A 243,793-nucleotide genomic window follows, 5' to 3' on the forward strand; every position below is an offset into this window, starting at 1 on the left:
ATTACAGCAAGGTGCAACTGAAACTAAAGGAAAACTGGAAAGGTGAGTAAGACCGATCTATATAAAACACTATTTACACTGTTTCCCTGAGTTCTACAATGGGATATAACAGTCTGTTAAGAAAACAAAACGGTGAACTTACCAAACAACACCAAATGCTCCATAGCCAATGGGTCTGTCAGGCTCTATATCCAGCTGCTGTTGTAAGTGGTGGGCATGTTGTTGCTGATGATGGTGGTGCTGATGGTGGTGAGCTTTGACAGCAGCAGTGGCCTGCACCTGGACGGGAGCCGCAGCTGCAGCCGGCCCAGGAGCTTGTCCAGGGGCAGGAGAGGGAAAGTAGGGTTGCTGCTGGTCAGGGTTGAGCATTACAGCTGCAGCAGCAACTGTGGATGCATGTTGTTGGACTGTGTGCACGGCCGCAGCAGAGCCTGGGTGCTGCAAATGATGCTGGCCTGTGTGGTGGTGATGGTGCATGTGCGGGGGTGGAAGGTGCTGGAGCTGGTGGTGGTGATGCGGGTGATGGGCAGCCACTGATGAGGAGCCACCATTGTAAGCAGCCATCATTTTTGGAACATTTGAAGCAGTTGTGCCGCAAAGAGCCATTCAAGATGCTGAAATGCTTAGGTTTAGAATCCGTTCCTAAGAGTGGCTACCACAGCAGTTAATGAAACTTATTGAAAACATATAGCAAACAGATTTGGAGTTTAAATGATCCAACACTTCAAAAGCAAATGGAGGGAAACCTTTCTGATGTTACTCTTACTCATAATGTCAACAGGGATACTTCCTCATAAGGTTGTTCTGGACATTAAACTACAGTTTCTGGGGCTAATGACATAATGCATCATAAGCAGCAAAATCTAAAATGTGTGCAGGCCTACAAGTGCCACTATGAACAATGATAATTCAAAAAGATTTAATAGAAAACAACCCGCACCTCCCACAATAAATAAAAAGTCCTAAATGTCACTCATGACAGAGGTTTCCCCGCCCTTCCCTCCATATTAAATTCAGCTTTCCAGCTTCCCTGGTTTGATATAGCAGTTTGATCTAGATCATGTCACATGGGAAGCAGAGCATTCATCTTTTAATAGTTTCAAAGTTTGTCACAGCCTCTGGTCCAGCGCCGTACTCTGCCCACCACCACCGGGGATCCGCGACTTTTGAAAATCGCATCTACTATCTCAAACTGAATCTTCTTTCAAACGTGTGTGCGGGCCAGACAGCGACTCTGTAAACAGGGGTTATCTCCGAGGCGTAATTAACGCTCCTGATCCGGTGCAGAGGAGGCGTTTCCCAGCCCAGGCCACAATACAATAGCGTACGTAAGCAGGCAGGCAGGCCCCGGCCTTAGCCGTTCACTCCACTCACATCTCATTATTCCCTTCCATCGAGCCGCGGGCCTGGAAACAAACCCCGACCATTCGGACCAACTGACAAAGCATCGATCTTGATTTAAACCATGACAAGAGAAACCATCGCAGCTAGCATGCAACTTAATTCCTCCATCCACAGCCTTGTGTTCAGAACACTTCACTCTGTCCTCGTGCGGCTCATAAGCAGGCATCCAGGTAGATTAAATATCAATGCGAGGAAAAGTTAAGACGTTTCAATGCGGTCTAGATTCTACTGCTGCCAGGAGCTTAGAGCTAGGTAAAAAGTGTCCACATGAAACAGCCGTCCCCCTGGTTCCGGCGGTGGTGCGTCCTGCTGCTGTCAACAGAGGAAGAGGAAGAGGAAGCGATCTGGTTGAACCTCTACACTTTGGGCTCCGCTGACATGATACAAGTATTGTTCACAAGGCAACTGGGATAAGAAATTGATCCAACATGGTGACCGAAACCCCAGCTAGTCGGTGGTGAGATTATGCAGGACGGCCGACCAATCGCATATCCCACCGCGATGACGTATTGTATTATTCTTGATTGTCACCGCACACAGCCAGTGACATGACAGCGTCGATGACGCTACTTGGGCATGCGAAGGGTATCCACAGAGAAGCACTGAAAAATAAACTGGACAGTTCAAGTCCACAACGCAAGACTATGGAAGCCTATGACAGTGTATGTTATAATAATGAGAAAACTTTTCAGAATTATGAAATGCAGTGATAGTCAGCAATAATTATTATGAGATGAAAAGTAATAATAATATAAAAAAATATTAAATTAAAATTATGAAATTAAAATTCACAATTTTGAGATACAAAGTCATAATTGTGAGTTTCCATTCCTGAATGAAGGTAAGCATTGCATCATTTAACTATAACTCAGTGTTTACATAGTTTTTCATTTTTATTTATGTATTTATTTTTACCTATTACACGTTTTGTATTTTGAATTTGCAAACAAAATGAGTAGACAATTCTACAGTCCATTTGCTGTATGCCTGCTAACAATGAGTGAGACACCTTGCACCTGCACTTCGGATGTTAATCCACTGAATGTTTTGCAACAAGTGCTCACTCATGTTCAGTTTTGTTTAACTTTCAGTATGTCTATCCAAAAGAATGCAGCAGGGAGAATAATGTAATTACAGGTAAACAAACTGTTGAATATTGTTTGTGTTACAATTGAAAAGGTGAATAAGTGAGGTTAATAAGGCCTAACTGTAGGTCAATTATTCTCATCTCATCTTCTACTACCTGCTGGAGCCTATCCCAGCTGTCATCGGGCGAGGGGCAGGGTACACACTGGACAGGTTGCCAGTCTATCGCAGGGCTAACACGGAGACAAACAGCCATTCACACTCACACTCACATCCAGGGTCAATTTCAGAATCATCATTTAACTAATGATCATGTCTTTGGAGGTGCGAGGAAATCGTAATACCTGGAGAAAACCCACACAGACACAGGGAGAACTCCACCCAGAAAGGCCTGAGCCAGACTTGAACCCAGACCTTCTCGCTGGTAGCCATCAGTGCTAACCACTGGTCCACTGTGCTGCTCAGGTCAGTACTTATTATTGTTAATAAAAATGATAAATAACCTTTTTGGGTTGAAATGGTTCTTTTAATGTTGTAATTGTTCTTCAGATTGATGAAGAATATATTGCATGTCTGATTTTTAGAGAACAGCTTTGAAAATTATTTATCAAGGCACTAGCAGACCTTAATCATTTCAAGATGAACATCAAAGCGATAATTTAACAAAAATAAGTAACAGCAGAATGTTCAGGATTTGAGGTGTCCATATAAACACCCAACCTATTAAAAATACTCTACAGTTTGCGAGGATATTCCATTTTTTTAGTCTGGATTCAGACATATGTTTAACTGTCACAGGATCGATGAACTATGTGACTTCTTAAGGTTATGGAATGTATCTAAGGAAACCATACAGCAGGAGGAAAATGGTAACGTAGTTGTCATGTTAAAGAAATTAACATTACTGCAACACTGATATTCATCATACAGTAACATTATAAAGCACAGCAAAGTGATATGTTTTGTCGCCACTCATCCAAGAGATGAAACGTCTTCTCAAAACTCTGCAAGTCCAGTTGACCTAGATGACTGAGAACCTTGACAGACAGATATGTTTTGTTGCCTTTTACTTTTTTATATATTTAGTACTGCTGGATGTTGGATGATTTGAATTAAAGGATTAGAACATTTCAACTACTTCTTTTTTCATCTTTTGTGGATTGATTCCAGCGTCATACTGCTCATGATATGACTGAAAGATTATCAGCCATCTCTTCCATCTTATTGCGACTCACTAGCAGTGAGTTAGTAGAGAAGCTCTCTAATCTTGTTATACACTGTATAATATCAATAAAGGGCATTCTATTCTATGTCATTCTGTTCTATCAACAAAAGGGTAACCATTCATCTGAGATGAACACTCTAGGAGTGATACAAAATCAAAATTATGAGATAGCAAGTCATAATTATGTGTGTGGGAAATGTAGTTAGTATGCATTCTCTTGTAGTCACACAGCATTCCTGTATTAAGGTAAACATTGCAGTTGTTCAACTACAGTATAACCCAGTGTTTACAGTTTCCTTTTTTTTTTTTTTTTTTACACATTACAGGTTACAGGTTTTTCAGGTGTGTTCCTGAATCACATAGAATGGTCATGAGATTGGTTACTTAACCCTCTTAGCATGAATGACCAGTAGAAAACATCGTAAGTATCTAAGCACAGACAGTATTTTATAGAATTAGACACACAGATGCGGGGTGGAGGGCCATGAAGACTTTTTGAGTTGTGTACTGGTGGTATCCAGTGGTAATTACAAGGTGGAGCAAACTTGTTTAGTTTTTCCAGGGAGGCAAAACATGCTCAAACTGAACACGTACCATGTTATATGATATATGAAGCCATAACTGAAATGGGATGCATGTGATGTAGCATACTGGGAGTCATCTATCAACTGTAGGTTGCATGAAATGTTTACATGCCAACTCTCTAAGATCATATCCAAATCATGAAACCAATCCAGCAAATACTGGTAACAGAGAAACCAAAGCTTTCCAAATCACTCAATCATTATTACAATATGCTGTTGAAATGGTTTTGTGTTTCGAACCATTCCACACAATTATATATGGCGACATCTGCTGGCCAACCTTTAACATAGCATTTGCATGGAACAACAATCACAATCTTTCGGGGAAACCCCCAACTTTCATCACTGTGACCAGCCAGCAATGAATCTTCATCATCATTATTTGTTTTGATATTGCTGTTAGAAGAGGAAATATTAGCAATTAATTATTTCAGACCACACGAGTGGCCGACTAACAAAAAAGATCACTCCAAAAGACAAAAACATGATCAATCCAATAATCGAAGAAATGTTCTAGGACTTGGAGGTGTCCTAATAATAACACAAATCATGAGTGGACTTAATGTTACTGAAAAAAAAAGAGAATAAAAGGAAATTTAACACTGGAGACACAAAGAATAGGAAAAACAAAGCAAGCCAGGAAAGAAGAGAAGGCACTGCCAGGACAGTGGCAAATGTTTATAGAGGGTATGGTAAGCGGTAGTGACGTTTGATACCACCGATTTCCTTTCCAATCCAATACTGAGTAAGATTCAGGCTGGTATCGGCGATACCAATTCGATACTGATACTTTGTGTAAATACACCCTAAGGTGTCTGGTAAAGGTAAAAACTTGGTGTATTTCAAATTATAGCTTCATAAAGAATACCAGACATCAGAGTAATGCATTTATTTATTTTAAACTCTGAAGTATATTGAGATAGTGGCCTCATTTACTATAGCTGAACTAACAACAACGGAAAAACCAAACAGAGGACACAGTCATACAAATTTGGTGAACATGGTGATTCAAACACTAAAAAAAGAAGTAAGTAAAATAATAACACCATTAAAATAAATGATTCTTTAACTGTTAAGAACTACTTTAAAATGAAAACTTGCATCTTAATTCTGACACTGTAGTCTCCTCTTGTGTCCTCTTCTGTCCTTCTCATCATAAATGCCTTGTATTCAGGTGTTTCACAAGGTTTGTTGTGCTCCCACAACTCAATACTTAAGTTACTTTCTACTGTGTTCCTACATTACCTCAAATGACTAGCATCAAAGTATCAAAAATATCGATATTTTGATATGAAAATTGATTTTAACTAAATAAAAAATAAAAAATGGGGAAGAGCTGTAGGCCTGCCAACAGATTTGAAAGGAGATTGGAGGATTGGAGATATATTTTTACAGATATCTCAGACTCCCGCAGAAAAGGGAAGTAAATGGATCGCTGCATTACAAAGAAACAACTGGAAACCAGGCACAGAAACCTGGTGTTGTGGTTCTCATTTTGTGTCAGGTCATAAGTTAAAGTCATACCCTAAGTTACTTCTTAAGTTACGTTCTGGGGGGCTGTCAGATAAGTTTGTCGATGTTGTTTTGGTGTAGTTACGACCGACAGTAATTATTTCAGTTCCAACAATAAATAACAATAAAACAATAAACGGAACATTTGTGATGACTCCTTGTCCTTTTAACGTGTCATTGGACACTACAGTAACATTACTTCTCAGTAAAGCTCTTAGCAATAGTATCTTTTATTAAGCTACATTTTTCATAACTGAAATGAAATAAAACTAACTTAAACTAACTGAAAATGAGGCTAATCCACTTCTCCAAATTCAATGCATACCTCTATTGATCCCTTCATGGTCTACGTCACTGTGACATTAAGATGTTAACTGGAGGCAAAATAGAGGAAAGCTCGAGGCAAACACTGTCACTTTCAACCATGAAAATGTCACCTTGCTGTATTTTTGGCTGCCAAAATCGAAAAATCAAAAACACTAGCTTGAAGTTTTATCACATACCAGCAGCTGCCAGTTGTAGACAACTTTGGTTTGGCTTTGGCAATTAAAAGAAAGGATTGGAGTGAGATAATCAACAAGGCGCACACTTCATATCAGGTCAGATTAATATGTAATGCACTTTAGTTTTGTGGAATTATGTTTTATTCTTATTTAGGAGATTCTTGTTACATGTTACTGCTAATGCTAACCACTAGGTAAATGCAACTTTAGTTGTGTTTTTTAGGGGTGTCCAAGCAGAACTTTACCCTCCACAGTAGTTCCGCTTATTTCTTGTCATATCTTTGCTGGAAAGGCTACATTTGATTAAGGCAGACTAGATCCTCTGTGTTCATATGGACAAAAGTCATCATTCAAATTCTTCTATTGAAAATCTTGCACATATCCATTCTGGCCATTGCATGGTGGGCATTCCTGTAAAATCGTCCATCACCCACTGGATGGGTGATTGACAAATTACGTTAAGTTAATCATCATTTGGGGGATTCTTGTTACATGTTAATGCTAATGCTAACTGCTAGCTTACGCAGCGTTAGTTCCGTTTTTCAGGGGTGTCCAAGCAGAAGTTGCACTTACTTTGTTACCCTCCACAGTGTTTCCACTTACTTCTTGTAATATCTTTGTTAGAGAGGCTTCGTTAGTCATCCATCCAGTGAGTGAGAATGTAGGGGTTAGTGAATGTAGTCCCATCAGTCAGAGGCAATTTTTTAATCGATAACACTTCTGTATTGGGGAGTGGGTGAATTAGTATATTCTCTAAAATATGCATTTTCCTCGTCCATTCTTGCCAAAACAGTCCATTGAAATATGCTAACCGTCATTTACAGGCTATAGTGAGATGAGTTGCATCCAGTTAAGCCCTGTTCCTCAAAAAACGTCACATTTTTTACAAACCTTGAAGGGGCCTATAGCCAAGAGATGAGAGAACCAAGATCACTGGGGAAGGGGAACTGGTATATATTGGTGGAAAGTGAATCCACTTTTATGCCTCTTTATTGATAATTAAAATGCAATGAACCAAGATACATTACTGTCACACTTCAGGATGGTTTGTATCTGTGAGGATAAGACATCTATAATGCAACTTTATGCCAGCAGGAAGCAGCAATGTTGAAGAAGCTGGCATGCCCTCCAAGCAGCACAGAATCTGAAGTCACCACAGAAATTATGACACAAATTAAATAACAGTTCTTCTCAGTTTGTTTAGAAAATATTTATTTCATATAATTTACACTGTACATGTGAGATACATTGGGATCTCCTCCTTCACATCACATTTTGTGGAACATTAGCTCACTTTTCAAACATCTAGGCGACACTATGATTCCCATCCTATCAATAAATCCAAATACAACACACATTTACTACTCTTCCTAGCACCTAGCTTCATTTGCTAAATTTATCGATATTTATTACTGGACAAATTGAACATCATACATTCATTTTTATTAGTTTTTATTTCTTTATGTATTGCTTTGGATGATGATTTGATAGGCAGTGATTTTTGTAAATAAAGCAATGAATCTACACATCAATCAGCAGTCAAAATCATTCTGTCAGTCACTAATGAACCATACGTCATGCATGTCAGTCTAATTTTAAATGGCTCACTTTAAAAATCTACACTTTAAGACTTTGCTCCAAAATACTTTCAGTAAATCACCTTATGGATTCAGAAGTTGTCATATTAGCATGCTGGCATTACTGTGCAGACCACTATCCAAGCTGTAGATTCAGTGTTCTCTTGCTTTGGAGTGGGGCAAATCCCAGCTGATGTTGGTGAAGAACCAGGTGGCCAGTCACTCAGATACACTTAAGGTAGTCACCAATTAATTGAGGGGGGCACTCAGGTGAATCCCTCACATAACATGCATGCTCCATATAAATGGGCCTCATCTGGCTGGGTTCAAACACAGAATATTCCCACTGATGACTGCACTTCCATGCCACCTTGTGGAGAATCCTACTGTAATAAAATACACTGCTTCTGGTTTTTAAGAAAAGGAATAATGGATCCCTGCTCCAACACAGTGATATCTAATCATCCTTATCCCTGTCTATAGCCACCAGAACAGACACTTTCCTAGCCCCACTACCCTATAATCCTCAGTCAGATACTTGTGACAGCATACATTTGAACAATGGTACATTGGTATTTGGACCAGATATAATGTTTAATTTTAATGTAATTCCTATTCTTCAATAGTATGTTTTAGTTTTAATCAGTTTTAGTAGAATGCATATCAAACTGTGTTTTTAGTGGCAAGACACTATGCCCAGAGATGAGCATGCAAAGTGTTTAAATTCAATTAAATCTCTATGTGACATGTTCTGTGTAAACTCTTATGTGTTCATAGCAGTTTCATCGTAATAGCTGTAAAAGTCTTGAATGTTCAAAAACAAATTCAGATTCATCGCATTACACCAAAGACATTCAGAAAAAATATCTCTGCATTGTTACAATCCACAATTATTCTTCTGAAATTTTAATCTGTTCCCTTGAGCATCCTTACTCCATCCTGTCACTGCCATCACCGTTGATCTGAACCACACAGTCCTTATTCAAAGGCTCTTTAGAGTGGGCTGTGTCAAAGTGCTGGGTGCTCACCATGTATCTTCCCTGAGCATCCAGCCCCAAAGCGGGGACAAAACAGCGGTCAAATTGAATTTCTTGACGTAGGTAAGAGGTCCTCTTCTGGCAGGAGTCTCCAGTGCCTTCCTGGAAGGCTGACAGGAAGACTACCAACTCAAAGTGGTTGGATGCGCTCTCACACAAGGCAGGGTAGAGCGGACTCTGGCGGTCCAGGGGGTGGTAAAAGGTGAGCGGAAAAATGAAGAAGGGGCATGGGTGCTGCCCCAAATGGTCCAAGTGGAAGTCCAGAGAGGTCTGATGCAGAGCCTGACCTTCATTCTCCTCATACAGAACAGCACTCACCTTCACATCTACCAGGGGTCGATGCAGCAGATTGGTGGCTCGTAGCATGAGGCACGTTTGACCTTGATGCTGGCCCACCACTGCATGGGGACTGAACTGGATTGCTCCTGCTCGCTTCTGGGGACGTGCAATCTTGGCGACAAATGCACCTGAAGGTAAAAACAATAAGACTTCAGGGTAATATTATGATGAGATGACATCAAAACAGAGAAGATCTTAAGAAGCCCACAATTAATAGGCACAAGTTCAAACTAAATAACATTAAAATATTTCCATAATTCATATTTCTGCTAATAATAGTCTGGTATTCGTTAAGTAACACTTAGTACTGTTGATGACTTTTTAAATGTTTCAACTGATAACTTGAACTTGAAGAAACCTTCAGAAAGTTGGACAAATGTTTGCTTCTGTATGGCCACATGCATTCTAAATTCCCTCTTAGTGTATGCATATTCTACAGATCACAAGTCCCCCATTCTCAATAACAACAGAGTGGCACCATGTCTCAACTCAAGCACGAAACTGTGTAAATAAGCCATCTATTTATGAATTCTCTGCACACAACTTCCCATTCAGACATGTTTTTCACATTATGCCAGTACTGGCAAATTTGTAATGCTATAATATGAAATGCTATTTAAAAGTACAATAATATCTACAAAAATTTTGAATTTTACAATGATAGCATCAGCACTGCATTTACTTCATGATAAGACTCAACTGGCTACATACCTTAGATCTTCTTATGACCTATTGTATGTCACAGAAGTTAAAAAGTATTTCCTCAAAGCCCTCTTTCATATGATTAGTTTTAAACAACTTTTCAATTTAAAATAATGGACTATACAGACTGTTACAGTTTTATTTAACTGTATGAATGAATGCCTTCATAAACCGTAAAACTGATCATGTGGCTTTAGTAAAAGCCTATATAACACAGGATTTTGACATTCTGTAATTAAAACCCTACCTAAAAACGTGTTCTTGACCTACAGTTAATCAACTTTTTACTTTATGGTTAGAATTTTTTTTTTTTTTTTTAATTGACAGAACCAGCACTGGTTAGAGTTATCAATGTTTTATTTGCTTCCTTCAGACCACTGACAAGATTTTGCAACTGAGACTGGAACATGTCGTTGGGATTAAACGTCTTTCACTTGGCTGCTCTGAATTATCTTTAACATATATATACTCACTGGCCACTTTATTAGGTACACCTTGCTAATAAAAAACTGGACCTTGGACCCTTTTACCTTCAGAACTGCCTTAATTCTTCGTGGCATACTTTCAACAAGGCGGAAACATTGCTCAGATTTTGGTCCATATTGACATGATAGCATCACATAGTTGCTGCAGATTTGTCGGCTACACATCTATGATGTGAATCTCCTGTTCCACCACACCCCAAATGTGCTCTGTTGGATCTGGTGACTGTGGAGGGCATTGGAATTCAGTGAACTCTTAGTCATGTTCAAGAAACCATTTTGAAATGATATGAGCTTTGTGACATGGTGCGTTATCTGCTGTAAGTAGCCGTCAGAAGATGGGTACACTGTGGTCATAAAGGGATGGACATGGTCTGCAACAATACTCAGGTAGGCTGTGGCATTTAAACCATGCTCAATTTGCTGCCTTTCTATCATCTCCAACCAGACCCAGTAGATCAGCAGTTTCTGAAATACTCAGACCAGCCCGTGTGGCACCAACAACCATACCACGTTCAAAGTCACTTACATCCCCTTTCTTCCCCATTCTGCTGCTTGGTTTGAACTTCATTGATTTGTTTTGATCACCTCTATATGCCTAAATACATTGAATTGCAGCCATGTGATTGGCTGATTAGCTATTTGTGTTACCTAATAAAGTGGCAAGTGAGTGTATATTTCACTTTTTTGAATTCATTCTCACAGGTTCACTAATGGCCGCATTCCAAAGGATGTGTGTAATAAAATTCTAACAAAAATTAAATAATTCAATAATCAGAAACGCAGATTCAAGCCATCCGCCGGTACAACTCTTCATCTTCATGTGACAGATAACACTGTAGTTTTTGCACATTTGCACATGTATGTATTGTGCAAATGTGTCATTGTGAATTTATTTCATTTCTTTGTAATTTCAATCTTCTTCTTCTTTTTTAATATTCACTTGTTTTATAGTTCTTGTAAATACAGTGTGTATACATATTTTTTCTTCTTGTTTTTCTATTCTATTTTATTATTATTTATTCATCTCATCTCATTTTCTACTACTGCTTAATCCTCCTTGCTGGAGCCAGCTTATCACAGGGCTAATACAGAGACAAACAACCATTTGCACTCACACTCACACCTAGGGTCAATTTAGAGTCACTCAGCCTAACAAGCATGTTTTTGGAGGTGGGAGGAAACTGGAATACCCAGAAAGGCTGGACTCGAACCCAGACCTTCCAGCTGAAAGGCATCAGTGCTAACCACGAGCCGCTGTGGCGCCTATTATTATTTATTATTTCTTTTATTATTATTATTTTTATATAGCCTATTACGCATGGTGTCGAGTGCCTGTGCATTACTGCTGCAACTGTGAAATTTTCCAGTTTGGGATTAATAAAGTATCTATTTATCTAAACCCGCTAACATCACCTAGTTGCTTTGGATGGTATTACCAGCCAGTAGAACAGTAATCTCATGAGGAAGCTTCAAATTTTGTTGAATTAGGACAATTGTTAAATCTGTGCCAAAGGGTATGGAAGTGTACGGAGGCAATGCAGCAGTGCAGCATCACCGTTTCTCCTCCTATATTTCCAGCCACTAACCCGAGCAAGTCATCTGGTCCTATAGATGATGAACCAATTGTCAAATTTCGCACCCCATTTCCTGCAACATCATCTGTATTCTAGTAGAAGTAATTTAGCAATTATTAGCTCCCACTCCAATGTAAGTCGCCAGTTGGTATAATTACAGAATGATGCAGACACCCAAGTACTTGTGTGAATGGTCACCTTCACATAGGCTTCACCATATAATATTTGTGGATTTGACGCAGATTTATACACATGGAAAAGTCTCTATGACTGCCTTTTTCCACATGTAAATAGGAGTAACCTGTCACAAAGGAAAAACAACAACAACAAAAAAAAAACTGTTTCATGCATTGATTTATTGTTTTCGTATTTCTCCCTTTATCTTCTCTTCATAGCGTCAGAGCAAAATCCACAAAAAGAATGTCTTATTAACGACAAGACCCATAATGACCAAGCTCCATCTCATATTAAAGACCTCTTAGAACACAGTCTTATTTGTGGTCCTTAGACCTTTATTTTAGAAGTAAGTACCCTACAGATATCAGGCTACTTTGGTAAATTGCTATAGGTTAAATCTATGTCCAGAATAAAACTCATCTTGCTCAACATGGTAATCAGTTTCAGTTTTGGCTGCAGTTTTCTTCTAGTGTGAAAGTTACACCTAGCACTGACAGTGTGAGTTACATTGATATTGATTTTATTAACAGTTGTACCTGTGATGAATGCTTCCAGCATCAGCCCCAGCAGCATCTGGACAGCCAGCAGAGCTATGGCACTGGGACAGTCTCCACTTGGGAACATGGTGCCATAACCAATGGTCAGTTGTGTCTCCAGTGAGAATGAAAAGGCAGCAGTGAAGCTCGTTATGTGTTTCACACAGACCACATGCCCTTGTGGGGGGGCATCATGATCCTGCACAGCCAGGTCTCCATTGAGATGTGCCAGCAAGTACCACAGACAGGCAAACAACAGCCAGTGGGCCAAAAAGGAAGCACAGAAGGCCAGGAGGACCCATCTCCAACGCAGACCAACTAACAGTCCCCATACGTCCTGCAGGGCCAGCAGCCAGGCTCTGCCCAGGGCTCTGCTCCATGAGCCTGATAGGTACAGAGGAGGACGCAGTGCACAGTGTCCATCTTTGGTCACCAAGCGTTGGTGAGTTTGAGAGGACAAAAGAGGAGAGGAGGAAGCCTTGCCACCCAGAATACCACTATTGGATTTGGTTGTCATGGCCGTAGGCAGATTTCAACCAGGGTAAGTATAGGTAAGGGTGATCCTGAAAAGAAATTATGAACACAAAGGAATGTCACTGGTACCAATGATTAGCTTGACGGAAAGAGCTAGAGTAACATAAGACTGAAAAAAGCTGAAAACAGATTGCCTAACATAACATTTTATATGCATAAGATAAAATGTGAAACCAAAGCCAAAGCCTTATATTTTGTACCTTGTTAGCTAGTTAGCTTAGAGTAATAGTGTGACATTCACTCATCCATGCAAAATAGGGCCCAAAGGCATATTAGCTAACCTTTATCTGATTAACTTGCCAACTCTTGGAGCAATGTTATTGTGAGAATGTGTTCATTATTCCACACAATTTTGTATAATAAAAAAGAGAGAGATTGAGAAATATAGGTTATTATCTTAGCTTGATTGCTAGTAGGACAACAATTTTGGTTCATACAAAAGATGTAGACTACTTATTACTCCTCATAACAGTCTGCAAAATCCTTTCCTTTTGCTAAAGACTTTAAACCCACTCAGAGCAAACAAAATAAAAGTGACTGAAAGTGGTGGATGCAACTAAGTACATTTACTGATTTAAGTCTGAGCAAAACAATTGTCACTCATATTTCAAAACATCTGAGACTATTACAATAAATCACAAGCTTTAAGCAGGACATTTGCAGTGGTACTTGTACCAGATGTATATGCAAGCAGTCCTGACAGGCAGACAGCTAGACTCCTGTCCTCTCCAGAGTTTCTATTTCTATGTCAATATTGTTGCCAGGAGATTAGAGCAGGTCCCAGCTGGGAATCTGTCTGAGGAACACAGAGACATGCAGAGTAGGAATGTGTCTTTCATCTGTGGGGAGCTTTAAACTTACTGCCCTGCATGGCTCTCCGCTCATTTTGTTCATTTACCAACTTTACTTTTGAATTTCTTAAGCTCTTAAAATGAAATTTCTCTGATTTTCTGTCAATTTTGTACACACTAGCAACAACACAATGAAATGGAAATGTACACAAATGTCTAGAGATATGGATCTTCAAACAATCTTTAGTGAGCGTGCAAAAGTTTGTCACCTTGGCTCATGTAATAGTGAGGTAAGATGGAGTGAGCAGGGTGAATGTGTGGTTGATTATGCAAGGCTAGTGGAAACAGCAGCCCGGTAATATTCAGTAAGGTAATCACATAAGTGCAACATCCTGGTTGTCGCTTCACTTTACAGGATCTCAATTTGTTATCAGTCACTGAATAAGCCATTTACTACACCAGCCAGTAGAACAGAAATATACATGAATAGCTGAAAACATCTGTATCAATGTTGTATGTGTGTATATAGACCTAGAGTCATGGAGATGTGGTTAGCCTAGATAAGCAGAGGGGGGAAACAACTAGCCTGAAGCACATAATCTGTCCAAACTTCAGAAATACACCAACCACCTCTTTGAAAGTTAAACACACTGATTCCAATGAGCATAAGATCATTTTAATTAAGCCATTAAAGAAAGCCATATAAAAATGTCAACAGTCACAAACAGTTTTGGACAATGCACAATTTAATATTTTAAATGAAGTTACATTATGTTTATACTGTACTGAATGGACATGCTGAATACCTTTTCTTCCTGTATTATGTTCTCAGTTTGTTTTACAGTTAAGGAATTATGGCAGTGTGGACATAGAAATCACAGGATATCAAATATCAGATACCATTTAGCTTGAAACCAATGTGGTATACATACTAGATGAAGAAACAGCCTCTGCAGAGTTTATGTAAATGCAGTGTAGGAATTTGTTTTTTAAAACATTCATCAGTGAGTTTAGTATAACTTTTTATTACACACAGAGAAAATTATGTTAGTACTATTTGACAACATTTAATATTACTTTATATAGTAATAGTTTATTTAACTAACTGTGATGATTATTGTAGCTATCAGCTCCTACAATGACAGTTTCATGAGACAGTATATAAACAGTCTTTTACCATCTCTAAATTATATGTCTATGCTAGCTTGAAAGTGAAGGGAACAAATTTAGGAAATTCCAGCTCAGAGGGGTGCAGAGGGGTTTATGTAATATTCAGTCTGCAGTTGCTCCTTTCTTTTATTTCAGCCTGATCACACAGCAAACGTGTCTGAAATACAAAACCTAAAGTGTAATCATCTACACGTACTACTTATTTTCTTGTATTAAAAGAAACACGTTTGCTCATTTGGCTTGCCATAATTGTTTGTGGATTACACATTGTCAGTGTAACACATTTACAGGTCATATAATTTATATCTTTGACGAGTCTGACGTTTTTGTTTTACTTAATCAAGATAACTTTGTTTTTATTATAACTTAGGCTCCTTCCCTAGGACCGGTCAGACAACAGCTGATTGCTCACTTGTATCAGTACCTGAAGTCTCCTCGGCATAGCATCACATGCTGGAGTTTGTACTCACCTAAAGCTGCAGTCAGAGCTAAACAGATGCCGCCTGACCTTTCTGCCAAAGAGCTGGTCTAAGGTGTGTCAACTGGAGAAAGAGGCCAACGCAAAGAGAAGGTTTAAAATCCCAGAGAAGTCCTATGCACAAAATTATAAAGTATCAAACACGAGAGATGTTCTTTCTGCTCTTTGCTGCTCCGATCTGCAATTTCCAGCTCCGGGGTAAAGATAATTCAATTGGTCACATTACTCTGCATGAAGCCTATTAGTGTTCCCGGAAGACAGAAGACAGAGGGAGGAGGGAAAAGAACAACACCTTGTCACAGCTCATTCAGAGTGTTGCTTGTTGCTGGTTGGTGTCCTGCAGCTGTGGCAGTTAGGAAATGGGTTTGCTGTTCAGGCTGTGCATCTGTGTGTGAAAAGTATGCAGACATGTTTTGATTTTTTAATTCAGTTAATATTTACATTGTTATACTGTTATACAGTTAGGTCCATATATGTTGGGACACTGACATACTGTATCTTTTATTGTTTTAGCAGCTTTAAGTCTTAGTTTGAAGGTATTCTTTTAAGAAGGTATTCTTTATTCTTAAGGAAACCTTTGGCCCTTCCATTTGTGTAGATGAACATGTACCACCTACCTAGACCAGACTAGGCACCCCCACCCCATGGTAATGACCTTGGTGGCAGCAGCCATCCCCATTATGTTTCAGCCTGACACAGACACAGACGCAAAACACTTTAGCAACAGCTCACAAACACACAAAACAGCACAAGGTGTTGACCTGGCCACCAAATTCACTAGATCCTAGACGGATCAAGTATTAGTGAGATGATTCACAGAGGTCCCTCTCCTCAACCCATAGGACCCAAAGCCCCCCACTAACAACATTCTGTTTCCAGACACCTCAGGAAGGCCCATGCCAATTCTCTGATGAGTCACAACTGTTTGGAGGCACAAGGAAGACCTAGGCACCCATTGTACACAACTGTCAAACCCTGCAACCACATGTTGACTACTTATATTTACAAGCAAAAGGAGTGACATTATTTAGCTCTAGCTGGATGATTTCAGCTTCATGGGTTTAGTAAGTACAGCTTGAAATCAAGAGCTTTTTCTGCATAAGAAAAAGTTTGTTATGTATATACATTATGATGAGTTGATAACTTAATTTAACATCTTGATCTAAGTGAAAATAAATAACATAGTCCCAACTCCCAAAAGCACATGAATTTTCAACAGACTTAACACTCTAAGAAATTATTCATGGGGTTAGTAAGTAAAGCTCAAAATCAAGAGTTTTTCTGTATAACAAAAAGGTTTGTTATGTTTATAAATTATGAGTTGATAATTTAATTAGTTGGTCTAAATTAAAATAAATAATATAGTCTTAACTCAATAATACATGAATTTTCAACAGATATTTCTGCCTTAACTCAATTTAGAGGTGAACTCAGTTAGCACAACTTAACATTTATTCTGACTGACTTACTGACGTTATTGCAGTAAAAAAAAAAAAAAATAAGGTAACAATTTGCATGAACATTTTTGAATAGAATGAAAGGAAAACAAATTAGACTAACTACAAGGAGTAATTTGGTGCTTTTTTTCTCCAATATAAAACCGATGCATTATTATTATTTTAACATAATTAAAATGAAGTTTGTTTAACTTAAATAAGCTTGTAGAGGACAAGGCAAATGGTGCTGCTTGCTTACTAAAGTAATGGAGTTGGATTAACTAAACATCACTAACAAAGTGGCATGTACTCGATACCAGCTAAATTGAAATAACTTATATAATATTATATTATAATATACATTAACAATATACATTTTTTATGTTGAGCCATATCACTTGTTAGAGTGCACACAGACAAAGTAAGATCATTGGTACCTCACTCTACTCCATTCCAGACATCTACCAAACTACTTTGCAAAGCACTCAGCATTGTGAGTGACCCAACCCACTACTCACACATTTTTCTTAGTCTCCTGCCACCAGACTTATGAAGACTTCATCCACTTTCAGGTCAATGAACTCTCTCTCTCCCTCTGTACACTGTACCTGTTGACAAAATCACAGAAATAGCACCACGTTGTAAAATGTAAGAAGTTAAACTTATTTGAAAATAATCAGGAAGTCGACTGCCTAAAAATGTCTAAATATGCCATTAAATTAAATTAAAGATGTTAAAGCTGAAATGAAGTTTAGACTAAACATATCACTTGAACATAGTCAACTCAAATTCAGTAATTAAACTGACGATAAATACAGATTTATTTAACTTCTGAGTTATGTTAATACTACTCGTAAACAAAAATTATCCTATAAGTCTAAGCATTTGCATAACTTATAAAATGGAGGAAACATCACAACAGTGAACAATGTTCTCAGTCAGTAGTAGGACCTACTGACTGATTATTTCTGTATGTGTAATGTACAACTATAACAGACATGTGAGGCAAAACTAAAACCTAATCAGAACTGGTGTGTATGTCAGGAGACTCCAGACTACTTTCAGGAATTCAGGAATTTGTGGGACACGTCTAGGTCATCATGGACCCAACAACAATAGGGACATTCATTCAATTCTGTAACCGCTTGTCCTCTGGAGGGTCACCGGGGCTGGAGCCTATCCCAGCTGGTATCACAGGGACGGTGGGAGGAAGCCAGAGTACCAGGAGAGAATCCACTCAGACACAGGGAGAACATGCAAATGCCACACAAAAAGGTTCCATTGAAAGCAGACTGAGGACCCAAGGAGCCAAGACACCAGAGAAGACTGAGGACACAAGGAATCAGTTTACAACTCTGAAACTGCACTTCTTTCAGCCGCAGCTTCAGATAATACATGGTAAATATTAACTGAGCTTAATGCCGTCTCCATCCACTCGATCAGACAGATCACCATATTGAGGCCTATGGAACAAGTTGTTGGGCAAAACAAAACAGGAAACCAAGCGACACTACCACCAGGCCCCGGTGGCAGACAGCACCATCAGGACCCAGTAGCCATCACCACCACCAGGCCCCAGCAGGAGCTATCACCACCAGGCCCAGGTAGCAGCCACCACCACCATCACCAGGCCCTGGCAGCCACCACCACTATGCCCAGCAGCGGCCACAGAATGCCTCCAAAAAAGCCATCATGATTCAGTGGAAGAGATTAAACAATCCCTACATTTCATGTCAGATGAAATTTCTAAAGTGGCAAAACAGCAAACACAGCTACTTGGACTAATGAAAGAAGTGCATGAAGTAAAGATGCTGACTGGAGAAAAAGATGAGAAAATAAGCTTCCTAGAAAGACAAGTGGATGATCTGGAACACTATACGAGAATGGATGACGTGATTGTGAGCGGGCTCAACCCCAGACACAGCTCATATGCCAGAGTTACAGCTGGAACCAGTGGCTACAGCCTCAAGGAAGATACACGGGGAGAAATATACTCCTGGGAGCAACAGATAGTCAAGTTCTTTGCATCCAAAGACATTGATATTGATAGCAAAGCTATTTCAGCTTGCCATTCAAAGATAAGGCCAAAACAGCCATTGTCATCCGGTTCGCAAACAGGAAAGCAAAAAACAACTTGTTGTAGCAGGCCAAAAAACTGAGAGGAATTGATGTATACCTTAACCAACAAAAACTCTGACATTGCCAGGTAAGCCAGGGCTCTCAAGAAACAGATGAAAATCCAAGCAACCTGGACTAGGAATTGTAAAGTGTGGATTAAAACAAATGGAACGCCAGAGGAAGCAAGAGTCAACATGATAAGAGAGCTTGCAAATCTGGACAGGTTTAGTAAGTGTTGACATCTCAGCACTACTTAAGGGACTGAGGATGTCCATAATTCAAAGATACATATGACTACAACAGCAGAGCCTGACAGTGACTATACTTTTCCACTCAGTGACGCAAGTTATGATGAATCGACGGAAATAACATCAACAGATTGTGTGAGTAGAGACGTATAACAAACCTTTTGGTTATACAGAAAAACTCTTGATTTTGAGCTATACTTACTAACCCCATGAATAATTTCTTAGAGTGTTAAGTCTGTTGGAAATTCATGTGCTTTTGGGAGTTGGGACTATGTTATTTATTTTCACTTAGATCAAGATGTTAAATTAAGTTATCAACTCATCATAATGTATATACATAACAAACTTTTTCTTATGCAGAAAAAGCTCTTGATTTCAAGCTGTACTTACTAAATCCATGAAGCTGAAATCATCCAGCTAGAGCTAAATAATGTCACTCCTTTTGCTTGTAAATATAGGTAGTCAACATGTGGTTGCAGGGTTTGACAGTTGTGTACAATGGGTGCCTAGGTCTTCCTTGTGCCTCCAAACAGTTGTGACTCATCAGAGAATTGGCATGGGCCTTCCTGAGGTGTCTGGAAACAGAATGTTGTTAGTGGGGGGCTTTGGGTCCTATGGGTTGAGGAGAGGGACCTCTGTGAATCATCTCACTAATACTTGATCCGTCTAGGATCTAGTGAATTTGTTCTGCAATATTTCCATACCTGAGAAAGAGAGCAGCTCTGATGCAGAAGGTTGGATGAGAATTCTCTGCACAAACTGAGGGGGCAGTGGAAAGCTGAAAAAAAAAAACATCAATCGGCGAGTCCGATTGGTCCTCAGGTGCAGCGTATTGATTGGCCCGTTCAAATCCACCGCCTCCAAACTACCGCCAGAGTTCCACTGCGCATGTACGAGCAGACCAGGTGCAGGGCGCCCCTTGATGGGCCATTAATTAAAACTGGCTGCTGCTGCCAGGGGCATGTGTGGGGCACAACAGTATGCGCTTCTCGACTCTGTCAGGTCTACTTACTATTTAACTTAAATGTGACTTTTATTAAACCAAATAAATTATATTACAGTAGGCTACAAACATCTTTATAACGTGTTTCAGTAGCTGAGTGCAAATTACTCTTATTTTATTTGTTACTTAATGAAAAAATTCCAATATTGGCAACAAGACCATTTACAGCATATATTTTTGCCATAACCATGTGTACATTTTACAGTTAAGGCCTTTATATTTTAAGAATTGCAAATATCAACTACTATCAACTACTACAGAAATTTGCAGCGTATTTCTGTTATCACAATGAGAGTATTTAAATTTACAAGAATCTTTACAAGAATTAAACCCAAAAATTACAGTATTGACTATTCAAATCCTTGCAGCATATTTCTGCAATTTCCACAACGGTATGCATACTGCTAGAAAAATTCTCCATCTGAGGACCAATCGGACTCGCCGATTGAGGTTTTTTTTTTTCAGCTTTCCACTGCCCGCTCAGTTTGTGCAGAGACTTCTCATCCAACCTTCTGCATCAGAGCTGCTCTCTTTCTCAGGTATGGAAATATTGCAGAACATTTCAGAAAGCTAATAGTTTAAATTGCACTCGGTTAGTTGAAAGGAAATTTAAGGAAACAAAAAAAAAGAAGAAAAAACGTTGTGGAAAGTTTGCCTTTCCAGCACTAGCTGATGCCTTCATCTGTTTCGTGTCGCTATTGCTGTATGCTAACCGTCGAGGTAGTCTATTTAAGATGTATTCATGTAACGTATGTGCAGAAACGGTCAAATCTGTTAAAGCTTTTGTTTTCCATTGCAAACTGCATCGCAACGAACCGAGGTGTATGTTCAAGTGTGTTGCAGCTAGTTGCAAGCACGTGTGTACTGGTTATGCAGCATTAAAAGCGCACTTCTGTCGTCATCATAATAGCTTGCCAACAGTTACTCTGGACATATCTGTAACGACATTAAAATTCCCAGTTTCACTGTGTGAACGGCAGTGTGAGGGGATAAAAGCTTTTTTCACTTGAAGGAGCATATAATAAAGGGGCACGAAGTAACCTGCCCTGTGTGTTCAGTGTAAAATCTTCCTTTACCTCTCACATATCCAGAAAACACAAAAATAGTTTGGAAAATGTGATTTGTGAAACAAGTAATGAAGATACTCAGAGTGCTGCAAGTGCTACCACACAAAATTTGCCAGATGCAGAAGACACAGTCACAGATGGACCAAACTTCAGTGACTTGTATCTTAGAAATGTATGCTTGTTTTACATAAAACTACAGGGACAGCATATTCTTCCAGCATCTACCATTCAAAACATTGTAGAAGAAATACAGAATATACATGAATTGGGACAGACATACACTTGAAATAGATTGCTTCTTAAAGAAATGTAATTTGCAGATGAAGACACAGTAAAGCAGTCTGACTTATTCTCAGCCTGCCACACAGGGTCCATGAGAACTGCTTATTCAAGAACCCAGTGTTTAAAAGACATGTTCAAATATGGGGAACCCAAAAAAGTGTTGTTGGGCAAAGATGAGGACAGAACAGACAATTTTGCATACTATGTTCCTGAGCTAAATACTTTAAAGGGTATGCTAGAATCCAGTTATTGGCAGGGCCAAATGATGGCTAATGATGTTTCAAAAACTGATGTTCTCTGTGACTGTAAAAATGGTAAGGTTTTTATGTCCAACACATTTTTTCAGGAAAACCCAAGTTGTCTCAAGCTGGTTCTATATCAAGACGCGTTCGAGGTTGTGAACCCATTGGGATCTGCAAAAAAAAAAGCATAAGGTCTTGGCTGTGTACTTTTCTCTACTCAATATGCCACCCCATGTCCGATCAAATACTGATCATATGCAGCTGGTCTTATTGTGTAGAGAGGATTTCAAGGAATTTGGCCATTCCAAAGTTTTTAGAGAACTGATCCAGCAATCATTGGACTGGAGCGGACTGCAGAAACATAGATCTGCCACTGAACAGCTAGAGACAGAGGATGTGACAGAAGTACAGGGGATTAAGTTCAGGTCAGTGTTTAACGATTTACAGAACTTTAATGTTTGTTCACCAGGCATGCCCCCTTGTCTGGGCCATGACATCTTCGAGGGTGTCCTCTCATATGATGTTGCCCTTTATCTCAAATACATGATTCTCAAAAAGAAATGGTTCACATACACAATTTTGAACAGGCACATCAGACAATTCAAATACAAAGCAACAGATGCTTGTTTCAAACCTTATGCTGTCACTCTGAAAGCACTGAAACTCAGTGGACAAGCGATACAAAACTGGAATTTCTTGAGACTGTTGCCTCTGTTAATTGGTGACAAGGTGCAGGACTCACAAGATAATATATGGCAGATAACATTGCAGCTTAAGGATATTGTTGACGTGATTTGTGCTCAACAAATTTGAAAGCCTCAGGTTGCATATTTGGATGTTCTCATCCAGGAATCTTTGGATACCAGGAAGGCACTGTTTCCAGATAACAAACAGACCTAAACATCATTATTTACGGCACTATCCAGGACTGATCCTGAAATTTGGTCCACTCATCAGACTCTGGACTATGCGGTTCGAGAGCAAACATAGTTACTTCAAAAGATGTGCCAGACATCTGAAGAACTTCAAAAAGCTGTGTTTGACTCTTTCAGAGAGGCATCAAATGTTTCAGGCCTTTCTTTCTACTGAAATAGTGAGTCCCTCAACCTTGCAAATAAAAGATAGCTCACCATTTTACTTAGAACTTTACAGTGAGGAAGTTAAAGGTGCAGTCCTTCATTTTGGGTTCACTGAAAAAAATACAGTGTATCTGTTGATGTGCAGTATAATGGAATAACTTACAAGAAGGGCCAATTTGTAGTCATTAGGAATGATGAGTCACTGGAGTTTGGTGAATTCATCCTCGCTTTTGTGAAGGATGATTCTGCACTTGGTTTTCTGATGAGAGTGTATCACGGAGAATTTCTGCCATACTACCACATGTACTTGCTAAAAGATGAAACAAGAAGATTGGAATGCAGACACATTAGTAAACTGATTGACATGTGGCCATTATCCTCTTACATAAAAGATGGTTACCAGTTTGTCCCATTAAAGCACAGTGTTTTGTCAGTCTAAATGCTTGATATTAATGGGTCAGAGACCAACCTGTTTGAGTTTTTCTGTATTTCAACAGATATGATGGATGCACAAAAGGACATCCGTGATGCCATAGGAGCAGCGCTTCCAGGTGTTTCACCTGAAGTTGTGGCTGCTGTAGAGGATGCTTTGGAGAAACTCAGCACTACAACCACAGATGATTTACAGTATATCACTGAAGGAGACTTATTGCCTGTACTGAAGCCCATACAGGTCAGAAGACTGGTTGCTACGTGGGCCCAAAATAGTAAGTATTTTGAAATGAACTCTTGTGTAACTTTTGGATAACAATATGTGCTTTACCTTAAACTACAAATCAAACTGAAAATGAAAGGTGTGATGCAACAAAGTCAATTTTCAATCATATTTGTTTTCATTTACACCTGGTAGTTCCTGGGCAGGGGGCAGACAACAGTCTGTTAGAAAAGGAAACACTACATTAACAGTTGCCTAACATTACACAGGTAAATTTGATATCAATCTGCAGCCTCTCTTTCACCACCATCATCTACTGCTACCTCATCACCTTCACCAAGCTGTACCCCATTTTTGCCAACCTGGATAGACAGTTTTCAGATACCTTTGCAGAAGCTCCCGGAAGAGTTAATGCAGACTTTGGAAAGACAGAAAAGGCCAAGTCCACGACTACGAAGAGAAATGGACAGGATCATTGTTTCTGAAATGAAGATTTGCAAGAATCCCACCAAACGCAACACTACTGAAATGGCAGAAAGCATGGTGAGCAGATATCAAAAGTCACTCAAGGATGTAATTGATGGTGATGTTATTGGACTTGGATATGGTAAAGTTCTGGCAGCTGCAGTTGCCAGTTTTTACTGTTTAAAAATAGACAAAACCTGTATTTATACAGTAATTTAGGGACACGTTTACATGGTGAATATGTATTTTATAATTTAATCTACTGTTAATTTTACAGTAAAATATTTTCATATTTCATGGCACAAACAGGATTTTATATATCATTTTAATATAAATGTTAGGACAAAACCGCTACACACATACACAAGGAGGCAGGTAAGAAAGTGTGTCACTGCCTGTAATTCGCTATGATTGGTCGGTCAGGTTGACGATGTAATGTGTCTGGTGCGTCGGTGCATCAGCATAGAACTGCAATTTATAGAATGTGCCCTCGACAATCCCACGATCTCTGTAGTTTGACAGATCGTCTTCACGTTGTAATCGTTCACGATTTAATATCGTCATATCACCCACCCCTACTTTAACCTATTTGGTGAATTTGATCATTTTGAAGACTGGGATGCAGCAGAAGAGAAAGAGCGAAGAGAATATGAAAAGAAGAAGGAGATGCGACACAAGGTTAGGGTTAGGGAGGAACTGGACAATTTAGAGGATGATCCTACATATTAAATGATTAGAGTGAATGGTGGATATTTCTTGCAATAAAAACAATTTAGGAAATCTGTGGACTGGAAATTTCACACGATCCTCTAGACACACACGATAATAAGTGCACTGGTCTTCTGAAATGATGCTTTGTATCACGTTAAGCAAACATCTCTCTTCCCCTCCACTGATTAGTAACTGATGCAACGCCTGCGGACGGGAGATGTTAAATAGTCCGCTCAGCCGCTTCTTGTGAAAAACGTATGATTTAAACGCTAAAAAAAACAACATTAACGTATTATTGATCAATTAATTATGACATAATATTTATTACATAATATAGATTACAAGAGAGGCATGTGGTGCTGGTAGGAACTGGTGCTGTGTAGGGTTCTGTGCTTTCCAAGTCACCCCACTCAGGTTTGACAGGGTCCAGGGCGATGCTGTGTAGTTCTCTGGAGAGATGTGAGAGTCCAGGGGAGTAAGGGTGTCCCAGTAGAGGAGAGAAGTCTGCGATAGGGCACATAGTGATAGAGTGAAAGAACAGTCCTGCCCTTATTAGACGGGACTCATCAATTCTTGCTGATGTGATCCAGCATGGGCATATTATATTTTGATATATATACTGTGTGTGTGTGTGTGTGTGTGTTTTAAGTTAAAAAACATTAGACAAACAAAGTTCAATCCAATCCTCGCTTGTTTGTGCTCCGCCTGTACCCCATTGATTGGTATACCCTATAACCTCACTGTATGAGCGCATTAGGATTTCCACTTTGAGGTTGGTTGGGCTCCATTGATGCTGGCTTTTTAGAGTTGTGGTCAGTGACTGTATGATTGTGGTGCACGCACTTAACTCCGGGTGAAACTACTCCGAGTTAACTCAAATACGCTGTTCTGGAACCGGAAACTCTGAGTTTTCTAACTCAGAGTAGATCAACTTAGACTTTATTGAACCTGCTTTGTGAAACGGACCCTTTATTTTATTTTTGATTTTTTTTTTGTATACTATATTGATTCCCGAGGGTAAATTATGTCCTGCTGTTTGACCCATCCATTTGTTCACACACAGTAATGTGTACAGTTGGAGCAGTGGGCTGCAGCCCCTCTGGTGGGTGTGCCAGGGAGCATATTAGGGGTTAGATGCTCGCTCAGGGAACCACAGCCATGGACAGGGCGGGAGGTGAACCTGTGACCCTTCGAACTCCAAGCTGTGCCTCTCAACACTGCGCCACAGCCCAATTTTTTATTTATTTATTTTTTATTTTTTTGGGTTCACTGTCTATCTGTTACTTGTTGACTTTGAAAGTGTGGAGAACTGACATATTCAAACTGTCAAGAATTTAGTTAGATTTTCCAAACAATAAATATCTCATCTCATCTTCCATACCGCTTAATCCTCACTAGGGTCGCTGGAGAAACAAACAGCCATTCGCACTTACATTCACACCTAGGGTCAATTTAGAGTCACCAATTGGCCTAACCTAACCTAACCGGCATGTCTTTGGAGGTGGGAGGAACCGAGTACCTGAAGAAAACCCACGCAGACACAGGGAGAACATGCAAACTCCACCCAGAACGGCCTGAGCTGGACTCTAACCCAGACCTTCAAGCTGGGAGGCATGAGCGCTAACCACTGAGCCACTGTGCCGCCCTAAACAATAAACAAAATAAATATAATTTGTATTTGTTTATTTCTGTCTAATGCAGCCACACCTTTTGAAACATAAAAGAAAAAATTCAAATATTTCATGATAAAATTTGAGTGTTTAAAATTTAAAGGTTGTCTGAAAACTTTTTTCTACCACATATGTAACTATGAGAGATGTAGATTTATCTCGTTTCAGCATTTCTCTATTCTGTTTCTACCTGACTGACCTTAGGCAGATGGGTCCCTCCAGGATATGCAATACTGACACTATATACAAGTAGAACTAAAGTGAATTTAATTGAATTAAAACGGAATATTGCAAGTAAGATAACCCGGGTGTCATTCAGTACCCTCGTTTGTTTAAAACAATCTGTGATTTTTCACTCTCTGATCTTCACAACAGATATTTGTGGAAGTGCGTACACTTCCATGGTGCAGACAAAGGTTTCTGACCTGAAGATCAGACTGTGAAAATTACAGATTTTTTAAAATGCAAGAGGGCACTGAACAATATCTGTGTCTCATTACACTCTCCTTACACTGGAAAAGAATGTCAACAGACACCAATTGGGCTTTGAGATTAACTTGTAATCCTACAAGTGCATTAACTTTTGCAAATCACAGGTAATATTGGCCAATTTTCCTGAATGAACAGTATTTTATGAAGAGATGTGGTACATTTTGAGGGAAGCAAGCACCTTTAAACCACACTGTATATTTCGGTCAATGCTACAAAACTGCATTTTGGCAGCATTAATATGTTTTTTTTGACATACACAAAAAAGAACAAAACAAAGATTTGGATTGAAACATTTCGGGTATAGATTATCTCTAAAATGTTTTTTTTTGTAAAAAAAACATTAATTCATTAATTAATTAATTCGTTTCGTCATTCACACAAGTTTGAGTGTGATGTTTACAATTGAGTCAAAACACACAGCATATCATAAAATCTGAAGTCTGACGTAATTACGTCAGAGGGGTAGGGTCCCTTGAGGATACTAGTAGGCTCTAAGAAATGCTACACACGTATTGTACAGTAGTCGGCGGTATGCAAGTTAAAGTTGTTTGCGAGCCACCAGGAGAAGAAGAAAAAGAAGGAAAACGGTGTTCAACAAGCTACTGCGCTGACTGCCACGTCGACCCCGAGCCGAGCCCCATGAGGACCAGAAGGTTTGTAACTACCATGCTGCACTCCGACCGTAGGCTACTGTTTACTGCCACAAGTCTGACCGCGAGTCCGACAAGAACACCGAAGGAGCGGGTCGGAAGCAACCGGCCTAACTCCGGGTGTCTGAAAAGTCCGTGCTATTACTTATTGTGTCGTCAGCATATTCTGTCAACGTCGTAGTTTACTTTCCGTCAAGTTAGGGCAAGCTATCTAGCAACACCTAGACACTCCCAATGAAGGGTCATAATGTTCTCCAACTTCCTAGACAAGATAATGCAGTGAAACTCAGAGAAAGTGTGCAGACACGTGCTTGTATAAACGTATAGCGCCTCTTTTTAATTCGTTGGAGGAGTAACTTCTATAGGCTACCTAGCCTAGTGCTGAAAAGTCACTAAGTTATTTGTGTTGGTGTTGACACACTGGCCAGCTATTTTTCAACATCCAAGCCACTCAGTTGTCAACTCAAAATACTGACCGCAACAGATCAGTGCAGTCAACATGTTTAAGCAGTACAAGATGACTGTTAAGAAGTAAAAATGTAACAGGCCTGTAGTAGTAGTTGTGTAACAGTAGTGTAGTAGTATAACAGACCCATACTAGTAGTGTAACGGTCCTTTAGTAGTGTAACAGTCCTGTAGAAGTAGTACTGTAACAGTAGTAGTGTTGTAGTAGTGTAACACCCCTGTATTAGTGGTGGTGCTACAGTCCTATAGTAGTAGTAGTAGTAGTAGTAGTGTAACAGTCGTGTTGTAGTAGTAAACAGTAGTTACCAAACTGGGAGAAATCTCTGAGATTCTGATACTAGCTCCCCTAGAGTGCAATTTAAAAGCAGCCAGCTTTAGTCGCCTCATTTTCAAGTGCCATATTGTCTTGATTACATATTAGAAAAGGCACAGTACTTATTTACACTTGTGAAGATTCTCACTCATTCAGGTCACAACATATCTAAAACATAGGTTACTGTATCTTGTTTTTGGTATTCTACCCATTCACATGGTAGAAAAACATTGTGGATGTTATTTTAACTGATTCATTTGATTCCTGGTTAATCTGTTTCCAGTTACATAGTATTCTGTTCAAATTACTAAACTGAAACTTACTGACTGACCTCAAGAACCACATTGAGCCATTTTCATATTGTTAGCACACTGTAGCCAGGTTAACATGGAGACTTTTTTCTCATTTCGATTGAAATCATTTTCAGGTCAAGTGTTTACGTGTGAGGTGATCTATTCCGATCTGATGTTTACATGTACCACTACTTTTAATCAGACTGACCGTTTTATAGGTGTGTGATATGTGCAAATCAATGAAAACATCATGTGACAGATCAAAGATGGCTAATCAGCATTAGCTTCTATTGTTTTTGCAGGTTTATTATTAAAGCAACGGCTGGATTAGGAAAGTATGTGGGGTGTTAGCCTTATAGTAGCCGATCTTCAAGTTTTTTCAGCAGTTCCGAATTTGTTCCACGCTTCAGTTCTATCTCGGTTTCAATTAATCCGTGATGGAAGTTTTTAATCAGACTTTCGATTGGTTTCAATTTGGGCTTCTAAACTGATCGGAAACTTAACTAATCGGAATATGTGACCGCTCCTTTTTCTGTTAGACCCTGGAATATCTGAAATAAGCCTAATCTGCAGGTTAAAAATGCCAGAAAATGTCATTGTCTTTTTTGGTGAACGATAGTGGTAAGCGCAATGCTCACTAAAAAAACACATGGCATTTAATGCGTTTGCGCCTTTGTGCCTTCCTACAGAGATTACCTTAGGAGTCACTTAATAGAACATTTGAAAAGTGCCATATACAACCAGTTTAAGCATTTAACTTTAACTTGAAGGTTTGGTTAGCAGATTAATCTTCCGTCCTTTAATGTTTGTATCATATAATGGAGAGAAGTTTTAATGTCCAATGAGAACAAAACACAGGCACTTGATAATTGCATTAATACGCACTTGTAAAACTGTAAACTTATCCCCTCTGTGCTGTGCATTTTTTTTTAATGTTATTTACTGGTGTAAGTTAGTGGCACAGGTTGCTAATAGCATGCAGGTCTCTTGTCAGATGACAGTGTAACATAATCTATTAAATAGGTTAATACTCTGCAGCGACACACTGCCTTGCCTCAGCAAAAACTTGATAACCCAATCTCAAGTATTTACACTTACTGCCCTTCGGAATTTCCCATTTCTCTTAAATGCGTCAGTGTTTGCCTTACTTGAGTCTTTCCTTTCCCTCCTACTGAAGGCAAGAGGAATAAGAGAAACACTTTCTGGGAGGAATGAGTCTTTTCCTCTGAACCATCATCTGAGGGGATGCCAGTTTCTGAGGTCGAAGATGCAGATGTATCACAGCTCTGTAGGTACTTTATATGGTTTAGAATTTTGTATATGTATTTGCAGATGCACTAATCCTAAAAATCCAGATCATACAAACAGTTTCAATGTTTAATAACTCAACAAAAGTATTTTAAACTTACAGTTATCATAGTCTTTGAGTTCATATATTTTTCTGTCCACTATAAAACTATAAAACTTCAGTAATATTGTCATAAGCTGCAGCGTCCAATAACAATGAATGTCTAAGACAGATTACAGGTGTCACAGTGGGAAAATATAATGAGAGGTCTGAGCTCATGGCTTTTCTTTGTCTTCAGTTCTCCAAATATAATAAGGAACGCCATCTTCCTCGTGATACTGAATGGGAATGGCTGACACTGGCATATCTATTTTGTTTTTTTGGATTACAGGACTTGAAGCTCTGTGGTGTGAAATACTTCATTTTTTCCTGGGTGTCATTTTTGGGAATGAAACCTAATTTGACACTTGAAATAGTGTCATTCATCAGGCTGTTTAAAACAAACGTGGGCAGTTAAGACAACCTGGTAAGTCTGACTCGGAACTCTGACACAGACAAACATCTATTTCCAGGATGTTGATGCTCAGCTGTCTACAACATGATTCATTATGGTCTGCCCTTGTCTCTGTCAGGTTCTTGTGCGTACAGCAAAGACACAGTGACTGGTGACTGAGACATCATGAGGCAGCTCAAAGGCAAACCCAAGAAGGAAACCTCTAAGGACAAGAAAGAGCGTAAGCAAGCCATGCAGGAAGCCCGACAGCAAGTGGCCACTGTAGTGCTCCCTACCCTGGCTGTAGTAGTACTGCTTATCATCGTCTTTGTCTACGTGGCCACCAGGCCTGGTGCTATTGAGTAGATGTTAAAGTTGTACTATAGAGCTGATAATTACTGGGGCTTGATAAAATGACTTCGGCTATATCCAAAGGATTTCCCCATCATGTGACAGCTGTCTCTTACGGACCAGACTGGTCTAAGATTTATGCTATTCAAAATCTTCTCCAAAGTGCATCTGTTTGTTTTAAGCTGGATTCATTTGGCAAAAAGAAGAAAACAACCATGCGCCTCCTAGATGAATGAAAACAGTATCCATCTAATCCCAGTCATTTTAGATCAGCACATGGTTCATGCTCATGTCTTACAAAATGGTGCAATAATGTGCATATCAAAGGAGTCAAACAAAGCTTTCGATGTTTTACCAGAAGTGTCATATATGTCAATATGTTACCAGGTGAATAGTCGAGAAATAATTGACTAAATGCTGTTTTAAGTGTTTGAAGTGAACTTAACATCAATCTGGTTACACACCACTCTTTAGACGGCACTCACACTGCAGTATCTGAAGGATTGATATGTGTGAAGAGTACACAGGAGGATTCAGTTTATGCCTTGTGTGAACTGCTGAATCTTAATGAATGTCATTGTTGAATGTGTTATCTGAGGTGTAGTAGGTTCAAACACAGCTGGACTTCTGCATTGTTAATGTGAATGTCATCTTGTTCATTTTCGTTAAGTTATTGACAATCATACCTTTGAATCACTCGTGACATCTGTGTAGATACAACAAGGTGCCTTAGCAGTTTTTCAACTGTATTTTTTCAGTTAAATAAATGATTTTTTAAAAATAAATCTAATGACAGGTTAGTATTTTAGAATTCTTCCATAATACACATTCATATGTATTTTGTGTGTAATTCAGTCAACCACAAACATATTTAAGTGCGTATGTCTAAAAAACGTTCAGTTTTGTTCTAACAGCCTAAATGAAACTCTGTGTTGTGAAATACCATCCTGGTGAAAATTATGTCCATGTTGCTACAGCGTGTTTAATCACAATCAACATAGGGTTTTCTTGGCATGGATGTGGGATATAACTGCCATGAGAATTGTTTACATATAAATTTATATGTATATTAAGTCTGTCTGGGTGTATAAAAGTTAGTTTTGGGAATATTCGGTAAATTGCTGCTGAGATTATCTGGAAGCCCACCGGTACCTCAGTATTATTATCAATGCATAGATCACTGTAACAGACAAGTGTCAAACATGAGCTTGTCTGTCTCCCACACCAGTGAAGGATGAGTTGAGGATTCTTCAAGTCAAATAAGTCAAAGGTCAATAAATTGTGAAGGCCATCAACATTTCTAATTTTATATTACACACACACACACACACACACACACACACACACACACACACACACACACTGAAGTGCTGTGTGTGTGTATGTGTGTGTATATAAGACGTACTGAATTGAAAGATTATTTGAATCTTCCGCATCGGGAGTGATTGAGCTGGCTTTGTTTTTGGAAACAAACGCTGAACTACACAAGCTCCAAATTTCATCAGATTTCAACACTTAAAAAATAAGGATGAAATGATGACAGGGAAAATTAATGATATTACCTCATCTATAATTCAATAATGGGAAAAGACATTCTGTTATCCTGCCATCCATTAGTTCCATACAGTACATTTAATGCATTATCGACTTTCATGTTCCATTTCTGTATTATTCGTGCTCTTATTATTATTATTTGTATATGCTGTACATAATCAGGGTGGCACAGTGGCATGTTGGTGAGAACTGATGCCTGACAGCAAGAAAGTTCTGGGAAATCCACTGGCCTTCTCTCCGGATACTACAGCTTCCTCCCACTGTCCAAAGACATTTTCGTTAGGTTAACTGGTCATTCTAAATTGGCCCTAGGTGTTAAATTTTTATAAAACTGTGAAAACTTACATATCATAACACTGATAGCTTGATTGTATCGATTTTGCCTAAGACCAAGATGTTATGCAGAACAGTTAGACAATTTCCACATGAACTCTTCAAAATTATATTATGGAGAAAATGGAAAACTTATAATGCCTTTTAGTAAGACAGATAAAAACACAGGTAATGCAGTAATGCCTAAGGAATTAACATTTTGTTAAGTAAATAGATGGAAAAGGTCCAAGCCCCACCTACAGCCATCAACAGGGAGTGGTAGAGGTGGTTCAGACCTATAAGTAACTGGGTCTATAACTGGATCACAAACTGGATGGGTCAGCTAATATGGACTCGGTATACAAAAAAGTCAGAGCTGCCTCTATTTCCTCAGGAGGCTAAGGTAGTTCAATATCTGCTGGAAGCTGCTGGACATGTTCTACCAGTTCCCAGTGTCCTCTTGTACGCTGTAGTGTGAGGCAGCACTAAGAAGAAGAGCTCGTCATGGCTAGACAAACGGATACAGAAAGCGGACTCTGTGGTAGAGGCAGAGCTGGAGTCCCTGATATCAGTGGCAGAGGCAAGGACCTTGCACAAACTCAGGTCCATCATGAATAATGTCCACGACACCATAGTCAGCCAGAGAAGCTCGTTCAGTGACAGGCTGCTGTTGACGGGTTGAGGAGATTGTTAGTCCCTCAGGACATTAGTCTACAACGCCTCCCTGTGAGTAAACAACTGGACTGTATATATGTTTATGCAGCATTAGGTGTTCATGTTATTACATAACTTAATATCTTTATATCTGTTTTTATTTGATGAAGCTATTGGACACAGAATTTACAACGGGCTAAATAAAATATCTCATCTCATCTCCTGAAGGCTACAATCCCCCTGATCTTCCAGTACAGTAGGTGGCGATAGGCAGATAAACACGTTGGTTTGCGACCTGCCATCAGACTGAGATGAAATTACTACTACTAGTAATATTGATGACTTTGTTAAGTTACTTCTACAGCTTGAAAACATGTTTTGTAGTACAAATAAACTTTAAATTAAAGACACAAAACATTTTATGGTAATCATTTTAATTGTAAGTCTCAAAATTGTGTGCATTTTCCGTAAATCTTTATAATTATAAATAATTGTGAACGAAAAAAACAAAAAATTCCTTCTTAATATCGAAAACAGTTTGATGGATGCATGTCAGGAGAGATGTGACCGACCGCACTTGACGCATGCGCTCTAAACTGCCTGTAAAGTTCCTATTTTCTACGTTGAGAACGGAAAATCTTACTTCAAAATAAAGCAAAAAGAATGTTACATAAAAAAGTGGCGCAGGTGGTTGCTGCAGATCTTATCACAGACTTTGTGAATCTCTTAGTCATATTTATGGTTCAGCCAAAGACTATTTCATGGACAAATTGGATTACAGTGCTTCGGATACAGTCAATCTTGTAGTTATTATGGGCAATACAGACAAACATAAGTGGACCAACATTCGGTGGCTTTATTTGTGATTTTCCATTTTATTTTACATCACTGAATTCAGCTGAAAGATGGATGAAAAAGCCAGAAAAATATTGTCATCTGTGTCACTTTTGTAATGTCTTGTTGTTTTTTTTATTTATTTTTTTTATTGTGTTATGCCTCCGCCATTCTGAGCACCAAAATATATGTAAAATATACATATATATATGTCCCTTGCTGTAGGACTATATCTATCTTGTATAAAATAAAATGATAATATTTCAGCCACAGACTAATTATGACCAAGTACTGCACTGCTGAACATTATGGGGTTCATTTTCTCCTGTGGCCATATTCTTTCTGTTTAATTCTCAGTGTCACAGTTTATTATTTATATATATATATATATATATATATATATATATATATATATATATATATATATATATATATATATATATATATTATACCCTATGTGGGCACCTTATTTATTTATTTATTTATTTTGACACAACATAAGGGTTTAAACGCATGCATAGTGTAACGTAAGGCATTAAAACATTAAGTGGCACTGAAAATGAAATCGGAAGGATGTCATAGATATAATATTACAGAATATAACTTGTGCATTTTGACAGCGATTATTACTTTGAACAGTGTACCTGGAAGTCGTCCTTTTCACTCCTGCTAGCTTGATCCTGTTCTCCAAAACCTCCCATCAATTTCTCCGAAGAAGACTTCCGGTGGTGTGTCATGGCGGTGGCATGGTGAGTCCCACAGAAAGGGAAAAATACTCGCCCCTTTCGTCCTTCCCCACCTATTCTGGACAGATTTTCATGCATTAATAAGCCTCCAGCTCCGGTGTTACGTCTTGGATTTACCACCATAACGCTGCGGTGTCCCTCCGCCTGGCCATGGCGGCTCACAAACCAGTGGAATGGGTCCAGGCCGTGATTACTAGATTTGATGAGCAGGTAAGATGGGCTGATTCAATGGTCGGGTGTAGCAGGCTTTACAACTCTCGAGGCTCTGACGCTCCTAGCTAATGTTCCGTGTACACGGACGAGCTCTTTTTGAAAACGAAATCAGAGTTTCCATCCGTCAAGCATATTTTTTGACGGAAATGTTTTCAGTATTTCTTGTTCCAGTTGCAAATCATTGAAGATAAAGTCTTTTCGAGCTAGCGCCGCTAGCGATCACATAGCAGATTTATCTCCCGTCCGTCCGTGCTTTGTTGGGATATTGTCGCCCAACGGAAACATGACAGAACGACACAGTAGAATATATTTAGGGCTCGCGAGCTCAAACATACTAGTTTGTGTACCTATTGAAGTGTCTTCGTTGTCGTGTTTAACGCCAGCCGGGTAGCTAACGTTAGCAGGCCTGGCTATGTAATGTAAACAAATAAGATGTGACCGGGTCATCACACTGCATCCCATTGAAGACACATTAGCAGTAAAAATGAATGCTCGACTGCCGTGTCTGATAGTTACATTTAACAACTACTGCCAGGTTGTCATATACGGCCGCTAAAACAACAGTAGTTAAGATTGATCTTACCGAGTGAGAATGAGCTCTCAGCGTCTTTTTATAATAGACATAACAATTAAGAACAAAGACGACGAACAAGGAAAAAGTTAAGGATCCATTCTGGTGTTTTGTTTCTTTATGATAGGTTTGGGTAATGTTATAGTGTGAGGTTTTTATATTAAGTAGTGTTTTACTTGCCCGTTAACCAGCCCCGTTGGAGAAATAAAAATAAATAAATAAATATTCATCATACATGTGATATTAAATCATTTAAAAATAGTGCCAGCTCCTGAAAGGAGATTTGAAATCTAGTTTAAACTACAAGTTTTTAGCAACCTTATGCCAATTCTACCATAACATTACAATAACAGACACAATTCTGCTGACCCTAACTAATGTCATTGTAAATTAATTTTATTTCAACATGCAATTCTGCTTTCTTCAAGTCGTCTGAGCAGGTGAAACCTGCCTTCTTCTGGTCCTAGTGAATCCAAGGCAACTTTTAGGACCAACTGTGTAGCAGTCTTCTGTTGGGCTGTTTTTCCTTCAGTTTATTTTTATTATTTTTTTTGGATTGCCTGTTATACTTGGCAGGTGGGCTTTTTACATATGCACTATATTGCAAAAAGTTTTTTGTTTATCCTCGTATGAAGTTAAGTGACATCGCATTCTTAATCCATAGGGTTCAACTTGATGTTGGCTCCTTTGCAGCTATTACAGCTTCAACTGTTCTGGGAAGACTTTCCACAAGGTTTAGGAGTGTGTTTATGTTTATGTTGAGTCAGTCCTCCATGTCTTTGTGGACCATGCTTCGACCGCTGGTACACAGTTATGTTGGAACAGGAAGGGGCCATCCCCAAAGTTTACCCACAAAGTTGGGAGCATGGAATTGTCCAAAATCTCTTGGTATGCTGAAGCATTCAGAATTCCTTTCCTTTCTTTGGAACCAAGGGGCCAAATCAGCTCCTGAAAAAGCTCCTGGCAACTGCCAAACCCAGATTGGTCCATCAGATTGCCAGATGGAGAAGCGTGATTTGTTACTCCAGAGAATGCGTCTCCACTGCCCTAGAGTCCTGTGGTGATGTGCTTTACACCACTACATCCGATACTTTGCATTGCACTTGCTGATGTATGACTTGGATGCAGATGCTTGGCCATGGGAACCCATTCCTTGAAGCTCGCTATGCACTCTTCTTGACCTAATCTGAAGCCCACATGAAGTTTGGAGGTCTGTAGCGATTGACTCTACAGAACTGACTTTGTGCAATATACACCTCAGCATCCACTGACCCCACTCTGTCATTTTACACGGCCTTCCGCTTTGTGGTTGTGTTGCTGTCGTTCATAATCGCTTCTACTTTTTTATAATACAACAAGAGTTGACTGTAGAATATTTAGTAGTGAGAAAATTTCACAACTTGGACTTGGATTTGGACTTGTTGCACAGGTGGCATCCTATCACTGGAAGTGATTAGAACACCTGAATTCAATTATTTGAATGAGTGAAGGAATACTTTTGGCAATGTAGTGTATGTATATGCATCTGTGCACAACACCTCTTTTCTGCAAGTACTTTGTCTTTTAGTGCACATACGATTTTAAAGTACTTAATGCAATGCTTTATTACATTTTAGTGTTATTCATTTTGTTAAGCTGCTGTAAGTCTTTAGGTTTGGTGTTTGTTTCCACAGATCATGGCTTGTAGCTGGAATATAGCGACATACTTAAGACAGTTAGACTACTCCATGGTTATTGTTGCACCAAACCTCAAAACAAAAACATTCCAGCCATTTCATTGAAGTTTATCTTTAAATAAACCTGCTGTTTGTTATTGATTTAAAAGAAATGATAGAAATAATAACTGTAATTGGCCATGGTGTTTTTTATTTTTCAGTGAATGACCTTGATAAAGGCCACAAACTAAAACCATTTTTGTTCTAATACATGTATATACAGTGTTTATCAACAAACGTATATTTGTGTATGACAAATAAATACTCAAAACAGCAGTCCCACAAATCCTGAAAGTATGCAAAGGGAACAGTACACACACTTTGCTAAACATCTTGTGGAGAAGCCAGAATACTATTGAGAAAATGTTTTGTGGACAGATGAATTCCAAGTAAAATTATTTGGTTTAAAATCAAGTTTTGGAGAAAAAAATGCATTCCATTATCAGAACTTCATCCCAGTCTATGAAACATGGGGATGGTAATGTTTGGACATCTATCCTGACCTTAAGTCTATAGAAATGTTTTGCAAGGACCTGAAGTAAGCATTTCATGTTTGGAAACCCTTCAGCATCTACAAACTAAAGCGATTCTGCACTGAAGAATGGAAAATAAGAATATTACAAGGAGAGCCCCTATCTCCAACCACTGAAACTGCTGTAAAACATTTGCAGTGAACCTTCCAAACTTCCCTGTTACATAGGAATGAATGGAGTGAACCCTCCTGTCACTCATCTGCTCTCTTTGTCTCAGTGGGGTGGGGGCATGGAGGCAGGGCTGCTGGCAGCAAGTGAGCCTCTTGAGTAGTAGAGAGCAAGGTAACGTGAGTAGTAATTTGTAGGAATGATTTCAGAGCGGAATGCCACAGCCCTGGTATGAGAACATTTTGGATTTAAACCGAATGAGCTAGATGAGCCCATTAACAGGAGCCAGTGTGTCGTATTGGTTTGAAAGTAGAGCCAATTGAACCAACTTGCACGCACATCTGAAACACAACTGGTCAAGTTTTTCCAGCTCGGAAACAAAATTCAGCTGACAGTCTATATTATTTTTTATTATTATTGTAATTTGTTTTTGTTTGTTTAGTTTTGTTTTTTGTTTAGTTTTTTTGTTTGTTTGTTTTGTTTGTTTCATTTGTTTTATTTATTTAGGATATTTAAAAGTTATTGATATTCCAATTACAGTGTTAAATACTCTTGAGAAAAAAAAGTTTATCACTTTATTGCTTTTGAAAGGGTGTACCTGCACTAGCAAGCTGGCCATTTGTACCATGCTGTTTTGTATTATCTTAGCCTCTGACTGTCAATGTTGCCATTACAAGATGCACATCAATGGGTCTATCGAGCATATTTCTTCAATAATACAACATCCTCTGACACCTCCAGAACGTTTAATCAAAATGTACAACACTAAACAATTAACACTAACACAAAATTAAGGGAGGGATGTTAGGAACCGCTAACATGGACGCCTTATGGACAACCCACTCTACCTACTGAGCCATAGCCAATCAGTGAGCGCTGTGGGCGGGACATTGTTACAAAGCCAAGAGAGTGGTGACTTCAGGCAAGGAGACGGCTGCATCAGAGCTAAAGGAGCGCGTTTTAAGATGCATTAATTCATTTTATCGGTTAACGGTGAAAAAAATGGTCGATGCCGCTGATCGCAACAATGCCGAATGTCATCCAGTGTTATCCGCTGATAATCCGCTGATAGGCCGATAATTGGTCGATCCCTACCAGAAAACCTACAATGCACAAGCAATACCATTGAGGTTATACAGCAAAATATTTCATTAAAGCAAGCACATTTGTGCACTTCCACAATGACAAGATGATTAAAAAATATAAAGTTTTTATACACTTAGAAAATTATATCATTTTGTGATTAACATCCGATTGAACCAGAACCAGAGTGATTTTTGGTTTAGTTGAGGTAAACTGTAACATGAACGCTATGATATCACAATTCAGAAATTTCCAAGTGGGAGTATAGAATTTCTGAGTTCTCATGAAGGCACCATCCAAGCCAGCTTTTTTCATCAAAGCCACTGTTATCAGAAAAATGGAGAGTAAATTTAAGAAGCCAGGGAAATGTGTCTTAACACTAAACAAAGGACTAAAACATAGTAAAAATAATAATAAATAATTAATTAAAACTGATTAATAAATAAATAACTAATATTAAAATATAGGATGTAAATTTTCAATTTAGAGTTAGAATATGATCTGTAGTTGTTTTTGTATAAACTGAAAATGAATTAAATGGTTAAATTGCTAATCGAATAATTCCTCAAATGAATTAAATTAATAATTTAATAATTAAATAAAATATTAGCCCACTAAAGAACTGGCCTTTGTATCATCTTTTAAAGCACAAACCACTGTTGTGCAATCATGTGCTTTATTTGTGTAATGCTTATAGCTTGTAATCAATCAATCAGTCAAGTTAAATCTAAGGGTTGTCCTACACTTTACATACAGTATAAAAACCTCATTAAGGGTTTGAGCTGTCACTTGAGAAAGCATCATGCCAAATCAAAAGAATTCAGTTTAGACTTGAGAAAAATTATTGTAGAAAAGCAGGAGAAGGATATACAAAGTTATGTGTTTCCAAGTGTCACTTTATTGACTGGCCTGCACAAAGTCCTGACTTGAGTCCCCTTGAAAATCTGTGGGGTGCATTGAAGACCAGGGTCCATGCCAGAAGACCATCAAATCTAGAGGAGTTTGAAAGATTTGCCAAAGAAGAACAGACTGAGATTTCTCAAGAGATGTGCCAGAGACTTGTTACCGAGACTTCTTTGCTATTGCTTTTGTTATCCAGCAAAAAGAATACACAATTGACTATTAGCATCACGGGGGCTAAAAATTTTGACCCTGGTAGTTTTTTTTTTTTTTTTTTTTGTGTGATATAATTTTGCTTCTGTGTGCAAAGTAACATAATGTAAGGGTCCAAAATAAAACTAGGATGTTTGGAAAAGCTGTGTTAAAAATTCACTGTAATTTGCGAAGCACTGAACTGTCTGTTGACTGCATTACCTTATTTTCTTTTGTTTTACTTCAGCTTCCCATTAAAGTTGGACACCAGAACACACACACCAAGCTCAGCACAGAGCACAACAAGGAATGCCTGATCAACATCTCCAAGTATAAATTTTCACTGGTCATCAGTGGCCTCACCACCATCCTTAAAAATGTCAACAACATGGTGAGTTTGCTTCTTTCTTTTCTGTCAGTAAAGAGGGCAGTCCTAGTCTTCCAAGACATTAATCAATGTTTTTTCCAAAAATTAACATAGTAAAAAGGTGTAAAAGAAAAAAAAATGCAATTTTAATGTCCCAGTGGACCTGACTTACCACTACATAAATTGTGTTTGATTGTTAAATTGGATTGTTACATTTTTGAAGTTTGTGATAGCTGAATTGAAAGGGCTCCCTCAATGAAGTGTATGGAAAGAGAAAAGTACAATAGAAATCAGTAACTTTCTGTGTTCATATTGAGCATTAAAGTACAAATGGCTAAAACATTCGGGAAAGTGTGCTGATATGAAGAAAAGACCATGGAAATGACCAAGATCTTGCTTGGAAATGTTCAATCCTTGGTTAAGAAGCGGAGCCCTCTTCATCAGACACTTAATGGATTGCAGTGTCCTTTCTTTCAAGGAAGCATGCTTCTTGTCAGAGGTATCAAACAATCCCATCCTACCCAATGAATCCTTCTTGGTCTTAATATCAAATAGAATGGAGTAATCTGGTAGAATGAAAGGCATGGAGTTTGTTTCATGACCAACAACAATAGTGCAACACTAGAAATGTCATCTGGTCATGCTCCTTAGTTACCAATTCTTGAGGATGATTTGCCATCCTTTCTACCTCCGACCATCACAGGGCTATCAGCACACACTTGGCCACTCATTCACATGCAGCATTCACTGTGGCTGGGGACACTAATTAAGCTGTTCTCAAGCGTGTTCTAACAAACAGTTTTGCTATCCAACTAGGGGAGGTAGCACACTGAATCATTGTTGCACCACATTTGAAAACTGCTTCAAAGCCATTCCTAAATGGCTCTCAAACAGCCTGTGGAAATTAGATTTCACTCCTATATCCCTCATTCTGGAATATAAATTACAGACAGTGCTGTCTACCAAAGTGGACAGTTGCTGGACTGCCCCAAGAGAGGCTGCTTTCCAGTCTGCTCTGAGTAGTTTGGACTGGAACATGTCACGGTAGAGCTCGAACGATAAATTCAGTCAAAGAAGTAATGGAAGTCTAGTTGACTATATCATCCTTACAGCTGTAAGGGTCTTCCTTAATCAGAAACCATGGGCTGATGGCATAATCTATAAAGCTCTGGATGATCGCAGGACTACCATGACAGGCTTATCTCTTGTGATATGGTATGATACAAAACATCTTCAAACTGTAATAATCTGTACAGTGGTTTAAACATCGCTCCAGGAAAATGGAAGTGCAACTGCAGATCAGATTTTAAGTGCTGCAAAATTCTTTCTATGGAGCTAAAATTTAGTCTGTGCTCTCTAGAAATATATCTGCCTGGTATAGAAACTGCAGCTTTCAGGACAGGAGTACGCTCCTTAGAGTCATCAAGTTCACTCATCACCTTCTAGAAAGCAGCTTTGCTGCATCAGGACAAGAACTGAAATTGAAACTCGTTATTCAATACTACCAACTTGATTCGCCAACCAACTATCCAAATTGCAATACACCGAATACACTCAGACAAAGGCTGCATCAGCACAACAACAAACACTGAATGCTGTATTTAAAAGAAGAGAAAAGTTTCTTGGAGACGGCATTGAGGAGAAAAATATTACAGAGAGGGTTAAGGAGTTTATGGCGTTGGATGACCAGCCCATTTCTGGAGTAGAGAATGCAGGTTTTTACCATCTGTTGGAGCTTTTGAAGGTAAGAGGAGCCACCATTTCGTCGCTAAGTTAGCTTTGGCATTCCTATTTATTGGACACTACAAGTGAGAGAAAAAAAGCCTATGACTATGACCCTTGGACTGTGAATCTCCAGGGGAGACCTTTTTGTTTATTTAAGACCAGATCAGGACTTGGATAAGCCGATGCTCAGTATTAAAAGATCAGTATCAGATCCGAGGGGGAGCCAGAAAACTTGATCAAGACATCCCTAATTGAAAGTGTAGTTTGGTTTGAAATTAACTACAGTCATTGTCTTCACAGCGGATATTTGGAGAAGCTTCTGAAAGGAACCTCTACCTCTCCCAGCTCATAATTCTGGACACACTGGAGAAGTGCCTAGCTGGGGTGAGTCTTCCCCTCTGACTATTTTTTGTTAACACTGACAAATAGAGATATATTTTAGACACACACAAACTCACAAACCTCAAACTATTTTTATGAAATAAAACTGTAACAAATGCAGTTGCAAACAAGTTGTAAAGAAACTGCATTTCATATGGTTGCACTTAATAAAACTTAATAAAAATAAAACAAAAAGGAATTGGGTGGAACCAATGTGACGTGCAGTGGTCCAGCCCCAGAGTGGCTAACATTATGGACTAACTAGCAGCAGAAGTGGAAAGTGAGAGATAGAAAAACAAAGTGCGACACAGAAAGTGATCAAGTGAGACACACACACCGACACAGAAAAAAAAGATAAGAAATGGTAAGGAAGCAATGTATGGACAGATTTGTATCTGGCAAATCAGATGGCTAGTCTGTTACAGCTGTAACCTGCAATACAACCATCACAACAATGAATGTAAAAGCAAGAAAATAGAAGAAGCAATATGTGTCCTTGGGCTTTATAAGCACTAAGGTAGCGAAGAAGAGTGATCCCGGTGTACACTAAGAGACACCCTGGCCAAATCCATCTACTTTATTGGTATTTAGTTGTCGCATTGTTCCAAACTTCAACTTACTCAATATGCAATGTTCCTCAGTCATCAAAGGGGCCTCTACTGCTGTATAGGGTCACCATTCATGCTCACACACAAATATAGTCAATTTAGAATCACCAATTAAGCCAACATTTCTATGAAATATGAGAAGGCTCTTATGTAGTCCTGCATGGTAAATGGCTTCATGTTTTTATAGCACTTTTCAAAGCGCTTTACAGTCACAACAGTCAGTGGCGTTAACAAGTCATTGCAGCCTTATTCCAAAATTTGATCCATTCTATGTAGATGTATTTAGTGGCCGTGGATGGCATGACTTGACAGTGTAGTTGAAACAAATATTACAATATGCCCCAGTATGGCAAATGTATAGCATTACAGTAATAAAGCTAATGTTGAGAAAAGGAATACTGTGCTCCACTGTTAAACAGTTGTAACTCAGTGTCTTAGTTGTTACTTACAAGTTTGTTCACAAACAAAACAGAAAGTGCCACAATATAAAACAAGAGTACTGTAGTCGTATTTACAATCTCATTCAACTGAAAATCTATAAAGGAGAATACTGAGTTTATACCAGACCTATATGTCTGTGACTCTCTGTGGTTCCAAAGCAACAGTTAGCCAGCAGATGCTCGATTGAATTTTTCAGTTGACCTGTCATAAATGACACTACTTGATGAGATGTTCTAAAGTGGAAGAAAAAGAAGGTGGATGCATAGACATCAGGACCTCTCTGTATTAATGGCTATTGTTTAGGGCTGTAACAGCATCCATGTAAATATGTTGATTTGCATGGAATGCATTGATTCTTTCCAGTGTGGTGGGTGCTGGTACCAGGAATACCCAAACCCAAACTTTGGGAGCAGTCATGGTTAACTCTGATCTGACATTTTTCCATTAGTTTTAAAGTTAACCACAGAGTAAAAAGAGCTCAGACTGTTACAATCCCAGCTCTGCCTATCTTGTGTTTCTAGGGGGCATCAGTAGCTACCCACCCAGGCTAAGGGCACTGCCACTAGAGGGCAGTGCTACATTATGAATGAATCCATGTTTAAGTGAATAAGCTGAAGAATAGATAAGCCTACTAGTTCACAAGCACACTGTTTTCCTGGTCAGAATTAAGTTATATAATCCTCTCTTTTGATCGGAAGAGATGGTTTTCAGTTCAAGAGAAAGTCGTACTGCACGGCAGTAGACAAGGTTGTACTGATGTCTGGTTTAAAGTAGAGGTCTTACGGTTCTCTCTGAGGTGTAGTTTCTGTTTCATGTTTTGTCTCTCTCTTAAAAGAATATCATTTTAAATGGATTTTTAAAACAATGTTTTAAACCTAGCACCACAAATGATTCTCTCTCTGTATAGCTTTGTATATAGACTCCATGTACATCTCGCTTCCCTCAGTTCTTGAAAAATAATTATTTAAAAACTCTTTGACACATCCCAAAAAACAGTGCTGTAATTGTGCTGTAATCTGAAAGACCTGTTGATTACCTTAAGTTCTCATTATGTTTTACTCTTAGATTTACATACCCTGACAGAATTTCTAAGCGTATACCAGTGACAAGGCACAAAGTTTTATTTATTCATGGTTTGATCTTGATCAAAAAGAAGACTGTGAAGAGATTTATTGATGACTGTCCTTCTCCCTGTTGTTCCTCCTCAGCAACCTAAGGACTGCTTGCGTCTGGATGAGACCATGCTGGTTAAACAGCTGCTGCCAGAGATCTGCCATTTCATCCACACGTATCGTGAGGGACACCAGCACGCTGCTGAGCTCCGGGCATCGGCCTCAGCTGTCCTCTTCTCTCTGAGTTGCAACAACTTCAGTGCTGTTTTCAGCCGCATCTCCACCAGGTACTTTATATAGTAGTATCTGCTTGACCATTCAGATCTACCTTAAATTAGTATGTCGTTGCTGAAAAATGCATCAAAGCTGAACCAGTGGTGTACACTGTATGTCTCTCCATTAGAATTCATGTTCTCGATACTTCAAGCAATGCATGAACGGATAGTAGATGCACTACTGCGTTAGCCTTTTTATGTCAAAACATCAATTTGTGGGAAAGTTTGAAACATTTTTTTCTATTTTTTGAGCCATTGCATTTATGACAGGATTTAAGTTAGGTCGGTAAGTTCACATAAACTTAAGTAAGAGTAAGGGAGGGTGTATTTTTGAAATGATTTTCTCTAATTTACTTATTTAATGTTCCTCGAACGTTAATCCAGGAATTGTCCTGGTCATCCATCTTGAAAGCCATTATAAGGCCTTAGTTCTCCTCTAAAGGGTGCCATGCATGAATGAATCTCTGGGAAGTCATGAGCAAGGAAACACAAGACTGTGGTGTAGTAGCAGTCCAACACATCTGTTTTTTGAAAACTTGCACTGCATCACATGTGGTTGGACAAAAGCCACATTCAACTGAAATAAAAAATCACCTTTAATTCAAAATGTATGGGAACTATAGTTGTTATTAATAAGAATGCATAACACAACTTTTGTCATCCATTTTAAGTTATTGTAACTGTTTTCTAATGGATCATGATACAGTATATATATTATGCACAAATTATATTTTAATGAATGAGCTGATGCTCATAGAAGATTGTTATGGTTGCTAATGAGGAAAATGATGTATATAAAATGCAAAATGTGAATGCAGAATGTTTTTATGATGCCAGAAATCAAACACAAATCATATCATAACAATCTTTTGCACCTTAAGTGTAAAAATTATAATCTATGCAGGAGCACTGAGTAACCAAAGTTACCACAAGAGTTAAAATAACGCTGAACTAATACTTAATTAAAGAACACTCTAATTTTATTTTAGTTCTCAGTCTGTTTTGAGTACTATCAGCTCCAGAATTTTTGCCTTCACTTCAGCAGAAATGTTTCAGATTAGTCAAATTGTGGACACATGACCTTCTTGACATTGATTCCCTCACATTTTGGGGCAAAAAACAATGGTCAATCGGCCATAAGGCTAGACGAGAAGTTTCGAGCGAATCGGTGAAGGATTGTCGGAAATACGAACTGACTTGCTGGTTGATGGCTCCGCCGGACGTTTTGATTGGCTGTAGCAGGCAAACGGATTGGACAATGAAAATGCCACTAAGTAACTTTTGTGCGGCTCAGTCTAAAGATAGTCTGTGCCGATTTTCATGAGAATCGGACAAAATTTGCGACCCACACCTTTTTTTGACAAAATCCAATATGGCGGACAAATTCTTGCAATTGCGTGAAAAGTTTTGCCAGATCCTGAAAGGGGACATTCCACAGTATCAGCAAACATGAAAATTTACTCTGAATTCCTAACACATCAAGAGAAAAGAGCAAAAACGGAATTTGTTAATGACAGCGCTCCCTAATGACTGAATGATCAAATTTTTATCGCGCATTTCGGAGGGAGTCCCGAAGAGTCTAACCAAGTTTGGTCTTCGGAAGTCAAAGTGTTGCAGAGATAAGAGCAAACTTCCTTTTTAGCGGCGCAGCCACCAACAACGATTGGCTTACACAAAAAGTTGGCATGAACTATGAATGGGGCACCCCACAATACCTGTGGATGTCACAAAGTAATTTCAAATATAAACCCACCAAGAGTTATGAGCAAAAACCATGTTTTTCTAATTACAGCGCCCCCTAGTGGCCAAACGACACCAAATTCATCATGTCCACTTGGGACAGGGCCAGGACCCATACTGCCAAATGTGATGTCAATATGTCTCACCGTTGCCGAGATATGAGCTCACATCGAAAATGGCGCCTTCGCCGCCATATTTGATTGGCTGTGGCGGGCGTACAAATGTGACACCAAGAACGGCAATAAGTAACTTTTGTGCAGCTTGGTCTAAAGATAGTCTGTGCTGATTTTCATGAGAATCGGACAAAATTTGGGACCAGATCATTACATGTCTTGATGTCTCTGATTGCATCCAAGGCAGCTGAATTTACATTTGTGTCTCTCTTCAGGCTACAGGAGCTGACTGTGTGCCCAGAGGACAATGTGGATGTCCATGACATAGAACTGATGCAGTACATCAATGTGGACTGCTCCAAGCTGAAGAGGCTGCTACAAGGTTCAATTCTAATGCTCTTAAAGTTTTATGTCAAAAGCTGTAACATGTTACGTATAACAGAAGAAACTGACAGGGCTGGATAGAAATGGGGTTGTTCATAGTTCTCCATATAAAGAAATCCTGATCTATAAATGATGAAATGTAGATAAACTTGAACTAATGTTTGTCATTTATATGTTAATTGTGATGTGTTTTCAGAAATGTCGTTTGCTGTTTTTCAGAAACTGTACTAAAGTTCCGAGCTCTAAAGAAGCCTGCCCAACTAGCAGTCATCAGCAGTTTAGAGAAGGTACTTGTTCTCACAGTCTTTGTTGTTTGTTCTGTTTTGCCTGCGCTTTCCCAAACTAATACTTGATATTTTAAGAGCTATTGTTTGAGTTTTCTGTAGTCATGTACTCTTGCAATATTTTTTTTGCCCAATAACGATGAATAACTGATATATTAATCTGCTTTTACATTACAGGCATTTTGGAACTGGGTAGAGAATTATCCAGATGAGTTCACAATGCTGTACCAGCGTCCACAGGCAGATATGGCGGGTATGAATCAATTAAAATATTCAGTGTCTAATTTGATTTGTTTGTTTGACAAAGAATCAGCTGATCTTTAAATATCACTTTCTTTTCACTTTTGATTTAATCACATTCATGTTTCCAAATAGTTTTAGATTTCTCCACACTACAGTTGTACAAAGTTAGCTAGGTAGCTTGATTTAACCCAAATTTATCCAGATGTCAAGTCAAGTGTCAAGTGTTAAAAAGCGCTTGAATGTTTTGGAACGGCCAAGTCAAAGCCCTGACCTTAATCCAGTAGAAATGGTGTGGAAGCACGCAGTTCATGTGAGGGGTCAAGGGGGTCACGCCAGATACTGAAAACAATGGTTCAGTTACTTTTGCACCTCACAGATTATGTAGAAATTATTAATTGAATAATAATTAAATAAAATACAAAAGCATATAATTTTGCGTGATTGGATTAATTTAGTCTACCGCCAGGACTTTTTTGCAATTCATATGCGATAAAGTCCACATTGTTCTAACTGATACAGCATTACTCAATTACTTACTCCACTTATAGATGATTTCACTGTCAAAGAAAGTAACTGGGGGGTACAAACGAGCATTTTTGTGCTTACTGTAAATTTTGACAAATGATTCAAAACTCAGTCGAACACATTACATTTTCCAGCAGCATATAGCTAAAGCAACCGAAGACCTTCTGGGGGTTGAAGCAGTGAAATGTTGTCTTCTGACTGAGTCAGTCATCTGATTTCTCTCTGACTTTCATATGCTGCAGACTAATAAGCGGTTTAGACGCAGGCCATATGCAGACCCTTGCCTGGACCCTAACACCGTAATTGACATGCACCTTCCCAGAAATGTAAATATGCGTCACAGAGTGCCAGAGGTGTGATTGCCAATTGGCACTATTTGTGTGACTTGACTTAGGCCAGGTTTTGGTGAAAGTTTCAGTCCCCATTGATGAAAGTGAAGCACGAAGTGAAAAAAGAAGTTAACCCGACTGGCAAAAAACAGTCACAGTCAACAGACACAGGGCTGAGTGTGAGGAGTCACAGATAACTCTATCGCTGTCTTTATATGCTGATATAAACTAGTTTCATTAACAAATTAAAAATTAATTTTGAATAAAACATAGTCTACTGATGCAGAGAAGGAACTGTTCAAATTCTTTGTAACGGCAGCAAAATCCAATATCACGTGTATATTTCTTTTTTTGAAGTTATTCTGGTATTTAACATAACTATGCTAATGATGTTTTGGAATTTCCACTCGATAGGTTATTGAAATAGGTTATCGTCCTGTGTTTATCAAATTTGTGTATCCTTGTGTGTTGTTGTTTATACAGAAGCAGCCGAGAAGTTGTTTGACCATGTAGACAGCTTTGCAGAAAGTGCCAAGAGGAAGGCAGCTGTATGGCCACTGCAGATAATACTCCTCATCCTCTGTCCAGAGATTACACACACAATCTCTAAAGACACAGTAGAAGACAGCAAGGCCAACAAGGTGGGAGGACAAAACACGCACACTTTATACTATGTAAAAGAGGACACATTTATCATATAATTATTTAACAAAAGCGCCACACATATCTGTGTTCTGTACTAACACATTTAAACCCTGTGTGTGTTCTGTGACTGCATTCATAAATAAAAATTTCCAAGACAGTCATTAGTTACTCCTACACATCTTATGAACCTGTATCTTGTGTGTTTAATTAATGAATTCAACTTCAGCTTGTCCCAAATTACATGGATTGTTGGTGTGTCTTATTAATGTGCACAAGACATAAGTGCATGCATACACCTGTCTGTTGAGACCAAATAAGCACTGAAGCTTTGTGAGTACCTTTATTGTTTGAGGCATAACATCACAACCCTAAAACCAACACAACAATTTGAACTCTAACTTGTTGTCACCCTGTTGTTGTTTCCAGAAACTGTTTTTGGACAGTTTGCGTAAAGCTTTATCGGGACAAGGTGGCAGCAAGCAGCTGATGGAGAGTGCTGCCATCGCCTGTGTGAAGCTTTGTAAAGCTTCAACCTACATCAATTGGGAAGATCACTCCACCATTTTCCTATTGGTCCAGTCCATCGTAATGGATCTTAAGGTCTGAGCGGTTATTTTCGGTGTCTTAGCATCAAGAGTAGTAGAACCCTATTTCATTTACAGTATTTAGATATTGACATCGATGGCCATATGGACCTAAAAATGGTTAATGTTCAAAAATGGGCAATATTGGTGTCAAAAGATTCTATGAAGTCTCCTTAGCAAGTATTGAGTACATGCTTTTCTTGTGATTTTGGAGATTGTTTGCTAAAAGTATGATACTGTAACACAAATTTTCTTAAGCCCATGCAATATGTAGTGCAGAACCAGCTCTTCATATTCTATGCAAATTGACTAAATAGTGGCTCAGGGATGAATTGAAATGTCAATTAAAAAATGTCAATTTGATTCATTTCATTATTCGGGATTTACCAATAGAAATAATATTGTCAAATATAATAGGTTAATAATAGGTTTATAATAGGTTGCGGGTGGCATAGTGGGTCTATGGTTAGCACTGATGCCTCCCAGCAAAGAAGTCCAGGTTTGAGTCTGGCTTGGGCCTTTCTGTGTAGAGTTTGCATGTTCCCCCTGAGTGAGTATGAGTGTGAATGGTTGTTTGATCTCTGTGTCAGCCCTGTGATAGACTGACGACCTGTCCAGGGTGTACTCCACCTCTTCTCCGATGACCCTAGTAAGCAGCAGCAGCAGCAGCAGTAGTAGTAGAAGATCAAATGAACATAATAGGTCTTTAAAGGGCTCTTACAAAGAAATAACTTACAACAACCGTAAAGGCTACCAGAAGAAATACAAATACACTTTATGAAAACAGCGCTGAAACAAGGGTAACTGAACTTGTTGGGTTTCTTGAAGATTTCTTTGCCACTTATCCAAGTAGCTCCTTTAGTTCTAAATGAGTAGTGGGGAGATTTAATTGGCAACATCTGTGGCTGGTGCCCGTCTGAAATTCACATGATTTTGGTAACTACTCTTTGAGATGTCTTTGAGAAACAACAAATCCAGTTGCCTTTTTTTCAACTCTTTTATTTATTTGATAGACCTAGATGACAGAGAACCTTCACAGACATTTTCAGATGTAATCAGATATTTTGTGGTTCTATATAGAGATTAGATTCATCTTTTTTAATCTACTCATTCATGTCATACCATTTGTTTTTGTCAGATAAAATTGCAGTTATGCAAAAAAAAAAAGACTGTCAATAATGCTTGCATACATATTGATTGACTTTATTTACCTTATTATAATGTGTATCCTTAAAATGCCCTACAATTGGTCTTAATGACCAATGACCAATGACCAATGGCCACAATGTGTGGATCTCCAAGGATGTGATTATTGGGGGTCCAAGCAGCGAAGCATTTGCGCACGTAACTTTTGAACCATACGCCCGAAATTTACAAACAAGGTATCCTTGTGATCCTTGGATGATGCTGAGTTCAGCGGAACCTATGATGTCATGATACGTCATGATAGATTTTCTGCCATCTTGGATTTTGTCAAAAACCTTTAAAAAGATTCACTGGTCCCAAATTTTATCCGATTCGCATGAAAATCAGCACAGACTATCTATAGACCAAGCCGCACAAAAGTTACTTATTTCCGTTCTCCATTTCGCATGTGTATGCCCACCACAGCCAATCAAAAGTGACGGCGAAGGCACCGATTTCGATGTGAGCTCATATCTCAGCAACGGTGAGACATATTGACATCACATTTGGTATTATGGGTCCTGACACGGTCCCAAGTGGACAAGATGAATTTGGTGTCGTTTAGCCTCTGGGGGGTGCTGTAATTAGAAAAACATGGTTTTTGCTCATATCTCTTGATGGGTTTATATTTGAAATGACTTTGTGACATCCACATCTACTGTGGGGTGCCCCATTGATAGTTCATGCCAACTTTTCGTGTTAGCCAATCGTTGTTGGCGGCGGTGGCGCCAAAGAGGAAGTTTGCTCTTATCTCGGTGACACTGAGTTCCGAAGACCAAACTTGGTCAGACTCTTCGGGGCTCCCTCCAAAATGCGCAATAAAAATTTGGTATCATTCGGCCTCTTGGAGGCGCTGTAGTTAACAAATTGCTTTTTTGACGTGTTAGGATATCAGAGTGAATTTTCATGTTTGCTTAAACTGCGGAATATCCCCTTTCAGGATCTGGCAAAACGTTTCACGCAATTGCAAAAATTTGGCCGTCATATTTGATTTTGTCAAAAACCTTTAAAGGATCCATTGGTCCCAAATTTTGTCCGATTCTTACAAAAAGCGGCACAGACTATCTTTAGACTGAGCCACACAAAAGTTACTTAATGGCATTTTCATTGTCCAATCGCTTTGCCTGCTACAGCCAATCAAAATTCCCGGCGGAGCCGCCAACCAGCAAGTCAGCTCGTATTTCCGCCAGTCCTTGGCCCATTCACTCAAAACTTCTCGTCTAGAATTATGGCCCATGGCCGATGTGCTTGGACCTCCTCATTGCTGCATGAAGCCATATTTAGTATTTGTTATTTGTAATTTTCAATTCAATATTTAGGCTTCACAATATTCTCTAAAAATTAACAAATTAAGGATATGCGTTAGTAGAAGATGAGATGAACAAATTAACAATCTGTCATATTTGCAGTGCCTGCTTTTAAATGTCCACCATGTACACACCTTAACTTGGAGACGTCCTCATTAACTACTTTGCAAATTGTATATGGGGAATATGACTTTGCCTGGGAAAAAAATCAGTCAAAATATTTTCCCCATTAAATTAATTAATAAATACTTTTTTTTAGGTTTCAGATTGCACCCAGTCCAAACTTTATTTCCCCAGAAATGTGAGACCTGACGTGTGATGCTTTCTGTCACATTAGACTCTGCTGTTCAACCCAGCCAAGCCCTTCTGGAGGGGGACCGGCAGTCAGAATGCTGACATGGAGCTCATGATAGACTGCTTTGTCTCCTGTTTCCGCATCAATCCTCACAATAACCAGCATTTTAAGGTGGTTTGAAAATAAGTGATATACATTTGCTGTTTATACTAACCCCATTTTGGAGGAGGTGCACAACATCAATAGCTCTGACTAATTCTTGTGTTTGGGCTGTGCTTTCTAGATCTGTTTGGCCTCCACCTCCCCATCCACCTTTCACTTTGTATTGGTCAACTCGCTGCACAGAATAATCACCAATGTAAGTCCTTAACACATTTATGATGTTGTTTGTTTGATTCAGTTTGTTTGATTTGCCATTTATTATCCTGTGTTGTCTGTTTTCAGTCACATCTGGACTGGTGGCCTAAGATTGATGCAGTCTACTGCTACTCTGGAGAACTACGCTTCATGTTTGCAGACACCCTTAACCGGGTGATCCAAGGAGCGGGCACCCACGCCCCGCTACGCATGACACCGGTGAGAGAACAGATAGATACTATATTGCACAATACATTAACTGTCCCTCATTTATCTCAGTAGTAACTACATTAAACCGCTGTTTCTGAAAGTAATATTGTGTTTTATTGGCCACACGTTGGTATTGAATTTCTTGCAATTTTGCTACTGTGTTACAAGTCTAGTTGGGTTTATAAATTCAAATTTGAACGTACTATATAAATATTGCATGTCCACAACTGTTAGCACAACCTTATTTTGGGTTTTACTGACTCACTTTATCTCTTTAATGACGCACTCTGTGTGGTTCTGTCATTATCATAATCACTAAAATCTCTCAATCTGTCCTTCCATAAACCCATTGGACAATGTTCTTGGTTTCCTGACCAATTGGTGGGCTGGTGAGATTGTGATCAGTTACAATTAGCAATGAGAATAAAATCTTTCCGCATGAAAAATAGATCACAACTTTCTTGTGTGTTAAAATTGGGCTTGATGCTGGGTATAGATAGATATGGATGCTAAAACATCAAGAATTGTCTACTTCACACCTTAAGAATGCCCTCAACCACAAGTAAGCTAATATGCACAAAAGACCATTTGTATTTTGTGCTTTTGTGACACAGAGGGAACCCATTCTGCAATCATTCATCATTCGTCAATCATTCACCTAGTAGTTTAATTGATTATATTTGTGCTAGAGATAAATATGAAATATAAAATACTTTGAAGGATTATCAATATCATGATAAGTGGCAGGTCATTGTAAATTGGAATATCAGCACTAGTAGTACATACTGATTCCCCTGCAGTGTTTTATTTCGGTGTGTCCTCATTGCGTCAGTAAAGTTCCTGGTATATGCATCCAGTTCACATGTTTCATGAATCCCACAAGTTATTTTCTTCTTACTGCTTTTAGGCCCTTTAAGAAGAAATATAAGAGGGAAAAAAAGAAAGCTACAACAAAAGGCTGTTTCTTGTCTCAACTGAGTCTATATGTTCTACTTGGGAGGGTTCCACAAGTGTGTTTGGACCCCTTAATCAGATCTGAAATATTCTTTGCTACTCCACATATGGTTTATTTTTTCTAAATCAAGGTGTTTTGTAACCCTCATTTTGCTTGGACTATTATTTTGAATTTTGAATCAACAATAAATGCATGTTTGGTGATTAAGTTGCATCCTGGGAAATCAGCACTGTGTTTGTAAGATTGAGTGAAAGTAAATGTTTTAATAGCTTTTAGACCAGAGATTTCATAAGGAATATGAATTATTAGGCTGTATTATTGATTATTTTTTCAGGCCTTATTGTCAACTCATGCTGAAATTTGAATCCAAGTTCATTCAGTCAATAATTAATTTCTTTTATTTGTGAAAATTATTCTCTGAACCCTGTAATGCACCTTGAAAAAGGGGAACTAAGCCTTGTCCTGTCCATTGTCATCTTCCCTGCGACAGAGTCTGACTTTTATAGGGAAGAAGACCACCAGCCTTAAATTCAAAGAGAAAGCCACAGACCTGGACACTCGAAGCTACAAGTGCCTCCTTCTTGCTCTGGTCAAACTCATTCATGCGGACCCCAAACTCATGTTGCACGTAAGTCCTATCAACATACTTGATGTAATAGTTCAGTGACTAGAAAATTATTTTTCAGTGTTTTTATGTTTTTTAGGAATTCTTTGTAACTGAAATGACAAAGCTTTTTTTGAACATGAATATATCACAGTTTCATTGTAAGTGCTTTTTATGTCCTTGTCTCATTTAGAATCCAGTGAAGCAATCTCCAGAGATGCAGAGTAGCACAGCAGAGCTCATCACTGGTCTTGTTCAGCTAGTGCCTCTAACCAACACCACCCAGCTCTCACAAGAAGCCATGGAGGTCAGACATTGAACCCACTGCTTTGTTGAATGTAGACTACTCTTTAGTCTTGTAGATGATTTGTTTTTTCATCATCATTTTTTTATCACGTTAAAGAAATATTTTTCATTACATTGTGAACATTAAGAAAACTATTAGGCTTTTCAAACATCATTGTAGAACTCCAGACACCGAGTAGTGCAAGTTACTTTAAACATAGACGTGTGTGTGTGTGTGTGTGTGTGTGTGTGTGTGTGTGTGTGTGTGTGTGTGTGTGTGTGTGTGTGTGTGTATATACACACCGACCACTTTATTGGGTACACCTTGCTGGTAAAAATTTGAAAAAGTTTTTCAACAATGTGTTGGAAACATTCCTCAGAGATTTTGGTCCATATTGACATGATAGCATCAAACAGTTGCTGCAGATTTGTCGGCTGCACATCTATGATAAGAATTTCCTATTCCACCACATCCCAAAGGTGCTCTACTGGATTGAGATCTGGTGACTGTGGAGGCCATTGGAGTTCAGTGAACTCATTGTTATGTTCAAGAAACCATTTTGAAATGATATGAGCTTTGTGACATGATGCGTTATCTGCTGTAAGTAGCTGTCAGAAGATGGGTACACTGTGGTCATAAAGGGATGGACATGGTCAGCAACAATACTCAGGTAGGCTGTGGCATTTAAACCATGCTCAGTTTGTACTAAGGGGCCCAAAGTATACCCCCCACACCATTACACCACAACCACCAGCCTGAAATGTTGATACAAGGCAGGATGGATCCATGCTTTCATGTTGTTTATGCCAAATTCTGACCCTGCCATCATAATGTGGCAGCTGAAATTGAGACTCGTCAGGCAAGGGTTTTCCAAACTTCTATTGTCCAATTTTGGTGAGCTAGTGCAAACTGTATCTCGTTTCCTGTTATTAGCTGACAGGAGTGGCCCCCTGTGTGGTCTTCTGCTGCTGTAGCCCATCTTCTTCAAGAACAGACATGTTGTGTGTTCAGAGATGGTATTCTGCATTTCTTGGTTGTAACCAGTGGTTATTTGAGTCACTTTTGATTTTCTATCATCTCCAACCAGTCTGTCCATTCTCCTCTGACCTCTCACATCAACAAGACATTTTGGTACACACAACTGCCGCTCACTAGATATTTTCTCTTTTTCGGATCATTCTCTGTAAACCCTAGAGATGGTTGTGTTTGAAAATCCCAGTAGATCAGCAGTTTCTGAAATACTCAGATCAGCATGTCTGGCACCAACAACCATACCACGTTCAAAGTCACTTAAATCCCCTTTTTTCCCCATTCTGATACTCGGTTTGAACTTGTTGTCTTGATCACCTCTACATGCCTAAATGCATTGAATTGCGGCCATAGGATTGACTGATTTGTTTTAACAAGCAATTAAACAGGTGTACCTAATAAAGTGGAAAGCGAGTGTGTGTATATATATATATATATATATATATAGGCTGATTTTTGAAAATTAAAACTAATTGTTTAATTAAAACTCCTACTGGTTCTTCCTTTCCCTCCTTTCCTCCTGTCTTGTTGGTTTACAGGCTCTGTTAGTTCTGCACCAGCCAGAGACCATAGAGCTGTGGAATCCTGATGCCCCCATCGAGACATTCTGGGACATTAGGTAATCAACAGTCTTATCATTTTTCAATGACGATCTTGAGGCTCGGCTTCCTGAATTAAATTCACAGTTAGACACTTGGAACGCTAGCAGTCTGTTTTGACTGGTTTGCATGCCAGCATCTACATTAGCACGTCTCTGTGTTTAGTCTTTATAGCTTTAGTTTGGATATCAGCCTGCACTACATCATTAGAGGTTTGGGTGCTGGAGCTGAAAGGCTCTTTTAGAGTACCCTGGAACCTATACACCGTAATTTATACAAATGTTTGTAATTCCCAACCTCCGCAGGCGACCTTTGCTTGATGTTTTCCATGTGCATTGATCCAAACAATCAATTCAGAATTTGCAGAGATGGAGAAGCAGACGGAAATACTAAGCGCAAATATGCAACACCCAAGAGGACCAATCACAGCTGTTGCACTCTGCGCAGCTATGGTGCATATTTTAATTTCTGGGGAGATGTACGTCAGTTATGGCGCTAGCATCTGCGCAGGGTCTGCATAGGGGTCTGAGCTGTCACGGTAGCTTCTGCGTCAGTTTAACACAGAAGTCTAAACCCCATGTCACTGGGCCAGGCTTAGGATACACCCTGGAAAGATTGTTTGTCTATGATGGAGTCAACACATGATTAAAAAAAAAAAAAAAATGAATGATGAAAATAATGATGAACATTTTGTGAAGGGTTAAAGCATACTTGGGTATAAACACCGCTGGTCCAAATTCTTCATTAAAACCTACAGAAAATTTAGTACTGCATCTGATCTGGAAACATTGTGGGTGGCAAGATATAAAAGTGGAGGTGGTTTACTTAATTGTGTCAAAATATGAACTTGATATTACATATAGTACTGTGTAAAAGTTTTAGGCAGGTTTGAAGAATGCTCTAAACTAAGAATGCTTTGTTAATAGTGTTAATAGTTTATTTTCATCAGTTAGCAAAATGTAGTGAATGAACAGAAGAGAAATCTAACTCAAATCAATATTTGGTGTGACCACCCTTTGCCTTCAAGACAGCATCAGTTCTTCACCTGCAGACAGTTTTTGAAGGAACTTGGCTGTTAGGTTGTTCCAAACATCTTGGAGAACTAACCACAGATCTTCTGTGGATGTAGGCTTCCTACGGACAACTTCCCCCTTCTCAACATCACCAAGACAAAAGAACTCATAATTGACTCCTGCAGAACCAAGGCTACACACGACCTCACACTCATCAATGGCCAGCCAGTACAAATAGTGGGCAGTTTCAGATATCTCAGCATCAACCTGGACAATAACCTGAACTTTAACCAGCACACCACCGAAATCCACAGACGCTGCCAGCAGAGACTCTACAGTCTACACCATGCACACACTCAGGTCCCTCTCTGTCAAGTCCCGCCTTCTACTCCTTCTGTACTGTAGCATTATTGAACCCGTCATCATGTACTGTGCCATCTGTTACTTCACCATGCTCCCCATCACCAATAGAAACAGGCTACTTAAAATCATCCAGGCATGCTCAAAAATAATCAGCTTCACCACTTCACAACCTACCACATTTAGTTAACACTGCCATATCCCGAAAAGCACTGACAATAGCACATGATCTCTACCACCCCCCCAACCCATGTTTCACACTCCGGTATTAGATGCAGACAAATAACTTGCAAAAGAACACGGTTTGCCAAGAGCTTCTGCCCCACAGCCATATCTGTCCTGAACAACCTCAGCAGGAGGTAGAGGGTTATTCACCATCATATCTTTGCAGCTGTTTGTGATATCTGTGATATTGTGATTTGTTCTGGGTGTTACATGTTATATGTGTTGATATGTGATTTTTTGTTGGGTGTTATACGCAGTGATGGGAATAACGGCGTTAAAATAAACGGCGTTACTTTTTTCAGTAACGGGGTAATCTAACTAATTACTGTTTCCATTTTTATAACGCCGTTTCCGTTACTGAAAATTAAATGGGGCACGTTACTTGGTTCTCAGCCAAGGGAACCGCAAATAATTTTTTTCTTCTTTTTTTTTTTTTTTTGGCAAGGAGAAGAGGGAGGGGCGAAACAACAGCATAGGTGATGATGATTAGCTTAGGTGGAGTAGGCTTTCACTATAAGCCAATCACAGACAGTGTTCAGTTTGTACACAAATAAGCGGCAGCAATGCCAGATGTGGAGGAAAAGTTGCAAGTCGTCACTGGTTGGACCAGGTTGACCCAGGTTTTTCTCTCTGACTCATATCTGCCTGTTACATTCTGACGCGATGGCCTGACAGACTGTATCATTATAGAAGCTTCAGCTCAAAAACAAGTTTTGATCTTCTCCCATAAAGACTGATCTCTGAAGGGCAAATTGTTGTTCCTTTTCTTTCCAAACAAATCAAATGTGTTGTTACACGATTGTTAATGGGGGTTTGAGCGGTCCAATCTTCAGGTCATCAACAAACTGCAACTTTCTGCAATGTACATGATGACGTATGAGGGAGGAAAAAGCAGGCACGCAGCTCTCACAGCGGGAGGTCCGACCTGGGACTTTTGCCAATGTGATTATATGCGGTAGACTATATGTCTGCCAGTTCTGGTCTGAGGTGCAATATATATTAAAAGTTCTGTGTAAGTACGTGACTATACAGTTCTACTCTATGCACTTGACTTGTGTAACCTGCTAAGAAAAAAATACAAATTATTAAACATATTATAAACTTTAAAAAAAGGAAGAGTAACTTAATAGTTACTTTCCCTGGTAACTAGTTACTTTTATAGTGGAGTAATTCAGTTACTAACTCAGTTACTTTTTGGGAGTAACTAGTAACTATAACTAATTACTTTTTAAAGTAACATGCCCAACACTGGTTATACGTCATATGTGCTGAAGGTTTTTATGTGCTTAATGTTATTTTCGTATCTGTGGCATGTGTGCAAACTGTAAAGCAGACTCCCCCCCCCCCCGGGGACAATAAAGTATGAATCTGAATCTGACTGTTGGTTTTCATAAACAGAACAGGCTGAATTGAGCAGCTGATGATACATGAATGTGTGATGGTTTGTTGTTGATGTGAGTGATCCTCTTGATAAGAACAGTCATGCAATACAAGACAATATTTCGGTTGTTGTATTATGTCTTCTCAGAGTTTTTGTGGTAAAAACATTCAATTTACAGTCATACAACCTGCTTTAACACTGTAATTACCTTGTTAATGTGAAACTTAGATGGCCTTCTTCCCTTTTAAATACTTCTTTTTTCTTTCAGTTCACAAGTTCTCTTCCTAATTTGCCGCAAACTAATTGGCCAGCAAATAGTTAACGGGACCGAAGTTCTGAAATGGCTGAGGGAGATCCTAATTTGCAGGAACAAGTTTCTGCTCAAAACCAAGGTACAGTCTCAATTCTTAACAATAGCAGAAAGTCTTTGACAGAAGTAATGATTAACAAATCACAATATGGCATCAAATGATGCAGATGTCCTCCAATAGGCCACTCTGAGCAGTGTAGTGCTTATGACTTTTGGCTTAAACTCTCAAGAAGAAAGAAGATTTTGTGTGACTGTTAGAGAAGCAGTTTCTAAGTTGTATATTTGTACTGAATCATTTCAGGAGTGTGCCACTACAGGTGGTGGCATCCCCATTTGCCGGCAAGCTCAGACAAAGCTGGAAGTGTGTCTCTACATGTTCCTGTGGAGCCCAGACACTGAGGCAGTGCTCGTGGCCATGTCCTGTTTCCGACACCTCTGCGAGGAGGCTGACATCCGCAGTGTCGCTGATGAGGTACCCGTCCAGACAATCCTGCCTAACTACGCCACCTTCAGTGAACTGGCCTCTGTCAGCACCATAATGGGCACAGGTCAGTACTGCTGCTACTTCCTAATTTTGGCTGCATCATGCCGCAAATATATATGCTATATTCTTTTTAAAATTTGGGGAGTCATAGACTACATCTATGCCACATTCTAGTGAATTGGCCTTATTGTTTACCACTGCACATGAACACTAGACTTCATATTCTGAAACTGATTATTGTTTTTGTTGTATTATTATAATGTAAATCTTTTTTTTAACGCTCCGCAGAACATTTCCTGACATATGAATCCACAGTTTTTACTGAATGACAGTCTGTAAAAATAAATAAATATAAAAATAAAAATACAGTTAAAAAAAAAACAAGAAGATAAAAAAATAAAAATAAAAATAGGTAATAAAATCCACCCACCTCTACACCATATATTAACATGCATACATGTTCCCTCCTACACATATGCCCTCATAGATAAATGTTAATAAGGCCTAAAGATAGAGTAAAACAACAACCAAAAAACAGGTAAGTGTAAAGCAAAGTAGACTGATACATAAGGGGTAAGGTACACGAAAGAGCACAATAATTTTGATGGTATATAAGATGGTAATAATAGCAACAAAGGCATCCAAAGCTACAGGTTAAGGAGCAAACACATGTACCCAGTGGCTAAGCAAAATTCTCCAAAGAGGGATTCAGACATACATCTCTTCACAGGAGTACACCATCACATCATCCCATCCATCAGACATCCATGTACCTTGAGATACAAGTCCATATTTTTTTCTGCACAAAAGTGTCCATCGTGAGCTGCAAACTTTCTCTCTCTCTCATTCTCTCCATCATGTAAACATTTTTCAGTCTCTGGGTCCGTTTACCTATGGTTGCCGGTTTTACATCTCTCCAGTTCACTGTAATCATTTTCCTTGCTACTAACAAGAGAATCCTTGGTATATATTGTTGGTCTGCATTATTTTAATTTTATTGACTGACTGTGTGTCGATAAATGGGAGTACTGATAAGGGAATGTTTCTAGTGGAATCTTGTTCTCCCTTATCTTTGGGTAAGTGGGAAGATTATTGAAAAGTGGAAGTCAGGGGATACCACAAAAAAATTAGCAACTCATTGAACATTCCCTGGAGTTCAGTTAAATCCATCATGAAAAAATAGACGGAGTACGGCACCTGCGTAAATATGCCTAGTGCTGGCCGTCCTCCCAAACCGAGTGAACGGGCAAGAAGGAGACTGATGAGGGAGGCCACCAAGACACCTGTGTTAAAAGCTTCAGTGGCTGAGGTGAGAGAGACTGTACATACCACGACTGTTGTCCGGGTTCTTCACCAGTCAAAGCTGTGTGGGAGAGTGGCAAAAAAAAGCCACTGTTGAAAAAGGCTCATATCAAAGCCCTGCTTAAGTTCGCCCAAAAGCATGTGGGAGACTGGAGGAAGGTTCTTTGGTCTGATGAGACAAAAATTGAGCTTTTTGGCCATCAGACTAGATGGTATGTTTGGAGAAAACCTAACTTTGCACACCACCATAAACACACCATCCCTACCATAAAGCATGGTGGTTGCAGCATTATGCTGTGAATTGAGTCCCCTTCATTATGATGCTTCTCAGCAGCAGGCCCTGGAAGGCTTGTTAAGGTAGAGGGGAAAATGAATGCTGCATCATATTGCCAAATCCTGGAGGACAATCTGAGTCTGTCTACAAGAGAGCTCGATCTTGAGAGAAGATATATTTTCCAATAAGACAATGACCCAAAGCATACGGCAAAAGCTACACAAAAATAGTTTGAAGATCACCTGTTTGATCACATGTTCTGGAGTGGCCGAGTCAAAACCCAGACCTCAATCTGATCAAGAATTTGTGACAGGACTTAAAAAGAGCTGTTCATGCCTGGTCCCCGAGCAACCTGACAGAGCTTGAGCAGTTTTGCAGGGAAGAATGGAGAAAAGGCCTGATTGACAAGTATCCACACAGACTTAGTGCTGTGATTGCAGCCAAAGGTGCATCTACTAAGTATTAACTTGAAAGGGGTGAATATTTATGCACTCATGTATTTTACGTTATTAATTTTAATTAATTGACATTACTTTGTAAAAATCTGTTTTCAGTTTGACATTAAGGACTTTTTATTTATTTATTTTTTGTCTAAAAAGCCAAATTGTGTTGGTCATGATTTCATTTATAAAAACAATAAATGGAGAAAACATCCAAGGGGGGTGAATACTTTTTATAGGCAGTATAATTATTTCCAGGTACCTAAATCCTTGTTTGGACCAGCGAAAAGAGACTTCGTTGTTCAGTTGTATAGGCCAAGCACCCGAAATAATCATAGCTTCTGATTTGTTTTCATTAATTTTGTATCCAGACAATGACCCATATTCAAGTAAGCATTTCATAAGTGCTGGGATAGAAAGAAGTCGATTTTTCATAAAAAGTAAACTGTCTGCGAACCGAGCTACCTTATGAACTAAGCCCCCTTTCGTCCGCTATCCCTTGAATTTGTATATTTTGGTGTACGGCCTCTGACAAGGGCTCAGTACTGAGAGCGAATAGGATGGGTGACAGTGAATCCCCCTGTCTCACACCTCACTCAATCTTGAAGGAGCTAGAGCAGTGACCATTAACTCTAACTTTTTATTTGGTCCTTGACGCTCTAATACAAATCTTGTCTGGTCTGGTTGTATTAATTTTTATGTGTTTTTGGATTCTAGTTGCTATTATAGAGGTCAGGATTTTATAGTCTAGTGCACTGGAGTGGGTCCTTCCCTTCCTATATCCTGTATGACCTATATCCGAGTTTTTTTGATTTGGTAATGTTTTCTCTAATTTCACTATCTGAGATGGGCCTTATTAAGAGTTCTGCTTCCTCATTTGATAGTTTATTCGTATTAAGGATCTTAAAAACTCTATAACTTTCTCTTCCTTAAATTCCAGTTCTTCTGCCTTGTATAAGTGTTTGTAATAGGCAGCAAATAAGTCTGACATTCTATCCATATGGGATCCATTTCAACCTGACTAGTTTCAGGGTTCCTGATCTTGGGAGCTGCACGGCTAGATTGTGTTTTTCTGAGCTGAAAAGCCAGTAACCTACTAGCTTTATTTCCTAATTCATAATACTTTCTATCAATATATCTGAGAGCTCCTTCTACCTTATATGTTAGAACCTCATCCAGTTGTTCTCTAGCTTCCTTTAGCGTGTTTGTCCTTCCAAATTGCTTATGTTCCCTTGTTAATGATTTTATTTCATCTACCAATCCTTGTTGTTGTGCAAGACTTTGTTTCTTAATTCTAGATCCTATAGAAATAATGTTCCCTGTCATCTTGGCTTTTCTGGCATCTCATACAACCGAGGGGGCGACAATACCATCGTCATTTATATTGAAGTACTTAGAGTTCCTTTTATTTCCTGCCTGATGTTTTGATCTGTTAACAATGAGACATTAAGTCTCCAGTATCTAAAGTGGTTGTCCACCTCTAGATTCAATTTCATGATCACAGGACCTCGGTCTGAGACCGAAATCGGTTCAAGTGTACATTCTTTTATTCTATATTATTCAGTTTTTGATATGCAGAAGAGGTCTATTCTCGAATAGCTCCCCTGTACTTAGGACATAAAGGTGAAGTCTCTCTCATCATGGTAAAGCTGACGCCAAATGTCTACCAGACCTAGCTCCTTCATCATATCAGATAGCCCCTTGGACGTTTTAGATTGAGATTTTCTTTTTGTAGGTAATCTGTCCAATTTTGGGTCCAGGGTGCAGTTAAAGTCACCTCCCATTAGTATAATCCCTTCACTTTTATTTGCTAGTAGAGTTGCTACTTTTTTTAATAAAGTGAGGACAGTCTTCATTTGGGGCATACACATTAAGTATGGTTACCCTTATTCCTCCAATTGGGCCTATTATCATAACATACCAACCTTCATCATCCTGAAAGATTTTCTCATTATTGTAGTACACAGATTTATTAAATAGTATTGCAACCCCTCTCTTCTTTTTCCTTCCACATGATGCACTATAAAACTGATCCACCCACTCACTCTACAGTTTTAAGTGATCAGTCTCTGACAGGTGTGTTTCTTGTATTAGAGCAACAGAACAGTGCATCTTCTTTAATTGTCCCAGTATTTTTTCCCTTTTGATCAGATTATTAATTCCTCTTATATTATAACTTATGAAATTCAACTCAGCCATGGTCTTGGTATGGTCTTATGATATAGCTCCCCACCAGATTGAATTTGGATATTGAAGTGAGTCTAATCACTAAAAAAACAGTGCCTGTAACATTTGTCAGGAACAACAAAAAGTAAAGACTAATATACAAAACACCAAACTGACCTTCCATCTCATCAATTTGACACAGCAACTGAACTGTGCATCAGGACCCCGATGATATTGGGGCAGAGAGGTGTGACCTACCCTCTCTGTGGAAATAAGCACATACAGTGCAAGTGTGACCCACATTACACTAACATGTAAAATAGGTCTGGTTGAGTGTGTTCCACTCATATTTTCAAGAATAACCTCCTTCTAGACTAACACATAACACTATTATGTGACAACTATGTGTTTGAATAACTCACAAAATCAAAACCAAATGAAGCTTAGAATATTCTTACAGACCCATTAGTTGTATAGTGACAACCTTACCACAGGTTTAGTTAAAACAATTTTTTGTCCACCTCTATGATGAAGTCCTTTCAATCCTTTTCCTGCATAATGGCCTTGAAGTCTGCTGGAGACAGAATCATTCTCTTTTTTCTCCTTTCTTGGCTCCTCCATCCATCCTTCAGTTCCACTTCCATGCGCTCCCTCTCCCCGCAGCACACGTCAACCCACAGCTCCTCCAACAGCGTCGCAGTAGCTATTAGTGATGTAAAGGTCTTCTGCATACTTCTGTATACTAGGGAGTAGTCCTGATCAGAACAGATCCGCTTGCCTTGAAAGAGGACCTGACTGACTTGACTGTATCCTTCACTGCTGCATTGAGAAATCTCACTATAATTGATCTTGAAGGGGCTGTAGCATCCGTAGGTGTGGCCACTAGGGAACGATGTGCCCTTTCAATTTTAATGTCCAGGTCTGGGGGTAGTTTAAGTTCCTATTGCAGCAGGTCTCTAAAAAATCTGGCCATGTCGTTCCCTTCACTGCCTTCAAGGGTTTGAAAGATCATGATATTGTATTTTCTTAATCTGCAGGTCGTCACATTTTGCCGAAAGGCCTATATCACGGTACAACAGGCATCTCAGAGCCCTGCGGTTGCGCGTCTCCACATCCTCGGCCGCACCGATTCTCTCCTCCAGTCTTCCCATTCTCTCCTCGTGTTCTGTCAGTTGGTCTTTTATGTCCGAAATTGTTTGTTCAACGCGGCCTAGGGCCAGTTTTGCGTGGTTGTGTCCATCTTGATTTTCCTTACGAAGTTTCCTTAACTCCTCCAGGAGCGATATGTCGGACTGACCCATGTTGCTGCTGGCCTTGATAGTTGGGCGCAGTCGGCTTATTCTCCTCTTTTCCTCCTAAGGGATCCGGTTTTTCCTGTCGCCTTTGGCCAGCAGATGAACTCATATTTCGTGCATATATAATTTACGTTTAAGCCTCAAAAATACTGTTGTCACTCTTATCTATAACTTTGTCCAGTGGAGCTCTGCTATTATGCTGCAAGCGCGTCCACAGGAACGTCACAGGAAGTCCCCTATAATGTAAATCTTAATAATCTTCACCCGTTGGCATCCTGCATGTGTCCTGCAACTTTCGCAACTAAACCGCGGCTGAACTCTCCTCTCTATGTGCCAACATACACAATATTTCCAAAAGTATTCCCTCACTCATCTAAATAACTGAATTTAGGTGTTCTAATCAATTCCAATGCCACAGGTGTATAAAATCAAGCACTTAGGCATGCAGACTGCATCTTCATCTTCAAAGAATGGGTCACTCTTAGGAGCTCAGTGAATTCCAGTGTGGTACTGTGATAGGATGCCAGCTGTGCAATATGCCAGTCGTGATATTTCCTCGCCACTAAATATTCTACAGTCAACTGTCAGTGAACGTGTTTGGGAAGGACAGCAACTAAGCCATGAAGAGGCAGGCCACATAAAATGACAGAGGAGTGTCAGTGGATGCTGATGCACATAGTGAGCGTAAATTGCTACAGACCTCCAAACTTCACATGGCCCTCAGATTATCTCAAGAATAGTGCATTGAGAGCTCCATAGAATTTGTTTTCTATGGCTGAGCAGCTGCATTCACCAAGTGCAATGCAAAGGGTCAGATGTTGAGGTGTAAAGCATGCCACCACTGGACTCTGGGAACAGTTTGGGGATGGCCCCTTTCTGTTCCAACGTGACTGTGCACCAGTGCACAAAGCAAGGTCCATAAAGACATGGATAGTAAGGGTAGTAACAGAATATCAGTCGAAAATGCATAAAAAACACACAATCTAAAAGTTATAAATTGTTATGTATTTTATTAAGGGAAATAAGTATTTGATCCCCAACAATTCACTTAGAATTCAGGCTCCTACAGATTGGCTGGTGCGCATGTGGCACACAGCTGTGCTCAGTCAACTAATTACCAATACTCCTGATCTTAACTCGTCATGTATATAAAGCACACCTGCTCTAAGAATCAGTTTCTTACATTCCAACTTCTACAGCACCATGGGCAAGACCAAAGAGCTGTCAAAAGATGTCAGGGACAAGATTGTAGACCTGCACAAGGCTGGTATAGGTTACAAAACCATCAGCAAAAGGCTTGGTGAGAAGGTGACAACTATTGGTGCCATTATTCGCAAGTGGAAGACCCATAAAAGGACCATCAACTGTCCTCGGTCTGGAGCTCCCCGCAAAATCTCGCCTCATGGAGTGAGGATGATGATGAGAAAGGTGAGGGAGCAGCCTAAAACAACACGGCAGAAGCTTGTTAATGATCTGGAAGCAGTTGGGACCTCCGTCACCAAGAAAACAGTTGGCAACACACTGCGCCGTTATGGATTGAACTCTTGCAGTGCCCGCAAGGTCCCCCTGCTCAAGAAGGCACATGTACAGGCCCGCCTTAAGTTTGCCAGTGAACATCTAAATGACTCAGAGAAGGCTTGGGAGAAAGTGCTGTGGTCTGACGAAACCAAAGTTGAGCTATTTGGCATTAACTCGACCCGCCGTGTTTGGAGGATGAAAAAACGTGAGTATGACCCAAAGAACACCATACCCACGGTTAAGCATGGAGGTGGAAACATCATGTTTTGGGGCTGTTTTTCAGCAAAGGGTACAGGGCAACTTCACCGCATTATGGGGCCAATGAATGCAGCCATGTACTGTAACATCTTGGACAAAAACCTTCTTTCCTCAGCAAGAACACTGAAGATGCCTCGTGGGTGGGTTTTCCAACATGACAATGACCCAAAACATACTGCCAGGACAACAAAGGAGTGGCTCAAGAAGAAGCATATTAAGGTCATGGAGTGGCCTAGTCAGTCTCCAGACCTTAACCCGATCGAAAACCTGTGGAGGGAGCTGAAGCTCCGAGTTTCCAAGAGGCAGCCAAGAAACTTGAAGGATTTAGAGACTGTCTGTAAAGATGAATGGGCCAAAATCCCTCCTGCGCTGTGTGCAAACCTGGTGACCAACTACAAGAAACGTCTCATCGCTGTGCTTGCCAACAAAGGTTTCTCTACAAAGTACTGACTTGTGTTGTGCTTGGGGATCAAATACTTATTTCCCTTAATAAAATACATAACAATTTATAACTTTTAGATTGTGTGTTTTTTATGCATTTTCGACTGATATTCTGTCTATACCCATAACCAGTAAACAACCATAAAAACCAGAGTCTGATCATTTCTATGGAAGTGGGCAAACTTACAAATTCAGCAGGGGATCAAATACTTATTTCCCCCACTGTATATATGTGTATGTATATATATATGTTTATGTGTATATATGTGTATGTATATATATGTTTATATATGTGTATGTATATATATATGTATGTGTATATATATGTATGTATATGTGTATGTATATATGTATGTATATGTGTATATACATATGTGTGTGTGTGCATATATGTGTGTGTGTGCATATATGTGTGTGTGTGCATATATGTGTGTGTGTGCATATGTATGTGTGTGTGCATATGTATGTGTGTGTGTATATGTTTGTGTGTGTGTGTATATGTGTGTGTGTGTGTATATATATGTGTGTGTGTGTATATATGTGTGTGTGTGTATATATGTGTGTGTGTGTATATATATGTGTGTGTGTGTGTATATATATGTGTGTGTGTGTATATATATATGTGTGTGTATATGTACGTATGTGTGTGTATATGTATGTACGTATGTATGTGTGTATATGTATGTACGTATGTATGTGTGTATATATATGTACGTATGTATGTGTGTATATATATGTACGTATGTATGTGTGTATGTGTATATATATGTATGTGTGTATGTGTATATATATGTATGTGTGTGTATATATATAAGTGTATATATGTAGAAAATTCATTTTAGGTCGATTCTACTGAAAAATATAACTAGACAATTAGACCAAGTCTGTTTTTATTTTATTATTGAAAGACCCTCATGCTCAAATAAGGTTATTTCAAACTGTTCGGTTTTAGTTCTTTCTCCTAAAAGTCAATAAAATACAATACAACATGAGAACTTGAACTGCTAGTTTCCTCTAACATTTTATGTCTTGTTTCCACAGGACGCTCCACTTTGCAGAAAAGGGTGATGGCCTTGTTAAGGAGGATAGAGCACCCCACACCGGGAAACATTGAGGTAACAGTTTGCGATTCAGTACTGGTCATTGAAGATGAAAGTCAGTGTTGACACTTATAATTGCTAACTCAGAACATTATACTTGCCATAGAAATGAATCTGCAAACCGCAAACAATGAAAGAGAACTTAAGGGTATGACTATAACCCTGGTTCTCTGATTAGCATGAGCGAGTGTCTCACTATGGTAGCGCCTCCTGTGTGACCTCAGAAGCTCAAATCACACTAAACCAGTCCTAATAGGCTGGCTCCTGTGGCATCTTTGCCAGGAGGCAGGAGGGTGTGAGACCCTCCTCTTAAATAATAGGCTGGTATAGCACTAACCATCATTCAAAACAAAGGTCACCTCTTCCTCGGTTCCAGGAAGAAGGAAGGAACAATGGTGGTCTGGTGAGACACTTACTTATGCAAATTAGAAAACTGGGGTTATAATCATACCTTTAAGTTCTCTTTAATGTAAATACTGACTCCCGGATTGCCAAATTCCCTGTGAATAAAACAACTGATCCCAGCAGCACTTCACAAGTGGGATGCAATTCTCTAAGAAGGGCTTGCACCAAGGACAGAATGTGCCAAAGTTCCTTCCATAACATCCAAACCATAAAACCTTGAAATAGTGTGGGGCGAGGCCCAGGATGTAGCTGCACACACCCCTGGTAGAATAAGCATGCAGATCAGCAAGGGGTTAAAAACACTTGCTAGTATAAGCCAGGGTAATAGCCCCCAGTATCCAGTGGGACATACATTGTTTGGACACTGGTCTTCCCACTTGCAGCTTTGCCCAGAACGCAAATGCACTTGACACAGACTATGTAAACGCTGATGCTCCTAAGAGGAGAAAGGCGGAGGGTAATATGAAACCAGATCAATTGGAGAGCATGACCCTATGACCTTTGGAATGAAGACTGGGTCAGGCCACATACTGACCTTAGTACACTTAGGTGAACACTGAGTACATGATGGTTGCACAGAAAGTGGATGGATCTCCACATACTCCACACGCGGAGGTTAAAACCAACGGTAATGCTAATGCTTCAGCTCCACCAGTTCCAGAGGTTCAAAACGGGGGACGTTGTCCTGTTCAGTTGGGAGATCCCATGATGGAGCAAGTGGTCTATTCATAGGTAATTTGCGATGTGTGCGTCTCATGAAATGATACACCAAGAGGTGTAGGCTCATCGCCTTTCCATCAATACCAATATGGCAGGCTGAAATGGCTGTCAAATACACTTAGATGATTGCAAAAGCCTTACCCTTCTCAATATGACCCTGTAAAAATGATAGAATCACTGTCACAGAGAGCTAGCCTCTTTGGGTGGAGGTGGAATATTTCTCCCATGCCAAGGACAGCAGGTCCTTGTGAAGTGGCCATGCAAGGCCTGCTCACACCCCCTTGGGTGAAACTTCCAGTCTGCCTACAGAAGACTTCTCCATGATAACAGGTCTGCCCCATAATTCCAGGCAATTAATATTGGCCAGGAATTCCTTTCAGTTGAACCCACTGTGGGTCTCCTTGGAAAGGCCAAGTTGTACAGCTCCTTTCTTTCTCAAGGTGGAGATTTCCTCCAAGAGAATATAGCTAGACTGGAGCATGGAAATAAATTATTTCTTTAAAAAGTGGTGGAACAATTTTGAATTGCAGCCTGTAGTCCTTCTCAATCGTTCTGTTATAACAGAGTGCAGTCAGCCCAGCTCTCTCTGCTTGCAGTGAGAGGGCTAACTGGCTTTTCCATGAAATCTGTGTTGTTGTGCCCTCTCGTGGTTGAGGCACGCAAAGTGCACCAACTGTTCGCTCTGATGCCTTGGCAGTCTGTGCTATCACAGCCACGGGAACTTTGAACCCAATGGGCTGTTTATTGTAGACAGGGGTGGCTATGGCTCAGTAGGTAGAGCGGATTGTCCATGTACCGAACGGCGCTATATAAGAGCAAGACCATTTACAATATTGACTTGTTTTTCAACAAATTTTTTTTTTCTGTGCATCTTTCATAAGCCATAACATCACCGTCAGTAATCTACCTGGCTGCGCTGACATTTTTATTAGAGTGCATGAGAACAGTGCTCATGCAACACAACATTTCCCTCGACACTGGAACTTGAACACCAACACGAGTTCTGCATCTGGGTGGTATTTCTCCTCCTGAACACACACTGGAACGGAGCTGGGAAGGGGTTAAAGAGCCCGTTCAGAGGGCAGACGGATCTCGCTCTTCCCCCAGAGGAGAAGCTATCAGGCCGGCCGGCCGCTTCTGCTTCCTCACTGTCCTGCTATGGGTATTGCTGGTGTTGCTAACGGTACTTGTCTTGTTACTTTGTGTGTCGAAGTATTACTTCTTCCTGGTGACAGTATTGCTACTTCGCACCGATAGTCTCTGTATCAGAGTTTGGCTCAGCACCATAACAGCACAGTTGTCTGCAGGCTTCTGTGAGAAGCAAGAAGAGGTTTTTGAATGATGATTAGCGCTATGCCAGCCATTACACAGGTGGCATAGACCCCACAGGAGACGTTCCCATAGTGAGACACAAATCAAGTGCTTTTAAAGAGAACTGTAAATTATTTGAGCATTACATATAGTGTCTGGTGCATACAATTAAAGCATCAGAAGCTTCTGCTTCAATTATGTCTTCTGTTAAAATTCAATTAATTCAAAGCCAAATTCCTTTCATCACTTGCTTATTTGCCGTCACTATAAGTGCACTCTTGTTTAACTTTCCTGTCTATTGCATCCACCTACAGGCCTGGGAAGACACATATACTAAATGGGACCAGTCCACAAAACAAATTCTCAACTTCCCCAAAAACAAGGCAGATGATGGGCAGGTAAGCATGTTACAAATGTGAGCAATAATGATAAGAATGTAAGGCATCTTGAAACGATTTGTGTTATTAATGTTATATAAGTAAAATATGATTTGATTTAATTGAATTACTTGAAAGTGCCTGTGCCCTTTTTTATTTTTTTTTTTAAACATTTATACATTTTCTGAATAAAAAAAGCTCAAAACATCTGTGGGAGTTTAAGTTCCTGAAAGTAGAAACCCAATCAATCAAATTAAACTAAAATATTATACTTGTGTAGAGATTGACCGATATATCGGCTGGCCGATATTTCTGTTTTTACTGGTATTGGCATCGGCCAATACATGGGTGTGTTCGCCGTCCACAGTTGTTAAGCTTTTGGTAGGAATACGTGTTGATGTTGAAACCAAGATTAATACTGCCTGTAAGCTAAACATACTTGGCTGAGAACGACCACGAGCCAAAGCAGACTCCAGCACCTAGCTGTGATGTCCATTAAGAAGCAGGTGATTGAGAGAGTCAAGCAAGAAAAAGTAATTGACAGATTTGCCTTTCTCAAGGTGAGGCGGATTAGATTGGAGTCTACAGGGTCTGTTCAGTCCAAAAGGAGAGACAAAGGACAGAATGATGTCTCAGGCAGGATTTCCTATCTTTACTGGCGTTCAGATCTTTGTCTTGTTTTTGCATTCAATAAATGTTTATGTTTATGTGAGACTTGTAACATTTGCTACCATTGTGTTGTTTTTATTATGTAAATGGAGAAAGAATAAGCAGTATTGGCTCGAAATATCGGCTCAGAACAATCGGCAGCACGTATCGGCCATCGAACAATGCTGATGTTAAAAAAAGGTATCGACCCTAAAAAAAATCCATATCAGTCGATCTTTGTACTTTTGCCATGTAGGCGAGCCATATTACATAAATGAGTTGCAAAAGTAAGTTCACATCTAGGTAAATTTCAAAGCCAATTTACAGACCATCTGTACAAAAGTTTTTTGGATCAATGTGATGAGACCCAGGTGTCTATTTAAAACAGTCTAGTTAAGTAGTTAAGTGATACATTAACAGCTCATTCAAGGTTATTTTTGCTGATTATCGGTACACTGATTCTCAAGTGATGAGGTACAGTGACATTTATGAGTCTGAGCTTTGGTAACTTGATTGATTGTCTTTGAGCTTGACAGGGAGAGGTGTGAACCTGCATACACCAATGCTCCCTGATGCTGTGCCACTGATGCTCCTTCTGTCTGTGTCCCCCACAGCAGGAGTGGATCAATATGACGGGGTTCCTATGTGCTCTAGGGGGTGTGTGTCTCCAGCAGCGCAGCACCCCCGGCCCAGCCACCTACAGCCCACCTATGGGACCCATGAGTGAACGCAAACACTCCATGATCTCCATGGGCCCCTGTGAGGTATCTAACCCCATGGCCTCCTCATGCTCTTCATCGGCCTCTAGCGAGACTCCTGTCAGCCGCTTCCTTGACCGGCTGCTGGCCCTGCTGGTGTGTGGTCATGACAGGGTTGGGCTCCATGTTCGCACCAATGTTAAAGACCTTCTTGGGCTGGAGCTCAGTCCCGCGCTCTACCCCATGCTCTTCAACAAGCTACGGAACAGCATCGGCAAATTCTTTGACACTCAGGGACCGGTGAGTGCATCAGTGGGAGAGCTTGTAATAATGTAACAATTCTGCATACTAATTTCTCTTAGTATGAAGAAAAATTACCCAATTTAATAGCAAAAATAAAATCTGGCTGTATCGTTTAATAGAAATAATACAAGTTAAATATCTCACAGAAGTGAGTGAACCCCTTACATTTTTGTAAATATTTTAATATAATTTTTTACAGAATAATACTGAAGATATGACACTTGTCACTTAACTAGTAGTACAATGTAAAGTAGTCAGTGTACAGCTCATATAACAGTGTAAATTAGTTGTCCTCTCAAAATAATACACGACCATTAATGTCTAAACCGTCAGCAACAAATGTGGGTACACCCCTACATGAAAATGTCCAAATTGTGCCCAATTAGCCATTTTCAAGATGTTACATGTTACAAGATCTAAGGTGTGAATAGGGAGCTGGTGTGTTAAATTTGGTGTTACCGCTCTCACACCCTCTCATACTAATTACTTGAAATTCAACATGGTACCTTATGGCAAAGAACTCTTTGAGAATCCGAAAAAAGAATTGTTGCTCTATATATGGATGGCCTAGGCTATTAGAAGATTGTCAACACCCTGAAACCGAGCTACAGCATGGTGGCCAAGACTATACAGTAGTTTAACAGGGCAGGTTCCACTCACAACAGGCCTCGCCATGGTCGACCAAAGAAGTTAAGTGCATGTGCTGAGCGTCATATTCAGAGGACGTCTTTTGAAAGCAGACGTATGGATGCTGATGGCATTACTGCAGAGGTTAAAGGATGGGGTGGTCCGCCTGTCAGTGCTAAGACCATGCGCCACACTGCACCAAATTGATCTGCATGGCTGTCATCCCAGAACGAAGCCTCTTCTAAAGACAATGGTTTGGGGTTGCATGAGTGCTGCTGGCACTGGGAAGCTACAGTTCATTGAGGGAACCATGAAAGTTAACATGTACTGTGACATGCTGAAGCAGAGCATGATTGTTTCTCTTTGGAAACTGGGCTGCAGGGCTGTATTCCAACATAATGACCCAAACAACCCTCCAGGACAACCACTGCCTTGCTGAAGAAATTGAGGATAAAGGTGATGGACAGGCCAAGCATGTGTCCAGACCTAAACCCTATTGAGCATCTGTGGGGCATCCTCAAACGGGAAGTGGAGGAGCGCAAGGTCTCTAACATCCACCAGCTCCATGATGTCGTCATGAAGGAGTGGAAGAGGATTCCAGTGGCAAACTGTGAAGCTCTAGTGAACTACATGTCCAAGTATGGTTGTTCTGTATATCGGTACTATATTGGTACCGGGGTACTGAGGCATTTAAAACGGTACTATACTGCATTTGGATGGGACCGGTACTTGCAGCGCTGCCGACAACAGCGGCAACGTTGTCGTCGAGGAAGAGAGAGAGAGAGAGAAAACACGAGAACGAGAGAACAAGAACAAATGAGCATGGCAAACTAATTAACGCCGACACACCACTATGCAAACGGTGTTTTAAAACATGCCTGGCCAAGGGTGGAAACACCTCCAACTTAGCCAAGCACTTAAAGGCCAAGCACCCAGACCTGCACACCAAGTTCAGGGAATGACAGGTAATAAATATACCCATGAAAAAAAGCCAGTCAGTGTTAAAAACGCGGTACCGATACCAAAATGTTGGTACTGGACAACACTATGTCCAAGAGACTTAAGGCAGTGCTGGAAAAGAATGGTGGCCATACAAAATATTGACACTTTTGACACAATTTGGACATTTCATGTAGGGGTGCACCCACATTTGTTGCTTACGGTTTAGACATTAATGGCCGTGTGCTGAGTTATTTTGAGAGGACAACTAATTTACACTGTTATATGAGCTTTACACTGACTACTTCAGTATTATTCTGTAAAAAGTTTATTGAATTTAAAAATGTCAGTAACATCAACCACTAAGTAGAAAACCCAAGGACATGATCAAGACGGTAAGGTTATACTTACCAGGTTTTGTAGCCAGTAGGACATCATCTTTTTATTGCTCACAATATAATAAATCTAGAGGTTTGGCAATCCTATTCTTCCTGCTGCTTTGGGTTTTTATTTTTTTTATTCTATATTTTTTTTTCCCCAGACAGATGTTATCCAATCTGTCCAATTGTTTGTATTGTTTTAAGAAGTTCTCCTTTGTTTCTTAGCATATTTGGTAGATTTTGATAACATGATATTTAAAAGTCTAGAGTAGTAAAAATGTCAACAGAATCAACCACTAAGTAGAAAACAATTCTCCTACTCAAAAATATGTTGAGTTAGTTTTTGTGAAATGATTTGCCTATGGGGCGGCACAGCGGCTCGGTGGTTAGCGCTGATGCCTCCCAGCGAGAAGGTGATTTGCCTATGAGTAGACTGAGTGATGGATTGGGACCAATTATGCTGCAGGCAGATGTGATGGCAAAAAATAAAGGAATAAAAAAACGTCCAAACCAAAAACCATACATGCGACCCACAGCAGAGCATAGTAGGTCTGGATGTACAAGTTCCAGAACCACGTAGCATTGCCATTTGGGGCATGTGTGTCTGTAAATACTAATGTTTTTCCTCAGACTTCTAACCAAATGATAAAATTGCCTTCTTCATGTTTTGTGGTGGCTCAGTGGGTAGAGTGGGTTGTCCATGAACTGGAGGGTTAGCGGTTTGATATCCGGAACATAGCAGCTGTCTCGAGTTCAGCTGCTTGCCGCTGGTGTGCGTTCTTGTTTGATTGAGTGGGTAGTCATTGTGAATACCCACTCAAGTGCTTTGAGTACCAATAGTACTGTTTACAGCATAGTACTTACCATAAACACATTCATTAACCTCTTATTTCTGCTTGTTCTATTTATAGAACACATATCCTACCCACCCTTTACATATTTTATGAAATCCTGTAAAACTTTCTCATGACATACTAAATTCAGCGGTAAGGAACAGATTCCATCTCTTGTTATAGAGGCTGAGCCACAAGATGAAACCTTAATGTACAAAAAGATGGTAGAATTGCCAGTAATTATAAAGTAATCCAAGTATCCTCACACATTTCAGACTGAGAACCCCAGTCTATTTTGAGTTTCACAAATCAAAAACACAATGTTTATTGGACTTTTACTGTTGATTTGATATACAGTGCAGTATTGCATAAAATATTTTTATACAATTTTCTACATTTCTACATAAAATTGACTCAAAACATCAGCAGATTTTCACACAATGGCTGACATTAGACCATGGGTGATTCTAGGGTCAGAGCTTTTAGGGGTGCTCAGTATGCGGCCGTCTCCCCGTCTACCCAAACCAAAAGAAGACATGAAACAAAAGGAGCAGACACGTAATGCCAAAATAAAACATCATAAAAATCAGCTGTTTTAAAGAAAATCAGCTTTTAAAATGCATATCTGATACGTTTTGGATTGTACTCTCTGCCATCTTCATTTTAAGTCACTCCCTACTTCAGCTAATGTGTTGCTTTGGCCACTGTTGAAGACGGTGCAGTTTAGGAGAAAATATGTCAGAGGACGAGGCAGAAAGGGAAATTTCAACTAACCCAATGGCCTTTGCATTTGAGCCATTGCCAAGGAGGATGGTTGAGAGAAGGAGGAAGGAGATGCAGCAGGTGAACTGTGGTCTGAGTGCAATTTAGGATGCAGGCAAGTGAGGGCCAGGCTGGCGAGCTGCATTATGGAAAAAATAATAATCACGATTTTCATTGATATTGAAATCATATCAATTAATAAACACAAATATTCATTGATTTCAGTATCTATTGAACCACCAAATCTCAACTTTAAATATAACTTTTTATAGCATAAATGTAACAGCCTCCATTATCTTTCACTGTCGCCGAGAGCCGGTGGGATATGGAGTGGCATTGTAAAGAGTATCCTCAATGGAGGACTGTGTTGCGGTGGCTGAAGTTGATGTGCTTCTTTGGGTCTTTTGCTCCTTCAGTACTTTGTCATAGACCACTTCATGGCAGAACTTTAAATGGTTAAATAAATTTGTCATGTTGTTAGATCTCCTTCTGCTCCACGTCCAACAATTTGAATCCAAAATATCCTACCTTTCTTTTCAACTAAAGGCGCAGACTGGCTTTCTGCCATGTTGTCATTCGTTCGTTTCACAATTGATCCACACATCACACACTTGCTGCAGCTGCACATGACAGTTCACGGTGCTTTTCAATTATGGTGGTTTTATTATCATGTGAAACCAAAAATTGAAATCGCGATCAAAATTCAATTAATCGTCCAGCCCTACCCAGGGATCCTACAGGCAGGCAGCTAGGGCGGGGGCCCCAGGGATTCAGGAAGTCTCCCAACCAGACCCTGCGTAGCACAGCAACAGGAGCGTGACAGCCACGCAGGCAACTACCATGAGGAGGCAGTGGAGGGACCAGGAAGCCCGCCATCTCAAACCGCTAAGGGCTGCAGGGAAACTCATGAAGAGCCAACTGCTGATACACCTCGATCCCAGGACAGTGAGCAAGCCCCGGAGCCGCCGAAAACCCAAGGCTCCAGCACCAATCCTCATGTGGGGGAGAGGCAGTTCATCTGGGTAGACAGCTCATGGCCAGAGGCCAATTCTGGGGTGAGAAGGAGGAGGGCATCCCTAATACGTGCTCAAGGTGTTGTGGTCCAGGGATACCACATTGTGAACCTGGATGTGGAGGGTAATAAAAAAATCACTTTGAGAAAAAGATTAATATTGCATTACAGGAAGATGAGAGAGATGGCATGAGCTAGCAGGTAAAGTTTAGTTGTAAACTGTAAAACCTACAGGGTTCCAGTTGGGAACCTGTGGTTTCTAGACTTTTCCATCAAGCAGAAATGGTGGAGCCCAACGGGAGATTCACATCAAAGATGTGCAGCTGACAAATCTGCAGCCACCGTGTGATGCTGTCATGTGAATATGGACCAAAATCTCTGAGGAATGTTTTCAGCACCTTGCTGAAAGTATGCCACAAAGAATTACGGCAGTTCTGGAGGCAAAAAAGTTATTTTATTGATACTTGTCCCTTTAGAAAAGTCAAGGGGTGATGTTGGCGTCCCAGCTGACTGTCGATGTAGAGTTTGTCCACTGCCCTTTTTCCTCTCTGCCGGTGTTCCTTTAGGATCAGGTACAGCACTTTCTTACTTTTCTCTTGTTGATTTCTTTTGGGAATTGGTTCTTCATCCGGAAAGAGGTGCCTTTAAGTTTGTGTCCTTTACTCTTAATGAGTACCTTCTGCTGAAAATGCTCAAACTAGGCGATGATGGGACGCGGATAGTTTCCTCCTCAGACTCTGAGCCAGTGGACGCAGTGAAAGGTGATGTTATTTACTGTCTCCATTGGCAGTTTAAAAGCGATGGACATGTACTTTTTAATCAGGGCCTCTGGATTGTCTAGAGAGCTTTTTGAGATCCCTGAGAATAGTCCTGGATTTTATGTTTAGAACAGTCTCTTTAAGTTGTTTATTTTCCTTTTTGAGCTGATGTCACCTCCACTGTAATGTAGGTGACATCAGCTCAGAGTTTGGCATTGTCCCTCTTCAGGTCACTGTTGAGACAATTAACAATTCTCTTGTTTCTAGGTCCCCATCAACGACACTAACACACAGTTTGTGGAGCAGACCATAGCCATCATGAAGAACCTGTTAGATAACCACACAGAGGGTAGCTCTGAACACCTGGGGCAGGCCAGCATCGAGACTATGATGCTCAACCTGGTCAGGTAATGTCTGAAAACAAAACACGAACACATTTTAAAATATTGCACTGAGACAGAAAATAGAGATACACTTACAATCCTAAAAGAAAGACCTGTGGGGCAGATCAGGCTTTGAATTTGAAATGCTTACTGAAGTAAATAGTGGCTAAGGGTAATTTTGTTTGTTTTTTGACTGCTATGACCCGGCCACATAAAGTGAAGGCACATGGTGAAGTTACAAAAATAAAGATTTATTTTATTAAAAACAAAACAAGAAGATGACATGATGAGCACAGGCCAAAGACACTTGCCAGGTTAAAAAGTCTAAAATCCAATCATTTGAATTTAAGGCTTAAAATGTCTTAATGTCTAAAATACGATTTTGAAAGGTCTTAAAAATATATTGACGCTACTTTTATTTAAAACAAATGTATAAACTTCAGTCTCGTTTTGAAATGTTTAGATTTTTGAGGAAGCTATAAGTACCTGTGCAGCCCGGTCAGAATTGAGCACAACCAGCCAGCTAGTATGCTGTGTGCGTGCCATGGTGCATTAGAGCGGAGCATAGCAACGGAGAAAAGTTGACGGAACCCCACAGCATCACTTGAGTTTTCTTTGGCCAAGTTGTGCTAATACAACACTTACTAACGAGTAATTTACCAACGAGCTAACAGGCTAACTGCTCAGACTGTGAGCTGAATATTATCCTCAACGTTATAAGCTGTTGCCATACAGTAAGAATTTTGTATTCCAATGTGAAAGAACTGTGAATAAATTAATATATTTGCAAGTAATTCCAGACCTCCTTTTTGTCAGTATGGATGTAAAAAAGGTCTTAAATTGTATTCATTATGATCTTATGATCTTAAACAGGTCTATGCACTATGCACACTCTGTTGTCTACCTATAGCTTTGCTTGTTGTTTTGTAGACATTTAATTTTAAACTAATATTTTTTAATCCTTTGCCAGACTTATAGGCACATTCGACCGTAGAAAGCTCAACCAAAGCTTAACACAACAACTGTTAACTCACTGGTCATAATCTCTGACCAGTGATCCTAATTTTATGCACTTGACAGGGTGATGAATGTTGAGAACTGGCTCACATCTCTGAAGCCTGAAATTTATCAATGGATTTTATCTGTTAAGTAACCTGTGCTTCAATCCTCAGGTATGTACGCATCTTGGGTAATGCGGTCCATGCCATCCAGATCAAAACCAAGCTTTGCCAACTTGTAGAGGTGATGATGGAGAGACGAGATGACTTATCCTTCTGCCAGGAGATGAAGTTCAGGTCAGTGACACCAGCTCATTTTTGAATACACATCACTGTGGTTATTACCAGCTAATTTCCTAACGTTACCTCTTGGACTCAACATCAGGGTCCAGCACTATTTCTTTCCATTTTAGTTTCAGAGGGTGTGAAAATAACTCTTATCATTCAGGCGCTAACTACTGCCTCCTTGTTGACTTTGGAATCTTTCACTCATGCTGTCATTTACAGGAACAAGATGGTGGAGTACCTGACAGACTGGGTCATGGGAACCTCCAACCAAGCCGCCGATGATGACATCAAGTGCCTGACAAGGTGTAACTCTGTTATATGTCAATAAAACCAGTGCTTTAAAAGGAACAGAGTAAGCCAACTTCTCTCTGTGTTGTTGTTCTTCTTCTTTGTGTGTCTGTGGGCTGTGTAGGGACCTGGACCAAGCAAGTATGGAGGCTGTAGTGTCTCTATTAGCTGGTCTTCCTCTGCAGCCAGAGGAGGGAGATGGAGTTGAACTGATGGAGGCCAAATCACAGCTCTTTCTCAAGTAAGAATACACCTGCACGCAACCTTCTCTGTTGCATTACTCTTAAGATGTGATAATTAGTTTACCTTAGTAGTAGTTCACAATCAGGTAAAGAGTGAGTTTGATGGTGGGAATGCAGCATCTTTTCAGCTCATCTGTTGTTAACATGGCAGGTGCGATTGCCAAAAATACAAGCAGGGTAAAATAATTTAAAAACTGTTAATACGTTTCACATAGAGGAAGAGAGATGGTGGTGTATTCTTGGCTGTCCAGCTGCAAAAACATTGTTAGTATTATGGTGAGCACCCTCAGCTGACTAGTATGTAGTGTCATGATAGTCAGTGGTTCAACAAGGGAAATACTACATACACTCTTTTACCACTCCTCATTTTATTTTTATCTGGACTCCGACATTAATTCGGTAGCATGTGTGCATTTTCTGTGAGCAGATATTCCACTTTTAGTACGCACCATGCTGGTCATGCTTACTATTCCAAACAGCTCTGGTCCAACAGCAGTAGATATTAATCCACTGTTTGAGACATTTGCAATAGTAATATCTGAAGCTGTACAGGGCCTCATAAACATGTTCACACAGGACAAGAAAGAGCTAGGAATAAGCAAGAACAGGGGTTGCCTATTGTAATGTTACAAAATACAATACATACATTATATAAGGCAAAAACCGGGTCTGGACACTGGAAGTTTAAAATAGCTAATAGCATAAAGTAGGGATGTCGATGTTGATCGCTCTTTCTTTCTTTCTTTCTTTCTTTCTGGTGGTGTCTGGATTTGTCTTTTGAGCGGGATAATACCACGTTTATGGTCCGTTTTCCGGTTGACCTGTTGACGTCATATAATAAATAAGTCGTTCATGCGGCAGGCCGGCATTTCAAACAACAACCAGATGGATATTAGTACAGGTCTTTTAATCTCTTTTAATCTACGTAATGTGTGCGCTACTTATGATGCAGATAAGATATGCGCTAGTCCTCAGATGGTTCTTCTACCAGCTCTGTGTACCGTCTTCTTCTGTGATCACATGCCAGTGCAGCAGTTGTGGAGCATGCGCACACACGTTATCCAGTTGTAGTGCGATTAAGGCGTATACATGGCAGAGAAAACCAAACTGCAATTGCATTATCTGGGTGTCTTAATCGGATAAAGAGAACTCTGATTTTAATCGGAGTAACGTGTTTACATGCACTTACGTTGTCCAGCTAGAGTCCGATTAAGGCAATAATTCGTTGTTTTTTTTTTTTTACGTGCATGTAAAAACACTAAGTATTGTAGCACAGAGGTTGTCCAGTTACTTGGAGAAAAAAGGATTGATTGATACGTCAAAGGCTTGAATCCTTTTCTAGATGCTTGGAACTTGGAATTTGCTTGGAATGATCTGGCACCAAATTCAGTTAGCAAGGCGAGAGAAGAGAGACCTTGTTGTATTTCTAGACTTGGCTAAAGCATTTGGATCAGTACCTCAAAGTCTGCCATGGGAAGCTTTTGATTTCTTTAGAGTCCCAGGTAGTATCAAAGGTCTAGTCAAAGCCTGTTTTTCAGATATACAGCTCTGCTTTTCCACAGCAGAGTACACTACAACATGGCAGCAGCTGGAGATAGGCATCATGGTGGGGTGTGCAATCCCTCCACTAGTCTTTACAGTGGCAATGGAGGTGATTATTAGGGCCCCGAAATTTTAAGCCTTCTTGAGGTGCCATTGGCCTAACTTAACGACACATCAATGAAGAGAGGTGCCCACTTGAAAACCCAAATGATTTGCCACATGCTAGGCTAGTTAGCTGGTGTCTTCTTGTTGGTTGCTTTGTGGTAGCTGGCTGCTAGCGTGCAGGTCGGTTTTTCAGTTGGACTGGGCTGCTAAATGTGTTTTGCCTTGGATCTTGGTACAAGGAGGTGTAACATCTCATCCTGTGTAATAATGAATGTCTCTACTCCTTGGGGACAACAGCTGAAGGATGGGTTTACCCGACTTGGAGAAGTGTTGGTTGAAATGTAGTTGCATATCCCAATTACTTCTTACCAAATACCTCCCCTACTGTCAGGGTGGTTGAAAGTCTGGCATTTCCCACTCAGACTCTAATTCTTTTCCTACTCGAACTTGGCAGCTGGGGGACAGGATTTTGTGAGCCTAACTTAACGAAAAATCGGTGAATGGAGGTGCCCACTTGAAAACCCCACTGATGTCCCACATACTGCCTACTGCTGTTGACTAGTCTGGTTAGTTGGTGTCTTTTGTTAGTTGATAGCCTGCTGGTCGGTTTTTCAGTTGGACTGTGCTTCTAAATGTGTTTTGCCCTGGATCTTGGCCCTAGAGACTGTAACATTGTATCTTGTATAATATTGAATGGGTGACATTATTTACCTTACTAGAACTTCACCACCTCATTCATGTGAATATAATTTCTCAGCTGTCCCTGTCATACTGTCACTCATGATTCCACACCCCACTCAGTTTATGCCACACCTCACACTAAATCAATGGCAAAATAGTGAAATTGATAAGATCTGAAAGTGAAAAGTCTTTTCAACAATTTGAAGAAAATAGAAGCCACGTAACTAGCCATAAATGTGTTCTTTGATGAGAGGCCTTTCTTGTTTTCTTTCCTGTGTGAGCATGCAACTGCAGAAGTCATATTTAATAGTATTTAACAGTTCCATGATAGTAATGGCAGGTAATAACATCTTGAAAACGGTCCACATATTGGCATTAACATAATCAAATCTTATTGTTCATACAGCACATGTCTTTGACCTTTGTCTTTAAACTTTTATTGGCACAGTAAAAAAAATGCATTTTAGTCTTTGGTTTAGCATGCTTGACATTTTTTGACACTTGGGTGTAAAATATCTGGGGAAGTCCTTTTTCCTGACATTTTATCATGAAAGAGAGAGGACAAAGAATCATACCTTTCAACAACAACAGTGCACCAAGCCCCAAAGTCATGACCATTTGAACACGCACTTTTACAGCTCTAACGTGGATTAATGGTGGATTATACAACAATTAGTTCAGACCAAGCAATCTGATTGGTCAATAAGACATTTAGAACATGCTCAAATCAGCATTATAGCACAGCTGACTCGTCACTAAAAATATTGCTCCGCCAAGTCTGTGGCAATCTTGTATCCATCTCCATGACAACACTGTAACTGTCAGAGCTGGAGCAGGAAACGGCTGAAAAATAGGCTACAAAGTGGATGGTTTGTTGTTAACAGCATCTTTGTTATAACGTGGTCAATAAAAGTAAGCATTTTTTGCACATTTATGCATTATTGATTTAGTGCAGTAAAGTCTGAGATCGTGTTAAAAATGAACATCAGTTCAGAGTTCACTCATCTGGGACTAGAAAATCATTTCTGTTGCTAGGTCGTTACTAAGGTTCAGATTATTTGCTGTAGTGGTGAACTAGGTTCCATTACACATAGGAGTCTACCGACGTGACTGATTGTGTTCCAGTTATTACTCAGACCCCATTTATTTCAATGGAAACAGGAAGCACACTCGCAAAAAACTTTAAATTTTGAGAGCAAAATGTCCATCAACATGAATATATATTTAATTATACGCTTTATTTTGTTGGTTATTGTTGTATAATCGCAATATTACCCTCAAGGGTATGCTTAAACGTAATTTGAGCACAATGGTGATGTGGTCAGCAAGCCCTCTCGGGTAATATTGTGTAATTAATGAGGTGTGTAAATGAAATATGGAGCACCATGGAGGTCCAAGCTTTGGAATATATTATGGATATACACTCCCCCGCCACTTCAATAGGGACATCTTCCTAGTAAAAGGTTGGACCCCTTTTTGCCTTCAGAACTGCCTTAATTCTTCGTGGTATACTTTTAACAAGGTGTTGGAAACATTCCTCAGATTTTGGTCCATATTGACATGATGGCATCACGCAGTTGCTGCAGATTTGTTGGCTGCCCCATCTATGATGCGAATCTCTCATTCCACCACATCCCAAAGGTGCTCTATTGGACTGAGATGTGGAGGTCATTGGAGTACGACGACGACGACGACGACGATGATGATGATGATGATGATAATGATAATGATAATGATAATGATATGAGCTTTGTGAGATGGTGCATTATCCTGCTCAAAGTAGCTGTCAGTAGATGGGTACACTGTGGTCATAAAGGGATGGACATGGTCAAACCATGCTCAATTTGTACTAAGGCACCCAAGGTGAGCCACGAAAATATCCCCCATACAATCACTCCACCACCACCAGCCTGAACCGTTGATACAATGCGATGCTTTCGTGTTGTTTATGCCAAATTGTGACCCTGCCATCCGAATGTCGAACTGAAATTGAGACTCCTCAGACCAGGCAGCGTTTCTCCAGTGTTCTATTGTCCAGTTTTGGTGAGCCTGTGTAAACTGTAGTCTCAGCCTCCTGTTCTTAGCTGACAGGAGTGGCCCCCAGCGTGGTCTTCTGCTGCTGTAGCCCATCTTCTTCAATGTTGGACATGTTGTGTGTTCAGAGATGGTAAACCCTAGAGATGGTTTTGCGTGAAAACTTCAGTAAGTTTTAAGTCTCGATCACCTCTACATGCCTGAATACATTGAATTGCAGCCATGTGATTGGCTATTTGTGTCAACACGCAATTGAACAGGTGTACTTAATAAAGTGGCCAGTGAATGTATATTATCCCTATATTATTTGCAATATTTCCACTCTTTAGGAGTAGTTTAGGAGTATATTTACCTCTATGGAGAAGTCTGTTTTAATAATTGTTCTGTTTGTGCAGATACTTCACTTTGTTTATGAACCTCCTGAACGACTGCAGTGAGGTTGAGGATGAGGGCCAGGCAGTTGGGGGACGAAAGAGAGGAATGTCCCGACGCTTGGCGTCCCTCCGTCACTGCACTGTCTTGGCCATGTCTAACCTGCTCAATGCAAATGTTGACAGCGGCCTCATGCACTCCATTGGTAAGTTAGCATTTACCACTCACTGTTTAAAGCATGATGGTGGGAGAACATCAGCAGATCATGGAAAGGTCTGCAGAGTTTTTTTTTTTTTTTCATGATTACCAGTCTTAATTTCTTGATTTTCAGGTCTGGGTTACCACAAGGACCTTCAGACCCGAGCTACTTTCATGGAAGTGCTGACCAAGATCCTGCAGCAAGGAACAGAGTTTGACACGCTTGCAGAGACTGTGCTGGCTGACCGCTTTGAGAGGCTTGTAGAGCTGGTGACCATGATGGGAGATCAGGGAGAGCTGCCCATCGCCATGGCTTTGGCTAATGTAGTTCCTGGATCCCAGTGGGTGTGTAGCTCTTCTTTATTAGGACTGGTTTCTAACCTTATGTTGTCAGTGGGCCTCTGCTCACACTTGGATATACAATCAAAATGTTAAGTAATCATTATTTAATATTTTTTTACATAATCATTAGGGATGCAAATTAAATTAAATATTTCCTTAAAAGCAGTGATGTAAAGTACTTTTCAATAAATCAAAATATCATTGAAATGAATTAATGTCACTTATTAAAGTTTTTCAAAAAGTTGTAAATGTGATATAGTTGGGTCTGGTGTCTCTCATCTTCAACATGACAATATACTTAGACAGACTTTAATGATCCACAAGGGAAATTACTTGGTCACAGTAGCTTAGTTGTGTCCAAGGTGATCCAGGGGTTTGGCCGGTTGCATAGCAACAGTGGCATGGATCGTGTTGCATGCTGTTTCGCTATCCACTGACGTAGAGATGTAAATTCCAACACTCAGGAGTGTGTCCCCATCCGCCCTTAGAACACTGAAGCCGTGCACAGGGACACTGTGGTCCATATCCTCAAAATACAAAGCACTTCTCACAACACACTCCACAGCACAGTGATACCATGGCCATTAAAGGTATTGGTACATTTGGCAGTGTGGGCAGGTGCCACATCCTGCTGGAAAGATTGCATATCAGAATCTCATTAAAGCTTGTCAGCAGAGTGCATCATTAAATACCCTAGCATTTCCTGGTTGACAGCTGTGCTGACTTCAGACTTGATAAAACAAAGAGGACCAACACCAGTAAATGATATGGCTCCCCAAATCACCACTGACTGCACTGATGATTCACACCTAGGAGCTTCGATCCAGCCTCTCAACTCGTCCTTTCAAAATGAAATGTAAAATTTCCTTTTATCTGATTTACTTTGGAGCGCTGAGCAACAGCCCAGTCTTTTCCCTTCTTAGCCCAGGTAAGACACCTCTGATGTTGTCTCTGGTTCAGGAGTAGCTTGGCACAAGGACCACTGTAGGCCATGTACTGGATACTAACTCTAGCCACAATCCACTCCTTGTCAGTCTGCCCCAAAGCTTTGAATGGGTTTGCTTCACAATCCTCTGAAGGCTGTGGTTATCTTCCCTTAATATGCTTAGGTACAGCACTCTGTGAACGTGGGAGCAGATAAAAACCAAGCACAAAAACATAATTTCATCTGATGAGTTAGACTTCTTAATTCCATAATGTTACATGGGCTACAATAAAGCTGGAAGCTGATGCCACAATTACATCATATCAGTACATCAAGTTGTTGTCCTGAATGAAATTATCCTAATTTTGAGCTGTGTTTGAGCTTAGTGGAGACAAATGGCAAAAATGTACTCTTGTTTGTGTGGTTATCTCCTGGAAGATGCGTTCACGCCGTAACGCTCTTCTCCTGATTTGGGCTCCAATCTCAATCAGGTTTTCAATGAAAGGGCACATCATTCTTTCCCGAACAGCTGACTGGCCGATAGGTGGAGCCTTTTATTGGATTCAGATAAATCCTGAAAGTTACCCTGACCCGAAGCAGGTTAGCCGAAGTTACCATGGTAACTTACCTCGATAAGAATGAATCCAGCTTCGTGATACCGGAAACCCAGGGTTAACCCTGAAGTTACTTCGCTAAGTCTGCAATCCTGCTTGGTGATACAGGCCTCTGGTGAAAATTTCATGTCAATAGCACCTTTAGAAATATCTTTACTGTGAATAATTGTGATGTGTTCAATACTTATTTTACCCGCTGTAAATGTCTGGAAAAAAATCAGTCATCATTAACTTTTTGATGATATTCTAATTTACTGAGATGCACCTGTACATATATGTGTTTTAATTTCCAGGATGAGCTAGCCAGAGTCCTTGTGACATTGTTTGACTCCCGCCACCTCCTCTACCAGTTGCTGTGGAACATGTTTTCTAAAGAGGTGGAACTGGCTGACTCCATGCAAACACTCTTTAGAGGAAACAGCCTGGCCAGCAAGATTATGACCTTCTGTTTCAAGGTAGAGAATTTACCACAAGACCATTTATGAATTACTTAGAAAGTTCTTTTCCAACATCAAATATCCGCCTCATATGACAGATCGTATGCATGTTACTGACTGAATTTTGTGTTATCTGTTAGGTATATGGAGCAGCATACCTGCAGAAGTTATTGGAGCCTTTATTAAAAGGGGTCATCACATCCCCTGAACACATCAGTTTTGAAGTGGACCCCACCAGGTTAGTAAATTCTTCTCTCTAAAGCACAACATTATGTCCAGTGACAAGTGTCGTGTATAACACTGGTTATCTCTTCTTCACAGTACTTAGTTAGTAAGACCAATATAATATGCAGTAAGTGAATTGAGTGAATTTGAGCAGTTTGACAAGGCCAAATAGTTATGGCTGCACAACTGGATCCAGGCATCTCTAAAACTGTAGCTACCAGCAGAAAGTCTTTCCTGGTACTGATAGAAAGGTGTCAGAATACACTGCGCTTTGTAGTTTGTGGTGCATGGGGCTGCATAACCGCAGACCAGTCAGGGTACCCATGCTGATCCCTGTCCACTGCCAAAAGCATCAACAATGGGCATGTCAACACCAAAACCGGACCACAGAGCAATGGAAGAAGTTGACTTGGTCTTATGAATTTTGTTTCTTTTACATCACATGGAATGGTGAATGCGTGTGTGTCGCTTACCTGGGGAACACATGGCAACAGGATGCATCATGGGAAGAAGACAAGCTGGAGGAGGCATGATCCTGCCATCCATGTGAATGTTACTTTGACACATACTACCTGCCTAAGCATTGTTGAAGACTAGAACACCCTTTCATGAAAATGGCATTCCACAAAGCAAAAATTGTTCAGCAATGAAATGAGGAGCACAATAAGTTTGAGGTGTTGACTTTGGCTGCCACATCGCCAGATCTTATTCCAGTCGACCATCTGTAGAATGACTACTCAATGACTTTCTAGGAAATCATTACTACCTAATAATAATTTAATATTTCTAATAAACAAAATTAAAAAAAAATAATTTTTAAATTTAGGTGTAACGCCAAGGAAAGATAAGATAAGACAAGGTGTTGTAAAAAACTAAGTAGCACAAGGAAAACGTAGATCCCATTTTCTTGTGATCCTGTTGTGCTCGGTCTGAACTGAGTAGTACAAGGAATTTGTGTCCAAATTGCATGGGTTGTGCTTTCTTAAATAAACCATGAACCTTTGCAGGAGTATTGTGATTAGACAAGAATGTATGTACTAAGACCTGGATAATAATGTAGACACTGCTTTGGAATTGAAAGTCTCATATAGTTGCTGTGTGCCTCATTAGGCTGGAACAAGGTGAAAACCTGGAGGAGAACCAGAGGAACCTGCTGCAGATTGCTGAGCGCTTCTTCCAAGCCATCACTGGTTCATCCAACGAGTTCCCCCCACAGCTCCGCAGTGTTTGCCACTGTCTCTACCAGGTAGACACACCCCTTCATCCCCCTCATTTCACCATGGACCCCAGCTGCTCACCCTGTCTTTCCTCTTTTGTGTTCTGTGTCATTTAAACATTTCTGTTCCCTCACAACCCTGGTACCTTAATGGTGCTCATTTTCCTTCATCACGTGTATCAGTGCACAGCTGCAGAAACCCCTACGCCTAATACATACAGACCTAATGTCAAAGCCTTTCCTACTACATTTAAACTGTCTGATCTCAGAACGGTAGTGCTAATTGAAAGTTGTCGGTTTTTCTACAAATATTTCTTTTAGCTTTTGCCAACATGACGGTTGACTTCACTTCAGTTGGGTCAAAACAGATGAAGTTAAATGGTGGCAGGAAGACTACTGCAGAGGGTTTTCATTATTGAAAAAGTGGTCATTGTTTCCATGAAGATCTAGGCGTTACATTAAGTATATTTTTCATGAATTAATGACCTAAACTACTAAGTACGTCAATACATTTTAAGGGAACCCTTACTTAAGCTATTACTGGACATAGTGGGCAATTGGTACCCCTATGAAAAATTACAGTTTAACGAAGTAACTGTGTTTGAACATGTATCCTAGATTAAAAGTCATTGAAAGGGGGAACTGTGTCCCTCCGGTACTAACAGTAGCTTTGTTAGAGCTCCATTCTTAGGGTAAGTACCCCAGGCACGCTGTTCCCCCTTTCAACAACAGGTAAGTACCAGCCATTATGGAAATAGTGACCCCATTTTCTGGTCAAGCAACTATCTGGTGGGTGTACCCCTGAGTTTTTTCCTATTTGAACCTCAATTTCCCACTAGTCTATTAGAACTGAAGAAGCTACTCGGATGAGTGGCAAAACATCTTCAAGAAATTCTACAAGTCCAGTTGACCAGTCCAATGACGTCATGTCCGGCGACACAACAGCAATGGCAGTGCCCCGTGTTTTAACTAGGGATGGTCCGATCCGATTCATTGATTTTTAAAAATAAAGTATTTATTGAACCACCAAAACGCAAATTTAAATATATCTTTTTATAGCATTAATGTAACAGCCTCCGTTATCTCTCGCTGTCGCCAGGAGCCAGTAGGATATGGAGTGGAATTGTAAAGAGTGTCCTCAATGAAGGACTGTGTTGCGGTGGCTGAAGTTGACTTGCTTTTTTTGGGTCTTTTGCTCCTTCAGTACTTTGTCATAGACCACTTCATGGCAGAACTTTAAATGGTTAAATATATTTGTCGTGTTGCGTTGGGGTGCAGACATGACGGTGCAACAAACTTTGCAAACAGTGTCCTCCACTCCATGTCCAACAAAATGTCTCCAAATGACCGAAGTTGTCCTACCTTTCTTTTCAAGTAAAGGCTAAGGCTGAGTTTCTGTTGTTGTCACAATTGATCCACCCACGTCACACGGTTGCTGCAGCTGCAGGTGACAGAAGTGCGTTTGCGGTGCTTTTACAGCGCATGAACTTCCAAACACGCTGCGTGGCACATTAATCGCTTTTCTTCAATTACAGTGTTTTTATTATCGTGAGAAGCCAAAATGGTGATGAAAATTCAATTAATCGTCCAGCCCTGACTTTACACTAACGGAGGAGAAAAGTCAAACAGCTGAGTGCAACGTTTGCAAAACGAGTGTCTCAAGGGGTTGTTCTGTTTTAGTTTTGGTGCAGCAAATCAGGTGTATAGCCCAGAGTTTTTTTTTTTAAGATTGTACTTTATAATACTTTATTGATACCCACTGGGGAAAATTTTTGTTTTGATTGTGTAAATTCTACCTACATTATTCTACTGGAGATGCTTATTATTATTTTATGTTAAGTCATAAAATTATTTATTGCAGCTTTGCAATGTTATTGAGGTATAATGTGACTTTTCTGTTTATACACTGTAATTATTTAATTTAAATATTTGCACCAAGTTGCACTTTTATTTTATTTCAAACATTAGAATGGTGCAGCTGGTGCAGTGTTTACAAATGCTGTTAAAAGCTATGTGAGCTTTAGGTTTAAATAAAGTCACAGCATAACTTCAGCTGTGTTAACATATTTTCCTGCTTTTTTTGGGGACCAGAATAGCTGTTGTACTGTGATGTCTTTTGATGTCGGTATCAAGCAAATTACATCCACGTATTATTAACAACTTGTAGAGTGACAAAAACAAACGGATAGGTATCGGCCGATCCTCAAGGCTGCAGTATTGGTATCAGATGTGAAAAAGTGGTATCGAGCCATCCCTAGTTTCAACGGTGAAAATTAAATGGCAAGATTTTGAAATTGCTTTCGCCATCAGTGTTAAAACTTAAATAATCTATTTAGTATGAGACATCTTCGTTAAATTATAATAACTATGTTAAGTGTTTCATGTCCCCTTTAAATGTTAAAGAGTTTGATATTCCAGCCATCCACAGTTTGGACAGTGATAGTAACTACTGGGTAATAAAAAGAAGAATTTATAATCATAATGTCCTCTTTATTTTTGTCCACCAAAACTAAAACTTACATTCGAGACACCCAAATGAGCTTGCTCATCCTGCTGCTGTAAAAGGAACCATGTACTAAATGCTTAATGTACAGTATGTTACAGCTATCCAGCATTTATAAGACAGACTTCTATATTGTTATTCACTTCGGCAGTGAGGCTCTTTACTTGTTGTGCTGATAATCACCATGGATAGCAATTATGTAGTAACAGGTCAATAGGCTTGATTAAAAAAAGCAAAGGACACAATCAGATGTTGTTTAGATGATATCATATCCAGATATTGAACACATTTTGGTAACAGCTTTGGTAGTAAAAACTTGTGTCATACTATGGCTTGGGCAGAACAAGTCTCATTCCAGGTTCCAGGTTGTGGTGTAACCTTTTCACTCACTTCACTGCAGTGGTTCCCCTTGACAGATGTATGACAATGAAAAAAAAAAAAAAATCATAACTTATTATATGTAATCCTTTTCATCATGATGAAACCAGGTAAGTCATCATGGCAGTCCCTCAGAAATCATATGCACAGTTCTACTCTGAATGTGGTCATTGTGTTGAACTCATATGCTGCCACAAAGATTCTACTGGTGGAACTCTCTACTTTATTTAGTGGAGTCTGTTGGGAGAAGCCAGGAAAAGTATGTATAGAGGCATAGAAAGAACACAAGGATGTCTTGTCAGAAGGGAACTGGTAGTGTTAACCCCAAGGCAAGCAGGATACCGTATAGGGAATATTTAACATAACATCTCAGCTGTTCAACTGCTCGGTCGATACATATACCCGACTACTTTTGAAGTGAATGATGAATAAAATTTTCATAATCACCAAAGACAGTTTTGCATATGCCGATATATAGCTATATATACAATTTCCTACAAAGGAAGATTCAGCAAGATAAAGAAAGATACACAACATGGAAAATAAACTAAACATTTCATTGCCTTGTATAGTCAAGACGCAGACGAAATTACATTCAACTGAATAATGTGTTCATAACCATAGAAATGTGCTTATTCCAGTAATATTTGTTATTAAGTTCAGTGCCGCTTAAAAGTTTTTGTGCCCTTAAGAATTTCCTACATTTCTTCATAAAATGACTCAAAACATCAGCAGATTTTCACACAGGTCCTGAAAGTAGGACCCAGTCAGACTAATTAAACAGATATACTTCTGAATGTTTTTTTTTTTTTATTATTATTATTCAGGAAAATTAACCAATATTACATATACTGCCTGTCCAAAAAAAGTCGCCACCTGGATTTAACTAAGTAAATAGGTACGAGCTTCCTGTTAATCCTGACAATCACTCCGTGGGTGATTATATTTTAGCTGGCAACAAGTAACAAGTTATTTAACCCCAACTGATGCAATGAGTAGCTTCCATTTCTTAAAAAACCATGTTGAAGGACGCATCCCGTGGCCGTGGAAAAGATGTTAGTCTGTCTGAGAAAGGCCAAATCCTTGGCATACATTAAGTAGGGATGGGTACTAATACTGGTATCATAGTGGTACCGGTGATGATGCAAACGGTAGTATCCAGACCGAAAAGCAACACAGATGTCAGTGCTTCATTTTGGCACCACTGAATTTTTAGTTACCATCCCCTTAGCTCTTTTTTTGCCTCCCCAAAACTCTATTGAAAATTTAAGTGCAAATAACAAAAAATAAAAAAATATTTTCCATTCTTTAAGCAACAGCTTGGGTACCATTTAAGAACCGGCACTGTTTCAAAAGTACCAGTTTGACACTGGTATCAGATATAACCTTAACAGTACCCATCCCTAGCATCAGGCAGAGAAAACATCTAAGGAGATTGAAGCAGAAAGTACAACAATTGGGATAAGAATTATCCAACGCATTAAAAACTGGAAGGATAGTGGAGAACCATCGTCTTCGAGAAAAACATGTGATTGAAGAAAAATCCTGATTAATCCATTGGCGATCACTTAAACCAAAACAAATTGAAGAAAAACAAAACAATGCTTAGGGAACTCAAGGGATTGGGACTGAACAGCTGGGTAGCCTTAAGAAAACCACTATTTAGTGAGGCTAACTGGAAACGCTTCAGTTTTCTTGGGAGCATAAAAATTGGACTCTGGAGCAATGGCATTCTTTATTACACATGATGAGATGTTACAATCCCTAGTGCCAAGATCCGAGGCAAAACACATTTAGAAACCCAGTCCAAATGAAAAACCAACCAGCATGCTAGCAGTTAGCTATCAACCAGCAACCAACAAGAAGACACCATGTCACTAGCCTAGTCAACAGTGGTAGGTATGAAGTGATGGAGTAATGGGATATGCAATTACATGTCAACCAACACTTCTCCCTTATGCCAAGACATTTCGGGACAAGAAACATTTAGAAGCCCTGTCCAAAAAAAAAAAACCATCTGGCCAGCAGACTAGCCATCAGCTTCTAGCAACCAACAAGAAGACACCAGCTAACTAGCCTAGCCAACAGCGGTAGGCAGTATGCGGCACATTATTGGGATTTCAAGTGGGCACCTCCCTTCACCAATGTTGTTAAGTTAGGTCCACGACACCGCAAGAAGGCTTAACAGTGAGTTCTGGCATCCTGGAGTCACCCCCCTCCATGCAGCCACCAACCGTGTGACTTTCAACTGAGAGATTAACTTAGCCCTGCTACTAACTACTAAAACTACTCAGCTAGCCTTACCTTTAGCATGTTCCCCAACTAGGATGTTTCCTCTTCAGCCACAGCCACTCACGTGCTTGCTCTGCTGCCAGGGACATGTTTTTTACTGAGACCCTCTGTTCTCTCCCCTTGAATGCCCAGCTCACACAGGAGAGAAATGGTGGATTTTGCCACAAATCCACGGCAACTTACCTACACCGGCCGCATTTGGGCACTTCATCCTTGCTGCTCAGCTTCTGCTGCTATCTCTGCATATCTAACTCTCTTGTGCTCATTAGCCTCTTGTCTTCCCACGGGACAGTAGTTCAACAAAATACACTACTTTCTCTACTTCCGACTGCAACAGCAGGTCCGGTCTCAGCTGTGTACTCACTATCTGCGCTGAGACGGTCAGCTGTTCTTTTATGTCGGCCCTCAGCTCCCAGGCTCCGCCTACCCTTAGCTGCCCTGCACTATGCCTGATCCTCGGTCTGGCCTATTCTCCCTCCCATACAAACATAATATGCTTATTCTATTTTCTAGCAGATAAAGAATTCTACTCGTTTACCCTCAATTACAGTTGCTAAGCATTTCAGCACCTGGCTGTGACGCCAGGTATATTGCTCTTGGGAGAGACTAACCCTGAAACCTCTCAGAATATGTACATACACAAGAACACAGTGGGCAGGCGGCCTAACCACTGGTTTAGGTTCCGGGGAGATGGCAGCACATCATAAATGGCCCCTACCATAAACCTAATCCTGCTAGCCTCCATGCTCCACAGCTCTCTCCACTTCAACTTCCTTTTCTCTACAGTCTCCAAGTCCACCCACTGTCCTTGCTTAGCCTGCGACACTGCCTTAGTACATCTGACTGCTCCCTCTTGCCTATGAATCTCCTCCATTACCGAGGTGTCCCTACACACAGCCTCAAGGCCTCCACGCCCTTGCTGTACATGACCTATAATATAGCACTCTTGAACTCCTCTGTCAGACTAGTTACTGGGAGCTCCATGCCTTTCCCACACAAGGCTGCACCGCTTAAACAACGTGGGACACCAAGCCATCTCCCGATTGATGAATTAATCATTCTTTCAAGCTTCTCCACCTTTGACAGAGGAACCGCACCGCATGGCCACATTAGCAGGGGCAATAACTTTCCTGGGAGCCCCGACTGGTCTGTGCTTGAAATGCGATAATTTCCTGTCTCAATCCTTCGAACTACACTTTATCACTAAGACTAGCATCATACCACCTTCCCAAACTCTTCACTGGCTTCTCTAGTACTGTGGGAACCACCTCCTCATTTATAACAAACCTCTTATCTACTACCTTTCCTTAAACAATTGAAATACTCCTATTTAACCCATTCCGAGGTCCTAATAATCACCTCCACTGCCATTGTAAAAGCTAGTGGAGAGATTGTACACCCTACCATGATGCCTACCTCCACCTGCTGCCTAGGCTTTGACTAGGCTTTTGATACTACCTGGGACTCTAAAAAAAAAAAAAAAAAATCAAAAGCTTCACATAGCAGACTGTGAGGTACTGATCCAAATGCATCAGCCAGGCTGGTGTGTTCTGAGCATCCAGAAAAGCCGTGGATTCCAGTGTTTTGCACCAACGTTTCAGTCAATCCATTTTTCTCCAAGTAACTGGACAATCTCTGCGCCACAACACTGACGAAGTTCATGTGGTCTGATGAGTCCAGCTTTATTCTTATTATTCCTGAGTATTATTATAATATTATATTATTATTCCTATTTTAGAGTGATTGACACATCAGGGTAAGAAGAGAGGCAGATGAAGGGATGCACCTGTCATGTCTAGTGCCTACTGTACAAGCCTGTGGGGCTAGTGCTATGATCTGGTGTTGCTACAGTTGGTTTCTCCCATCATAGATAAGTTCTTATGGAATAATAAAACTTGTGACATTACAGAAGCTTATGGACAGTTTTTTTTATTTAGTGGTAATTTATTTGTGAGTTGCAAAAGTAAGTATTCTAAGATTACAATTTCTGTACAAATCAACCTGTAGTCAAACTAGACAGCTCCTGCCTCCAAGACTGCATGAGACAGCGATGCCTGAGTCTCTGGCGTAATAACAGCTTGCACCTATGAGGAGCAGGAAACAAACAACTCATCAGTCCTTCTGAAACCACCCATCCTCTTCCTTTCTAAAAAGTGTTTCTACTCAGCATAATGATTTTTTTGTTAAAAAAAAAATCAAGGATTTGTCACAGTCTGATTATTATGTTCAAATGTGAGGCGTTGTGTTTGGTGACAAAACAACACTGCATTACTGCATTGGAACCCCATCCAGTCGGCGAAACGGGGGTGGTAATGTCCTTGTTTGGGCTTGTTTCTCTCTGTTTCTGTATTTGGGCTGGGACAGAACACTATAATTGATGAACCTCTGAATTATACTTACAGATTCTAAATGAAAATGAGCCCAAGCATACAAGTTGTTCTACAAGAGAATGGAAAAGAAAAGTCCTGACCTTAATCCAATAGAAATGTTGTGAAAGGACCTGAAGCAAGCACTTAATGTGAGGAAACCCAACATCTCAGAACTGTACACGACTGGTCAGAAGTTACCTGAGATGTCAGTCTGAGGGTGCAGAACCCTCTACTTATTTATAAAAATATTTATACTGATAATGTGCAATAACTCATGTTGACTCATGTTCACTTCATCTCTTCATATACTAGTGCATATTCCCTGTATATTATTGGAGTCTGGACTTACTATGTGCAGTAACCCATGTTTATAACTATATTGGTCCTGTGTATGTGCAATAACACAGGTTTCACTTCATTATTTTCATATACTTGTATATATTTCTTTTTATAGTTTCACCAAGTGCAATAATTTCCCCCTGCTGTGGAGTACCCCATGTCCAATGTCACTGTAGAGCAACAACTCTTCAGTGACATTGGACATGGGCACAGGTTCTGCCGTAACGAAAAGTAATTTCCCCCTGGGATCAATAAAGTAATTCTGGTTCTGATTCTGAATTCTTATTCTGATGTTGCGTTGCTGTTATTGCTGCACAAGGGAAGTCACATCAGATACTCAAAGCAAGGGTTCACTTACTTTTGCAACTCACAAATATGTACAAATGATTAATTTTCTTGATTAAATTTGTTTGATTGGGGTCTTTTTCTAACTTCGCTCTTTGTTTCACTATGGGAAATTGCCTTGACCAACTACGTGACCAACTATTAAAGCTCCAATAATGCCATGTCTGTCTTTGACAGACAGGTTGAGATTTAGGGCCAGCACCCTTGTACTATTACTGTCAACCAACCCATCTTTACTCATTCTCGTGGTGAGAAACGAGAAATGATAAGCTCCCTCGGTGCTTCTAGGCTAGCTTGGGTATCTGCTCAACAGTTCTCTAGCGTCCCATAAAGGTGAACGTCGCCGATTGCAGTTTTCTGGCTTCATTTGCATTGTGCTTAGTAAGTACACGTAAAGATGAGCCGTCACTCAGGTACTCGCGTTATTATTTGGTAGCTTGTGTCTTTGGTCTTCGTTTTTAGCTTAACCCAAGTAGGTTCAGAGTAATGCTTGTTGACTGAACCTACTTGGGTTAAGCTAACATGTTGTGGCTGGTTAACTCGTTCAAGTCCTGCTAGTGGGGTAATAGCCCCGTGCTAGCTCCAGTGACAGTCAGGCTAACGTGTTGTGATGTGTCTTCTGTGTCCACTTCACCTCTCCACTTCACTATGTATATGACCGCTACCCCAACCAAAGTACCAGTGCCGAAGACAAAAGAGGATGCATCCTGTCCGTGCCCCGGGATTTGCGGTGCGTCAGTTTCCCTCACCCAATGTGCATAGCTTGAATGGGCCCTAAACACCCCAAGCCTCGCTAGCTGACCCGCAAGGGTATTCTCACTGTGCTTCGTTGCCAGAGAAAAGTCCCCGGTTATGCTCCCGTTGTTCGAAGGGATCAACAAGGGTGTAGCTGGCGACAGGGATGCAGAGTGTGATAACTCTGACCTCCTCGATTTGGATGACATAGAGGAAGAGGAGGATGACTCCAACTGCCCGGCTCAGCCGTACAGGTCACTGAGTGAGGCCAATATGGGACTCCCGGGGGATAGTGACTTGTATTAAGCCTGCAAGCTGCCTGCAGCTAAGCTGGCTATCCCATGGTCGACTGCCCAGGGATGCATATTTTCAAATTGCCGCACACAGAAAATCTCATTTGGTTCATAACTTGCTCCGATCACTAGCAAGTGTGTGATGTAGCGTTGTCCCCATTTAGAAACAGAGTCATCAGAATATTCTCATATATAGACAACTGTTGCTGCACACGAGAGCAGTGTTACAGTGTTAAGTCAACTGAAGGATCTCGGGTTCAACATAAACTGGACAAAGAGTCATCTGGAGCCTGCTCAATGCATGGAGTATTTAGGACTCAGTATCAACTCCCTCTCTTATCGCGTTACACTATCAGCAGAGAGAATAGCGTCCCTAATGTGGTGTCTCGCACCTTTTTGACAAGGAAGATTTGTGCCTTTGCCTTCCGTGACTTGTGGCATCAGTCATATCTGCGGATTTTCAGCATTGGCTCGCATCCCTCTGCTCATGTCTGCACCGTCATAATTCCCGCAAGGTGAAAGTAACACCGTTGTGCATCACGGCTCTCTGTCAGTGGAGGCGGTGACTACCAAGTGGTGGGGCACAACAGAAGGGCAGAGTAGTAAACAGTGTTTGGTCCAAGGGGATGGCCCAGGCTCACATAAATGTGTTGGACCTACGAGCTGTGTTCTTAGCATTGAGACATATCCCGCCCCTTCTCAGCAGTCATCATGCCTTAGTTAAAATGGACAACTCTATTGTAGCAGCTTACAAACATTCACAGGTTCTCTGCAGCTGCGCAGGTTGGCTCAGAGATTGTGGGGAGCAGCTCAAGACTGATGTCCCTTCAAGCACCTCATGTGCCAGGGATTTTGAACCTGGGCGCGGATTTACTGTCCAGAGTGAGCCCACTGTATGGGAAATGGAGACTTCATCCACAATTAATGGAGCAGATATGGCAAAGATTCGGCCAGGCTGCTGTAGATTTCTTCCCCTCACAAGAAAACAGTCAGTCTTCTCCCTGTCAGACCCGAGTGCTCCACTGGGGATAGATGCTCTGCCCCATTACTGGCCAAACTTCCAGCTCTATCCTTATCCACCCCTTAGCTTGATCTCCCCAACTCTAACCAGAGTAAGAGAGCAGAATTTGTTACTGATTTTGATGGCTCCTTGTTGGCTGTCCAAACAGTGGGGGGCAGAGATAATTCAGCTTCTGCTGGATGACCTCTGGCCTCTCCCCATTCACAGGGATCTTCTATCCCCAGCATAAGGGGAAATCTAACACCCACACCCAGACCACATGGCTCTATGGGCCTGGCCGGTGAAAGGTGGAATTTGAATGCTGCAGGTCTGCCCCCAAAGGTCACTGAGACCATTCAGAATGCTAGAGCCTCTTCCACCAGCCCTCTTTACTGGCCAAAGTGGTGGATTTTTGAAGAGTGGTACAATGATAGACGCAACATTCCTTTTCAGTGTTAAGTGGTGGATGTGTTGTTTCCTGCTGGAGTTGATGGATAAAGGAAAAGCCTTTTCTACAATTAAGGTGTACTTGCCACGTGGGCTTTGGTGACAAGCTGTTTGGCCAGCACCCTCTCGTTTGTTATTTAATGAGGGGTGCTTGCTGTAAATTCCTAGTTTCCAAGCCTGTGGGCCCAATGTGGGATTTATCATTGGTATTGGATGCTCTTTTTCACCACCTGCTTGAGCCTCTTGAGGCAGTGCACATGAGATTTCTCTCAGTTAAAACTGCATTGCTTTTGGCTTTACCAGCTCTGCCTATTCATCCTTCATGTTTGCAACTGGCAAATGAGCTCACAAAGGTGAGCCTGCAACGTAATCCAGCGTATGTGTCTAAGGTGTTGGAATCATCATACCATTTCCCACAGTGGAGCTCTGGCTTTTCACCCTCCCCCATTCTCTGCAGAGGATGACAAGTGGCTGAACAAGTTGTGCCCAGTTAGGGCGCTGGGGATGTACATGAAGAGGATGGGTGATTTCAGAAGGACTGATGAGTTGTTTGTTTCCTGCTCCTCATAGGTGCAGGCTTGTTGTTACGCCAGAGACTCAGGCATCGCTGTCCCATGCAGTCTTGGAGGCAGGAGCTGTCTAGTTTGACTACAGGTTGATTTGTTTCTAAATTGTGGGAAGCTGATGTAATATAGTAGTGGGCTATATCTTCCATAGTGAAACACTGAGCGAAGTTAGAAAAAGAACTTTGGTGTTACATTACATAATCCCTGGTTCTTTGATAACAGAGTGAGGTGTTTCACCAGAACTTCCCTCCTTGCATAGGCATGGAAAGAAACTGGTCTAGAATGACTAAGGAGGGGTCGGTTGACAGGGATAGTACAAGGGGGCCTGCTTCATATCACGGGTCAACCTATCTGTCAAAGGCAGACGTGGTGTCATTGGAGCTTCCGTAGTTGGTCACACCCAAGGCGATTTCCCATAGTAAAACACCTCACTCTGTTATCAAAGAACCAGGGATGACATAATGTACCCAAAGTTATCTTCGCCTTTTTTAACTGGACAAGGCACACAAACCTTCAAGCAACATTGTACATGTATTGAAGAATTTTCCATTAAAGAATCTAGTCTTGGCATTTTTTCAACACTTTTTAACTACAACACTACTGCATATTATAGACCAAATGAACTTCATCCAAGTTAATGACATGTACATGACATTATATATGAGCTAGCTTTGTTTATTTGCTTTATTTCATTTTTTACCATTATTGGTATACATCGTATAATTTGGTGGCATGTTTGGAAGGTCTGAACATATAAATTAGTAAATACTGCCCATGTTAGTTGTTACATGAATAGAAAGATGTCCCTCATCATAAGAAATAAAAATCAAGGATTTACATATGGTTTTAATTTGCATCTTTCACAGAAGGCTGTCACTCCATCATCATGATTTTTTGGGGAAGTTTTTCACTATTAGTTGTACAATTTCTTTATGAAAGCAAACTGGATGGGACTGCTGTTATTCGTATCCAGAAGAAACTATGTGTGTATTGTATGTTTCTGTGTTCCCCAAAAAAAAACTAAACCAACTCCAGATCTAACTTTAGATGCAGTGGGTGTGATCCCACCAAAGGAAGATAGATGACAACTAGCTGGCTTGTATCTTCAAATATATATCCTGATTGTAATATTGTATCGTCTCAGTACACACATTTGTCACTGAACACTGATTCGACTTTGCTGTCCTTTCCATCTGAATGCTGCTACCACACCTTCACTATAGTGATGATGAAGCTCCACAGCACTCTCTTCTCACCCTCAACTACCTTGCTATTACCTACATGCATAAAAAGTGGTCGTTACCGTTATTGTTATGGATGACATTTCTTTTAACATTTTAAACCTGCACACAGTAATGTGTTCAGCTGATGTTGAAGCACTCCAGTGCATGTATGGACATGCTTCATAACCCATGAGCAGCAATGAACAAATTTTTTTAAAGGCAATTTAGATTTTTTTTTTCAATGCGTGTATGTATGTGTGTAGTTGGAGCTGTGACCATGATTGTGCTCATTTCTGTTCTGTAGGCTACTTGCTACTCTCTACTGAATAAAGCAACAGTAAAAGAAAAAAAGGAAAACAAAAAAGCAGTAAGTTTGGCGAATCTATTTTCCCTCAGACACTTTCTCCCTAAAGCAAAAAAAAAATTTTTTTTTGCATTTTATTCACTTTTATTTTATTCTTCATTTTAAATGAAATATTTTGTATTTTATTTAGTGTTTTTTTTTTCTGGAAATGTTTTATTATGTTCTCCATATTCAACTTTGTGAACAAACTCTCTTAAAATCATTGTACTAATATTGGCTCCATTTGATTTATTTTCCGTTAACAATTCCCAGTAAACAGCACCACCCTCTCATCTCTTTTGTTTCTAGACTATCTGTTTGCACTTTTTTGCGCTTTGTCAGAAAATTTCATCTGCACTTAAATCATGTTTGTCCATACACCAATCAGGCATAACACTATGACCACCTGTGTAGGTCTCGCTTGTGCTTCCAAAACAGTTGTGACTCATCAGAGAATGGACATAGGCCTTCTGAGGGTGTACTGTGGTGTCTGACAACACAATATTGTTAGTGAGGGCCATTGGGTCTTTTGGGTCCTGTGGGTCGAGGGGAAGTGCCTTTTTCAGTGCATTCCACGGATACTTCATCAGTTTGGGATCTAGGGAATTTGGAAGCCAGGTCAACACCTTGTGCTGTTGTTTGTGTTTTTTTGAGTTGTCCCTAAACCTTTTTTGTGTGTGTGGCTGTGTCAGGCTGCATTTTGCTGGGGATGACAGCTGCCATCAAGGAGTGTCATTGGAATGGTTTGGGGGACCCTGGTCTGGTCTAGGTGGATGGTACATGTCTAAGTAACATCCACTCAAATGTCAGGTCTTAATGATTCCCAGCATAACATTTCATTGTCACAAGATGGCTAATGTTATTCACTTCACCTGTCAGTGGTCATAATGTTTTGTCTGATCGGTGTATATTCGCTCACATACAACTGCATACCTCACCTACCTCAGTTGACATGAATTTTAAAAGGCATGAAATGCCTTTAGATGAAATATTCTGGTGAATTGTCCTTCTGACATGGGTTAGGTTCCTCAGATGTCTTTTCCCACCATATATGAATGTGAGAGTGTGGTTGTCTGTTTCTTAGTCTTCCTCAGAGCCATGTCTCCCACACTCAAATATTGGTACTTATGAGCAACTCTGCTGGCAGCAGCTCTTTTTCTTGACAATTGCCTCAAAAAAGTGAACTGCTGATTTTCTCACTCTTCTTCTTCTCAATATTCCACCTCCTGAAATAGTATGCTGTGGTTAAACTGTCACTATCTCCGTACAGACATATCAAGCTTAATGTTATGGATTTGGCTGTAATGACTTGAGTTATTTTGTTTAGTTTTTTTCATGTTGGCTTACTGTTAAATACCTTGAGCTGATGAACAAAGCAAAGCTGAAACAACAGCATCAGATTTCCTGAAGATGCTTCAACATTCATTGAAGTAGCTCGTTCTAAAAGGCTGATAGGGAGTTTGGTTTCTTATTAGGAACATCTGTGGTTGATCCTCATTTGAAACTCACACTACACAAGTACAACATTCTGGTAATTTGATTCAAATAATATCTTGATGCAGTGAACTCAGGACTTTCTGATAGATAGTCAGAGATACAGAAGTCTATAGGTGAACTGACATCTCCCACAGCTTCCCTCTTAGCAGAAAAGATTGTGTGTAAGACACAAGAAAAGTTATAAAAAATTATCCTCACAGGGCCACCACTACCATCTAAGTGGCTATCCAACAATGAGCAGCAGATAGGCGATGGTAACATCCGCATCCACATCAGAGTGGTAGGCAAACTGAAGAGGGTCCGGGCTTCACCCGTGGTCTAAGCTACATCAGCACCGTCTCTCCAGTACCTTCATAACATGTGACGTGAGGGTGACAGGTTTGAAGTTGGGTCAGATAAGATGGCTGTATTTGGCACAGATGATGAACCGCTAGCACTGCTATCCTTTCCTGCACGAGCTGAAGTTGTGTTGCAAGATGCCAGACAGCTGGGTTGCACAGGACTTCAGGAGTCAGGGACTGATGGTGGAGTTTTGCACAATTTATAGTACTGCGGTAACGCTGTAACCTGGCCTGGCCACCAGGCGCTAGCCCACGTGCCCCAGGCCTGGCTCAGGGACGGTTAGGGGAGGAGGACACCATTTTGCATTTTGATGTCACAAATTTCTGGTGACCCTGGAGACTTTTTTTTTCAAAGGAATTAGTTACTGTTACAAATACAGAGAAGCCATGATTAGTGCACAGACTGACCATTTTATTTTCCCTGATCAGGATATAGGCCTAAATGTACAGTGAGGTGAACTTGTATTTACTAGGGTGAAAATTAATACAACAACAACCTCTCATATAACTAATTGTGAAAAAAGAGCTACTGCAGCAGCTAAACGGGCCACAGTGAAGATTTGAAAGAATAAGCTTCAGTTCGTCATGTCTTTTATATACTATTATTGCGTCTCTACACTCACCACATTTAATGGGAGGACTGAGCATGCACACCTCACTGCAGCCTTTCAAAGTTGGCTGCTGTATTACAATCTTTCTTCATATTTTACATTAGAAAAATCTCAGGGCACACCACCAAATATAAATGTAACAAAAAGTATATATAATTAAATGGTAATTGTCTACTCTAAATTTAATCACAATTTACTTGTGAAATCTACTTACGTGGTTACATCATGGTTACATTTTGCATGCGTGACCAAGTGTGCCGTGCCATGCACACCTCTTCCAACTGTACTGGGCTAGGGAAGTATGGTACAGTTGCACTCACACTAGCCATAGAATCCAGACTTCAGGGGTCAAATGTGCTCAGGCATGCCACGGTAGCCGATATTTTATATGCTGCATCGAGAAAGTGTAGAATATAGTTGTTAAAGATTGCGTGTCGTGTTAAAAAGAATAATAATAATAAATATATATTATCAATTACTAGACATTTCAGGCGGCTCCATTGAAAAACACGGCTTTAGGCTGACATCCTGTTGACGACCCTTGATGTTGTAGCTTGAGATCTGCATCATGCCTACCCATATGTCCCTCGTGTTGTGTTGCTGGAGTTTTATTCTCCAGCTTGTATCTATGAGTTGATAGAGGAAGAATGCACTTCATTTGGCGCTTCAATTGGCGCCGTATCCTCACCTCATCTGTGTCACCAGACCTGTGTCTTCTTCTGATTTAACAGACCCTTCAGGACACTGGTAATCCAAGGCTTTATTTGGAAAACAGCATACTGTCCTTGTTGGAATGATAGTGTGCTCACAGAAATCATTGTATCCTGTGATTCAGTCAGTGATGTTGATAGGCACCGGAGATAATATGTCTGTTTCTGTCTTGTGTCACATAAACACTAATGATCTAGTGTCACTGGAAGTCAGGCATGCCTATGCAATCATACTATCTCCATGTTCTAAAGCCATTGCAAGCTTTTTCCTCTACCCCCATTGTGGTACAGTATAATATCTGTTTCATTTGTCCAAAGAATGACATTTCTGAACTGTTTTAACTTGGTTTCTAACCTAGTTGTTCTATTTCTAAGGCTTAAAATGTTCTGAACCTACTGCTGTGAAAGTCTTAATTTATAGTACACATGGATTGACGTGTTCAGGTCTTTACTTTTTGCTGACCTCACTAGGGTACACTTTTTCTGAGAATTTACCAAACTATGGATTTGGCCACTTTAGTGTTCCTTCTACCTGTCCTTTGTCGTTGGCATTCTTCATTTATACTAACAACTCATTTGACTGCATCTTGTTCTGCATAGCAAGGGTTCCAGAGACATAGGTCACTTTGTGCTTGAATTCAACTGCAGTGCTTTTACCTGTTAAAGTGCTGAAGAAATAGGGAAGAAATGTACCACACTTGTCCCTGAAACAGTTTCTGAGTTAATTGTACAATTACTTTTTAATTCCCCAACACTTCCTCCAATTTAGATGCAACTTCCCTCCAATTAAAGCCAAGCCTACTTTCCAAACCCATATGCAATACATAACTATTACTTAACTTTATATAACTTTGTGGGTACACAGCATGCTTTGCGCATCAAATTTGAATAGGCCAGGTCTGCAAAAATGTACTGTGCATTGAAATTGACGCAATATGCACTAAAGTAACTGAAGAATAATGTCACATTGAACAACAACTAAGGTTCCTGCACACTGTCTCGTAGTAGGTCTGTGCTTGAAAATAATTACACACACTAAAAGTAAGAAAATATTTCATTAAAAATGTAGAATTTACTTACATACAATGTTATCCAAACTGTTAACTGCTTGAGATTAGGATTGAGCACAAGTTATAATAAACTGGAACTACTCTGTAATTGGTCTGTCTGACGTTACACTACATCCTCTCAGTTGACAACTGGAAATAGTCTTACAGAAATCATTACTAAATCTTAGACTGCTCAGGCTATAGGTCTGACATTACACAGGGTTTCTGTTTGTTTTGTTTATCAACAGTCATAGTTACAATTGTTAAACGATAGAAATTCTACAAACAAATATGTCTTCTATCAGGCTTCACGACGCTGACTTTGTCCAATTCTGAAACCTGTAACATTACTATTAAACCCCTCTGGAATGTCATTTCAATAAATTTGAATATCATTTTGATTTATGTCAGTAATTAATTTCAAAAAGTGAAACTTCTATATTATGTAGATTTGTCACACTTATTTTGGCTAACAGCTGATGAAAACCCCAAAATTCATTATCTCAGAAAGTTTGAATATTACATAAGACCAACTTAACAGTGGACCTCAGGCAACTTGGATTATGTGCCTCTCGTCTTTTCCTTATCAAATGAAATGCAAAATGTACTTTCCTCTGAAAAAACTACTTTGGAGCTCTGAGCAACAGTCCAGTTCTCTTTCTCCTTAGCCGAGGTGTGGTGTGTGGTGGCTCTTGAAGTGCTAACTCCAGCCACAGTCCACTTGTCAGTCTGTCCCAAATTCTTGAATGGACTTTGCTTCACAATCCTCTGAAGGCTTTTTCAAACAGTAATTTTCAAATTTTCATTAACTTTAAGCCATAATCCAATTTAAAATTAAATAAATGATGTCTGTGTGTAATGAATGTGTATAATAGGAGTTTCAGTTTTTAATTAGAATTACTGAAATAAATAAAAACAATCAATGATATTCTAATTTATGAAGATGCACCTGTACATCTGTCCACCACCTTCTTTTTTTCTTTTTTGTTCTTTTTATGTTATGTTTATGATAACTTTCCGTCATCTTTCGCCAACGGAGATAAGACAGTTGGGTTCCTTGTCTTGCATTCCCTTTATCACCTCTTTCTTGGGCTGTAACTGGAGTAAGAATATTTCTCACTCTTGTTACATTCCAGAATGATCTGGGATTGTTTCCAAGTTTCTCTTCATATGTCTTCCATCACTGTTTCTTCTCCTAAACCCAACATCTTTCATTGTACTGGCAATGGCTAAGCTTACACTGCTTTGTTAAACATATTGATGTGTATATTTTGTTATTCTCATCATTTCCTCCTTTGCTCTTTCATTTACTGAAAATGGTTTTCACAGTTTTTTCCTTCCCATTCCTAAAACTGGATCCTCTTGTCACTCTGCTGTTCTATCTGCTCTACATATCCCCTTTGTTTCCTCCATTGTTTTCCCCTGGTCCCTCAATCCTCTTTTAAACAGGTCGTGAGTCAACGGTTTCCACAGAACAGCATAGGTGCAGTGGGCAGTGCCATGTTTCTGCGCTTTGTCAACCCAGCTATTGTGTCTCCCTACGAGGCCGGAATCTTGGACAAGAAGCCATTGCCCAGGATAGAACGGGGTCTCAAACTCATGTCCAAGGTGAGACTGGTGGGAAATATCGCTTTGTGATGCAGATGATGCTTAGTCAATCAGTGGTTCTGTTTAAATGGAACACAATTCAGGACAAATGTGAATTTTTGAGCAGTGAACATATGTAAAGTCATTACATAACAGAAATGGAAATTCACAATGCAATAAAATGCCCTTTACACACTTTAATGTAAGAGAAAACTATGCAAAGGAAAGTAATATCTATTGCAGTCTTTTACCTTAAACATGGATTAATTTACCATAACCATAGATGGCACAAAGATGGACAACAAAACAGTTCCTCAAAAGTGAAGCCAAAGTAAATAGAGCTTCCCTTGTGACTGGGAGCAGTTATATAGGCTATAAGCTCCTCTCCCTACATGTTAGAGGATGGGACATAGGCCAAACTAAAACACTAATGTACACATCAAATAATTTTCTTTACATTTTTTTTGCGGAGAGGTTCGTGGCTGGTGAGGCACAGGATCATTTAAAGGTACTTTTCATGTATTTCTCATGTTATTTTTTTCAGATTCTGCAGAGTATTGCAAACCATGTCCTGTTTACAAAAGAAGAACACATGAGACCTTTTAATGACTTTGTGAAGAGCAACTTTGATTCAGCAAGAAGGTAAGAAACTTTATGCAGAGTGCTTACTACTTGCCTTCGGTGTTTAACCATAGATTGAACAAAGATGGGCAAGAAAACGAGACGGCACCTTTTTTGAAGCAATTTCTTCCAAGTTTTCATGGTCTTCTCGTTCTGCCTTCTGCCTTTACAACTTTAAATCTTCACCACACCTCACAGTGATGCAGTCACACCATGCGTGTTTAGAACCGCTACAACGTTCCGAAAGCTGTATAATCAAATACACCGGTATGCCGATATATTAAAAATTAATATCATAATGAAAAAAAAATACTGATAGTGTTTCATTTCTGATCCTAGCAGAAGGGAGCGGTGTTGGTTGAAGGGTAGTCACACCACCTCTCATTACCTCATGCGATGGATTAGGCCATGTTGCTGGTGACTGGTTGCATCTTGTTTCTGATATAGGCAGAAGGATGGAATGTTGGTTGTAGTGTGGTCACATTCCCATCATTTCTTACCTACTGCTGGTGGCTAGGCTAATTAGCTGGAGTTTTCTAGTTGTGGACTAGGCCACGTAGCTGGTGTCTGGTTGTATCTTGTTTCTGACATAGGCAGAAGGAAGGAATATTTGGTTGGAGTGTGGTCACATTCCCATCATTTGTTATCTACTGCTGGTGGCTAAGCTAGTCAGTAGCTGACCACTGGTCTGCTGATTGGTTCTCCACTTGAACTGGGCTTCTTAAGGAATTTTGCCTCAGATCATGGCACAAGGGATCGTAACATCTCGTCCTGTGTATCAATGTATACTCATTCAACGTGAAAGCACCCAGTGTGAAAAACAACACAAATGGAAATATTTGCTGCACATCTATGATGCGACTCTTCCATTCCACCACAGCAGTAGCCGTCAGAAGATTGGTACACTGTGGTGTCTGCCATCACAATGTGGCAGCTGAAATCAAGACTTGTCAAACCAGACAACGTTTTTACAGTCTTCTAACTGTCATCTCAGTTATTAGCTGACAGGACTGACACCCGGTGTGGTCTTCTGCCACTGTAGCCTATCTTCTTCAAGGTTGGACGTGTTGTGCGTTCAGAGATGGTATTCTCTATTACTTAGTTGTAAGCAGTGGTTATTTGAGTCACAGTCTGCCCATTCTCCTCTGACTTCTCATATCAACAAGACATTTTCGTCCACACAACTGCCGCTGAATATTTCTCTTTTTCAGACCAATTTCTGTTAAACCCTTGAGATGGTTGTGCGTAAATATCCCAGTAGATCAGCAGTTTCTGAAATACTCAGACCAGCCCGTCTGGTACCAACAACCATACCACGTTCAAAGTCACTTAAATCCCCTTTCTTCCCCATTCTGATGCACGGTTTGAATTTCAGCAAATTGTCCTGATTACCTCTACATGAATAAATGCATTGAAATGCAGTCATGTGATTGGCTGATTAGCTATTTGTGTTAGCAAGCAATTGGACAGGTGTACTTTTAAAGTAGCAAGTGAGTGTATGTTCTATAGCCAATAGTAATATTGAGTTGTTAAATACATTTTTAATAAATAAAAACACATTTTAATACAAACTGTTCAACTAAATGTCTTGCATTATTTACTACTTCCTGTTTTGGCTGAAGGTGTAGTTGTGAGAAACTGATCACAACCATACATGAAATGCATCAACCAGGCTATGGAAAATTGGGACACATGATAAAAATATGCATAACCATTGTATTGGTGACATACATGCGCCAAGGACACGAGCCTAACCCAGTTTGTAAAAAAAATTGCGCAATTCAAGGTGAGGCTCAGTTCAGTGATGCATGTCCCTGTATTTTTGGTAGTTAATCTAATACTGATGCACACCCAATAGTAAGGTTTAGTTTTAGTTATTTGACACTATATACATGTGGCATCATGATGACTTCAAGTTGCTAAGCAGTCCTGAGATGCAAAAAAAGTACATTGTATAATCCAACATTTCTTTGTAACTGGTAGAGGAACAGAAGAGTGCAGTATTAATTAGACAACAGCGTGAAGCAAAAGTGTGGTCGGGTCATCAATAAAGCGGCTTTGTGTGGCATCACTTGGACCGCACTGTGCAGACACTGGCTTTAAACTCACAAAATGGCCAATGCAAGGCAGTGGGTAAATGTTGCTATATTTACTCAGTCTCTAGTTTAAATATATAAATTTTCTCAATCTGTTGTTTTTACACATAACAGCTAATGAACCGGATACTTTGGTTAACACATTTTCAAAAAAAATGAGTAACCATAAGTATGGTTTGGTTATAAGTATGGCTGTGTTTTGATCTACCTCAGCTCTGACAAAGTTGAAACTAGGCTATTTCTTGACTTCTTGTTGGACCTATAGCACTACTCCACCCAAGCCATACATTTACACTAGCGAAGTTATTTATTAATATATCCATTTCACCTCAAGCGCCATTTTGTGTTAATTTATTTACTTCTGACATAAAATATTCACTTTGTCAGACTGTCTTCTGTATGTAAGTTAAATGTGTACTCTCCTCTCTAAACCACAGGTTTTTCTTGGATATAGCATCTGACTCTCCTCCCAGTGACTCAGTCAACCACAGTTTGTCCTTTATCAGTGATGGTAATGTGCTAGCCCTTCACCGGCTGCTGTGGAACAACCAGGAAAGGATCGGCCAGTACCTCTCCAGTAATAGGTTTGGACTAACCTTGTTATCCTTTCCTCCATTTTAATGTGATTTTTTGTGAAATTAATAAATATGACTTTCCTTCCAGAGACCACAAGGCTGTAGGCAGGCGACCTTTTGATAAGATGGCTACACTGCTGGCCTACCTTGGACCCCCGGAGCACAAACCTGTGGCTGATACCCATTGGTCCAGTCTCAATCTGACCAGCTCCAAATTTGAAGAGTTCATGACCAGGTAGGACAGTAAGTTATGAGTTTATGACTGAAGATGGCAATGGCTTGCATTTTTAGCTAGCTGAAAATCTGAGAATGGGAAGGCTTGGGCACCACAGTTTCTGATTATGTGTAGCACTCCTGTACCCTTACCCCTCATGAGATCGACGAAAACTGTTTGTTTAGCATCTTCAGACTTTGACTAAACCTGTAAAAGTATTTGTAGTTATGCATCGATAATCATACATTTTTAAAAGCTCATGCAGCTCTTTTCAAAAAGACAGACTACTTAAAAATAATGTTGTTGTTGATAATTATAAGAAAGTAGTCATTTTAACATTGTAGCTGGGCTTTTAAATACATAATAAGGATAGCTGTCATTATTCTTCTTTAAAGGCTGATATCATAATATACAACATAATACAACAATATCTCATCTATCTATGAATCTATCTCTCTATCTCTCTCTCTCTCTCTCTCTCTCTCTCTCAAATCTGTGTGTGTTTCTAACACAATACACAGAAATGTTAGTCATTTTGTATTCTGCCTCCCCTTCTCCTGGGACGTAATTCTACAAACATTCAAAGTCTCTTTTCTGCACGGCGCACAATGATTTTTTTAAACCATGCGTTTTTTGACTTGATTAAGTTATACACTGTGTGAAACTATAATAAATAGCACAGTATTTATTCTCATTTGTGTGAGTTGTCCTGGCATTTGTAGTACGCACACATTGGACACCTTGGCCAGACAGTGACATTATGATTCAAATAAACCTTGCCTTGACCCAGGACTCTGTCAGACTACACACTATATGAGCTGGATTGCTTTTTGTCATGCGTGCACTTGAAGAGTGTAAGCTTGTAGTTTTAATTTATGGGTAGTGCGTTCAAATAAAGCTTGGTTGTTGAAAAATCTCTTTCCTTGCATCTTTATAACCAGCAAGTAGAGTGCACATAGTTTGGGTCATCAGACCTGTAAGTGCAAAAATTTTGCAAAATGTGATAAAATGCTTTGTTTTGGAAATTAAATTTCTCTGCACACTGAATGCTTTGAAAGTCTCAGCTTTGTGTTAGACTTTTAAATCAATCTGACTTGGTACTACTATTGTATCCCATTCACAAATCATACTCATCCAAAAAGTCAACAAACTTAATTAAATACATATATCATCACCAAATGTTATACCAATGGTATCAGTATGCTTCATAAGTTAGCTTTGGAACTGTGTGTATTGCCTCACCAATTACATTAATGATAATACTAAATAATTAAGAGAAACAGGATCTTAATTGTCTCATTGCTTCCACTAAGTCACACTAAAAAGAGAAAATGTGTGTAAGAACCAACAGTGCTGGAACCATATTGTATTTGTATTTTTTATTATTATTTTATCAAACTGTGTCCTATTGTTGATGGTTTGTAAGATTAATTTAAGATAATGGGGACAAACAAAGAACAAAACTGAAAGCAATTATCAATGTATAGAACAAAACATGAGTAGAACAACACACTCGTAGAACAACACTTATGCTGTCAGACTGACTGAGTTAGAACCTTTCCTCTGGTAGATGTAATCTATAAAGAGCATTACAAAATTAAATTTTCCTTAAAAGCAACTATAAGATAAATCGTTTCTTATTCAATAATTTTTATACACTCACTTATAAAGAGTGTGTTGGTACAGTTTTCTGTTTGCAGTTAGGATCAGATTTGGTGCCAGCATGCTGACAAATTAGCCCATATTCTGTCCAGCTGTTATTTGCTGTTTCATACAATGAATATATATCTAGAAATAATTTACTGAGCTTACCATTCAAGTACATCAATTTGTTTTAATAGCTTTATTGTTTACTTTAGCAAAGTTAGACTGAATTCATCTTTGAGATCTTGTTCATTTCCCTGCCAGTTACTTTACAGTATATTCAGCTACACACACTCGAGAAACTCATACAGTGTTTCCTAATCTGAATTGAGTCTATGAACTAATGTCTTAGTTAGTTAAAATAAAGATGTGGACAAAATTGTTCGTATCCACCCATGGTGGTCACAGAAATAAATGTAAACTGACATGATAATAATTACCAACCTTTTGAGGCAATCACTGCACTCAAGTGATTTCTGTAACTCTCAATGAGACTTCTGAACCTGTTGACAGGTATTTTGGTCCACTCCTCATGAGCAAACTGTTCCATCTCTCTCAGGTTTGAATGGTGCCTCTCCAGACTGTGTGTTTCACTTCCACTTTAAGATAGTCCAATGTTTTGTTCTCAGCCATTCTTGGGTGTTTTAGTTGCTGCTTTGGACATTTTCCTGTTGGAGGACCCATGACCTACAACTGTAACCAAGCTTTCTGCCACATTTTGGTCCAGAATGCGTTTGATCGTCTTTCCTTTGTATGTTTCATTTTTTTCACTAATCTACCTTGACCCTGGAGTTCATCTGTAATCTCTTAGGAAGTTGTACTGGACTCTTTTGTTACCATTCGTATTATCCTTCTCTTCATCATCTATTTTCCTCTTGTGTTCATGTTAAGGGAGGTTGGCTATGGTTCCGTGGAATCTTCTAAATAATGTGTGCAACTGTAGTCACAGGAACATCAGTCTGCTTGGAAATGGCCTTATATCATTTACCTTTAACAAACTTCTATAATTGCTCCATGTCGCTATGGTCAAATTATTTTCAATCTTTTCATCATTTTTGTCCAGTTTCATTTGTTTGCTTTTTAAGAATAATCTTTTTAACCACAATTTAAAATCAATGTATGATTTTCTTCAGTTAATTTTTACAACTATTTTTATTATTACTTTTGTCAGGTTCAAGTTATTGCAGTGACCACCATGTTTTTTTCTTTCTTTAACATAAGGGTACCAACAATTTTGTAAATGTGTGTATAATCAGTGTGATACAGCATCACTGAACCCTGTCAAATGAAAGTATGACTGATGGTTAACACTCTGTTTTTTGTCTGCAGGCACCAGGTCCATGAGAAGGAGGAGTTCAAAGCCTTAAAGACCCTCAACATTTTCTACCAAGCGGGAACCTCTAAAACTGGCAACCCAGTGTTCTACTATGTGGCCCGCAGGTAGTACCTGACCACTGCCCTTATTGTTCTGTTTATGAAACTATTTTTTTCTCTTGTAAACTTCCATGTAGTCTGTATTGTCTCATTATTGCCTGGCATCTGGCACAGTTTTTAATATAATTCATTCAGTGTTTAGCTATAAATATGTATGCCTACAAAATCTTTGCCAAAAGCGGTTTTACTATGACTAAGCATTTAGTTTTGAACTAATGTTGATTGCAGTCTATGGAAACACAACAGATAATATAAGAACTCTATAGAAAGTAGCTGGTACAGTATGTGGTATATGGTTTAAACATGCAAAACTGCCTAACTGTTGTTTAGAGGTGGGAGAGGCTACAGTGCTTCCTTGTTCAACATGTTTTGGTGGTGAGTCCAAAGGGAATACCAGTGTGTTTTTTTGATAATCCAGAGGTCGTGGTGTACTAGCTCTATATTTTTTAGTGTATGAAAAAAGCTGTACCAGTTTTGTGAATAAGTTTACTTAAAATGGCACCAAAAATTCACCATTTTTCTTGTGCATAAATATTGTATTACATAGGGCGCCCATTGTAGTAATTTTTTTCCACTTTTCTATAAAAATTTTAGTTTTTTACTGTCTGCTAATTATTTTAATTTAGCAAAGTCTTTACTACTTTCGTTTTCTAATTTGTTTGGTAAACAATTTATCCTTCCAACTACTTAAGGACACAGTGATCCAGGACCTCCAAAATATAAGGTGGTTTGTTCTGCATTGCTAACAACACATCAAATGCTGGAATCTGTCAGTGTGTATTTTAGCATTGGCACACACCAATGAATTCCTGTTTTCATACTTTTTTGAGCAGATGTATGTGTTGTAGATTTATACATATACATATCATATTAATGTAGTGACAAATTAATGCTCTGCGGGTTATGTGGCATTATTATTGGTGCACTTCACAACCTGTTTTGACTGAAGTTGAGAGTTTGGAGGCTGTCTTTAGCTAATTGTCTGACAGACCTAGTACTTTGAGGTTCTCATTGGTAAGATGTGGGATTTTTGTCTAGCAAGCATAGCCATTAGCATACCAGCTGAATCATGTGTATTAGTTGTGTTGGGTAGTTTTTTTTTTCTTGTAGGTTTGTATATGTCATCTTTGTCTACAGAGTTAGAATTTAAGGTGGTTCAGAATGTGGTGAATCCTGTTCTCATAACTGCAATAGTCAGGATTATAGTTTCTTTTGTCTCAGCAAGGAGTCTGCACCCTTTATTCTGTGAGTTAGCTACATTGGGCATCTTGGTCAAAGACTGTGGGTTTGCTGTTGTACTGCTGCGGATGGAGAAATTGTCAAAACTTGTGGATTCCATCCAGACGAACACCGTAGGGCCCGCATAATTGTCCATACCTCTTATGTCTTGGTATATTCCAGTCTCAACAAGTGCAGACTTTGCCTGATAACCAGACGTGACCCCTGCAGTCCTTGCAGGTGGTTGCCAATCATGTCTTTCACCTCTGCTGTTAACCCAGAATGGTGTATCTGTGAACAGACCAAAGGACAATTTGCTCCCTGTTGATGCCACATGGGTTTGACCACAGATGGGTCTTGTGTGACAGGGACAACCTAACACAGTTGCACGAGTTTGCTCAGCCCATCTGAGAAGACTCGTTGTGTTTTCTTCTTCACAAGCCCAGGGATTACCCCCAAGAGTTATCACCTTAAGCCCTGTCAACTTATCAAAGATCCCTTTAGACAACCAGGTGAACCGGTTAGCATGCAGGTAGAATTTAGCCAGCATGGGCAACCGATCCAATGATCTAGGTAAAATCTGCACCAGATAGTTATGTGACAAATCAATGCTTTCCAGGTTATGTGGCAAGTTGGTGGGTACAGTCCAAAACCTGTTTTGACTGAGGTTGAGAGCTTTTAGGCTCAACAGTGTGTTATTGATGAAGACCACTCTCTCTAGCTCATTTTCTGATAGGTCTAATACTTTTAGGTTCCAGTGGTACGCAGTGTCATTTTTGTCCAGCAAGCGTAGATGGTTGCCCGCTGCTCGAATGTCCCACAAAGACCGTGGCAAGAGAGGAGGTAGACTCTCCAAGCTGTTGTAAGACAGGTCCAGGGTTCGCAGGTGGGTATAGTGGCTGAGCTGGCTGTCCAGACCCCTCAAGCTACCAGAAGAATGGCATATGAAAATAACATTTATATATATTATTAACAAAATACTTGTTATTGTCAAAGCATTTCAATAGATTATTTAATTCAGTAATGTCAAAGGCCCACACAGATTGTTTGAGTTAATTATATTTCACAGTCAGGTCCTGCATGCTGTCTCCTTCAGAACACCACAGTCGAACTACGTGATCCATTTTTGGGTACCTGTTTCATTGTGTCTTTGTTACCTCGTACAAAATTCATTATATGTCTGTCAGTAGGTCTGTAACAAAATTGCAGTGCAGACCTACAGCTGCTTACCTGTTAAAAGAGAGATTGAGAAAGCGGATATTGTGCTGTAGACCAGACGGAAACTTATTTAGGCCTCGTAAAGAACAGTCCACCACACGGTGACCCCCACTGCAGGAGCATACAGAGGGACAGATAGAGAGCACCCTGCCTCCCAGCAGCCCACAGAGCAGCAGAGGGAGGAGGCAGAGTAGAGAGTGAGAGCACGTAGTCATGATCAGTGCTCTGGAAAGTAAGACAAGTGTTACAGTAAGTAGGTTAGACATCTATAGTAGGAAACAATAAAAAACAAAATAAAAACAAACAAAAAAAAAACATTGCTTTTTATGTATACTAGATCCAACTTGTGTGGATTATGTGCATTATGATTGCTACAAGAGTATAGGTTAGTTCATTTAAAGTCATGCATTATTGTGTTAAAAGTTCTATTTTGATATTCTTTTATAAAAACTCCATACTTAATGCATCCTCCAGTGTTCTTGAATTGATTGTTTTAGCCAAATATTTTCCTGTTTTCCTTTTAAAACTTGCACAAACACATCACATCAAATTTTAAGTGTTGCATTGCTTCAGCTGCTACCACACTGTATTTCTTCCTTATCGCTCAAGTTTTATTCCTTTGATGCATTTTCCAACATGGCAAGAAACTGAAATGAAGCAGCGTTCTTGATACTGTTGATTGGACCATCTATCGCTTTGATCCAGACTGAAATATTGCAATCCTATTGGCTTGATAATTCCTTCATCAGGTCAACATTTTTACTTCTCTCTTAAATATGTCAACGTGTTGATTGATTGTGGATATTTGGCACAGTTCTTTATGATACGATGCACTGCAAGGATTTGTCCTAATACTTGACTGATGACATTCCCGTCAGTCAGTTATCTAGAGCTAGTTGGCAAATGTAGCGTGTTTGACTTATAAATTTCCTGAGTGTCCACCACTGCTCACTTGATTCGACTGCAATGGTAGCAGTGTGAAGTCACATGGAGCCAAAGTTTACGTGTTGTGTTGCTTTTCCGTGTTTAGAGCATGTAGCTATCCCCCTGGTGTGCCATCCCAGTGGTTTTCCCAGTTTTACTTTCTTGTACCTTTCTTGTTTTATTCAACAATTTTGTCCCCTACTTTTTCATGGTCTTCTCTTTGGAATCTTAAAATTTTCAGCATTAATTGGTAGCCTAGTTTATCTAGCCTTAAGCTAGAATCCACACGAAACTTGATGTTGCCCTCCTGCTAAGATTGCTCACAGTCTTCTTTATTGAACAAATTCTGAAGTAGCAGAACTATATGAATTATAATAGCTCTTGGATTTGTTATTGGCTTGTAATACAGATGAAGGTGTTTGTTACTGAGTTGTGATTGAGTACATGAATAATAGTTAATATGACAGCCATTATCTTGAATGTAAACACATCACTAAATCTTAAACCACTTCTCTGGTTCTACTGCCTCTTCTTAAGTGGGACTCCTAACGAGACTGGACCTCAGAGTGTTGCAGTGACACTGTATATTCACAGCGATATCCTCAACCACAGACATTCTCATTTAAAGACTAAACCATCTGTCTCTGTTTTCTCAAACAAAGCACTACGGGTCATGTTAAAAACTTGACTATTTCCTCCAAAATGTCCTCACCCTGTAGTTTGTTTAATGATGCTCACTGTGATTGTGCTTTACATCACTAAATTCCTGTATTTATGTTGAAATGCTGTAATGTTTTTTCTTAAAGTCAATATGGAATGCTGAGAGGGAAAGTCCCCTTAGTTGCAGGGCAGCGAATGGATTGCCCTCATAAGCCACCTCAACAATACAATAAATAATTCACTACATTAATAGGAATCAGAATTAGAATATGCAACTCTCCTCTTGAAATCACTCACCTTGTCCCTGGTGTTTGTCTGTCATCTGTCCTTTTGTTCCGGTCGTGTCTTCCTCTATTCTTAGCAGTTTTTTGGTAATGGCTTCAGTCCCTTTTTGTAGCTCTGTGGTTGCTGTTGCACAACACTATACATGCTGCCTCCCGTCGTGCTCACTGCAGGCTGTTTAATGCTCCAGGTTTGGTTAGGAAGAAGGAGAGATGCATAGACAGCAAGAGAGAGACAGAGAGAGGGAGAGAAGTAATTGCAGCAGAGTCGGCCCACTCTGCAGCTGAGCTGCTGAGACAAGCAAGAGCTGCTTGTGTTCGTGCATGTGTTTGTGTGTGTGCAGACAAGGTATATGTATGTGCAATCAAATCATGATGTAGAAATCTATCTCAAAGTTGACAAAAAAGACAGGAAAATCTAGAAAATATGTTCAGGGCAATGCATTTGTGGAAACTGACAGCTATGTGGATAAAAAATCCCTACAATTGATTCAAACAGCATTCGAACATGGAGAGGTATACACTATTTCTTTATTACTTTTTCCATCACTTAAGCAGGTAAATTATCTGCAGTTGCATTAAGAAACTGTTCCTTTGAGCTTCTATTATAGAACAGACATTCAAAGGAGTTCTCAATTCAAATGCAACAGACAATCCCTTGTCTGTTTTAAGAAAATAAATAAATAAATAAATAAAAGATGCTGCTCAAGTTCAGTTTTTGCACCCATCAGGAATTTCTACATTCTTGCATAAGTCCTGAAATAAGACAGAAAGTACTACTTGTACATTTATTTATTCAAGAATATGAATCATTGGTATGTATAAGTATGTGGCCCCTTGTTTTCAGTGTCTGGTGTCCCTCCCTTCTGCAGCAATACCATCCATGGTATAAAGATCGTCAGCAGAACAGCTTATCAAAAGTGAAGCCAAAGCAAGTAGAGCTCCCCTTGGTGTCTGGTTCCAGTATAAGTCAAACAGTCCTCTATGTTAGTGGATAGGACTGGGGCCAAATTGAAACTGAAAGATGACAGATGAGACCAAAGTAGAATTGTTTGATTTAAACGAGAGGCATTATATCTGGAGACGAATCAACCCTGCATTCCAGCATCTGCATCTCATCACATTGGTGAAATCTGAAGGTGGTAATATTTGTCCCTGTTTTACTAGATCTGACTTAGGCTTGCCACAGTTGATGGACCAACAAATTGTGAATTATACCAGCAAAATTTTAAAGAAAATTTTAGAACATCTGTCCTTGAGCTGAATCTTAAGAGAAACTGGGTCATGCAGCAAGACAATGAGCCCAAGCACACAAGTCATTCTACAAAAGAACAGTTAAAGAACAACAAAATTAAAGTTTTGGAATGTCCATCTTGACCTAATCCAATACAAATGTTTTGGAAGTAGCTGAGGCAAGCAGGTCATGTAAGGAAACCCACCAACATCTCAGAACTGAAGTAGTCCTGTTCTGAGGAATGGGCCAAAATTCCTCCTAGCTCCTGTAGAGGACTGGTCAGAGGTTACTAGCAATGTCTAGTTGCTGTTAATGCTTCACAAGGTAGTTACAACAGATGGAAAGAGTGGAGAGACTGATCCTCAGAAGTGATTATGGGAGTCAGGTTGTTTTGGGAGGGTGTTCTCACTAAGATATGGAATGGTGAATTGTTCATGTTGAGTGTGCTTGGTGTATCTTCTGAATTCCTAGTTTGTTCTGCTTTTCCATAGGTTGCAAGGAGATCAAAAATGTATCGTTGGATATGGCATAACGAGCAAACAAACAAGTTGTTAACTGGTCTTTCTAAACCAGTTCTATGTCATTTCTATAGGATCTACCAGTTAAAAGATGGGTTTAGATTGTATAGAAGACAACTAGTGCTAGTGGAGTCATTAATCTTATCCATAAAACAGTCACATTTTAAATTAAAAATGCAAAAAGACAAAATAGAAATAATAATTAAATAATCATTAAATGTAAAGCATTAAATGTAAGTATATTTATTAGAAAAGAAAACAGACGAGAAAAAAGGAGACAGTACAAGTGGAAATTAATTCAATTGGATGTCTCAGATGAAGTTAGGAAAATCGCTCGCATGTCTTAACATTATTACAACAATACATCAATGCAACAAATGCGTACTAGGCATACAGTATATACTAAATGTAGAGGAGATAAAGGGTCACTTCATTACTTATGTTATAAAATTGGATTTGACAAAAGATCAATCCTAAGGAAACATTCTTACACCACCCTGATGGACCAAGCACCCAACCTGGGGAGACAGAAACTTTTCCATTGCTGCCCCCTCCCTCTGGAACTCACTCCCCAAACCCATCTGTACATGCACACACCTCCCAACATTCAAGTCAATGCTCAAAACACACCTTTTTAAAGTAGCTTTTAAGATATAATTTCTGTGTGTTTTATATGGTTATTTTAGGTTGACAGTGGTTTTTTCATGTTGATTTGTTTTCTGTTGAATAATTGGTATTTTGTTACGCATGCTACATTTTCTATATTCCATTGTGTAAGAGTACTGACTCTTGTGTGTGGCTGTATTTTAAGCTGCGCTTAACTGAGATGTTATCCTTGTTGCCAGTATCTTGTTAACTGGCATGCTTTGGTCATCATATTTCTTAAACAGTGTCTACACAGAAAGTGTTTTCACCTTGATCATCTGGTCCATTCTATGTCTGACACAATAGGAGTGCCATAGCAGCTGCTACATGTAGACATAATGTAGACATTTATATGTCTTTATTCTGTGTAGATAATTTGTCTTGCAAAGTTTCATGAGTAGCGAGTTTCTGTTTTCTGTATAAAGACCCAAACAGTCAGCAGTGGCTGCAGCTGGGAGCTTAAAAAAGCAGCATGCTAAAGTGTGCTGGCAGTCTGTACAGGAAGTATATCTGTTAGTTCTCATTACCATATTTCCTTCTGCTTTTCTCTCAGTTGCGAAATAACTAAACTGAAAGCAGATCGACACTCTTCTGCTGTTGTCTGGGTTACTTTTTCCCCAACATTTGAAAACTTCAACAACACACAATTATCGTTCTGACTTCTACCTTAGTTTAAAAGCTTGAGTATATTTCATGACAGTCCTTTCTTATATACATTCATAAACTGCTGCACTTTAATTTTTTCAATATTTTGCAGTAGATTCCGTAATAAAAATTACTCTCATCATAGTTTCCTTATACATTGTTTTCCAGTTACCGCTGCTGCTGCACAGAAACCAGTGTAACTGTAGCAGCAGGGTATATGCTTCTATTTCATGCTTTTGGAGGTTGGAGGATTAAGTTTGCCCAAGGTCATTGTTCATTTTAGGCTGACCATCAGCACATATATTCAAAGGAGTTGCACAATGGTCTTGACTGAGGCTATAGGCTCGTTAGTTTGGAAAAAAGGTAGTTGAAACAACGCTTCCAACAGCCTCTGCAGGATCTCTCATGCTTTCCATTTCTGGAACAACTGCAACAGCCTTATTGCTTTCTTGTACATCAATTCCCTCCAACTTTCCACCAAGTGTGTCTTTGTGATGTTTATCTCGAAATGTAGTACCTGTTGCCACATCTTCTAACTCATCTGTTTCTGGAAGTAAGGACAATCTTTTGATTAGTCCCTGGGGCAGAATGGTGGTGAGAGAAATTCGATTGGATGACCTTTGTGCTCCCCGGCCATTGTCTGCTCCACCCTCCAAAAATGGTGAAGGACCAGCCCAATCAGTAGTTGTTATTGTCTGCCTCTGAAGTTTCCGTTTCTTTATGTAGATGACTAGGAATCCTACCATCATCAATAGCAGGGCTCCACCAATTAGCCCTGCCACTGCTTTTCCATGGTTTACTCCGTCAGGGGATTTGTTCTCTTTTTTTGAAGTTTCTTTTCTTTTCATTTTCTTGGTAGTCATTATGGGTGGTGTGGCCATTGAAGCTTTGTATGAACCTGTAGTCTGTGACACACCACCGCTTGTAACTGTGCTTAAAACTCCAGACTTGACTTCCTTGGTATTGGTAAATGTGGACACATCAGAGATTGACTTTGTAGACTGAAGTGGATATGTAGATAGATGAGTGATTTTATTGGTGGTGAATTGAAAAATTGATGTATTGATGTTTTCTTTGTCTTGGCCTTGGCTCGAGTTGTATAGCTCTGGAAGTACCATTGTAGGCTTGGTTGGGATGCTGGCTTGACTGGTTACAACTCTTGTGGATTTTATAATTGTTGCTTGTTCTTCAGTTGTGATCATCATGCGTGTGGAACTGTATGACGGAGGCAGTATAGAATTGGTAGGAGTTGCTGTTTTTTCAGTGTTCAGAAACAATGTCTTAGTAAGTATTGTTTGAAGTGAAGGCTTGGTGCTAGTCATTTCCTTTGTTGGAGATACATCATCTCTGATTGGTGGTGTGACTTTCAGACCTGAGACCTGTGAGTGTGGATTTATACTGGACACCTCCTGTGTTGTCAGCAGTTTGTGAGAAAATCTCTCACCAGTTACCTTACTTGTCATCAATTTAGTCAAATAGAGGTCCTGTCTAGGCGTCACAGCGTTGCTGGCCATTACTGAGAGCAGCCATATAAAAATGAGGCTCATGAGATTGCTGGCCATTGTTTTCCATAGACTTCTGACTGGTTACTGTGTCTTTTTTGCTAAAACAGAAGAAGTTGTTTTGTCAGGGAAGCATAGCATACAGTGTGAGGAAATGTCATCTAATGAGGAATTAGCTAGAAATTGATAGTGTTGTGAAATATAACCCGTTCTTTCACAATTTCTTCAAAACCTAATTTCCCTTCGGGGATGAATAAAGTAATCTATCTAAAACACTCCAATATAATGGTATGTGTAAACAGTGTACATATTGTTAATACATACATGTCCCGTAATGAATAATTTATATTTATGTTTGTTGCCTGAGACACTGGGCTGCATGCATTACAAATCAAACTGCCCAGGGTTCCTAAGGGAAAAATAATCAAAATGTGTCTGTATCTTTCAGCTCTGAATTTATTTAAAAAAAAAAACAGATCTGGAAGGTCCCAGGTGCAGGTTAAATAAGAATTAATTCAACTCAGTGGATTCAACTAAATGAGGTTTTCAGTTTAGTAAATGAAGTAGACATTTGGTTTGTATTCTCGCTTAACGTTAGCATTTCACAATCATAAATCACTGTAAGCTGATTTGTTTTTGATTGAGCTGAGACTGTTGAGTTATGTTGCTGAGACTACTTGAGTTCTTCAAATATGTTTAAACTGGCTGAAAATCATTCCGTCAACCTTGGTTCAGTTGTATATCAAAGCACTCAAAATTTTAGCAAAATACACTTATAATAAACTGTGTAAGATGTACTTACCAAATTCTTTCTTTGCACAACTAAACTGTAAGCTGTTCGCTCTGATGTTCTAGGATATATTAACAGTTAAATACTGGTAGGATATTACGCTGTTGCTTGTCACAAATGTCCCTTGAATGAAAGCAGGAACTCTGCTGAAATGTTGAAGCAAATTTTGTCTTACAGGAAGTGTGACAAGCCTCAAAGGAAGTCTGCTATGCCAAACATAGAAGTTCATGTTTAACAGCAAAGCCTTATAGAAAATTGAATGCAATTAAGATTTGTGAAATTTCACCAAGTAGCAATTTACATTTTAAGAAAATATTTGTTTACTTAAATGTGCACAAATATACACAGAGTCTTCATCTTCTTTTTATTTATCCACATCTGGAACCAATAATACTGCTGTCACTCACGTTTGTTCAGACACACTAGACAAAGAGCCTTGAGCTCACTCTAATTCAGACACTTCCATAGTTAGATTGCCAGATCGCATTGTTTAAGTCCTATTAACCTTGGTACTTTACTTTTGATGAACATTGATTTGAAACATAAGACGTTGACACTTAGCAAACATGGTTTTATTTAATTATATGTTTTCTTCATGTACAAAAGTTACATTGACACATAGCAAACATGTTTTTATTTTAATTTTTTTTATTTCTTCATGTACAAAAGTTACAAATGAGCGATAATATTAAAAAGTCTGCAGTACGTTTAAGAGATCGTGCATACTTAACTGACAGAACCCAAGGAACACTCCTTGCAATAATAATAAATCACTGTTGAACTTTGCTTCTAACCATCATTTCAGCTCAGGATTTGGTTAGTATATTAGGTAAATGGTGTGAAATCAAGTGATGAGTAGTTGTTGTATTTTTTTATTATTATTGTATCCAGTTTGTTACTTTGTACAAGAAAAAGAATTGATCCAACTCAAGTGTGCAACAAATATGTAAGTTTTCCCATGAAAATAATAGTTTTTAATTGTTTTCGTGTGCCTGTCAGTGAGCTTCAGAAGAGCTTTATCCATGACCAAGGCTGTCAGCAATGCTATTCTTCACAAAGACAAGCATTGAAATATTCTCTGTATTCCAAATGAAGTATAATTAACTAAAGTGAAAATCTCTGTTGGGTTGAAAAACATTGACAGACATTTTGACGCTGTAATTTGCTGGATTTAGACGTTATGCTGATGAGATAACATTACTGAAAGACTAAGCATTCGAGAGTTAAGTCCACATGTGTGAAATAAACTGCAAAGAATTTGAAACATGCAAAGTTAACCGATAACAGATCAGCTTAGCTGACTGGATATGTCAGTGGCTGGTGTTGAATAGGGTAGGGAATAGAGTTCCGTCCTTACACAACAAGTGGCATGTTTTCTATGTCCTTGGGAACTTCCAAACAGGAGTCCCTGGAGCTGGAGCTTTGCATTTGGCTGGCCTTTTCTTCAAGGTCAAAAACCATTGCTTTGGCCCCTTCTTCAACTGTTGGCCCACCCGCCACCACTGCCTGCTCTTCTTCCTTGATCACAATGTCTGCTCTCACCTCCTCTAACATGACATTGGTGTCGCACGGCCCAACCAGTCCTGTAACCTCTGGACGGTCCCAGTAGTCTGCACCACTAACTAAGTCCTTGTTGGACCGTGAGGTTCGAGGAATAAAAACACGGTGCTGTAGCTGGCAGATCTGGCATGCCAGTACAACTGTGGTAAACAGTAAGCAGACAATCAACACCCCTGCTGAACCTATAGCAATCTGACCCATCTTAGTGTCAATCAGGCACTCTGCATAAGTCCCATTGGTGGAGTTTTTGTAATCATTAGTATTAAAGCTGCCCTTCGCTTCAGGGGTTGGGCTGGTACCTTGGTCATCAGTTTTGGATGAATCTGTCTGGATTGTTGAAAGGTCTTGGAATGTGTCAGTATGACAGTAGGGCATCTGGTTGAGAAGGAAAAATAGCCAGAGAGTCCTGGTGCCTTCCATCATGCTCTGTAATTCAGAAACCATTTTAGAAAAAGCAAATCTCCACCTATGAAAATTGTTGTCTCTTCAGTTCTGGATTCTTCAGTCTTATTGTGCATGTGATTTCTCCACACCACAAAAGCTTAAGACCAAAAGGTTGGCTTTAGAGTCTACCACTTAATGATTTTTGAAATATATAAACGTTGATTGAATATGAATACAATTTATGAAAGCTGCATCATTTGGTAGTGAATGCTCACCTGAAGTAGTCGCTGGTGGAGGGAAGGAGTGAGACACCTACTGCAGACCGACTTTTGATATGCTCTGAGGTCACTTCCTGGCCCCCTTGTCGTGTCTTTTTTTGGTCTGGTTATTTCAGGGCCTATGGTTTGAATACCACAAAGCCCAAAGAGCTCTTACAAGAAACGAGAGACAAAACAGAAGCTTAGTTTCTCAGAAATAAAATATCCCATTCGGTGTTACATACAGTGAGGTCCATATATATATAAAATATAGTGCCCAAAAGGGCATTGAAGCAGTTTTTGTTATTTTAGCTATTTATCAAAACTATGCAGCTTGAAATTACATAATAAAAATTAGGGTAGCATGCGGACACTCAGCTTGTTCAGTCATTCAAGTTATTGAACAGTTGACTCAAAAGCTGTTCCGTGGATGGACAGATGTGGTGTAGTAATTCATTATTTTGAATCAGTTGAGTCTGGAGTTCTTGACAAGAACATTTAGGAACGGTGTTTGTGAACCCAAATGAAGAGTGCAAGAGATACAGTCTTTTCTTATGCTGTACAGCAAAACAAATCTGTCAGAGAAATAGCAGGGATGTCAGGAGCGGTGAAATCAACAGCCTGGTATATTGTAAGAAAAAATATATAAATAAAAAAATATATTGATGAGCTCTGCAAGATAAAAAAAAAAGCAGAAGACTACTAGAAAGATGGTATAATCCTTTCCATGGTAAAGAAGACAACATTCAGTCATGTGAGGAACACTGTCCAGGAGATTTCATTATCCCTGTCTTCCATAAAGAGAAGACATGAAATACAGATACAGAGGATACACCGCAAGATACAAACCATTTATAAGGCTCATTAATAGAAAGACCAGGTTACCCTTTGACAAAGAACATCTAAAAAGAAAAAAAAAGTCAGAGCAGTTCTGACTGATGTGACAGGTGAATCAGTCTTATCAATTCCAATGGGTATGTGGATAGCTCAGATTCAGTCAATCGAAGCAAAGATAAATGGACCGAGCTACACAGTACAAATGAACAATTACCCTAAACATAATATGGAAAGCACCCCAGGATGTCTTAAAAGTACATAAATAGAATATTCTGTAATAGCTGAGTCACTTAGTTGAACTAAATCTAATCAAGCATGCATTTCACTTCCTCATGACAAAACTAAAGGCATAGAGACCCACAAGTAAACAGCAATTGATAAGGCTTATGTAAAGGTCACAAAGAACAAATAGTGTCCAAGGGTTCCAGATTTCAAGCAGTCATTGCCTGCAGTTTCATTTTTGAGTATGAAAATGCTCATACTCTTTGAATGTGATCCTTTAACTAAATCTGGCTCTACACTTTTGACCTTATCTGTTTTTTTCTTTTTGTCGGTTTCTTTAGGTTCAAAACAGGCCAGATCAATGGGGACTTGCTCATCTACCATGTCCTTCTCACCCTCAAACCGTACTATGCTAAGCCATATGAGATAGTGGTGGACTTAACACATGTTGGACCCAGCAATCGCTTCAAGACGGACTTCTTGTCCAAGTGGTTTGTGGTATTTCCTGGTTTTGCCTATGAGAATGTAGCAGCTGTTTATGTCTACAACTGCAACACTTGGGTGAGGGAGTACACCAAGTATCATGAACGGCTACTGACGGGTTTGAAGGGCAGCAAGCGTCTTCAGTTCATTGACTCTCCAGCTAAGTTGGCCGAGCACATTGAACCTGACCAGCAGAAGCTGCCAGCAGCCACACTGACACTGGAGGAAGACCTCAAAGTGTTCCACAATGCTCTCAAGCTAGCACATAAAGACACCAAAGTCTCAATAAAGGTGAGGTTGCAACGAGAGCAGTGCTTCGTATTCTGATTTAATAGTAAGATCAACAAAAGGTTAGTATCGTCAGAGAATGTTAAAAAAAATCATGTTTCCTTCCCGATCAGGTCGGTTCAACAGCAGTTCAGGTGACCTCAGCTGAGCGGACTCGTGTCCTTGGCCAGCCTGTCTTCCTCAATGATGTCTATTACGCCTCGGAGATTGAGGAGATTTGTCTGGTGGATGAAAGTCAGTTCACGCTCACCATGGCCAACCAGGGCACACCACTCACATTTATGCATCAGGAGTGTGATGCCATCGTCCAGTCTATTATCCATATCCGGACACGCTGGGAGTTGTCACAACCAGACTCCATCCCGCAGCATACCAAGATCCGACCCAAAGATGTTCCTGGCACACTGCTCAACATTGCTCTGCTCAACCTGGGCAGTTCTGACCCCAGTCTCAGGTCAGTCCATGGCAGTTACTTTAGGCGTCATTATAGACAAAAATTCTTACACAAGAACATAGTAGCTTATCAATTTGTTGGTCTTATCTGTGTTTAGTATACATACCTTCTGTTGATGATTCATATGATTGATGATTGGTGTTAAGTTCACTGACAAAACACAAATCAGCGTGGTTTTTGCTCTTAGTGTGATGCCGCAACAGTAGAAAGAGTTACTTAACAGGCATGTATTTAAATAAAAATCTTTTGTCTAACTGCAGTTGACATAGTATATTTTAATCGCAATGAAAATTTTTTGAAAAAACATTTGTAGGATATTCATGCTTATCGACTCTTTTGTTTTTGATAGGTAAGTCACAAATGTTAACTACTTTTCCAACTTCCATGTATTTCCACCAGAATCTTTTGGAAGACGTGTTGCAATTTCCAAAAATAGCGTTTCTTGTTTTACTCTTATCTAGGGCTAATACCTCTGACTTATTGTCCCACCCACAGGTCTGCAGCTTACAATCTACTGTGTGCTTTGACCTGCACCTTCAACCTAAAGATAGAGGGCCAGCTGCTGGAGACATCAGGTCTCTGCATCCCAGCTAACAACACCCTCTTTATAGTTTCCATTAGCAAGACTTTGGCGGCCAATGAGCCCCATCTGACGCTGGAGTTTCTGGAGGAGTGCATCTCAGGATTCAGCAAATCTAGTGAGTGCTTAATCAAATATATTTTTGTTATGTCGCTACTCCTGATCAAAAAGGTTCAACTACTTTTTTGTACATTTTATGTATCGACAACACAAAAGATACACTTTTAGGCAGGACTTGTCTACTAAGTCATATGAATATACTCTAAATACCACATAATGAAAAATTATCACATGTCAGAGTGTTGACACAATTTAGACCAGCACTGAAAATTTGCATACATACAACTTAAATAGTATCTCAAAGTAGGACTTAACCATTCTAAATTGGACAAGTTGGTGGAAATTATAAGTATTTTTTTTTTTCTTATTTGTCTTTCTGTTCTTATTTTTTAATCTTAGTACACCTCATTCTAATTCGGCTGAATAAAAGCAATGCTCTGAAGTGACTAAGAATGTCAAATGAATTGTTCCATTTTATTATAGTGTAAAGCAGGATTTCTAAGTATAGTTCTGTTTCAGGTATTGAGTTGAAGCATCTCTGCTTGGAGTATATGACACCCTGGCTGCTCAATCTGGTTCGCTTCTGTAAGCACAATGATGATGCCAAGCGCCAGCGCGTCACTGCCATTTTGGACAAACTCATCACCATGACAATCAATGAAAAGCAGATGTATCCCTCTATCCAGGCCAAGATCTGGGGAAGTCTGGGCCAGGTGAGGCTACCTCCCAAACAGCTGGTTAAGCACCAGAGATGGTGCCTTGAGAATGTAAACCTGTTGCAGCAGCTCTTACAAATTTACTTTCTATTATCGTCCCTCACTATTATTCCCATATGCATCTATTGTATTTCCATAGTTGTTTACTATTGGTGTCGTTTTTTGTGGTTGTTGTGGTGGCGGGGTCTTTGGGAGCCATGGCAGCAAACTACTGTCTGTGTGTGTCTGCCTCATGTCTTGTCGATTTGATTTGATTATGTGACCTTTAACTGTATGCCTGTGTCTTCATGTCTTCAGATAACAGACCTGTTGGATGTGGTGTTGGACAGCTTTATTAAGACCAGTGCTACAGGGGGCCTAGGTTCCATCAAAGCGGAAGTCATGGCTGACACCGCAGTGGCTTTGGCTTCAGGGAATGTGAAACTAGTCTCCAACAAGGTACAACTGACCATCCTGGTGCTCACACAGAGATGTTATTTCCCTCCACTCTAAATCTGGACACACATATACACACTTGCACTTGACTTGACTTAAGTCCAGCTAAATCAGATTTTTCACTTTCATTCTCTTTTGGTATGTGAGAGCTGTGGTACAGTTGTCACAGTGGATGCAGTCAGGTGTGTTGTACTTAGCAAATGGTTTCACTGTTACCCACAGTTTACACTGCTGTGTTAAATTGACACAGAGGCTACAGCGTTAACGCAGACCCCAAGGCACGGAACCTGCGCGAGCATGCAGGCTCACTGTGTCTATGTCCCGTGTCTATGTCTATGTACTAAAAAAAAACATTAGCCATTTCTCAGATGCTAAAGAAAGTGGTTGATAACAGAAAAACAAGTAGACAAAAATGCTTAAGTTTTGGTTTAGGAGGCATGAGGTCAGTGTTTTATCTCTGTCAACATCCCATTCTTATGAATGTGCTGTCTAAGGAACACCTTAAGGGTTTTTATTGTTCACATGGACTTTGATTAGATTTTGTTGATTTGAGGTCAGTGTCACTGGCACTGTTAGTGTTAGTGGAGACCTTTGGGGGGAGGGGCCTCAGTGGATGATTGCACAGATACTTGACCAGTTTAGTATCTAGTAAATTTCCCCTATTGTTATCCTGCGCGTTTCTTCTTCTTTTTAGGGGCTACGGGGCAACGCCCGAGCCTATTTTTCATCTTCCTTCCTTTTTTCGTCCCTTAACTTATGAGTTATGTATCAAAACGTGCAGCTTGATCGGGATTGGTGTGCTATTACTTTTCTTTCCAAAATACGAATTTTTCGCGACGTAAGTCACGCAAAAACGACACTTTTTCAAAGGTCTACTGCTCAGGCATATTTTCACCTACAGACTTCATTTAAACTTGAAAATGTAGACACAAGCCTTGTGTATTGTGTATTTACTCGTTTTGATATGTCTTAATGTTGTTGATCAATCACTGTTCAATGACCATGATCTTTTTCGAAAAAAATAGTTTTAGAGTGCGGAATGTTGGTACTTAGAGTGAGAGAATGTGTGTGAAATGGCCTGAAATTTTTCTCTTTCCACGCTCGTTCCGGCCACAATTTACACACTAGACACATGATTTCTTCCACAGTTGTAGACAAACTTGTTGTGTCTCTCACAATGTGCTCAGCAAAGCAGGGAGACGTACAGAATTTAAACTGCGAGCCTCTGTTCACGGTAAAGTACCTCCCTGCTCTCCATTCACTCCAATGCAAAGATTTTCTGAGAAATGGAGAAGGACCTTTGTCTTTAACTCGCGAGTGTGTCCAGAATATTTACTCCAGGAGGACAAAAAACATATCAAAGTCTTCAGGAAGGTCTTACAACGCCCACGGTCTGCTTGTTTTTCTGATAGGAGCTACCGTTTTGTCACAGTAAGCCCAAATGTGAGACCAGCGAAAAGGGGGGAAATCTCGCTCTTTTCTGTGTCCCAGCTCCGCGCGCTTCCGTCGTCATTGACGACCACTGTGAGTTTCCACGGCAACCCCTTAGCCGCTGCTCTGGGCCACAGCTGAGACCAATTCATTAATCAGTTGTCTCTGCTGTTAATACAGCTGATCCCTGTGTCCCATACATTTATGTTACAACAATACACACCAAAACACACACTTCCCCACCCACACAGGTACCTCTGTAATTACAGACATACACACAGGCGCGCGCCACACACATGCACACACAAACACACAGGTACCTTTATGTTATTACACTTACAAATACACACAGGAAGAGAAGTAGGATACACAAACATGCGCGTGAAAGCGTGCATTAATCTCTCACACACAGGCTAACTTTGCTAACCGCAAGCTAACTGTACTAAATGTAGGCTAACTGTGCAAGTCAAGTTTAAGTAAGTTACAACAACACACACCAAGACACACTACACAGGTAACTTTGTGATTACAGTTACACACACACATCCGCCCTCCTCACCCATACACACACACACACAAACAAAACACACACACACTCTACACAGGTAACTCAGGTAACTTCGTGATTACAGTGTCTGTAACTGTGCTAAATGTGGGTTAAGTGTGTGACATGTGGGTTAACTGTACTAAATGTAGGCTAACTGTGCTAAATGTAGGCTAACTATGCTAAGTGTAAGCTAACTGTGCTAAATGTGGGTTAAGTGTGCTAACTGTGGGTTAACTGTGCTAACTGTAAGCTAATTGTGCTAAATGTAGGCTAACTGTGCTAACTCCCATGTCAACAGAGACCGTACCCCCAGCATTAGCCCCCCCATAGCCCTTTCAAAATTTCCCAGAGGGAATTTTCTAGTTGCATATTAACATAGTAGTGATTTTAGTAAACAGTACCATAAATTAATATGTCCAGCAGGTATAAAAGGGAAAGTGAAAAAAGGAAGAAAATTAACAAAGGTAAACAGTGTCATTTGCTGTTGGCACCTTTGGAGATGCTTATATGTATCCTGTTTTTAATTGTGGTGTAGGTATGTAATAAACTCTGAGTAGAGACTCCCTCACACAGCTGCAACCACCAAAATTAACTGGAAATACAGAAAACATTTTATCTAAACCCATAAATGGTTTCAGTCTTTGTCTTCATTGTTGTGACAATGTATTTTATTGACAGTTCAATCAGTGATATAATAGATGCACTGTTGAATCAGGAAAGAAGTATAGAATGTAGAGGAAAGGATGTGGAAAAATGCTTTCCAGACCACCTGCAAATGTGTTTGGAGCAATCTGATCACTTTGTCTTGGGCACTTTTACACTTGTACCTGGAGCTGTCCACTCCAAAATGCATGTTAATACCAGATGTGAACATGGATTCTTTCATTCCATTTGGTTTTGCAGGCCTTCGCACAAATACTGCCACTGTGAGCTGCCCAGGCCACTACCATTTGATGAGATATTTTAGACAGTACTTGGACCCTTACTTAAATTCATTACATTACTCATTAAACCCAGTACTTATACTCATTACATTACTCATTACACCCAGTACTAATACTAATTACATTACTCATTACAACGAGCACCTATACTCATTACACCCAATATTTATGCTCGTTACATTTAATGTGAAAAACCTATCTAAGTTTAAGAAAACATTAAGAAGCCTTGTGTTACTACGGCATTGTTTTTAATTACTTAATTGCCAAGCAAAATGAGTAAATGGAGTTTTTAATAAGTTTAAAATTCTGTACCAATTTGAGAAATCTTCATTAAATATAAGAATTACTTACATATTAATAGAAGATATAAATCCAAAGATTGAGTTACTCCTGACTTACAGAAGCAAAAGAGATAAGCTCATCCTCTCACTATCCATGATCTGTTTGCTCTAGATTCAAATTGAAGCTGCCACTCAGATAAACAAACGCAACATACACAGACAGACACAATGGAAAAGCCAGGTCCTGGCTCCTATTATGGCAGACACAAACATTGCACTGAATAGTGGCCATTGTTAAGACTATTGACTAAGAAGAGCTAGTCTGGGTTTTAGTTGAAGTGCTCAACCCTCAGGCAGCTTTACTAAGTTGTTGTACATAATTTAAAAATGCCAAATTAAAAACTGTTCATGGTACTTGTATCATACATGAGTCTTTATGTTGGTGTTGTCCACAGGGTTACTATCTAATGTCATGGCAGGACAGCCTACTAAGCACAATGAAGCCTTGTCCACTGCTCTGTCTCTGTCCCCCGGCATTGAATAAAGCCTATTTTGTAACTTGTTACAACCACAACCGTTTTGTCACATGTAATAATTCCATATCAAAAGAGGCATGTTCAGCACTTCACTGTACATTGGATCAGCAGTGATGCATCTGTCAATATGTTTATAGCCTCTTATTAGTTTGTATTTTTTGGGGTATTCTTACATATTTAGAATTATTTTTTGCGTTAATTGAAGCTCAGCATAGATCAGGTGAGAGCACTCATTCCCTTTTACACAACCCAAACTGTCACACCTGTGTTCTGACCCATGAACATGACATGCTTCAATTAACTAAAAGTCAATAGAAAGGACCCAGTACTTGTCCAAATGACTGTGTCTAACAAGGCACAGCAACACTGGATGGAAATAAATCTTGTGACATTGCAGAGGCTTATTGAAACAACACCAGTGAATGTGTGCTGTAATCAAAGTTTAAAAGAAAGCGCAACTCAAGGATTACACAAAAATTTCAAGGGAAATAAGAGTCCAAAAAACAATAAATGTTAAAACTTTCCAAAGTGTCCATGGAGGATGTAAACATGACTGTTATTATGAAATGACTAAAGTGGAAGTGCAAACAGTAATTCCAGTGCAAGTGCATTTCTTTTTTTTGTTCCATCATCCACCATTATTTTGAGAAAGATATCAGGCTGTTGTCTCGCATTTTCAGTGTTGATGTTCTTTTGTTCTTTGTGGCAGGTTATTGGCCGGATGTGTAAGATCATAGACAAGACATGTCTGTCACCAACACCCACACTTGAGCAGCACCTGATGTGGGACGATATTGCCATCTTGGCACGGTACATGCTCATGCTATCCTTCAACAACTCCCTGGATGTTGCAGCACACTTGCCATACCTGTTCCATGTGGTGACTCTGCTCGTAGCCACCGGGCCACTGTCCCTAAGAGCCTCCACCCACGGTTTGGTCATCAACATTATTCACTCCCTCTGCACATGCTCACAGCTCAACTTCAGTGGTAAGGATGTAAATGTTTATTTGGGTTGTTTGTTCAGATTTATAAGTTTTGTTGAACAGTTATCTTACAGTTCATGAAAGAGAGCATGCAAGAACCACAATGGATATACGTCGAACAACAAAAACAACTTGGCATTAAAATAATTGCCTCTTTTTTGTTAAATGATCCAGAAGAGACCAAGCAGGTTCTGAGGTTGAGCCTGACGGAGTTCTCCCTGCCAAAGTTCTATCTGCTATTTGGCATCAGCAAAGTCAAGTCAGCTGCCGTCATTGCCTTCCGCTCCAGCTACAGAGACCGCTCATTCTCACCGGGCTCATATGAGAGAGAGACATTTGCCCTGTCCTCCCTGGAGACCGTCACTGAAGCCTTGCTGGAAATCATGGAGGTCAGCAGAGAAAGCTTAATTAATATGTTTTTCACTCCTTTCCCAAATGTTTGGCATGGGAAACCCCGCGGATCTCACAGTTGGGTGACATACTAAAATTAACTAGAATCAAAATGTTCCTGGCATAAGAACATTATTATTGCAACAATTAATTATTATTATTGGAGCATATTCAGTTTGTTAACTGATTTATTACTTGGATTTTGAAACAAGAGATTAAAGGAAGTCAAACAAGACTGAAATGCAACAAATACTCTTAAACTTCACTAAATCACCAAATATAATTTTGCTATACTCCACAAGTAGACGGCTACACAGTTTATGCCACTTGTATTTCCAGCTTTGACACTGAAAAAGCTGTCTGCAGCTCAGTGTGTGCATTTCTTTTACTCTGATTGCTCTGTTGTCTTTGCTCCAGGCGTGTATGAGGGACCTGCCTACCTGCAAATGGTTGGACCAATGGACAGAGCTCGCACAGAAGTATGATTTCCCTCCGCTCTATTTTAATACATTTGTGCTATCTACATCAGTTTTTCGTATGAATGTATGTGGGCATTTTTGGATTCCAGATTCGCATTCCAGTACAACCCATCTCTCCAGCCAAGAGCACTGGTGGTATTTGGCTGTATCAGTAAGAGAGTAAGCCACGGCCAAATTAAGCAAATCATTCGAATTCTCAGCAAGGCCAGCCCCCTGCTCAGCATAGATCGGGTGAGAGCACACATTCCCTTTTACGCAACCCAATCTGTCACATGTGTTGGGACCCATGAACATGACACGTGCTTCACTTAATTAAAAGTCAATACAAAGATATCAGTACTTGTCCAAATGACTCTGTCTAACAGGACTGTGTATTAGTCTACTTTATTTCCACTTGTGAATTTCTTTCACTTTCTTTCCCATCTTGCATGTCATCAGGAGACAGACATTATGACATGTGCCAAATTGTAGTAACTTCAAAACTCTTGCGCCATTTTTATTTTTTTTTAAATGCTTTATCGGCAGCCTTATTTATTCATTGCCCACCAAAAGAGGACCTTGTTCTTGAAAACAAGGCACTGTCAGCCATTTACATTAAGACTGTGTTGTTCAATTCATTTTAAGAAGTTGAACTGATAATAATTGATCACTTTTTGAATTGATCACAAGTTTGAATCTACCCATGGTCAATATTTCACTAAAGCTCTGTTTCTTTTAACCAGTTTTAGAATAATCACCATTGCTTTCTTTTTCTTTTCTCACTTCTTTATTTATTTATTTTTTTTGCTGGTATGATAAGTAGGATCGAGATCCTAATTTGTATTAACAAAGCTGACTGAGAATACAGATGATTGTGTGACCAGTGCGGGTTTAAGTAGCTGAACTTCCAAAATGTGGATAGATATATCAACAATATTGGGAAACTGTATGAAGAGTTTGAAATGCTGTGTATTGAGTTTTTGAAAAATAACTTCCTTCCTGTCCTTTTCCCTCCTCATTCCCCTCTTGCTCCGATTGAATTTTTCATCCTTCATGCTCCCACTGATGCAGGGTCTGGAGAGCTGCCTGAAGGGCCCAGACAATTACAACAGCCAAGTATTGATAGAGGCTACAGTGATTGCCCTGACCAAACTTCAGCCTCTACTCAGCAAGGTATACAAACACAGCAGATCCACATCCAGCAAAACATCACCTCTCTCTGATGAGAAATGCATTCTTTTCCTGTTTTAATAAATTCTCTCATTTCTTTGACGGTGTCTGATCTGACAGCTGGGCTGTTCCACAGACTGGTTTGGAAAGGGCATGGACTTGGTAGCTATTGGGATATCCTGTGTTGTTTAACATGGGAATGTTAGCGGTGAATCCTGAGTCCAGTGGATTGTGAGATACAAAGCAGACTCGATCTAGGGTACAGCCCTGTGGATTCAATCAGATTGTGATTTAGGTAGTTTGGAAGCTTGGCCAATGCCCTGAGCTTCTTGTTCTATTATCTTAGCAAATGTCCAAGTGGACATTTCTGTCAGAATTACATCCACATGAATCCCAAGGTTTCCCAAAAGAACATTGCAATTGTTTTAATGTGTGTAAAATGTGTGTTTAGTCTTTTTCTATGTTTTATACTACTTGATAATACTCATACAGTTGTATAGTGGTTTGGTGTGACTCTATCCCAGCAGTTGGTAGTTATTAATCGAATACAATAGAAAAATACTTTATTCATCTCCTGGGGGAAATTCCAGTGTCCAGTAGCTTGTACACAAACATACACTGACATCAACATAACACACAAACAAAATCACCAGAATCAACAGTGTAAAAGGAGAAGGAAGACTGGAAATATGTATAATGTTTGTAAGAGTAATAGCACAGCCTTCCCTCGTTATTTTTGACTCATGCCAGTCCCCCTGTGTTTCTGTTTGCAGGAGTCACCCATGCATAAAGCTCTGTTCTGGGTGGCAGTAGCTGTGCTTCAGTTGGATGAAGTCAACCTGTACTCTGCTGGAACTGCTCTGTTGGAGCAGAACCTCCACACTCTGGACACAATGCGTGTCTTCAATGACAAGGTAAGACATGTTATACCCTACATAAAGCCACCAGTCCTGTCATAATACAAACCCTATCTTCAGCTCCAGTAGGTTATACTGAGATGTGTTCAATTAACTTTATGTGCAGTTTTAGGGAATGTGATTAGATAAAATGTATTTCTTCAGGCAGATTTCATCTGGAGAATACAGATTTAACCACCGTTAATAATTAAACAGTCTTGAGTTGTTGAAGTAGAAGCTAGAAATTTTCCATATTTTGTCTGACAGAATAAATCAAAGTGCGGTTGCACTGCTCTATTACCAATATGCTTGTTTATACTTTATACTAGTATTTGTAAGAAAACACATTATCTGATTTCTACCATCACCAGTTTATCTCTGTGAACAGGATGGCTGTAGTTCAATCTTATTTGTGTGGGTGAGCTTGTAGATGTGACATTGTCACTGTAAAGCGCTATTAGTACCAGTAGATAGAAAGACCAAGACTATCAGGTTGCTGAATTTCACACTGATAGTAAAGTAATTCTGTATTATTAACACAGTCGATATCTTAATTTTTTAATTTGACTTCAGAAGCACTGAACTCATCATGAATATGACAAGAACTATGGTTGTGTGCTGAAAGTAAATTGTGCATTTGCTGAAGTTTTTTTATTTCTTTTTAAACAATACATAATAAAATCGAGCTTCCTCACCGTTTTTCCTACTTTTTACCTCTTCAGAGCCCAGAAGAAGTGTTCATGGAAATCAGGCATCCCTTGGAATGGCACTGTAAACAGATGGATCACTTTGTGGGCCTCAACTTCAGTACCAACTTCAACTTTGCGCTGGTGGGCCACCTACTGAAAGGTAAAGCAGCGTGTATTATTTGTTTGATCTATGCATGTACGTAGTTATTTAAACTTTATTGTCCCTGAGGTGAAATGAAATTCTTTTTCCCAAGCATTACATCAACTGAGATGAAAGTTATGGCATTTGCCAAGCTAGAGCCACATATTAGAAGTGTCAGACTGACAGTGTTTATAGTGTTGGTTATCACATAAAAATATAAAAATATATAGTTACCAACCCAGTAACAGAGATTATAGAGTTGAATCTGCTGTCAGTCTGACTATGCTCAAATAAAATAAAATAAAAAAAAAAATTCATTAGGTTTTGACTGAGCATTCATTGTTTGGGAGAGTTAGTGATGCAGAGTGACGACACAATTAGGGTTGTCTAAGTGAAATTCTTTCCTCAACATTGAGACATTCTATGTTTAATAATTTAATGCAAAATGTAACATGTATTGGGACTAGTATCTGTCTTTATGCAACTGAATGTGTCTTAATTTGTTTCTAAAGGCTACAGACACCCATCCCCCACAACGGTAGCAAGGACAGTGAGAATCCTGCACACACTGTTAGCGCTCATCAGCAAACATCTAAAATGTGACAAGTTTGAGGTCAGCACCCAGAGTGTGGCCTATTTGGCTGGTATGTATTGTATTTTCTCATACAATCTCATCTTTATACTTCAGCACTACACTTGAAATGCTCTCAGTGATCACTACTATTGCTGCCTCCTTGTTGTTTTGTGCAGCGCTGCTCACTGTATCTGAGGAGGTCAGGAGTCGCTGCAGCCTTAAACACAGAAAGTCCCTGCTGATTTCGGACCTCTCCGTGGACCCAGTACCTATGGACACCTATTCCTGTCACATCTCTGATCCTACTTGCAGGTGAGAAAATGAATAAAGTGGTTTGGGGTGATTGGGTTTTCTTATACCCCTTTCGCATCAAAAATCCAGAGTCGACCCGTCTTTGGTGTGCTTTCACATCGCCAGCAGTCCCAGGTCTGACCTCCCGCTGTGAGAGCTGCATGCCGGTTTTTTCCTCCCTCTCATACATCATCGTGTCGACAATGTCATCATAACATTTAAGTACACTACAATGTGAGGTAAACGATGGACAGCATGGTGTAGTTTTTGAATGCTTTCATTTTGTTGATGACCTGAAGAATGAACCGGTCAAGCTCCCGCTCTTTCAAAAGACTGCTGATATTAGAATAAATCACTGTGTCCCGCACAGAGCCGATATCGGCCGTAAAATCTCCTCTTCTCCTCGGATGCAGAGCAGCTCGCGGATCTCACAGTTTTCCCCGATTGGTGCCATTTCCCGAACATAATGTAGGGATCGTGTAACAACACATTTGATTTGTTTGATTGAAAAAATGGACAAAAATCTCTGCCCTTAAGAGATTGGTCTCTTATGGGAGTAGACCAAAACTTTATTTTTGACTTGCTTGCAGCCCTGGCCATCTAGTGACAAAATCAGGATGTGACAGGCAGGTACATCAACATCATTGGAGTTCAACTGCACAGAGTACAGAGTTATTTCATAGTTAGATGACACTGGAATTGTGGGGTGTATCAGGGATGGACAAGAGCAGGAGCAGAAGAATCTAGTGACCAACTTTGTCTCATGGTACAGAGCGAACCATCCTCAGGTGAATACAATGAAAACCAAGGAGATGATAGTGGATTTGCGGAGGCCCAGACCCCACAAACAAACTTGTAACCATCAACAGATAGTGTGTAGAAGTGGTTCAGACCTTTAAGTACCTGGGTCTACAGCTGGATCACAAACTGGAGACTATTGTTACCAGAGCCCTGTGCCATGCTGTGGTGTGGAGGCAGGACTAAAGCTTAATGTATAATACTGCACTGACCTCCGCACAGACCCTCTACCGGTGTGAGACATTTTATACTTGTGCGCTCATCATTCTGGCTCGCTTTGTAAAAATGCCACCTAAAGGTTTGTCTTTTTTGCCAGTCAGGTTTTTTGTTTCTACTTCCTGCTTCATTTTCAACAATGATGACTGAAATCTTCACCAAAATTTTATCCCAACTCCACCAAAATTTCGCCGAACACGTCATTCAATTGTCTGTATCTCCAAATCTCCTCAGTCAACCTTGCCGAATCTTTATAGCTCCCAAACAATCAATTAGAAAAGCAGCCAGAAATCCTAAAGCGGAAGTACACTACTACCAAGCGGACCGGTCACAGCTCTTGGACCAGGACCTTGAACAAAATCCAGTCCATTATGAACAATGTCCACCACACTGTACACCATCTATCCATCTACCTATTTATCGATCTATTTAAACTTTGTCCATTTTCTGTCTTCAGATCTTTACAAGAGACTCAGCCATGGACGTCACCTCAGGTTTCAGAGCGTTACCTTTCAGCCCATCACTACCCTACAATGGGTCAAATCAGCCCCCGAACACGCAAGTCCATGAGCCTAGACATGGGCCAGCCCTCACAAGCCAACACCAAGAAGCTCCTGGGTATGACCAAATAATATTTCCTCAAAGAATTGCCAGTGCTTTTATTTACCATAACAGCAGATAACAACAGTTAACAAGGCTTTATTAGAAGCAGGTTTGTATTAGAGGAATGCCTTTATTTATGATTCTTTTATATTTCATATTTTATTTAATTTTAATACTGTACCAATAAATTGAATAACATGAATAAAACATTTAGTATTTTATTTATCTATTGATTTTAGTTGTCCCATTTTATAGTGTAAACACTGGAAGACACACTTCCATTGTCAACACAAATTCACTCTCAGAGACCTCACTTTTTATTTGTCCATGGCAATTTTGTTTACCTTGGAGTACAGTGCATGCTGCTTGGAAGAGTGCCAATCTTTCCATATGAATATTATTGAAGTAATGTTTGTGTTAAAGCTCTAGATTTTAAATGTATGGTTTATGCTTGCGTCTTTTCCAGGCACCAGGAAAAGCTTTGATCATCTCATATCAGACTCCAAAGCACCAAAGAGACCAGAAATGGAGTCTGGTATGACTACCCCTCCAAAGATGAGACGTGTAGCAGAGAATGACTATGAAATAGGTGAGATTACACAACAGAATAATGGTTTTGGCGCACCCTTTCTATGATTTGGTTCAGAAGTTTGAGGAGATATGTAATCATAATCATCATAATTACAGAAACGCCAAGAATTGGAAACTCTCATCTTCGCAAGGTGTCTGTATCAGAGTCCAACGTTCTACTGGATGAGGAAGTGCTGACTGACTCAAAGATCCAGGCTCTGCTGCTAACTGTGCTGGTGAGGGAACACACCACACAAAGTTCACTTAAAATGCTGTTATATTATATTTTCTGATCAGTGATTCTTTTTAATAGACTGTTAAACTATTTTCTAGGCCACGCAGGTCAAATACACCACAGATGACTTTGATCAGCGAATTCTTTATGAGTACCTGGCTGAAGCTAGCGTTGTCTTCCCAAAGGTTTTTCCAGTTGTGTAAGTGGCCAATCTATTTCCTTTTTCTTGGTTATTCAGAGATTTACCTTTTCAATATATGTGGAGTTGAAATTAAAGTGTAGTTAAAGTGTAATATCCAGTTCTGTCTGTCTAGGCCTTTTTTTTTATTGTCAATCTCACCAACTCTCTTGGAAACAATTTAGCTCATTTAGCCATTTCGCTCACAATTGACCCCCTGCAAATGCGTGACTGTGCAAAAATGGTTATAATTAAGAGTCTGCAATTTAAGCCTATATTCATTGTTTTATTCATTGTTTTAGATTAATGGCTAAAGTGAGAAACCATGTGTCCAAACAAAAATGCGCCTAATTGTACATGCATTCACTCAGAATTCATAGCCACAATTGTGACCACTGGGATATTAGCTTAGCACACCAATGAAGATATTATTTTTGTGCATAGTTGATACTGCTGCAATCTTCTATGAAACATCCATAAAAACAAATGTGACATAATAGAAAAAATATTTAAAAATCTGTAACTATCCCCAAAATACTGCAGGGAAAAATATGCACTCCACGTTAAGCTAATTTGCTTCCAACAGTAAGAACACATGTCTAACCAAATTGCGCATGGCCCGCTCCTATTCACTAATTTAATTTATCCGTTAATTCTTGTTTTTTTAATGGTTTAATTAACGGCTTCAAGGACAAAAAATGTTTGTCCCTGTCAATGAATAGACAATGCATGCAGTGTTGTTAAAGTAAACCAGGCAAAACTTCTCTTAAGTGGAGGACATCAGTTTAGAAGGATGGCTTTTAGTGTGACCCAAAGATGCATTGTGTTCACACTGCTTAAAGTGTGTGGTCACATGTGGAACAGGCCCCCCTTCAAATGTGCCTTGGGAAATCATATTTGTGCTTGTATATGGTAAGTGTTTCTGTGGTAAGAAGCACTGACAGTGAAAAAAAAAAGTGAAAAGAGCAATGTTGAAGAGTAAGTGATAAGAGATGGAAGCATTTTTAAAGAGCTCTGGCAGGAACATATTATCAGTCATTATCATTTGACTAAAAACACATCCGACTGACTTAAAGAAGCAACAGCAGCTGACATCCTTGGGCCTGCACAACATTGAGATTTTGAAACATAGTCATTTATTTTACTTTAAATTAATTCTTCCATTCAACTGTGAAGTTTGAAAGTTAAGCAGAATAAATGCTACACTAGGAAACCCTTTTTGACGTTGAGTTTTCACATTTGTATCACCAAATATAACCCCACGGTGTATCCTTTGTGTGGTTATCTCTGTTCATATACTTCAGATGAAGCACAAGTTTAACTGCTGGCAGGCTTAAGTGTCAGGCTAGAAATACTGTTGCTATTAGAATAATTAGGTGTCATTTTATCAAAACCACACTGCAAGCTGTCAGCCTGTGTTTATGCATATGAAGAGTGTCATTTATTCAGAACTAACAATAGATGTTGGTGTGTATGTCCTCCCCAGCCACAACCTGCTGGACTCCAAGATCAACACTGTGCTGTCCATGTGCCAGGACATCAACCTCCTAAACCCTGTACATGGTATTGTACAGAGTGTGGTGTACCACGAGGAGTCACCCCCCCAGTACCAACCTTCCTATTTACAAAGTAATGCACACTGACATTTTCATATTGTTCAAACGAAACATGTTATGCTCCACTGGTTGTACTGTTGGGACTCAACCTGCTGCTCTCAATAAGATCTTTAAAGATCTGGATCTGTAACAGTTATAAGAAATTACTACTACCGCTGAGGTTTTACCGTTTAAGTAAGCAATTAAAAAGGTTAATCTTGGTCTTTGATACCATCCTCTCTCATCTCTTGCCTACCTCCCTTATGTCTCTAGGCTTTGGCTTTAATGGACTTTGGAGGTTTGCTGGGCCATTCTCTAAGGTATGACTGATGTTTCCTCCTGTCCTTTTTAATTTTCTAAGAAACTCTTGTTAATCTTACGAGAGAGATTCTGCAGACTGAGAGATTACGTTGCCATACGTTATTAATTTTTCATGTATTTTCGTTTGTAACACAGATTGATTGACTCATGTTCGCATATCTATCATATAACAAATGCCTCTGCTGCTGAAAAACCAAGCACTCAATTAAGAATCATATGAGCTGTAGTGGTACACTGTTGTAGTGGTTAGCACTAATGCGTCACAACAATAAGGTTCGACTGGGGTCTTTCTGTGTGGAGTGCCTGTGTCTGTTATATCTGGGTGTCTGAAAACTCCCACAGTCTGAAGACATGCTCGTTAGGTAAACTGGTTATTCAAAACTTGCCATAGGTTATACATAGCTCCAGATCAAATCAGGTCACTAGTATTGTCAATCCAGTCAGTATTGTTGTTGGCCATCAGTAACACTCATCATTTGACATGTCTGTCATTTTCTCTCCTCCCTCCATATAAACACACTATCCCTGCAGCAGACACAGATACCAGACTATGCCGAGCTGATCGTGAAGTTTCTGGAGGCGTTGATTGATTGCTACCTGCCAGCTGCTGACGAGGAGCGAGGGGAGGAGCAGCTTAGGACGCCCACTTCACCCTATCCCCCCAGCAGCCAGAGCCAGCTAAGCATCACTGCCAACCTCAATCTGTCTAATTCCATGACCTCACTCGCCACCTCACAGCACTCACCAGGTCTCTCTCTCTCACACATGCACCTGCACTTTTACTAGACTTTCACATACTGTATAGTATATGTCATATATATGTACACCACCAAAATTTGTGGTGGTGTAAATATAACAGTCATGCAGATAAAAAACAAAACAAACTAAAAAAAAAAACAAAAAAACAAAGACAGCTCTTTAACAAGAGTCAGCAGTTGTATTAGATGAAACTAAAAAGAAAGTCAGTCCTCTTAGACTGAGAGAAAAATTACTTTGTCACTGTAACTTCCTTGCACATAAAAGTAAACAACACAAAAAAAACACAAGAAAGATAAAAGAAATTAGATCAAATTAAAGAAAAAAATAAACAATGTAATAAAAAAAAATGTACAGAATTAGCATTAGGCCTATATACAAGTTGGCAAAAACAGTGTCCGAGGTGTTCGGCCATTTGACCAGTTGCATCACAACAACGGCGTTGTGTTGGATGGCGTCTCCTTGTTCTTATACTTGTCAGGGAGGGGTGTAAATTCAAACAGAGCATGTTCGCCCGTATAGTCTGATTCCGGGCACAGATGTACTGTGGTCCTATGAACCAGGTCTCCAAAGCACTTCTCATGACACACTCCCTCTGGGCCCCATCAAGCGCACACAGTCCATCGATCCTGCTGCCAAAGACCTCACGATCCCCCTGAGGATAGATGGCACCACCAACCTGAAGCTCCTTCGCACCTCCACCACCAACTCTAGCTTGGCATCCCCAGGACTTCTTCGGAGGTTTAGCGGGAATCTCAGCCTGCCACCCGTAGTTCGCCACAGCATGACCGATTAACAAAAAACAAAAAGTCCAGAGAAAAACAAAATAAAAACAGCACAAAAAGACAAAAACAACCAAAAACAATTTTGATTGGTTCAAGGCACAGAAAAACAACAAGTCAGACAAAAAAAAAACATTAACACACTAAGAATAACCTGGCATCATGCAGCCACTCTTTCAGGCGCATTTTTCAAAAAAAAAAAAAAAGTCATCATAGAAGCTGCACTATGATGGAAATAAGTACCTAATCGTTCAAGCTATATAAAGTTATTGGTTAAAAGACATCACTTTCTAGCATCTTTACAAAGCAGTATGTGACTGAGAAGTCAAAGGGATCACAGTCAAACCTTTGATGGGCCTTCAGGAGATGATGTTGCCTACACAAAGATCATAAGGCAGATATTTCAATCCTGTTGAGCTCCCGTTCAAATAATTTCTACATGAATATTTTATTTTTATGGCAGCACAGCAGCTCAGTGGTTGGTACTGATGCCTCCCAGCGAGAAGGTCTGTGTTAGAGTCTAGCCCAACCCTTTCTGGGTTGAGTTTACATGATCTCCCTGTGTTCCCGTGGGTTTTCTCCAGTTATTTCGGCTTCCTCCCACTTCCAAAGACATGCTCGTTAGGCTGATTATTGACCCTAGGTGTGATATGGTGTAAATGGTTGTTTGTTTCTGTGTTAGCCCTCGTGCTAGCCCTGGACAGGTCGGCAGGCTGCCAACCTGTCCAGGGTGTACCCTGGACAGGTTGGACAGCAGTTTGGACAGCAGTTTGGTGTGAGCTGGATATTCACCTCACACCAAACCTAGGCAGTGATAATCTTTTGGCAGGTTTTCTGAGACCCAGCATTCTGTTGCCATGGAGACATGGGCCACAACTGCTCCATTAATAAGGTCCCCCATCCTACTGTAATGGTGTGAGTGGTCATAATTTTCATAATGTTTTGGCGTTTTCGGTGACTCAGAATTATGTTGCCATAGCAACCAGTATAGGAGAATAGTGGGTGTGGGGGGCGCATACATGTGTAAATGTAATCACAAACTTACCTGTGTTGTGTGGTAGGGGAGTGGATGTTGTTGTAACATGAATGTATGGGAGACAGGGGTCAGCTGTATTAGATATATCAGAGTAGTCCCTGATTAATGAATCGGTCTCAGCTGTGGCTCTGGCCTGCGGGTAAGAGGTTGTCGTGGCAACTTGAGGTGGTTGTCAATAACGACAGAAGGACCAGGACAGAGAAAAGGGCAATTTTCTCCCTTTGCGCTGGTCTCACATTTGGACTTATTGTGAAAAAACAGTAGCTCCTGTCAGAAAAACACGCAGGCCGTGGGCGTCGTAAGACCTTCATGAAGACTTTGATATGTTTTTTGTCTTTCTAGAGTAAATATTTTGGATACACGTGTGAATTAAAAACAGGGGTCCCTTCTGTTTCGCTGGCCAAATCTTTGCAAACAGACACTGGAGAACAGATAAGGACGTAACCGCGAACAGTTTAAATTCTGTACGTCTCACTGCTTTGCCGAGCGCACTGTGAGAGACGGAACAAGTTTGTCTACAACTGTGGAAATAATCTTGTGTGTAAAGTGTCAATTGTGGCCAGGACGAGCGTGGAAAGTTGGTCTAGCTTCCAAGCTATGAAAATGTAACAGGTCTACCACAGGTTAATATCTGCTACATTGAATGGACAAGATTTTAATTTTGCAAATCATGCTGCAGGAAATCATTTAAAATGAATGCCAGAGGTTGTGTTAAGGTTGATTGAAAAACATGTGGTAGGAAATTGAATTATTTTAATACAGTGTGTTCTCACTGTTGTTGTCATCCAGGTGTGGATAAGGAGAATGTCCAGCTATCCCCCAGCTCTGCTCTGTCCAGTGGAGGTCGCACTCGCCACGGTTCAGCAAGTCAGGTACAGAAGCAACGCAGTGCCGGCAGTTTCAAGAGACCTAGCATCAAGAAGATTGTGTGACCAACCAGAGGACCCCAACCCACCCACATCCTCGTCCACTTCCTCCTGCTCACCTGGCACCTCCCCACACAACACTCCATATTTACTCCTATTTCATCTTTGTTCTTCATGGATGTTCCTTTGGCATGTGATTTTATGTTTTGTGTCAAGGAGAAAGCAAAAGCAAACTTGAATTCTGCTGCTTTTTTTTTCAAATGCTTCATTTGGACCAGACATAGCGTGGCCTAGTTTCTGTGGAACCATTTCTGTTGTCATCCGGAGTTGATCTGTTTAGCTACAGCCCGAGTGTCCTGCAGTGTGGGAGGTCAAACACGAAAATAGAAAAAAGGCAAACAGGTGGGAAAACTATTGTTAAGTTTGGATGTGGACTTTCCCAGACAGTTTATGCTGGAATGATCCACGTAGCAAATTCTGAATTGGCTGAAGTTTGATCTGCAGTATGTTCGGTGGCCTTCAATCTGGTGTCAGTGAGATGGACCAAATGAACCCAACAACAGTTGTGGTGGGGGTGTCAATCTGTGAAACAGGACCTTCATTCTGGACCTATTTGGACATCTCAGTTCCCCACTCTCAGTCCTGTACATATTTTACATGGACAGATTATGTATAACTAGTCCTTACTGCTACGTTAGATGTTGACGTTATCTCCATGGTGTGCCTTTGTCATGATTTTTGTGTACAATTTGTAAACGAAAAGTCAGATAACAGCTACTAATTATGGAGGCAAGCCGCCCACATCACCACACATTCAGTCTCAGCTGCGCCATGATCATCAAATATACAATTATCCGTGTACTCCATTGCCTGAAGCTATTTGTCATGTAAACATGTCTTACCACTTTCCAAAAATCTGCTTTTTCAGACACTTTCAACATGAAGATTACAAAACACTAGGGGAAATGCAACTGTGTAAATAGCTGCACGCTTGTTGTAATTTTTCCTTTGCTTTTATTTAGCTTTTTGGCTATTTTAAATTTTTTGTATTTTGAATAGCATAACATTTTATTTGTTTGACAAGGAAAATGGTTTAATAGGCAATAATCCTGAACTTTCATCCACCCAATTTATTTGTACTCAAACAGGAAGAATACATTTGTATTGTCTGCTTGGTGCAATATAATACCATCTCCTGAGTTTCCTGTTAACGTAGAGATTCAACTCTACATGGGCTTCATTTAATGCTTTCCTCTAATGACCATGTGAATAGAAAAGAGGCAGAGGACAGTGTCACATACACCTCCATATGTTTCATCTGAGCAGAATCATGAGATTTGCAAGTTTAAACTGCAGGCTCTACTCTGAAACCTTGGACATTTCACTGCTAGGTCTGTAAATTATGGGAAATGTGTATAAAATTTGCAGTTACGTCTCTACTTCCTCCAACTTTGCAAAAACAGAATATGTTGGAAATGCGTGCTCCCGTGTCTAAGAACCATTTAGTACTGCACTATAATAATGCAGTCATGAGTCAGTGGAATGAATTAATGAACTCAAGCAAGTTTCAGCTGCACAGAGGTCAATTTGGACGTTGGAACTAATTGTTATGTTTAAAGACACTGTCAGTTACAACCTATGTGAATAAGCCTACAGAAGAACTACAGAAGAAGCATTAATTTAATTCTGAGAGGAACTGTTTACAGCAGACATCACTGATCCAGAAAGAGCAGATGACTTCTCTTTGCTCAGTTTAGGTTAGTCAAGACTAAACAGGCCACAAAAAAATCAAGAGAAAAGTCTCATTTGTCTTTTTGTTGAGACAACCAAGATACAGCGTCAATTGTGTACCTTCCACAAAACACAACCAGGAAAAATTTGAAGGCAAACTTTATTTGAGCACCGGGTTAGCAGATTCCCATTGTTTTGGTTTGACTTGTGTATGAATGAAAATATAAAGGAGTATGTGTCCATAACCTCTTAAAGAAGTGGTTGACTTGCACTAATAAAAAAAATAATAATTTTTTTTTTTTTTTAAATGGATGGAAAGATGGAAAAACCTCAAAATGTGGCATGTTTTATTTGATGTTATGCAAAATCTAATGTCTGAAGAGTATTAGTCTGAGTTTTGTTTTTCAATGCAGTACGTGTGACAATTGTAAATACTTTGTGTACAATTTGAGATGGTATATTTACTACTCTGTACATACATGTGATATTGTATCATTTTGTTTTTGTAAAGCAGTTAGTTTCTGTATAATAATACACAAATTGAACTATTCCAGTGTTAGTAATAAAATGTTTTGCTCTCAGTGGTTTCGTAACCTGTGTTTAAAACCAAAAATATAATTTATCAATACAAATGCAAAGAGGTCTATAGAGAGGATTTTGTTATCTGGTGCACACACCATAAACTGAGGTTATTGTTACTACATGCAAAGTAATACTATAATTTGTTTGAGAGTCAAAACAGTGATGATCTGTGCAGTGTACAGTGCAATGTCAAAACCACAAGGCTATCAAGGCAATCTGGAGTAAAATGTGCTGACTAATGTCAGAAAGCCAGGTCTTAGTCCGAAGTCATGGATCCTCCAACATGACAATAATACAAAACAAACACCTAAAAACACCCAAGAATGGCTAAGAGCAAACCATTGGACATGCAGTACTATACAAAAGTTTTAGGCACGTGTGGGACAAAATGCTGATAATGAGATATGGTGATATATATATTATTAATTTATCAATTTACACAATTTGAACTATTGCCTTCAAACCAGCATTAGTCCTTATAGGTACACTTGCACAAAGTCAGGGATTTTGTAGGATCATAGACACAGTGGTCGGCCAAGGAAACGTAGTGCAGCAGATGAAAAACACATTAAGCTTTTTTTCCTTAGAAATCAGAAGATGTCCAGCAGTGCCATCAACTCAGAACTGGCAGAAACCTGTGGGACCCAGGTATACCCATACTGTCTGGAGAAGTGTGGCGAGAAGTGGTCTTCATGGAAGAGTTGCAGCCAAAAATCCATCCCTCTGACATGGAAACAAGGCTACAAGCTTCTTGTCTGCAGCAGTGACTGTGGAAAGTGATGGTGGAGGTGGAGCACTATTATGTCTGGTGTTGCTGGGGGGGGGACGCAGCGGAGCAGTAGAGGGGGCAGGACAGTCGAACCTATTAAAAACTGCAATGAAGCCCAGTAAACCCCCGTTAGCATTAGGGATGTTAGGCATTCTATGTCCCCATGAAGCACATCAGACTGCATTCCCTGTAAATAATGTTCTTCACTAGTGGTGAACAGTCACAATGTTCCCGGTCAAACGTGACTGAGGACATTATATTTGAAGTTGTGGTCATCTTTCAGTTTAAAAATGGGTATCTGTCCTGGATGTCATCCGCACCTGAGAGTAGAGATTGGCTTCCACATGAAACTGTCATCAAGATGAACCCAGGCCTGATGCGATATGCCATATCAGGGTGGATGGCATGAAGTCCGGTTTTCAATTTTTCCTCAAAGGCTCCATTGTAACCCTTGTCATGAACATGACTAAATACATAAATAACACAAATTTAGCCTACAAGGAAGCTCAAATTTTGAAATGTGTGTATATACACACACACAATACCTACAATAACATTGTGATAATGGGTGATAATGTATGGATTATTGTGGATTTATAATCAAATATAATGTCCCTGGTCACATTTGACTGCAAACATTATGAACACGTTTAGTCATCGTGCTGCCATAGAATGAACTGCGAGCCTGCCAAAACCTTTATATACCAGAGTTGTTGGGTGTGGGTAAGGGGTATGGCAATGTGTTTGTGTTTGAACTCCATATTATACGCTAGTTGTAGTCTTACCTATTCATTTCCTGATAAGGTTAGGGTTGGAGGATGAAAGCTGTCATCCCTGATGTAAAACCAGTCCAATCCCATTCGATGATGCTGTGACAGCACTGGGCAGCGCCTTAAGATGCTGCTTCATGCTGTGTAAAGGAGTGTTACCACAAATGTCTGTGAAGGTTCTCAATGTTGAGCTTGAATACAAGACCAGTTGCCTTATTCAACGCCTTTAGGTTACCACTGATCCTTCCTATTTATATTTATTCAATGTTTACTTTTTAATCTTTTGTGTGCATTGTCCTGTAAACTGTATGCTGCTGCAACACTACAAAGTCCTCCCTGTAGCACCCTAAAATGTAATAATTTCGCCTGGTATAACGCCTGGAAATGTAAAAATGTAAATTTGCACTTGACTCAATCAAAAATGTAATAAAACCCAATAATGTAATAACTTAACCAATAATGTAATACAATATCCTGACTGATACTGTAATTTAACCCAATAGTCATTCTGTTGTTTCAAATACAGTGTATATAACATTCTTAGATTCTCAAAGCACAAAATGTAGAACTCTGGACAATGAAAATAATATTATCTGGTAAATATATCATCTATCAAATATTACATAATCAGGTTTGGAAAAAAAACAGCATCCTGAAAATGTAATAAATTCAATATATATTCAATATACATTTTATTACAATTAAAATTGTTATTACAATATCAGTCAGGATATGTTATTACATTATTGGTGAAGTTTTTACATTATGGGTTTTATTACATTTTTGATCGAGTTAAGTGCAAATTTTATTACATTTTCAGGAGTTATTACATTTTCAGGAAATTATTACATTTTAGGGTGCTACAGGGATAATAATAAATAATAATACCTTATGTCATCTTATCTTGTCTTATCTTATTGTACATCTCTTTGCACAGTCACAAATAGCAATACGAAGAGTAACAAAAGTAATTTTTTTGATGTAAATAATGTTTTGATTTGATTCTTAGTAAGACAAGACAATTAATCAAAGTCACTTGACATATACAGCTCTGGTTCATGTTTCCTCTTGTACTTGCGATATTTCTTTCTGTTAACTGCATGAACTACTTTCTGTTAACCTGCATGTTTCCAGTGTGCAGGCATGCACACTGGAAACATGCAGGGTCCAGGGAGAGAGAGAGCTAGATAGATAGATAGATAGATAGATAGATAGATAGATAGATAGATAGATAGATAGATAGATAGATAGATAGATAGATAGATCTCTGTGTGCAGGTCTTTTGATGCGAGACTTCAGGCGCCTCGTGAGTTTGATTATCGCGAGATCTAACCAGCTGTTCAGACTTTTTTTTTTTTTTTTTTTTTTTTAAGAGTGGTGTTAGTCGGTCAACACGTGGAGAGGAGAGTCTGACTTTCTCAACGAAACATTTCAAAAATACTCACTATCAATATTGGTCTCAACGTGGCTGCACCCAGGATCTTAAAACACTGTAAGTAAAGCAAAATGTCCGGGTACGAATGAGCGCATTACTCAGCTAAGGGAGGGCATTGCTAGCCTTTAGCCGTCTGTATCATGTGCACACTGCGCGACTTCGTTCAAATACGCTCACATGAGTCCAGCACTCGCACGTTAATTTAAAACCATCCTATGACCTTTCTATGCATCTTTGCAGACTGCTTGCCTTTAACTGTCCCGCCGACTGAGAGCAGTGATCCAATGTCATTGAACAATTAGCCGCCACACATTCCCATAAATTCCCAGTCAGAGCAGTCCGGCTGGCTTCCGTACCTGTTACCTGTATAACTACAGTTGCTCGAATTGCATCTTGCAGCATGTGCACGTGGCAACAGAATAAAAATAATTTGTCTTAAACAGGAGTTAATGCCTGTTGGCAGTCACTAGATGAATACAGTGAGCTGCCATTTCGCCAGGCCGGCTAACAAGCTAGCGTGAAGGTCTGAGGCCCGTCCCCAGGACAGGACCAGTATTTGACTTAAAATGTCCTTTAACCTTGGGTCAGTCGAGCCGTTATTGGTGCTTTTTTAATTTGTTCATGGCTGCGTGGTGCATTTCTTTCAGGTTGTGGCCCAACACGACGGTCTATTAGGAAAAAATAACTTATTATGTACATGTTAACACGACGCTTTAATGGTGTGGCCAACCTATGCCCACGGTCTAAAATAATGCAGCTGGGGTAGTGTGGGTTTAGCTATCCTGTCATTTTATTCGATGATGATTTCCAAGGACCTAACGGCATGTCAACTGGTGCGGTGTGCTAGCTACCTAGCTAACTTAATGCTCTGTATGTGGCACCATGGTCAGCCCTCCAGCCACGCTGTTCAGAGACTTGTTGGCGTTAGGTCACAGACACCGCTGCCATTGGATTTCACGTCTGACGAAGTCACAGCGAGATCTTGTTCTATAGCACAGGTATCAAACATAAGGTCTGCGGGCCAAAGGCAGCCGGGAAGATGGTTTAATCTGGCTCCAGCTTGAATTTGCAAATTGCGAAAAATAAATTACAAATTTTCAATGAAAATAACTGCTGTTCCTAATTGTCCATCTCAGAAAAAGAAGTGAGCCGAGCACAATACTGCAACCCAGGACTAACAGCAGACAACAAAGTGCCCAAATTGCACTTTTTCTTAAGAATTACAATTTTTCAAAGGATGGGTTATTAAAAGTAAACATTCTTCTAATATGCTGTTTCTTCTTTGCACTAAGCTAATGGAAAAATTCTGCATTTAGCATTACTTATAGGTTATCATTTTGTTATGTTACTGGCCCAGCCCACATGATTTCAAATTGGGCTGTTTATAGAGTTTATAGTTTCCATTTAGCGTGTCAGACCACACTCACTGTGCCATGTGCATTTAGTGTGGAATACAACTTCACGTGTAAATTATTTGTGCCAGTCAGGAAATTCGCAATTTCACATTGACAGGCAACACACACAGTGTTTCTGTACATTGTGCTCATTGTCTGCCCTATCCCTAGTCTGTCTGTTGTGTCCTTGGGCAAGACACTTAACCCACCTTGCTCCCACTGTGTACCCAAATGGTCAATGCTTGCAAGTGAGTGATATTTGATGGTCAGAGAGGTCATAGGCACGGGTGGCAGCCATGTTTCCATCAGTCTGCTCCAGGGCAGCTGGTACTTCTGAAGTAGTTTACCACCATCAAGGTGTGACTATGTGAGCGAACAGATAATGTATACCACTGTAAACGCTTTGAGCATCTAATGTAAAAGTGCTATATAAAACTAATATTGTATTATTATTATTATATCATTGTGTGAAAAATTAACCATGTGTTATGTTACTGTACATAATGTAAAATGCTCTTCGTCATCTTAAGTCTGAAAGTGCATATTAATATCCAGAAGTTAATTCTCTGTGCTAGTCTGTGTTTTATTTCTTTCTTTTTTTTTTAAGCTAGTATTGATCTACATTTGGCACCAAACAACAGGATTATTTTGGAGACGCACAATCCCATTGTGGGTATTATTATCACAGCTAGCTGAAATGAATTTGCTTGGGATGCACACATACATCAACTAAACATTGGTATCGGCTGATATTCACTTCATTAATTACATCAACCAAAAAAGATGACATGACCGATGGCATGTCACATGAGCGCTGTGCTGAAGAGATGCACTTTCTCTTTCTTTTTAAATGGCATTGACGGAAGGGAGCACGACCCTCCCATGTTTTCCTTAATCAGCTGAAACAAGATGTCAGTTGTGTGGTGGAACTTCAGTTTCGGAGAAAGATTTGCGATATTCAATTATGTATTGCATATACATGTGCCAGCCATATTTCTAGAGGCGGTACTGTAAGAAAAGGATTTTAACACACCAAATCTCATAGCCAACCAAAAACAGACAACTGAAGAATGTTTAAACCACCAACAGTAAGACTCAAGGCGCTTTTATAGCACTACATGACATAGAAGCAGTTATCTGTAGCCACATTTAGCCTCCGCCAGTGTGAGTCATTTATATTTGTGCCTCATCAGTCTGGCTCGCTCTGTAAAAATGCCACCCAAACACTAGTCGGCGTCTGCAGAGGGGAAAAAAATTGCCTTCAGACATCAGTTTTTAACACATTTTATTTATTTTTACATTCAATTTTTACATTTACACCTAATATATTTTTGTTTTCACAAAACATTTTTTTATTGGGCAATGCAGGCACTGAAAAAAATCTTCTCTAAAACTAGTGAAATAATTTTGTTGGGCAATGTAATACTCACGATTTCATTGATTTCACTTGGTGGCTGCCCATTTGGTCTGGACAATCAGTGCGTTTACATGCAGAGTTTAATCAAGCTATGCTCAAAATTAGATTTTCTCACCACAGTCCTTGTTCCAGTTTACATGCAGCGCAAGAAAATCAAATAACTGTTCTCCTCTTCCACACTAGATGGCGATCCGTGTCTTTTCAGTGGGATAATACCACATTTATACGGCCCGATTTCCGGGTTGACCTATTACGTGATATAATAAACTAGAGTCGTTCATGAGGCAGACCAGCATTTCAAACAATAACCAGACAGATAATAGTACATTTTTTAATCTCGTACGTAATGTTCGCGCTACTTCTGGTACAGGTAAGATCCGCGCTATCCCTCAGACGGTTCTTGTTCCGTTTCTCTTCTTCTGCGATCAGCTTTCTTGGACGTTTTTGTTCCGGGGTCATACGCCAGCGCAGCAGTCGTGGAGCATGCGCACGCGCATTATCTGATTGAAAAGTCTGATTCAATCGCATTATCTGGGTGTCTCAATTGGATAATGAGAACCGATTTTAACTGGAGCAACGTGTTTACATGCACTTAAGTTCTCCTCTTATAGTCCGATAAGGGCAATAATTCGTTTTTTTTTCACATGCATGTAAACGCACTGAGTGTGAACAGGAGCCAGATAAATGCTATAGGAAACCCGAATTAAAAGTGTAGTGAATTTGCATGTCGTATATGTTATGAATAAAACTTGCAGTGTTTGCTTAGCTTTTAAAAAATATCCTACTACAGCAACAACTGGTGCATTGCCAAAACATTCTGGTTGAAACAAGATTTCTCCAAGTCTTGTGGAAGTATGTCAACATAAGCTCTATTCGCACAGGACTAGCTTTACCTGGGAGCCATTAGTAATTTGTAATAAATACAGACTTCATTTATGATCTGAAGCCCATGCAAATTATCCACGTTTTGGATTTGAAAATCACACTGCAAATTTCCTACCATATTTCTCCTCACTCAGAGGCCCTGTATTTATACAAATCCTCTTGGAATCTTTAATTTAGGCTGTGTTTATATATTTTTTTAAAGAGTTTGTTTTGTTTGTTTTCGTTTTCTGCCACAAAATTAAATGTTATTATGTTGTAGTTCTAGTTATACCTTGCCAAATCAAGATTTTGCTGTGAAGCCTCAATCTCATTAATAGGGAAAAAAGCTATCTGAAAACCATCATTGGCGTGAAATCTCAAAGGATGATTAGATGGATGCCATGTACTACAGAATATTTCGATGTATTGATGCATTAATGTGTTCAGATGGGTAAAGGTGGAGTTTAATATTGCAGAATGGAGTAGTTACAGAATAGTTCTGTAACAGCATACTTCAGACTGATGAAACTGAGGGCACATAACATGAAGGAATGACTAGAAGACCTTAAAGAGAAGGCTTGGAATGATGCATGTAATTAATATTTTATTATCACCAGATTAACTGTTTAGTTATATAAATGCCCCTGAAATTGGGATACTCTGTATTAAAGTGGTTGCATATCCTTAACATTCATTTAAGGTTTATGCTTTTGAAATTTCACTGAAAGGAATCAATAATTCACCTGGGGCTTCATTTATCAAACTATGCGTAGAAAGGGTTCTAAATTCTCTAATAAGTAATTGGTGATGGTTTGGGTCTTTTGCATTCAGAAATGCCAGTTCCGCCTGCGCTCTGGAGTCGGAAGCTATGGAAGAGCCAAGACAGTTAGAGGAAAATCATTGTTGTAAAATCAACAAGACGCCACCTAATCTATACATGAAATAAAGGATCAACTGACCAACATCACAAATACTTTATTGCAGATAAACGAGTCACTGAAACAGATTGTTGCATGTGCGTCACAAATGTTAAATTAATAAACTTTAAAACGTTGAAAGATGTTGAGATTATTTTCTCACTGTCTTTTTTTTAATTGTAACAGCAATTATTCAACATGTCAGCACAGGTACAAATTGATAATTTCCTTGCTTTTTATCGGAATGCACTTAAGCTCTGTTTAAGCACACATCTGTGCATATGCAAGGTTGATAAATGAAGCCCCTGGAGTTGAAATAATTTCTGATTTATAATTGACTAATTTTGTGTGCTGCAAGATCTGCAACTTCTCTAACCATAGCCATTATGGAGTCCGCAAGCTGTCTTACAAATGTACATAATCCATTTCAGAGGATTTGGTTGATATGGAACACATTTTTATACATGCCAAGTCTTTTCACACTGTAACTCAAAGTGTAAGGTTAAGATTTTTAACTAAGTCGGTTTTCACTCGTCAAGCATATCCAAGTAAATTGTCCCACACTTGCTCCAAGTTGTGTTCAGCATGAAATGTTCCTTAACTGATTATAAAATCTGTCTTTGCAACTTTCAGGTTGGCTGCTAGTGTCCTGCGGAAATGCCGTTGAAGTTTCGCTCTTTCGTGCCCTACACACTACCTGGAGTCCTCGCATTGATTGGCTGGTGGTGGTACATCTCACGAAAAAAAGAGCGGCTCATTAGCCATGATAGCCCAGAGGGACCTCAAACCACTATAGATCTTAGAACATCTCCAGGAGAGGTTAGCAATGGTTTGGTTGAGAAAGGCACAAATGATACAGAAACCCACACACACTTGTCTCCAAAGGACGGTAATCTGAGAACACAACATGAAAAAATTCCTCAAGTCCGCATCAAGGATATGGAAACAGCATCTTCTGTGGAACAGACTTCTGAAGAATCTGTCCCTCACCAGGGCAGAATAAGACAAGAGAAAGTCCATAAACTTTCACACTCAACTATGCCATTACCTGATAACGAAGACAACCTTCAGATATTGACAAATCATGATGATCCAGAAAACGGTTCATTTCCTGTCCTGGTAATGGCAAATAAAAGACACCTAGTCAAAGATCCAGCATCTGTTCCACAAGCCACAGCAGAGGAGGTCAGTTTCTCCTGCGAGTCTACCACAACAGCAAATCGTTCTAATGTGGAGAGGCCAGAACCAGAGGGAGAGGTTGCGAAGCACCACAACACTATGAATACACAACATGAGATTGCTGTTTGTGCAGTCATGCCGGGCACAGTGCAGAGTGTCTTCCCAGTAGTGGCATCCTCCTTGGAGATGGTGCAGGATTTACATCAACATATTTTAACCAGCTCACCTACCACTCCGGCCCCGACCACAGCACAAGATTCCACCACTTTATCAGTGACACCAGAGGATATCCAGATACAAAGTATCGCTAGAGAAGAACACGATCTGGAGCTTCTTGCATCTGGGCTTATAACTGATGTCATCTCAGCAGCTACTAAGGAAGTCCTTGCTGCCACTAGCTCCCAGGTCACAGTCAGCCAGGTCATCTGTAGTAGAAACACACCACTTGCTAGTGGCAGGATATGCTTGCCACAGGAGCCAACCACTGAAACCCAACAGCACTACCATCCCCAAACAAACCCCTTTCAGGTTGGCTGTCAGTGCACAGAAGCAACAGAGAAAGAGGAGCAAGGATTGCCCAATGGATGCTCTTCGGCTTCAATATGGGATCCTGTTGAAGCCAGCCAAATAGTTAATCAGACAACCAGTGCACAGAAAGGCACCTGGCCAACACCATCTTACCAAGTGTCACAAAGTACTCCTGTACTAAAGATGAAAAAGAAATGTGATGAAGCAGCTATGCTGGCTGAGGACTCTGCTTGCAGCATGTTGTACTACGAGGATGACACCAGTGGTGACGACCTCAAGAGCAGCCTTTTTGACAACCAGATTGATGTGATCCAAGTTACGGACTTGTCAGCTAAAGGAACCACACATTCTCAGTCAATGGTCGAGACCATTGTGGAGGCAACTTTGGCCGTAACTGAAGGAAATCTAGTGAATGATGTGTGTGAGATTAAGAGACTCAGTGGAATGAGCCTGAGGAACGGAGCTCATGTGACATGTGAGGTGGAGACAGACCAGTCTGGAGGTGAGATATAAATATGTTGATTGAAGGGAGGATGTGTTTCAGGACAAATCTAGATGTGATATTTTAATGCCAATACTAGGACGAATATTTAAAAGATTCAAAATGGGATAATTTGAGTTTCACAAGTCTTTTTGAATGGGTAGATTCTTAAATGTGTTGGAACAAGTCTAATTTGAACATACATTTTGGACTAGGTTTCTAAAAAAAACACTCATCCAAAAATGCACGTTTTTTCCAGGTTACTAAAACAAAAAGAGGCAAAACAGAAAATGAAATAATGTATTTTCAATTTCTTTGAAGTTTTTGGCTGTTTTGGCTTGTGCCAAGTGAAACTGGGATAACTGAGCTTCGATCACATAAGGTAGTTATATTGCTCTATCCCAATATGTCACAGTCTCACAAATGATCTCAACCAGGGACTTATCTGGACTGATCCATGCTTTTTTAAAAGTATTTGATCGCAATTGTGTGTAAGCCAGTAAGCCAAGCTGATCTAGTTTTGCCATAAACGTTTTAGTTTTTTTTTTTTTTTTAACAGTTTGTATTGGATGTTGGTTAGCATCAAAGCTGTCAAAAATTGAAGAACATGCATTTTTTCTAAATAACACACATCTAAGTACTGTTATGCAGAGAATGATTATTCTTTATTAATTTTATTTTATTCGAATAGCATTTCTATTTAATATATGCCAGAAATGTTTTTTGTATTGACTCTTCATGGAAAGGTTGGTCGCTAAACTTCAGGTTACACCTATGTACTAAATATGTGCTTAAGATGCCGGCTTTCAGCTTTAATTTGTTACTATTAACATACAAATTTGAAGGAAGGATTTATGCTTTACAGCTCAGTAATCTACCATCTATAGTTCACAATCCAAAATAACGGATTTGATTTATTGTCTGTTTTTCATTTTTGTTTTATCCTTTTCCTTTGTGTACAAAGAGTGTACAAAACTAACGACATACCAGAAAACAAAACAAAGTGCCACAACCAACCAATCAAACCAACCAATCAATCACTCGGCAACAGTTTAACTGCAGATAGCTTAAATTCTGAACCAAAATCACAATCATTGTCCTAGTTCCCTAAGATGGTAAAATAAAGGCCCCCACAACTTGACATAAAACTTTTCCGGACCATATTTTTTTTTATATGCGACTATCTCCAAAGGAAAAAAAAAAAACTAAAGTGGTTTACAAACAACTTAATTGAAGGAGGTAATTCATCTTTCTATTATCTAAGTATACATTTGTTTGCATAATATGAAAGAATTATTAGAAACCAGCATTTAAAAAAAAAAAAAAAATATTCTAAAACTGAATTGGATAAAAAAGATGAACAAAAGGTTGATTGATTCACAATACCAAAATAAATGTATAACTTTTCATTGCTGTCTTTTTCATCTAGGGCAGAACGGTGAATTATTTTTGGAGATTTTATTCATTTTATATTGGGGTGAGGTACAGTTTGTGGATAAATTTAAAACTTGTTTCTTTAACCTGATTACTTGTAAATGGAAAATATTTTCCATTTGTATTGTACAAATATTTGGCCAGGTGTTGTCATCGATCTCCATTCCCCAAATCTTTTTCCTAAATCTTTAATAGGTTAGGGAAAGATGAATTTTAGACAGCACATCATAAAATTCACAACTTTAATTTTTTTAGTGTGATTGATGTTAACAGTAGATCCTCCATTTCAGATAATACAAAACTCAAAGTACCCTCCTTAATGAGCATACAAACTATACTCCATATCTGTAAATATTTAAAGTCTGTGCCAGGGATGCCATATTCCATTTTTAAATCCTCAAATGACTTTAGCTGCCAGACTTTCAGCTGCAAGTCTCTGCCAGACTAAATCTGAGTCGTCTTATGCCAAAATTTGCCCAATTACAAATATTTACTGACTTATTTTTTTCAGGTCTGGGTTTTGATGTAAAGGGGAGTGAATTGAGATACTGACAGGAGAGCTACAATTTCTATTACTATCCCTCCAAGCTAAAAGTATGTTGTAAAGAGTAAAGTAGTAATCAATATTTTTATTTATTATTTATTTTTTTTATTTTTTTAAATTTATTTAATGAATATGCGAGAAGCCAAGGATGGAGACTGACCAATTTAGGGGGTGGCTGTGGCTCAGTAGGTTGTCCACGAACCACATGCCGAAGTGTCCTTGAGCCCCCAGTTGTGAGTGTGTGTGTGCTTGTGTGAGCGAATGGGTAGATGTGTCTCACTGTAAAAGTCCTTTGAGTACCAATAGGTAGAAAAGCGCTATATAGAAGCAAGACTATTTGCCATTTGGGATAATGTTTATCCCTAAGTATTTAAAATTCCTCGGTATCCATTGAGAAGACCATGATTTTCTTTGCATTTTTTCTGTTGGTGTCATATACAAGAGGCAAGCGATTTATTAAAAATTGTTTTAAATCCTGAATATATTCCAAATTGATCAATTACATCATATAAATGTACACTCACTGGCTACTTTATTAGGTGCACCAGTTCAATCGCTTGTTAACACATATGGCTAATCAGTCAATCACATGACTGCATTTCAATGCATTTATTCATGAAGAGGTGATCAGGACAACTTGCTGAAATTCAAACCGTGCATCAGAATGGGGAAGAAAGGGGATTTAAGTGACTTTGAACGTGATATGGTTGTTGGTGCCAGACGGGCTGGTCTGAGTATTTCAGAAACTGCTGATCTACTGGGATTTTCACGCACAACCATCATTACTGACTTTATTTTAATGGAAAATCTTAGAACAAGAACACAATTTTAAAATAAATAAAATAAATGATTCAAAACACTAGACCTTTTGTTTCTAGGTCCTACTTAAGATCTGGAAAAAAATTATAGGAACCACTTCAGATTTATTGTAAATCACCATGTCTACATGTATGGCAACAAGTTAAAAAAAATAACTGTGAGAATATCATATAAAAGGTTATTTAAACCAGAGTTTAGTGGTTATTGCAGTTCAGCTCTAATTTGTTTTGTTTCAGAGCTACTTTTTGTGGAGAGTGAAGGGGGGTGGCGTTACTTGCTTTTAACACTGACTGGCTTTTTTTCATGGGTATATTTATTACCTGTCATTCCCTGAACTTGGTGTGCAGGTCTGGGTGCTTGGCCTTTAAGTGCTTGGCTAAGTTGGAGGTGTTTCCACCCTTGGCCAGGCATGTTTTAAAACACCGTTTGCATAGTGGTGTGTCGGCGTTAATTGGTTTGCCATGCTCATTTGTTTTCAAACCGAAGAAGCGCCCCACCTCTCTCTCTCTTCAAGCTTTCCTGCTCCTCCTCGACGCTGCTCACTGCTTCCTCTGGCTTGCTTGCTTTTTGTTTTGTTTTTTTTTTTTGTTTGTTTTTTTCTCTTCAAGCTCCGCTTGCTCTTCTCAGCTCTAGTTAGAACGCGACGACGTCACCGCTCGTCATGAGTTCACTGTATTCCAATGGCCTCCACAGTCACCACATCTCAATCCAATAGAGCACATTTGGGATGTGGTGGAACGGGAGATTCTCATCATAGATGTGCAGCTTAAAAATCTGCAGTAACTGTGATGCTAACATGTCAATATGGACAAAAAACTGAGGAATGTTTCCAGCACCTTGTTGAAAATATGGCACGAAGAATTAAGGCAGTTCTGAAGGCAAAAGAGGGTTCAACTTTTTACTAGTAAGGTGTACCTAATAAAGTGACCGGTGAGTGTATAACTTAATTTTATGTGTCAATTATATACAACATTATATCAGCAGCAAAAAGAGATATTTTATGCTCTTCACCATTAATCGTCAGGCGTCTGATATTCAAGGTATTTTATACATGTGACGCCAATGGTTCAGTCACCATTGCAAAAAGCAGAGGTGGTAATGAGCAACCCGGTCTTGTACCTCTGGTTAAGGAAAAGTAGACAGAGGAAGAACTACTATAATTATTACTTTAGGACTTTAAACTGTAAATTGCTTTAATTCATTCTACAAAATTATGACCCCAATGAAATGGTGCAAAACAGGAAAAAAGGCCATTCAATCCTGTCAAAAACCTTCTCTGCATCCAAAGAAAGAAGTAGAGAAGACTTCTATTAATGATGTATCTCCCTTTTATAAAACATGATCTAGATTAATTATTTTGGGTAGGATAGATTCAGTTCGATTGCCTAATAGCTTAGTAATAATTTTATAATCATGATCAAGTAAGCTTATTAGACTGTATGAAGAGCACTTTAAAGGGTCCTTGACGTTTTGAAATTATACTTTAGAGAATTGTTTTAAAGTATGTTTCTGTAATAACAAAATGGTTGGTATGAATGATGTCTGAAATGATGGTTTCTGGGTGCATTGTGGCAACAAATTGTAGCTGTTACTGGTAAAGATTTTGTGATCGTGTGTTTAGGTTCTGATGTGAACAGTATGGACTCGGTGGACAGCGGCTGTACTATGGGTGCTGGGGAAAGCCAGAGCAACCACACTGCCTCCTTGAGCACTGAGCTTATCATCTGGGAGATTGAGGTACCAAAGGTAAGTCAGGACAACTCACGTGAGTACAACCAAACAAACCCAAACACAAGTCGGTCGATCGGTCGGTCGATTTAGAGAAAAATAATCGCCATGGTCTGGCCGTTGTCTCTTTGTGGTGCATTTATTTTTCTGGGCTTTTTGTGTTTGGTTGTGGTGGCCGTACGTTGGTGTATTTGAGAGAGCAATTGCTGTAGATGTCTATACCCCCTGTGATGTCCAAAGCAATGCCAAGTGTTGTGGGCAGGAGTTGACACTCAAACCCAAGAAATTGCACCACATGTAAAGCAACAATCTTCCAAACACGGGGAGGTCCAGTGTGCCAGTGTTTACGCCACCCATGGTTTGCCGACCCCTGATCTAAATAAATGGGTGTACTTTTTGATCAAGTCGTATTTCTCCAATAGTGCGATATCTTCTCACAGCTCCAGAACATATGAACTAACAATGCTATGCAATCCTTCAATGATCATTTGAAGGGAAATATTATGCTGAGTTTCAGTTTGGACAAAGAATGTACTACTAAGAATTGTAACATGCTGTGCCTCTCACAAATGGACTGTCTGTCTTTTGGACGTAAAGATGTACCAGAGGATGATCTATAATTGTTTTTTGAAATTAATATATGGCTTAATCAGCATTATTTAAGTTCTGGTCACTCAGATAATGGGCAAGATCCAAGGTAGTGGAAAGATATTGTGATTCATCTGTAGTATGTGCGGTTCTTTCTCTGTGTAGAGAAGTCTGGACTGTGGGTTTAGATCACATGCTTATTGTGATCTAAACCCTTAAATCCTTCGTCTTGTTACCTTGCTCATTATTGTCCTTTATGCCTATGTTCCTATACCAGCACCTTGTAGGACGGCTGATCGGGAAGCAGGGCAGATATGTGAGTTTCCTTAAGCAGAACTCTGGTGCAAAGATATACATCTCCACCCTGCCTTATACACAGGAGTTCCAGATCTGTCACATAGAGGGTGAGTCTCTACCAGTCTATCCTAACGTCCCTTAATGTTTTTTTTAAGAGGTTGGGATGTCATGATCATAGTTTTCCTTAGTACAATTATTGTCAGAGAATTTATCATATTACGATAATCACCATTATTATGATTAATTGATTGATTTCACAACTCTGTAAAATCACATGGACACTCCTTGAAGGTCTTAATTTTTTTTATTTCTGTCTTTTGATGCCAAAATAAAATTATATTACTAATTATATGACCCAATATTTGTATTTGTATATTTAATTATCTATTTATATAGAACCAATCATTGATCCCCCAGGAGAATTGTTTAAGTTATTTAAGTCATCAATTGTCATCTATACCAGATGTTTAAGTTTATTTGTTTTGTGTTTAAATTACAATGACGTAAACAAATTAGTAAAACATGAAACAGACTGGAAGCACAAGCGTACAAGCACTGGATCGAGCAGGAAGTACAAGCCCAACGTTTATGCACAGATGGGAGAAAGCAAAAGGAGGTAATGCTAAATGCTCACTGACTGACTGAGGACCTTGACTACATGGCATTTTGATTACATGACGTTTTCTTCTACACTGAGACTGTCCGATTACAAAAAAAGAAGAAAGAACAAAAGCAATCGACCTCACGCTGCACTGAAAGGCGACCCCGCATCGTACTCGTACACAATTAATTGCAAATGACACGCTAATATTTAATTTCCTACTTATTCAATGCGATGTTAGAAAAACATTGACATCTTTTAATGTTACTGTGTATTGACCTTTATTTTGGCACACAAAGCTGGGTCGTTGTCCCGCAGGTGGTCAGACATATTAGACGTGTTTCCTCCTTTGACTGCAATTTTTATAACATGATTTACGTGCTGGCAAACCGTCCTCAAAAAAACACCCTGGTCGTTTTTCCCTGTTTCCAAAATATTCCCAGACTGCTGATTTAACACGTTTGGTTGGGGGGAATAACTGTTCTGCCATTTTCCCCACATGTATGCCTCTCACCAGCAAAAACAAAGCAACACACATGGGGGGGGGCAACATGTGGGTGTTGCATAACTTTTTCATTCCGTTTGAGTTGCCATTAACTATGGTTCCGGCTTAATATTTTCTGACAGTATTCAGGAAATGTTACAATCAATTAATCGTAGCAATACAATTATGAAAAGTTGAGTTTAATGTGTCTTTGAAATGATTTGAACAAGGTAGAAAATTGATTTCTGTCTGATCTTGTAGGTACGCAGCAGCAGGTTGACAAAACCTTGTCATTGATTGGGAAGAAGTTTAAAGACTTGGACTTGACCAATCTATATGCGCCTCCTCCTCCCCCACTTACCTTGCCGTCACTTCCCATGACTTCCTGGGTAAGGATGAGTTTTGTTGTCTAGAAATCTAGAATATAGTTCTTGCAGTATTTTACAGAAAAATAGGAAGTTGAATACAACACTAGATGACTGTTGGGGGGGGGGTGTGTGTGTGTGTGTGTGTGTGTGTGTGTGTGTGTGTGTGTGTGTGTCTGTGTGTCATAGATAGATACTTTATCCCAAAGGATTAAATCCATGTACCCTATGACTTACACTTAATCGTATGTCATATGTCTTCTTAGCTCCTGCTCCCGAGTGGAGTGACGGTTGAAGTGATTGTGGTGAACATTGTGTCAGCTGGTCACATCTTTGTCCAGCAGCACACCCACCCCACCTACCACGCACTACGAAGCCTTGACCAGCAGATGTTCCTGTGCTACTCCCAGTCAGGCACACCTGCCCTGCCCTCACCTGCTGAAGGTAACTGTGGTAGCACAGCAAATACTATTTAATATCCAGTTTCACTCCTTTCTCTAGTAAGTCTTTGACTCCATGGGCACATAGATTCCATTCAGTTACTTTATGGAGCTTTTGTTGCAGAGAATAATTTGAGAAAAAGAATGTAATGCATAATATTTTTTAAACCACTACAAATGTGAGTGTTGATTTTTTTATTTATTTTATTTATTTATTTATTTTTTAAATCAAAACAGATATCGGTGTGATATCTGTGTACCCAAGAAGGCAGTTAACAGTTGATTTAATGCCTAAATCACTCTTATCACTGTGATGTATAAAACCAAATGTTTTTGTCATTGGAGCTTTTGCATATTCGATGGGGATTTATGACAGTAGACTACTAATAAAGGAAATCTCACAACGTGGTTAAAGGATCATTAGGATCAAAATAAAGGGAACGCTTTGTGGTATTTGCAATACTTACATTTTAGTCAGTTTTCCCTCTTGTTTTTAACGTAGCTACTTGCAGATTTAATAATCTGTCTGTCCTTTGTCTGTCATCCAGTTGGTGTGATCTGTGCCGCTCCAGCAGCGGATGGAGCCTGGTGGAGGGCTCAGGTCATCACATTTTATAAAGAAACAAATGAAGTGGAGATCCGATATGTTGATTATGGAGGCTATGACAGAGTTAAGATTGATTCACTACGGCAAATAAGGTAAGAGTCAGAGGTCTCGCTATATTAAAACTGTGTAATGTTTTTCTTTTAAAAAAAAAAATAAAAAAATCGTGCCTACACCAGCACTTCCAAACAAAGCACTTCCCGATCAATCAGCCAGTCAAAAGCAGCTTAAACTGCCATCTGATGTAGTTCTATCTTTCGTGGACTTTCGTGGAGACCTCCTTCCAACATTTCCCGATGTGTGTTATTCACTGTCTGGCCAATAAAAAGTCTGAATTTAACTAAGCAAATTGGTCTGAGCCTCCTAATAATAAGTACTACATGGGCAATTGTCTTTCAGCTGGCAACAAGTTATTTAACCCAAACTGATGTAATGAGTAGCTTCTCATTTCTTAAACAACATTGGCATGCATCACACGGAGAAAACATCTAAGGAGATTGGAACAGAAACTACCAAAATTATATTAATTGATAAAAAAGAACTGTACAATGTGAAGTGAACTCAAGGGATTGGGACTGGACAAATGTATAGCCTTAAGAAAACCGCTAAAAGGAAAAAGGCTTCAATTTGCTCCAATAAAGATTGGACTCTGGAGCAATGGAATCAATGGAAGAAGGTCAGTGTGGTCTGATGAGTCCAGATTTACCCTGTTCCAGAGTGATGGGTGCATCAGGGTAAGAAGAGAGGCAGATGAAGTGATGCACCCATCACAATGTCTAGTATCTACTGTACAAGCCTGTGGGGCAGTGCTATGATCTGAGGTTGCTGCAGTTGGTCAGGTCTAGGTTGAGCAACATTATGCCCAAAGAATGGGGTCAGCTGACGACCTGATAGGTTCTTTCCCGATAGGACGGACATATTCCAAGATGAGATGCCAGGGTTAATTGGTCTCAAATAGTGAAAGAGTGATTCAGAGAACATTAGACATGATTTTCACACATGGTTTGGCCACCAAAGAGTCCAGACCTTAACCCAATTGAGAATCTTTGGGATGTGCTGGAGAACGCTTTGCACAGAGGTCACCAGATTTATTTCACACTGGATGGAAATAAATCTTGTGACATTGCGGAAGCTTATCAAAACAATACCACAGCGAATGTGTGCTGTAATCAAAGCTAAAGGCGGTACAACAAAATAATATGTGACTGCAGCGTCAATTGTGCTGTCTGTAAATAAAACTAAACATGTCGTACTACAACGTGTGACTTGGGTATATTGCTTGAGCTTTATGTCTGTGACCATTTTCCTTAACAAATTGTGTCTTTTCTCCAGGTCTGATTTTGTAACGCTACCATTTCAAGGTGCTGAAGTATTGCTTGATAACATCGTCCCACTACCCGGTACAATCTAGTTTTTATTAAGACATAATTTGAAGTGTAGTCTATAACCTTTCTTTAACCTTGAAAAGGTGAAAGCCTGTCAACCACTTTGCCAAGAAAAATTGCATTCAAATTTATCTAGACTCCACACTTAATGTGTTCTAAATGTAATTCATCAGGAGAGGAAAGTTTTTCAGCTGAGGCTACATCAGCACTGGATGAGATGACTAGAGGAGTGGCGATGCTTGCACAGGTAAGGCCCCCTTCCTCAGTGAACCACTTCATACTAGTTAAGTCAGGCATCCCTAACTGGCCATTTTTCTTTGCCTATCTTTGAAGGTTTCAAATTACGATAACAACACAGGTCTCCCGCTGGTCCGCTTGTGGAACATGGTCGGAGATGAGGTACGATGCTAGGATACATCAGATTTGTAAATAACTTTCACAATACACTCGTAAGGATCATAAGTACATTGTTAATGCTGAGTGCTGTTGAAAACTATTTGGAACGTACAGGATCTTTTACATTCCTGCGTTAAAATGACTCAAAATTTGACTCAAAGCAGATTTTCACACAAGTTGTGAGAGTAGACAAAAAGAACCCAACCAAACTTAGGGACTCGTCACAGTCTAATTTTGACACACACATGTTTGCGGAAGTGTATGATGGCATGGACAAAGGGGCTTCCTGAGGACCTCAGAAAAAGAGTTGTTGTGGCTCATTCAGCTGGAAAATAGAGATGGATTTTATCTATCTCAAAGGAGTATGGAATCAATAAATCCAGTCAGGTTGTGGCCAAATGGCAATTTAAGACAACTCTTAACCTCCACAAGAATTGTGGACGAACAAATATACCTTCAAAAAAAATAATCGTCCTGGGGTAACTTATAAGCAACTTAAGGCTTCTCTCAAACTGGCTCGTGTTCATGAATCTATCATCAGGAGAACACTGAACAACCATGGTGTCCATGGCGGAGGGCAAAGACAAAGTCACTGCTGAAAAAAAATTGCCCGTCTGCAGTTTGCTGAACATCACGTGGACACGCCAGAAGATTATTGAGAAAATGTTTTGTAGACAGATGGGACCATAATAGAATTGCTTGGTTTAAATGAGAGGCTTATGTCTGGAGATGAAACGGCACTGCATTCCAGCGTCATTCTCATCCGTGAAACATGGGACTGGTCACATCCTTGTTTGGGCCTGTTTTGCTGCATCTGGGCCAAGCAGCTTGCTATCATTGATGAACCATCGATGAACCAACCAATACTGATTTGTACCAACCAATTCTAAAAATTCCAAGATATCTCTCCACAAGCAGTATCGTAGCAGAAATTGGTCGAAATGGGTGGGCCCAGGCCATAAATGGCAGCGTTGCGGGTGCCCTGGACCCAGACAGACTGCTAGAGTCTTAACAGTAATGTAGAGACGGCTAAGATTGGCAACAACAGTTTGACAAAGTGTCATTTGGGTGTTCTAACTGAACAGTAACCATTAACACATGCACATTGTACATACAAATCATAACAGTAATAATAAAGTTAAACAAAAGTTAAACAAAATTAAAATATAAGACAAAAAATAAACAATTTACACACAAAAATATAATTACAAATGTAAATGCATAACAGAAACCAAACAGCGTTACAAACCTTTGCTAATTAAAAATCTTCTCAGGTGTTTCTTAAACAATGATAACGTTGATATTGATTGCAGTGATATCGGTAGATTGTTCCAAAGAGATGGACCTCTGTATTTCAATAGATATTGATTAAGGGAAGTCTGACAAAATGAAAGATAAAAGTCCTTTGAATGTCTTGTATGATACGAGTGAAGGTTTGAGGAAAAGTGAATAACATTCTGGAAAGCAAATGGGAGGTCATGAGTTAAATGTACATGTTCAATTCAATTCAGTTTTATGTATATTGCGCCAATAACAATACAAATCGTCTCAAGACGCTTCACAAAAACCAGCCTGCAACCTCCAGAGCAGCCTGAGGGCGACGGTGGCAAGGAAAAACTCCCTTTTAACAGGAAGAAACCTTGAGCAGAACCAGCTCATATGGGGGGAACCATCTGCTGAAGGCCAGCCGGGTAGAAACAGAGAAGATAGAGAGAAAAGAAGAGCAGGAGAAACAGATAAACAAACTTCTGTCATAGATACATACATCAAGCTGAAGGAAACGTGTTTATGTATACATGAATACGTTTGATATATGTTCACATTGAAAATTGATAGCAGTTTGAATTTTTTTCTTTAAAAGAGGAGCAGAAGAATCGGTTCTTTTAGAACAAAATCCTCAATACATGACTTCAATTGGCAAAACTAATCAATCTCAAGAATTTCTTTTGGATGAGTAAAATCTTGTTAAGAAAAGTAGGACATGTAGCATACACAGTGTTACAATACATAATATAAGGATAAATTAAACTAATAGAGAGTTAAGACACAGGAATGGATTATCAACGAACAAACTCTACTTAGAATACCAGTTGACTTCATAGTCTTTTGACAGACAAATTCAATATGGTATTTCCATGTTAATTTTTCATCTACTATGACTCCTAGGAATTTAATGTGAGGAACCTGAGTTATTTCAATATTGTATATAAATATTTTTGCTATTTCTTTTGTATACTTTTTATTTTTATTACAAAATATCATAAAATTAGATTTAATTATATTGAGAGTGGTTCATCTGGAACCATCTGGAAAGCAACGACAGCTCTTCCTTAGCTTCTCGAATCAGTGTTAAAATTTTCATGTGAAGCAACAAGAAATGTTTCATCAGCAAATAAGAGGCAGTACATTATGACGGACCCTAGGAAGATCATTCATGTAAATCAAAAACAGGATGGATCCCTGAGGTATTCCGCAAAGTAGCTTAGCTCTGTTTGAATTATAACCATTCACCGAAACATATTGTTCCCTATCATTTAAGTAATTGATTAACCATTTGAGAGCAACATCATGAAATCCATATTTATGTAATTTTTCAGTAAGGATGTTAAAATCAACAGTGTCAAAGCTTTTGACAAGTCTAAGAAAATGCCAAGATATCTTTTTTATTATTATTATTATTGTCTAAAGCTGTAGAGATTTTATGAGCAAGCTGCAAAAGACCCATTTCTGTTGACTTTTTTTTTTTTTTTTGAAAACCACATTGATGACTGTACAACATGTTGTTCTCATCCAAATACTTTATAATTCTTGAATATACTAGTTTCTCTAAAAATGTAGAAAAACAAGGTAAAACAGATATAGGACGGTAATTAGTAAATATACTGAAATTACCTGATTTGAATAACTTTGGCTACTTTTAGGTCACTTGGTACAACACCTGTTTTTAGGGACACAGTTAAAGCACAGTTACAAGACTAGGCCTTATTTCGTCATGTCCTGCAGCAGACTCTCTCAATCCCAGTATAACGGCATGCACTTCTTTAGACAGGTATTCTAAACCACAAATAGAATTAAACGTGCAACACCATATAAGTACTTGCATAGATTTGGTAGATGAGCTTTTTAGTTTTTCACTGAACTCGAGATTATGTAAATTTACAACTCCTGAAACATGAATTAGGGTGCCAGCGAATGAATAAATGATTGACTGAATTTTTTTCACATTCAGCAACATTTCAAACATGAATATGGGTGCCACTAATTTATTGTATTGTTTATTTATTCATTATTATTTTGAAGCTAAAACTGATAGTTAATTAGCAAGTTTTAGGAGACCAAGTTGGAGAAGGATTAAAGTTATGACAAAGGATAGAATGAACAGCTCAAAGGAAATGGACTAAACTTGTTTGTTCATTTGTTGGTGCTTAAAATATTTTTCTGCAAGTCCAGGACCCATTAATTAGTGGTTTTCTATCAGGGAGGATGTCTTGCTTCCATCCTCCGATCACCCACCACCTCCACAGACTCAAGAGGGCATCCCAGAACAGACATGGCCTTCTTAACCAGTCTGTTCATCAACAGGATTCCGTAGGAACATTCCGTGTTAAATGAATTAAATATTTTTGGGCCTCAATCAATGTGATTATTCAATGAAAACAGTTTATCATTGTGTCCTCAAAGCAGCACAGACTTCATAGTATTTGTCATACAGTGGTACATTTTGCCATGTAGTTTATTGATATGACCCCCATCTGAATGTTTGTCTTTGTCTTGCAGGTGATTTCAGTGAACCGTATGCTGGCAGAGAGGGGCCTGGGTGTTTGGATGGAGGGATTTTGAACTCTAATAATGCTCTGCCCTCCAATCCATTCCCACCCATTCTCCCGTGATCTGCAATGTAGGATGTAGATGCACACACACACGCACACACACACAATCCTGCTGTGCTCTTCCTCTGTTAATTTGAAATTACTCTACAAGACCTCAGCACTGCTTCAAAATAAGATTACCTTACCCTCTTGTTCTGCATTAAGAAGGAAGGGAAATGGTACTGTCAATTATTATCACTATTTTTTTTTTTTTGTTTGTTTGATTTTTTTTTTTTTAAAAAAGAAGGCTATATTGTAACGAAATAAAGATTGAACTAATATGTGTCCCCATCACACCTTTTTTTTTTTTTTTTTTTAAACTGGCCTTTGCAAAGTTATGCTGCTTGGAAGGACATATACCTTCATTTGACTATTGGGTTTCTGTAACACCTCAGTTGTACTTATCTGTAGTTCGGTCTGATTCAAAATGGACAAGGTTACACTGTTGTTAGAATGCGACGAACCGAGTAGGTCCCTGGTGGAATATTGTGCACCCACCCTGTTTACCAGCCTTCTGGCCTCGAGACATGGACTTCTCTAGAATCCCCCGCCCCCACACAAAAAACACACATAAACAAACATGCGAGTTGGTTGCCTTTGCTCTGCTTTTTTTGCACTGTTACAGAGGAGCCATGAATATAAACGAGTGCACAAAATGCATTTTAAGGTTTTTGTAAGTCTATCTCTGTTCTGCTGTCAAGATAAAAATAATTCTCGTCTATAGCACAGACTATTCAAAGATCTAAATCTGAAGGGAAGCGATGCTGTTAAATGTCTGTATAATTGAATTGATATTTCATGTTGGTCAGAACTTTAAATATAATGTAGTGCTGCTAACTAGAAATTGTCATGGGAAAGAAAAACAATATTTAGTGTGCAGTGCTGCTCATTAGTGCAGATCTTATGTTAAATATTCATTAAAACTGTTGGAAGTCACTGGTTTGCACTGAAAAACATTCAGCAGGAATACATTTGTTCTTTGCTATTGTTCTATGCTCTTTACTGAGCTGATGTTCGATGTAAACCAATAATGCCATCTTATGTGTTAAGTGCACTACAGAGTGGGTCAAGATTACAGTTGCAGTTAACAGTGGTTTTAGTTATTACCAGTTTTCGCGAAGTAATCAGGTAATGCTCCCAGGATTAAATGCATTATTGGTTTAAGAAGGATTATGTCAACCAATTGAAATCAGGAAATTAGCTTGATGAAAGTCATATCATATTTTAAACCACATTCAGAGCTGCTTGCTCCTCAACAGAGACCCACTGTCCTACAGTATCATACACAACATGTTATAAAGACAAAGTCTGATTGTGCTTGTCACCATATAATGAATTTATATTTCACACATTGATGTATTCTGAAGTCAGTCCTGTTTTGGCATCATGCTCCTGGTGGTTGCACAATGTTGCCAATTTTAGATTCAGTCTAAATGGGTTTAATGAACACTACATTCATTTTCTAGAGAAAAATGAACAAATATATATAATCTTTCTTTTTTGACTTCAATGGAAATAACTGTAGGAATAGGGCAGGTGTTTTGTACGGAATGCCAATAGGAGCATTGAAAGTGTTGTATCTGACACTACTAAAAACTAGGAAAGTTAACTATAACTGTTGACCAACAACACTCAGAACAAAACCCTCAATACATGACTCCAATAATCTGTCTCAGGAATGGTTAATTTGGTGGTTGATTGGTGAGTCAACATGATTAAGGGCAGCTGATGCAGGGGAAAAGGGATGATTGTGCTTGAATACTTAAATCATAGATTGGAAATTATACACTTAGACTGAATGGCCTACAAGACATGAATTGGTTGTCAAAGAAGGTATCCACATGTTAATGCAATAGCCATATTATCTATTTTTGGCCTGGATGCGTTTTCTTTTTCTGTTTTGCTCCCCCCAACTACTCATTTTCATCATTAAAAGTCTAGAATTTTGTTCATTTATGTGTAAATAAGAAGTATGATTAAGCTTTCTATCCTGCTAGAGAGAATGAAGTATGCAAGGAATATTTTTTTTTGTTCTTTTCTGTTTGGTTTGTTTTGATCGAACCTGCCTCTCCTTCCATTATCTTAATGTTTTCAAGTGTTTGCTTAGATAGACAACTTATTATTTGATTATTTAAATGTGTTAAGCTATTGTGCCCAAAAGCAATTAAAATGTACAGATCAGTTTCTGCTAGGTTCATATTAAGTTAGATTTGATGATTGTACAGCTCTATTAAGGGGAAAAAAAATAAAATTTAAAAGCGTTTATTGTTCTTTTTTCATGTATTCATTGCTGGATTGATAGATGAGAAGACTTGATCATACCTTGGGAAGAAGCTTGTCTTTTGTGTTCTTAAAACTCAGTACATTCAAACATCAAGGCCCCTCTTCCTTCAGTTACAGTATCAGTGTTTAAAATAAAAAGAAAATACAAAATGGGCAGGTGTCAGATGCAACTGATATTTAATAAAAGCAGAATGCAAATCAGCGAAGAGTGTTAAAGAAAAATATTGGAAGTGTACAAATTGAATTATGGCCTTTTTTTTTTTTGTTTTTGTCTGAATTTGTCCACATAGTAACACCACATGGTTTCAACATTATATGAAATAGTTATAGTAGTTATATTCTCGAGACCCAAAAGGCATTGAATAGGGCAACTGAACTTGTAGAATTTATTTGCCGCTCATCCGAGTAGCTTCTTCAGTTATGAATGAGATCATTACCAGGGAGAGTTTGGTCATGGGACCCAGCTCCCAAAAGCCACCAACCCTTAGACCTGAGCCACAGGGTACGCCATGCCCCGGCGCACATAGCAAGCAACGGAGATCATCCCCAGACGGGCCAAGCAAGGACAAATCAGTGAAGGCCAGAAAGCAGGGGGGCAGGGAGAGGGAAAGTACCCACCCACCACCCAAACCAGCCATCATCGGACCGACAAAAGCCACCAGCCATGAGGTTACCAGAGGACCCAGGTAACTGCCTGGACCAACCTTTGTAGGGTCACAGAGCTCCGGCCCAAGGGACAAGGGATAATGAAAAGTTAGTGTCCCTATTTCTGTGTTTTCTTACTTCAGTTACTGAATAATGTGCTCATCACAAAACTTCTCCCCCTTTAAATTCCAACATTCCCCAAAATGTAAATTAACTAGAAGAAACCAACAGGGGTGTTGTTAGCTGGCGTGCACCCAAAACTTAAACTTTTGTCCCAACAACTGTAAACACAAACACCTGGAAAACATGACAGCTTTAACATTCAGTCCCACTTAAACTGTCAAACATTCAGTCTGTCTGGAGGTTTGCGAGTGCGCTCTGACTTTTCGCACTAACTCCGGTAATCCAGCACTCGCTCGCTGGTGTCTTGGGTGGATCTGGATGTCGGTGTGAGAGTGTTTTCGAAGGAGGATATTTTCCTCTCCTTCAACCCAGGATCTTTATATCTTTTGGAAAGGATAGTCCACCTACGCACAAATCACGCGACAATTTCTCACGTTTAGGATATTTATTTGGTACACAGAGAATAGGTATTTATTTCAGCGCTAAGACTTCAGTCAATCCACCTTAGGGGTAGAAAAAACCAAAAGCCCTCCTTCAAGCATGTACAGTGACCTTATCCTACCTAGACTCCGCCCATCCAGAAGGGAGGAGCACTGCCTCTCATGTGTCAGTGAGTTTCTATGTGTTGTCAATTAGCATTATCTAGTTTCCAGCGTATGAAATATTTGGGTGTGATGTATCCTAGTCTGTGAGCAAGCCGTAGCAAAGTGAAAAACAACTCCTTATATGGTAAGATAACGGAAGTAACACTCTTCCTGATTTTCACTTAACCCCTTAAAACCCAACAAATCCACCCCTTAAATATCATGTAATGTAAAAACCCTGTATAAAATTAGTGTATGGATGCAATCCAACCTATATTTGTAACCTGGGTCTCCTTCCAGCGGTAACGTGAACGTGCTCCCACAAACACATTGCTGTCTCTCTGGTAGGCTCAGGTTGTGTGTGCAACATCTTTGGAAAATTAACTAACATTCACTATGTGTATATAAAATTCATATATATATATATATATATATATATATATATACATATATATATATATATATATACACATACATATATATATACACCAAACCCAAAGCCTAGAAGCAAGCCACAAAGTGAAATGCTATTCTGACATCGTAAGATCAGTTATTGTAGACCCTGACCTCACACTACAGTGGGGGAAATAAGTATTTGATCCCCTGCTGAATTTGTAAGTTTGCCCACTTCCATAGAAATGATCAGACTCTGGTTTTTATGGTTGTTTACTGGTTATGGGTATAGACAGAATATCAGTCGAAAATGCATAAAAAACACACAATCTAAAAGTTATAAATTGTTATGTATTTTATTAAGGGAAATAAGTATTTGATCCCCAAGCACAACACAAGTCAGTACTTTGTAGAGAAACCTTTGTTGGCAAGCACAGCGATGAGACGTTTCTTGTAGTTGGTCACCAGGTTTGCACACAGCGCAGGAGGGATTTTGGCCCATTCATCTTTACAGACAGTCTCTAAATCCTTCAGGTTTCTTGGCTGCCTCTTGGAAACTCGGAGCTTCAGCTCCCTCCACAGGTTTTCGATCGGGTTAAGGTCTGGAGACTGACTAGGCCACTCCATGACCTTAATATGCTTCTTCTTGAGCCACTCCTTTGTTGTCCTGGCAGTATGTTTTGGGTCATTGTCATGTTGGAAAACCCACCCACGAGGCATCTTCAGTGTTCTTGCTGAGGAAAGAAGGTTTTTGTCCAAGATGTTACAGTACATGGCTGCATTCATTGGCCCCATAATGCGGTGAAGTTGCCCTGTACCCTTTGCTGAAAAACAGCCCCAAAACATGATGTTTCCACCTCCATGCTTAACCGTGGGTATGGTGTTCTTTGGGTCATACTCACGTTTTTTTCATCCTCCAAACACGGCGGGTCGAGTTAATGCCAAATAGCTCAACTTTGGTTTCGTCAGACCACAGCACTTTCTCCCAAGCCTTCTCTGAGTCATTTAGATGTTCACTGGCAAACTTAAGGCGGGCCTGTACATGTGCCTTCTTGAGCAGGGGACCTTGCGGGCACTGCAAGAGTTCAATCCATAACGGCGCAGTGTGTTGCCAACTGTTTTCTTGGTGACGGAGGTCCCAACTGCTTCCAGATCATTAACAAGCTCCTGCCGTGTTGTTTTAGGCTGCTCCCTCACCTTTCTCATCATCATCCTCACTCCATGAGGCGAGATTTTGCGGGGAGCTCCAGACCGAGGACAGTTGATGGTCCTTTTATGGGTCTTCCACTTGCGAATAATGGCACCAATAGTTGTCACCTTCTCACCAAGCCTTTTGCTGATGGTTTTGTAACCTATACCAGCCTTGTGCAGGTCTACAATCTTGTCCCTGACATCTTTTGACAGCTCTTTGGTCTTGCCCATGGTGCTGTAGAAGTTGGAATGTAAGAAACTGATTCTTAGAGCAGGTGTGCTTTATATACATGACAAGTTAAGATCAGGAGTATTGGTAATTAGTTGACTGAGCACAGCTGTGTGCCACATGCGCACCAGCCAATCTGTAGGAGCCTGAATTCTAAGTAAATTGTTGGGGATCAAATACTTATTTCCCTTAATAAAATACATAACAATTTATAACTTTTAGATTGTGTTTTTTATGCATTTTCGACTGATATTCTGTCTATACCCATAACCAGTAAACAACCATAAAAACCAGAGTCTGATCATTTCTATGGAAGTGGGCAAACTTACAAATTCAGCAGGGGATCAAATACTTATTTCCCCCACTGTATATTTAATTATAGTTATTGTCACAAGACCACCATTTACGTTTTGTCTCGTCTCGTTTTCCTCACGTTATAAAGGTTTCGTACATTTCGTATTTTGTCATTATTTTCGTTAACGAAAGCAACACTACTCCACTGTCCTTCTGGGGACTTCAACGCTCACGTGGGCAATGACAGCGTGACCTGGAGGGGCGTGATTGGGAGGAACGGCCTGCCTAATCTGAACCCGAGGGGTGTTCAGTTATTGGACTTCTGTGCAAGTCTCAGTTTGTCCATAACTAACACCATGTTCGAACATAAGGTTGTTCACCTGTGCTCTTGGCACCATGACGGCCTAGGTCGTAGGTCAATGATCGACTTTGTAGTCGTATCATCTGACCTGCGACTGTATGTTCTGGACACTCGGGTGAAGAGAGGAGCAGAGCTGTCAACTGATCACCACCTGGAGGTGATTTGGATCAGATGGCAGGGGAAGAGGCCACGCAGACCTGGTAGGCCCAAACGAATAGTGAGGATCTGCTGGGAATGCCTGGCGGAAGAACCTGTTAAGATGGTCTTTAACTCCCACCTCCGACAGAGCTTCAACTGCGTCCTGGGGGTGGTGGGGGACGTTCAATCCAAATGGACCATGTTCAACTACATCATTGTCGAGGCGGATGTTGTGAGTTTCGGCCGCGAGGTTGCTGGTGCTGGTCATGGTGGTAACCCCTGAACCGGCTGGTGGACACCAGAGGTGAAGGGAGCCATCAGGCTGAAGAAGGAGGCCTACGGGACATGGTTGGTCTGTGGGTGTCCGGAAGCAGCTGACTGGTACCAGATGGCTAAACGGTCTGCGGCCAGGGCTGTCGCTGAGGCAAAAACTCAGGCATGGGAGGAGTTCGGTGAGGCCATGGAAGAAGACTATCGATCGGCTCCAAAGAGGTTCTGGCAAAACGTCCGGTGTCTCAGGGGCGGAAGACAGCAACTTGCCCACACCATTTTCGGTGGGGGCGGGGAGCTGCTGATGTCTCCTTGGACTATTGTCTGGCGGTGGAAGGAATACTTTGAGGAGCTCCTCAATCCCACCAACATGCATTCCATAGGGGAAACAGAGCCGGAGGGCCTGGGGTTGGACTGTCCAATCTCTGGGGCAGAAGTCGCTGAGGTGGTGAAGCAACTACCTGGCGGTGGAGCCCCAGGAGAGGATGAGATCCGCCCTGGGTATCTCAAGGCTCTGGATGTTGTAGGGCTGTCTTGGTTGACACGCCTCTACAACATTGCATGGTCTTCGGGGGCAGTGCCTTTGGAGTGGAAGGCCGGGGTGGTGGTTCCCATCTTTAAAAAAGGAGACCAGAGGGTGTGTTCCAACTATAGGGGATCACACTCCTCAGCCTCCCCGGGAAAGTCTATGCCAAGGTGCTGGAAAAGAGGGTCCGATAGATGGTTGAACCTCAAAATTGAGGAGGAACAATTCGGTTTTTGTCCTGGGCGTGGAACCATTGAACAGCTCTTTACCTTCACTAGGGTGCTGGCGGGGAAATGGGAGTTTGCCCAACCAGTCCACATGTGTTTTGTGGATTTGGAGAAGGCCTACGACTGTGTTCCCAGGGGCCTCCCTTTAGAGGTGTCCGGGCATGTCGGAGGAGGCCTCGGGGTCGCCCCAGGACCCGATGAAGGGATTATATCTCCCGTCTGGCCTGGGAGCGCCTGGGGATTCCTCCGGAGGAGCTGGTGGAAGTGGCCAGGGAGAGGGCTGTCTGTACCTCCCTCCTAAAGCTGCTGCCCCCGCAACCTGGACCCAGATAAGTGGAAGATGACGAAAAGAGAAGGAAGTCTTGATAACAATGAGGGATATTCAACGTCAGATGAACAGATCCTCAACCCCTCATTCCTTCTCCTCACGATGCACATGTGAATTAGAGTCAGTGCGTGACATGCCTTCATGTTCTCAAGTAGAGCATCAAATACAAGATCCACAGGTGAAATCACCTCAACACACTCCTTACTGTCCACCAGAAGTCACCAATCATCCTGTTGCAGTTTCCTCTGCTATGCCCCCCTTGCCTAACCTTTCACTCCTGGATACTGCAATTCCTTTAAAGGGTCTACCAAGGCCAATTCTTTCACCAAAAGATATGCCTTAAAGTTATCCTGCAGATCCACCAGGTGTTCAGCCTCTGAATCCTTTAGTCATAAATCCTGGTCAGCCTCTTGTTTCCTTTTCTACTCAGCAGAGGCAGTCTTCTCCTTTAATGCTCCAATCTTCTGCTTCTCAAAGTCACCATGAGCAGAGACATTCGACACTCCCTGCTGGCAGAACACATGTTTACAAGTTAGAGGGTCCTTCTTTCCCAAATCTCACTAGAGAAGATGAAATGCAGTACAGGATGCTTAGAATGGCACTTACTAATCTTCTTGATGCTAATGAAACGGATATCATCAAATATCATGTCCTCCTTGAACACTTAAAAGTGGACCAAGCCAAAAGATTAGCTCTTGCTTTCTCTTATGCCTCTGATCCATACACACAAGCAGTTAAAGCTCTTGATGAGCTTTATGGACAACCAAGACAACTTGTGTTGAAAGAGCTCAGAAACATCATGGATCTTCCTCACATCAGAGCAGGTGATGGTCAGGCACTAGATAACTTTGCCCTTTGTGTACAAGCACTTGTAGGCCTGCTTTGCACTATGGATGGAAGATCAAGGATGTGCTGAACTTTACTGTGGCTCACATGTAGACCGTCTCCTTGAAAAACTGCCTACAGAGCACTGTAGCACAGCACAAGCATCGTATCTATCGGTGCCATGGTGAAATGAAATGCAACTTGCCTATGTTCTCATCATGGTTGAAAACTGAGGCTCGATGTCAACACAGAAAGGAGATTTCCACCTTGCCTTCCACTCAACACAGACCGTTCATAAGTCCATGCCTGCTTTGACAACAATCCTACATGGCGCAAATAAACTCAGCAAATCCATGTCATCTGCAGAACCCTTTCTCAGATCTGGAGCAACTTGTGCATACTGCAGTTCTCATGAACATCACATCAGCTAATGTCCTGAATTTACTAGTGTGACAAAGGATCAGAAGGTGAGCTGGATAAAGGAGAACAAACACTGTTGGGAATGTGCTCGCACCCATCAAGCTGTCAAGTGTGATCTAAAGAAGTACTGTACCACCTGTAAAGGACGACACTTACAAATACTGTGTGAACTAAATCAGAGATCCAACAATCTTACTAGTCCTGCTGTGAAGACCCATTATCTTGACAGGCCAAGCAACTGCAATGGTGTACGGTTGAAAGTTGTGAAAGTCCTTCTTTATAACAAGCAGCAAACTCTTGGAACCTGTGCAGTTCTTGATGATGGTTCCCAACGTACCATTCTTCAGTCTGCTGCTCAATATCTCCACCTACATGGTCAAGCTGAGAAACTGGCACTCAGAACTGTTTGTCAAGATGTTGACACTCTTCATGGATCAGCAGTCAGTTTCCAGATCTCTACTGTTGCACACCCTGAGAAGACTTTCATGATCAACAATGCCTTCACTGCAAGTCACTTAGCACTTTCAGACCATACTTATCCTGTAGCATCGCTTCAAAGGAAATACAAGCATCTGCAAGGTATTTCATTACCCTCCATCCACAAAGCAGCCCCATTGCTACTCATAGGCTCTGATCACATCCATCTTATCAGTCCTATTGCTCCAGTCTGACCCGGCCCTCCTGGGTCACCTGCAGCAGTCAAAACTCGTCTAGGATGGACGCTTCAAGGACCCCTGATTTCCACTGTTGGAATTCTTCTGTGCGCTATCACGTTGAAAGACTTTGGAGACTTGACACTCTTCCTGTATACAGTGAGAAAGCAGTCGTTAGATCCAGACAAGACCAACAAGCTCTGGAGCTTCTTGACCAAGCTACAGAAAGGATTCAAGTGAATGGGATTAATTGTAATGCTACTCCCCTTCTCAGACCAGCTAATTCTCCTCTCTTGAACATTCCTCAGTCTGCAGTAATGTCACGCCTGTGTAACACTGAATCAAAATTATCAAAGGATCCAGAAAGAGCCCTCTCATACACTGAGCAGATTTCCAAACTGGAGCAGGCTGGTTATGTGTCCAAACTGACCCCTAAAGAGGTTCATAGTACCAAAGAATCTTGGTATATTCCACATCATATGGTAACACATAACAAAAAAGATCGCATAGTGTTTGACTGTTCGTTCACTTTCCAAGGACAATGTCTCAACAAGTATCTGTTACCAGGACCAAACCTTGGGCTGTCACTCCTCTGAGTTTTGCTTCGCTTCAGGGAACATGCCATTGCAATAAGTGGTGACATCAAAGGCATGTTCCACCAAATCTGTCTTCTTCCTCGAGACCGACCTCTCCTTCGATTCCTGTGGCATGATGTTAACCGAGACATTCCTCCTTCTGTGTACCAGTGGCAAGTCCTTCCCTTTGGTACTACTTGTAGTCCTTGTTGTGCGATTTATGCACTGCAAAAACATGGGATAGAGAACCAAAATGACCTTGATGTACAGCATTCAGTTACCAAATGCTTCTATGTGGACAATAGCTTCCAAAGCCTCCCCTCATCAGTAGCAGCCCAAACACGCCTTGACAAACTGTGAGCTACACTGTCAGAAGGGGGCTTTGACCTCTGTCAGTGGGCAAGCAATGACCCTGCTGTGATTTATCACTTACCATGTGATGCCAAATCGGACAATTGTGAACTTTGGCTCTCTGAAGCTCGGGGTGATCCTCAAGAACGCACACTGGGAATGCTATGGAACTCCAAGACTGACCTCCTCAGGTACAAATACAGGACCCTGGAAGCACAAACTGTAACCATGCGACACATCTACAGAGTCCTTGCTTGGTTGTATGATCCATTAGGTTACCTTCTACCTTTCACAACTCGAGCAAAAGTTCTGGTTCAACAACTCTGGAGGAAAGAGAGAGAATGGGATGATCCTCTCCTCCCACAGGACCTTCTCACTGCTTGGAATTCTTGGGAAAAGGAGTTACAATACCTTCCTCAAATCACATTCCCACGCTGCTATACCTCCAAAGAAATGGACCATCCTTCCACAGTCCGAGACATACATATCTTTTGTGATGTATCTAAACATGCCTATGGTGCTGTTGCATATATCAGATCATCTGATGTCCAAGGTCACATCAAAACTCAGCTTCATTCTTGCTCGCTCACGTGTTTCACCAAAGCAACAGCTATCAGTACCCAGACTAGAGTTGTGTGCTGCACTAACTGGTGCACGCCTCTGTGATCTAATCAGGACAGAATTCACTCTACCAATCAGAACCAATACGCTTTGGACTGACTCCACAACTGTGCTCCACTGGCTTAAATCAGAGTCCTGTTGCTTTAAAGTCTTTGTAGGAGCAAGAGTATCAGAAATCCGAAGCCTCACAGCCTGTCAAGATTGGAGATACATCAACTCAGAAAATAACCCTGCTGATGATGTCACACGGGGCCTGTCACTGTCAGATCTTCTCCTCCCAACTAGATGGATCAATGGCCCAGCCTTCCTATGTGAACCTCCAGAAACTTGACCTAAACTCGAACCTGTTGTATCTGATGTTGATAATCAAATGGAATTGAAACGGTCTGTTTTCTACAGTATTAACACCACTGATGCTGTTCCAAACCCTGACAGTTCCAAAACCTACCAAGAATTATTGGAAGCCACTGCTCAATCTCTTTGTAGTCAGACCCCTGGAAATCCTTCTGCAGCTGACTTCCTGAAAGCAGAACAAGAAATCCTGTTGAAGGCCCATAATGACAGCTTTGGTGAGGACATGGCCTGTCTCAAATCCCATAAATCCTTTCCAACAGACAGTCCCCTACTCTGTTTAGCCCCAACACTGTGCAGCACTTCTGGACTCATTCGTGTAGGAGGACGACTGCAGCAAAGCCACCTGGAATCAATTGTACTTGACCCTACTCACAAAGTGACACAATAATCATTCAAGATTATGATAAGAAATTACATCACACTGGCCTGGAAAGTATCTTTGCTGAAATACGCCGGAAGGTTTGGATCTTGAGACGACATGAAGCAATACGCAAATATCAGCATAAATGTGTTTCCTGTCAAAAATGGAGAGCAAAACCAATAATTCCAAAGATGGCTGATCTGCCTGCTGCACGTCTCAGATTGCTTAAACCTCCCTTCTACTCCGCTGGAATCGATTGTTTCGGACCATACAATGTCAAGATTGGACGTAGATCTGAAAAGAGGTGGGGCATAATATTCAAATGTCTCACTACTCGATGTGTACATCTTGACCTCCTTAATAACATGGACACAGACTCCTTTCTCATGGCACTTCAACGATTCACATCTACAAGAGGAACACCATTTGAGATCTTGTGTGATCAGGGAACAAACTTCAAAGGACGGAACAAAGAACTGCAAGAAGCCTTTAATAATCTCTGTCCCATTCTACAGTCAGTACTAGCAACAAGAAAGATTCATTTCCGTTTCAATCCTCCACATGCAACCCACTTCACTGGAGTCCTACCAAGCAAAGATGCCTGTTAAGATTCACAAATTCACTTTAATTTTTCCACTTCCTGTTTCTTACCTTACTTCCTGTTACCGCTTCACTGATTGGTTGGTTGGTTTCATGTCATTATCCTCATTGATTTCACCTGTGCACTCAAGACCTATTTAAACACCTCCCTCACATTCATTCATTCTTTTACTTCCACATGGGGCAGCAGGACTGGTAAGAGGTTTTACTTTGCACCACAATTTGTCTTTAGTTTTAGTGACACAGTATCATTTCTCAGAGAAATTATGATAATTTGATTTGTGTTAATTTAATCCTTTGTTTTGTTCTCTTTCACAAGTACACCCATGTGTGTTTTTGTTTCCCCCATTTTTTTTTTTATTTTCCATACATTTCCCACAATTCACAACTCAACAATAAATCTATTAAGAGTGACATCCAGCTTCCATCGTCACATTCGCGCATTCTGACCGATGCGCCACGATGATAGCAAAGTCCTCAACCTTTCTCCTATTTAATAACCTAAAACTTTAGAACAGGCTCTGATCATTGTCCTGCTAAAACCAGTCAACGACCCATAGCTATGTGGTTCACATAGGCCCATAGCCCTTCTCTCATCAGAATTTAAGGTATTTACCAAGGTCATAGCTACCAGGCTGAAGAAAGTGATACCTGACCTTATATATAAAGACCAGACTGGTTTCATTCAGAACCACTTTTTCTCTGATGACATTCATAGGCTCCTCAATGTAATTTGCTGCTTGTTATGTGTATAGCTTTGTGTGTGTCTCTCTCCTGCTCTCTCTGCTGTAGTCCTGCAGGTGAGAGGTGGGAGGTTGGCTGCCAGCCTGTGTAAAGAGCTGTGGATTGGCTCCTACTCCAGCCTTTGTTAGATGGGTAGGTTTGTGGTGGGGACTAGGGACCAAGGTAAGACTGGGGTACCCTATACATTTGCACACATAGACGGACTATGTTATCACATTAGGTTATGGGTTGCTGCAACGATTGTATTTTTATTATAATAAAAACACACATTGTTCGAAACCTACATCAGTTGTGTACCTTTTCATTTAAGTATTGTAAGTAAATCTCTTTTCTTTAACTGCCTCCCATCATCCCTGAGTTTTTCTTTGTTGTTTGTCAGCGTTACTGTTTCCAGATAAAATGGAAACGTAAAACTGCTCTAAAAACATCAATACACCGGTTAATCCACAGTTTGGCGTTTTGAGCATAGACATTAATACGTAGACGCCCTGTAGAAGGTTGAACGGCGTTCCTACGTCACCGCCATCTTTGTGGAGTCAGGAATCGGAGATGGTAAAATGCCTCGTACTGTGCTGTTTGGAATTGTTCTAACCGTTTAGGTATCCATACCAAATCGATTGTAATTACCTTTCACATGCCAACCTTAAAAATTACTCATGATCGTATTTCAGCCATATTCTGCATAATTTATCACAATTATAACGTAACTTGTCAATGTTATGGAAAATACCATGGTTTTGCGCGCAGAATTAATTTCTTCGTTTAATGGTATTTACTTTAGTCTACTCGTGGTATTCTATCTAATCAAAATATAACGTATAATAACAACTGGGTATGCCACCCGTCCCGTAAAATACGGAATCGTCTTTTATTTTGCAATTAAATGTTGCGTCCCGTATTGAACCGATACAGGACGCGATTTGTGACGTATTTTCATAAATGTTCAATACATGTGTCTCACACATGTACACTAAATGTAACAATGAGCAAAATAAAACGGAAAATATTACGTTGTGGTAGTACTTTGTTGTGCGTGTGGCGCTGTCGCGGTTGCCTTGAGACAGAAGCTGCTCAAAAAAGCGCCTTTTAAAAATGTCCACTGCACTCGGGACTCCACCACGTCCTCGAAAGCGAGTAACAAGAAGTACACTTGGAAAAAGAAATGAGGGAAATCTGTTGACTGTTTACATCTGGTCTACTCCACAGACAAGAGAAACACAACAGTTTCTGATGAAGCCAGGACTGTTGTGGGAAGGAGTTATGTTTTGCACTTACTTGAATAAGCAGACATATGTTTAAGTCCTTGTCTTGTTTTTTGTTTTCAATTTATTTAGTTTATATTTTCAAAGTTAAAATTAAGGCTTTATGTAGGCTAATTAACAGTACAATATATGCAACAATGTTGTACAATAAAGAATGTGTTCAGCATTTCAAGCTTTAAGATAGATGCTTCATCCCAAACTGGGAAATATGAGTAATTGCTTTCTCCCTCTGGCCTGTGGTGGTCATGGCCCCAAGGAGCCGTGGTGGGTGTCCCTTATAACAACCCTAATAACAACTTTGTTAACATATCCATAGTTGGAAAAGAACTGGCATTGCCTCCAAATGGCCAAAAAATAAATGTAAATAATGTGTTTTTATCTTGTTGAGGGGGGTTGATCTACATTTATTGTTTTTTCATATATTATTAAAGTGTAACATACACTGTTTTTTGCACTGTTTTACAGCTGATGAAACATGAATTACTGATGTGTGGGATCAATAAAGTTATTGTACTAACCTAAGAAGTTTTAATACATTGCTTTTGGTACCCGTTTGCCATTAGCGTGTGTGTGAATTAAATAAACGGAGGCATTAACGTAAAATTCACCGTTAAAATTTGCTTTAAAATAGTATTCGTATTACTTCACAGCGCAGCTTTGACTCCTCCAATATGGCGGACACGCAGTTACGTCATATCAGCGGGCCAACCCAGTCAACGAGGCGTCTATGTATTAATGTCTATGGTTTTGAGTTTAGTTCCTAGTCGGATCGTTCTGAGGGACGGACCGACTCAAGCAACACCGCGGAAATCACTCAACACGAGTCTGCTTTAATACATCGCTGAGTAAAATCTTTGTAAGTTATCACACATCAGCATTACGGTTATATTTTATGACTGTATCTATTTTTACGAGTTACACTCGCGGTAAATACGTTTTGTCCTGCCGACGTAGTTCTTAATTTGCCCAGCTGGGCGCCGTGGCGTTGCGCCTCAGACAGATTTATGTACATCTGTACATCTGATTTATATCAATCTGTGTAATTTTATCGTCGTAAAAAGACAGCAGACGTTACGTTTTGTAATGTTTATTTTTGTTTATCATTTCAGTCTTACAAAAAATGACTAATGTGAAGAAATCTGTGGAATAAAACTGAGGAAATGGAAGAACAAAAGACAAAACAATCCTCAAAAGGATTTCAGAGTTTCTCTTCATTATTCATTGTTAACTATCTGTCTAGCTGCATAGAGGTGACGTATAGCGAGGGCAGAATACCGGTCGTTGCCCTTTCGTTAGATGCTGAAAAGGCATTTGATCGTTTAGAATGGCCCTTCCTCTCTGCAGCTTTAGAAAAAATGAATTTTGGTCCAAAGTTGATACAAAGGATAAAAATACTCTATCTCAATCGATCAGCAATGATTTAAACAAATGCTCATATCTCCTCTCTTTTTGGCACTTGCCAGGGCTGTCCCCTGTCCCCCCTTCTATTCTCATTGGCGGTTGAGCCCCTCGCAATTGCAGTCAGAGCACATCCTGTAATTGAGGGCATCATGGTCAAAGATGAGAAGCACATCATTTTGCTCTATGCTGACGACATTATGCTTTATCTGACTAACATGGAGACGTCACTCCCTGCCCTCTGCACCTTGTTAGAGGACTATAGCTGCATCTCTGGGTACAAGATAAATAAACAGAAAAGTGTGATGCTTCTTAACCCAGCTGCTCAAGGATTATCAAGGGGAAACATTCCCTTTCATTGGGACCCCCTGTAAACTTTGTTATCTTGGTCTGCAAATACCCAACCAGCTACATCAGATTTACTCTCTCAACTATGAATTTCTTTAATAGCCCGATATCTAGATTTCTGTGGAATGGTAAAATTCCCAGAGTCAAGCTCAAAAACCCTCTGTCGGCCCACTGAACAGGGAGGGCTCAATTTTACCAGACTTTCAGCTATACTATTTGGCTGCTCAATCCAGAGCTATCTGGATTTGGATTAAAGATCTGGAGCGGAAGGAGATTTCTAGTAGCTCTTAATCATTCTCCTATAACAGCTGACAGAAATTATTACAGTTTAATCTTATACATAGGGTTTATTTGACACCTCATCGTCTCCATGAGATAAGCAGTAACTACTCTCAATACTGCCCTAGGTGTACGACTTGAACAGGACCCCTTCTTCACATGTTCTAGACGTGTAAATGTTTGGAGCAGTAGTGGAGATCTATCTTGGACATTGTTAAAGAAATGGGTGGGGGCCAATCCACAGCTGACACTATTGGGGGACCTGTCGTTTCTACCAGTTAATATGAGAGTCAACACTCGCTGCATCAGAGTAGCCCTAATTGCAGCTAACAAATGTATTGCGATCAACTGGAAGAGAGAGGACCCCCTTGGTGTTTCTTTGTGGCTTAAAGAGCTGTTGTCATACTTACCATCAGAAAAGATCATGTTCAATCTTAGGGGAAAAAAAACATCAGTCTTTGATAAATGCTGGGGAGGATTTGTAACATTTTTATATGATAAAGCTGCTCCTATGAGTAACGTCCATGGTCAGAAATAAATAATAATAAATACCTAATGTTAACTGTGTTGACTCTGAAATGTGGTACTTTGAAAATTTCAATAAACAAATTGTTAAAAAAAAAAGTCTAGCTGAAAATGAAGCGGAAAAATGAAGACCAAGAAGACCAAGTTGGTCTTCATTTTCTATTATCTGCACTAGTTTTTTCCTAATCACGGAACAATCCACTGCAAGTAACGAACTGTAGGCTAGCTAGCATTAGCCTGACACGAATATTCAAAAGACTCCACCCGCCCGTTCCCTCCCGTAACATACAGACGCAGTTTATAGGGTATAGTATACCAATGGGGCACAGGCGGAGCACAAACAAGCGATGATTGGATTGGAACAGAATGGCTACTTGTGAACTTTGTTTGTCTTGTTTTGTTTTTTAACTTAATATATATATTTCAGTGGGTGTCATATGTCATATGTTATTAATATAAAATATAAAACCCTGAAAGACTGAATCCAACTTAAGACTTGATTAAATCTGTTTGTTTTTCTGTGATAAATACATCGCGGTATAGCTTAAATCTGCCTTAATCCCACAAAAATAAATAAATAAATAATTCACTTTAAAATTCAAAAATTAAAATGGGAATTGAAGGCATTTTTCTTTATCAGTGTCGAGAAGGGATGAACAAAACTGGTTCGGTCGATTTTCATTTTCTGCTTCTAAAAACGAATTCAAATCGGTAGAAGACAAACAAAAAAGCGCCCTTTTTTCATATTTTGCAAATGGAAGTTGCCCTTTTCAAAGTAAGAGCACGTATGTTAACAGTAGACTAGGCTGTGTTTATGGCAAGAGCGCCCAAATATATACCTTCCATTGTTGGGAGTACGGCATTACAAAAGTAGTCCAATTACTAATAAATCTGGTTTCGCATACATAATGAACTTAACAGAAATGTATCCCTTTCTCTGACAACTGAAAATATTGAGCATCCATCTCATGAGGAGTCCGACTCTGCGTTGGAGTCATCTTCTCCCCGATCAGCTGTTCTCTAGCACTAACAGGAAGTTCACATTTGCTCGGATTTTTTTCTCCTCTGCTAATCTCGAATTAGTATGAAAGACACAATTTAATTAATTTAGGATGTGGAAATGAGATACACTGGATGAATAGGAATAAGATCTATTGAGAACGCAAAATCCATATTTCCAGTTATTTTGGTGGAAGTAACCTAAGTATTGTAATGCCTCACAAGTCAAAGTGCAATATTGTAATGGATTTTACAGTAATAAGTAATACATTACGCGTTTCAGGTCATAACGTGGCCAACACTGATGATTTCTATGTGGTTTCCCTAGCCCAGGCTAAAACGTCTTACTCTGACGTGATTTTTGATTTTTGGGGAGTATTGCCCTCTTCACTGAGACCCTTTTATTGTTTCGAAAAAACGCGTTCTGATCCATGTCCATCAACTTTTGGTACACGTCGTCCTCATACGTGCTCTTACTTTGAAAAAGACAACTTGTGGTCGCACAGTATGGGAAAAAAAAGAGTGTTTTTTTGTTTCATTTTTTTTTTTTGTTTGTTTTGTATTTTCCTTGTTTACGGAAGCAAGTACTTTTGTGCTCTTCAGAGTAAATGCTGTTGAAGCTTTGTTTGCGTTGATGAGGCCTGTAACATTACACATCCGGTCATGGGTACTAGACTAGTGTGTGGACTGACAGGATCCCTTCCCATTACAGTGCTGCTAAAACCGAGCTTCACGCTACTCCACTGATTACTCCACTTTGATACTCCGTAGATGTTATGTGCTCTGCTGAATCCGGAATGCAGTAATCGGTGAGTTAATCGGCAGTCTGTGCCAGTACTGTTTGAAATTCAGCGAGTTACAGAAAGAGAGTAAGGGTGGATGCTGCTCCTTAGATAATCGAGGCCTTGTAATAACAGGTACTTTATGTGATTGGTAACTGTGATTAGGTAGCTGCAACGGCATTCAGAGCTGTGCCTAGTTTAAATGAACTACCGTTGCTATTTGTTGCCTAAAGTCGATGTCAAAACGTATTGTATTGTTCGGATGATGAATCACTATATTTACAGTAAATATTGACAATGCTGATAGCTGAAGAGTACCGTTAGCCAGTTAGCCGTGGCCTGTTCCGGTAAGAGCACATGCATAGAGGAACACAGGGGTAAGATTCTACATAAAAATATAGGTTTTTATATGGTACATCGTATCCACAGATACCGTTACATTACACCATTTTGAACTTGTATGATCACATTTTAAATCGGAAAACGTTTTTCCGGGATTTACTGTGTGTTTTTGCTGTGTTCTTTTCGGTTCAACACTGGTTCATTGTGCAATAAATGCACGTGACTGCAGATGTAGCCCAACATTACAAACAACAATTTACATCATGCCTTTAACTTCAAATTAAGAGAACACTGCATTCCTTGAGCCAAAAAGAAGAGGGGACATCCGGCCTATCCCAAAGCATTAGTGGCTGTGACATTGGTTTACATGCACAACAGTGTAGGTAGGTAGGTAGGTAGGTAGAACCAGAACATGGAACAGCATAGTTTACTCCCATCCAGATATCTTTTTAAGGAAAGCCCTTTCTCATTGTATTATTATAATACTATGTCAGACCACATTCTCTTCACATTTCCAAAGTTTGGTGCAGTTGTTTCCAGTAGCTAAATTCCCCTGCTTACCCTTTCTGACTTTATAAAACAACAAAAAAGTACTTAAAGGAGGCCCTGTTGGGCATCTGAAATCCTTTGTCAAGGCAAGGCAACTGAGTTTATATACCATCTTTCTTAAAGGCTTCCTGAGGTGCTTCACAGATTACACAGGCAAACACATAACAAATAAACAAAAGAACATTGAACTTACAAATGCACATAGGGTAAGCAAATGCAAGTCAGTAAAATAAATGAGTAAATCAAATTTCTTTCCTCCTTAGTTAGTAATCAGCTGAAGCTGTCTGATTGCTTTATTCTGCTGCATTCTCACTACAAGAGACAAAGGCACATAGTTGAGGGTTGTTTAAGTGGTCCTTGATCATGTCATCCATTTAAAAGTAAACTGGTGACAGAAACATATGATTGGTTCATGTGTCACCACGCCATTAGAGCTTAGAAAGAAGTTGAATTGATACATTTTGACTTGTTTGTCTATCACTTTAGTGTGAATGTGAACAAAGTGTAAGTACAAGGTCTCATTACAAATGGATGAACATTGTTGTTGATATATACAACTGTCAAACAACAACTGCACGGTATAGCTGGAAATACTAACTGTGTGGTGAATATGTATCATTATTGACATACATACAGAGTGAACATTGCTTTAACTTGGGTACAGTTCTTTTCATTCAGTGATGCTGTTAGTCTTGCTAGCTCCTGCCAACACAATTTTGGTCTGCTTTCTCTGTAGGTGATGACTGTGATGTAGCCATGCATGTTTCCTGGTGGATTTTGACTTTAATCTCCACCCAGTTGGACATTGGACATCTTAATTCTGGCACTACCTCAGCCATGCCAGATGCAGCTTAATAATAAATATCAGGGAAATGGGGATCTGTAGTTATCCTGAACTCCCATCAAAAACGTGCCATGTCTGAGTTAGAATGAGAAACTGAGTTGTAAGTAGTATAAGCATATAAGACTGAAGGTGATAAAGGCTTGTGTTGGTGTCGGAAAAGAGGAGCCATCCTGTCACTAGGTTGGCAGTGCCCAACGCAGGTAGACCCTGAGGATGACGAGCCTGTTCAAGCGCAGCAATGGAGACTCTAGGAGCAATGCAAGTGGAGGTGGGGGTAGCAGTGGGCAGGGGCAGCTCAATAACAGCCGGACAAACCGACCGGTAAGACGCCTGGAGTTCAATCAAGCTATGGAAGACTTTAAGACCATGTTCCCCTCTATGGACTATGAGGTGATTGAGTGTGTACTGCGTTCCAACAATGGAGCTGTGGATGCCACCATTGATCAGCTTCTCCAGATGAGCATCGATGGACAGGGCTCAGATGACAGCTCAGATTCAGATGGGAGCATCCCACCAGAGGTCAGTGGATGTAGTATAAGGACAAAGTACTATCCTAGCTAAACTATTGTTTATTTATTTTTATGATTGTATGTAGGATCAGTGCATTTAAATACACACTAACATCCTAGTTGTGATTGGCCTTAGCATATTGGTTATTATATGGAAATATGAACTAGAATTTGTTGCATGCTTTAAACTTTCCTAGTCCTATTAGATTGTCTGCTGGCTCCATTCAGTTCACCCAGGGCTTCACAACCAGTTAATGTTGCTGCAGACCCAGGACCTTGTCCTTAATGGAGTGCTGCAAAACTCAGTGCATTTACATGCACGTGAAAAAAACAATTATTATTATTATAAACAACAATTATTGCCTTAATTGGACTCTAACTGGACAACATAAGTGCATGTAGACACATTACTCTGACCAATATCAGAGTTCTCTTTATCCAATTAAGACACCCAGATAATGCGATTGGAGTTCGGTTTTCTCTGCCATGTATACGCCTTAATCGGACTACAATTGGATAACGCGTGTGCGCATGCTCCACAACCGCTGCACTGGAGTGTGACCCCGGAAAAAAAACATTGAAGAAAGACGATTGCAAAAGAAGATAGTAAACAGAGCCGGTAGAAGAACCGTCTGAGGGATAGCGCATATCTTATCTGCACCATAGTTGGCACGCACATTACGTAGGAGATTAAAAGAGCTGTACTATTATCCATCTGGTTGTTGTTTCAAATGCCGGTCTGCCACATGAACGACTCTTGTTTATTTTATGATGTAATAGGTAAACTGGAAAATGGTCCATATTACTGTGATATTATCCTGCTGAAAAGACACATATCGCCACCTTCGATTTTCTCCGTTGCGTGTAAATTGGAACAAGGAATGTAGTCAGAAAATTGAATTTTGAGCATAGCTCGATTAAGCTCTGCATGTGAACGCACTGACTGTAATGTGCAGGCTATTGTTTCCTTTTAGATTCTTGAGAGAACTCTGGAACCTGACAGTTCAGATGAAGAACCACCTCCAGTTTACTCTCCACCATCATATGATATGCACATATATGACCAGAAATATCCAGAAGCCCCACCAACACCTCCCCCACGGTAAGGAAGAAGGACTATTAACCCAATTGTTAAGTCAAAATTGTTCATGTTTTAAATTTTTAAACAAAAGTTGTTTTTGTAACAAAATGTATTGAGAGTTACAGTAAGGCATAGTGTACACAAAATTGCTTATGGGTTATGTCTGACAAATGACATACAAACATGCTTGATTCATTAAAAGATTTTATTATTATTTCATGATGAGTAGTCACTTTGTGCATACTACTTAGTATCCGTTGTCATTATGGGGGGCTTTGCCTCAGTATGTAGAGCGGGTTGTCGACCAATTTGTGATTTTGACCCCCTGAAGTCCCACATACTGAAGCATCCTTGAGCACGACACTGAACCCTAAGTTGCTGGTGTGTGTGTGCTCGTGTGAGTGAATGTGTAGATGTGTCTGTGACTGTAAAGTGCCTCGAGTACAAATGGGTAGAAAGGCGCTATGTAAAAAACAAGGCCATTTACCGTTCATTCATTTTTCAGGTCGGATATTAGACAATTACTAGATCCAATTCCTTGGTTACATTGAGTTGGGAGCTTGTGTTATGTGGATTATTGGTTAGACATTGTTAAAAATTAGTTTCGTTACTCTATGGCTTCTGCTAGGTTTGAAGCGCAGCTTCCATCTGGTCACCAGCAGGTCAGAAGCTACCGAAACTGGAATCCTCCCCTGCTTGGAAATCTCCCAGACAGTTTTCTTCGCATCCTGCCACAGCAATCTGACATTATTAAGGTAAAAAATATGATGTTATGGTTTTGATACTTTGGGATGGCTGGTATGTAAACAACTTAAAGGACCATACCTTGGAAGTTTTAGCTGCTTTATTATACATAATGAATATACGCTGTCTTGCCACTTTATTTGGTACACCCGTTCCATTGCTTGTTAACATAAAATAGCTAATCAGTGAATTACATGGCTGCAATTCAATACATTTAAGCATGCAGAGGTGATCGTGACATCTTGCTGAAGTTCAAACCGAGCATCAGAATGGGGAAGAAAGGGGATTTAAGTAACTTTGAACGGGGTATGGTTGTTGGTGCCAGATGGACTGGTCTGAGTATTTCAGAAACTGATGATTAACATTATTATTTATTATTATAAGTTTATTGAAATAGGACAATGCACATTATTCAACATTAATGCGTAAGACATCGATGTTAATTTGACCCACAATTATATATATGTTTGTATATTTAAAAAAAGATTTATGCGGACAACCATCTCTAGGGTTTACAGAGAATGGTCCAAATAAGAGAAAATATCCAGTGAGTGGCAGTTGTGTGGACGAAAATACCTTGTTGATGTGAGAGGTCAGAGGAGAATGGGTAGACTGTTTGGAGATGGTAGAAAGGCAACAGTACAACCAAGGAATTAAGATGGGCTACAGCAGTAGAAGACCCCACTGGGTGTCACTCCTGTCAGCTAAGAACAGGAAAATGAGACTACAGTTCGCACAGGCTCACCAAAACTGGACAATAGAAGTTTGGAAAAAAACTCCTGGTCTGACGAGTCTCGATTTCAGCTGCGAAATTGAGCATGGTTTAAATGCCACAGCCTACCTGCGTATTGTTGACCATGTCCATCTCTTTATGACCACAGTGTACCATCTTCTGATGGCTACTTCCAGCAGGATAATGCACCATGTCACAAAGCTCATATCATCTCAAACTGGTTTCTGGAACATGACAATTAGTTCACTGTACTCCAATGGCCTCCACAGTCACCAGATCTCCATCCAATAGAGCACATTTGGGATGTGATGGAACAGGAGATTCTCATCATGGATGTGCAGCCGACAAATCTGCAGCAACTGCATGATGCTATCATGTCAGTATGGACCAAAATCTGAGGAATGTTTCCAACACCTTGTTGAAAGTATGCCACGAAGAATTAAGATGGTTCTGAAGGCAAAAGAGGGGTCCAACCTTTTACTAGCAAGGTGTACCTAATAAAGTGGCCGGTGTCCGTGTAGGAAGTTGATACACTAGGGGTTGAACAACTTCGTAGTCCGAAGTCGACGTCGACTAGTCAATGACGTCACACATAAAAACACAGCAGAAAGTATCACATTGCAACAATGAAATCTATGTTCTTGACCTGAATACTTATTGTAGCATTTACTCAAGCTTGAACACAAAGTGCTGTCAGTGGTAGACCACACCAACACCATAAACATTGTCAGTCTGATGCTTCTGATTTGCAGCTCTTGCTCGGCAGAAAAAAACAAACAAAAAAACTCACTATACTACCACAACAACAATGTCAACTCATAGAACAGAACTGAACATAAACACATGCGTTTATTAGTACTGTGAGCTGCAGATATGTGTAGCCTATATAAATCGGCACTGTCAATAGCATTTAACAGTACTCCGGTGTGTTGTAAGATGATATGTACAGTAAAAAGTGGTAAAAAATATCTCCAAAGCCTTTTCTACGTATAGCAACTAAATTTCTAATAACTTTAGTCAATGAAATTACCAACAAATTGTTGATTTGCAGCCTGCTTTTCTCATTTACTGTATTCAAAACAATACATCCACAGGGGTATATGTGGATGTATTTTAAAGCCTACCTGACATTATGGTGAAATCTAAAAATCAAATCGGCTGCCACAACCTCAGAAAAAAAAATATATTAAACTTCAAAGGCACTTCTCCAGTGGTCTTACATTGGCATAACCCAAAAGACTTCTCAGCAAGGAAGAGGCCACTGCTCCAGAATTGACTTCAGAAAGTCAGATTACGATTTCCAGCTATTATGTTGCGTATAACAACGTGACATCCACAGCCTTGCCTTTCTTTAATTCAGATATTGGTAACATTTATGATAAACATGATATTTTGCATTTACATGGAAGACACTAAGCAACCCTCTGTCATGTTAAGCTACAAGATTCTGATCTTTCGTACTGTGACGGGAGAGATTCTCTCTCTGACAAATTTCCTTATCCAGAGCAATTTCTTTGCAGTGAAATCTGCTGATTTCAAATGATTGTAGCATTTGAAGCCATTTGAATTCTACCGTTGTTAGGCATATAATATGAAAGCAAAAAGAATAGAGTTGGCTCTTATAACATACTGTATGTTATAAGACCCAAACTGACATTTGATCTTGGTAGAAATACTCCCAACAGAAAATATTGTACAACAATATAACACAACCACACGAAAAACATCTGTTATTCATACTAACTGAAAAATGATCAATAGATGTCAGTTTGGCAGAAATAAATACTTGAAAAATACTTTAAAAAAAAATTAAAACAACAAGTGCTGAGAGGAGATGGAGGAAAACAAAGCTAACTGTTAATTATTAAATATTACGGGAACACCTCAAAACTTACATTAACTCAGGCAAGACAGGCAAGGCCAAATTCCTCTTCTCCACATTAGACTGTATACTACACTCAAATTTTAATAGATCCGACAAAATATCTAACGATGCCCTTTTTGAGGACTTTGCAGACTTCAGAAGTAAAATCAATGACATTGGGGCGAGTCTTTTATCGCAACAAATTTTAAACATTGATGGACGTGAATCATTGATTTTACCCGAGGAAACACTGGAGAGTTTTGCCCAGGTTGATGCGAGGACACTTGGTCGAGTTTTCTCCCAAGTAAAGCCCACAACATGCCTTTTAACCCTTACCCTAACATCACTGTGTCTCCTGACAACTGGGGGCCTATTGATGCCCTCTTAAACTGTATTTTAGATATAAAGTCATGGATGGCAGAGAATTTCCGGCAGCTCAACCGGGACAGAACAGAGGTTTTAGTCATCGGTCCTGAACACCAGAGAGAGAAAATTTTACCAAAATTACAGAATTTAAAGATATCACAATCTTTAAAAGATCTGGGAGTGATTTTTGACTCTCAGCTTATTTTTTTTTCCACATATCAAAAATATTACGTTCTGGTTGGTAGGGCAGATGGGGTAGACATGTAGGCGAGATGTCCTATAAATGTTGAACATTTCAAACAACCCAGCCCTCAAACTTCATCGCTAGAAAGAATTATCTTTTTTCTTGTTTAATCTTCCGGTCTGTTGGCCCCCAAAAAATATTTTTCTGAAATGGCCTCAAAAAGCGGCAAATGGAGCTAAAAAGAAGAAGCGTCGTGAAGCCTTAGTCACCAAGTTCAAGGCAACATTCAGCCAGCTTGACTCGAAGCTTGACCAAACGCAGCTCGCAGTAGAAGACCACGACTAGCATGTCTCGTCCCTTGAACTGCTTCAGAGGACGTCAGTCAACAAATTTTGGACCATCTGCTAAACTCCGAGAGATGACAATGCTAGGCTCAAGGCTAAAGTCTCCGACCTGGAGAGCCGAAGCAGGCATAAAACGTGCGGGCTGCCGGGGTCTACCGAAAGCGGACGTCCCACCGACTTTTTTTTGAAGTTGCTGTGTAAGGTATTTGGGAGCGAGTTACTACCATCTCCACCAGAAATCGACAGGGCTCACTGCTCTCTAGCTTCAAAACCGGCCCCCGGACAGCGGCCGCAACCAGTCATTCTCTGCCTACGCCGGTACCAGGCGAAGGATCTCCTCGTCAGAGAGGCACGATGATGAGGGAAATTCGAATATTGCGGCCAGCCAATTCGGATCGTAGAGGACTACAGCCCTGATGTTGTTAATCAGCGATTGGAATATAAAGGCGTAATGACTGAACTTTATAAACTGGGTCTGAAGCCTGCTCTGCTCTTCCCTGCCCGGCTCCGTCTGACGCTGCCCAGTGGAGCCAGAAAGTGGATCAGCTCTGCGGATGAGGTGCGTGAGTCTCCCCAAATCCTCGAAAATTTCGTAACGGGACTGTTTAATGACTCTGAACCCAGCAGAGGAAAGGTAGCTCCACTTTGGGTCCTGCCTTTCTTCTGGAAGCTGGAAGGCGCGACTTGCTTATACTGTCTCCAGACACTTCTTGTCTAATTGTGTGGGATGCTCTTAAGACCTACCTTAGGGCAGATTATAGCCTACAACGCTCAAATTAATGAAGCATTCAGGGACTTTTACACCCAGCTTTATACCTCAGATTGTCAGAGTGATCCCAATGCAATTTCTGACTTTCTAAGTGGTGTTAGCATCGCTAGACTTTGATCAGACATAATGAAAAGATTGGAAAAACCTATATCCCAGGCAGAAATAGCTTTAGCCATCTCTTAAATGCAGTCAGGCAAGTGCCTGGGCCCTGATGGCTTCCCAGCAGGATTCTTTAAGAAATTTTCTCTTCTGCTTTCCCCACCGTTATGCTCAGTCCTCTCTGAATCTTGAAGGCAAGGTTTACTCCCTCCATCATTTCCTGAGGCTTGCATTGCCCTTATTGCCAAGAAAGATAAGGATCTGACTGAATGCACCTCCTACATGCGAATTTCCCTCCTCAATATGGATGCTAAAATTGTAGCCAAGGTCCTAGCCCATAGATTGGAGACTGTCCTCCCTACAATCATATCTAAAGACCAAACTGGCTTTATTAAAGGCAGGCAATCCTATTTCAATATCAGACGACTGCTTGACTTTGTCTACTCTCCCTCTGAGGACGTCCCAGAATGCGTTGTCTCTCTCGATACAGAGAAAGCATTCGACCGGGTTGAGTGGGTGTACCTATTTGCTGTGCTGGATAAATTTGGCTTTGGGACAAAATTTACTTCATGGATTAATGTACTCTATTTACACCCCACAGCCACAATTCGCACAAACTCCCAGCGGTCAAGGCCCTTCAGTTTACATCGCGGAACCCGCCATGGGTGTCCCCTGACTCCCATGCTTTTTGATATGGCCATTGAGCAGCTTGCTACAGCACCCCACACCTGCAAGGACATATCTGGCATTTGGAGGGGTTTCGCTATATGCTGACGATCTATTGCTTTTTCTCTCTCATCCGACCACCTCACTACCTCTCGTTCTTTCGCTGCTTGGTCAGTTTGGTGAATTCACAGGCTTTAAGTTAAACCTTGGCAAAAGCGAGCAGTTTCAACAATGATGCACAAGAATAATCGGTTTTCCTATCTAGGTATATCAGTTACAAGAAAGCTGTAACTGTAAAATTTATTATGTTGTTAAATCAAACTAAACAAATATGAGCACAGTGGTCACCCTTGTCATTATCTCTTGTCGGACGTGTTAATTCAGTCAAAATTACAATTTCACCCAAATTTCTGTATCTTTTCCAGGCCAGACCTCTCTTTATCCCTGGGTCCTTTTTTCAACTTCTCAATTCAGTTATTTCTTCATATCTATGGCGAGGTAAACGACCACGTTTGAACAAGACCCACCTGCAAAAAACCATGGCTACCAAATGGCTACCGTTAGTCAGGCATACACATAATGTTGTTGCCGAGCGATTTACAAATACACCCGTATTTGTAAAAACCAAAATACAAGTTACCATTTAAAAATTTGTATTTGTGGATAGCAAGACACGTGTGCAAATCAAAAATATTTGTAGATCACCCTCTGTCCGTTTACGATTATGAGACAAATTTAAGCCTATATCAAACCATCTTTTTAAACCATCCTGCCAGGATTCTGTTTTTTGTGAATGGCACAGGAAGGGTATTATGCGCTTCAAAGACCTGTTCATAGGCAATAGCCTGGCATCTTTTGAGCAGCAAAGTAAAAAATTCAGTCTGCCTAAGTCAAACTTTTTCAGATATCTTCAAGCAAGGCATTTTGTTCTTTCTCATTTACCTGGGTCTTCAATATCATGAGATTTGACCACTGTTGATAGGGTCTTCTCTGTCAATCTACTTAAAAAATAAGTTAGTTTCCGCTTTGTATAACATGGTGTTGGATCTTAGGCGCGCCTCCACAGATAGGCTTAGAACAGCATGGGAGGAAGATTTGGGTCTCTCTTTACCAGAAGACACTTGGACTTCAATTCTTAAACTGGTTTACTCGACCTCCCTCTGTGCACGTCCGATTTAATTCAGTTCAAAGTGGTACACAGGGCCCATATCACAAAAGCAAAACTATCCTCTATGTACCCTGATATTAGCCCACATTATATCAAATGCGGTTTTGCACTCTCCTGGGTGTTAGCCATCAGGCTGGAACCAACCCCATTGATTGCTCTTTTAAGGCTCGTGGAGACGGAGGTCGAATTGTCCACAGAAAACTGTTACTTACTACGTACTTTACCCTCTGTGTCCCTACTAGCTAGATGACTGATCCTGCTTGGTGGAGGGATGCCTCCTCCCCCACTCATGCACTGGATTCATGACTAGAAGAAATCATGTCCTGCTTAAAATTGCTTAAGCAATCAAGTGGGAGATTTCAGGAAGCATTGAGTATTTTTTCTTGATGCATTCCAGACTCTGTGAAGACTTGACACTTGACGTGTACTGTAACATGGACTCTCTGCTTATGCTAATTTTTAGAGCAGGCACTAGATGTGGCAATGTGTTTGTGTTATTGTAGTATATTGGCAGTGACTAGGAAGGGATTATTTTACATGTGAAGATTTTGTTTAATGTATTCTCTTTCTTACAGAATTTTACTGGTTATTTTACAGATTGTCTCTGTATTTTTTTTAAAAAAAAAACATTTAATTTACAAAAAGAGACTGATTTTGTCAAATAAAATAACATGAAATCACAGTAACTGCGGAAACACGTGTGATGAACACAATATTTCTGTTCTTTTACAAAGAAACATTAGACATATAGATATTTACATTTTATGTTCATGTATTGTAATTTTTCAAATAATTGTCTGTTATTTAATGGAATAAACTGTAAAATTCAACTTTAAAACTCTAAAAAAAAAAAAGTTTAAAAAATAATTTAAAATTACTGAGAAATTAATAGTAAAATAACTATTTAACACTGTAGGCTATTGTGTGTGTGTGTGTGTGTGTGTATATATATATATATATGTATATATATGTATGTATATGTGTGTGTGTATGTATATGTGAATATATGTATGTATATGTGTGTGTGTGTATATATATATATATATATATATATACATACACACACATAATCCAATGTAAATCATAACGTCTTGCCTTATTTCACAGCATGTCTGAACAAAACATGTGTAATCAGGAGACATTTTACTGCTGCAAGTCTCCCTGCACAAATGCAAAAGAAAAAAATTTGAACGCGACATGTCATTGGAGTGCGTGGAGCGCGGCTCCCATTTGGATTGGTCGACAGAAACGGTTGGAGAAGAAGAAGAACAACAAGACATGCCATTGGCTGTTGGGACACTGAACATCCGTCTTTGACGTTACGCTTAACAAGGTCACAACCACTACAGTTCCCGTTTTGTCACAGAAACTTGGAGCAAACAGCAGCTAATGTCGAGTCTGGAGGAACGTAGAAGGCAAGTATCTTTACTCAGTCGACAAAAGCAATCCGCTAGCATGTTGTCAATTGAAATGGTAGCTAACTATGATGACAAAAGTATGGCTGGCGGCGGCGTCTTCAAGTGGCGTCTGCCAGTGTTAGTCATAGATATATATCTATGAGTGTCAGTAGTCAGTCAGACCAACCACTTTTTATTTTATTTACACTAACGTTAGCTTAGCACTTAACAGTGAGTCATTACGTTTACTTTTGTGAATTGACTGACACAGGCGGAGAGAAAGAGGAACAATATTTGTTTAGAGCTGCAACAATGAACAATTATCAATTATTAACCCTCTTCTACATTTTCACTAGTTTTTTGGTCATAACCTTTACTGACTTGAAATGGCATGATTTTTGGCTAGGATAGGAAGCTGGATTTTATGTAACGTGTCAAAATGTCAAAGTCTTCCTTCCACACAGACTGCTCCTACTCCTCCACTTGCAGGTGTCGCTAATAAGCCATTTTAAGTGGATTTTCTTCCAAAGAAGAAAGAACAAATGTTTTATAAATGATACTGAGATTTGGTAATGGTTTATTTCAACCAGTTACTCTTTCTTAAAACTAATATTTTAATCTTCCTCTTGCCTCTCACAAATATAGGAGGAGCGACCTACTCTGCCTTTTTCAAACTTTTTCACATTTTAATTTTGGTGCCACACTAATCAGTGGTCAACATGAAATTTAAAACAATACTGAAAAAATATGTAAAGGATAAGCTAACGATCATCTTCTAGTTTATTGAGGGGAGATCTGCTAACACAGTTTAGGTTGACCATTTCACAACCAATAGCATTTATTTTGATTTTGGCAAATTTCATGATTCATAATTTTTTTTTCTTTCTCTCTGCAGATAAGTGGAGAGAGTCGATTTCATGGCATACATTGGTGGTTAAGAACTCCACTCCTTTCCATGCTGAACTGTACAGTGAAGCAGTGCGCTCCACAGTAGGAGAAACCTTAGTCAAAGAACCCAATGTTGAGCAGCTACCAAGGTGCAGTGGAAAGGCACTCAGTACAAAAGGACTCTTTCTGTGTTTAAACCAAGGTGAGGCACTTGAATTCAGACAGATTGAGCTCATGCTTGTGATGCAGGACCAGCACGTATACTTTATTGTTACACCTCATGACGTGTCCTATGTGCCAGCATTTGCATTGTATGAAGTGAAACAAGCAAGACAGAGCATGAAATGTTGGAAGCCTGAGCGGAAACTAGATTATCCTTTGCCTGTGTACAAGCTTTGTGGGACAAGAGTAATTTCACTTAAGCATAGCATTGTTGACTCAGAGTAATCTGGAGTTTGAAAGATTAAAATGTGACAGTAACAGTATTTTTCATTCCTTCTAGTCCTCCTAGTTATGGATGCAGAGAGTCCGCTTCTGTCTTTCATAAAATCAGTGCCTAAACTCAGAGACCCTGAGCCTTTGCTAGAGCATCTGCATTGTTTAGGACCTGGAGGACCTGAGCTACCTGCAGGAGAGTGACCTCCTTTCTGTCCTGAGACCAGTTGAAGCCAAGAAACGTCTGTCACTGCTCAAAAAGACAAGTATGTGTTTCAGTTTGTACAGAATAAACTTTCACATTAATAAAATGTGCATAGTCAAAATCTACTTATTAGGTCCACCTGTTCAAATGAATACAGTCGAATATAGCAGGTCTATTTTGAATTATACTTCAAAGAATCTTCTCTACATTTTTGTTGATGTTTTGAAAAAGGTGATGACTACACACTACACCTTGTTCATCATTGATTTCATAGTGGGTCTTAGTGGTGGTTTACTGCATTATATTGATAAAGGAATAGTTTAAAATATATCAATGGCTACTGAGGATATAATTATGTTAGGTAATAATATACCCAGATTGAGCTGTGTGATGTCTGTGTTTAAATATTACTACTATCTGTCCTTTAATAAGGCCAACAAGATGTCTTGGACAGTCCTCCAAGAAACCAGAGCAACCAACAGTTGAGCAGAGCCAGTACCAGTACAAGTCCAGTAACACAGTCTGACGAGATGCCCCTCTCTGGTGAGTACATACATCTGTTGCACACAATTACTCTTTTGGGGTAGATGGGCTGAAAAATAATATAATCTACCTGTAACTTACTGTAACATAGTACAATCAGCAGCAGTGAATTGACAGTGTGCTTATAAATCAGTATCATCAGTTGGGTCTATCTTCTCTAGATTCTGATTCGGTAGCAAATGACACACAACTAATGATGGGTTGGGATAATGGGATAATGGGATGAACACAGGATATTTTATCACAATGTACAGAAAAAAATGACTTTTGTATCCAGCAGTAGCAATAGTTCCCCCAACAACAATATGTTGTTCATTTAGTTCCCATGTATAGTCAGTTTAGTGTGTATTTTCCTTGCTCCCCTTTGTAGTGTGTTATGTTGAGATCTCGCGAGCTTGTCTGTCCCAAAGCAACGGTGACGTCTATAGTGGGACTCGTGTGACTGCTGTGGTGTTGGAAAAGGCTGGATCTTCTTGCACCTTCATCCTGGTCCTGCCTCTTAAACTGTTATTAGCTGTTATTATTTAATAACAGCTAATGTTTTCTGTCTTCTCTTCAGATGGTTACAGCTCAGAAACTGCAACTTCACCACGGTCAACAAGTAGTTGGACACCACACCTCGTCAGCTGTATAGAGTATGGATTAATTTCCAGTGAGGTTTGACAAAGTTTCTAATCAGTGTTGTCGATGTATGGTGACTCGACCAGGTTATGGATGCCTTGTGTATGAATTGGTAACTCAACTATGTTTTTTTCTTTTTTTTTAAACTTTTTTTTTTCATTACCAGTTCAGTTGAATTTTATAGTTTTTTTTTTTGTTTCAGAACCAGTCATTTTAATTGAATTGATTTTTGAATATTGCTGTAATAATGTTTACCTGCTACAGTTGAATAAAAATACAGAGAATGGGAAATTATAGCTGTTCCTGTCCGGTTTTGGTCTCATTTTTTTTTTTTGACATTTTTTGACATGTTTTGAAAAGATCAAATTATTGTTGTATACTGTTATATCACATCTAATATAATATAGCCTACAGCCTTTTTAACTAAAATAATGCCATTAAAACCAACTAATAGGAGCACATTTCTGTAACTTTAAGCATTATCATTCATATTACAATGTTTATTTGCCATCTTTATGGGTAATTTCATTATTTTAAAATGTAAAATGTTTGCAATTAAACGTTAAAAACAAAGTAAAACAATTAAATATCCATTTTATGTTTTCTAAAATTAACAGTAAATTCTTGCAATCTAACCAAATATCTAGTTTTGCAAGTTTTTTGACATGTTTTGAAAGATGAATCACATTATTTTGTGCCATATACTGTTGTATTACATCAAATATAAAGTAATATACAAACTCTTCCCATAAAATAATGTAATTAAAACCAACTAATAACGGCACATTTATGTAAATTTAAGCATTATTATTCGTAATACAACATTTATTTAACATAATTCTAGGTAATTTAATTGTTTTAAAATGTGAAATTTTTTTTATTTTTATGGCGCCCCTGCTGCCAGAAATTTACCGTTTTTTACGATTATTTTTTTTAAAGTGTGTATAATGTTGCTTTTGATTGTTTCTGGGTATTTTTTCTTATGAACAATGACCAACAATATGTATGTGTGTGTGTATATATGTATATGTATGTGTATATATATGTGTGTATATATATATATATGTATATATGTGTATATGTATATATGTTGATATATGTGTATATGTATATGTAAATATATGTGTGTATATATGTAAATATATATATGTGTATATATATATGTATGTATATATGTATATGTATACATCAAAAGGCACTAAGAAACTGGGGGAAACTCTGATGGGAAGTAATCTGGCAGACTCGAAGCCACAACTGAATCAGAGGACAAGTTTCTGAGAGTTAACAGGACTGGACTGATGAATCACAATTTCAAATCTTCGGTTCATCACGCAGGATCTTTGTACGCTGTCGAGTAGGCAAGAGGATGGTTCCGCAGTGTGTGACATCAACTGTCAAACATGGAGGAGGAAGTGTGATGGTCTGGGGCTGTTTTGCTGGATCCAGGGTCGGCGACTTGTACAGAGTGAGCAGCACTCTGAACCAAAATGGCTACCATAGCATTCTGCAGCGCCATGCAATACCCTCTGGTATGCGCCTAGTTGGTCAGAGGTTCATCCTACAGCAAGATAATGACCCAAAACACAAGTCTAAGCTATGCCAAAACTACCTCAGTAAAAAAGAACAAGATGGTAAGCTTGAAAACATGAAGTGGCCAGTACAGTCTCCAGACTTAAACCCCATTGAGCTGCTTTGGGATGAACTGGACAGAAAAGTGAAAGCCAAGCAACCCACACGTGCCACACATTTATGGGAACTTCTGCAACAGACTTGGGAGAACTTTCTGAAGAATATTCGATTTCTATTGTAGAAAGAATGCCATAAGTGTGTTCAGCTGTTATATCTGCCAAAGATGGCTACTTTGATGAGTCAGAAGTTTAGAATACATTTTGGGCTATAAATTGATTCCATGATTTCTTATTCGACTCAGATTGCTTATTTGTTCTGTGCTTTCAGTTCAGAGTCCAATGACACAATAAACTAAATAATTTTCAGTAAAAAAAAAAAATGGAAAAAGTGTGGTGTTCTAAAACTTTTGACTGTGTGTGTGTTTTTTTGTTTGTTTGTTTGTATATTTTTAAGTTATATTACCCAATTCATTCATGTCTGTCTGGACACATTGGTGCTAATGGCTGTACTCCTCTCTACCTCCCGTTTCTGTAATGTCCATTCAGCATTGTACTTTGCATATATTGAAAATCCTTCAATAAACAGATTTTTGATTATAAAAATGTTACAAAGATAGATTTTTACCATCTTAAGAATATAGCCAGAGTCGCCCGTTTCTCTCTCAGGTTAACACGGAGGTGCTGATGCTTTTATCTCCTGTTGTCTGGACTATTGTAATGCTCTGCTTTCTGGTCTTCCTAAAAAGACCAGCTGCTTGTGTGCTGACAAGGACCAGAGGGCAGGAACACATTACATCAGTTTTAAAATCGCTGCATTGGCTCCCCGTGAGTTTTAGGAGTCTTTAAATGTCTTAATGGTCTTGGGCCTTCCTACTTGTCTGACTTACTTTTACCGTATCAACCCTCGCGAACCCTGAGGTCCTCTGGCACTGGCCTTTTAACAACACCACAAGTTAGATCTAAAACACATGAGGAGGCGGCATTTAGTTAATATTTTAATTAATCCTGATTATATTTATTTATTTATTTATTTTCACAGTTGATTTGTATTTATGTTGTTTTACATGGCTTATTTTAACTTGCTTCATATATTTACTTTCATAACCTATTCTTACCAAAGGGTCTTTTAACTTATTTTATTTTTTATTTATTTTATCTACTTATTTTAATATCTTACCACATCTTACTATTTTAGTTTTTTAGTTCTCCAGTGTTTCCTTGTGGGGGCCTGCCACACTTGGGGCTGTTTCTTTCTACCCATGGGGTGCTGTCCCTTATATCCCTTCAGCCTGGGTGGTTGGGCGCTCTGCACTTAGGTGTGGGGTCTGCCCCTCTGCCTGGGTTGGGGTGATCTTTGTGGTGGTGGCGGCCCTATGGTTAAGGGCTGGGACCCCCCTCAGCGTGGACAGGCCGCCTTCCCAAAGGTAGCCTGTTGCCTTAAACCTCAGTGTCCAGACATGTCTCATTGACAACTTTTCATGTGTAAACTGGCGTGAGCGTGGACGTTTGTATATGTGTAACGTGTATGCATATGTGCGTATGTATGTATGCATGTGTATATGTGTCTGTATTTGTACATGTAGGGGGGCGGGTTCTTGATTCTGTTTCTTGGCGTAATGTTCTATGTTTTTATTGGTGTGAACTACTTTGTGTTGCATCTTTATAGGAAATGTGTTATATTAATAAAGTTTGATTGCTTGCTTGATTGATTGATTGATTGATTGATTGATTGATTTCACCAGAAGCTAGAAGTAGGGATATATAAATAAATAAATATGTGTATGTGTGTGTGTCAAACACCCAACACAGACAGCAGATGATAGAAACAGGCGTAAATCACTGCAAAATGCAAAAATGAAACTATATAATAAAAATGAATCTTGAACAGTTAGTTATGGTTCATGATACCTAGTAATCTCTCTTCGTTTTCTCAGCAGAACTCTCAGAGTCGTCAATCTCAGCCTTCATTCTCCTCATCATCATCAGTTTCTTCAGTAAGTCAGTGGACAGCTCATTCTGAATCTGGTTTGGTAGCTGGTCCAGGTTTGACAACAGGAGCTACAGAGCAAGACAAGAAACTGAAGCAATATTTGGAAGATGAGCGCATCGCCCTGTTCATGCAGAACAAGGAGTTTATGAGAGAGCTGCAACTCAACCATGAGTTCCTCATCGCCTTAGAGAGAGGTATGATACAATACACCACTAACATTTGAGCCTACAAGATACTTTGCATTTGACTCATTATATATACCTTGGGAAATATTTGACCTCCAGTAGTGCTAATGTTTTGTACAGTGTCACTTGAAAATATATTCACCCCTTAGAACGTTTTACATTTCTGCATAAAAATTTCAAATCATCAGAGAATTTTCAAGTCTTGTAGGTAGACTAATGAAAGAGAACTATTATAATATATATTTATATACAGCGGTATTTTTATTCAGGGAAGTGAGACATTATTGCATAGGAGTCCATCTGTTCAGAAGACTCAGGTTTTGGCTTTTAATGGACAGAAAAGCGGAGAGTGACAGGAAACGGGGAGGCAGAGAGCAGGGGAACGATATGCAGGAAAGGCTGCTAGGTGCGGGATTTGAACCGGGGCCGTCTGCGACAAGGACTGTAGCCTCAACACATGGGGAGGGTGGCGGTATAAAATACACTCTGATGTAGTGGAGTAAACTGGAAAATGATGGAGGTATAACCATAGATAATAAATTTAAGCAAATTTGAGTTTGCTTGTCCCATGCAAATGCGCCACAGGAAACACAGACACAGGGAGGTAATTTCCAAATCATGTGACGTTCGAAGGTAAAACTAATTATCCTCTTCTTGGATTCTGTTTAGCACCCCTCTTCCAGAGTAACTGTAGATTATGCAGCCTGATTATGCAGAAATTTTACAAATGTATTTAAAGAAAAGATGATGCAGTTTGAACTTAAGATAATACATAATTTCACAGTATACGAACACAAAAAAACAAGTTTAGTAATAAACCAAAATAACCAGCAGGTGGCGATGGTAGAAAGACAAATATTGCCTTCTACACTCAATTAGCTGCATTTTGAATAAAAACCAAAAGCTACTTAGGACGCAAGTTTTCAAGAATATTAATGTCATCGTAACTATGATAACCATGTATCATACTGAACAGGTCTTTATTAATAATATTCGGTCAGTAGCACTTAATTAGACACAGATCCTACATACTTTGTAAACTTTGTATTGGTATTGAATTGAATTGTTAAATTACTTCAGTAATTTCAGCCTTTTTTAACACTTGAGAGTGCTTTTATGAATTAAAATGATTTTTTTTTAAAAAAAGACTCAAAAGCAGCTGAATACAATTGAATATATAACAAATACTGTAGCCTACTATTAAAACTATTTTGTCACTTATTCAAGCATTAATCATTCTTGTTATCAAGGCTGACACAACAATCAGAACATTTTTGTAACAGGCTCAGTTGGTATTTTCATGCAAAATACATGAAATAGACAAGCTACTTCAGATACATGCTGTTGTTAGGTGAAAAACTCAAGGGGAAAAATGCAGGCAAAGGACACAAGTCTTCAGGCACAAGGACAGAACAATAATAGCAACAAAATCTGGTTCCAAAAACACTAAAGGACCTACAGGAGAACAGAGACAGCAGGTTTGTTAGATTGATCACTTTAGAAGTAGACTAAACATCGATTGCTGGTTCCAGTATTACTACCTCAGAGGTTACTGAAGAAATGGCAATAAGTTGGGGAGTAGAAGTCCTTAACTAGGGTCCAGCTCGATTGGACAATGAGATGCAGGTGAGAAGGCAGCCAGGCCCAGCATAACAGCTACCAGCAGTTCAACTCCACACACCTGAGGCGAAAAGGAGACAGCCAAACAAATACAAATGCAAACCCATGGAGGGCTAAAAGTCGTCTCTTAACACGCCTTCATGTGCCAATGCCCTGCAGCACAAAACATACTGAGGTTTTTGATAATAATTAAAATGCATGTTAATCAATATTATACATATTTAATCAATATTAAATATGTTAACAGCCTGCTAAAAGTGACACAGGAAATGCACAAATGCAATGCACGAGCTGATGTTTTTCAGTGCAAGCGCGGACACGGAACAGAAAGGAACCGTCTAGGTCATATGTGCACTAATATGTAGTGAAAAAAGATTTAGAATGAAGAAAAAAGTGGTAATAGTCAAGTAGACAAGACCAAGACATTTAGAGGTCGAGACCGAGACAAGACCAAGATATTTCGAGCTAGATAGATAGATGGATACTTACTTATTCATCTCTGAGAAATTCACATAGTAGAGACCAAGACAAAAATCACAACAAAACAGAACAATATGACCAGTATCGATTTTTAAATTAAGTTAAATTAAGTGTTTACATAAATCTAACAAAAATAAATTGTGCTATGTTGTTTTCCAACTAGCACAATGAAACAAATTTCAAATCTAAGCAAATTTGTTGTTTCACTTCTTGCACAAATTATGTCATACTCATTAAAACTGTGCTGTCCTGTCCATAAATTAATGAATCAAGAAGCCATTTCAGAAAGAAAAAATGGAAGACAAAGTAAGGAATTATGTCTAATTTAAATAAAGTGAAAAAATAACCCTGACATTTTTTTTCAGCAGGAATTTTCTTAATAATTGTTTTGAGCATGACATAACTTTTTCAAGTTTTCTTTTCTGGGCCAGGCCGGGATGGTCTTATCTGGTTCTAGGGATTGGCCTTAAATCCTATTCGCACAGGATTATTTTATTTTTTTTACCTGGGGGCCGGTAATTACTAATAATCATGGAGGTCGCAAATTACCTACCACAATTCTTGTAACACGGAGGTCCTCTGATAATACTAATCCAGTGTGAATTGACATCTCTCTGATTTAGGGGTCAGAAATAAATGAATACCTACCTTAAGTAAATAAATATATGCCAGAAATAAATAAATAAATAAATATCTACATATATGACATAAATGCTATTTATTTATTTATCCATATATTTATTCATTTATGTATTTATTTATTGATACACTACTTCAAATTGCACAAAGAAATGTTATTCAGATGAAGGGGCTGTCCACACTGGCTGGACAAACAATAGTGTTATCGGTACTTTTTGAACATCTAACTGTCTACCTAACTGTCGCGTAATCATAATACTACCGCAGTCGATAGTCCTAGTCGACCGATCATGTCCAGGGAAAGGCTAAACCAGGCATCACCAAATGGCGGACCCCAGTCCGGGCACGGACCCAGTGACGGGTCTGCCCAAACTCGTTAAAATTCTAACATTAACCTTTTAAGACCTGAACATCAGTGTGCGCACAAAAAGAAGCTTGCGGTATTTGAATTACTGTAACTCACCGATGGAATTCAAAGTGTGGTTGAATACTGGAAGTTACGCTTTCTGGAAAAAAACACAAAAAAAACACTGCTGTCGGCTCAGGGTTGAGGAGCGATGCACAATCGGAGAGCCCCAGGAAGAGAGAATTGTTTGGAGGAATTTGTGGGTAAAAACTAAGTTAGTCATACCCTTGAGATGTCACGAAGGTCTTCCAGACAAAAGCACAACTTCCCAGTGTTCAGCCACACTTGAAATATTGTCAATAGCACAAACAACTGTGAGTTACAGTATTTCAAAAGTGGCGTGCTTTGACGACTCCTTCAGGGTTTAAATGGTTAATAAACATATAAATCATTTGTGCATGCACTGCTAATCTTGTTAATACGTCAGGAGACTTATTGGTATGTTAAAAGTATAGGCTATTGCTTTGAAAATTCTTGAAATTTCACAACGAATGATATAGAAAAGTATGTACATTGTTGATTTTATTTACATCGGGGTACACTATTTTGAGTGACTTTAGATTCGGACCTTTGCTGGGAGGAAATTTTAGTAACTGGACCTCTTTGAATTTTAATTGAAAACCCCTGGTCTAAGCGATCCAAAGTGTGGGCCCACTTTAAAGTTGACAGATTCGCCTCGATGCAACATTTGTCTGAGACAAGTTTCGTCCAAGGGAGGTAACACAGGCAACATCATGAAGCAGTTGCAGTGCACTCATAATATAAAACTGAAGGAGTACACTGTCTTTGACTGCTTAGACGCGGCAAAAGTTCATCTGCCAAACACTGAGTGCAGCGCCATGCCAGCGGCACCGGGCTTCTTGTCTGAATCTTTGAACATCTTGTAATATCTTTATTATTTACTCTATATTAGTATATAGTATCGATAAATATTGATAAGGAGTATCGATGAAGCCATAACAATATACATCCCTAGTCAGGGCTATTCACCATTTGCAGTGGGCCCTGTCTGATAGCCTGTTGCATTTAGCGGCATACACCGGCACAACTGTCGACCCTCAGATATTTGGAGGAAGTGGTACATCGCTTGACCGTGTCTGTCTGCCACACGGTCGGATGCCCAGTATCTGAGGTTCAACGCTTGTGTAGGTGTACGATGCTAAGCTCCTCAGCCTCCTGGTTACCTAATAATCTTATCTGACCTATCTTATCTATTCCTTGATGAAAGGGTTTGAGCTCACTGAACCATTGAAAGAGGACAGTTTTGAATAACATATTTCTTTTACTCCCACTCTTTAATGTAAGAGGTGGGTTTGGTGATGTGGTGAAGGCTTCTTTTAAGGAACATGGACATAACCAATGACAGAGGACATGTCCACTGCAGACAGGGACGCAGTGTCATCCTGTACCGCCACATGGTCTGACTGACCCCGAACCATCAGACAGTGAAAGATGGACTGGAACTGGTGGGCAGATGGATTATTGTTCCATTCCCTTTGTAGGGAAAACACATACAAAACATACAGCACATAAAATAATATATTGATATATATTTATAGAATTCATTGTAATTAGAAAAGCATGAACCCTACCTGAGGCTCTGATTGAATTCAACAGAAGATCCAAGTGATCCTGGCTGCACCTGTATCATACAGCATAGAATATTTACTCTGAACCAACAAAAAACACAATGTTATTGTATATGAAAGTAGGTTGAGTGGGTATGTGACATGAGACATATTTTACTAGTTAGAGATGGATACAGTTGTTCTGTCTGTGCCACACTTTATAAAATACAATAAAATTTTATTTACATAGCATTTATAACAATTTGTCAAATTGTCTCAAGACACTTTACAAAAACTGGCCCTGAAACCTCCAGAGCAGCCTGAAGGAAAAACTCCCTTTCAGTGTCAGTGTTATATCAGTCACACTAGGCTTATTTCTACAACGGCATTCAAAATTTCAGCTGTAATCTACATCTATGTTATAAATACATGATTTATAAAGTTTCATAGATTTAACTTTCATAGAATAGCTTTTAGATCTCACACTAAACACAAGTTAGCCCTAATTAGTTAGCCATGACTGAACTTATTATTACAGGACTGTAACTGTTGAATCAACAACCAACAGAGATGTTCAGTTGTACTTGTGAAAAGTAATTCCTCATGTCCTGTTTTGTTCGGTCCACTGATTTTACAGAACAAGCTGCACAGTGCTCTGGTCCAGTGCTTCCGTACCGAAATAGCTGCAGCTGGAGGCTGAGACTGGTCCAAGATAGCAGCGACGTTTCTCACACTGGAGCAGTCAATGTATCTACTCTTTATTATGTCCATGAATGTGGCGTCTACTCTTTATTGTCCATAATAACACCGGCGTCTACTCTTTATTACCAGCATGTCTATCTCCATTGCTGCGCCATTTCAAATCAAACTACATGACTGAAAATGCATGTGCAGTCGATCCTTGCACTCATCGATAGATCAACCAATAGGAGAGTGTCAGCCAGTGTGGACAGCCCCCTCATCTGTGTAACATTTAGTTGTGCATATGAAGCGTCAATAAATAAATATATAAATAGAATTTATGTCATATATTTATGTATTTATTTAATTCATTCATTATTTCACTTTAGATTACTTTATTTATCCCTGAAAGGAAATTAGGTAGGTATATATTTAGGTATATATTTATTTATTTAATTATTTATGGCAGTTGTTTATTTATTTGGCCTATTTTTTAATTTGTCAGAATCGGTCCTCCATAGCAGTGAAGTGCGGTGGAAAGTAGCAGAGCCATAACAACAGACCATAAATCTGATTATACAACAAGTAGTTCCGACCAAGCAATCTGGTTGGTCAATAAGACACTTAGAACGTGCTCAAATCAAATCAATTACAGCACGGCTGACTCATCACTAAAAATATTGCTCTTTATTTTGTTGGTAATTGTTGTATTATCGCAATATTACCCTCAAGGGTGTGCTCTTCTGTGTGGAGAATCCTCTCACAAACCGCAGATGACACCGGGAGGACCAGCAGAATGTGGACAAGATGCAGTATGTTCTGAAAAATATACAAAACACATTCTCATCGGGATGTACAAGCTGTCAGAGTTGTTTTTATATCAAAGTTGACATTGATTTTGATATCAAAATGTCAAAAGAAAACAAGTAAAACCTTACTCTGAACAGTATGGCTCTCTGGTTAACATCAGCTCCCAAAGGTTGAGGTAGGTCTTGTCCTTGAACATCCTGGTTATTAACAGCTTCAGGCCCACAAACTCTTCTTTTGCCAACTCAGTATTAACACCATTTCTGAAATTGACATGTAATCAACATCCAATCACTGTTTAAATTAACATGATTGCTACCAGCACTACTATTATGTAGTGCTCCATTATGCTACCTTGTGAATACAGGGGAGAAGTGATCCAGGAGGAATGCTAGGTCATCAGCACCATGGTCCACTAAGTCTTCTTGGTCTTCTGGCCAGCTATCATGATTGAAGATGTTGAAGCATTTGACAGCCTTGGCTCTGACAGATTCAGTAGCATTATCTCCTATTGGAAGGATAAAGACATATTAGTAAAATGATAAACATCATTTCTGATCTGTGTTCATAAGACAGTAATATGACAGTAGATTTGATTGTTGCCTCCATTGCTCTCTGTAGTTTAATGATAGCACCGCCATCCTCCACCAGCTTAGAGACTTCTCCTTTGAGTGTAACAGTCTGTGGGGCATAAAAGCATAAACACAACTTTTAGTTAGATATTATTAATATATATTCATATAATATGTTTTCCTATGCCAGAAACAAAACCACAAATGTGCTTGGAATTTGTAGAGTGGCATTTTACTCTGCTCATCCTGCTGCCTGTTCTGCAGCTCTGAGGTCAGCCATGAACTTTGGCAGTCTGCCCCCAGGCTTAGGTCTTGCAGCCATCACCTCTGTTGTCACCAGCAGATTTTCAAGAGCACAAACTGCCTGTTAAGATATATCAAGCACTTTTAGAAATACAGCTGAAGCTAATAACAATCATAACTGAAAATTAAATTCCATTTCATCCCCCTTACCTGAGGTAGGATGGTCTCATTTTTCTGAAGAAGGAGGCTAAACTTGGTTATTCCAGCAAAAACATCAGCCAGAAATTGACAAAAAGCCACAAAAGTGCCAACTTCCATTGATTTCTTGACTTGGATCATACAACCAGAGTAACTATTCATATAGCCTTTAACAAAAATCTATGTGGGGAAAATGGCACTAATTTAGTAAATTCCTTGTGAAAATCCACTTACCTTTCTCAGCCTGCAGTATCTGCATTGGAAGAAGAATCATTGATTTGGGGATAAAATGGTAGGTCTTCCACACCAAATGTAGCAGATCACTTGACCCACCATAACACTGTCCCTCTGGAGTGACAACATGGCCAATTCCAATCTGTAAGGATACATTTCAACTAGTTAGATAAGCTACCTCGTATTGATAAAATGCACAAAAGCCTATAATTAGGCCTACCTGCAAGGCATACAGTGAAAGGGCACAACGAAATCTCCTGCATCTCTTTGTAGAAGGGTTATAACCCCCCGTTTGCTGCCAAGGTTAACTGCAGTACCATCAGCACTCAGAGCAACCGTTTTCTGAGCCTCAAACATAGCTTGTGAATGTGCATGCTCCACCTCGATGTGTCCAATTAACATGTTGACTGGTCTCCCATTGGGTAAAATGCAGCTGTAGACGATCACACACTCCTTGGTAGAGGCGTCTGTGTCCCTGCCGCCTGCCACTGAAATGCAGCTGGGAGAGAGGCCACTTTCTCTACACACCGGTCCCAGCATGCTGTGTGTTTTTTTGACATGCTGTGTTTTTTCGATATGAAACGTTGTTGACCCCTTTACAAATGCACTATTACCGGCCATACTTTGACTGCACTCATGACATTATATACAGTGCATTATATTACGTCCTTTATCGTACCCCAACCATGGAAACTGTTTCAACCAGTCCTGCCTAAAAGAATACGTTTTCAGCTTTTTACTTTGAGTCTCGGGGCCGGGCTCTTTCTCAGACTCAGTTGTCTCCCCTCGTTCCAAGTCTGATGCCACTGAAGGACCGGGGCTTGGCATCTCAGCAGGAACCGAGGCAATGGCAGCAGGGGTGGTTGTCGCCTTAGATTGTTTAGTGAAAAAACTTTCAATATTTCTGCCCCTCTTTCGTTTTGTCTCGTTTCTTTTCTTTTCTTTTCTTTTCTCGTTTCTTGCTTCTGTGTCATTCAGGTCGCTCACACCGCTCGCAAATTTTAAATACACACAACATGTAGACCAAGATATGATCTACCATGATTGTCAGTTCAGTCACAGGAGAACACAGAGAGATGATGTGCTTGCAAGTAAATTTATATTTTCTAGGTGCACCAGTGCGACCTAGAAAAATCCTTAGGTGCACTCTTAAAAAAATTTCTCACGTATACCACATACCAAAATGGTCGCACTCTGGAGCCCTGCAACAGTCCTGGGTCTGACCTCCCGCTGTAAGAGCTGTGTGCCTGTGTGTGTGATAGTTACATTGAAAATCAAATAATTCCTCAAAGTAATGAGCTCCACCCCTTTTTATTATTTATTTATTTATTTTTTACTTTAACCCTCTGGAATCCAGACCATAACTGGTCGTTTTTGACTACTTATCAAACATCTCACACAACCCATTCATATACTGAGCATCAGCACTAGAAGCACTACATACATTCGCTTCAGCCACAACCAGGCCCTTATGAAGGCTCAGCTTAATGTAGGACATATCAGTATTAGAGGTAGTCATTGCAGAGAAGCATTCAACATGGTAATTATAAAAGAGCTGGGGGGCATCCTCGTGTCTCTGTACAATTGACCATTTTACCAAGGCTCTTCACCAACACTTTTTGCTTTTAGTGCTCAAAATGAGCCATAATATGATGAGTTTTTCAATGGAGTTTTTCCATTTTCCAGGTCTACCCTGTCTGTGAACGTCAGAGAAAGTCATGTCTCTAACACAGTTCACACAGTTTTTTTTAGGGTTGGTGTTGTCCTCATAGATGCCAGAATATTAGATTGTCTCTCTTGTCTCTGCACTGTATTTTCAGTATGCTCTCTTTCATAGCCTTATTATCCTTATGAGAGAGGCAGCAGTTTGTTGAACCTCTTCCACCACACCTTTTAGGAAGGCATTTTCCTTAAGTCCTCAATCTGCTTCTGTTTTTCCATACTGGAGTTTTCAACTCACAAATGTCATGTTGAAGTGCATCAAGCATATCCATCTTTTTTAGTCTAGCATTGATTGTCTCCAACACTGATGCATCTACCTCCATAACACCACTAGGCTCACCCACAGTTTCCGACCAAGGTTGATGGGATCTGAGTTGATGCTTCTTTAGCAGGGGTTTGTCAAAAGCCTTATCCGCTGCAACCTTGTCACAGCTTTTATTTGACATCCCAGAGCAGGTTAGAGGGCTTGGGCAGTGAAGATCTCAGGTAGGCCAAAGGCTTGAGCAGTAGATACAGTACGTCAGGTAGGCCCAAAACTGAATCTGCAAGATATTTCCTTTTGCAGCCATCAATCCACGAAAAAATCACTAAAATCACTCCACTACTGCAACCAATAGAATAAAGGATATATTGGCTGAAAATCTTTGAAATGTTGGTTAAATTGAACTATAATGGCAGCTCCGCAGAGGAGAGACTGAACTGAGGCAACAAGGCAAGACACATAGAAAGTCTCCAGAAACTTGACGCACATATTGAAAGACCTGAAAGATTGATTTGAAAGATGTTCAAGTTATATATTCACACACACACACACACACACACACACACACACACGTATAGTTTTTTTAGGCAGGTGAGAAAAAATGCTGTAAACTAAGAATGCTTTCAGAAATGTAAGCGCTAACAGTTTATTTTCATCAATTAACAAAATGCAGTGATGAACACAAGAAAAATCTAAATCAAATCAGTATTTGGTGTCACTACCCTATGCCTTCATGACAGCATCAATTCTTTTAAGTACACTTGCACACAGTTTTTGAAGGAACTCGGTTGGTAGGTTGTTCCAAAAACCTTGGTTCACTGTGAAAGAGGCTTAAGATAAGATAGTCCCCCAGTGTCAGTATCCTGGCTCCACACATCAGTGGTAATAACATCTGCTTTTTGTTTTTAGATCGTTTGAAGTATGAATCAAAGAAATCAAAGTCCAGTCACTCATCTAGTATGGAGAATTCTGCAGGTAGATATTACCCATCGAATTTCCCCTGCCAAGCTATTTACACCTGTATCTTTCCACTGTATTTCTATGTATTCACTGTGATATTTGTTGTGCTACAGAAATAAGACTTTAGATTTTCTGCATATACATGTGTAAGTGTACAGTGTGGCAGTGCTGCTGTGTCTATGTACAGGAGAACAGTACATCGCAACTTCAGTGGAGGCCGTCTCAGATGATGCCCTGTTCAGGGACAAACTCAAACACATGGGCAAATGTAAGTCTGCTGATTTACAACGCTACAAGCACTTCACAACTTACCGTGCTAGCCATTAATTTCATTGCCTAGTGTGCTTAAAGGCCTATGTTGTCCTCATGCCTTCAGCGACACGAAAGAAGATGCTAGAAATTGCCAGGACGTTTTCAGACAAGACAAAGAGGAGAAAGCCAAAAAAAAAGACACTTCTGAAGCTTCATTCGTATCCTTTTAATTTAACTTTAACACTGCATTTTCAAGTTGATTAGGGGTACAAGCTTTTAAAACTTTGTGTCACATGTCCTATGGTCTACTAAATTTTCAGTTTTTAGATTTGAAGTATGTAGCTATTTAATCTTGTGTTCAATATTTATTTTAAGCAACATATATATTTATGTTTACACTGTTTATTTGAAGGGTATGTGTAGTGTTGGCACCTAGATGACAGTAACATTTCTACACATGAAATAAGAGTTTATATGTCACAGGTGTGGTTGGAGTGTGGTCACATTCCCATCATTTCTTACCTACTGCTGGTGACTAGGCTAATTAGCTGGTGTTTTCTAGTGGTGTACTTCCGTGTTTAGGCTAATTAGCTAGTGTCTGATAGTGTTTTATTTCTGATCCTAGCAGAAGGGAGTGGTGTTGGTTTGAAGTGTAGTTTGAAGTGTAGTCACATGTCCCACCACCTCTCATTACCTACTGTGAACTAGGCTATGTAGCTGCTGTCTGGTTGTATCTTATTTCTGATATAGGCAGAAGTAGGAGATGCTTGGTTTGAGTGTGGTCACATTCTCACCATTTCTTACCTACTGCTGGTGGCTAGGCTAGTTAGTAGCTGACCACTGATCTGCTGGTTGGTTCTCCAGTTGGACTGGGCTTCTAAAGGAGTTTTGTCTCAGATCATGGCACAAGGGATTGTAACATATCATCCTGTGTATTAATGAACACACATGCATCAGGATAAAGCTGGCTTGTGGACAGGACAGTGGTGGCTGGTACTGAAGCCTGCATGCTGTATTGTATTAAATGCATATACACATTGAAAAAGGAACAAAAGACAAAAAAATAAAATTACCTCTAAGAAGTATATTTTATTTATTTTTGTGTTTAAAATCGTCTGTCCGTCCGTTGTCTTCTGCTTATCCAAGTCCGGGTCACAAGGGCTACAGATTCAGCAGGGACGTCCAGATGATCCTCTACCTGGCCACTTCCACCAGTTCCTCCAGAGGAACCAGGTGCTCCCAGGCCAGATGGGAAATATAATTCCTCCATCTAGGCCACCCCCGGGACTTCCTTCCAGTGGGACATGCCTGAAATACCGAAGTCCGGGAGGCATCCTTATTAGATGCCCGAATCACCATAGTTCTACCCTATCCTTACTCTATCTCTAAGGCTGAGCCCGGAATTGGCAATCTTGTTCTTTCGGTCATTACCCAAAGTTCATGACTATAGGTGAGGGCTAGAACGTAGATTGACCGTTAAAATGAGAGCTTTGCTTTTAGGCTTAGCCCTCTCTTCACCATGACAGACTGGTTAAGCGGCCACATCACTGCAGACACCGCGCTGATCCATCTATCAATCTACCGCTCCATCCTACCCTCACTCATAAACAAGATAGACTTAGACAGACTTTAATGATCCACAAAGGGAATTACTTCGTCACCATAGCTTTGTTGCACATAAAAGTAAACACTCATAAAACCACTATAAAGATAAATAAAATAAGAAAATAAGCGGTGTAATAAATTTTTTTTTTACAGAATTAGCATTATAAAAATATACAAAAGTAGTTGGCAAAATAGTGTCCAAGGTGATGGGGACACTTGAACTCCTCCCCTTGTGGCAGGGCCTCCTCCCTGACCCAGAGTAGGCAATCCACCCTTTTATGATTGAGGACTATGGCCTCAGACTTGGAGGTGCTAATATCTTACCCGGCCCCTTCGCACTCTGCTGCGAGACGCCCCAGTAAGAGCTGGAGGCCATAGTTTGATGCGTGATTGGACGGCTCTCCCCCAGGCCCTCTGGTTCTGTTTCCCCTATGGCATGTGTGTCACTGAGATTGAGGAGCTCCTCATATTATTCCTTCCACCTCCGGACAAAAGCCCCTGGTGACGTCAGCAGCTCCCCGTCGCCACCAGAAACGGTGTGGGTGAATTGCAGCCTGTCGCCCGTGAGGCACCAGACGGTTTTCCAGAACCTTTTTGGAGCCTTTTCATAGCCTCACCGAACTCCTCCCACGGCAGAGTTTTTGCATCAACGACTGCCCTGGCCGCAGACAGCTTAGCCATCCGTTACCAGTCAGCTGCTTCTGGAGACCTATAGATCAACCATGCTCTGTAGGCTTAACAGATCCCCTCACCTCTGGTGTCGTACCAGTGAGTTCAAGGATTATCAGCACCAGCAACCTTGCAGCCGCAACTCGCAGCAAACGCCTCGACAATGGCAGAGCTGAACCAAAGGCTGCAGGTCCTTTACATTTCTCCAATTAAATTGTAAGGGCCCTTAGGATCCCTGACTTTGATTTTCAGAGTTCCTTGATGCTTTTAGAGATTGATAGTATACATTTTATTTTGATTCCGGCTGGAGGAGAACAGTATAAAGACGTACAAATTACGATCAGTTGTCAAATATATATCTCATCTCATCTCATATTCCATACTGCTTAATCCTCATTAGGGTCGCGGGGTTGCTGGAGCCTATCCCAGCTGGCATCGGAGGAGAGGTGGGGTACACCCTGGACAGGTCGCCAGGTCGCAGGGGTAACACAGAAACAAACAACCATTCGCGCTCACACTCACACCTAGGGTCAATTTAGAGTCACCAATCAGCCTAACGAGCATGTCTTTGGAGGTGTGTGTGTGTGTGTGTGTGTGTGTGTGTGTGTATATATATATACATATATGTAAAGATGTTGAAGAAGTCCCCATCAGACTGAATCTAATACCTTCTTGGCATTAAGGCGGATCACTACAGATTCTCTATCACTGTTGCTCGTAAGATTTTGCTGCAGTGTTTCTGTAGCTTTACTTTTGATTTTTACATATTATTACGCATTATTATACATATGGTTACGCAGACTTTTCTAAATTAGTGGAATGCAGTGCTATCAACACAATAGCTCTATGTAGGTTGAAAGTTTTACATTACAGCATTAATATTGAATTTCTATTCCAAATGTCAGAACAAGATGGAGGATGTGAAAGCAATTGACTTTTTTTTCACATCTACATGAATATTGAAGTCAGCCACTATGAAGCTGTACCAAACCATACATTGTTAAAAAGTCCAAGTTCAGCTAAAAAGTGGATGTGAGGTTCTTCGAGTACAGCTTTTCAATGAGTTATAAATTAGCTTAGGCCAAATGAATCAGTTGGACTGGAAGATTAATGCCACACCTCCTGGACCTGTGCTGGGAGGTCTTGGCTCATTTAAATGGACATATTCATCATGTTTTAGACAAACAAAACAAATCTGTAAATGGTAAATGGTCTTGTATTTGTATAGCGCTTTTCTACCTATTGGTGCTGAAAGTGCGTTACAATCACAATGATACATTTCATCTCTGTTGGCTGTCAAGTGAAGTCAAAATTCAGGTAAGCGAATTCCACCGGCTTAAGTGCTTCCATACCCTGAACTTCATTGTTGTTGAGGTTTTTGGCACCCACATTAATAACTGGCATTCATTTTCTACACATTTATGGGTCTATAAATTGTGAAAGTAAAATTTTGATTTTCTTAACTCAGCATCTTTCCAGTTTGGCCACAGCCAACTCTACGGCAAATCTCCTTGATGATGTGGAAGGAAACCCCTGTGGTAAGTAATGCATGTCACCTACACCTGAAACATTTTATTACTATACAGGTGGCAGTTGTTCTTCACTGGTCTAGGTTTAGGGTCACACTGTGACATTTACCAGATAGGGTTTCACAAATAGAACAAGGAATAATAGAACAGGACATGCAGCTAACCACTTAGTTAAACTTAGTTTCTGTTCAAAACCAAGGGAATCTGCAATACATTTAAATTACTCTTTTCCTTTTGGATTTTCCCTTCAAGGGTCACCACAGCGAATCATCTGCTTCCATCTTGCCTTATCTTCTGTATGTTTCCAAAAACTACATTCATGTCTTCCTTCACTACATCCATATACTTTCTCCTCCTCTAAACCTCCTGCCTGGAAACTATAACCTCAGCATCCTTTGACCAGTATATTCACTATCCCTCTTCTAAACATGTCCAAACCATCTCAACTGAGCCTCTCTAACTTTATGTCCGAAAAAACATCTCACATGAGCTATCCCTCTAATGTACTCATTCCTGAGCCCTTCTATCCTGGTCACACCCTGAGAAAACCTAAACCTCTTCAGCTCTACGACCTCCACCTCTTCCTCCTTTCTTTTCCTCAAAGCCATTGTCTCTAAACCAAACAACATCACTGCTCTCACCACTGTCACGTAAACTTAACTCCTTTCATTCTTGCTGGTACTCAAAAACACCCGACACCATTCTTCACCATTCCGCCGTGTCTCGCTACAGATAACAATATCATCTGCAAACATCATAGTTCATGGAAATTCCTGCCTGACCTCATCTGTCTGCCTGTGCATCACCATACACATCATGCACCACTCTAACATATTTTTCTGCCACTTCAGACAAGGTAAATATTGCATCTGTAGTGCTGTTTCTCAGCATGAAACCATGTTGCTCACAAATTGCCACATCTCCTCTTAGCCTAGCTTCCACTACTCTTTCCTATATCTTCACTGTGTAACTTAAAATTTTTGACACCGCTGTAGTTTCCACAGTTCTGCATATCACCCTTGTTCTTGAACATCTCTACCAAAACATACCTCAGGCATCCTTTCACCTTCTAAGACATAGGTCTTCAACAGGGGGTCTGTGACCCCTAGGGGGTCCGTGGGGGTACTGCAGGGGGGTCGCAAATATGCAGCTATGTTTAAGGGTAAAGGTATGTATGTTTATGGCAGTTGCAGAGCCACCCTACTGTTATTTATTTGAAATTTTAACCTGTATATTACTTGAATAGCTTAATATTGAATGCAAACTAATGATAACAATGTATATTTATAAATAGCACTAGGCTAAGCTTAATATAGAACACATATAGTTGATGGGGGGTCGCTATTTAATTTCTCCATCAGTTTGGAGGCCTGAAAACCGTAAAAGACCCCTGCTCTAAGATCTTGTTAAGTAGACCAGTTAAAAACCTCACCCTTACTAATCTGTTCTACTTCTTACTCAACATTAGTTGTGTGTTCAACTCTTCTTCCCCTTTCATTTTCCTCTTTCTTTAATTCCTCAAACTACCCTTTCCACTTTTTCCCCTTCCAGATGACACAACTAATACCTTCCCACCGGTCTCTACCTGTGTGCTTCTGCCTCCACTCCACAATATTGCCCTATGCTCCAGCCTCTTTTGGACGAAAGTGTTCACTACAACCATCTTCATACCTTTCACAACCACCCTCTGTCCTTCTGAGTTACACACCTGAACACCAAACCTTTCCATCACTTCCTCATTGCCACTATTCCAATCACCAACCCTAGAAGTCTGGACCGCTCACCACTTTATCACCTCTGGGAAAACTATGCATCTAATCACCGTCCTTTAACTCAGTCCAGAACTCTCTCCTCTCTTCTTTCTCCTCTTCCTTGCAACCTACTTGTGGAGCATGGATGGTCATGGAAGTCGGACATGTTAGTTAATTAGTCATGTCTAACCTAAGTTCTCTTTGGGCCTGTTAGGACTACGCAATAAGATCCAATCTGGATTATCCGATCACATAAAACACAGGTGTAAACACCCCCAGGACAAATTGAGATCCAATCCCTCACCTCATTCATAGGTAGTCTGGGTTGCATGTGTCCGCATTCCTTTGGTAGTGTAAACGTAATTCGTCCTGACTGGCAGGGCACATTGCGTCTCATCAGCGATTACACTCATTAGTAATGAGAGCTGCTAACTAACTTAAGTATAAATAAATATAAGTAAGAGTTTATAAATTAAACTGTTTAATATGAGTACACAAGTGTGATTTTGTAATGAAATTATTTTAATATATAAGGAGTTGTGTATATGGTTAAGTGTTTCCTTGTTTACTGATATTTTCTACATACCTTTATTACCAGAGGTTACAGTGCATAAATTAAATCAGGGTGGAAATCAATAAATAATAACTTAATGTGTGTGCCAAAGACATGGCACACAGAAATGAAACAGCTATTTTCTCAGAGCAGTGGTAGTTATCCATTAGAGATGTCAGCTGTTAAAATATTTAACTGTGCCCCAGATGGTGTTAGAGTTTACCTGTGTCCAAAGATAAGATCTATTGACACAATGTTTTTTTCCTACTGCCCACTGTTGTGAATATCTTTATGAATACATTTTTGTTCATGTCCAGATGAAGATGATCGGTCCAGACAAGCAAACACTCAGAAACAGACTGAAGAACACAATGAGCAATGAGAGGTAATGTGCTCCTCTTTGAAAGTTGCGTATAAGTGTGCTTGATCATAAACATAATTGTTGCAATTACCACACATACCACCCTGTGACATAATGGCAAAGCTGATTCTCTGCAAAGACAATTCCAAAGTCCCCACATATACGTATATGTAAGTGGTAACCGCATCCAACTACCTTCAAACTCTTGTTAACAATAAGCACAATATTTGGTCTGAGGATGTGAGTCGATATTTAAAACAGGTGTAAACCTAGAGTACATTGCACTGCTTCTTTTAGTCCAGAGAATTTTAAACCAGCAGATTACCTACCCATGGAATTCAGTCTTTACAGTGGGGAAACCCAGATGCACGTCAAAGACATATACCACTAAATGCTTTTAGAAATCATTTTCATGTCTCTGATCACAAGATTTCGACTGCCACTTCAATATCAGAGTGATCAATGCCATTGTTGTCTATACAGTGTACAGTGTGAACAGCTAGTAACCGAAGAAGAATCCCTCTTTATGATACAGATGTACCAAATGTAAATACATTCCTATGCAAATGCAAATGTAAACTCGAAGTGACTAGATACTTAGCTATTTGTCGACACTTTGGCAGGATTTAAGAGCAACATAAATTGGTGGAAAAAAGTTTTTGGACGCCCCATACATTTGTGAAATGCTGCATTAAGAATCACTCTTAGGTCTTCAAGTGCAATTTATTTTTGTACAGTCAGACAAAATACTAAACAAATCCTAAAACAGCCATTAAAAATTTGAAATTGATTGGTTCCATAAAAATACGTAAGATATTTTGAGCATTGGGTCATTTTGGTACCAGTGATCCACGAATGAAGTGGACATGCTTCTGCCTGCACATGCACTGTTCCATCAAGGTCGAAACTGGATGTTTCAACAAGATAGTGCCCCTTGCCACACATCTAGGGCCAGTAGAACTTGGCTGCAGGAACACAGTATCCAGGCCTTCGAGTGGCCAGCTCAATCCCTGGACATGAGCCCCACTGAAAATCTGTGGTGGATTATCAAAAGGTCTGTATTAGAGCTCTACTGTGTGCTAATGGCAGGAGTACTAAATATTAATTGAGGGTCCAAGCAGCGAAGCTGCAGGAACCCTATTGTGATTCTACGTTTTCTTATTGGGGTCCAAGCAGCGAAGCTGCGAGGAACCCCATTGTTTTTGTTAGTGTTATTGTTATTATAATTATTATTACTGGGGGTACAAGCACCGAAGCTGCAGGAACCCCATTCCCCGTGTTCTAGATTAGAGGGAAAAGTGCATAGTTTGTCCCATTCTTTGTGCTTCTGTAAATAGTGTCTCAGTTGAAGATATTTAAAAAAAATCATGGGCTGGAAGGTTATATTTGTGTCTAAGCTGCTCATAGGACATCAGGACTCCTCCGTCAAATAATTGGTCTAGCATAACTAAGTCATTCCGCTCCCATTTCTTGAACCCTGTTCTTAATTCGGATGGAGGAAAGTCTATATTATGCACAATCTTCATTGCTCTGGATATTGATGCCGGGAGTCTTAATTTCTTTCTCACACTGGACCATATTTTTAAAGTGGTTTTCACCAACTGGTTATTAATTTTATTTATTTTCCAGGTGTCATGACTCATAAATGGGATTGTGTCTAGGGGTAAGTTTAGGCAGTCACTTTGCTCCATCTTAACCCATATAGTATCATTTTCTTGAGAGATCCATGCAACCAATGATCTAAGCTGGGACGCCCAGTAATATTTTTTCGGGTTAGGTAAATCAAGGCCCCCCCTTCTTTTGTGCATAGCATTTTTTTCAATCTAATTCTGGGTCTTTTGTTCTGCCAAATAAATTTAGATAGCCAATTATCGATTGTTTTGAATGTGGAAGTGGGGACCTCTATGGGTAGAGATTGGAACATAAAGAGAAACCTTGGTAATATATTCATTCATATTGTTTCCACTCGTCCTATTAGGAATAAGGGGAGAACTTCCCATCTCGTGAGGTCATTTTTTATTTCGCCCATCAATTTACCATAGTTGGCCTTATACAGCTGTGATGCATCAGGCGTTATAATGATACCCAAGTATCTGAACCCTTGATTAGACCAGTGGAATTTAATACTCCCTGTTAGTTGTAAAGGCCAGTGCCCTACCAGCATCATTAGCTCTGACTTAGAATTGATTAATTTGGTAGCCTGAGAATTCTCCATATTCCTTTAAGTTTCTCATTAATGCTGGGACAGAGGAGACCGGGTCACTAATATATGTCAGTATGTCATCAGCATAAAGCGAAATTTTGTGTTCTACTTGGCCTTGATCTTTTATGCCCTTAATGCCTTCATTTTGCCTGATTAATGCAGCTAGAGGTTCTATATTTATAGCGAAAAGCAAAGGGCTGTGACAGTCACCCTGTCGAACCCCCCTCTCCAAGTAGAAAAAATGTGAACAACATCCGTTCACTCTGAGACGCGATTTTGGTTTTGTGTATATAACCTTTATCCAGTCTACAAATGTAGGATGGAACCCCATAGCAGCCAGTGTTTTATATAAAAATTGCCACTTCACTGTGTCAAAGGCTTTCTGAGCATCAAAACTGATAAGCATAGAGTTTTGTGTATTTTTTTTCTTGGCACATGTTATGATGTTTAATGTTCTTCTTATGTTATTAGCTCCTTGTCGACCAGGAATGAACCGTGTCTGGTCTGGATTAATCAATTTTCCTATAATTTTTTGCATTCTCTTCGCCAGGATATATGTCAGCAGCTTTTGGTCGTTACAAAGCAAGCTAATGGGTCTATACCCTTCACAAAATGAAGGGTCCTTAACCTCTTTATGAATCACTGATATAATAGCTTCCGACCATGTATTCGGTGGGGAAGCATTTATAAAACTCTCCAGGTAATCCGTCTGTCCCTGGAGATTTGTTGTTTTTCAGTGTTTTTATGGCTTCTCGTATTTCAAGTTTGGTAATATCTGATATCATTTGTAATGCTTTATCTTCAGACAATGAGGGAAGATGCAGGCTGGAGAGGAAGGCCTCAGGATTGCCGTTTTTAGTTTTTGATCCAGTGTCCTCATATAGTTTTTCATAGAATGTTGCAAAAGCATCTGCTATTTCTTTTGGATGTGAGACTGTTGTTTTAAGTGTGGGGTGTACAACCTTGGAAATCACACGACTAGCCTGGGCCTTCCGAAGTTGAAAAGCTAGCACACGACTGGCTCTGTTTCCCATCTCATAATATTGTTGTTTGGAGAATCTTGAGGCTCCTTCTGCTTTATATGTAAGGAGTTTGTCCAAAGCCTTCCTAGTTTCTTTTAATTCTAACAAAGTGTTATGTATTCCTGAAGATTTGTGTTCTGATTCCAACTGCTTTATCTTATTTTCTAATTTAGTTTGTTCTTCAAATCGTATTTTCTTTAATCTAGACGCGATTTGAATCATCTTTCCCCTTAAAACTGCTTTAGCTCCCTCCCGGAGTCACCTCCCCATTATCATTTATCTCAAAATATTCTTTTAAATTTTGCTTTAGATCCTGTATAATCGCAGTATCGGTCAATAACAAGACATTCAGTCTCCAGTATCTGAAGAAATTTTCTTTGTCTAAATCTATATTTAAAATTACAGGAGCATGGTCACTCAGAGTTATTGTTTCAATATGGCAATCTGTTACTTTGTATGTATGTTGTTGAGATAAACAAAAGAAGTCAATTCTAGAGTAGCTGTTGTTGTGTAAAGACTAATGTCTTTTCCTGAGGGGTTTCTAGATCTCCAGGGGTCAACAAGCCCTAATTCTGAAATCATACTGTTAAGTGTTTTGGTTTTCATAGTTTGGGGTCCTCCCTCTGCTGGCATTCTGTCTAGCCTTCCATCCTGTACAGCATTGAAATCTCCCCCAACTATTATGACGCCCTTAGCATTATCAGCAATAACATTTGCAATTTCCTTAAAGAAATTCTGGTCCGTTTCGTTTGGAGCATACAAGTTCAATATAGACATTTCCACTTCTCCTATTGTACCTACGACCATAATAAACCTCCCCAGCTTATCCTGAATAACTTTTTCAGAGGAGAAGGCCAATGTCCTGCTAATTAAGATTGCAACTCCCCTTTTTTTACCAAACGATGCACTGAATACTTGACACACCCATTCCCTCTTTAGTTTTTTATGTTCCCCTTCTGGTAAATGGGTTTCCTGTAATAGGGCAATTGAACAGTGTAGTTTTTTTTAATTGACTATATATTTTTTTCCTTTTAATGGGATGATTCAGTCCATGGACATTATACGTAATTATGGTCAAATTATTCATACATGTAAAGCAAAAGCTTCATCTTGTCCTCAAACCCAGACCTCTGTTTCAGTATAATGCACCTGTTAGGTACCCGGGACACAACATATGACTGCATAACTGTCAGAATGATATGAACAAGTATTGAATGTGATGAGAAGAAAAAACTTCTACATAGGAACAAAAAACTAACTTCCAAAAACTGAGCTGGTTGCGCGAACATCTTACTAACCAGCTTCTGGAAAGACGGAGAGTTGTGACAAAAATCTCTCCAGGGGAGGCACTTAGTGCTATGGCGACTATCTAGAGTCGCCCGTAAGAAAAATAAAATACAATCAAAGAAATAAAAATAAGAAATAAAAATTACCTAACAAAAACCCTTCACCCTCTGAAGGAGAAACCCCGTTATTTTTCGTGTTTGTTTGTTTTTTTGTTTTTTTTTTTTAAATAAACCAGCCAAATTGGATTAAGTACAGATCAAGGAAACATATAAGTCTGATCTCTTGGCAACGCTATTTAGCAACTTTTATCAATCTATTTACCTCTCAAAGTTGTTTAGTGTTCATTCATCACCTCGAACAAAAGTCTGCAAGTCCGCGTTGGTCATCGTTAAAAGTCCCGATCTGTTTGATGCCGATGCCGTGACCAGGGGATTGTGTAGCAGCTCCTTCTGGAGGTCCTCCCGCTCATCCACCTTCACGTTAATTCCCATCTTCTTGAGCGTGGGGGCCGCCTCCGAAATGGTCGCAAAAGTCTTCACACCAGATTCCAGGTGGATTCTCAGCTGGGCAGGGAACGGTGACTGGGCTTTCACTTTTTTCTCTTTGAGTTGTTTTATCACCTCCCGTACCTGTTTGCGTTTCTTCTGCACCTCCGATGTATAGTCCTGGTCGAAAAAGATCCTCTGTCCTTGATGTGTCATTTCCCGTTTTTTCCAGGCTTGCTGGAGTATCCTTTCCTTTACTCTGTAGTCGGAGAACCGGACTATGATGGATCTACGTGGAGCGGGTTCCTTCGGTTTCATGGTTAGTGAGCGGTGGGCTCTCTCCACGCACAGGTCCAAGTCATCCGGTAGTTCAAGCGAGGTGCGCATTAAGTTGGATATGAACTTAATCATATCGTTCATTATCAGATTATTCCGTCTCGCCCTGGACTCGAGATCTTCGCATTTAGCGGATAGTTTAACTTCTCTCTGAAGTAAATAGCGAATGGCTCTCTCATGTCGGAGCGTTTTGTCTTCCGTGTCAGTCACTCTCTGTTCCACGTTCGTTACTTGTTGTTCCAGTCTTGTCGTACGACTCAGCACATCGTCGAGGGTGGATTCAACCCTCGACAAGGTAGCCCTCGTATCTCGAGAGGCCTCTGAATGTTCCCTCCGCAGGTCACGAAGCTCGGCGAGCACCGCCGCCATTTCTTCCACATCGCCCGCTTCAGTGTCTGTTCGTTTCTCGTCTTTATAGCCGTCTTTCCTTTTTTTCTGTCTCCTTTCTTATAGTGGGCATTCTGGCCTTAGTACAAAGTGACAAATTTTAATTAAAAATCAATTTGGCTAGATTTTAAGGGTTTCTTCCCGCAGCCGGAGAATCAGGCTGTTGCTCCTACCATGACGTCACCGGAAGTCCCCTGCGCAGATTTCTACAGGTATGGCGGGCGGATCGGCAGAAGGCATTCACAGTGCATTTCTGCAAGAAATGCACTGTGAATGCCAATAGAACTGTATGGTAAAAAGTTGTGAAATTTTGCACACTGATTAAGGACAGTAGGATCTTTAATTTGCCAGAGTTACGTGTTGCCAATAAGTGCGCTCTAGCACCACCAACGGGTCAAAGTTGGAAGTACATTTGCGCACGTCACTTTTGAACCGTACGCTCGAAATTTACAAACAAGGTATCTTTGTAATCCTTGGATGATGCTGAGTTCAGCCTACCCTATGACGTCAAAATGCGTCATGATAGATAAAATTGGCGGCAACGGATCCAGACCGGATGTGAGGTCATATCTCGGGAACGCTTTGACATATCGAAATAAAATTTGCCCCAACGTCTCCAGCACCCACCCTAAGGAGACATGCCAAATTTGGTGTCATTCAGGCACTAGGGGGCGCTGTAATTAACAAAATTGCGTTTTTGCTCTTTTCTCTTGATCTATTAGGATTTCCGAGTACATTTTCATGTTTGCTGATACTGTGGAATGTCTCCTTTCTGGATCGGTCAAACGTTTTCACGCAATTGCAAAAATTTGGCCGCCATATTGGATTTTGTCAAAAACCTTTAAAAAGTTTCACGGGTTGCAAATTTTGTCTGATCCTCGCGAAAATCGGCACAGACTATCTTCAGACCAAGCCGCACAAAAGTTACCTAGTGGCGTTTTCATTGTCCAATCCGTTTGTCCGCAATCGCCAACTGAAATAGGTGGCAAAGGTTCCAGACGGGATGTGAGGTCATATCTCGTCAACGCTTTGACGTATGAAATGAAATTTAGCAACACGTCTCCAGACCCCGCCCCAAGTACACATGCCAAATTTGGTGTCTTTAGGCCACTCGGGGGCGCTGCAGGTAGTAAAACCTCATGAGGTTTACAAACCTTTTTCAACTACTGTACATATAACATTTCATATGAAAGCAAAATCTTTCCAAATAAATCAATAGGAAGTAAATCAAGTTACAATACATCGTGTGATAATATTTCTAGTAGAAATGAGCAGATGGGACGACATTTACAGGTAAAATGCAGGATTAAGATATTGATAACGTAATCTTTATAAACAGAATGTGAACATAAATGCAAAATGCTAAATCTTGATCAGACAAAAGTAATTTTGAAAAACGTTTTTAATGCCAAAGCTTCACATTGTCATTTTTAAGAGAAGTGGCCACAGTGAGCTGTTTATTAAGCTGTTACAGGTGACAAGCAAAACACCTACCTATCAGCTAAGACTAATCAGCTTCTTTGGTATTATTATGGAATCATTAGCCCTTACCAAGGAGGTGGGGCATCCTTTTCAAAACTTTTACTTCAACTTCTGAAAGTTGTTTGTGCTTCATTCTGCTTATTTCTTCAGCAAGGGAAATGCATGTAGGTTTTTATGATCAAACAATTCCAAACCTACATGGCCCTGCATGAAAAAGTGTTTGCCTTTCCTCAATTACTGCCACACCTGTTCTACAAAAAATCACTTAAATAGGACCTGCCTGACAAAGTGAAGTAGACCAAAAGATCCTCAAAAGCTAGACATTATTCCAAGATCCAAAGAACTTCATGAATAATCGAGAAAGAAATTAATTGAGCTCTATCAATCTGGCAAAGGTTATAAAGCCATTTATAAAGCTGTGGGACTCCAGCAAACCACAATGAGTGCCATTATCCACAAATGGTGAAAACATGGAACAGTGGTGAACCTTCCCGGGAGTGACCAGCTGAACAAAATTACATCAAGAACGCAACAATGACTCATCCAAGAGGTCACAAAAGACAATACAACAACACATTAGAACTGCAGGCCTCACTTGCAACTGCTGAGCAAAGGCTCATCTCAGTTTTGCCAGAAAACATCTTGATGATCCCCAAGACTTTTGGGAAAATACTCTATGAACTTTTTGGAAGGGTTAGGGGTTGTCCAGTTACATCTGGCCTAAAAGTCAGATGTGACACAATGTCTTTTCAGGAAAAGAACGTCATACCAACAGTAAACTCTGGTGGTGGTAGTGTGATGTTCTTGGGCTGTTTTGCTGCTTCAGGACCTGGAAGACTTGCTGTGATAAATGGAACCATGAATTCGGAGTCCTGAAGAACTTGGGTTCTGCAGCAGGAGAATGATCCAAAACACACCAGCAAGTCCACGTCTGAATGGCTAAAGAAAAACTAAATGAAGACTTTGGAGTAGCCTAGTCAACATCCTGACCTGAATCCTATTGAGGTGCTGTTGCATGACCTTAAAAAGATTAGTCATGCTGGAAAACCCTCCAATGTGGCCGAATTACAACAAGTTATTAGGTTTAGGGGGCAATCACTTTTTAACACGGGTCCGTGTAGGTTTGGATTTTGTTTTCCCTTAATAATAACAAACCTTAATTCATGTTTACCCGTGTTGTCTTTGGCTAATCTTGATGATCTGAAACATTTAAGTGTGACAAACATGCAAAAAAAAAGAAATCAGAATTCATCTTGAACATAGTTTGCAGTTATCATTAGTGAAACAGTGCCACTGGTAGACATGCATTACCATGCCATCACATAGACTCATTCATGAGAGCAGCATGTGTGGTTGTTTGTTAGCAATGCATAGTGTAGCAGACTGTAACTTTTGGGACATTTTGGGATTGTAAATTATGTATGCCATAGGTCTACAAAAGGGATAGGGTTAGGCAAAATCTTTGGTTTAATTTTCCCCCACAATTTTAAATTTCTTTAAATACACATTAATAAAAATCCAATATATATTAGTATGTTAGTATTTAAATAATTATATGTATATAAAATTGACACATAAAGAAAATAATTGGCTGGCGACCTGTCCAGGGTGTACCCTGCCTCTCGCCCAGTGCCAGCTGGGATAGGCTCCAGCAACACTAGCGAGGATTAAGCAGTATGGAAGATGAAATGACAAAATAATTGACGGGTTGACAGTTTTAACTTTTAACATAGTTAATATATATATATTGCTAATGGTTAGGGGCAGGTAAAAGATAAGCGCCTAATCATTCCATAAGCTATGCTCTTCAGAAGGTCTCAGGGCATGGCTACTAACTGGTCAGACTAACGCAGGACATACAACCATTTACATCAACATGATCGGACAATTGGGGCGGCTATGGCTCAGTAGGTAGAGCGGATTGTCCATGAACCGAAGGGTTAGCAGTTCGATCCCCCGAGTGTGCCATATGCCGAAGTGTCCTTGAGCAAGACACTGAACCCCCAGTTGCTCCCAGTGCAATTGGCGCTGGTGTGTGAATGTGTGTGTGCTTGGTGGATGTGTCTCTGACTGCAAAAGCGCTTTGAGTACCTTTGAGTAGGTAGAAAAGCGCTATATAAGAGCAAGACCATTTACCATTAAAATTAAGAATCACTACTTAACGTAAACTGCATTCATTTTGACTGTCAGAGGAAGTCATGAACTCCTGGACAAAGCCCCTTCTTGGCACAGAAAAACATGAAAACTACATAGAGAAAGACCCCAGAAACATCTTATTAGTAGACACGACTGCTGACCCTTTCACTGCTAGTCTGCATTGTCCAAAGGTTTTAGCCACTTAAAATTATATAAATATTCCCATGAATAGACGGCACCACCATGTTGAGGTCTGGACTCTATACATTTAGGTTAAAGTGCCTAAAGTATTTGCACAGTACTACATGTGCTGCAAAAATGTGTAATCTCACTGTCTCAGATAAAAGAACACTGTGTCAGGAATTTAGAGACAAAGTGGTGTGTATTTGGCCCACCAGTTTGGTCATCATGGTGTGAGTCACAAATGTTGTTTACTATTGGTAAACATTGGTTGCTATTGGTTGCTGATCATACCACAGATGAAGAACTATGCATCTATTGATAAAGTTATTGGAAATTTGAGAAACACAAAGGGAAAAGAAATTAACAACAAAATACTGTATGCCACCTCTCACTGACTTTTGTTTTATTGAATAAAATATGTACTGACCATCTACTATGAGGCCTCCATCCTTCTAACAAAGCTAAAAATGTTGTTTTCCATTGTCTCAGACATGTGTTAACTGTTCTTTAACATCTGATACCAAATTTTTTTTTTTCATTTCAGATTCTCCTATGCTGTACCATGACATCTTCAGCATGACCCATGGGTGGTGGCCTTATAGCTCTTCCTGTCCCCACCAGCTCACTGCAGCCTAGTTCAAACTAGCTGATGTAAGGCTCAACAGCAGTGGGCTGTCTTTAAATGTATTATTCATGTATTATTATACTGTTGGTATATAATTTAAAGGTAAAGAATGCACTATATGTTAACTGCTTTTTTTAATCCACTGAGAGGGACACGTGTTACTTTTCCAGTCCTGTGCATTAGTAGACTGTGTTTCTGAATGCGGTCCCTCCGATTAGAAATTTCTAATCCAAAGTGTTCACATGCCCCTTTATAGACTAAACCATGCAGTTTCTTTTTTAACCATGATTTCTTAATCAGATTGTAATATTTATTATTTTTTTTAATTTTTTTTTTTTGAATATCAGGGTTTAAATAACAGAATTTCTTATTTACCCTTACATTTTGGCTAAAACGCTAGCTTCCCAAATGTTAACACTTCTCCATGGTAATAATAGCTATTTGGTCACTGCTTATGGTCAGTGTTCTTAAAATGTGTTTGTGGCTGTGTTTGGAGCACATTAATAGTTTGCTGGAGTCCAGAGTCACATTTTCAAATAATGGAGTGAACACTTTTAACAGTAGCTACAGCGGGTAAAATAAGTATTGAACTTATCACAATACTCATCTTATTGTTGTCTTTGAAACAATTGTACCTGCTAATTCCAGGTCTTTCTGAAGCTCTCCTCGTTTTTGGACAACATAATTCTTTTCACTCCTCTGTCAGAAATCTTGTGAGGAGCACCTGGTCCTGGCTGGTTTATGTTTGAATGATATTCTTTCCACTTGTGGATTATGGCCCCAACAGTGCTCACTGGAACGTTGAGAAGTTTAGAAATCCTTCTATAACCAGTGCCATCAGAATGTTTGCAACAATAAGGTTGCGAAGGTCTTGAGAGAGTTCTTTGATTTTACCCATCATGAGATGTTCCTTGTGTGACACACCTTTATATAGGCCATCAGTTTGGACTGAACCAGCTAATATTCATTGGCACTGACAAGGGGTAGCATGTATTTCTGATCACTGATAGATTTCAGCTGGTGTCTTGGCTTTCCATGCCTTTTTCCACCTCCCTTTCTGCGTGTGTTCAATACTTTTCCCTCTGTTGTTTTACATTATTACACATAACTTAATTTCTGGACTTATTTGTGTTGGTTTCTTTCTATGTATGGATTACTTGAGTTGATACCAACACCTGGTGAAAATTTCATTTCAATAACTTGAAAGGTTAACTATGAAAAATAATTTTACCCATTGTATATAAGAAACACCAACCAGCTTCATCTTGAAAACCACTTACAGGAGAAGTAAATAACACTGACTATCCTGTAACAATGTTCTACTGGGAAACTTTTGAACCTAGCATATGTGTGAATGTTACTTAGACATGTACCACCCACCCAGCTAGACCAGACCCCACCCCATAGGAATGACACTCTTTGATGGCACCAGCTATCCCCAGCAGGATGTAGCCTGACACAGACAGACACACAAAAACGGTTTAGGAACAATTCAAAGAAACAGCACAAGGTGTTGACCTGGCCTCCAAATTCACTGGATCCCAAACTGATCAAGTATCTGTGGGATGATCCACAGAGGCCCTCCCCCTAACCCACAGGGCCCAAAGGCCCCCACTAACAACATCATGTTGCCAGGCATCACAGGACACCCTCAGAAGACCCATGTTAATTCTCTGATGAGTCACAACTCTTTTGGTGGCACAAGGGAGACCTACACAATTTTAGGCAGGTGGTCATAATGCACACTTGTGTAGTTTATAGAGAGTGTTGTTCAACCAGGTTCAAAGGCAAATTTGATAGAAGTTGACTGAACATTGAACAAGCACTTTGTGTGAAGCATAGGAGGACATTTACAGTAAAATTGTATTTTTTGTTTCAGACAACAGCATACAGTATGATTGTCCTACCTGTGGACTGTTTCACTCTAGTGTTTCAGGTACTCACATTCTTCAAAGAAAAACACTACTCAAAAAGTTTGGGATATTCTACTTGCAGGTGAAATTTATGGAAAATATATAAAGTTAAGTAATTTCTTAATCTCTTAGAGAGCCGACAACAGTAGTGGGTATACCACAGCAAACAAATGTCTCAATAACTTGACATGTGTTCTTGACCATCAGTTACAGCTTGGCAACCGAAGTTGCATACTGTTCACAAGTCAACTTATGGCATTCCACTCTTCTGGAGGCTGCATTCTGATGTGCAGGGTTACAAGCCTCTAAACAGTGACTCAGGTAACCCCGTAGCTTTCCATGGCTTCAGGTCTTGAGAAAGTGCACGCCACTCAATTTGAGGCACCTCAGCTTCTCGCAGCCTGATGATACATTCTCAATGAGCTGAGGCATTGTCATCCTTAAAGAGTTAATAATGCAGAGGCACAATGACTTAATTAGTGATGTTATTCGGGTAGTACTGGCTTGTCACTGTGCGATTCACAGTTAAGGGTAGTTCTGTATTGACTAGACCAACCTGCCCAGACTGAAACACAACCTCCTTCAAAGGCTTGTCTGGTGACAACAGTGGATGATACATAGTATTTTGAAGACATGGGGTGTGGTGGTTAGCACCAATGCCTCATAGTAAGAAGGTTCAACGGGGTCCATTCTGTGTTCTCTCTGAGAAAATCCTGTTCGAAACCTTACAATGGCCTGGTGCTTTTGATCAAATGTTAGGTGTCCTCTTGGTCTCATAATGTGAACAGCATGATGAAGAGGACTGTTAAACAGAAGCTTGTTGTGATTTTTGCAGTTAATCACCTTGTTAGAGAACAGCATGTTAAGTTCTGAAACGTTGAAGAGTTAAACATGTTCATTCAAACGGGTTCAATTAAATTTTACTTATATTGCATCAATAACAATACAAACTGTCTCAAGACGCTTTACAAAAACCGACCTGAAACCTCCAGAGCAATTCTGAGGCCGACAGTGGCAAGGAAAAACTCCCAATAGGTCCAATTAAAGGCATTGTATGTAAAAATCTGTGCTGCCCCTCCTCCTTCTTGTTTCTATGCCGCAGTTCCACTCCCTCCTCCTATTCAGTTATGGCCGAGTCACAGGTAAAGTACTTTACCTTTCCATCACAAGCAAATTTAATTTGGTCTTGCTTTTATATAGCGCTTTTTCTACCTACTGGTTGTCAAAGCCTTTTTACAGTCACAGTCAGAGACACATCCACCCATTCGCTCACACAAGTACACACACATTCACATGTCAGTGTCAGTTGCCCTGGGAGCAACTGGGGATTCAGCGTCTTGCTCAAGGACACTTCGGCATATGGCACATTCCAGGGATCGAACCCTTTGGTTCGTGGACAACCTGCTCTACCTGCCTTCTGAGCCACAGCCGCTCCGTTTATGAACAAACATTTCTTCAGCATGGTTATTGACTAGGAAAGGAACATACCCTGATTTTATGGTCATCTATATAGTTTAAAATGCATTTTACAAGCATTCTGAAATTTCACTTAAAAGTCAAATATCTCTAACTTTTTGTGAGTGAGTAGTGTACATAAATTTTAACTTTAATAAAACAACCATTTTGTATTGGTGTCATTATAGAATGGCAAAAATCCTGCCTTTGCTTTCAAGGGAGCAAAATCACAGATATCATTTGTATTTTCACAATGGTAGGCATACTGCGTTGCTGTTTGAGTGACTGACTGGGTGGCTTGCACAGTAGCAAGTGAATCTGGGAGGAAAGCTGAGCACATTGTGGTTTGTTGCTTGTAGTTTACAGAAGACAGAACTGCTGGAGACAGTGGGTCACACAGTTACCCTCTGTAGAATACCTCCTGAAATAAAATGTATCAAACTTTATGTGACTAGATGGCATCTACCTCCTACTTATAAACCCTACCCACACACTTAAGGATGTTAGTTTTGGTTATTTTGTTGTATTTTGTTTGTGTGTGTGTGTGTGTGTGTGTGTGTGTGTGTGTGTGTGTGTGTGTGTGTGTGTGTGTATTTTATAAGTCTCCAGTCTACTGCTCTGCCAAGGAATGACAGCCTGACTTGTTAGAGTTTTCTTGAAGACTTTTCACCACTCATCCAAGTTGCTTTTTCAGCTGTAAAGTAGTGGTGGGAAGCTTGGATTTTTTATGAAGAGCAACTTATGGTGGTGCACACATGAAATTATTATGAATAGGCCCTGTTAATGATGCAGTACTCGTCTGCGATTAGAAAAGGTTATTCAGTTTCAATGTGTGAGTGTAGCTGAAACTTTTTGGGGACAGATGTCTTAGTCTACCTCCCCCGTTCAGTGAGGGTCCTACCAGTTTTATGATGATTTTCTTTACTCCTCGTTCAAACCATCTGTCTTCTCTGACTAAAATGTGGAAGCTGCTGTCTTCAGAAGAGTGTCCCTTGTCCTCCAGGTGTAGGTGGACTGCTGATCCTGATCTAAAGATCTGACTTTTCTGTGCTTAATTCTGGGTTGTTTTGTTCCCATTACATACAAGTCTGTACATTCCTCTCTCCACTAAACTGCTTTTGCTCTGTTTTGCCTCTGTGTTTTGTCTTTGAGGTGAAAACGTTTCTTTGTCTTTGTGGTGCTAGGATTGAAGTGGACAGAAATACTGTTAAATCATGATTTGTTTTTCAGATAGACTAGCCACAGAAGGAATGACGATACGTTTTCATTTGTTGTTCTATTTTCTCTTTTCTGGGTTTCTTTATGTGTTTTTAATTAAATCCCCTTTGGATAACTATAAACTGTACATTCAGAGTGTTTGATGTTTTTTGATACCTTTGCATTTCCTTCTGTCCAGCCAGTGCTTGATGTTTTATCAAATCAAAATCAAATCAAACTTTATATATATAGCACTTTTCATACAAATGTGCAAAGTGCTTCACATGGATTAAAACACACAAACAGAAACTAAGTAAAGAAATTTTACTCACATATAAACTCACTCACATATACACACACCCATATACACAATAAAAATTGCTGGCAAGACATGGCCGGGCATGGAGGCTTGAGCCAAGGGGTATGCTACCCTTGAGGGATTGGGATTTCTGATGCCCAGCTTGTATTCCATAGGTTATTGGAAATCAAATAATATGTCCTGATCTGTGCACATGGGTAACTGACACATTTCAGAGCTTGTGTCCTCCAAACCAATTTCCATTGACATCTTCACCACGTTTCACTTGAGTTGGTGAAATGTCTTCATGGAATTTTTTCCACCTCTTTGATCAAAACATATTTTTATCCCTTTCTCCATCTCCTTGTGTGAAGTGAAACACATTTCTCAATATGAGCATGTGTAGAGGGAATCAGTGTAACTGCTGAACAATATAACATGTATATGTGAAACTAGCATGAATTAAAGAGTTAGTGAAAGTTTTACCTAGACTGCGCAGAAGCTGCGAGTAGGAAAGTAGGAAAAAGGGTGT

General features: G+C 39.8%; 7 protein-coding genes and 3 long non-coding RNA genes across 22 annotated transcripts in view; 5 read left to right on the forward strand and 5 right to left on the reverse strand.

Annotated features, from left to right (window-relative positions):
- Positions 1–2,010, reverse strand: part of nlk2 (nemo-like kinase, type 2) — a 45,781-nt gene extending 43,771 nt beyond the window's left edge. Inside the window, exon 1 of one of the 4 annotated variants that reach the window (XM_047594580.1) lies at positions 143–2,010. In XM_047594580.1, the coding sequence (XP_047450536.1) occupies positions 143–606 (464 nt within the window). In that variant the 5' untranslated portion in view covers positions 607–2,010. The remainder of the gene's footprint in view (positions 1–142) is intronic. The other 3 variants (XM_047594581.1, XM_047594583.1, XM_047594584.1) reach the window with 3 other exon arrangements.
- Positions 2,011–7,509: 5,499 nt separating this feature from the next.
- kcnj13 (potassium inwardly rectifying channel subfamily J member 13) lies at positions 7,510–15,897 on the reverse strand. The gene is made up of 3 exons (XM_047594485.1): positions 15,707–15,897; positions 12,742–13,304; positions 7,510–9,395 (listed from the first exon to the last, which is right to left on the reverse strand). Exons 2-3 carry the CDS (start codon positions 13,256–13,258, stop codon positions 8,821–8,823), a joined length of 1,092 nt encoding a protein of 363 aa, XP_047450441.1. The 5' UTR covers positions 13,259–13,304; positions 15,707–15,897; the 3' UTR covers positions 7,510–8,820.
- Positions 15,898–27,688: 11,791 nt separating this feature from the next.
- Positions 27,689–30,848, forward strand: LOC125013976. Its single transcript, XR_007113419.1, has 4 exons — positions 27,689–27,835; positions 30,081–30,191; positions 30,583–30,717; positions 30,824–30,848. It is a non-coding gene; the product is annotated as an uncharacterized LOC125013976 (long non-coding RNA).
- Positions 30,849–35,087: 4,239 nt separating this feature from the next.
- Positions 35,088–150,988, forward strand: nf1a (neurofibromin 1a). Of its 4 annotated transcripts, none has more exons than XM_047594169.1 (57): positions 35,088–35,345; positions 40,698–40,841; positions 42,843–42,926; positions 45,181–45,371; positions 47,488–47,594; positions 47,816–47,883; positions 48,058–48,133; positions 49,461–49,618; positions 50,049–50,222; positions 53,036–53,164; positions 53,277–53,351; positions 53,438–53,569; positions 55,006–55,143; positions 55,313–55,426; positions 56,974–57,053; positions 60,281–60,404; positions 60,624–60,870; positions 69,542–69,615; positions 72,351–72,434; positions 73,676–74,059; positions 79,641–79,780; positions 80,929–81,051; positions 81,262–81,345; positions 81,455–81,571; positions 86,330–86,511; positions 86,638–86,849; positions 88,679–88,840; positions 88,963–89,060; positions 90,158–90,293; positions 103,058–103,120; positions 108,754–108,912; positions 109,436–109,533; positions 112,046–112,192; positions 112,272–112,418; positions 115,371–115,481; positions 128,712–129,144; positions 129,255–129,595; positions 130,091–130,293; positions 130,755–130,948; positions 131,249–131,389; positions 135,835–136,114; positions 136,285–136,499; positions 136,918–136,979; positions 137,069–137,210; positions 138,030–138,131; positions 138,902–139,042; positions 139,747–139,873; positions 140,368–140,499; positions 140,606–140,741; positions 142,192–142,352; positions 142,804–142,926; positions 143,025–143,143; positions 143,241–143,341; positions 144,807–144,949; positions 145,189–145,235; positions 145,768–145,984; positions 148,600–150,988. In XM_047594169.1, the coding sequence occupies exons 1-57, from the start codon at positions 35,286–35,288 to the stop codon at positions 148,740–148,742; spliced, it is 8,325 nt and encodes a 2,774-aa protein (XP_047450125.1). In that variant the 5' UTR covers positions 35,088–35,285; the 3' UTR covers positions 148,743–150,988. The 4 variants fall into 4 exon arrangements, with proteins under 4 accessions (XP_047450125.1, XP_047450127.1, XP_047450126.1 ...); XM_047594171.1 differs by having other exon boundaries at positions 145,771–145,984; XM_047594170.1 differs by having other exon boundaries at positions 73,679–74,059.
- omgb (oligodendrocyte myelin glycoprotein b) lies at positions 115,499–121,622 on the reverse strand. Of its 2 annotated transcripts, XM_047594174.1 has the most exons (3): positions 119,793–121,622; positions 117,924–118,136; positions 115,503–117,619 (listed from the first exon to the last, which is right to left on the reverse strand). In XM_047594174.1, exons 2-3 carry the CDS (start codon positions 118,124–118,126, stop codon positions 116,632–116,634), a joined length of 1,191 nt encoding a protein of 396 aa, XP_047450130.1. In that variant the 5' UTR covers positions 118,127–118,136; positions 119,793–121,622; the 3' UTR covers positions 115,503–116,631. The 2 variants fall into 2 exon arrangements, with proteins under 2 accessions (XP_047450129.1, XP_047450130.1); XM_047594173.1 differs by lacking the exon at positions 119,793–121,622 and having other exon boundaries at positions 115,499–117,619; positions 117,924–118,273.
- Positions 121,756–125,278, reverse strand: LOC125013465 (protein EVI2B). Its single transcript, XM_047594175.1, has 2 exons — positions 125,123–125,278; positions 121,756–124,421 (listed from the first exon to the last, which is right to left on the reverse strand). Exon 2 carries the CDS (start codon positions 124,378–124,380, stop codon positions 123,166–123,168), a length of 1,215 nt encoding a protein of 404 aa, XP_047450131.1. The 5' UTR covers positions 124,381–124,421; positions 125,123–125,278; the 3' UTR covers positions 121,756–123,165.
- On the reverse strand, positions 125,661–134,817 carry LOC125013466. Its single transcript, XR_007113388.1, has 3 exons — positions 134,660–134,817; positions 127,330–127,484; positions 125,661–127,096 (listed from the first exon to the last, which is right to left on the reverse strand). It is a non-coding gene; the product is annotated as an uncharacterized LOC125013466 (long non-coding RNA).
- A 2,875-nt stretch (positions 150,989–153,863) lies between the features above and the next one.
- akap1b (A kinase (PRKA) anchor protein 1b) lies at positions 153,864–176,560 on the forward strand. The gene is made up of 11 exons (XM_047593727.1): positions 153,864–154,020; positions 159,189–160,764; positions 165,162–165,286; positions 166,134–166,260; positions 167,500–167,627; positions 167,870–168,047; positions 168,592–168,742; positions 169,980–170,047; positions 170,206–170,279; positions 170,366–170,431; positions 174,206–176,560. The coding sequence occupies exons 2-11, from the start codon at positions 159,213–159,215 to the stop codon at positions 174,266–174,268; spliced, it is 2,532 nt and encodes an 843-aa protein (XP_047449683.1). The 5' UTR covers positions 153,864–154,020; positions 159,189–159,212; the 3' UTR covers positions 174,269–176,560.
- Positions 176,561–189,439: 12,879 nt separating this feature from the next.
- cuedc1b (CUE domain containing 1b) lies at positions 189,440–239,802 on the forward strand. 6 transcript variants are annotated; one of them, XR_007113369.1, is made up of 12 exons: positions 192,710–193,013; positions 194,614–195,240; positions 196,205–196,332; positions 196,940–197,066; positions 210,900–211,149; positions 221,482–221,547; positions 221,720–221,800; positions 221,909–222,002; positions 225,538–225,596; positions 228,209–228,276; positions 233,482–233,568; positions 238,318–239,802. XR_007113369.1 is itself a non-coding variant. In XM_047593614.1 (12 exons), exons 2-10 carry the CDS (start codon positions 194,935–194,937, stop codon positions 228,271–228,273), a joined length of 1,176 nt encoding a protein of 391 aa, XP_047449570.1. In that variant the 5' UTR covers positions 192,710–193,013; positions 194,614–194,934; the 3' UTR covers positions 228,274–228,276; positions 229,882–229,915; positions 238,318–239,802. The 6 variants fall into 6 exon arrangements, 5 of the variants coding, with proteins under 5 accessions (XP_047449571.1, XP_047449573.1, XP_047449570.1 ...); XM_047593614.1 differs by lacking the exon at positions 233,482–233,568 and adding an exon at positions 229,882–229,915; XM_047593615.1 differs by lacking the exons at positions 192,710–193,013; positions 233,482–233,568 and adding an exon at positions 189,440–189,511.
- Positions 205,425–206,655, forward strand: LOC125013191. Its single transcript, XR_007113370.1, has 3 exons — positions 205,425–205,735; positions 206,036–206,234; positions 206,606–206,655. It is a non-coding gene; the product is annotated as an uncharacterized LOC125013191 (long non-coding RNA).
- Positions 239,803–243,793: the final 3,991 nt, after the last annotated feature.

This window comes from Mugil cephalus, chromosome 9 (genome assembly GCF_022458985.1).
Source record: "Mugil cephalus isolate CIBA_MC_2020 chromosome 9, CIBA_Mcephalus_1.1, whole genome shotgun sequence".
NCBI classification, from domain to species: Eukaryota; Metazoa; Chordata; class Actinopteri; order Mugiliformes; family Mugilidae; genus Mugil; species Mugil cephalus.

Bases quoted from the DNA above. Each gene is read 5' to 3' on its own strand.
- akap1b (XM_047593727.1), top strand. From the start codon at position 159,213: ATGCCGTTGAAGTTTCGCTCTTTCGTGCCCTACACACTACCTGGAGTC. The intron at 168,048-168,591 runs GTAACTGTGGTA...TCTGTCATCCAG, and splicing joins CCTGCCCTCACCTGCTGAAG to TTGGTGTGATCTGTGCCGCT. The intron at 170,048-170,205 runs GTACAATCTAGT...GTAATTCATCAG, and splicing joins TAACATCGTCCCACTACCCG to GAGAGGAAAGTTTTTCAGCT.
- LOC125013465 (XM_047594175.1), bottom strand. From the start codon at position 124,380: ATGGCCAGCAATCTCATGAGCCTCATTTTTATATGGCTGCTCTCAGTA.
- omgb (XM_047594173.1), bottom strand. From the start codon at position 118,177: ATGTCTAACCTACTTACTGTAACACTTGTCTTACTTTCCAGAGCACTG. The intron at 117,620-117,923 runs GTAAGCAGCTGT...TTCTTCTGGTAG, and splicing joins CTCAATCTCTCTTTTAACAG to CTTGAGGGGTCTGGACAGCC.
- nf1a (XM_047594169.1), top strand. From the start codon at position 35,286: ATGGCGGCTCACAAACCAGTGGAATGGGTCCAGGCCGTGATTACTAGA. The intron at 86,850-88,678 runs GTGTGTAGCTCT...TTTAATTTCCAG, and splicing joins TAGTTCCTGGATCCCAGTGG to GATGAGCTAGCCAGAGTCCT. The intron at 144,950-145,188 runs GTAATGCACACT...TTATGTCTCTAG, and splicing joins CCAACCTTCCTATTTACAAA to GCTTTGGCTTTAATGGACTT.
- cuedc1b (XM_047593615.1), top strand. From the start codon at position 194,935: ATGACGAGCCTGTTCAAGCGCAGCAATGGAGACTCTAGGAGCAATGCA. The intron at 196,333-196,939 runs GTAAGGAAGAAG...GGCTTCTGCTAG, and splicing joins CCACCAACACCTCCCCCACG to GTTTGAAGCGCAGCTTCCAT. The intron at 211,150-221,481 runs GTATGATACAAT...TTTTGTTTTTAG, and splicing joins CCTCATCGCCTTAGAGAGAG to ATCGTTTGAAGTATGAATCA.
- kcnj13 (XM_047594485.1), bottom strand. From the start codon at position 13,258: ATGACAACCAAATCCAATAGTGGTATTCTGGGTGGCAAGGCTTCCTCC. The intron at 9,396-12,741 runs GTACAACTGTTA...TTTTACCTTCAG, and splicing joins GCTGGAAGCATTCATCACAG to GTGCATTTGTCGCCAAGATT.